The sequence below is a fragment of the Schistocerca nitens genome, chromosome 4 (genome assembly GCF_023898315.1).
Source record: "Schistocerca nitens isolate TAMUIC-IGC-003100 chromosome 4, iqSchNite1.1, whole genome shotgun sequence".
In the NCBI taxonomy this organism is placed as follows: Eukaryota; Metazoa; Arthropoda; class Insecta; order Orthoptera; family Acrididae; genus Schistocerca; species Schistocerca nitens.
Genome location: NC_064617.1, coordinates 249,638,468 through 249,926,825, shown reverse-complemented (window position 1 = coordinate 249,926,825; position 288,358 = coordinate 249,638,468). Strand labels below are relative to the sequence as shown.

Below are 288,358 nucleotides of genomic sequence, written 5' to 3'. Positions count from 1 at the left end.
AGCCTCAATACGGTTCAGGGACTTATTTTTCATCATGATGTGTTGTTGCAATCTGACCGACTTCACCCTGTGCGCATTTAATCGAAGTATGCTGCAGCAGCTTCGATGTCGCAATCCCTGGCGATGAGCCCCCAAGCTCAGCCGCTTTTTGTGGGCCCTCCAGCCCGGCCGTCTATTCCTACCCCCTGGTAGTTGGGGAACAACCTCTTCTATTGATCCCCTGTTTTCAACATCGAGAGTAACAACCCCTTCTTCTTTGGGGACTTCAGTCCCCACCTCTGAGCCAGAGAAGTGCCCACCTCCTCCGGCTCCCCTCGCGCAGAAGGGATCGCTTGGTGCCATCCCTTCCATGGTTACTGCCCCTCCAGATGTCAGCCAGTGGCTGAAAAAGCCACCACCTGAGGGCCGTTAGGCTTCCAGGTCTTGCTCGGTCCAGGAGACTGTGTCAGAAAATCCCACCCAGCCTGATAAACCGAAGGACAAACGAGACCCTACCAAAAATAAGAAAAAGCAAAAGGAGAAGGACATAGGGACAGAAAAGGAGTTCACCACTGCATCTAGAGTCCACTCAGGAGCTAGATGTTGCTCGACCCGCAGCTCCTATGGAAGTTGATCAGGCTACTTCGCAATCGGTGGCTGTGAGCGCTTCTAAGGCGTGACCTATCCCCCCCAGGTTCTTTCATGTCTTCACAGTCAGATACCATTATCCTTCAATGGAATTACTGTGGTTTTTTCCACCACCTTGCTGAGTTGAAACAGCTTTTGTGCCGCTTCCCTCCGTCTGGCCCTACAGGGAACCTGGTTTCCAGTTCAGCAGACCCCCTCCTTCTGTGGCTACCGCGTGGAATACGACAGCTTGTCTGGCGGTGTCTGTTCCTAGTGCCCCAGTACCACTTCACACAGCTCTCGAGGCTGTGGCTGTTAGAATCCGGGCAGGAATGGAGCTTACCATCTGTTCCCTCTACCTTCCCCTGGATGAGGTGGTCCCTCTTACTGACCTAGCTGTCTTGTTCGCCCAGCTCCCTCTGCCGTTCCTCCTTTTAGGGGACTTTAATGCCCACCACCCTTTATGGGGTGGGGATCAGATCTCGGGCCAGGGTAGGAACAGTGAGGCTCTCTTGGCGCAGCAGGACATTTGCCTCCTTAACACTGGTGCTCCCACATATTTTAGCTTGACTCATGGCACATACTCGGCCATTGACCTCTCTCTTAGTAGCCCAGGTCTTCTTCCATACCTCAGTTGGAGGGTCCACGATGACCTCTGTGGTAGCGACCACTTTCCTATCCTGGTTTCTCTTCTTCAATCCCAACCCCCTGACCAGTTGCCACGATGGTCTCTTCATGGAGCTGCACTATGGCCATTGCTCCACTTCCTGGTGACATTGATTTGGCAGTGGACGAGGTCACTATGGCCATTGTTTCTGCTGCTGAGGCAACTGTCCCCTGTTCTTCAAGTAGCCTAAGGCGTAAGTCAGTCCCTTGGTGGATACCAGAGATTGCAGAAGCTATCCGGGACCGCCGGCGAGCCCTGCAACGACACTGGCGTCATCCTTCCCTAGAGAATCTGGTTGCCTTTAAACGGCTGTGGGCCCGGGCTTGGCGGTTAATCCGGCGGAGCAAACAGGACTGCTAGGAACGATATGTTGCAACCTTAGGTTCTCGCACCTCCCCATCTCAGATGTAGTCGCGGGTTCGGCGCATTTTTGGCTATCGCCCTCATGTGTCTGTACTTGGCCTTTATCTTCGGGGTACACTTTGTACTGACCCAGTCGCCATCGCCGAACGTCTGGCAGAGTACTTCGCTCGTAGTTCCGCGACAGCAGGCTACAGCGCAGAATTCCGCGCCATTAAAGAGCAGGCTGAGCGTACCGTTGGGAACGATACAACGGCCCGTTTAGTGAATGGTAGTTCCAAAGTACCCTTACAGCTTGCCCCGATACCTCTCCAGGTCCAGACCGAATTCACAACCAGTTTCTTCGCCATCTCTCGGCGCACTGTCAGGGTGAATTACTCGCCCTGTTTAACCGCATCTGGACGGAGGGCGTTTTCCCAACTCGTTGGCAGGATAACGTTACCATCCCGATGCTGAAACCTGGTGCAGATCCGCTTTATAACTATCGCCCTATCAGCCTTACCAGCGTTATGTGCAAACTCCTGGATCGAATGGTGAGTCAGCGGCTCATGTGGATCCTCGAAGCTCGGGGCCTCCTGGCCCAGCAACAGGAGGGCTTCCGTCAGGGCCGCTCAGCGATCGACAATTTAGTCTCGCTGGAGTCGGCTACTCGTACAGCTTTTACTTGGCGATAAAATCTAGTTGCTGTTTTCTTTGATCTTCGGAAGGCGTACGATACCACCTGGAGCCATCATATCCTTGCTACGCTGCACGAATGGGGCTCACAGGGACCACTTCCGATTTTTCTGCGGAATTTTAATCGCTCCTTTCGGGTTAGAGTTAGCACTTATTTTAGCTCTGCTCACATTCAGTAGAATGGTGTCCTGCAGGGCTCGGTTTTCAGCGTTCCCCTCTTTTTGGAGGCGATAAATGGTCTTGAGGCTGCAGTGGGCTCATCGGTCTGTTCCTCTCTATATGCCGATGACTTTTGTCTTTATTACAGTTCCCCAAGCATCAGTGTCACTGAACGGCGGCTGCAGGGAGCTATCTGTAAATCCAACCATGGATTTCAGTTCTCAGCCTCCAAGACCCGAGTGATGCATTTCTTTCGTCGTCGAACGGTCCACCTCCATCCAGAGCTCTACCTTGCCAATGAACTCCTACGTATTGAGGAGACGCATCGCTTTCTTGGCATGCTGTTTTATGCTCAGCGCGCTTGGACACATCATCTTCGCGAGCTTAAACAATGGTGCTGGCGGCACCTCAACATCCTTCGCTGACTCAGCCACACCGTTTGGGGGGCTGCACAAACAACCCTCCTACAACTCAATAAGACCTTAGTCCAGTCCCGTCTCGACTACGGGAGGGTGGTGTAAGACTCAGCAGCATCTTCAACGTTGTAGATCCTCGACCTGATTCTCCATTGTGGCGTCAGACTGGCGACAGGTGCCTTCCTCACTAGTCTGGTGACTAGTCTTCCTGTAGAAGCTGGAATCCCTCCCCTACGATTCCGCCGACAACAGTTGCTTGTGTCATACATCGCCCGCGTTCGTGCCTCGCCCGAACACCCAAACTGCAGGCTCCTTTTTCCATCTTCTGCACTCCCCTTCCCGCGACGGCGGCCTAGATCGGGTCTCCCGATCGCGGTCCGCGTTCGTTCCCTTCTCTCGTCACTCGAGTCCTTTCCCCTTCCTCCATCGTTCCGGCCCTCTTCTTCTACCCCTCCTTGGTCCCTCCCTCGCTTGCGGCTTTGCCTGGATTTGTCCTGCGACTCCAAGTCCTCCGTTCCACCTGCCAGACTTCGTCAACAATTCATGGCTCTTCTTGCCTCTTTTCGCGATGCAGATGTAGTCTACACCGATGGTTCTGTGGTCGATGGACGCACTGGGTTTGGTTTCATCCATGGGGACTACGTTGAGCATCATTCCCTGCCTTGTGGGAGCAGTGTTTTCACTGCGGAGCTGGTTGCTCTTTATCGTGCTCACCTTTCCTCCTGCCCTGGGGACTCATTTGTCATATGCGGTGAGTGGATTGCAAGCACTCGACCAATGTTTTTCTCGGGACCCTTTGGTGCGCGGTATTCAAGATGCTGTTTTTGCTCTCGCCGAGTGTGGTCGTTCAGCGACGTTTGTGTGGACCCCAGGCCACATCGGCATTCCAGGAAATGAACGTGTCGATCGGTTGGCCAAGCAGGCCACCACCTTGCCACCCCTGGAGCTTGGTCTCGTGGAAAGAGACCTCCGGTCAGCCCTACATCGCAAGCTCCGCGATGTCTGGAGCTCTGAATGGTCTGTCTTCGCCAAATGAGCTCCGCATGGTAAAGTCATCCACAGCTGTATGAAACTCATGCTTGAGGAGCACGCGTAGGGACCCAGTTGTTCTCTGCCGTCTCCGAATTGGACAAATGTGGTTGACCCACAGCTATCTCCTTCGCCTTGAAAACCCACCCAAGTGTCGCTGTGATGCAGCGCTGACAGTGGTCCATCTTCCGATGGACTGCCCCCTTTTAGCCCCTTGCGGCAGTCCTTTAATTTACCAGCTGCACTTCCTTTAATTCTAGGTGACGATGCCTCTACAGCTGAATCAGTTTTACGTTTTATCCGTGCAGCTGTGTTTTATTACTCACTCTAGTATGGGTGCTCTCGCATGATTTCTCAGGCTACACCCACTCCAGTGACTTTTAATTGTGACGTGGATACCAAAGTAGTGTCTTTTATGGTAACAAGTTGTGTTGGTACCTCTATCAACGCTTTCGAGCTGGAGGTTCTTCGTTTGTAGTTGAGTGGTTGACCTTTTACCTGATCCATCAACCACTGCTCCTTTTAAGTGTCCTCTATTTTGTGTTATTGCGGTGTTCATTTTAGCTCTGTACCCCTTGGTGTTCCCTCCCTCTGGGTGCAGAGGTTACGCTTTTACTGTATAGGCCTTTTACACGTATATGTCTGTATGGAACAGGGGACTGATGACCTTGATGTTTAGCCCCCATCAAACCCCAAAACCAAGCAACTAAACACAGCCTTCCGAAATTCCTTCACCAAAGAGGACGAAGTAAATATTCTAGAATTTGAATCAAGAACTTAGAAGCAGATATCCTCTGAGTGATGCAGCGACTTAAATCACGTAATAAAAGCAAGTCTTCTGGTCCAGACTGTATACCAATTATGTTCCTTTTAGAGGATGCTGTGGCAATAGCCCCATACTTCATATACAACCGCTCGCAACTACAGATCCATACCCAAAGACCGGAAAACTGCACAGGTCACACCATTATTTAAGACTGTCAATTGGATTAATCCACTAAATTTCAGGCTTATATCATTGACGTCGACATACATCATGATTTTTGAGCGTATATTGTGTTCGAAAATTATGAATTATCTCGAAGAGAACGGTCTGTTGACACACAGTCAACACGGATTTGGAAGACATCTTGTGAAACACAATTAGCTAATTACTCACACAAAGTATTGAGTACTATCGACAAGGAATTTCAAATTGATTCCGTATTTCTAGAATTCCTGAAGGCTTTTGATACCGTATCTCACAAGCGACTTGTAATCAAATTGTGTGCCTATGGAATATCATCTCATGCGAATGAATTCGTTATTTCCTGTCAGGAGATCACAGTTGATAGTAACTAACGGAAAGTCATCGAGTTGCCCAGGTTCCCCAGGGTAGTGTTATAGGCCCTCTGCTGTTCCTTGTTTATATAAACGATTTGGGAGACAATATGAGCAGCCGTCTTGGTTTGTTTGCGGGTAATGCTGTCGTTTATCGATTAGTAAATCATCGGAAGATCAAACCAAATTGCAAAACGATTTAGAGAAGATATCTGTGTAGTATGAAAATTGGCAACTGAACCAGAAAAGTGCTAAAAGGTATCGGTTAAACTTCAGTTACACGATAAATCAATCAAATATAAAGGCAGTAAATTCAGCTAAATACCTAGGACTTACAGTTAAGAACAATTTAAATTGGAAAAAAACACTTAGAATATGTTGTGGGGAAGATAAACCAAAGGCTGCGTTTTATTATCAGAACACTTAGACGATGCAACAGATCTACTAAAGAGACTGCCTACACTACGCTTGTCCGTCCTCTTTTGGAGTACTGCTGCGTGGTGTGGGATCCTTACCAGATAGTATTAACGGAGTACATCGAGAAAGTTCAATTAAGTGCAGCACGTATTTTACTATCGAGAAATAGGGGAGAGAATGTCACGGATATGATGTAGGATTTGGGAAGGGCATAATTAAAACAGAGGCGTTTCTCGTTGCGGCGGAATCTTCTCACGAAATTTCAGTCATCAACTTTCTCCTCCGAATGTGAAAATGTTTTGTTCGCGCCGACCTACATAGAGAAAAACGACCATCATAATAAAGTAAGGAAAATCGGAGCTCGCACGGAAAGATATAGATGTTCGTTTTCTTCCGCGCGCTGTTCGAGAGTTGAATAATAGAGAATTATTGTGAAGGTGGTTCGATGAATCCTCTGGCAGGCACTTAAGTGCGATTTACAGAGTATCCATGTAGATGTACATGTAGAACGGCACCTTTCCTTATCGAAATGTGAGAACTATATATTTACGTGTATCTACTTGCATGTATGTATGTGTGTATTTATTAAACCGGGGACCTACAAACGACGGAGAGGTTTCGTCCTGTCGTAGCGCTTAGTGGTTGACAACCCCACAACAAGCCACAGCAGTCCACCCACCCCACCGCCACTCCACACCGAACCCAGGATTATTGTGCGGTTTGGCCCTCAGTGGACCCCGTCGGGAACGTCTCATACCAGACGAGTGTAACCCCAAATGTTTGCGTGGTAGAGTAATTATGGTGTACGCGTACGTGGAAAAGGTGTTTGAGCAGAGTCGCTGACACAGTGAAACTGATGTGGAATACGGGGAACCAGCACGCATTTGCGGCAGATGGGTAACCGCCTTAAAAACCATACACAGGCTGGCCAGCACACCGGATGAACGACACTAACCCGCCGGGCGGATTCTTGCCGGAGACCGGCACGCCTTCCCGCTCGGGAAGCAGCGCGTTAGACGGCGCGGATAGCCGGGCTGGTTGTATCTGCGTGTATCTGACTTTAATGGGTGTGAATAATGTGATGACATACTTGTAATGGGCAATAATAATGAGAGACGGAAGATGGCGAAGCCAAATACGGGCACAAAGCCTGCTCCTTTCGAAACACACTAAGTGCTCTGCTGAGCTTATAATACCCGTTCGACAGATGGATCGCCATCAACAGTGTCAGATGCCCTCACGTCATAAGATGCTGCAAAGAGGTTTTGATTTAATCCAGGATATTGACGCAAAGTCTGGTGATCAAGAGCTTTACGCCAACATCCCTGCTCTCCTTTACTGTAGAAGCAAAGTAAAAGCAGCCAACGCAGAGTTCGTGAAAGCTAACTATCCGTATATTGGCCATGCTCAACGCTGGATAACTTCAGCAAACTGATTTATTAAATGAGGGAAGCCCATTGGCGTGGCTGCAGTGACTTAGAGTATGCAGGTGAAGTGTGATACACTTACGGAATTAAATCGCGACATCAAAAAATAATTAATGTAGAGCGATGAAATTTCGGGAATACCTTTGTGTAGAGAACCTATTTAAGTGATTTATATTGCAAGATCACAGGTTAATTTAAGTGCGAGATACGCCATTGTAAATGTGAAATGCTGGTACACTGAGCGCAAGCATGCAACGCGCTTGTGTTGTACAGGTTGCGTATGTCGGTTTGTGGTATGGAATTGTGTTAAAATGGTTCAAATGGGTCTGAGCACTATGAGACTTAACTTCTGAGGTCATCAGTCGCCTAGAACTTAGAACTAATTAAACCTAACTAACCTAAGGACATCATACACATCCATGCCCGAGGCAGGATTCGAACCTGCGACCGTAGCGGTCGCGCGGTTCCAGACTGTAGCGCCTAGAACCGCATGGCCACTCCGGCCGGCTGGAATTGTGTACCTGTTACACTTGGGTCGGTCAGCACAGGGACTAAATGCTGGTTGTGGATGACGCTGAAGCTGTCGTCCGATGGTGCCCCATATGTGCTCAACTGGAGACAGATCTAGTGATCTAGCAGGCCAAGGTAACACGTCGACACTCTGCAGAGGATGTTGGGCTACAACAGCGGTATGTGGCGCGAGCGTTAGCCTGTTGGAAAGCACTTCCTGGAATGCTGTTCATGAATGGTAGCACAACGGGTTGAATCACCAAACTGACATAGAGGATCGCAGTGAGGGTGCGTGGAATAACCACAAGAGTGCTCCTGCTTTCATATGGAATCGCACCCTAGACCATAACTCCAGTGCGTCTAGCACGCTGACGGGTTGGGTGCAGACCTCATCTGGCCTCCGTGTAACCGAAACACGGCCATCACTCACACCGAGTTGGTAACAACTTTCATCAGAAAACACAAGAGATCTCCCCTCTGCTCTCCAATGAGCTCTTGGTAGACTCCACTGCATTCGCAAATAGCTGTGTTTTGAGGTACGTGGAATGGGCGCTACAGGGCGTCTTACTTGGAGCTGCCCTTGAAATAACCGATTTGTAACAGGTACTTGTGACACTGTGGTGCTAACCGCTATTCAGACTGCTACTGCAGATGCAGTATGATGCGCCAGAGAAATACGCCGAGCACGGTGGCCTTCCCTCTCGGTAGCGCCACTTCGCCGTCCAGAACTGTTAGGTCTTCTCGGGACAGTACATTCCGGTGGCCACTGATGCAGACAGTCATGTGCAGTGGCTGCATTCCTGCCAAGTCTTTCTGACTAACATCAAATCACCACGTCCAGTCTCAAAGATAACTAACACTCACGACCGTCACACCGTGTATTTAAAGCAATAGTGATTTACATCCTATTGTGTACATAGTTCCACGTAGTCAGCGCGTACACAACGTTCCCACTAGAGCGCGCCCCGCTAAGCACAACAGCGCAGGCGCAGCGCTCGTACGTCTCCGCACTACGAGATGGCGCTGCCATAGAGACGGACCAAATTCTGCTTCCGCCGATCCGCGTATTAATATGTAACGCAGCCAATGAGATTGCTGCTAACGTAGAACCTTCTCACCTTGCGGATCACACTCGCGCAGTGATACATGAACACGTGAGGTCTTATAACGAGTGCACAGACCTCCGATTAGTCAGTCTGCATTTCTCTGCATTTGTCTGTACGAGTTCTACACTTGTCTGTACCAGTCTATAGTCAAGTTTCAGTCTGCGCCTAATAAGATTACCATATTCCTGTACATAGCCATGAAGATAGATGTATAGACACTTTTGTCAAGTATCAGAGATATGTGTGAGAATAAGATTAATGTACCAATACCAAAGGAACTTCAGATTGTCAATGGTAAATAGCATCCAGAACCAAGTTAAGTAATTTTATGCTGTATGTGCGAATAAGATTAACATACCAATACCAAAGGAACTTCAGATTGTCAATTGTAAATAGCATCCAGAACCAAGTTAAGTAATTTTATGCTTGTTATTATTTTAATAAATGTGTGTGAAAATTAATCAAGTTCTGTTTAAAGTTGGTCACCGTCAATCTGTTACTCTAAGCGTGCAAGTGGCATTTCTATCGCCTGACCTAACGGCAGAAGATAAACACGCCACGGTAAGACCACGAGACATATTGCTGACACTCGCCTACTTCGTTTAGAGCGACAAGTCAAATAATCTGATGGTGAGTGTACTGAAGGTCTTACAGTACGCACACCACACATCCTCATAGTGGCGCTACTAGCTATTGGCTGAAAATGGACTGCACCTCAATGTCCAGAAGACAGAAACCTAGAATGCAGCTCCCAAACCAGAGGCACCATAAGTATCGGCGAAGAAGACCTGCAGAAGACCATGCATTTTAAGTACCTAGGGTCTGTTGTCACTTCAGACTGCGATACAACTCTTGATACTGGGATGGAAGTGAATTCAGCTTGGCTCAAGTGAAGACAGGTCACTGGAGTCCTCTGCGATAAAACGATGCATCAGTATCTAAAGGCAAAAATATGTAACACTATGGTACGCCCAGCAGCAATGTATGCGACTGAGTGTCGCTCTATGACGAAACAGCAGGAGCAAATGTTACATACCATGGAGATGAAGATGCTTCGATGGTCCATGGGGCTAACACGATGTGACCACGTAAAAAATACAGACTTCCGGCAAAGGTTTGGCGTGGTGCCGATCACCGACAAAGTGAGGGAAGCCCGTCAGGAGAGACATCCACGTTGTTGGCTTAAGATCAGAAGATATCAACCACAGGGAGAAATGGAGGAATTGTAAGAAAGCAGCATACTCCGCAATTCGGGATTGATGAATGGAAAGAGAGGGAGAGTGGCGCTACTAGCCCTAGTCTTATGCCACAGGCTTGAAATTACAATACACATTATCTTTCAGATGTAGAAACACGCCTACCGACTTTCCTTTACGTCGCAGAACTCCTTCTTGGTGCTGCTATTTCTTTTTGCTCGCACTGTATTTGGGGAAAAAACGTAAAATTCCTTGCGGGCATACTAAGAAAAAACTAAATACAGTCTATGAATTTTGGCGACGAGACGAGCTCATTGAATATCGATAAACACATTATTTTAAACGTTATTAATATTTATAATTACTACAGTTTATAAAAATTATAACAATTGTTCCTATCATGCAGATTACACTTACGGTACGTCACATGAAAGCTGATGAATCCAAAAATTACGATTACATGTTAATCTTGTTATAAAACAAAATTATAAATAATTATAAACAATTTAACTACTCATGCTATCGGTGGAGGATGTTATTCAATCTGTATATTGAGCAAGCAGTAAAGGAAACAAAAGAAAAATTCGGGGGAGTTATTAAAATCCATGGAGAAAAAATAAAAACTTTGAGGTTCGCCGATGACACTGTAATTCTGTCAGAGACAGCTGACTTGGAAGAGCAGTTGAACGGAATGGACAGTGTCTTGAAAGGAGGATATAAGATGAACATCGACAAAAGCAAAACGAGGGTAATGGAATGTAGTCGAATTAAGTCGGGTGATCCTAAGGGAATTAGATTAGGAAATGAGACACTTACAGTAGTAAAGTAGTTCTGCTATTTGTGGAGCAAAATAACTGATGATGGTCGAAGTAGAGAGGATATAAAATGTAGACTGGCAACGGCAAGGAAAGCGATTCTGACGAAGAGAAATTTGTTAACATCGAGTATAGATTTAAGTGTCAGGAAGTAGTTTCTGAAAGTATTTGTATGGAGTGTAGCCATGTATGGAAGTGAAACATGGACGATAAATAGTTTGGATAAGATGAGAATAGAAGCTTTCGAAATGTGGTGCTACAGAAGAATGCTGAAGATTGGATGGTTAGATCACATAACTAATGATGAAGTATTGAATAGAATTGGGGAGAAGAAGAGTTTGTGGCCCAACTTGACTAGAAGTAGGGATCGATTGGTAGGACATGTTCTGAGGCATCAAGGGGTCATCAATTTAGTATTGGCAGCGTGGAGGGTAAAAATCGTAGAGGAAGACCAAGAGCTGAATACATTACACAGATTCAGAAGGATGTAGGTTGCAGTAAGTACTGGGAAATGAAAGAGCTTGCACAGGATAGAGTAGCATGGAGAGCTGTATCAAACCAGTCTCAGGACTGAAGACCACAACAACAGCATCGATAGAGGTCCTAATCTATCACGTTAAAGGCAATTTGTTAGGGGCTCAGAGTCTAAATAAGTTGAGGGCCACCATTTATTTATTTTTTTGAAAGCCCACAATGAGTAAATCCAAAACTTCGTAGCATTCTGCCCTACTGGCTGACTCCTACCTGTGTGATGCGTCAATTGTTGGTATGACTATTTGTTGTAAAGAACTGAATGTAGCGTGTTTTTTCAAAATTTAGGGAGACACCATTTTCAGGAACCACTTAATACTTCTTTGGAAAATGCCATCAAATAACTCTTCTGTTGCTTCCTACATAATGAGATTTATTATAACACCAGTACCGTCTGCAAAAAGTACCAATTTTACTTGTTAAATGTTAAGTTGAAGGTCTTTAACATAAATAAGGAATAGGAGTTGACGCAAAATTGAACCCTGTAGGAATACCTTGCTTATTTACTCTACTCACCAATTTCCTGCCTTTTTGCCACTATCAATATTACACAGCACAACCTTTTGCATTCTGTTTGTCAAGAATTATTCAAACCATCTGCGTGTAAGGCCATGAGTTCCATAAAACTTGAGTTTTTCCAAGAGAGTATCATGACCCACAAAATCAGAGACCTTGCAGAGATCAAAAATATATCGACTGGTGATATGTTACTATTTAAGGCTTTACTATTTTGTAAGTGAATGTATAAATAACTTTCTCAGTCCATAAACATTCCTGGAATCCAAACTGAGATATTCAAAGTAAATTCTTTCCACTTAAGTGTATGACTGCACTTGAGTGCATTACTTTTTCGAATATTTTGGAAGAAGTTGTCAGTAAGTAAGGTGGACGATAATTTTGAAGTCAGTCTTGTCACCCTTGTCATGAAATAGTTTAAATATTGCGTATTTTAACGCGTTTGGAAACATTCCCTGTGCCAGAGATGCATTGCACTCATCACCAAGGGTATTACTGGTTGATTTGGGACACCTTAGCAAATAATGTTTGAAATTCCATCAACCCCACAAGACCTTTTGTTTCTTAGAATTTTGGTAATTGTATTAATTTCAGTGCCAGATGCTGGTGCTACGTCCGATTGCTTAAAGTTTTGTGGAATGACTTCTTTATATTTTCTCTTGCTTCTTGAACTGAACCATTTAATTTAGAAAGTAATTACTAAGAGTTCTTGCAACTTGCAAATTATTGGTCATAACATTGTAATCTAGTATAACTGTTATGGGATCTTTTACACTGACTGGCTGTCATTGCTCCTGTCTGACAAAGTCCCCCATAGTTTTAATCTTATTGTCTTCATTATTTATTTCTGTCAGGACAAGCATACTTTTGGATATTTTAATGACATTCCATAAAATACTGCAGTATCTTTTATAGTTCGCAAGTAATGTTGGATCTAGACTTACTCTGGTCTTTACATACATTTCTCGCTTCCTCTTACATGAGATTTTGATTCCCTTTGTTATCCACAGCATACTTTTTTTTTAAGGGATTTTATGATAATTTCTCAGGAAAGCAAATTTGCTATGGAATAAATTGAATTTGATATTACCATCTATATACAACACCACATCCCATACCATTCTTTACAGCTTAATTTTAAAACATTGTATCTGGGTCTCATTAATAAGTCTCACTGCTTTGTATGAAACTGCCTCTGGATTGTAAGATTTATTTCCATTAAATATCAAGATCAAATTGTCCATCAGCAACTGGGTGTAAATTAATTGTCTCAGACTGAGAAGTATCTGTAAAACTATTATTAATCAGTGTCTTAGTATTTTGCGGCAAATGAGTTGGAAAATTGTTTACTGAAATTAGACTGAAATACCAAAATAATAAGTCTAGCTCATTTTTGCTGTCTGTATCTTTTAAGAAATATACCTTGAAATCTTCACAAAATACTGTTTCCTCTTGTATGACATGCTGCAACAGTTTCTCACAAATAGCTGAAAATTTTCTAGAGGGAACCTGCAGACTGTTACAGTTATCATAGAAGTATTCTGCAGTAACAACTCACAAGCACATGCTTCTAGGTTCTGATCAAAACGACAACTAATTGGTTTCACTATTTTTGAATTTGTGTCCAACTTTTACACGTGCTGCAACTCTTCCATTTTCCATGTTAACTCTTCACGAAAATGATGCAACTCCCAGATATATAACGTCTCCATCGCTGTGGTTACTTGCTGCACAGAGAGGCACAGAACATCTATCCCTTCAGACTTTTTCACATGCTCGTGGCATATAACAAGCTCATCTATCTTGCTTTCACCCTCTAATGTTCTGAAGAAACAAATTAATTTTATTTTTCTGGAAACTGTGACACGTATTAGGGTCTTGTACTGCTCTAATTTCTTTCAGTACTCCCTGTCTGCAGCCTGACTCTAACCTAGAACATGTGTTCCTTTGATTCCAGTACTCACAGGAATCCCCCCCTTATACTTTGTGCAAGGAGCTCAGCTTCTCTTTCCTTCCCCAACCTATTTAGGTACAGGCCATGATTAGTGTATTCTTATCTCCCAATCACAGAAACAGCTGCGGCACAGATATAAGACTTTGTTTCAGTCAAAATCAACTCACTCAGCTCGTTGTTTACGTTGGCAAGAGCCCTGTTAACCAGGGCTGGTCATGTCATTGCAAAACTTAGAAAAACCCCACACAAATATGTACTGTTGCTGTTCCTATTTTCTCCAGGTCACTGTTAATGCTATGTTCTAAGTTGTTATCCAGGCTATTTCCTACTCCTCTTACAATAAGTTCCTTATCCTCACTGTCACCTGGCTAAGCTTGGCGCTAGGTTTCACGATGCTTGTGACTTGGTATTCTATGCCTTGCTTTTCTTGTGGCGGATGGCTTACACCTCTCCTATGACTGCTCTCTCGGCGAAAGGCTCTTTTTACTATCTGACTTTTCTACGAACATAGTCTTAAAGTTATGCCTACGAGTCTGCTGCACCGTTATAGCTCAAATATTGGTTGAAGCTCTTCCCCTATTTCATGTAACAAGTCAAACTAATTGCTAACCGAAATCTGAAATGTGACTTCTGAGGCTTTCTTCTTTTTCTCTATTACTTGGTATTTTATCGCTGGTCCCGCTATTTCTGCCCCCCTTCAACCGAACTGATTCATAATATGCCGGTTCTAAGTCTGCCTCGAAGACACAAATCTTTTTTCCCTGTTCCATGATTTTCTTGACTGTATAATCTACAACCTCATGAAAGAGCATCATCCAACACTTTTTCATCTTCCGCGCTGCATTCTCCCCAATGAAACACCAAACCACAATTCTGACATGTTTCTCCCATACCAATTAATTTATAGCAACCTCCACGCTTGTCGCACATGGCGATATTCTTACAGTAAATTTAAACTATAATAAAGTAATAATTACATGTCTTATCACTCTACCTAATTATGAACATCCTTCTGTAGCATCACATTTCAAACTCTTCGACTTTCTTCTTTTCCGGTTTTCCTACTGTCCACGATTCAGTAACGCAGAATGCGTTGCACCAAACGTAAGATCTCGGAAATTTCTTCCTTACATTAAGGTTGCTGTTTGATACTAGCAAACTTCTCTTTGCCTGTGTTAATCTGCTTTTTCTTTCCTCCTTTCTTCGTTCGTCATGTATTAATTTGCTTCCAAGGTAACAGAATTCCTTAAATGCATCTACTTTGTGGTCACCAAATTTGATGATAAGTTTATCACTAATCTCTTTTCTGTACACTTATTGCTTTATTTTCTTTCTTCTGTTCACTCCCAATCGACATACACTATCAGAAGAAATGCAACACCGTCAAGAGCGAGGTCATTTTGCTGAGAAGCGATTTGAGGGATAGTCCATCATTGCACGAATATTTGATAAATTCAGACCAAATGAAAGACGCGTATCACAATAAAGGGTGTCCAAACAGTACCCTCATTTGCGGGCAACGCCGAATGACGTCCTGATTTTGACTGTTCCAAGCATCTTGCACCTTTTGCTGTTATTCGGCAATGATTCATGCAGGCTCTAGAGAATGAGGAACTTCCGGTTTGCATGTCCCACACGCATTCCATTGGGTCAGAACTGGTGACCTTATTGACTAGGGTGGTACTTGTACACCACGAAGGGGACGTTGCGTCACTGCAGCCCTACGTAATAGTGCATTGTTCTGCTGAAAAAGTGCATCATCTTCCTGTCGAAGAAATAGCAGTAAAATGTGGATAATAGTCTGTGCAATGTTGCGTATGCTCGGTATTTCACCCTGCAGAAACACCAAATACGAGATGTAACAGGTAGGCCCTCACACCGTGGAGTTTGGGCTGAGACCTGTGTGTTGTGGACCCATGGACTCCGGAATAAGCCACTCACCAGGAGTACACCATACACATGTACCGTTTGTTATGTCCATCCTTTTAGCAGGAAGTCTCCGGGACGACGGACGTTTATTATCATGACAAAAAATAAAAACACCTACGGCCGTCCTTATGATATTATTTTATTTTGTCGCTACCAGTTGATGGTTGGAGTGCTGACACATTATCTGCGAATCCAGTAAAGCTGGAAACTGATGGGTTATGTATGGGGATCGTAACAACCTGCACCGCATCAAAACAGCCTGAAGATGACGCAATGAAGCGTCGAAACTGGTAGCGACAAAATAAAATAAAATCATAAGGACGGCTGTAGGTGTTTTTATTTTCTGTCACGATACACGTATACGTCCATCACTCGCATGCAGACTCAACCTACTCTCATCACTGGAGACAAGACAGCGCCGTTCCACTCTCGAGTCGGCAGTTTCAGGCACCAGAGGAGTCGTGCTTGAAGGTTGTTTTTGTGTCAGTAATAGTCTTGCCAGAGGCACGCGTGATCTAGGTCTTGCTGCAAGCAGACTTTTACCATTGGCCCTCGGTGGCACAGCAGTGAGCACATGAGCTCGGATTTCTTTCTACAGTCACTCACACAATGGTTCAATCTTGACATGCTCCTGCACTAGAACCTGGTCCATGGATGTGAGAATGTTCACAGACCACTGCTGAAAGCAGGGACGCCCCACCGATACATCGTGCCCAAAATATTCCGCAATCCGTCGATGCGTCCCTCCAGCTTACCGCAGACCCACAATGCGACCCCGTTAAAATGGCTGAAGTTCTTCAACAGCAGTACATACTTGTCGGCGGTGCATGGTTGTACCCCAGAATGAAGTTACTGTTCATCTGTAAACACAATACAGTTACTGCCTGCAAGAGCGCACAACAAGGTCTGCTGGGCTACTAACTGCTGCTTACTAACACTACTACCCCTCATGTGCACATGCTTTATCCTGGTGGCATGTGAAACAGTGCTTGAGGGTATTGCATAAAAGTCCAGTGCTTGTCTCAGTAAGAGTTATTTTAACGTTTACTTTAAATAGCCCTACCAGGGAAATGCGCTTCAGTAGTTAGCAACCCTAACTCGCAAGATGATGGTGGTCCACTGCGAATGCCTAACCACACGTTCCAACGAATTGCCCTCAATCAGTTCTGGATCTTTTTCATCGTGGATTGTTTCAAACACGAGGGATGTTGAATAGGTAATGTAATACAATTTTTTCTCGTACAGCTTCGATTGAAACATGCGAAGTATTATGTTATGGGACATCGTGGAATATTCCCGCTTCAGCTCCTATTGTTTCAAGACGTTCCGATACGTGGGGGCACTATAATTAGCCTTCAAAATGGCGCCTGTAACAGATGTGCGTTCCAAGCAGAGAGATGTCATTGAGTTCCGTTTTGTGGGAAACCAGAGCATCACAAATGTTCATAGATGATTGCAGAATGTCTACGGAGCCCGTCAGTGAACAAAAGCACGTTGAGTCGTTGGGTGAGGCGTACGTCATCGTGTCAACAAGGTTGCTCAAAAGTTCTATCACCGGCGTGCCGGCTGGCCGCACACAACTGTGACTCCTGCAATGTTGGAAAGTATGGACACTCTCATTCGAGCTCACTGATGGATCACAGTGAGACACCTCGCTGCTCGACTGGACGTCTCTGCTGGTAGCGCTGACATACTCGTCCACAAGTTTGGGAACTATAGGATGTGTCGCTCTTGGGTCCCTCGCTGCCTCATAGAAGACCATAAAGAGCGACGGAAGATCATCTGTGAGGAATTGCTTGCGCATTATGAGGCTGATGATGAAATTTTTTTGTCTGTGAGGAATATGGTGATTTTTTTCTCTATGAGGCTGATGGTGACATATTTTCGCCGAACTTTGTATATGGGTTCATGACTTCGAAACAGAGTCAATGGAGTGGCGTCACACCACCTCTCCTCCGAATAAAAAGTTCAGAGCCGCACTCTCAGCCGGTAGAGTCATGGTCTTCTGGGACTCTGAGGGGGTTTTTCTGTTTTATGTCCTCCCTCACTGTGCAACGATCAACTCTGACGTGCGCTGTAATACCGTCAGGAAATTGAAGGAACGACCTCAGCGTGTTCAGCACCACACAATGGGAACGAACTTCTCCTCCTCCAATTCAAGCGCGGATCTGCCACTTTACGATTTCCGTCTGTTTCACCCAGTGAGGGATGCACTCCATAGGAAGCAGTACTTGTATGATTGGGATGTTATTGATGCTGCAAGACGTTGGTTCCAATACCGACCAGTAGAAAGGTACAGAGTGACAATTATTGATCTAGATGAAATAAAATCGTCATACCTTCTGAAGGGTTTGGGTTAGGATGTTCCAACTGCGCGGTTAGGCGCGGTGCGTGATGGGAATTAGTATGGTCTGATTTAGCCACGAAGCCCACTTTCATTTGGATGGGTTCGTCAATAAAATTGGTGCATTTGGGGGAGGTAGATTCCGCATTTCGCGGCCGGGAAATCTCTTCACCCTCAACGGGTGACTGTGTGGTGTGCAATGTCCAGTCACGGATAAATCAGTGAGATATTGTTCAAAAATGTTTAAATGTGTGTGAACTCTTATAACTGCTAAGGTCATCAGTCCCTAAGCTTACACACTACTTAATCTAAACTATCCTAAGGACAAATACACACACACCCATGCCTGAGGGGGGACTCGAACCTCCGCCGGGACCAACCGCACAGAGTGAGATATTCCTTGATGCAACGGTGATTGGCAAATGGTACGTGAAGTTTTCCGGAAGATTTTGACAAGATGTGGTTCATGTCAGGCGGAACTTGAGCCCACTGAAGCAGGAGAACGTTTGATGTCCTGGTGGAGCACTCTGGATACCGCATTATGGTTCTGGGGCACCCAGAGGCCACTGGCATGGACATCGATTGACCGCCATATTCTCCGGATCTGAAGACATGCGACTACTTTTTGTGGGGCTACATTAAAGACAAGGTGTACAGAAATAACCCCAAAACCATTTCTGAGTTGAAAACAGGTCACCGTCAGTATCCATGTTCCGCCACTTCAGCGGGTCATGCAGAGTTTCGCTATTCGTCAGCGCCACGTCATCGCCAATGATGGCAGGCATATCAAACATATCATAACTTAAACCCGAGTATCTGTTGTGACGTTTACATGTTGGATAAAGTGTGTGCACGCCGTAGTTTGTAGCTAATTTAAGTTTTTTCCCCATATAGTTCAATAATTGTCATCCTGTACCATGTGGGCATACAGACAATCCCAGTAACGTGGCGTAAGGCTGTCACGTTGAACGAAAATGATGTTAAAAAACAGGGTTTTCTAGCCAAAAGAGTGGGGAATAAAATGGTGTATTGGAATCCGGAATAAAGCTAACCTGCTCTCAGAACAATAATGTGCTGCATTAATTATTGGACGCCCGACATACTATCCCCACTTGACACTAAAAGTTCTCCATTTGTTTTTAATTTTTATGGAGTAATCGAATGATGCGCAATACCTCGACGGGACTGAAAGTGCGCAGTCAGTTGCCACAGCAACACAAGTTCCTGTCCGGTGCCAGACGCGATGCAGTGTCGAGCGGTCCTTTCAGTGGTTTATTGTAGCGTCAGGAAAAATGTATCCGGCTGGCGAGAGAGGCGGTACGGAGCAGCCGGACTGCCCTGGGATAGCGCTGAGTAACGCTGCAGTGAATGGAGCATTCATCGCACGTGTCGCCCAAAATAAACGGCCGGCCAAAAAGCGCGGCGCGAATAAGACGCTGGCGGACAGAGGCGCCGTGTCAGCAGGACAGCCCCATGAAGGCTATTACCGGCCGGCGCGGCGCGGCGGCGGGCAAGAACCTCTGGCGCGTAAGGCCCACGTCTCGTCACGCCCACCGTTGGAGTACGGGACCAGTGCATGCGTACGGCGTCGGTACGTGCGTACCACGCACCGTCGTAAAAGTAAACGAACTCGCAGCCTTCGTTGTGCGCGTCGACGTCTCGCCACATTATCCGCCCTACTTTCAGCGAGGCTCGATGCACAAACCAGCAGAAGCTCTGTCACCATGTGGACACAGGAGATACAGCATGGAATACGCTCTGCATGGAAAAAAAAAAAGAATTGAAGCGCCCAGAAAAGATGGTTGGAAGTCAGTACAGTGTCGTACACTGCACGTCACGGGTGGGAATATAGCGGATTAGTGCATAAGTTAGCAGCGTTTTTACATAAGTTTAATAAACGCAACAGAAACAAATAACAGAAAACTTTTGTCATGAATAGTGTATTCTCCTTCACTATGTACAACAGTCTCCTAACGCTGGGGTAACTTTTCGATTCCTCGATCGTAGAAATCACGTGATTTTGAGGCGAAGATCTCGTCGAGTCATGTTCGGAGCTCATTTTCATCCGGAAAGGAAGTTCGATATAGAATGGAAAAGGTGAAAATCTGAGGGCGCAAAATCAGGTGAATCAGGTGCGTGCAGAATAACTTCCCAACGCAAATCACGTATTATGTTTTTTGTCAGTGTAGCAGTATGTGGATGGCTGTTATGTTCGAGCACCATCACTTCACGCAGTCATCCTGCTCGTTTTTCTTGGATTGCGTCTGCAAGACGTCTCAGTTGCTGACAATAAATGTTAGCGATGATGCTTACACTCTCGGAAAGCAATTCGCTTATTGATGCATATTATCTTTTCTGGATGCGTGTTGATCCATGCATGGGCAATTTTTACATTGTTTGGGTTCGACTATTTCTTTCTTTTCCTTGTGGTAGCACAAAGATACTATATCTCGTCAGCAGCAAAGACACAGCATAGGAACTGTCGGTGTTGTTCGCGAGTAAACTGATGACGAGGAAGCAGCCGGCCGGTGTGGCCGAGCGGTTCTAGGCGCTGCAGTCTGGAACCGCACGACCGCTACGTTCGCAGGTTCGAATCCTGCGTCGGGCATGGATGTGTGTGATGTCCTTAGGTTAGTTAGGTTTAAGTAGTTCTCAGTTCTAGGGGACTGATGACCTCAGATTTTAAGTCCCATAGTGCTCAGAGCCATTTGAACCATTTTTGAACGAGGAAGCAGAAACCCACTTGTTAGCACCTGCTGATTTTTGTGATTTTGGCTTAGAGCAAGAATCTGGTTTTTGAACGTTCCCCATTGCATGCAGTTGGTGCACGATGGTGGAATGACCACAGTTAATCACATTTGCCATTTCTCGAGCGAACTGATGCGGCTCATTGTGGATTAATACGTTTCAACGGTCTTCATAAAACCCGAAGGTCTTCCTGAACTTGGAGAGTCACTAATGTCAAAACAATTCTTCAAACGAGAAAACTCTTTTCTTGTGCGATGGCACTATCCCCATACACGGCGTAAATATTTCTGGCTGCCTCCACTGCTGTCGCCCTTCTTATAAAACTCAAACGCAAGAATACGTCGGAAATGTTCTGCACCTGGCACCCCATATGCTACCGTTCACAGCTCCATTCACTATCTCTAAACGACAAAATGACAAAAGTCAAATAGCAGCAGTGAACTACAAATAAAAAATGACAGTCGATAAATAAGCTCATGGCAACCGGAATACCAACATCCGAAACAAAACCACTACCTATTTATGCACCAACCTAACAAATGCTTAAAGTTTCAGTGACAGTACAGTGGCAAGTAGAACGTCCGCCTGAGTGCATTAGTTTTTTCCGTGTTTGGAGGGTATATAAGGGGCACGAACAGCGTCAGATGTTGAGGACACGAAAACTGTGTAGTCGTCTCAGGCAGCGTTGTCAGTATCTGACTGAATTTGAAAGGATCCTCATTATGAGTATGCATTCTGCCAGCTGGTGGAATCGTGCAGTGTCTAGCCACGTGGGGAATTTGGATGTGACAGCTTCTTGATGTTGGATTGTATGTGATCGTGAGTCTAGTGATACGGGATGATCAAAAAGTCTCTCCGCAGTGCCGTATGACTGTTAGCCGCGCGTGCCGAATGATTGTTCGCCTGCCTGGATTACTTCCCTTCAAGCTGACTCTCCCAACATTTCACTGTTTCGTTTATCTCAGCCAGCGTCAGTAATATGGTTGGTGTGTTGTTACTTGTTGACCTGAACGTTTAATATTAGTTCCTTTGTTCGTTTGTTTCGTTTTTATAATGTTATTTAAAATCCGTCTTGATTGAAATTTTTTTTTTTATTCATATGACCGGTTTCGGTTCATTCACATGTGACGTAGCATGTGGAAGTTGCTGGATTTGGACGGGTTACTCCTGTAACTGAAATATCAGATCTGAATATGGTTCTGAATGAACCGAAACCGGTCATATGAATAAAAAAAAAAAGTTTGCAATCAAGATGGATTTTAAGTAACCTTATAAAATCACTGATTGCTGTTATCCCATGTTTGTCTGTTTTTGCAAATGTTTCGTTTTTGTCAGTGTTAAAATGCTAACCATTCAAGAACTTGTGTTTTTAGTCGAACAAGTATTCAAAGCTGGCGGTAAATACACAGTTTCAGTTTGTCAGACATTTAATTCAGTTTCCCCGGAGACAACACTCTCAAATCACGATTCTGTGCGAGATTTGACTAACAAATTTCGAAGTACGGGTTCAGTGACAGATGCACCGAGAAGTGGTCGTCCTAGCGTAAAAAATTAGAACTTTTCCCATACAAAGTGGCAGTCGTGCAAGAGACTGCGTTATTGTCAATGGTTCAAAAATTTCGTTCAACAAAATGGAAGGGATATTCTTAATGAAACGTTTTTCACTGATGAGGCGTGGTTTCATTTATCCGGGTACATGAACTCGCAAAATTCTCGTATGTGGAGTACTGCAAATCCCTCGTGTATTCATGAGGAACCACTTCATTCTGTGAAAATAGGAGTTTGGATTGCAATTTCTAGACGTCGGATTGTGGGTCCCATATTTTTTAACGAAACAATAAACGCACAACGATACTGCAGTGGTGTTCTGTACCCATTCATAGGAGAACTTGTGTTAAGCGAAATACTGAAGTTGTTTTCAACAAGATGGTGCAACCGCGCATACAGCTCGCGTTTCAATGTCACTGCTTGCTGATATTTCTGGTGATCGCATAATTTTGCAGGTACTTTGGCCTCCACGATCGCCTGACCTAACACCACCTGACTTCTTCGTCTGGGGTGCAGCGAAAGCAACTGTCTATAAAAACACTCCAAAATCCATCGATGAATTGAAAACTGCAATATCCACTTTCACTGCTTCTGTTACAGAAGAAATGTTACAGCTTGTGTTTGGAAATATAATTAGACGCATTGAATTGTTTATTCGACAACAGGGGGGGCACTTTCAACATTTAATGTGAAAATTTGTAAGTAAAAATGAATATTCAATAAATTAATAACTTGTATTTAACTGAGTTTCATTTCAGTATATTCACTGCGGCATACGGCACGCACGGTTAACAATCATACGGCACTGCAGAGAGACTTTTTGATCACCCGGTACAAGTCGTCAAGGTTCCGGTCAACCACCACTGAAAACAAAAACGGGGAATCGCCGTATATTGAGCACCAGTCACATCGTAGCCCCTGTAGATCTGAGCCTGCCATCCTGGGACAAGTAATGGTCTCGTTGCAAGATTCTGTCATAGTGCACCATTGGTCGGAGACTAACAGCAACCGGACTAGGGAATTACCATCCCGTGCGTGTACTGACGCTAGCAACACAACGCAAACGACTGCGTTTGGAGTAATGCTGTGACTGGGAAGCTTGGACTGCAGGTGAATGGCATTGCATTGTATCCAGCAATGAACTGTGTTTCTCTACGACCTTGGATGACCGTTGTCAGAGAGTTGAGCGACGACCTGGGAAGAAGTCCCATTCTCCCAATGTTCTGGAGACGCACAGCAGTGAGTCTGTGATTCTGCTGGCGTCTTGGTGTGGGGAGCCATCGGGTATGACTTCAGTTGACGAATGGTAATGATTGAGTGAAACCTGATGGCACAATGGTGCGTCCCGGACATCCTGTATTCTCATGTGTTTCCTTTCATCCGACGGTACCGTGGTGCCATTTATCAACAGAACAGTACCCGACCACGCGTAGTACGCATCTCTATGAACTGCCTGCGTGATGTTGAGGGACTCTCGTGGTGAGGAAGATGGTCAGATCTACCGAGAACAGAACATGTTTGGGACCACCTCGGATGTCCCAGTATCAGTAGCTAGGATATGAAAGACCAGTTACAGCAGTTGTGGGCGTCTTTCCTCAGAAGAGGATACAATGGCTTTGTGACACGCTCCCCGACACGAGCAGTGCTTTCATCAAGACCAGAGGGACTACAATATCACACCGACAAGCGGGCTCGTGCTGTAAAGTCACATGACATATGGAACTAAATCTGTAAAACAAAGGCAAAAACATGTTACTATATCTTCGTTCTAAAAAGGAACATTCTGCTGTGGTACAAAATACAGGGTGGTTCCGTGATGGCGTTACATACATTCAGGAAACAACCGAGACCAAAGTTACAGGCGAAAATGGTACTGATACCTCCTACAGTGGAATACAAGTAACAATAACGTTGTTGTTAAGATTGTTGAGTAGGCAACATTCAAAGGTTCCAGAATGGGGTGTAACAAGAAAAAATATCTGGTAGACATCGGCTCTAAAATGCATACCTTAAGAGCTAGGAGCACTTGTTCATCATCGATACTCTGAAACACAACTCTTCTGCTGAAGAAGTGCTAATAATTCCTATGTTATGCATTTCAGTGCGCATGTTTAATGTACATTTTTTCTTATTGTGATCCATACTGGCACCTCTGAAAGTTTCTTATTCCACAATCTCAGCAACAACTGTATCGGCACATGTATTCCATAGTCGGGCCAACGACCTTACCGTAATAATAACATCGGTTCCCGAGAGATCACCGAAGTTAAGCGCTGCCGGGCTTGGCTAGCACCTGGATGGGTGAACGTCGGTGTCTGCCGAGCGCTGTTGGCTGTTGGCAAGCGAGGTGCACTCAGTCCTTGTGAGGCCAAGTGAGACGCTACTGAGATAACCCTCCATATCCGCATCCAGCGACGCATATTGGCTCGGGATGACACGACGGTCGGTCGGTACTGATGGACCTTCAGAGGCTTGTACGAACGGAGGACAATATATTCGACTATCAGAGGTATGAACGAGTTTCGTTTCTAGCTTTGGACTCGGTCATTTCCGGATCAGGATACCTTGACTGAAATTGATACATTGACATTTCTCCATTAACCGTAAAATCTTGCAACATCATCACGGCATCACCCTTTGTTATGGCTGTAATTTCATTGTTTCATTTTTCTGTCAGTCAGAAACCTAGAATCAGAAGACAAATTAACAGAAATATGACAAACAAATTAACAGAAATATGACAAAAATTGATCGTTACAGCAATTTTTTTTTTTCAATTATGTTAGACAATGAAGAAACAAAAAAAGGGTGGAATATGAAATTGTCTGTATGCGAGCGATAAAACTGTCTGATACGGGATGCGTTGTACTCAGTATTTGGAAACTTTTATTCTTTATTTATCTTCCTGCCGCCACTCTCGTCACTTGCATAACGGGGGGAAGTCGTGGGCGTCACCTGTCTGTGAAATGTACCCGTATACACTTTCTGTGTGATCGTTCTTTATTTGCTTGTATATCGTATATTCTGAGGTAGTAGTCGGTTACCACCCCAGTCCAACATTTGACTAAACAAGCGTGGAAAACCGCCTAAAAACGACTGTGTGACTGACGGGTGCACCAGCCACGCTAACTACTCCGTAGTGCAGAGTTCACCCTAGTCTCCGTCGGCCCTCTGTCCCGCAAATCCCAGGCTGCGCTTTACGCCATACGAGGAGGTATTTCGTTTCATAACTCTACTGTGGTAACACTGAGTAGCTTCAGCGTTTCGTTCCGTCTTATAGTGACTAGATGCACTCACTGGTAGGTCGTACGACGGGATTCGTAGCGAGGGAGCGCTTTCGCAGGTGTATCATATGAGAAGTCTCAGCGACGAATGTCTCAAGGAGAGTTATCTTCAGACGTGAAAGTAGCTTCAGGCGCACCACAATGAGCGTCCAGTGCCAAACTATCACTGTTCACAATGTACACAGAAGAAAATCTCGCAGGTCCAAAAAATAATTAATGTAAAATAATGAAATTTTGGGAATTAAATTGTCTAGGTAACGTATTTGATTAACATTGTAAAATGACGGAATGTCATGTCATGAAACGAAGACATGACGACTCGTCTTCATGTTTCGAGCGCCCAAGGTCAATTACCCACCGGGGCCCCCGGGGTCAGCATGGCGGCGGTCCCTTTAGGACAATTATCTGACCAAGCACCCACGCCAACAACAGGTTGGCACGTGTAAAAGTTTTCTTTTTCGAGCGTCATGCGGTGCCCCCTTTTTGTTCAATATGTATATAAATGCAGAATCTTCTACATTTTATTCAGTCAGCACAAGGTCGTGGTTAAATCAGTATTTAAGCACAGGATCACATAGTTCAATTCAGTACGACAGAGGAACTTTATATCCGGGACCAGTGGACGATACTGAAATGGTGGAACATGGAAACACCTTTAATGTTAGTAGAGATAATGTTTCGACAAGATGCCGCGGATGAAATTAGGCACGGAGAAAATCCAGCATATGATGATTTAGACGAAGTCGTCGAATTTGAGTTGGAGCCAATGCCATCAGAAGAAGTTAATACTGGACTGCGCCAGCGTCATCCACATCAGTAGAGTGAGGAAGGTCACACTGCAATAGGCGAAAATACACCACTTTTATCTGGAACGGCTGGAACAGCAGTGGACGGCGCAACCTTGAGCACAGTTTTATCTGGAACTGGTACCGCAACTGCCGCGACGTTATCAACAGCGCAAATTGCTGGAGCTGCTGGTGTTACTGCCTTGGCCGGTGCTGGAGTAGCGTATGGTGCAAAAAAATTAGTTGATCGAATAAATAACAAAGGATTGACGTTGCCAGGTAGCGACAATTGCCAAGGAACACGACGTCGGGTACGATCGCCTGAACCTAAAGAACGTGCATTTACTGAAAAAGATTTCCGAGAACGAGTTCAAAAGTTTGATGCTAAAGCTATTATAGACTTTGCCATAGATTGGAGCCATACACGCAATTGGCATTCGTTTGCAGGAAAATACGGACTGAAATTAAAATCGTTTGTTGAACAGAAAATTGGAAAAGTTTTATATCCAGTAAAACCAGATGGCAAACCAGAAGGTATGTATATTTACGTGCATATGAATATTCAATAATTGATTATAAATTATATGTCGATGTTAATAGTAACGTTTCTCGCCTTCAGCAGAAGTACGATTGGTCTCCTTGGGAACGCCCAAATTGGAATGAAATGCAGTGTGGCTAATGTCACGTGTACGTCGTGGTTTGCCCATAGATCACGAACGTCCATCAACATCTGGCGGTACATCATTAGCACCGAGCTCAGAAAGTGTTCCTGAAATCGACTCGGAAGAGGTCTTAGAAGATTCTGACGACAACGGAGAGGATCCAAACCCCGTTCGACCCTTATTCTGACTCTGACACAGAAAATAGTACTATGAACGAAGAAACAGCTAAACGTACAGCACCGGCCCAAGAAGGAAAGGGTGCAAAGAAGGCTAAAAAAACACTTCCTGGCACATCAGCTCCCTCAGCTAATGAAATTGGTGATTCCGCCAACACACGTGATGTGCCATTACCTGCACCGTCAATATTAGATACGGGTAACATTACCAGGTATAGAAAAGTACACAGATTTTTTACGTATGGTCTAGCATATAAAGTACTCACGCATGAAAGTGCTGTATTTATGATTACCCCTTTGGCACAAAAATTTCTGTTGATCCACCATTTTTGTACATGACCCCCTCTAAATTTGATTTATTACCACATGGTAGTAGAATTGTTCATTGCTCTGCACAAGTGATTGCACGTAATCCCAGGATTGCATTCCCAGCAAATTCAAGTGACTCTGAACTTGCAACTTTAAATCAAAATAAGAATATGATTACTTCTGTGGGTATTAATTTAAAAATATCTGGTGTTAATGTTACGCCTACTGCATTTGGCTCATCGGCTCCTATGGAAACAAGTAGTATAGATCATAAACGTAATGTTAATCGAATTTGGAGATCATGGTATGGGTATAAGAATAATGAAGAATCGTTTTTAACTACAGTACCTGCCCATCAATTCGGACAACCCATTAATTTGAAATATTATTATGCCTGTGTATCTAGTACAAAGGCAAAAGGGTTGCATAATTGGGGATGGAAATGTGTTCAATCGTGTGTTTCTGAGGTAGATGCAGATTCTCGTACTGGTAGTGTTATTGTTAACTATGACCATAAACCAACATTAGGTTTTTTAAAAATACCAAAAGTTGCAAATGTTGATATATTCCCCATTACAGCTACTGCACAAGGAGTACCTCAACGGTATACAATTACTGGTGATAAGCACTGTAATCCGTTTATGGCATGTGACAATTTTTCAAAAACACCTTTGGAACCAGCTGAAATTCAGGAACAGTTAGTACAAGCTATTACTCCAGTAACAATTGATGATTTCTCTGGATATGATGATTTAATAGAAAAGGCAGATATTGCTTCTGCTGGGTACAATATTAGACTCCATGATACAAATGTCCAACCTAGTCTTCATGTAGGCATAAACCCTACATATGCTTTAAGCACTGGCAGTTTAAATAATGATATTGTTAAATATACTGATACTCAAATGTTGTTTGAAGTTATTGCTGAATGTTCTGTTTATTCAGATGGTTTGGAAACTCATTATCCCAGAGCAAATGTACCAAATGTTCAGGTATCTGATATGATTTATATGTCAAATTTGAAAAGGAAGCAGGAATCATCAGTGTACAAGGGACATTATGAAATTAAACAAGCTTGAATATAATATCTTGTATTTATTGTAAAAAACGTTTGTATTGTACAAAATTGTAAATAAATGAATTGTTACATTGGAACAGTGTTTCATTTCAATAATCAATATTATACATTTGAAGTAACTGAAAGAAAGCCAAAGGATATGGCTTTTTACAAGCATTTTTTAATTCATCAAACTTTCTCCACCTAATTGTACGTACACGAATATCTTTAAAATCTGGGTGAGAACAAATAACTGGTTGTGAATTGGAAATTAACAATAATGGAGTACATCTTAATATAGCGTCTCCTTTGTACTTCACTCTGATGTTACATGCAATTCCTTCACACACTTTTTTAAAATCCTCAATTGCACCCTCCTCTAAAGAAATTTCATTTCCAACAATTACACATCTGTTAACAGCATCTTGCAATGCAAACTGATTAGTTCTATTATTACAACGGCCAATGTGCCCAACATTTAAACCAAGTGAAATTATACAATCAAAAAACCAATTTTTGCCACTGTTTGGTGGACCAATAATACATAGTGTGTTTAACTTTTTATTTGGTACATATATATTTTTACCTTCAAATTCTTACCATTGATAGGATCCTTTCTTATTAATCCAAGATACAAGATTTGTTAAAAATTTCGTAGCCTCATCAGTATCATCTTCACATTGAAATAATAAAATTTTATTTAGCAAGAAAGAGAATCTTGAAGAATATAATAATATTCCCAAACATTTGTCGAATGAGAATAAAAATATTATCTTCAGAGCCAGAGCACAATAAATTTTCTATACCATGTAAATCCAATTCATTTACAGTTTTTTTATACAATTCTAAGCCCATATCAAAAAATCGTTTGAATTTAGGGTCAATCAAATTAATTAAATATGGATGACCAGATGATATTACATTGACTATATTTTCTGGAGGGATACAATTATAACTTAATAAAAGGGATAGTACCTTTTTCGCTGTTTTTTTCAGCATTGCACCCTTTCCCTGTAACGATTGGCTGGCTCTTGCTATGAGGCCATTTACATGCTGCTGGCGAGTCCGCTTCCACATTGATTAACATTTCCAGCGTCTTGCCCCTCCAATACTGTGAGGGATTGCTCGACGAAACTGTTCCACTGCATAATTTCAAGCTCAACATGCAACCGCTTATCGGTTCCTCTAAGCCGAACTTGTCCCCTACTTGACCGTTTTTGCAAGTAGAGATATAAAAGAACATTCAGCCAGTCGACGTCTGACATGGCTGCGATTGCTCTAGTGCGTCTTGTTGTTTTCTTAATTCGACTGGCAATAAATCCGTCAGTTCAAAACCTACAGCGGCACCGTCTTGATGAGTAGATACAGTCGTGTATGAGGTGGATGTGGTCCCCATCATGTTTCCACATGATAATCTGGCCAGGGTAGGTTTGTGCAATGATATTAATTCGACTACAGAATTCATCAACTTCGTCCTCTTCTCTGAGGACAATAACATCAGTGTAATACCATCTTTCAGAGATCTCAGATATTCGGAGAAGCTCTGGAAACCAAAGGACGAGACTAATGAAGAACATTCGAATTGAGTCAAATAGTTCAAAATGGTAAAGGTGTATTCGCCTAAGAGTCCATCTCACTGTGCCAGCTTGCAATTAAATCTCGTCATTAAGTATATCATTGTCTTCAAGGACGGTGTTGGTATTTCTGCTTCCAGGAGAGTGAAGATCGTCTGGACGGCTTCCAACAGATTCTCCATTACAAATCTGCAAACAACAAATCAGCTATATCAGTGTCGTCTTCCTCTGAATCCGATACACTGCTTAACGAGCCACCACAACGTACACTTCTGAACAATGGAGTATTTGCACAAAACATGCACCAAAGACTATATTGTTTAACATGTGGTGGACAAGTTACCCCATATGAAAATGATGGTGTCTTAGTTACCATATTAATTTTCATTTCAATAAGAAGTGGTTGCTGTAGCACGTTTTGCCATGAATCGGATTATTTACATAAACAGTTTTCACAAACAGTATGTACAAAATGCTTGTAAGTTACTTCGTAAAAAAATACTTTGATTTTGAATCTACTTTGCCAGAATGTACAAATGTCAAAAGAAGACATTGTGATTAAACCAAGTGTTTCCCATGGAACTGGAATTCCTGCTCTTATTTTTCCACAAGCTTCTAATGCATTATTTACGATCTCACAAATCATTGGAACATTCTCACTTTTATTAAATATATAACATTCTGGTAACCTATAGGAATTTAACATGTAATTAAATTTCGAAACACGAAATTCCAACAGCATATCTTCCTGTATAGTTTGTATTAGATCTAATTGAAAAACATCCAACGCATTTTGCAGTCTTCCACAAACGGCAATTCGTGCAAGTTTGTACAAAGTTTCCATTGTAATAGAAGTGTACTTACTATTTCTGGCAGCTCGTTAGCGACAATAGAAGTTTTCGGAGTCGATTCAGAGGACATAATGTACAGACGACAATACCATGCCCCTTATATACTGGAGTGGTTGCTAACCAACTTCAGTTATCAATACTCATATGTCTGTCACTCCAAAAAGAAAACGTGTACACGTGCCAACCTTTTGCTGGCTTGGGTGCTTGCTCAGATAATTGTCCTAAAAGGACAAATTATCTCAGCGGGACAGGGATCACCGCCATGTTGACCCCGGGGGCCCCGGTGGGTAAATGACCTTGGGCGCTCATGAAACGAAGACATGACGACTCGTCTTCATGTTTCGAGCGCGAACAGGATTAACCATCCCTGTATTGACCGACGAAGGGCAACAGGCATGAACTCCATCCCATAAACTAATATCCGGCACGCTTGCAAGACAATGCACTTCAGTTCTTACGTTCAATATTCTATCGGCTACAACGGTTAATAACGTACCATAATTTCACATTTATGATGGCTTATCTTGAGCTTACATTATTCCATGGGTTACAACAGCGGTATGTGATCTTGCGTTATCCTGTTGGAAAACACACCATGGAATGCCATCCATGAATGGCAGCACAACAGGTCGAATCACCAGACTGACATACAAATTTGCAATTGGAGTGCGTGGGATTAACACGACAGCGCTCCTGGTGTCATATGACATCGTACTCCAGACATAACTTGAGATATAGGTCCAGTGTGTCTAGCACGCAGACAGGTTGGCTGTAGGTCCTCAACTGGCATCCTTCTAAACAACCCTCGGCCGTCATTAGCACGGAGACAGAACCAGCTTTCATCAGAAAACACAACAGACCTTAATTGTAAATTGGAGGGATCACTACTGTCAGTTGCAGCGGGACATTACGCGGAATCTGCGGCGACGAGTGACAATGTGTACTGGGCCGGGATTTTCACTCGTCGCCAATGTTCCGCTGCAGTGATCCCCTTCAATGCACATATAGTGGTTCATAGCTGCGGATTCTGCATGGTGCTATTCTTTTGGGACATGTCCAAAAGGACAGACACCATGCATTCATATAAATAATGAGACAGAGCTTTACTCAGCCCTCCAACGATCTCACGCTTGATATCTTGAAGTCGCAAGTGGCTGTGGAGTCAGGGGCATTCCATGCTAAAGGGAGTCTGGCTCGGAGCTGTCCTCGAAGTAACCGATTAATAACAGTTCGTTGTGTCCCTATTGTGCCAACAGCTGCTTGAATTGTTGCTGGAGATGCAGTACGATGCGCCAGAGTCATACGCCGAATACGATTGTCTTCGCTTTATATGGTGCCACATGGCGGTCCGGGGCCCGGTCTCCGTGCGACCGTACTCTCTCGTGACATCTGCCTTCACCACTGTACATAAAGGGCCTAGCAGATAACGTGGAAAGTTTCATGAGGTATTTCGCGGATGATAGTATCGTACATAGAGTATCCGCAACGGTAGAAAATTATAGAAAAATACAGAAAGGCCTGCGGAGGAGCAACGCGTGGTACAGAGCATGGCTATTGACCATCAGTTTAACTATAAGTAACGTATTGCGCAAAATAGGCGGAAAGACCCGTTACTGATAGATCAACAGGGGTATATGGCCGTAATCAGTAACAACTGTAAAATGTCCGGGAGTAGGCGTTCGAAGTGAGCTTCACTGGAACGGCCACGTAGAAGTCGTTTCAGCAAAACGAGATGCCAGGATGAGATTCAAAAAATGGCTCAAATGGCTCTGAGCACTGACTTAACTTCTGAGGTCATCAGCCCCCTAGAACTTAGAACTACTTAAACCTAACTAACCTAAGGACATCACACACACCCATGCCCTAGGCAGGATTCGAACCTGCGACCGTACCGGTCGCGCGGGTCCAGACTGTAGCGCCTAGAACCGCTCGGCTACCCCCGCCGGCCAGGATGAGATTCATTGGATTACTCAGGAGATGTAATTTTCACGAAAGAAGTGGCTCTTTCGACCGATACTTGATTACTGCTCCTAAGTCTGTGACTCGTACCAGATTGTATTCCCTGAGGAAATAGGGAAGGTCGAAAGAAGAGCAGCTGTTTTCTTTAGGGGTTCCTTCAGTAGGCGGGGTCACAGTGATGCTCTTACGAGGGCTATTCGTTTATCGGTTGCGAAATGGAAATCACACTGAACATAAAAAAAAAGTTTCATTTGCAACTCTTAGCTACACTTTCCAGCTACTTCTCTCCATAGTCGCCGCTCTGATTTAGACATTTGTCGTAGCGTTGTATCATCTTTCCAATACACTCATCACAGAACATAGTCGAATGTGCATTCTGCCTATTCCCTAGGCTGATCTCCAGTTTACTGACTGTGCCAAAATGTTGTCTTCAAAGCCAGCGGTTTATTTGAGTGGGAATGAAAGTCAGAGGGACTCGAGTCCGGCCTTCGCATCGAAAACACTGCAGGTGCGTCATCGTTGCCCCTGTAGTGTGCGGCCGAGAATTTTCATGCACGAGAAAATACTTGACAGTTACGTTATGTGGGTTGCTTCAAATCAGGAGTAATCTCGCTCGCTCGCTCTCTCTTCTGTCTCTATGTCTGTCTGTGCGCGTGTGCGCGCGTGTTTGTGTGCGTGCGTGCTTATGAGTGTGTGTTTGTGTTTGGAGTTTACGGGCGCTCAGTAGCTAAATCTCTCAGCAGGATCTCGTACTTGGTGGGAGACACTATCTTCTAGTGTTCGTTGTGTGCTCGGAAGTTAAAAGCGATTTGACGCAATCAACGGGAGTAGTCGATCGATGGTACCTTAACAAAGGGATAGGTATTGTACAACTCCACTGAAGTCACCACAAGAGTAGTATTATTCATCACAGTGTGGTTTACTGTTAAATTCAAAATTTCCGAATTCATCAGTGCTCAAAAGCCGAGTGTTATATGTGTATACAGGGAACAGCGTTTCACTGTCAGCCATGTAACATGGTGTCAGACCAGTGGCCGTAAAATGATCGTAACTGACTGGGATTGTAGTTCCACGACTTGTCTATGGCAATCGGTTTTAGACGAGTCAGGAATTGTTGTCAGAAAATTGAACTTCATCTCAGACAAACCTGAACGAACGACTCCAAACGAAAGTGCATGCTACGGACATTCGGACTCGGGCAGCAAGCAAAAGGCAATTGATGGCTGGCTTGGCTCTGAGCACTATGGGACTTAACATCTATGGTCATCAGTCCCCTAGAACTTAGAACTACTTAAACCTAACTAACCTAAGGACATCACACAACACCCAGCCATCACGAGGCAGAGAAAATCCCTGACCCCGCCGGGAATCGAACCCGGGAACGCGGGCGTGGGAAGCGAGAACGCTACCGAAAAGGCAATTGATCACAGCGGTACATGAAGCTGCACTTCTTTTATTGGCCAAAAAACTCAGAAAGTGGACAATAGCCGACTGGAGGCGTGTTGTGTGGTCCAACAAGTCATGATGCTGTCTCTTTCAAACGGAACGAGATGTCGAGTACATCGACGGCGGATTGAGGCGTTTAATCTGCAATGTGTGGGGCGTGTAGTGACTCTGTGATATTTTCGGGGTGTTTTTCTACCATGACATGGGCCTATTCAACCGATAATCCGTGATATGAACCAGGAAGTTTATTTCAACGTTCTCTTTGACCAAGAGTTGCCCTTCCTTATTCACCTTCAAGATGAGTCTGCTGGTTGCACTGCCGTCTTCCAAGACGAAAATACCCGTGTTTACAAGGTTGCACTCATGCGTTCCTAAATTCTCCCTGTACTTACTTGGTAAACTATCCTAATCATAGAACTGGTCCTTACGATTGTTTATTTGCTTGTTTGTTACCTTATCTCCGCTTCGCCACTCAGAAATAAAAGGAAAACCCACAGCTCCTACAAAAATTCACATAAAGAACTAAATATACACTGAAGGGCCAGTGAAACTGGTACACCTGCATAATATCGTGTAGGGCCCCCGTGTGCACGCAGTAGAGTCGCAACACGACGTGGTACGGACTCGACTAATGTCTGAAGCAGTGCTGGAGGGAAGTGACACGATGATTCCTGCAGGGCTGTCCATAAATCCGCAAGAGTACAAGGGGGTGGAACAGAGCACGTTGCAGGTCATTCCAGATATGTTCAATAATGTTAATGTTTGTGGAATTTGGTGGCCAGCGGAAGGGTTTAAAATCAGATGAGTGTTCCTGGAGCCACTCTGTAGAAATTATGGACATGTTGGGTCTCACATTGTCGGGCTGGAATCCCAAGTCCGTCGGAATGCTCAGTGGACATGAATGGATGCAGGTGATCTGACAGGACGCTTACGTACGTGTCACCTGTCGTAGTCGTATTTAAACGTGTCATGGGTTCCATGTAATTCCAACTGCACACGTCCCACAACATTACAGAGCCTCCACCAGCTTGAACAGCCCCCTACTGACATGCAGCGTCCATGGGTTCGTGAAGTTGTCTCCATACCCGTACACGTCTATCTGCTCGATACAATTTGAAACGAGACTCGTACGACCAGGCAACATGTTTCCAATCATCAACAGACCAATGTCGGTGTTGACGTGCCAAAGCAAGGAGTAAAGGTTTGTGTCGTACAGTCATAAAGGGTACACTAGTGGGCCTCCGGCTCCGAAAGCCCATATCGATGATGTTTCTTTGAATGGTTCGCACGTTGACACTTGTTGATGTCCCAGCATTGAAATCTGGAGCAGTTCGTGGAAGGGTTACACTTCTGTCACGTTGAACGATTCTCTTTAGTCGTAGTTGGTTCCGTTCTTGCAGGATCTTTTTCCGGCCGCAGCGATGTCGGAGATTTGATGTTTTACCGGATTCCTGATATTCAGGGTACACTCGTTAAATGGTCGTAAGGGAAAATCCCCACTTCATCGCTACCTCGGAGATGCTGTGTCCCATCGCTCGTGCGCCGATTATTACACGACGTTCAAACACACTTAAATCTTGATAACCTCGTATTGTAGATTGTAGCAGAATTTACCGATCTAACACCTGCACCAGACATTTGTCTTATATGGACGTTGCCGACCGCAGCGCCGTATTCTGGCTGTTTACATATCTCTGCATTTGAATACGCATGCCTATAACAGTTTTTTTTGGCACTTCAGTATATTAATTACATAACGATAAACTCTAGCCACAAAACTGATTATCTTGCACATCGCACACTGAGACGACAAAAGTCGTGGGATACCTCCTAATATCGTGTCGGGTCTTCTTTTACCGGGGTAGTACAGCAACTCGACGTGAGATGGACTCAACAAGTCGTCGGAAGTCCTCTGCGGAAATATAGAGCCGTGGTTTCTTCTATAGCCGCCCATAATTGTGAAAGTGTTGCCATTGCCGTATTTTGTGCATGAACTGACCTCTCGATCAAATCCCATAACTGTTCAGCGTAATTGTTGTTGGGCAATCTGGAGGACCAAATCACTAAACTGTCAAGAAAGTTCTTCCATCAAATCACGAACAATTGTCTCTCGATGACATGGCGCATTTTCATCCATAAGAATTCCATCGTTGTTTAGGAACATGAAGTCTAAGGATGAGGGCAAATGGTCTCCAAGTAGCCGATTATCGGTTCAGTTGGACCAGAGAACGCAGTCCATTGCATTTAAGCACTGCCTACAGCATAATTATGAAGCCACTACCAGCTTGCATAGTGTCTTGTTGACAACTTGGGTCCATGACTTCGTGAAGTCTGCTCCTCACTCGAAACATATCATCAGCTCATATCAAATCGCGACTCATCTGACCAGGCTACGATTTTACAATCGTCTAGGGTCTAACCGATATGGTCACAAGCTCAGGAGAGTCGCCTTAGGTTAGCAAAGCCACTCGACTCCGTCGTCTGCTGCCATAGCCCATTAACGCCAAATGTCGCCGCACTGTCCAAACGGATACGTCCGTCGGCACGTCCTACTTTGATTTTTTGCGCTTATCTCACGCAGTGCTGCTTGTCTGTTAGTACACAAACGCCGCTGCTCTTGGTAGTTGGCCGGCTGCGGTGGCCGAGCGATTCTAGGCGCTTCAGTCCGGAACCGCGCTGCTGCTACGGTTGCAGGTTCGAATCCTGCCTCGGGCATGGAAGTTTGTGATGCCCTTAGATTAGTTGGGTTTAAATAGTTCCAAGTCAAGGGGACTGATGACCTCAGATGTTAAGCCCCATAGTACTTAGATCCATTTGAACAGGCCACAATGTCGGCAGAAATCTTTTAACATTCATCAGTTGAGTACAAATGACAGCTCCGCATATCCACTGCTATCTTGCGTAAGGGATTCTACCGCCATCTTTACGTGTGATTTCGCTGTCTCAAGACTTTTGTCATCTCAGTTTAAGCTTCTTATCTAGTTTTGAAAAAGGATTGCGTTAAAAAGTGAATCCGAAATACGCCCTGATTTGAAATGCGCTTTCATATACTAAGTTTAAAGTCTAAAATTCATATGTAACGTAGGCGGTCAAATTAAAACGAGATAACAGGAAAACCGTAAACTGTATATTTCAAAATTAATTGCCATAACTGCTAATCCATTTGTCCTACTGTGAGAAAAGACAGTTAGCGGCTTCGTGTTTGCTGTTTCCTATGAAACCTCTTCGTCTGAAGTAAATCGATGACTACGAATGTCTTCCTTCGCGGCTCCAAAAAATGTCGTACTCTCGTAGAGAGAGATCGGGACAGTATGGCGGATGTGTAACAGTTTCAAAACGAAACTTCTGCAGCGTATTCCTAAGAATCTTGGCATCATGTGGGCCCACCGACATCCACCATACATTCCCGATCTCTTCCCATTCGATTTCCAGTTTCTGGACCCCTGATGAAAGATACTTATGTCCGTCGATAAAGTAGAGGAAACATTATTTGAAGTGTCGACAACTTTGAAATTCATTATTATCCTGTTAGATAAGTTTACTAACGACCTATAGAAACAAATCTTCGGATTATATTGCCATTTGAAACTTCCTGGCAGATTAAATCTGTGTGCCAGATGGAGACTCGAACTCGGGACTTTAGCCTCTCGCGTTCAAGTGCTCTACCATCTGAGCCACCCACGCACGACTCACGCCCCGTCTTCACAGCTTTTCTTGTGCCAGTATCTCGTCTCCTACCTTCCAAACTTTCATATCAGCGCACACTCCGCTGCAGAGTGAAAATGTCATTCTGGAAACATCCCCCAGGCTGTGGCTAAGCCATGTCTCCGCAATGTCCTTTCTTCCACGACTGCTAGTTCTGCAACGTTTGCAGAAGAGCTTCGGTGGAGTTTGGAAGGTAGGAGACGAGGTAATGGCAGAAGTAAAGCTGTTGAGGACGGGGCGTGAGTCGTGCTTGGGTGGCTTAGCTGGACACCGGGACGATAGCTCTTCTGTAGTCGGCTTTTGGCGGCCGTGGTGTGCGGACCTCCGGCGTGTGCTGTGCGCTGCGGTCTGCTGCGCTCCGCTCGTAAGTCCAGCGCCTGTTGCAGTAGTTAGGTGCGTTATTTGAGACTCTTGGTGGATTCATATTAGAAGGAGAGATGGATCAGCCTAATAGAAGAGACACGTTGAAATTTGTTTTTGACCAGAAAGGGCAGAGACCGAATTCGTTCGAAATGGTTAGAGGAAGTTGTGAAAATTTCGTTTGAGGATATTATAGGTATTCACCTTTCAATTCTGAGTAGCATTGCGTATGTCAAGCTTAAAAACACGGAATTGTGTGACAAAATTGTTGAATCTAGTGGCGGAACATTTAAGTTCAAACATCACGATGGCAATGTTCGTGAAGTTCGTGTTACGCATGCTGGCCTTGGATTAAGGACTGTCCGTATCTTTGAGCTACGATTTGAAATCACCGCTGAGCAGATCAATTCGGTGATAGCTCCTTATGGGGGAATAATTAGCAATTTTGCAGAAAAGTGGTCTCCTGCTCACAAGTTCCCCGTCTTGAATGGTATCGGGCAACTTCGAGTTGATTTACACAAGCACATACCCTCGTATATAAATGTTTGTGGTTATCGGGCTATAGTAATATATGATGGGCAGCCAAGAACCTGCGCGTCTTGCGGCGGTACAGGCCATGTCCGCTCGCAGTGTATACAACGCCTAGTGGCCCAGCTACCTGCGGGCGAAGCAGTGAGACCCCCAGCCATGTCAACATTGCCTTTAGCGGCAGCCGCTGGACAACTCTATACGCGTGACGCTCCTGACGCTACTCGGGACGCTACTCAGGATGATGCAGCTCGCGACAATGAAGTGATAATGGAAGATAGCGACTCGACGGTGACAACACAGCCAAAGAGTCAAGAAAAAGAACCAAATATCTCTGTTCAAATAGAGCAAACTCCTGAACCGGTTACAGTCCTTCAGAATGGGCAGTCTCCAGAAAACCACAAGGAAACCAAACCATCACTTGCCAGCGAACAGGACCGAGCCCAAGAAACCCAAGAGGTAATGGGAAACGATGAAACCTCCCCAAGAGTCAGTCCTCCAAGGAAACATAAAAAGAGGAGACTAGCTCATAAGGGCGCTAAACAACTGGCACCGCCTTTGCTAGAAAAAGCAAAGCAGATTAGCAACAAACTGCATGAAGAACAACGTAGTAATCCGGTTCTGATTATGCAGGCACCTGACCCCTTGCAAGCCAAATCAAATACACCATGCCCCATGACAACGGACCATTCGTCACACGAGAGGTTGAAGCTGCTAGCAAATTTCGATGCAGACAAGGTTTTCCCTGATACTAGAAACGCAGAAAAAGAGACATCGAAAGCTAATCAACACAAAACCTGGGCTGATGAATCGGATGAAATGAATCAAGATGAAGAATTGAATGAAACTGGAGGAACGGAACAGACTCCTGCCCCAAGAGATCAACTGAACACGATGGATACATCATTGCCGGAACATACATGTGAAAAAGGATTTTCCTCCGACAGCACTTCGTATGACGAATATTGACTTCGGTAATGAATAGGACAATATGAACGCAGCACAAGCCTACAAAATCGCTACGTTGAACATTAATAAGATACGCTCCTCCCTGCATTTACAACATCTGCAAGACTTTCTATACGCAGCTGACGTTGATATACTACTGTCACAGGAAGTAACAGATATTAATTTAGAAAAGATACGTGGATACAACGCCATAATAAACCCCGGTATCGGTGCAGAGCTGGGAACCGCAATTATCACGAAAGAAGGCATCCGTGTCACACAAACAGCAAAACTTGAAAACAGCAGAGGGGTTGCAGTGACTGTTAACAATGCCCACATCATCAACGTTTATGCACCGTCAGGCAACAATAACAGGCGTGCTAGAGCGGATTTTTTTAAAAGTGAAATCGTTCATCTCTTCGGTACACGTCAAGATTATACACTCCCGGAAATTGAAATAAGAACACCGTGAATTCATTGTCCCAGGAAGGGGAAACTTTATTGACACATTCCTGGGGTCAGATACATCACATGATCACACTGACAGAACCACAGGCACATAGACACAGGCAACAGAGCATGCACAATGTCGGCACTAGTACAGTGTATATCCACCTTTCGCAGCAATGCAGGCTGCTATTCTCCCATGGAGACGATCGTAGAGATGCTGGATGTAGTCCTGTGGAACGGCTTGCCATGCCATTTCCACCTGGCGCCTCAGTTGGACCAGCGTTCGTGCTGGACGTGCAGACCGCGTGAGACGACGCTTCATCCAGTCCCAAACATGCTCAATGGGGGACAGATCCGGAGATCTTGCTGGCCAGGGTAGTTGACTTACACCTTCTAGAGCACGTTGGGTGGCACGGGATACATGCGGACGTGCATTGTCCTGTTGGAACAGCAAGTTCCCTTGCCGGTCTAGCAATGGTAGAACGATGGGTTCGATGACGGTTTGGATGTACCGTGCACTATTCAGTGTCCCCTCGACGATCACCAGTGGTGTACGGCCAGTGTAGGAGATCGCTCCCCACACCATGATGCCGGGTGTTGGCCCTGTGTGCCTCGGTCGTATGCAGTCCTGATTGTGGCGCTCACCTGCACGGCGCCAAACACGCATACGACCATCATTGGCACCAAGGCAGAAGCGACTCTCATCGCTGAAGACGACACGTCTCCATTCGTCCCTCCATTCACGCCAGTCGCGACACCACTGGAGGCGGGCTGCACGATGTTGGGGCGTGAGCGAAAGACGGCCTAACGGTGTGCGGGACCGTAGCCCAGCTTCATGGAGACGGTTGCGAATGGTCCTCGCCGATACCCCAGGAGCAACAGTGTCCCTAATTTGCTGGGAAGTGGCGGTGCGGTCCCCTACGGCACTGCGTAGGATCCTACGGTCTTGGCGTGCATCCGTGCGTCGCTGCGGTCCGGTCCCGGGTCGACGGGCACGTGCACCTTCCGCCGACCACTGGCGACAACATCGATGTACTGTGGAGACCTCACGCCCCACGTGTTGAGCAATTCGGCGGTACGTCCACCCGGCCTCCCGCATGCCCACTATACGCCCTCGCTCAAAGTCCGTCAACTGCACATACGGTTCACGTCCACGCTGTCGCGGCATGCTACCAGTGTTAAAGACTGCGATGGAGCTCCGTATGCCACGGCAAACTGGCTGACACTGACGGCGGCGGTGCACAAAGGCTGCGCAGCTAGCGCCATTCGACGGCCAACACCGCGGTTCCTGGTGTGTCCGCTGTGCCGTGCGTGTGATCATTGCTTGTACAGCCCTCTCGCAGTGTCCGGAGCAAGTATGGTGGGTCTGACACACCGGTGTCAATGTGTTCTTTTTTCCATTTCCAGGAGTGTATAATCCTAGCCGGCGATTTTAATTCTGTACTTAGCCCGAAAGACCAGTCCTTAGAACTGGAAAGAATAGTCCACCAAATGCAGTTAACCGATACCTGGGAACATACCCATGGCGCACAGGCCGGTTTCACATATTTTACCAGTCACTCAGCAAGCAGGCTAGACAGAATTTACGTCTCGTCCAACCTTAAGAACCATGTACTCCAGTCTGAGGTCTGGCCCACTATGTTTTCTGACCATGCCGCGTACATCACCACAGTAAATTTGGAAAAACAAGAGACTTACCGAGCGTGGGGCATATGGAAACTCAACATTACACATCTACAAGATGAGGAATGTCGCGTAGCATTTACTAATGTGTGGCAAGAATGCGAGAAACGATTCCCGCTATACAGTTCTGCCATAGCTTGGTGGTTACAATGTGCGAAGCCTAAAATAAGAAGAATGCTGATCGATTACTCACGACAGAAAAGTTTCTGGATTAAAAAGACGACTGAATTCTATTTTAGCTGCCTTAGAGACCTATACACCTAGGACACACGATTAATGGAGAACTTTAGCCGGATTCAGAAAGTTAAAGCAAAACTTTTAGCACTGAAGCGGCGACAGTCAGAAGGTTTTAAAGTCAGAGCGAGAATACACAACATTGTAGAAGGGGAACAAACAGCTATGTACCATGTAATGCGTGAGAATAAGAGAGGAAACAGAAAATTACTGACGGAAGTCACCTGATGGGACCAGGCACACAAAACAGCATGAAATTCGAAACTCTGTTCATAAATATATCTCAGATATGATGTCCACCAAACCTACCGTCGACGAGGCGCGGCGTGATCTTGTTAGAAACGTATCAGGACGAATTAATACAGAGCAACTAGAAAATCTCACGGCTGAAATAGAAGAGGACGAATTGAAAGACGCAATAGCACAGAGTCCCAAAAATAAGTCTCCAGGACCTGATGGTATCCCCGTGGAATTCTACCAAGTGTTCTGGCCACAAATGAAAAGCAAGTTGCTATGTATGTACAACGAAATCATGAATGGCACTGTTGTCGCTCCCAAAGAATTTCCTGAAGGGATCATAGTTCTAATTCCTAAAAACTCACTTAGCAAAGCAATTGAAAACCTTCGCCCAGTAACATTACTCAACAGTGATTACAAAATTATGGCCCGCGTATTAGCAAGAAGAATAAAAATGGTTATTAACTCTGTAACTGACACGCACCAAACATGTGTAGGCAAAGACAGAAACATCTATCAGAATATATGCGAATATATGCAAATGTATGCCGAATAAAATGTGCTTTAGTGTCATTAGACTTCGAGAAGGCGTTGGACAGAGTAGATCATAAGTATCTCCTTGGTATCATGGAAGTAACGGGATTCCCTCCACGAATCGTGAGGATTATTGAACAAATTCTGAAAAACAGTGTAGCACGAATAATGATAAATGGACAACTAAGTAGAGGGATTGAATTGACTGAATCCGTACGTCAAGGTTGCCCAATGTCAATGGCCCTTTTCGCAATAGCAATAGAACGTCTCCTCGCGACACTCACGCATCACCTGCAAGGATTGTGTATAAACGGCAAGAAAATAGTGTGCAACGCCTACGCAGATGATGTGGGCGTCCTGGTTATAAATGAAGGTGAAGTGGCGAAAGCTCTTCAGATTGTACACACATATGAACTTGCTTCTCGCGCCAAACTAAATAAAAGGAAGTCAGGCATCATGAACCTAGGCAGAGGAATATGCATGCAAAATCGGGGACAATTGACGGAAGTATCCACATTGAAATGTTTGTGTGGTGTCACCGTCAGACACCATACTTGCTAGGTGGTAACTTAAATCGGCCGCGGTCCTCTAGTACATGTCGGACCCGCGTGTCGCCACTGTGTTATCGCAGACCGAGCGCCACCACATGGCAGGTCTCGAGAGACTGACTAGAACTCGGCCCAGTAGTACGGACGACCTAGCAAGGCGCAGTTATCCATATCTAGAGAGAGTCTCACTTGTGTTCACCATAGAGATGTACAAGAAGAAATTAAAGATAAGTATATGAGAAGCTCCGTTCTTTTCCTTATAGCTTTTACCACATATCCTGTTTCAGATTTAACGCAAGACGGCGTGATTTGACGCGTGCCCTATCGGCTACTTCATTGTGAACTGGCTGCTCTTGTCAGTCCACAACATTGGCGACTAGGATTGAAGGATTGTTCTTTTTTCCCTTGCTTTGCTCTGAATTGCTTGTGTCATGGCTTCGCCTCAATCTCCGGATGTACTGTCCGAATTTTTTCGCTTGCAGAATCAGCAGACGCAGGCGTTATTGGATGCCCTTGGACAGCTCGTCCAGGGTCAACGTGTGCTGCAACACGATGCGGCAGCCGCCGCTTCATCGCTACCGCAGCCACAACACGCCGTTGCACTGCCCTTCCGTAATTTTGATTCAACCCACGAGTCCTGGCCGGAATGGTCCCGCCAGTTCGGCTTTCATCCCGCCGCCTACAGAATTCAAGGTAATGAGCGGCAGCCATTTTTGCTTTCTTGTGTCGGTGTGTGCACCTACCGTGTGATAGTGAAATTGTTTCCCCGACGCGACGTAGCAACTCTGTCCTACGAAGAAATTTTGTCGGCGTTAGATGCCTATTTCAAGGAAACAGTAAATGTCGTTGCCAAACGGTATACGTTCTTTCGTACAAAACGTACGGCCGGTCAGACTAATAGGGAGTGGGTTGCGACATTGCAAGGACTTACTAGGGATTGTGAATTTCAGTGTGAATGTGGCCTCCCTTATTCAGATACTATGGTGCGTGATGCAATTGCACAGAACGTTTCTGATGTTCGCATACGGGAACAGATTTTGAAACTAGTTAATCCCTCCCTTCAACAAGTGATAGACATATTGGACAGGCAAGACACACTTGACTTTGCTCAGGACTCGTTTGAAAGTTCGCCAGCAGTGTGTCACATTAACCGGCCCGCCGGGCCCGCTGCACGGGACGCTAGGCGGCCCTCGCGCCCGTCAGCGCAGCGGCAGCCTAGCTCGCACACACGTGCGCCGCGTAAGCAAGCAAATGAAGTTCTGAAATCATGCCCGCGGTGTGCAACTCGACATTCGCGTGAAAATTGCCCGTCCCGCCAAGCTATTTGCTTTTACTGTCATAAGAAAGGACATGTACAAAGTGTTTGCCAGAAAAGGCTTAGATCGGACAATCACAACAATTCCCGGCCCTTTGCTTCGCGTCGGAATCGAACCGAGGACACTCAGGCTCGTGGACCTTCGCCCATGGACATTCATGTCGTTCATTCCACCCCATCCTGTGCCGCTTTATCTAACAGTGACTGTGTTCATCCCACAAAAAGTGTGCGTCGACGTCGCCGGACATCCCGTACAGTCGCAAGTGCTTCTGTACCTGTATCAGTTCAAATTGCACGTGAACGTCGTTCTTGTCGTCAGCAGGAAAATAAACTTTTTGTGGTCTTAGACTTTGAAGGCAAAGTGATCCCATTCCAGCTCGATACCGGAGCTGCAGTTTCATTGCTCAATCACGCCACATACAAACAACTGGGCGCCCCTCCGTTGCGTGCCGCGAATGTTCAGCTCAATAGTTACTCAGGGCAGCGGATACCTGTGTTAGGACAGTGCAGCCTTCTTGCAACTTACAAAGGACAAACAAAACTTGTGTCATTTTACGTTCTTCGTTCTTCTACGGCAGTGAACTTGTTTGGTTTAGATTTATTTCAGTTGTTTAATTTGTCTATCGTAAATCAGGTCCTATCAGTGAATCAGACTGTGCCTTCCACCAGTGTTTCTCGTCTATGTGAAGAATTTGCAGACATTTTTGCACCGGGCCTTGGTTGCGCTAAGAATTATGCAGCGCATTTGGAACTGAAAGCAAACGCGCAACCGAAGTTTTTCAGAGCGCGCAATGTTCCCCACGCATTGCGTGATGAGGTCGCAAGAACATTACACGATTTAGAATCTCAAGGTGTAATTGAACGTGTGCAGGCTTCTCTCTGGGCCTCACCCTTAGTAATTTTGCCAAAACCTTCCGGAAAATTGAGACTTTGTGTGGACTTCAAGGCAACTGTGTATCCACAACTAGTGACTGCAACTTTTCCTTTGCCCCGCCCGGAAGATCTTTTTGACAAACTGTGCCCGGGAACATATTTTTCAAAGTTGGACCTAGCAGATGCGTACTTGCAAATACCGGTGGACGAAGAATCCCAGCGCGTCTTGGTGGTAAACACGCATCTTGGTTTGTATCGCTTCAAAAGACTGCCATTCGGGTGTGCATCCGCACCTGCATTGTTTCAGCAATATTTACAAACTGTTTGTGCGTCGGTCCCTACTGCTGCGAGCTATCTGGACGATATTGTGATCTCCGGAAAGACAGAAGCCGAACATTTGCACAATCTCCGAACGTTATTTCAGGTCTTGCGACAAAATGGTCTTCGCTTACGGAAGGACAAATGTGTGTTTTTTGCTCGGGATTTACCCTACCTGGGCCATGTCCTCAATGCCCAAGGAATACATCCGAGTCCAGAGCACCTCCGTGCCATACAGGATTTGCCGTCACCGCAGAACTTGAAACAGCTGCAGAGTGTGTTGGGGAAACTTAATTACTACCATAAATATGTTCCCCATGCCTCTTCCATTTCTACATCTACATCTACATCTATACTCCGCGAGCCACCTTACGGTGTGTGGCGGAGGGTACTTATTGTACCACTATCTGATCCCCCCTTCCCTGTTCCATTCACGAATTGTGCGTGGGAAGAACGACTGCTTGTAAGTCTCCGTATTTGCTCTAATTTCTCGGATCTTTTCGTTGTGATCATTACGCGAGATATATGTGGGCGGTAGTAATATGTTGCCCATCTCTTCCCGGAATGTGCTCTCTCGTAATTTCGATAATAAACCTCTCCGTATTGCGTAACGCCTTTCTTGAAGTGTCCGCCACTGGAGCTTGTTCAGCATCTCCGTAACGCTCTCGCGCTGACTAAATGTCCCCATGACGAATCGCGCTGCTTTTCGCTGGATCATGTCTATCTCTTCTATTAATCCAACCTGGTAAGGGTCCCATACTGATGAGCAATACTCAAGAATCGGACGAACAAGCGTTTTGTAAGCTACTTCTTTCGTCGATGAGTCACATTTTCTTAGAATTCTTCCTATAAATCTCAACCTGGCGCCTGCTTTTCCCACTATTTGTTTTATGTGATCATTCCACTTCAGATCGCTCCGGATAGTAACTCCTAAGTATTTTACGGTCGTTACCGCTTCCAATGATTTACCACCTATGGCATAATCGTACTGGAATGGATTTCTGCCCCTATGTATGCGCATTATATTACATTTATCTACGTTTAGGGAAAGCTGCCAGCTGTCGCACCATTCATTAATCCTCTGCAGGTCTTCCTGGAGTACGTACGAGTCTTCTGATGTTGCTACTTTCTTGTAGACAACCGTGTCATCTGCAAATAGCCTCACGGAGCTACCGATGTTGTCAACTAAGTCATTTATGTATATTGTAAACAATAAAGGTCCTATCACGCTTCCTTGCGGTACTCCCGAAATTACCTCTACATCTGCAGATTTTGAACCGTTAAGAATGAGATGTTGTGTTCTTTCTTCTAGGAAATCCTGAATCCAATCACAAACCTGGTCCGATATTCCGTAAGCTCGTATTTTTTTCACTAAACGTAAGTGCGGAACCGTTTCAAATGCCTTCCTGAAGTCCAGGAATACGGCATCAATCTGCTCGCCAGTGTCTATGGCACTGTGAATTTCTTGGGCAAATAGGGCGAGCTGAGTTTCACATGATCTCTGTTTGCGGAATCCATGTTGGTTATGATGAAGGAGATTTGTATTATCTAAGAACGTCATAATACGAGAGCACAAAACATGTTCCATAATTCTACAACAGATTGACGTAAGCGAAATAGGCCTATAATTATTCGCATCTGATTTATGACCCTTCTTGAAAATGGGAACGGCCTGTGCATTCTTCCAGTCGCTAGGTACTTTACGTTCTTCCAGAGATCTACGATAAATTGCTGATAGAAAGGGGGCAAGTTCTTTAGCATAATCACTGTAGAATCTTAAGGGTATCTCGTCTGGTCCGGATGCTTTTCCGCTACTAAGTGATAGCAGTTGTTTTTCAATTCCGATATCGTTTATTTCAATATTTTCCATTTCCGCTTCATCGCTTACGCCGTAAAGGTGTTCCGTTCGTCTGGACGACGGAATGCGAACGCGCCTTTCGCCAGTTGCAATCGGCGTTGCTTTCACATACTTGCCTTACGCCATTCGATCCCCGAAAACCCCTTTTGTTGATGGTAGATGCATCGGATTTCGGGATCGGTGCTGTGCTTGCGCACAAAGATGGATCGCATGATCGCCCTATTGCCTTTTCGTCAAAATTGCTCTCATCTGCGCAAAGAAATTATTCCCAGATAGAGAAAGAAGCTTTGGCTCTCGTATTTGGTGTTACGAAGTTTCATGATTTCTTGTATGGTCGTCACTTTACCATCCTCACAGACCACAAACCTTTGACATCGCTTTTTCATCCGAACACGCCTGTACCTCCACGTACAGCGCAGAAATTCATTCGCTGGTCTCTTTTTCTCTCGCAGTACCGCTACGATATCTTGTATCGGTCCACTGCTAAGCACGGAAACGCTGATGCGTTGTCCCGTTTGCCTGTTGCCGAGGATAAAGCATTCGATTCTTCCGAACTTGCTTGCATGTTCATTGATGCGGAAACCGATGACGTGGTCGAATCGTTTCCGATTGATTTTCGTCGTGTAGCTACGGCCACAGCTGTTGACCCTGTCCTTGCTACTGTTTTGCGTTTTGTTGCTACGCAATGGCCCTTGTCAAAGTCACGGATCGAGGATCCGTTGGTTCGCCGATCTTTTGCTCACCAGGAGAGACTTTTTGTACGACGTGGTGTTTTGTTGTTGCGTTCGGATAATGATCAATCCAGAGTCGTGGTCCCGCGTTCGTTACAGTCCTCTGTCTTAAAGCTTCTCCACCAAGGACATTGGGGTATAGTGCGAACGAAACAACTTGCTCGTCAGCACTGTACTTGGTTCGGAATCGATGCTGCGATTACGCATATGTGCTCTTCTTGCGTGGCGTGTGCCGAACACCAGGCCGCCCCGCCGCGGAAATTCTTTGCATGGCCGACAACCACTTCCCCTTGGCAACGCTTGCACATCGATTTTGATGGTCCATTCTGGAATGCTCGATGGTTGGTTGTGGTCGATTCTTTCTGTCATTTTCCGTTTGTTGTCCGGATGTCTTCAACGACGTCATCTGCCACCATCCAAGCGTTGTCCGCTATTTTTTTGCATTGAAGGTCTACCACAGACTATTGTTTCCGACAATGGCCCACAATTCATGTCTGCAGAATTTCAGTCTTTCTGCAAGGCCAATGGTATTCACCATCTGACATCCGCGCCGTTTTCGCCTCAGTCAAACGGTGCCACTGAACGATTGGTCCGGACTTTCAAGTCACAGATGTTGAAGTTGAATGAGTCCCATTCTCGAGAGGACGCATTGTTGCTCTTTTTGTCCTCGTATCGCTCTCAGCCCCGCGATGGTCGCTCGCCGGCTGAGCTGCTCCATGGTCGTTCTCATCGAACCTTGATGTCTTTGCTGCATCCGCCGCATCAGGTTCCTGTGCTGCGCCAGACTCCTGCTTTTGCTCCTGGCGACGTTGTCTATTATCGCAACTATCGCGGTTCACGGCGTTGGCTCGCAGGGCGCATTCTTCGCTGCCTCGGCCGCGCGATGTATTTGGTTTTGGGGGCCTCTGGTGAGGTGCGTCGGCATCTCAATCAGCTGCGCCTCTGTCGTCGCCTGGGTTCTGCCGCTCCCCGTCTGCTTTCAGCGACGGGGCCGTCCGGTCAGCGCCCTGGGGACCCATCTACTGGCTCGCCTCATCCCCAGGTGTTCCCGACGCTGCCTTCCATTTTGCCTCATGGCGCCGCGCCGCCGCAGCCGCCGCAGCCGCCGCAGCCGCCTCCGGCGCCGCCCGCGGTGGACGCGTCGCTGCAACCGCCACGCGCCTCCCTGGGTCACGCGCCGCCGCTTGCTTCCCGTGACCAGCCGTCCTCCGCCATGGAACTATTGCCCGCTCCGGACCAGATGTCGTCATCACGCGTCGGATTCCCCGACGCCATGGAGGTCGACCCTTCGGCCCCTCCTGTCTCATTACGGGCGCATACACCGCATGTTGACGTGCACCCTGGACTAGGTTTTCAGGCGTTTCCTAGCTCCCCTCGGACCGAATGGCAGGGTGCGGGTGGCACAGCCTCGCCTGTTGTTAGGCTCCCCACCTCATCGCCTACGTCAACATGGGGTCCTCCCCACGGCGGACGGAAGCCTTATAACACGACCGTTCGCCGATTTGCGGGGGAGGAATGTGGTGTCACCGTCAGACACCACACTTGCTAGGTGGTAGCTTAAATCAGCCGCGGTCCTCTAGTACATGTCGGACCCGCGTGTCACCACTGTGTTATCGCAAACCGAGCGCCACCACATGGCATGTCTCGAGAGACTGACTAGAACTCGGCCCAGTAGTACGGACGACCTAGCAAGGCGCAGTTATTCATATCTAGAGAGAGTCTCACTTGTGTTCACCATAGAGATGTACAAGAAGAAATTAAAGATAAGTATATGAGAAGCTCCGTTCTTTTCCTTATAGCTTTTACCACATATCCTGTTTCAGATTTAACGCAAGACGGCGTGATTTGACGCGTGCCCTATCGGCTACTTCATTGTGGACTGGCTGCTCTTGTCAGTCCACAACAGTTTGGGTATTGAATTTAGGAGCAACTTCCAACACACTATTGCCGTCAATTATAAAAAACTACTTGCAAGCATACGAGCATCTGTACAAGGAAACAGTATGAGGCAACTGGACGAGATACAGAAAACCAAACTAGTACATGTGTATATAACATCCAAACTTAACTATGTTGTCCAAGCTTTTCCGATGCCATTAGAAACAGCCAGAAGAATTTTATCCGCGATAGGAAGCTTTGTATGCCAAGGCAACATTTTCAAAGTGAAGTTCAATACACTAACCTTCCCAACAAGGAAAGGAGTTTTAAACCTCGTTGATGTCAGTTACAGGTCACGAGCATTATATGTGTGTCGAATGTGCAAGCAATGGAAACAGATGCCCGACAGCTTAACGGCCCACTTGCTGAATGAAATTGCTCCAGGAAGCATGCAGCCGCCAATAGATGTGAAGCATATAACAGCTGGTCTTTGTCACCTAAAAACTTTTATCGTTGAGTACAGTTATATCTCCTCGAGGCTCTCAGCAGTTGAAGAGAGTAAAGGACATCTATACATATTTGATGGAAGCTAAGGAAGGCAATATTATTGAAAGGAAATACCCCAACAACGACTGGTCTGCAATTTGGAAAAATATCCACGATCGGAACTTACCCTCTAAGGTGAAAGCAACTTGCTATAATGCAGTCAACAGGAAAATATCAACTAATTCCAAACTGCATTGTATACATCTCACAAATTCGCCATTTTGCGCGTCATGCAACCTTCTTGACACTGAAGAACACCGATTCGTGTGTGAAAGAGTAAGAGACATATGGCATATAGTTAAGCAGAAATTAGCGACCGTGAACAGAACATCTCCAACCGTTTTCACCGCCGCAGATTTTCTGACTCCAGACGCAGTGCCATATCCTGATACGAAAAGAAATGCCGTTAACTGGCTAAAAGGGCGCACAGTGCACTATATCTTGAAGGCAGAAAGTAAAAGCAAAGAAGATTACGGGGTGTATCTAACGACTCAGCAACATCATCTCATGCGGACAAAAGACTACAAAAAAAATTACGCATGCTTCATAACTAGAATCATGGAATAAAATTATACAGAGAACAATAACAGATTAAGATTGGTACGGAATTCAGAGATGTCAGCCTTGCACGATTACAGATAACTGGAACCGGAATGTCTTCGATCCTTTCACGAGACACTACAGAAATGAAATCAAGTCCGTGGCAAGACGCACCGGACTACATCCCCATGAAGAAATTAGACATCAAATTTTGTGTATTTTATTTTTTTTAATCATCGTATGCCATAGGCAGAGAAGTTTTAAGTTCTAAAAAACGTTTTTCAAGGGGATGCAAGATTTTATGTTTTCCTTATGACGATGAGAGACTTCACGTTTCAGTTTATTTTAATATACTTGTCTTTCCATTAGAAAGAGGAAGATTCATTACCTTTAATTAATATTAAGAAGAAATATTTATTCTCATTTATGTTAGCTAAGGTAATTTAGGCATCCAGCTTACAGAAAAAAATAAAAAGCCGAAATAAAAAAATAAAAAAATAAAATAAAATAAAAAGATCCAAAAAAAGAAAAAGTGGCCGAGCACTCGCAAAAAGTAAGAAAAATGAGGATTTGGCATCAACAACATAAAAAATACATAAAATAAAAAAGTAAAAAAAGTTGGTAGAAGGATGGACTCTTAATAATAATAATAATAATAATGATAATAAAAACGATAAAAGCAAAGAAGTTAGCCGAAGAAGGCAAAACAAGGTGAGCGTTTGGAAGGGCTGTGAGGGGAGAAGGGAGGCCCTAAAAAAAAAAAAAAAAAGCGTGTTCGGTCAGAGAGCTGCGTAAAAGCGTGTTCGGTCAGAGGTCTACTCTCTCTCTGTAATAAAAAACTGAGTAAAGGAATCAACGATCAACTTGAACTGGTGTCTTGCGACGTCCGCCCAGACCAAAGGTAACGAACAATATCGAACAAAATGAAAAAAACAAGAAGATGGTATAGCACCTGCCCGCGAAAAGCAAAGGTCCCGAGTTCGAGTCTCGGTTCGGCACACAGTTTTAATCTGCCAGGAAGTTTCATATCAGCGCACACTCCGCTGCGGAGTAAAAATCGCATTCTGGGTATTCCCATTTGTCTCCCTAGACGATAGCATAGAACGGTTTTTGAAATTTCCTTTCTATTCGCCCCATTTCTTTTCTTTTCTTTTTTTTTCTTTGCATTCGCGCCGTTTTACGACTACTGCACTAGATGTAGTTCTACAAGGCATTAGTAATGTCTGGAGTGAGTGACTAAATTTTGCCGGCCGCGGTGCCCGTGCGGTTCTAGGCACTGCAGTCCGGAACCGTGGGACTGCTACGGTCGCAGGTTCGAATCCTGCCTCGGGCATGGATGTGTGTGATGTCCTTAGGTTAGTTAGGTTTAAGTAGTTCTAAGTTCTAGGGGACTGATGACCTAAGATGTTAAGTCCCATAGTGCTCAGAGCCATTTGAACCATTTTGTTTTGACTAAATTTTCATCCGCTGTGCTTAGCTGAGACGTCGCTTTAACATGCAGCTGTCGCTCAGCTGATAGGCTGAGAGTGTTTCGCCATTACTGTGCGCTTCTCGAAGAAAATTTCTTGAATTATCGCTTGCACTCTACCACAGAGATGTTCGTCTGTCGACGCGGGCTGTATGAGCGCGGGTACGGATGTCCTGGTTCAAAAATGGTTCAAATGACTCTGAGCCTATGAGACTTAACATCTGAGGTCATCAGTCCCCTAGAACTTAGAACTACTTAAACCTAACTAACCTAAGGACGTCACACACATCCATGCCTGAGGCAGGATTCGAACCTGCGACCGTAGCGGTCGCGCAGTTCCAGACTGAAGCGCCTAGAACCGCTCGGCCACACCGGACGTCACGGATGTTCTGATAAAAGTAACAATAGAATACTTCTATTTCAATACGGAGTAGTTTTAAGATCGAATAATTCTTTCGATACTTACTAGGTATCGAAAGTAAAGTACTTGTATCTTATAAGTTTGGCTACGTTATAATATCCAAAGTTTTATCAAAATGTTCAAATGTGTGTGAAGTTCTAAGGGACCAAACTCCTTAGGTCATCTGTCCCTAGACTTACACACTACTGAAACTAACTTATGCTGAGAACAACACACACACCGATGCCCGAGGGAAGACTCAAAGCCGGCCTGAGTGGCCGTGCGGTTCTAGGCGCTACAGTCTGGAACCGAGCGACCGCTACGATCGCAGGTTCGAATCCTGCCTCGGGCATGGATGTGTGTGATGTCCTTAGGTTGGTTAGGTTTAATTATTTCTAAGTTCTAGGCAACTGATGACCTCAGAAGTTCAGTCGAATAGTGCTCAGAGCCATTTTTGAGGACTCGAACTTCCGGCGGGAGGGGCCGCGCAAAGTTTTACCAACGATTAAATGTTTGTCAACCTTATTTTGACAATATGATACTACTCTCACCAAATCTCAAACAATGCAAGGATATTTTATAGAGAGAGCTGAGGTAAACGTATTGGTTAATTGAATAAAACGTTCATGCAGTCATTACCACCCTGCTGGGTCCAAGGTCTAAAAACCTTCAAGCTCCATACGCACGTGCGTGAGCCATACAGTAACTCAAAAGAATGGTGAATCGGAGAAAGATACTGCTTATGCTACTATAACACAGGAATACTACTTCTGGAAACGTCATAGATAGTTAATACAGCAAAAGAAAAAAAAGGAAGGACGAAACATCTCTTTATTTCTCTAACCCTGTACATCTACATCTACACTATATGGATACAGAATGAGATTTTCACTCTGCAGCGGAGAGTGCGCTGATATGAAACTTCCTGGCAGATTAAAACTGTGTGCCCGACCGAGACTCGAACTCGGGACAGCCCCCAGGCTGTGGCTAAGCCATGTCTCCGCAGTATCCTTTCTTTGAGGAGTGCTAGTTCTGCAAGGTTCGCAGGAGAGCTTCTGTAAAGTTTGGAAGGTAGGAGACGAGATACTGGCAGATGTAAAGCTGTGAGCACCGGGCGTGAGTCGTGCTTCAGTAGCTCAGATGGTAGAGCACTTGCCCGCGAAAGGCAAAGGTCCCGAGTTCGAGTCTCGGTCGGGCACACAGTTTTAATCTGCCAGGAAGTTTCACTATATGGATACTCTGCAAATCACAGTTAAATGCCTAGCAGAGGGTTCATCGAACCACTGTCACAATACTTCTCTATTATTCCACTCTCGAACAGAGCGCAGAAACAACTAACACATACGAATATATCTTTCCCTGGGAGCTCGGATTTCCCTCAGTTTATTATGATGACCGTTTCTCCCTATGTACGTCGGCATCAATAAAGTATCTGTTAGTTCCCGTCGTGCGCACATAATGAGGTCGGAATCCTTTTCACATGAATCACCTGAGTACAAATACGTTCCGCCAGTGCAGTGACCTTTCATACCTTGTGTATGACGATACTTTCGCCATCTGTAAGTGTTCATATCGCTATTCCGTGACTTTTGTCATCTCATTGTAAGAAAGACCGATATTGCGCTAATTACACCGCTTGCATTTGGCCACAATTATCCGATATTGTTGTATTGTGTCTGCAACGGACCAATTAATTCAGATGTACAATAATATGTTTGTTGTAATGAGGCTGACGTAATGTCAGCAGTAATTACTCTGATGGAGGCACCCTACCAAAATTGATAATGAGACGGAAGGAATACTGTCGTGATTCTCTAACATGGGAGGACTAATAATGTGGGTCTCCTGTCTACAAACAGACGCGGGTCGCTCCACTCGTATCAGCAGTGACACCATTTGGACGAGCGCAGCGGCGGCCGCTGCCAGAGAGAGAGACGGACCTGGATGCAGGCAGGCGCGAGGGCAGTAACCGGATCCGGCGGGATACACACGGCGCGGCGGGGCCCGGGGCGCTCTTAAAACACGGCGCCAGTCACCAGACACGCTAATGCCTCCTGACTCAGCACGCCGGACAGAGCTGTGGTGGGGGCGCCGCAGTGACTCAGGTCAGGCGAGGTTTGTCTGCGCCGGGCACTTCTTAGCTGCACCTCCCGGCGGTTGTCAGCGTGAAAACCTACGGCCAGGCGGCGGGCGGTGAAGCGTCTGGCAGGGTGGGCGCCCCACAACTCGGCGATGTTCCGATACCATCAAAGTATCGATACCTACTCAGTAGTACTCAAGTCATCCTGCGATACTACTCACACGAGTACTCCAAAAATATCGATACCTTCTCATATAGATACTTTTTAAATCTTTTATACCTAGGCGCTTCAGTCCGGAACCGCGTTGGTGCTGCGGTCGCAGGTTCCAATGCTGAATATAAATGTTTTGTATCCCTCCTGGAAGGCGGTGCGTGGGTTGGATCGGGAAAAGGTAAAACACGTCGTTACTGCTGTATGTACTTAGAACCCCTTTACTCAAGCAATAAGAATACGTAACTTGGAATGAGGTGCGAAGCTAAAGGGAAGTGTCCCGGTCGTCTGCTCCTGATGAAATGGGCTGAAGCAGCCGCGGAGCTCGTAGACCTCGACAGCACCGGCTAGAGGGCGCTGTCGTCGGTGTCTCTCGTAGTGCCAACCTAGCAGAGCGGAACTACGTTGTGGTATCGTAGCTATCGATACCACAAAATGATATTTTACGTTAATCCTTATTTTTTGTAGCCTAATAAAATACATTAAATACTTGTATTTCTTTATCATTGCCGGTCGCTGCGGCCGACCGGTTCTAGGCGCTTCAGTCCGGAACCGCGTTGGTGCTGCGGTCGCAGGTTCCAATCCTGTCTCGGGCATAGATGTGTGTGGTGTCTTTGGGTTTGTTAGTTTTAAGTAGTTCTAAGTCTAGGGGACTGATGACTTCAGATGTTACGTCCCATAGTGCTTGGAGCCATTTGAACCATTTTTCTTTATTCATCATAATTCTTAAACAAAAAAGTTACCTTCTGAAGTTTTCCCAAGAAGAGTTATTGCAGTAAATACTTAGGAGAAAACTTATTTCTATTCTAAGTCCCAACAGCATCAGCTTTTGAATATACACACTCACTAGCCATGATTGTTCCAATGACAACTGGGTATTGTTGACTGTTGAGCATATTTGTGCAAACGCAGAAAAACGACTCTGATATTTTCCCATTTTGCAAATGAGTTGTTTTCTAAACACAGTACAGGCTTTTGTCACTGTACCTCACAAGCTGCTAGTAATCAAATTGCGTGCTTACGGAATATTGTCTCAGTTATGTGATTGGATTCGTGATTGCCGGCCGCTGTGGCCGAGCGGTTCTAGGCGCTTCTGTCTGGAACCACGCGGCTGCTAGGGTCTCAGGTTCGAATCCTGGCTCGGACATGGATGTGTGTGATGTCCTTAGGTTAGTTAGGTTTACGTAGTTCTATGTCTAAGGGACTGATGACCTCAGATGTTAAGTCCCATAGTGCTTCGCGCCATTGGAACCATTTTTGATTCGTGATTTTCTGTCAGGTCTTAGTTCGTAGAAACTGACGGAAAGAGAGAGTAAGACAGAAGTGATTTCTGACGTTCCCGGAGGTAGTGTTATAGACCCTCTGCTGTTCGTTACCTACTAAGGGAATTAGGAGACAATCTGAGCAACAGTCTTAAATTGTTTGCAGATGACTCTTTCGTTGATCGTCTATTAAAGTCATCAGAAGCTCAAAACATAAGGCACAACGATTTAGAAAAGATATCTGTATGGTTAGAAAACTGGCAATTGACCCTAAATGCCGGCCGCCGTGGTCTAGCGGTTCTAGGCGCTCCGTCCGGAGCCGCGCGACTGCTACGGTCGCGGGTTCGAATCCTGCCTCGGGCATGGATGTATGTGATGTCCTTAGGTTAGTTAGGTTTAAGTAGTTCTAAATCTAAGGGACTGATGGCCTCAGATGTTAAGTCCCATAGTGCTTAGAGCCATTTGAACCATTTTTAGGAATTACAATTACAAACAACTTGGAAAGAACACACAGAAAATGTTGTGGGGAAGGCGAACCAAAGACTGCGATTTATTGGCAGAACAGAAGGTGCAACAAATCTGCTAAAAAGATGCCGTGTCTCCACACGCTTGTCCGTCCTCTTTCGGAGTACTGCTGCGAGTTGTGAGATCCTTACCACATAGGATAAAAGAAGTAAATCAACAAATTTCAAAGAAGAGCAACACTATTTGTATTATCGAGAAGTAGGGGAGAGAGTCACAGACATGATATAGGATTTAGGGTGGACGCCATTAAAATAGAGGCTTTTGTAGTTGCAGTGGGATCTTCTCAGAAAATTTCAGTCACCATCTTTCTCCTCCAGCCTGGTGACTGGTGCCTTGTTTTAAGAGCGCCCCGTGCCCCCACCGTGCTGTAAGCTATTCGTGTGCTGCTGTTATGAGTGTCTATGGGAAGCGGCTGAAGGACAGTTAAGGCACGAATGGACGAAAAAGTGTTGGGCGTCCACACCACATACACTGTGCTGGTCGGAGACCTGCTCTTACTGTAAAGCGGAATGGGCGGCCATTTGTGGCAGCTCAGACGACAGAGAACATTGCTGGTGCAGCCAAAAATGTTTCGAATCCCTCTGTTCAGCGCACACGGGGCTCCGTAATAGACGATCCCTACGTTTTCCCCATGTTCACACAATGACATTGTGATTTACGATTTCTGTAGACGCGGGATCATCGAGATTGGACCGTAAATGAATGAAAACTTGCCGCCTCGTTGGATGAATCGTGTTTCGATTTAGACCAGGAAGTGATCGTGTCCGCATACGTGCTCATCAGGAGAGCGGTTCCTCGAAATGCACCTCAGGCCGGTGGGGGCTGTGTTATCCTGTGGGGGACATCCACTTGGGCTTCCATGGGAGCTGTTGTAGTAATATGGTTCAAATGGCTCTGAGCACTATGGGACTCAACATCTGTGGTCATAAGTCCCGTAGAACTTAGAACTACTTAAACCTAACTAACCTAAGGACATCACACACATCCATGCCCGAGGCAGGATTCGAACCTGCGACCGTAGCAGTCGCGCGGTTCCTGACTGAGCGCCTAGAACCGCTAGACCACCGCGGCCGGCTGTTGTAGTAATAGGAGGCATCATGATAGCTGTGTACTACATATACATCTACAAAATACTCCTCCAGCCACGATATGGTACATGACGGAGAGTACGTTGTACTATTACTTGTCATCTCCTTTCCCGTTACGCTCGTAGATGAAACTAGGGAAAACCGACTGTCTGTATGCCTCTGTATGAGCCCTAATTTTTCTTACCTTGCTTCCTTACACGAAATTTACGTTGGTGGAAGTACACAATGTGATCAAAAGTATCCAGACATCCCCAAAAACCTACGTTTTTCATACAGGGTGCATTGTGCTGCCACAGATCGCCAGGTACTCCATATCAGCGACCTCAGTAGTCATTATACATCGTGAGAGAGTAGAATGAGGCGCTCTGCGGAACTCACGGACTTCGAACGTGGTCAGTTGATTGGGTGTCACTTGTGTCATACGTCTGTACGCGAGATTGCCACACTCCGAAACATGTGTAATGTGTGATAGGCAGACATCTTTCCACACCATCACACAGGATCCACTGCAAGTACTATGACAGTTTGGCTGTAGGAGAGAAAACTTGGATTTCATGGTCGAGCGGCTGTTCATAAGCCACGCATCACTCCGGTAAATGCCAAACAACGCCTCACTCGACGTCGGGAGCGTAAACATTGGACGATCGAACAGTGGAGTGTGTGGGGTGACGAATCACGGTACGCAGTATAATGATCCGATGGCAGGGTGTGGGTATGGCGAATGCCCGGTGAACGTCATCTGCCACCGTGCGTAGTGCTAATAGCAAAATTCGGAGGCGGTGATGTTATGGTGTGGACGGGTTTTTGATGGACGTGGCTTGCACGCCTTGTTCTTTTGCGTGGTACTATCACAGCACAGGCCTACACTGATGTTTTAAGCACCTTCTTGCTTCCCACTATTGAAGAGTATTTCGGGGATTGCGATTGCAGCTTTCAACACGTTCGAGCACTTGTTCGTAGTGCACGGCCCGTGGCGCATTGGTTACACGACAATAACATCCCTGTAATGGACTGGCCTGCACAGAGTCCTGACCTGAATCCTACAGAACACCTTTGGGATGTTTTGGAACGCCGACTTCGTGCCAGGCCTCACCGACCGACCACGTTACTTCTCCTCAGTGCAGCACTCCGTGAAGAATGGACTGCCATTCCCCAAGAAACCTTCCACCACCTGATTAAACGTATGCTTGCGAGAGTGGAAACTGTCACCAAGCCTAAGGGTGGGCCAACACTATACTGAATTCTAGCATTAACGATGGAGGGCGTAACATACTTGTAAGTCTTTTCAGCCAGATGTCTGGATACTTTTGATCACTTAGTGTAGAATCGTTGTGCAGGCAGCTTCAGATGCAGGTTCTCTAAATCTTCGTAGCAGTGTTCAGCGAGAATGATGTCATCTCTCCAGCGATTTCCATTTCAGTTTACGAAGCATCTCTGTAACAGTCGCGTGATGATATCGAAGCATTTCTGTGACAGTCGCGTGGAGACAAATCTAGCAGTTCACTTCTGAATTGCTTCGATGTTCTCCCCTAGGTCGGCCTGATGCGTGTCCCAAGCACACGAGTAGTTGTCAAGAGTGGGACGCGCCAATGTTCTATACGAGGTATCCCTTACAAATGAACCGAGCGAGGTGGCGCAGTGGCTAGCACACTGGACTCGCATTCGGGAGGACGACGGTTCAATCCCGCGTCCGGCCATCCTGGTTTAGGTTTTCCGTGATTTCCCTAAATCGCTCCAGGCAAATGTCGGGATGGTTCCTTTGAAAAGGCACGGCCGACTTCCCTCCCTGTCCTTCCCTAATCCGATGAGACTGATGACCTCACTGTCTGGTCTCCTCCCCGAAGCAGTCCCAACCCTTACAAATGAACCACACTTTCCTAAAATTCGCCAAGTAAACCGAAGTCGAACATTCACATTCTCAGCGCCAGTCCTTGCGTTCTCGTTCCATTCATCGTTTTGCAACGTTACATCTAGCTTGTCAATCGAAGTGTCTGTGTGAAACTGCACACTAGTATTGCTGTATTCGAACGCTGTGAGACTGTTTTCCTACTCACCTGCGTTAACTTACTTTATTCTACATATGGAGGATGTTACCATTCACCAATGTTACCATTCATCTATGTTACCATTCATCACACCAACTAGAAATTTTGTCTATCTTATATCGTCCTACGCTCAGTCAACTATGACACCTTCCCGTAAACCACTGCATCATTACCAAACACCCGCAGATTGCTGCTCACACTGTCCGTCACAACATTTACATATATAGAGAATAAGAGCGCCCGTATCGCAGTTCCCTGCGGCAGTCCTGATGATACCGCTGTACTTGATGAACACTCAGCTTCGGCGCCCACGCACTGGATTCAGGGAATCTACTCCGTATGCTTGTATCACTACTCCGTACGCCTGTATCTTTGTTAATAGTCTGCAGGGCTCACCGTGTCAAGCGTTTTTCGGAAATCTGGGAATATGGAATCTGCCTGTTGCCTATCATCCGTGGTTAGCAATATATCGCGTGAACCTGACTGCGGACCTCCAGCATACCTTCATACTTGATGCCTTGCCGAAGGGCGATGGCATCTTCCATGAGGATAACTTGTAACACCACAGCTCTTATGCTGTATGGATTTATTTTTTTTTTTGCTTTATTTAATGTTACATTGTTGATCGTCTGTAAATGTGTTTGAATCGATAACATAAAATTGTGTACTCTTTTCTTTGTCAAGCCTTTGATGTCGTGATTTGATTCTATGCAAAGTAGTGTATCTGTAATTTAAAATTCTTTGTCCCATTTGGAGGGAACAAATCTTACTGTATATAATTGTAATTTTGTATGAATAATTTTTTGTAGAGGTGTCAATATGTGAAAATGTTCTGTCTTATTTAATGTATTTGATTGCTGTTATATAAACTGCTGATCCTCACTTAGGGCTCTTAGTATTCTGTGTATAAGAGGTGTAGTGGTTCCCCTCGGGAACGGAACTGTGTAGCGCGCGCAAAATGTGGTTGGCCTAGGTGGAAAAGGTGGAACAAGAGTCAGTCGGAGGCGAGCTACGAGTCGGGGACGAGCCAGCAGTCAGAGATGAGCTACGAGTCCGTGCACTGCCGTGTAAAAGTTGCATAGTGCTGGTTTCTAGAGAGGCTTTTCTGTTATTTTCCAATGCCTCGGATGGATGGATAAATAGCTGGGCTATTCTGGAATTTGTATCTATCATCGCCACCAAGAAATGACAGAGTCCAGCAATTCTGCTTGCAATTCCACCTACCAACATGCAGCTGCCACCACATTGCGCAATCATTGCAACGTGACACTATAATGATGTACAGTGAAGGATCAGCTTAATGGATGTGTTATTGTGCTGAAATATAAGGTAATTTATATCTGAATTTATGTACCTACCTTGACTTTCTCCTCATCATAACACCTCTCAGGATCCTCTTCGTTTGAACTAAAGTGATTACCGAGTATCCTTACTGAAAGTACGTTAAAACTCAGTTTGCTAATTAATGCCTATTGGACAGAGTAAAGTTAAAGTTAATGTGGCAAGAGAGTGAGTTAGAGTTAATCATGCTTGCTGAAATAATTTTCCTAGTAAAACTGCTTATTAATGTGTTGTTGCCAACTTCTAATTAAAATTTCTTAAGACTGAGGCTTCTAAAGTTTTGCTTAGCTAATGATCACCTTGATATCTGTAGTAAATTCTAAAAGGTGAGCCAGTTTCTTGCAATTTTGTTAACATTGTGTTTCGATGTAGTAAAAGTGAGAAAGCTGCTGTTGTGAAACGTTATACACTCTTGTTTACTAATAGTTTGCCTCTCTTGTGTGCGTATTAACAGTATAAAGACCACTCAGTTTGTGTAAGCCCTGAAAGTGATAGTGTTTTTCTGTGCGTGTTATAATTTTGCAATTAGTTTTTGTGCTACTCCAGTTGTTAGCTTCAATCTTAAAACATATGTGTGTCAGAGTTCATTGCACTCGCGTGTGGTCAAGTCTAGGTTGTGTTTGTCCGTTATAGTTCCTTATACTTACTTTCTTAAACGAGAATGTTAATCATTCTCTTGCCTAGTTAGGCTGGCGGCCGTTTTCTTTATCCGTTGAACAGTGCAGATAGGCAAAATTTTGTTTAGTATTGTTCAAATATTTACGTAATTCTGACTTTCATTTCCGATAAGCCACTTCCGTTAGGTACAACACGGTCAACTCAACAAAATTCCTCCCAGAGGGTAACACTGCTCTGCTGCTTTGTACCATAATTGCTTTTACAAAATAGTTTTATGTTACGACCTGTTTCTGGCATTGAGGTTATGGTGCAGTAATAACAGCAGACAGGAGTGTTATAAACTGTCCGTGTCACAATGCCAGAATTGTGCTACAGTAGTTCATGACCAAAAGATTTGTTTGATCTAAACCCTATGGAACACATCTCGGAAGCTTATGGGCATCATCACCGCACCCAGAAGCCAAATACGGCTGTAAATCGACTGAGTACTTCTCCAATCCTTATCCCGAGGAATCACTGCGGTATTGCGTTCCATTAGTGGTGTCGGCCCACTCTGTTAAACAATGGTCGTAATGTTTTGGCTAAGACTGTACTTCCTTGCTGTTTTGCTCGTGAAGTAGTTCTTCTGTCTCTAGCATTAACAACATTTGTCAGCATGATGCACAAACCGTACACATATAGCCCCCCCCCCCACCCCGTTCTACCTCCCCCCCCTCTCCCCACTCAATATAAACAACTCACAATCCAAACACTCAATCAACAACTTTCTTCATATCATAACAGGAAGGTGATGACAACTAAATAAACTCTGTACTCTCAGCTTTTACCACATCTAAGAACAATTACCACTCATAATTTTACGCTGAGGTTTCTTCAAGTGCATGATTTATTTATTCCGCTATCACTTAGCCTTCATTACAAAAAGCACTGCACAACTCGCATAAGAGTAAATTTCAAAGTCTAGTACATTTCTACAAAAGATTTGTTACCAGCACCTCTGTTGACAAGTGTGATTCTTCTAATGGTTGAACCTTCAAAAGATCTGCATCGTGTGGTTGTTTGTAAATCAGTCGGTTGATGGAGGTAAAAATGTTTCAAAAAAGCAAAAATGCTTTTGTTGACGGGGAAGGAGATGAATACTTTTTTCTGGAACTAATAGGGTATTATGACGATTCACTATTTCGAATGGATAAAACAATGACTGTCTCTTCATATGTTTTGTTGGATGGCCTCGGCAGCTAACTGAATGAAAGCCAGATCACAGGTGCAGAGTACTAAAGATGTCGTTACAAATGAAAATCTCTTACATAATGAAATAACGTGTGTATTGCGTTTGTAGTGTGTACGGTGATTTTTGTGAATGAACAGTGCAGCAGTAGCTTTTTGCATTATTCAGTAACCTATTAGCAAACAAAACGGTATTGTGCACTAAGGCCAAAAAGGGTGACGAAGCATAGTTTTAAGCAAACAATCTTTGTATTTGGGAGGATGGAGACTCCATTTTTCTTCTGTCCAAACTGATTTAGTTTACCGATGGATTACCTACAATAGTCCAGGCAAATGCTGGTATGGTTACTGCTATAACGCTTCTGCCGGCCAGTCTCTTTGTAATCAAACTGGACCTGTAAGTACACGGTGGCGCAAAATAGGCGTTACAAAGCTTTTGTCTACTGTGTCATAATATGAGGTGATGGTTTGTTGTTATCACATTTATGGTATAGCAGACAACGTGAAATTTAATACAAAAGGTATTCTAAGTGCTTTCTATATGCAACAACGAATATGCAGAGACGTGAAATAAATTCCTCGATGTAATACTAAAGATCACCGTTTTCGACTGCACGAATCTTTGAGGAAATTGCAGTACGAAGGTCCTGGAGTGTTGTAGGTGCAGCTTCGAAGACTCTCTCCTTTGGATAATCTCAAAAGACGCAATAATACTGACTGATATCGGGACTATAAAGGAGTCATTCCAAATCACGTCCGACAGCTTTAAAGTGTGTATTCTCAGTACCCCAGTGGATCCAGTTCTGCCTGTTCAAGTCTTCATGGAGATGGAAAAGTGCCTCATCATTAAACCTTTTGTAAGGGAAAAGGTTAAGTTTATGTTTCATTATCCTCAGGAGAGAAACTCGTGACATCCTTAGTTGCTGTGCTGAATGTTTTTTTATGTAGTCGGCTCCACATTGAACAGCGTTCGCACTCGTTTCACATATTCCACGGTTTCAGCTGTGGCTGGTCGTCCTGAGTTGCCCTTCTTTGAGACATGTAGGGATCCAGGTTTTTTCAAAGTTTTTCATCAACCTGCAAAAAAACAGAAAACTTTGCACAAAATCTGCATCAAAGAATGCTTAGATTTTGTCATCACAAGAGGACGTCCTTTCAGTATTGTAATCGCATGTAGAAGTGGTCATTCCAGATGGTGCTGTTCTTTGATCTAATGTGCTGTTAAATGCACGTCTCCCGTACCAATGCGTCCAGAATTTGTGTAAATGGTCTTTACGATAAACAAATGCCATTCTAACGTTCGTGCTTTCATTATGAAAAGTGAATTGAGACAGTGTCGAGTGAGTTGTAGAATTTTCAGAGCCCAGAAGACTCATTTCTGGCATATGATTAAAGCACATAGAAAAACACTTTCTAAGACCTACTTTGCACCACTCTGTGCGTATACACCAGTGTACAAGGCCGGGATTCTCATTAGGCAAACGTGCCACCCACAGCGCCACCTTGGCATTGCAGCTAACACAGCTGCACATATTATCCAAGTACGTCTCCCTCCCTAACTCTAATTCATGCCTCAGCCCATCTTGAGGTTCCCCTTCTTTTGATTAAGTCCTCATATAAATGGGTGCAGATTTCTCCCATTATCTACCTTCACATGAATTATAGTTGTTTCAGTTCATTACATGTTACAATCTAATGTACACTCGTTTCACATGTCGGTACTGCATTTGGAGGCAATACTGCACTCGTCCCTGCAGTAAATTATGAGTTCTTTCAAACATCCCAGCATCATCCCATAAATCTTGATAAGAAGGTACATTCCTCAAATCCAGATCTTCAACCGTATCAACGGGAGTGCTGAACACTTCAAGATGAGCCCAGAGAGAGACATCCAGACGAAAAGAGTTCAAGTGAACTCGGAGGCCAAGGTATAGGTCCTGCTTAACCTGTCCGACTACGACCATACTGGCTCGTTGTCTCGTTGGAACTGTCTTAGTGAATTGAACAGGCTCTTGCCATGTATTATATCATAGGCCTCCCTGAAATTGACAAACAGAAAGCCCTGTTCTTTACCATATTCTCTCAGTTTTTCATTGAAGTGGCGGAGGACGAAGATGTGATCTACTGTCGTCCCCCGTGGCCTGCCAAGGGCTGAATTGTGTTTATGATTAAATGAGCAGACGTCCCGATTTGTCCTGGACAGTTCAAATATTTTGAGTTCATATCCCTTGTTCACACCGGTTTCTTCCAGGACGCCTAAATGTTCTGGTTTTAAGAAATGAAATCAAATACATTGTCCTATGACGTTTCAACATAACTTTTTATATTCCTAGTGTTGTACAAGGATATATACTTTATTTCAATATCGTATTCCGAATCTAACATACCACGACGCACCGTATTATGTAATGCGTTCAGACGACCCACTTGCTGATGCGCCGAAGTTCGAGATCGTCAGTAACACAGGTCTGCAACATAAAAATTGTTTCAAACTTGTTAACTGATTTTTATAGTGTTTTCAACGCTGATTTCGGGAAAAATAGTGAAAAAATTCCATCACGTACAGTTATTTCACAAACTGCTTTTCTAGTTTTAGCTTTTTTCGATATTTCAGCAATCTAATGAGTTTGAATTTTGGCAGTTTTTATACTAGATATACGTAAAATAAAGAGTAATTAGGAGAAAGCAGCAGTATTTTCATCTCAGTGCCTGTATGTCGCGCTGCCCCTTCCCCCACCATCACCAAGCAGTGAGCTTCTGCTATTGTCCTTCAGTTCACAGTACCTCTTCACTCTGTGCTGTTCACGTGTCGTCGTTACTAGTGCTTTAAAGTGGTGACTGTTATCTAGTGTTGTGAAGTTGTTTTATGGACAATGGACAATGGCTACCAGAGGATGTATAAACTCGCCAGGTTGCTTCTGCTACATTTGTGGTAACTGTACCGCTAAAAGCCCCTTCCCCATGAACCATGGACCTTGCCGTTGGTGGGGAGGCTTGCGTACCTCAGCGATACAGATGGCCATACCGTAGGTGCAACCACAACGGAGGTGTATCTGTTGAGAGGCCAGACAAACGTGTGGTTCCTGAAGAGGGGCAGCAGCCTTTTCAGTAGTTGCAGGGGCAACAGTCTGGTTGACTGACTGACCTGGCCTTGCAACATTAACCAAAACGGCCTTGCTGTGCTGGTACTGCGAACGGCTGAAAGCAAGGGGAAACTACGGCAGTAATTATTCCCGAGGGCATGCAGCTTTACTGTATGGTTAAATGGTGATGGCGTCTTCTTGGGTAAAATATTCCGGAGGTAAAGTAGTCCCCCATTCGGATCTCCGGGCGGGGACTACTCAAGAGGACGTCGTTATCAGGAAAAAGAAAACTGGCGTTCTACGGATCGGAGCGTGGAACGTCAGATCCCTTTACCATGCAGGTAGATTAGAAAATTTAAAAAGGGAAATGGATAGGTTAAAGTTAGATATAGTGGGAATTAGCGAAGTTCGGTGGCAGGAGGAACAAGACTTTTGGTCAGGTGAATACAGGGTTATAAATACAAAACCAAATAGGGGTAATGCAGGAGTGGGATTAATAATGAATAAAAAAATAGGTTTGCGGATAAGCTACTACAAACAGCATAGTGAACGCATTATTGTGGCCAAGATAGACACAAAGTCCACGCCTACTACAGTAGTAGAAGTTTATATGCCAACTAGCTGTGCAGATGAAGAAATTAAAGAAATGTATGATGATATAAAAGAAATTATTCAGGTAGTGAAAGGAGACGAAAATTTAATAGTCATGGGTAACTGGAATTCGAAAGTAGGAAAAGGGAGAGAAGGAAACATAGTAGGTGAATATCGATTGGGGCTAAGAAATAAAAGAGGAAGTCGCCTGGTAGAGTTTTGCACAGAGCATAACTTAATCATAGCTAACACTTGGTTCAAGAATCATGAAAGAAGGTTATATACATGGAAGAATCCTGGAGATACTAGAAGGTATCAGATCAATTATATAATGGTGAGACAGAGATTTAGGAACCAGGTTTTAAATTGTAAGATATTTCCAGGGGCAGATGTGGACTCTGACCACAATTTATTGGTTATGAACTGTAGACTAAAACTGAAGAAACTGCAAAAAGGTGGGAGTTTAAGGAGATGGGACCTGGATAAACTGAGAGAACCAGAGGCTGTACAGAGTTTCAGGGAGAGCATAAGGGAACAATTGACAGAATGCGGGAAAGAAGAACAGTAGAAGAAGAATGGGTACCTCTGAGGGATGAAGTAGTGAAGGCAGCAAAGGATCAAGTAGGTAAAAAGACGAGGGCTAGTAGAACTCCTTGGCTAACAGAAGAAATATTGAATTTAACTGATGAAAGGAGAAAATATAAAAATGCAGTAAACGAAGCAGGCAAAAAGGAATACAGACATCTCAAAAATTGAGATAGGCAGGAAGTGCAAAATGGCTAAGCAGGGATGGCTACAGGACAAATGTAAGGATGCAGAGGCTTATCTCACTGCCTACAGGAAAATTAAAGAGACATTTGGAGAAAAGAGATCCACTTGTATGAATATCGAGAGCTCAGATGAAGACCCAATTCTAAGCAAAGAAGGGAAAGCAGAAAGGTGGAAGGAGTATATAGAGGGTATACAAGGGCGATGTACTTGAGGACAATATTATGGTAATGGAAGAGGATGTAGATGATGATGAAATGGGAGATACGATACTGCGTGAAGAGTTTGATGAGCACTGAAAGACCTGAGTCGAAACAAGGCCCCGGGAGTAGACAACATTCCATTAGAACTACTGACGGCCTTGGGAGAGCCAGTTCTGACAAAACTCTACCATCTGGTGAGCAAGATGTATGGGACAGGCGAAATACCCACAGACTTCAATAAGAATATAATAATTCCAATCCCAAAGAAAGCAGGTGTTGACAGATGTGAAAATTACCGAACTATCAGTTTAATAAGTCACAGCTGCAAAATACTAACGCGAATTCTTTACAGACGAATGGAAAAAGGTGGAAGCGGACCTCGGGGAAGATCAGTTTGGATTCCGTAGAAATGTTGGAACACGTGAGGCAATACTGACCTTACGACTTATCTTAGAAGAAAGATTAAGGAAAGGCAAACCTACGTTTCTAGCATTCGTAGACTTAGAGAAAGCTTTTGACAATGTTGACTGGAATACTCTTTTTCAAATTCTAAAGGTGGCAGGGGTAAAATACAGGGAGCGAAAGGCTATTTACAATTTGTACAGAAACCAGATAGCAGTTATAAGAGTCGAGGGGCATGAAAGGGAGGCAGTGGTTGGGAAGGGAGTGAGACAGGGTTGTAGCCTCTCCACGATGTCATTCAATCTGTATATTGAGGAAGCAGTAAAGGAAACAAAAGAAAAATTCGGAGTAGATATTAAAATCCATGGAGAAGAAATAAAAACTATGAGGTTCTCCGATGACATTGTAATTCTATCAGAGACAGCAAATGACTTGGAAGAGCAGTTGAACGGAATGGACAGTGTCTTGAAAGGAGGATATAAGATGAACATCAACAAAAGCCAAACGAGGATAATGGAATGTGGTCGAATTAAGTCGGGTGATGCTGAGGGAATCAGATTAGGAAATGAGACACTTAAAAGTAGTAAAGGAGTTTTGCTATTTGGGGAGCAAAATAACTGATGATGGTCGAAGTAGAGAAGATGTAAAATGTAGACTGGCAATGGCAAGTATAGATTTAAGTGTCAGGAAGTCGTTTCTGAAAGTATTTGTATGGAGAGTAGCCATGTATGGAAGTGAAACATGGACGATAAATAGTTTGGATAAGAAGAGAATAGAAGCTTTCGAAATGTGGTGCTACAGAAGAACGCTGAAGATTAGATGGGTAGATCACATAACTAATGATGAAGTATTGAATAGAATTGAGGAGAAGAGGAGTATGTGGCACAAATTGACAAGAAGTAGGGACCGGTTAGTAGGACATGTTCTGAGGCATCAAGGGATCACAAATTTAGCATTGGAGGGCAGCGTAGAGGGTAAAAATCGTAGAGGGAGACCAAGAGATCAATACACTAAGCAGATTCAGAAGGATGTGGGTTGCAGTAAGTACTGGGAGATGAAGAAGCTTGCAGAGGATAGGGTAGCATGGAGAGCTGCATCAAACCAGTCTCAGGACTGAAGACCACAAAACAAAAAAACAAAAAAACCGTTAAAAAGCAACAAAAACATTTCCGATTTTTGTTGAAAAAGTGTATTACGCTATTTTGATATAAAGTTAGGCGATCAAGATAAGCCTTGGGCCCCACACAAAGTTTGTTCAGTGTGTGTTGAAGAACTGAGGCAATGGTTTCAACGTAAAAAGCAGTCCTTAGGTTTTCGAATACCAATGGTTTGGATGGAGCCCAAAAATCATAGTGATTACTGCTATTTTTGTTCCTACAACGTACGAGGTTTCAATTCGAAAAGCAAAAAGGATATTTCTTACCCTAACATTCAATCAGCCATTCGCCCTGTTCCTCATGGACCTGAACTACCAATACCCTCTCCTCCAGATTTTTTGGATGATATAGATAATCACGAGCCATTGGCTCAGCAAAGTGGTAGTGAAGAAGACAGAGATTGCTACAATCCTGGCACAACCGATCCCATTCCATTCCCACAATCGGAACTGAACGATTTAGTTAGAGACCTAGGCCTTTGTAAGGAATCGGCATACGTCTTAGGATCTAGACTGAAAGATAAACATATGTTGGCTCCGGGTACATCCTTTTCTTGGAATCGATCGAGGGAAAAGGAGTTTGTATCTTTCTTCTCTCAAGAAGGTGACCTGGTGGTTTGCAGTGATATTCCTGGGATTATGACACGTTTCATAATAGAATATGCTCCTGATGAGTAGATACTTTTTATTGATTTTTCAGAAACAAGCCTTAGTACTTCTACACAGTGGCAATAAGTATGCTTCTATACCACTTGGACGTTCGGTTCACTTAAAAGTATGTTACGAAAACCTTGAACTGGTTTTAAGTAACCTTGATATTAAGACCAAAAATGGATACTATGTGGTGATTTAAAAGTTATTTCAATGCTGCTTGGTCAATAAAGTGGCTATATAAAATTCCCTTCCTTTCTCTGTACAGTAGGGACAGAAAGCAACACTACATATAAAAAGCTTGGCGCTTGAGAAAAACCTTCCAGGTTGGGGTGAAATATGTTGGGAGGAAAAGCCTTGTGGATCCCAAAAAAGTGTTACTTCCACCACTTCACATTAAGTTGGAGCCGACGAAACAATTTGTTAAGGGATTGCCAAAAGAAGAGGAGATTTCAGATATCTTTGTGGACAGTTTCCTGGTTTACCCGAGACAAAGCTAAAGGAAAGAATCTTTGTCGGACCACACATTAGAAAACTAATGACAGATCACAACTTTGTGGACAAAATGGAAACAAAAGAAAAGGCAGCATGGACATCTTTTAAATTAGTTGTTACCGGTTTCCTAGGAAACAAAAGAGATCCAAACTACAAGACAATTGTCTCTCAACAATTTTAAGAAGCTGGGCTGTAACATGAGCATTAACTCTCATTTTGTCCACTCACATCTTGTATACTTCCCTGCAAACCTTGGTGATGTAAGTGAAGAGCAGGGCGAAAGATTCCATCCTGATAATTAAGAAATGGAAAGAAGATATCAAGGAAGACGGAACGTCAACATGATAGCGGACTACTGCTGGGTGATAAAAAGAGATGATCCTCAACGAGTCCACAGCCGAAAAAGCAATAAAAGAAGCTTTGACAGAAAGTGAAGGCGTTATTATAAGGACTTATGAGCTTAAAGAGAAATGGAAGTATACTGGAAATGTAGTTTAGAACACGATTTATAAATAAAATAAAATTTTATAACGTTGGAAAAAATGTGATAAATTGCTTAAATTTTGTGATTATACTCAAAAATGCTCACTTTTTGTTAGAAAACCTGACGTGATAGAACAAATTGGATTGCATTTTTGAAATAAGCGCTGAAAAGTACATAAAAGTCAGTTATCAAATTTCAAACAACATTCAAAAAATATTTTCTTGCAGACCTGTGTAACACTTACGCTGCGCGACCGCTACGGTCGCAGGTTCGAATCCTGCCTCGGGCATGGATGTGTGTGATGTCCTTAGGTTAGTTAGGTTTCAGTAGTTCTAAGTTCTAGGGGACTGATGACCTCAGATGTTAAGTCCCATAGTACTCAGAGCCAATACTTGCGCTGTATTTGCTTAGCGATACACTTAATGTTTTCAAGTGTATTCGTTGGCATGAGTGTCGTAACTATTTATTTGTAAGCTTTAATAATACAAAACAATTACGGTGTGTTATTACAACCCGAGAAGCGAGCAGTTATAACACTGGTCCCAGCTTCGACTCCCAGAGATATGGCAGCGACTCGTAGACGGTCAGAACTGGCGATCCACGAGACAGGGCGCGCCGCCACGGGGGGAGGGGAGCTCAACTGGCCGGCTTGCCACCGCCCCACTCGGCCAGCCCTCGAGCGACGCGAGGCGGTGTAGCGCGGAGTTTGGGGTGCAGGCTTGACTTTCATGAAGGGAGAAAGTGCGGCGTTGGGGAGGCCAGAAAGCCCGGCAGTGGCGGCGACGGAGGGCGACGAGCAGGGACCCCGTTCTGGCTGGCGCCGCTAGAGGCCGAACTGAGACGAGTCTTCGACATTAGAAAGGTCTGCACACCGGAATGGATCCTCCTCAGAGAGAGTATCTGTCATATGTACCGAGATTTTTTTCTTTATTGTTATGTCAACACCTTGGACAAAAGGTGGGCCGGCAGCGGCAATAGTACGCCGCTCTTCGGCCACAGTCAGTACAAATGGAAACAAAGGAGACACAAAAAACAGATCATAACGGTGGACAAAAGACAGTAGACACATGAGTAAAAACCACGGAGCCGTTCACAGGTGTAGTAAAAAGACAAAAAAACGATCAGCACTGTACACGAACACTGAAGAGTTAGATAACACACGTGAACGATGGAGCGTAGTGCGGCGAAAACACTGAAGCACTAACACGACGGCACACACATAGAACCGATAGCGATGATCTCTGGCGCGCGAATGTTCACTTGACGTGTCCGAGTCCGGGGACCTGCCAGAAGGGGAAAAAGGTGGGGGAGGAGGGAGACGGGAGAGTGTAGATGCCAGTGGCAGTGGAGATGGGAGGGAGAGGAAAGAAGGTACGGGGTAGGTGGAAGCCCTGGGGAGGAGGGAGGGAGGTTGTGAGAAGGGAGAGAGGGTGCCCTAAGGAACCGCAGGGAGGGGATAGGGAGGTTCAAAGTTGATAGGAGGGGTTGATGGAGGGGATGAGGGCATCATCAGGGAGGGGGAGTTGATGGAAGCCATCTTGGGCGAGGGTATGGAGAGTGGGAGAGGTGGAGAGCAGGTGGGACGTGGGAATACAGGCGCGGCTGTGGACGGGGGTGGGAGAGGATGGGAGAGACAAGCGGGTGAGGGGGATCAAGTTTATGGGAGGTGTAGAGGATCCGTATCCGTTCGAGGAAAAGGAGGTGTGGGAATGGAATAAGGTCATACAGTATCCACGTGGGGGAGGAGAGACATATGCGATAGGCGAGGTGGAGAGCATGGCGTTCGAGGATTTGAAGGGATTTGTAAAACGTAGGAGGGGCGGAGATCCAGGCAGGGTGGGCGTAGCAGAGGATAGGGCGGATGAGGGATTTATAGGTATGGAGGATGGTGGAGGGGTCGAGACCCCATGTGCGGCCAGAAAGGAGCTTGAGGAGTCGGGAGTGTGCCTTGGCTTGGATTGTCCAGAGATGGGGGTCCAGGAGAGGCGACGGTCAAGCATGACGCCAAGGTACTACGAGGTGCATTCAAGTTCTGAGGCCTCCGATTTTTTTTCTAATTAACTACACACCCGAAATCGATGAAACTGCCGTTACTTCTCGACGTAATCGCCCTGCAGACATACACATTTTTCACAACGCTGACGCCATGATTCCATGGCAGCAGCGAAGGCTTCTTTAGGAGTCTTTTTTGACCACTGAAAAATCGCTGAGGCAATAGCAGCACGGCTGGTGAATGTGCGGCCATGGAGAGTGTCTTTAATTGTTGCAAAAAGCCAAAAGTCACTAGGAGCCAGGTCAGGTGAGTAGGGAGCATGAGGAATCACTTCAGAGTTGTTATCACGAAGAAACTGTTGCATAACGTTAGCTCGATGTGCGGGTGCGTTGTCTTGGTGAAACATCACGCACGCAGCCCTTCCCGGACGTTTTTGTTGCAGTGCAGGAAGGAATTTGTTCTTCAAAACATTTTCGTAGGATGCACCTGTTACCGTAGTACCCTTTGGAACGCAATGGGTAAGGATTACGCCCTCGCTGTCCCAGAACATGGACACCATCATTTTTTCAGCACTGGTGGTTACCCGAAATTTTTTTGGTGGCGGTGAATCTGTGTGCTTCCATTGAGCTGACTGGCGCTTTGTTTCTTGATTGAAAAATGGCATCCACGTCTCATCCATTGTCACAACCGACGAAAAGAAAGTCCCATTCATGCTGTCGTTGCACGTCAACATTGCTTGGCAACATGCCACACGGGCAGCCGTGTGGTCGTCCGTCAGCATTCGTGGCACCCACCTGGATGACACTTTTCGCATTTTCAGGTCGTCTGCAGGATTGTGTGCACAGAACCCACAGAAATGCCAACTCTGGAGGCGATCTGTTCAACAGTCATTCGGCGATCCCCCAAAACAATTCTCTCCACTTTCTCGATCATGTCGTCAGACCGGCTTGTGCGAGCCCGAGGTTGTTTCAGTTTGTTGTCACACGATGTTCTGCCTTCATTAAACTGTGGCACTCACGAACACACTTTCGACACATCCATAACTCCATCACCACATGTCTCCTTCAACTGTCGATGAATTTCAATTGGTTTCACACCACGCACATTAAGAAAACGAATGATTGCACGCTGTTCAAGTAAGGAAAACGTCGCCATTTTAAGTATTTAAAACAGTTGTCATTCTCGCCGCTGGCGGTAAAATTCCATCTGCCGTACGGTGCTGCCATCTCTGGGACGTATTGACAATGAACGCGGCCTCATTTTAAAACAATGCGCATGTTTCTATCTCTTTCCAGTCTGGAGAAAAAAAATTGGAGGCCTTAGAACTTGAATGCACCTCGTATGTACCGAGATATAGCCTTCTCCGTGTAGTTCCCTGTAGTACATACACATAAAACGAGACGTACTAGGAATGAATTCTTCGAATGTGACTAAAATCGGTGGATTTGATGTAATGGTACAAACAAATGATTTTAATTTCAGGAAAAAATCGATGCTTTATTGAAGAGAAAAAGATTCAGAAATTGAGCAAGTCAATAACGCACTGGTCCACCTCTGCCCTTAGACGAGGGAAGTTTGGAAAGTCCGTGCAAAGTCCGAGAGATGGCACCACTGGCGTGTATCAAGGTCATGTTTAGTTAGTAGTATCTTTGGAAAGAACGCACACAAGTTTCATCCATATTGGTCTATTTCTTTGTGTTTGGCATTGGTGTGAATCAAGGAAGTCGAGTGATTGTCAAAAAATGACGACAAAGAATTTCGTGTGGTGATTAAAAATTACTTTATAACAGGTAAAACGCCTCAGGAGACTAAAGAGAAGCTTGATTAACATTACGGTGACTCTGCACCTTCAATTAGGCGGGTTTATAAGTGGTTTCAAAATTTTCAGAGTGGCCATATGGGCAGAAGCGATGCTGAACGTTCTGGATACCCTGTGGAGGTTACGACTCTAGAAATCATTGATCAAATCCGTGATATGGTGATGGATGGCAGAAGAGTTACAGTGCGTGAGATTGCTAGTGCTGTGGGCATCTCGAATGAACGAGTATATAATATTTTGCATAAACATTTGGACATGTAAAAGCTATCCGCATGATCGGTTCCGCGATTGCTCAAGCTTGACCAAAAACGGAATCGTGTGAAGTGTTGCAAGGATGGTTTGCAGCTGTTCAGGAAGAATCCGCATTACTTTAAACGTCGTTTCGTCACTGTGGATGAAACATGGATACATTAATATACACATGAGACCAAATAACAATCTAAACAATGGGTTACCAATAGAGAATCTGCACCAAAAAAGGCAAAGACCATTCCTTCGGCCGGAAAGGTTATGGCGACTGTGTTTTGGGATTCGCAAGGGATAATCCTCATCGACTATCTGGAAAAGGGTAAAACTATTACAGGTGCATATTATTCATCGTTATTGGATCGTTTGAAAACCGAGCTGTAAGAAAAACGCCAGCGATTGGACCGTAAAAATGTCTTCCATCACGACAATGTACCAGCACACACCTCAGCAGTTGTGGTCGCAAAATTGATGGAAATAGGATTCCAACTCGTTTCACATCCCCTCTATTTTCCAGACTTGGCTCCCTCGGACTACTATTTGTTCCCCAGTTTCAAGATATGAATGACAGGACAAATATTTTATTCAAACGAGGAGCTGATTGCAGCAACTAATAGCTATTTTGCAGACTTGGGCAATTCCTATTACTGGGAAGGGATCAATAAATTAGAAGAGCATTGGACGAAGTGTATAAGTATAAAAAGAGACTATGTCGAAAAATAAAAAAGGTTTACTCCAAACACATAAGAAATTTTTATTTTTGCATGGACTTTTCAAACGCCCCTCGTAGAAACAGTTATTCGGTTTGGAACAGATTGATAGAGTTATGGGATATCTTCCTAGAGATATCGCACCAAATTATGTCCAATTACCTCTTAAGATGGTCAAATCACGAACTGCTTGCAGGGTCCTGCCCAAAACGCTCCAAACGTTCTCAGCTGGGGACAAAGTACGACTTGGCAAGGACGAAGACAAGTCGTAGAAAGTCAAGCCGTGTGCGAACGGGGATTGTCCTGCTGAAATGAGGGCCAGGTTGACTTGCCATGAACGGCAACAAAAAGGGGCGTACAATATTTTCGATGTCCCGCTTTGCTGAAAGGGCGCCACCAATAAAGGTCGTGATATGAAAAGAAGTGACACCCCAGACCATCACGCCGGGTTTTCGTGTTGGGGACACTTAGGTTGGTATCGCATCGGTCTGGGGCGTCTGCAGACAAGTCTTCAGCCGGCCGGGAATCTCAGTGATTGCAGTAGCATTGCCTTGAGAGATGAGACTCTCTTCGAACTGAACCCCCATCGCTGGTGATGGGGGTTCAGTTCGAAGAGAGTCTCATCTCTCAAGGCAATGCTACTGCAATCTTTTTATACTTGAGAGATGAGACTCTCTTCGAACTGAACCCCCATCACCAGCGATGGATGTCTGGAGACGTCCCAGAGAGTAGTTGGATACCGATCTCACTATCGCCTGCCATACGGCCCGACAGCCAGGACTGACGGTCTAGTGTTGCAATTTCATTACATAGCACGACCACTTTGGTTGTCATCCGCGACACCCTTACACCAAAGCGGTACGTCTACGATATTCTATGCCTCGTTTTGTTGCTCTTTGTATCAAACTATCCCGGCCATTTCAGCAAGATAATGCTCGCCCGCACACGGCAGACGTTTCTACTGCTTGTCTTCGTGCCTGCCAAACTCTACCTTGGCCGACAAGGTCGTCGGATCTATTCCCAAATAACAACGTTTGGAGCATTAAGGCCAGACCCGTAACCAGCTCGGGATTTTGACAATCGAACGCGCCAATGGGCAGAATTTGGCATTATATCCCTCAGGAAGACATCCGTTAACTCTGTCAATCACTGCTAAACCAAATAGCTGATGCATAAGCATCAGAGGTGGACCAACGCGTTATTGACTTGCTCTCGAGTAAATCAACAACTTTTTCTCAAATTGTAATGATTTTTTCATGTATACATGTGCATCACACCTAACGATTTTCGTCCCATTCGGATAATTTCTTCGTGGTGCGTCGGTTTTTTCTTGCGTTTGAGTGTAATTCAGGCAGTTTGTGCCATTTGTGCCACACTGCTCCCCACGTTTTATCATGTTTTAGCATACAATATCTAAAGGCCCACAATGCTGTGAGTTACGTAGACCTACGTGAGCCGGTATGGCTCGCTATTTAAATGGACCCATGGTCTAGAGGTAGCGTCTTTAGTAATCAAAACGTCCTGAGTTAGAAACCATGAATAAAAATAATTAGCAATGGCTGCCTAGGAATACTCTTATATGGAGTCAACATTATTCTGCCTGCTTTGTCAAAGATAGTGGATGAGCAGGTACAGTTTCAGGGCAATCTCTTTCAAATGTTCTGTGAAACTGCACCTAAAACAAAGATCAATGGAACGAGGATGCAGAAACAAATAGAAACCAATGCATTAAAAGTCACGTAACGTGTATCCAAGGACATGTGGCCTGTAATTGAAGAAGTGTCATCATTATCTGCAAGATGGGGAAAGATTCCGGATTAATCTCCCAGTTCGGATCATCAGGAAGGAACTGTCAAAGGGAAGGTGACACTGAGAAGAGATTGTACAACCAACGAAACGCTAATATTGTGCGAGTCGGAGTGTGGAATATTAGAAGATTTAGCGTGCTAGGAAAGCTAGAAAACCTGAAAAGGGAAATGTAATGGCTCGTTCTTGGCACGAGTGGGGTCAGTGAAGTTAAATGGAAGGCAGACAAGGATTTTGGGCTAGACGATAATGGGGTAACATCAACAGCAGAAAAAAAATGGCATAAGGTTAGATTCTTTATACATGGGGAAGCAGAACAGAGTTTGTGTGAACAGTTCAGTGAGAGGGGTGCTCTCATGAGAATGGAAAGGTAAGAAAGCCAAAAAAATTAGCTCAGTTAGACATGCCAACGACACAAGCAGAAGATGAAGAAGCAAAGAAGGTGTATGCAGATATTGAATGGGTAATTCAGTATGTAAAATAAGATGGCAATCTAACAGTTATTTGAGATTGGTACACATTAGTAGGGGATAGAACAGAAGAAAGAGTTACAGGAGGATATGGAGTTGGTAGTAGCGGTGAGAGATGAGTAAGACGTCTTGAGTTCTGCAATAAATTTCAACTAATAATCGCAAATACACTACTCAGACATCACAGGAGGAGGAAATAACCTGAAAAGAATCCGGGAGATACTAGAATATTACATCTGGATTACCTCATGGTCGGACAAACATTCCGAGATCAGATATTGGACTTTAATACATATGCAGGAGCAGATACAGGATAGTATCATAACTTAGTAATGTTGAAGAGTAGGCTGATGCCTGAGAGGGTCACGTGTAATAATCATTGTGGAATCAAGTGTGATAGTAAAGCACTGAAAAATAGTGAGAGGTCTCTGAAATTCTCTATTGCTGTAGACAGTGCGATAATGAATACCATAGTAGGCATTTCATTTGAAGAGGAATGGACAGCTCTAAAAACGGCAGCCACTGAAGTCGGCCAGATGAAAGTAGGCACAAGGAGGGTAACTATGATCAAGCCTTAGGGAACAGAAGAAATGCTTCAATTGATCTCTAAAAAATTAAGGACAAAAAAATTTCAGGGAAGCACAGGAATACAGAAGTATATCATTTAGGAATGAATAAAGGAAGCCAAGGCAAAGTGAGTAAGAGACAAATGTCAAGAAATCGAAAAGAAATTCTATTTTTAAGAACTTGTACATGGGGTTTTCCCCAAACCTGTCACGCAACATATCTCGTGATATTATTTTGTCATCCTTTTTGTCAGTACAGTCGATCTCTTGCACTGCATCATAACTGCAGATGATATTCAGTACTACCAGTGACTGCCCAACTAAATGCTTTTTCTCTTTCCCTCTTTTTTTATGCTGAAGGGCATGTTAGTTTTCTGCAGACTGGCTGGGGCAGCATAGAAGCTTACTTAAAGGGGCCAGATGAGGCCATAAGCGTGTTCAGTGCTGAGAGGTGACTTTCAGTACACATAGTCGAAACTCTTTGCCCACCCCTGCACTCTGGGGTCCAGAGGTCACACCTGAAAAAAAAATTGTTCCAGACACTGGGAAGAATCCTTTTAAGAAAGATAAAAACTAAGCCAGGTGCAGCCGTTCAGAGATGGTGCAGCATGAAAATAGCCATTTGCCTTGGTAGCCACGCTATGGAAGAACATTCGTTTTAAATCGTTGTAACAGGCTTTCCAGTTGTTTGATAGCGCTTATTTCTGTAGAGGGCATGCTTTCTCGTATGTGTCTACGTGTAAGCTTTTCAATTCATCAGCTTCAAATGGTTCAAATGGCTCTGAGCACTATGGGACTCAACTGCTGAGGTCATTAGTCCCCTAGAACTTAGAACTAGTTAAACCTAACTAACCTAAGGACATCACAAACATCCATGCCCGAGGCAGGATTCGAACCTGCGACCGTAGCGGTCTTGGGGTTCCAGACTGCAGCGCCTTTAACCGCACGGCCACTTCGGCCGGCCATCAGCTTCAGAATCGGGTCATGGAGTGGAATCTTTCTGGCCTCCTCCTGATGCTACAGCACCGTTGGCTAGTAATAGCAAAATCCACAGAGGCAGGAGTTTGTATAACTTATTTACTAAAATGTGCTCGTGATTTTAGGTAACTGCCATCAGGGGCTAATAGCACGGTTTTAACGTTCTGCAGCCAGCTAGTCGCTTCCGTCATGCGCTTTGGCGATCTTATTGGTGTTTGTACGTTTTCTCCAGGTCATTATTTTATCCATGACTCAGTTTTCCTCTCATTGGCTGTATACTGAATGGGCTGAATCAACTCGGGTCCCAAAGTCTTCTTCAACACAGTCAAATTTATGGCTGGTAGCATTTCCATAGGTTACACGGCCAGTATTACCAAAGCTGCGAAATGCTCAGTTGGGCTATTCCCGAAATTATGGTTGTTGTTGTTGTTGTGGTCTTCAGTCCTGAGACTGGTTTTATGCAGCTCTCCATGCTACTCTATCCTGTGCAAGCTTTTTCATCCCCCAGTACCTACTGCAACCTACATCCTTCTGAATCTGCTTAGTGTATTCATCTATGGTCTCCCCCTACGATTTTTACCCTCCACGCTGCCCTCCAATACTAAATTGGTGATCCCTTGATGCCTCAGAACATGTCCTACCAACCGATCCCTTCTTCTGGTCAAGTTGTGCCACAAACTCCTCTTCTCCCCCATCTTATTCAGTACCTCCTCATTAGTTATGTGATCTACCCATCTAATCTTCAGCATTCTTCTGTAGCACCACATTTCGAAAGCTTCTATTCTCTTCTTGTCCAAACTATTTACCGTCCATGTTTCACTTGCATACATGGCTACACTCCATACAAATACTTTCAGAAATGACTTCCTGACACTTAAATCTATACTCGATGTTAACAAATTTCTCTTCTTCAGAAACGCTTTCCTTCCCATTGCCAGTCTACATTTTATATCCTCTCTACTTCGACCATCATCAGTTATTTTGCTCCCCAAATAGCAAAACTCCTTTACTACTTTAAGTGTCTCGTTTCCTAATCTAATACCCTCAACATCACCCGACTTAATTCGACTACATTCCATTATCCACGTTTTGCTTTTGTTGATGTTCATCTTATATCCTCCCGTCAAGACACCATCCATTCCGTTCAACTGCTCTTCCAAGTCCTTTGCTGTCTCTGACAGCATTACAATGTCATCGGCAAACCTCAAAGTTTTTATTTCTTCTCCATGGATTTTAATACCTACTTCGAATTTTTCTTTTGTTTCCTTTACTGCTTGCTCAATATACAGATTGAATAACATCGGGGAGAGGCTGCAACCCTGTCTAACTCCCTTCCCAACCACTGCTTCCCTTTCATGTCCCTCGACTCTTATAACTGCCATCTGGTTTCTGTACAAATTGTAAATAGCCTTTCGCTCCCTGTATTTTACCCCTGCCACCTTTAGAATTTGAAAGAGAGTATTCCAGTTAACATTGTCAAAAGCTTTCTCTAAGTCTACAAATGCTAGAAACGTAGGTTTGCCTTTCCTTAATCTTTCTTCTAAGATAAGTCGTAAGGTCAGTATTGCCTCACGTGTTCCAGTATTTCTACGGAATCCAAACTGATCTTCCCCGAGGTCGGCTTCTACTAGTTTTTCCATTCGTCTGTAAAGAATTCGTGTTAGTATTTTGCAGCCGTGACTTATTAAACTGATAGTTCGGTAATTTTCACATCTGTCAACACCTGCTTTCTTTGGGATTGGAATTATTATATTCTTGTTGAAGTCCGAGGGTATTTCGCCTGTTTCATATATCTTGCTCACCAGATGGTAGAGTTTTGTCCGGACTGGCTCTCCTAAGGCCGCCAGTATTTCTAATGGAATGTTGTCTACTCCGGGGGCCTTGTTTCGATTTAGGTCTTTCAGTGCTCTGTCAACTCTTCACGCAGTATCGTATCTCCCATATCATCTTCATCTACATCCTCTTCCATTTCCATAATATTGTCCTCAAGTACATCGCCCTTGTATAGACCCTCTATATACTCCTTCCACCTTTCTGCTTTCGCTTCTTTGCTTAGAACTGGGTTTCCATCTGAGCTTTTGATGTTCATACAAGTGGTTCTCTTATCTCCAAAGGTCTCTTTAATTTTCCTGTAGGCAGTATCTATCTTACCCCTAGTAAGATAAGCCTCTACATCCTTACATTTGTCCTCTAGCCATCCCTGCTTAGCCATTTTGCACTTCCTGTCGATCTCATTTTTGAGACGTTTGTATTCCTTTTTGCCTGCTTCATTTACTGCATTTTTATATTTTCTCCTTCCATCAATTAAATTCAATATGTCTTCTGTTACCCAAGGATTTCTACTAGCCCTCGTCTTTTTACCTATTTGAGCCTCTGCTGCCTTCACTATTTCATCCCTCAAAGCTACCCATTCTTCTTCTACTGTATTTCTTTCCCCCATTCCTGTCAATTGTTCCCTTATGCTCTCCCTGAAACTCTCTACAACCTCTGGTTCTTTCAGTTTATCCAGGTCCCATCTCCTTAAATTCCCACCTTTTTGCAGTTTCTTCAGTTTTAATCTACAGGTCATAACCAATAGATTGTGGTCAGAATCCACATCTGCCCCTGGAAATGTCTTACAATTTAAAACCTGGTTCCTAAATCTCTGTCTTACCATTATATAATCTGTCTGATACCTTTTAGTATCTCCAGGGTTCTTCCATGTATAAAACCTTCTTTCATGATTCTTAAACCAAGTGTTAGCTATGATTAAGTTGTGCTCTGTGCAAAATTCTACCAGGCGGCTTCCTCTTTCATTTCTTTGTCCCAATCCATATTCACCTACTACGTTTCCTTCTCTCCCTTTTCCTACACTCGAATTCCAGTCACCCATGACTATTAAATTTTCGTCTCCCTTCACTATCTGAATAATTTCTTTTATTTCATCATACATTTCTTCAATTTCTTCGTCATCTGCAGAGCTAGTTGGCATATAAACTTGTACTACTGTAGTAGGTGTGGGCTTCGTATCTATCTTGGCCACAATAATGCGTTCACTGTGCTGTTTGTAGTAGCTTACCCTCATTCCTATTTTCCTATTCATTATTAAACCTACTCCTGCATTACCCCTATTTGACTTTGTGTTTATAACCCTGTAGTCACCTGACCAGAAGTCTTGTTCCTCCTGCCACCGAACTTCACTAATTCCCACTATATCTAACTTTAACCTATCCATTTCCCTTTTCAAATTTTGTAACCTACCTGCCCGATTAAGGGACCTGACATTCCACGCTCCGATCCGTAGAACGCCAGTTTTCTTTCTCCTGATAACGACATCCTCTTGAGTAGTCCCCGCCCGGAGATCCGAATGGGGGACTATTTTACCTCCGGAATATTTTACCCAAGAGGACACCATCATCATTTAATCATACAGTAAAGCTGCATGCCCTCGGGAAAAATTACGGCCGTAGTTTCCCCTTGCTTTCAGCCGTTCGCAGTACCAGCACAGCAAGGCCGTTTTGGTTATTGTTACAAGGCCAGATCAGTCAATCATCCAGACTGTTGCCCTTGCAACTACTGAAAAGGCTGCTGCCCCTCTTCAGGAACCACACGTTTGTTTGGCCTCTCAACAGATAGCCCTCCGTTGTGGTTGTACCTACGGTACGGCTATCTGTATCGCTTAGGCACGCAAGCCTCCCCACCAACGGCAAGGTCCATGGTTCATGGGGCGGGAAATTATGGTAGGTAGACGGAAAGTTTGGTGACGAGGACTAGAGGCGGAGGGATACAGGGCGACACCGTGCAGTGACAGACAAACAACTGGAAATTCGAAATATTTTTGTTATGGCTCCTTGTCGTGGTTCAACACAGGCAACAGCAGCATGGCTGAGGTGCTCAGTGGCTTCCTGTGTGTGCCATCCAGCAATACTGACAGACCGCGACGTAGGTCAGTGATGAGTCCAATCCTGGCAGTCAGCCACAAGCGTGTTGGTGTGACTAGCGCCCTCAGCTCTGCCAAGAAGGCAGTGGGCAGGTGACGTAACGGCCACCACATACTGCTCTGCAATAATGGCCAGCAAACTGCATCTCACCGCCAATGATGGCTCGATGTGACGGCGGCTCCAGCTCCGTTGGTGTCAAGGCGAACTGCCCTACTGCAGAGTCGAACTCTCGTCCACGAACAGCATTCTGGATAGTGCTTGGACATGATAACCCCTGCCTTGTAGACAGCAATCCTAACATGGGTGACTTTAGTCCAAAATGGCTAGGTATTTACAAGCTTTCGGGTTGCACTTGCTTACAGTTAACGTTGTTTCTCTCTGTTACTGGTTCTCTGTGCACTGATCCACGTGCTTCATCCATGTCTCCACAGAGTTTTGTCTTCTTGCTCATTATCGAGTTTGTCTATGGACTAAATTAACTCGTGTCTCAAAGCCTTCTTCAACATTGTCATATTAATGGCTGGTAACATCTCTATAGATTTCACGGCCAGTATAATGAATGCTGCGACATGCTCTGATGGGATCTTCCCTAAACTGTGGCAGGTAAACGGAAAGTTTGCTCCACGATTTCACACAAATTCCCATTTATTAATAATAAACTTCTGTCTAGCCCTAAACTTTTCGCCGTCGTGAGCTCCAGCTGATCGAAACAACTGGCCGATACTATCACTTTATAGACAACAGAGGACTAACCATGTGCCTCAACCAGTTGGAAGTATAGCTCAGGCTAAGTTACATTTTTGCAATCTCTCTCTGTTTTCAGACCCAGCAGTAACTTCACACCGCAGGAGCTCTCATCTTCTGTCACTACCCCGTTAGCCATGGCAGGTTTGCTGGCGTCACCATGGGAGTTCCTGGCGCCGCTGTCTCGATCTGTCGTGTGATGTCCCTCTGGTTCGAGGCCACTAAGATCTTTGCTCGAGGTTATTGATGGGGACGGGGGCGTGTTGTGACGTGGCGAGGTGGGGAGTGGTAACGGAGCTAGGAGGACTGTGTGAGAGATGCGCCGGCGAGTAAGGCGAGCACTTGTGCCAGCGTCTTGGGCACGGAATCCGGCGAGTGGTTGCTGGGCATATTTGCGGAACGATTTGAATCCATGGCTGACTTCGAGTGCCGTCTTCGTGCGTAGCCTGGCCATCCATCTCTGGGATATGACACACTGATGAGAGAGTTGAAGCCAGTTTCACTGTGCTGAATTCTGGGCCGCCTTTGGAACCGGCAAGCTTCAGCTTAGATCCGTGAACTTCAGTTAAGTTTAGGATTTTGAGGTCTTAGCTGTTATTTTCTTATTGATACCTATAGGTCTATTGAGACCATTGTGATTTCTTAGTTGATCTGTTTGGTAATTTTACTTAACTGAATTTGTTATCACTGAAGTCCTGCCTGTTTTCTATCTGGTAATTTTACTTAGCTGAACTTGTTATTACTGAAGGCCTGCCTTATTTGTATATTATAATTTCGCTTAACTGAAGCTGTTATCATTGAAGACCTCTCTGTTTTCTATTTGGTAATCGTAGTTAACTGACGCTGTTGTCACTGAAGGTCTGCCTCTTTTCTATTTGGTAATTTTTCTTCACTGAAGCTGTTGTTGTTGAAGGCCTGCCTGTTCCCTTTTAATTAAATTAAGAATTATTTCATAATATGGGTTGGCTGAGGCTTTTATTAGTCAACGCCTACTTGCTTTTTGCCCTATTATTGAGATCTGTTATCTTACTAAATCTGTTTTGTAGTTAACTGAAATTGGGATTGCCAAAGGCCTACATGTTTCCAATAACAGGAAATGAAACATCATGATACATAGGACCTAACATTTTACCGTACATCCCTTTATGCAGAATTGTAGGTTACAGCTGGTAGCAGAGCTTGATTGTGTTCTGTTGAAAAGGGGGTTTTAGAATTGTCTACCGTTTCTCTCGTCATTTGTCATTTCCTGTGGTCATTTTCTTAGTGTGTTAGGATCCCTTGCTATCAGTCGAGCATTGTATTAATTTATTCCGTTGCTCGCAGGCAGCTACCCAAGGGGCTGCCCCGGAATCATGAACCTAAAGAAAGAGCACTTGCAGTATAATTTTAGAATTCAGGAACTTAGCACCGAGGGTAGTTTCCAGAGCTGGCGGCCAGGTTGTGCGTGGCCCTGGGCACCCCGCTTTGCGTTTCGGCGAGCACCATTGGGAAGGTAGGCGTTGGATGAGGTGCAGCGGAATGTGTCCTTTCTGCAGCACAGTCGACCTACTGTTCGGAAAATAGGTAGCATTCAGGACCACCTAGCACATTAGCAATTTCGTTTGAGGGACATTACCTCCTTGCCACTCAGCCAGCCTGAAGTTACCATGGTGTGGCAGTTGAGTGATCGAGTTAGGAATTTGCAGGTCCAAGCAACGTCCTTAGGCCTGGGAAGTCAGGAAACGGGAGCAAGCCCAGCAGCTACCCCACTAATCAGTTCGTTGATCAGGTGTCTGTGGCCCAAGGCTTAGGTCGCCCTCTAGCAAATCATTTCCCTAGGATTTCTTTTTTTTTTTTTCCCCATCAGTCTACTGACTGGTTTGATGCGGCCTGCCACGAATTCCTTTCCTGTGCTAACCTCTTCATCTCAGAGTAGCACTTGCAACCTACGTCCTCAATTATTTTGTTGACGTATTCCAATCTCTGTCTTTCTTCCTCTACAGTTTTTGCCCTCTACAGCTCCCTCTAGTACCATGGAAGTCACTCCCTCATGTCTTAGCAGATGTCCTATCATCCTGTCCCTCCTCCTTATCAGTGTTTTCCACATATTCCTTTCCTCTCCGATTCTGCGTAGAACCTCCTCATTCCTTACCTTATCAGTCCACCTAATTTTCAACATTCGTCTATAGCACCACATCTCAAATGCTTCGATTCTCTTCTGTTCCGGTTTTCCCATAGTCCATGTTTCGCTACCATACAATGCTGTACTCCAGACGTACATCCTCAGAAATTTCTTCCTCAAATTAAGGCCGGTATTCTTGGCCAGAAATGCCTTTTTGCCATAGCGAGTCTGCTTTTGATGTCCTCCTTGCTCCGTCCGTCATTGGTTATTTTACTGCCTAGGTAGCAGAATTCCTTAACTTCACTGACTTCGTGACCATCAATCCTGATGTTAAGTTTCTCGCTGTTCTCAATTCTACTACTTCTCATTACCTTCGTCTTTCTCCGATTTACTCTCAAACCATACTGTGTACTCATTAGACTGTTTATTTCGTTCAGAAGATCATTTAATTCTTCTTCACTTTCACTCAGGATAGCAATGTCATCAGCGAATCGTATCGTTGATATCCTATCACCTTGTATTTTAATTCCACTCCTGAACCTTTCTTTTATTTCCATCATTGCTTCTTCGATGTACAGATTGAAGAATAGGGGCGAAAGGCTACAGCCTTGTCTTACACCCTTCTTAATACGAGCACTTCGTTCTTGATCGTCCACTCTTATTATTCCCTCTTGGTTGTTGTACATATTGTATATGACCCGTCTCTCCATATAGCTTACCCCTACTTTTTCAGAATCTCGAACAGCTTGCACCATTTTATATTGTCGAACGCTTTTTCCATGTCGACAAATCCTAAGAAAGTGTCTTGATTTTTCTTTAGCCTTGCTTCCATTATTAGCCGTAACGTCAGAATTGCCTCTCTCGTCCCTTTACTTTTCCTAAAGCCAAACTGATCGTCACCTAGCGCATTCTCAATTTTCTTTTTCATTCTTCTGTATATTATTCTTGTAAGCAGCTTCGATGAATGAGCTGTTAAGCTGATTGTGCGATAATTCCCGCACTTGTCAGCTCTTGCCGTCTTCGGAATTGTGTGGATGATGCTTTTCCGAAAGTCAGCTGGTATGTCGCCAGACTCATATATTCTACACACCAACGTGAATAGTCGTTTTATTGCCACTTCCCCCAATGATTTTAGAAATTCTGATGGAATGTTATCTATCCCTTCTGCCTTATTTCACCGTAAGTCCTCCAAAGCACTTTTAAATTCCGATTCTAATACTGGATCCCCTATCTCTTCTAGACTACCAAACACGATTATGTGCTTACTCAAGGCCATTTCATAGCTTTCACTCAATACCTTTGGCCACGTCCAGCGTTTTTGTGGTTTTTGGTGCTATCTGAATTTCATGCGGATGCCTTGGGGACGCCTCACCATTTGATGTTAGCATTACTTTACCCCTTGGCGAAAGGTATTCTATTTTATATCTGAAGCTCAATAGGTCAACTAAGGGTACTGATTGTCGATAGGAAGCTCTCGCCGCGCATGCGGAACGAGCTTGAAAGTAAATATTACCGGCGGGTGAAAGCATCATTTGAGCCGATGAACCAGTATGTCGAGCGAGTGCGCCTAGCCACCTTGACTCTGGGTGTGTTAGTTTCGGAATTCAATACTGGCCTTTTCTTCCCACCCCACCTTCGGGAATTGCAGACATTGGTTGATTCCATTGAATGCCTGGCATTTTTGGATGAGCAGCGCAGGCGTGGGGAGCACTTGGAAGCTCCTCTGCTCACCTCGAGAATTAATAGGGCTCCTTAAGCATCCCTTTCTGGGAAAGGTTGTTTTCGGAGTGGCGCATACGATCGCTTGGTGCGCGAGAGTCCCACGAGCTCCTAGACCCGGCTTATGATACCCGGTGAATAAGGGGCGGGGGGAGGGGGGGGGAGGGGCTGTTACCGTCGGAGGCATGTCCCATGGTGCGCGCGTATTCAAGCTCCCTCCGGATGTGCCCTCACTTTTATCTGTGCCCGACTAGGAAAAGAACCCTTGTGCCCGGTGTTGAATTCCGGTACCTCCACGTCTTTCTTGAATTATAAAAGTATTTGGAGTCTGGGCATTTTTCTAAATTATCTTCCTTGTGCCGCTGCCCTCAGAGATTTCGTATGGCCAGTGCGTAAGAGTTGCCTGTGGTCGGCGAGTTGCGAGGTAGTTTGTCTATTTGTAATTTCTCGTGGACCACTACGCTCTTTCTTGTTAAAAATCTAGCGCTCAATTTGTCACTCGGGTGTGATTTTATTCAGAAAACTGGATTGGGTCTCGACTTTGTGAGCCGCACCTTCTCTTTTAGGTTTCACCTGGTGACAAGATAGCCTTTTGCTCTTGCCGTTGCGGTCCGCAGCTCGTGGTCGTGCGGTAGCGTTCTCGCTTCCCGCGCCCGGGTTCCCGGGTTCGATTCCCGGCGGGGTCAGGGATTTTCTCTGCCTCGTGATGACTGGGTGTTGTGTGATGTCCTTAGGTTAGTTAGGTTTAAGTAGTTCTAAGTTCTAGGGGACTGATGACCACAGATGTTAAGTCCCATAGTGCTCAGAGCCATTTGAACCATTTTGAACCTCTTGCCGTTGCGAAAGTGTGAGGGATTTAGTAAATTGTAACTCCAGTGAATTTGATGTGGCCCATCTTGAGCTGGGTCAAGTAGGTCAGTAGCTGAATTTATTCAGGAGTTTCCCCGTGTTTTCGCTAATAATCTGGGAGTCACTGACGTCGTGCAGTACCATATACGCTTGGCTGACGATACTACGGTGCGACAGTCTCCCAAAATGAAAATCTTGAGACCGAAACTGGCGAGTATGCTAAAGGAGGGGGTCATTAGGCCGTCTGCACCTCAATACGCATCACAGATTTTTCTCGTTCCTAAAGCTCAGGGCCAGGACTACAGGACGGTCTTTGGCGGATCTTCACAACTGCTTTACATGCTTTTGGGGGACTACGTGTTCCATGGTGTTTGATCTCAACCAAGCTTATTATCAGATTCCTCTTACCGAGGAGTCTAAACATGTCATCGTGTTTTGCACTGATTGGAACCATTATGAATTCAACCGGGTGCCATTCGGTTTGTCCACTGGGGAAGTTGTTTGTTAGATCATATCCTGGCGACCTGAAGTTTTCTTGTTCTGTAATTACCTTGGTGATGTTGTCATTTATAGTCAATCATTTGAGGATCATATTTCCCATCTTCGTGAGGTCCTCTCCAAGTCTCGGAATGAAGGGTTGACCGTTAAGCATTAGGATTGACCAGAAACGAACTGAGGTGCTGAAGAAATTTCAGCAGCCGCGAAATAGGTAGGACATTGTCAGATTTATTGAGATGGCGAATTACTTTCGCCATTTTTTCCCTGATTTTGCCCAGATGGCCGCTCCCAAGAATGAACTGCGTGGGAAGGGCGAGAAACTTGTCTGGGGTGAGAGCCAACAGGCGGCTTTTGAAGCTATGAAGGCTGCTATCACCAAACCGCTGGTCTTACCCATCCCGGATTTCGGAAAAAGATTTATCGTTCAAACTGATGCCTCCAGTGTCGGTATTGCTGCTGTGTTGTTGCAGGAAGATCAAGGTGTAAGACGCCCATTAGCTTTCGAGTCTAGAAGGTTGTCTGGGCCCAGGATGAAGTACTCCATTGATGAGTGCGAGGCACTAGTTGTGCTTTTCGCCTTAGAGAAGTTTAAGTTCTATCTTGATCATAGGGAATTTGATCTCGAGACAGACAATGAAGCCCTAAGTTGGGTGTTGGCTCGACCCAGGAAAACTGGGAGGATTGGTACGTTGGCGATTTCATTTCAAGCTGCGACAACTAAAGGATCTGACAACCAAGTCTCCAATCCCCTCAGTCGTATGTTTCAGGAGGAGGGGGCTGTCGAGAGTAAGGTCGTTAGTGAGTCTCACACGGTGTGTGCCGTTTTAGATAAAGTTACCGAGCTGCTTGTGGACTTTAATACCAAACAGGACCAAGGTCCGTTGTGGAGTCAAAACGAAGTGAACGCAGAATGTCCTGATATCACCTCCTCGACATAGTAGCACGGAATAGAGGAGTGCCATATTCAGAGTCCCAAAATTCGTCAATAGGTTTCCCCCGGCTCTTCTGTACGCCATACAGAATCAGCAAGCCTAAAAATGAAAGAAGCTCGCATCTGTCTGTATCACGCCAGTCAACTAATTTTCCAGACACTTTGATTTCCTCGTTGATTTGTGAACTGAACTATTATATCCAGCAATTCATTAGTAATAAACTGCCTGAAACAGTCAACAGCTGAGCTAACACTAACTGTACTAGGAATACCTGCTGAAAATCGTTGTATGTTGCGGATTGGAAATCTACGAATTGATGGTTCTTTTGTACTCCATGCAATATCCCGACCCATGCTTACCAGTACTGCACTTTCATCTTCTCCACTGTCATCATTTTCAGCAAGAATACCATTTTCTTCTAATTCATGTAAACAAATTTCATCACTTTGGTCTACCTGTGTCTCTGTTCCATCATCTTCGCCGTCACTACCTTCTGAATCACTACTGCTACGAAATAAGTCTTCCATAGCTTGTTCTACACTATAGCCAGGAGCAAAACGTATTCCATCCATGCTGAAATTACACTGCAACAACAAACGTACAACAAACGTACAAACGAACTTCCAGTTTGAGGTTAGTTTTGAGTAACACCTGAATAACACCTGAATTCAGTGTTACGAACTCAAAATACCTAAGAAAGAGATTGATAGTTGATAATCTATACATTCTATGAATGTTACATATAATCTATCTGGGGTCATAATTGACTCCAAAAGTAGTTTTTGTTAATTATTGATTTAAATGTTGCGTCAAGCGCTCTAAAAATTTTTGTGAGAGAACTACAATACTGTGTGGTAAAGTCATAAAATTCTGTATTTTTACAAGAAATAGAAATATTATTTTATCCATAGTAAAGATGATTGGGGTCACCTATGACCCCAGAGTGAGTCCTAGGGTTAAACAGTTTGTCTTACTCAGTAGACCTCGCGACATTGCTATAATGGCAGCAGTTTCATCCGACTGAAACATTTTTCCATCAACTCCACCACATCTTGCCAAAGATCGATTTTAGCACAATGCTGACGCAAGAAAGCCAGTCCCAGAATCATGTCATAGCTTTCACGGTGCACAGGCTCTAGACATTGTCTTCACTGAATCCTACCCAGGCAAAAATCTATGTCCACCAATCTCAATTGTGTTACATCTCCAGCACCCACTCTTCACCATTCCATGGTGGGTTGCATTCCTTATGTTCCACCGGATCGCTACTGGCAGTCGGCACATGTGCCCCTGTGCCCGACAATATCCTGCAGTTATTTCTCCCTACTATTCTTCTGAGCACACAAGCCATCTCTGCATACAAATTCGTAGGGTCTAGCTTTTCTGGGAATGCCTGTAGGTGCACCTTAACTGGCGTTTTACATCTGCCGGTTTCCTGCTTCCCTACTTCTAAAACTAGCGTTACCATTATGCTGAGCTCTGTGTCTACTTTCACTACCCCGTGCCTGACGCCATTGCTTCCGCTCCATCCGTTCACAAGTATAACACCTAATACTGGCTGAAAACGCTGTTCGTCCTTCGTCTAGCTTGCAATCCGCCTGGCACGTCATTTTCTTGCATTCTACTGTCAATCTCACAGCTGAATGTTAACTGATCGGAAACGCTGTCCATAGTGCCATTGACATTTCCGAAGGCGACGCTCTTAAAAATGCAACAAGTAGCTTCTGCTCAGCCTCACGTAAAAATATTTAATTTACCATAGTGTTCTGCCCCAACTCGTATGTACTACCATTAATCTTTTTTGGTCTACCAGCGAATTCTTCTGCCGATTCCATATGCTTCTTCGTTACCATGTACAACTGCTCTGTAATATGTCTGTCAATGTTTAACTTTGTACATCATTGAACTAACCCCTTTCTAAATTCCTCAAATGTTCCCCATAACCGACAAAAGTTTCCGCTTTCCCACTAAATCTTAATCTTACTATCGTCAAGAGTTCTGTATTATACCACACTCTCATCTCTGTCAATTTCCTAAGATCCTCCACAAACGCTTGCATATCCTCAGCTCATGTACCAGAGAAAGAAGCAACTAAAATGGCTTCCACCAGATCTGTTTTTCACTTTGGTGACTGCACTTTTGCCAGACTACTTAAATCCACACAAACTACTATCAATGAAGCTGACCTCTCCAATGATACACTAACTGCTTCTGGTTCTGATACTCCTTGTGTCTCTGACTCCGTCAAAATTTTGCCCTTCTTGTCACTCATTTTAAAACGCCATTAATTACAAGATACAAAATAAAATAATTTAAATCAATTCTTACATATAATCATTAAAAATTTTGATTGACGGCAATATCTAGCGATATGTCTGTAATAAATTATATTTAACATCGCAATCCAATGCTCATTCGTCCCCGAACTAATTTTTGCTACACTAATGGCCATTAAAATTGCTACACCACGAAGATGAGGTGCTACAGACGCGAAATTTAACCGACAGGAAGAAGATGCTGTGATATGCAAATGATTAGCTTTTCAGAGCATTTACACAAGGTTGGCGCCGGTGGCGACACCTACAACGTGCTGATGTGAGGAAAGTTTCCAACCGATTTCTCATACACAGACACCAGTTAACTGGCGTTGTCTGGTGAAACGTTGTTGTGATGCCTCGTGTAAGGGGGAGAAATGCGTACCATCACGTTTCCGACTTTGATAAAGATCGGATTGTAGCCTATAGAGATTGCAGTTTATCGTATCGCGACATTGCTGCTCGCGTTGGTCGAGATCCAGAATATGGAATCGGTGGGTTCAGGAGAGTAATAGGGAACGCCGTGCTGGATCCCAACGGCCTCGTATCACTAGCAGTCGAGACGACAGGCATATTATCCGCATGGCTGTAACGGATCGTGCAGCCACGTCTCGATCCCTGAGTCAACAGATGGGGACGTTTGCAAGACAACAACCATCTGCACGAACAGTTCGACGACGTTTGCAGCAGCATGGATATGAGCTCTGAGGCCATGGCTGCGGTTACCCTTGACGCTGCATCACAGACAGGAGCGCCTACGATGGTGTACTCAACGACGAACCTGGGTGCACGAATGGCAAAACGTCATTTTTTCGGATGAATCCAGGTTCTGTTTACAGCATCATGATGGTCGCATCCGTGTTTGGCGACATCTCGGTAAACGCACATTGGAAGCGTGTATTCGTCATCGCCTTTCTGGCCTTTCACCCGGCGTGATGGTATGGGGTGGCATTTGTTACACGTCTCGGCCACCTCTTGTTCGCATTGACGATACATTGAACAGTGGACGTTACATTTCAGATGTGTAACGACCTGCAGCTCTGCCCTTCATTCAATCCCTGCGAAACCCTACATTTCAGCAGGATAATGCACGACCGCATGTTGCAGGTCCTGTATGGACCTTTCTGGATACAGAAAACGTTGGACTGCTGCCCTGGACAGCACATTCTCCAAGTCTCTCACCAATTGAAAACGTCTGGTCAATGGTGGCCGAGCAACTGGCTCGTCACAATACGCCAGTGACTACTCTTGATGAACTGTGGTATCGTGTTGAAGCTGCATGCACAGCTGCTCCTGTACACGCCATCCAAGCTCTGTTTGACTCAATGCCCAGGCGTATCAAGGCCGTTATTACGGCCAGAGGTGGTTGTTTGGGGTACTGATTTCTCAGGCCCTATGCACCGAAACTGCGTGCAAATGTAATCACATGTCAGTTCTAGTATAATATATTTGTCCAATGAATACCCGTTTATCATCTGCATTTCTCCTTGGTGTAGCAATTTTAATGGCCAGTAGTGTATAAAGCTGACACCATGAACTAGCAGTCACCATCTTGAGGGTTGGATCCCTTCACTTCCAAATCAGAGGATTACGCTGCCTGAGCTGCACTCGACACTTTTGGAAGAGCCTCCTGCTGTCTGTTCATCTGTCCGCCACCAGCCAGCCAGCCAGCCGGTGCTACCGCCCGGTGCTCGCCACAGCCGCCGTCATGTGTTCGCCGTCGCCACCGAAGCCCGGTGCTCGCCGCCGCCTCCGCCGCCGCCGCCCTGGTGGGGCTCTGCCCCTCCCCCGTTGTTGCCGTCGCCGCTGTGCCAAGCTGGGGATACTGAGCCGCCCTGTTGCCGTCATCTTCCAGCCATTGCCCAGAGGGATTCGCCAGACCACCTTCACTTCCTGCCGCCCCTTACTGGTCGAGTCGCCGCTGCCTCCCTCCCCCTTTGCTGACAGCTCCTTCGTCGTCGCCGCCGTTTCTCGTCCATGCCACCGTCACCGCCACTGTCGTCAGCACCACTGTCACCGTCTTTACGCCCCACTTGCTCACCACCTTCAACATTTGCACCTCCCCTTCCGCTGCTCCAACTAGCATCACACGGAGCTCATCAGCAGACTTTATCCCCATTCTCCCTTCCCTTCCTGTCCACCCTACTCCTGCGCCATTTTCAACCATCACTTCCCTCGACACTCACTCACCCTTAGCTATCACCCCACCGTCATTTTTGGGTTTCCCACCACTCTCTGCGCCACCTATGTCAGGCTCCCAGCCAGCATGAATCTCTGTCCACCACAGTGCTACACCCACACCCCCACCCCCTGCATAACCTGCCCTCAGGGAGGACCTGCCCCCTTGACACCTACCCCTCCAACCCATCCCTCAGACTCTTTCTCGCCCTGTCCTATCCAAGAAATCGACCAAATGCCCAAAGTTTTAGATGGGATCAAATTTTACCTTGCACCTTATCTTGACAAGAAATATAATGCTGCTTTAGAACACTTACTATTTAGTGTAGTGGTTAATATCACTTAGCTCCCACATGATGGGGTGGGGGTAAGAAAGAGTTGGTGATGCTTGAAATTTACACTGCTCTGCATGACTAGCATGCTTTGCCACTAGTACTGGAATGGATTCCAGGTGGTATACCTGTGGATAGGCATGGTTGAACTGAGAGAGGGGTGTGGAGGAGATGGATAGTAAGAAGGCGAGGAGGAGATGGTTAGCAAGATGGGGTGGAGGAGATTGACAGAGAGAAGGGAAGAAGAAGATGGACATTGACATAGACAGGGGGAGGAGGAGACAGGGAGATAACAGAAGGAGAGGGCCAAGGATATGGGGGAGAAAGAAGATGGAAAGAGAAGGACAGAGACACAGAGAGGAGAAGACATGTGCGTGCAACATGTGTGCAGTAGGTGTAATGAATGGTGAAGTGGATAAAAGGCTAGTAATAATAAAATTTTTGTGTTTTTGTTATCATTACTTGCTACAATTCAATAAAACAGAGAATTCTTTGCTTCCATGTCGCAGAATTTGAAGCTTCTGAGTGGTGGCAGAAGTGTAGTTTGCAACAAAAACTTGGCATTTGGGAAGTGATAAGATCTTGACTAAAAGAGGCATGAACATGAAATCTGCATGAAAGCAGCAGTTTTGGTGTATCTGAAGAACAGTAAGCTATATCTACCATAAAAATTCTCAGATATTAGTGATGGGAAGCATGACTTTCAATAGTGGCACGAGATGCACAGTTTATTGCGGTAGTGTGAATAACGTGGACACAGTTGATTTCGAAAATAGTTGTATGAAACAACGTAATTTCCTTCTTTTCCATGTGTGCATATTAATATCAGTGTGTATAAAACGTCAATTCCTGTTCATAAAGTATCACATAGTGGAAATATAAGAGAAAGCTGTTGTGGTTTTTTATTCAAATGGCAATGGAGTTTAGTTTCCACATACAAGATAATTGGTTCTGGCTATCATCTAAACGCCTTTTGAAGTCAATGAAAATAATACAGTCGGTAAAGAAACGGTGCCTTAGGGAATCAGAGCGCTTTGTTGCATTTGAAGAACATGAAGATCATGAAATATTCATGACACTCAGCTGTTTCTTATCAGTACAACAAACTGGTTGACAATTACAGTAGTTAAACATAATTCACATTATATCCTATAAGCCTTCAAAAAGAAGTTCAGTGTCAATATGAATCATTTGGGTGGATACAGCTCTTAAAACGTGGCTAGTTGCTTCAGACATTTCACATAACTACACAACTTTAAGAGCCAGCCACTTGCAACATATATTATATATTATGACTTCTGAAGATGAATAAATGTGCTTAATTTTGTGATGAACAAAGAAAGAAATGTAATGTTTTTGTAGCAAATTTGTGTCTAGAATATTTTGTTTCTGCCTGTGTGGGTGTGGTACTGAGATCGCACGTGTACTCAGAATGATGTACAGACGGAATAGTAGCAGTATGACTATGAATCATTTACAGGCAGACTTAGTTAAGCAACATTTCAAGAAACTAATGCAAAATCACTACTCATTAATGTAGTGGGAAAGAGGAAAAGATGAAATCTGCCAAGAAAGCAGTGCAATATTTCACATAAGTATTTTTTTAATGAGATATAAAACAAAGACAGCTGATATTTACTGATGAAACAGTACAGCATTTGACTTAATATTTTGTTAGTGTTATGTGAAACGGAAAGAGATGAAATCTAATGATGAAATAGTACAGTATTCACCAAAAAACTTTTTCAGTGAACAATGAAAATAGGGAGAAATATTACATATGGGTGGAACATCATGCTATTTTTCTTTCTCTCTTTCTCCCCGCATATGTGTGTGTGTGTGTGTGTGTGTGTGTGTGTGTATGTGTGTGTGTGTGTGAGAGAGAGAGAGAGAGAGAGAGAGAGAGAGAGAGAGAGAGAGATAGATAGAGAGAGAGTCTGTGTATGTGCCGATTTATGTAATTCAAGTGAAGCTTATGTAATTTTTTTTTTTTTTTGGAAGTAATGCAGACATTTGAACATGGTGCACAAAAACATCAGATACTTTTGAACATGATGGGCTAGATAATGATTGTCCGTGTAGTTTTACTGCATCCCTCAGTAAAATATTGTGTTGTGATTGACTATTTCATTAAAAAAATGTTAAGACATTCAGTTTCTGAACAGTACCATATTGGAATTTCTTTTAATTTCCCATCTTGGGTTTTGAAGTTTTTTTGCCATCGAGATTTCGGATTTTTAAATTTACTGCTAACGCCTTCTGAATTTTAAATTTTCTACTATCGTCATTTTTATCTCATCACTTGGCACTATTCAAGGTCATTCAACAGCAGAGTGGGTCAGAACATACATTGTCTTACTACTGTAATGTCATTAGTGAGTATTATCATTGATGAATTTCACCCTTACTTTTAATCCCATTCTTGAACATTTTCTTTATTCCTATCATTGCCCCTTCCATGCATAGACTGAACGGCAGGGACAAAAGACATTCCATTCCCTATCTTGGACAATTTTATATTCTTGAATGTTTTTTCCATGTCAACTAATCCATGATCACTTCTTAATTTTTCTAAAAGTTTCGTTTCCATTATCCAGTGCGAGATCAGATCTGCAGCCCTAGGACCCTTACCTTTCTGAAAGCTAAACAGATAGTTATGTAAGAGATGCTCAACATTCTTTTCCATTCATCTATATATTATTCTTCTTGGAAATTTGGATAATTTATAAGCTGATTGATGGTTCTCTTACTTATCTTTCCTTGTTCTCTTCTAAGTTGAGTGGATGATATTTTTCCTAAAATCTCATAGATTCCACACACTGTCTTGAATATATACTTATTTGTCATTTCCCACAGTGACATCAGAAATTTTGAAGGAGTTTAACTATCCCTTCTGCTTTATTTGAGCGAAAGTCTTCCAAAATTTGCTCACTCTCTTGTAGAGTCTTTCAATGTACACTTTCCACCTACCCATTTAGTATGAAGGCACCTGTGTGGTGTTGATCGAGTGTGTGCAGGAAGAGGTGTTTGTGGGTGGGCAGGCAGAAGACATTATGTTAAAGGGTACTGTAATGTTGTCACACCATGGTAGGTGAGATTTAGACGAGGGTGGTGAGCAAGCTGAAGGTGAAGTGGGCCTGGTTGTGGGAGTAGGTGGCATAGATGGTGAGGTGCAAGATGGCAGTGAGGGTGATTTGGGAAAGGGTGTGGGGGCGTTGGGAAGAGTGGATGTTATGTAAGACAATGATGATGAAGTAGATAATGTCCTATGCGGTAAGAGGAGGGCAGAGGTAGTTGTTTGGGTGGATGGAATCATCTACTGGATGGATGGGGATGGTAACCTCTGGAGTGATGGGAGGAGGCTTTGCTTTACACTTATATGAGTAGGTAGGTTGGGATTCATTGCAGGTATTCCAGGAGGGGGAGAGGTGAGGTTGGGGCAGTTCTTCAGGAAGTGTGAATTTTTGCAATGTGGTCAGGTGGGGAGACTCTTACAATCAGTAGTGACATCCACATTATATTTAAGGCAGCATTGGCAACAGTAGGATTGGAGGGGGGAAGGGAAAGGGTCAGCTTTATTGCGTCTGTTAAAGGTGAGGGCTCCTTCTGTAAGGAGGCAGTCAATGGAGGAGGAGGATTCAGTGAATAGTATCATAAGGTAATTCAGTGCGGCATCATTAAAGATGCAACAGTCCGAGCAGATTTCAGTGTCAGGGTGGGAATTGAGATCCGTCAACACCTCAGCCTCTGCGATCAATGGGCTAAGCTTCGTGATGACAGTGGTGAAAGTCGGCAGATATCAGGGAGGTTGAGGCTCACGTGGAGAGGAGGGGTAAGGGTCGCTTGTGGGCCAAAGTGGATAATGGGATTTTTTAGAGGAGATCCGTGTGGAAGGATGCATTGGGGGATTTGATGAGGAATGAGTCCTTCAGAGAAGGGAGGACATTGGGGATGTATTTACCAATGGCCTGGGTGAGGGTGTGGGCATTGAGGAATTGAGTATCAGGATTGAAGAGGATGGAAGTGTGGGTCAAAGAAGATGTAAGGGTGGGGGATGGGGTCGCATCTATGGGGTGGGTGGGTCGTGGGGCTCAGGGATTTTCTTTGTGGAGAGGGTTAAATTATCACAGCAGTACAGTTTGTGTAGAAAGTGTGTAACATCCAATTGTCATACTTTATTTTTTTTTTAGATGTTGAAGTAATCTTCAGTACTGTGGACCTGCAACAAATGATGACAAATATGGATACAGTATTAAATTTACAAAAATAATAAATAGCTTCTTTACCTAATCCTTAATTGCACATCCTTGCAAATGAGCTATCTAAGTAACCCACAAAACTCAGAAATTAGTCAAAAAAGGACATTCGATGCCAATGGCCTTCTTTGCAACTACCCTAGATGTGTCACTTCATAATTTCATTACAACATACCGAGCACTCTGATGTGTTGAAACAGCGTACGGTTTTCACAGTTAATGTACATTATCAGGACATTCTTGTAATCAGTGCAAGTGGTACTACCACAACTCAACCAGTTCTCTAATTGTGCTGTTATGTCAGTGTGAATACGACCATCTGAAATGCATTATGAAATTTTTGTGACGTTCCATTCCATTTTCATCGCTTTTAGGAAAGCCACCATTTGAAATGCATTTTGGAATTTTTTCGATGTTCCAATTTGCTCCATTTTGTTTTAAAAATCTGAAATGCATTAAGGAAGCTTTTTGGCGTTCCAATCTGTTCCATTCAGTTTTAACGTTCTGTGCGTATGCCGCTATGTGGAATTCAACATGGAATTTTTTTGCTGTTCTGATCCGTTCCATTTGGTTTTTGCGGTCTGTGTGTATGCTGCTATTTCAACTACAGTTTGGAATTTTGTTGTTGTTTCTACTCATTATTTTCTGTTCTGCAATAAACACAATTTTACAGTTAAAAGCAAAAATGTTGATTTCAATAATGTGCGTTATTGCAAGAATTTCGATAGTATTTTAATCTGATATCTGCTACACCGTGAGCAGTTCCATATTGTGGCATAAATTCAGAAATTTGCTTATAATCAGCTCAAATGCTGATTGAGCTGTGGTTGTCAAAATGTCTCTCAGTTCCATTGGATAAGGAATTAGTCTTTAAAGACATGTGCTGACATCTACAGGAAACTGCTATTGCTGAAAAGGAAGAGAAATTGATCCCCTTTGTGTACATTATCATGTATTTAAACCCATTTCTCAACTGCTACAGGACTTGATTCAAGAAGAGAATCTATTCCAAAAGAAGACTGAGACGAAGAACGTCAAGCCAAAGAAATCAAGGTATTTATGGAAGCAGAAGGCCGAGGTACTGGAGGAGGCGGAGGAGATCAATCTGACGAGAGAGACAGTGATCTGAAGGAAATGAAGAAGAGCCATTAAACAAAATTATAGCAGAGACATGAAGTACAATGGCAGCATTATTTTTTTGGTGGACGAATAGAACGAAACGCGTGATACTCTATATGGCATCATAGTTGAAGTGACAGCCAGAGTTTGGATGATTGGTGATTTACAGATAGATGTCTATGGAGAGGATTTCATAATTCACAGAATAAATGAGACGATTGTATAGCTTATTGTCTAAAGTTAAACCTCCTGCGATAAGTTACACAAAATGAAGTCTTCAAAGTATGGTAAAATTTTCATGTTTACCAATGCTCATAATCAAAGCTATCTCTGCTAAAGACAAGTAATTGGCAACAGAGGCTACAAATCTACCCCTATTATTAAGCTTACATTAGATAACACTAGAAGATCACTATTGAAAGTTGATAACATGGTACAAGCATGATAGGTAACGCAAATGAACTTGATGTTAGAGACTGGAGGACGAACTCCAACGAACCATTAGCAGATATCGACTATGTCCACTGGATTAACATAGATGGATTGATAGAGTGATTAGTCTTCTTCCTAGTATTGAAAGTAAAAGCAATAATTCATATGATAAAAATATAATACCTATCAAAGAGCAACTCTGAGGCGCAGTGATCTTTGCTTACAGTTTATGATGACTGTGGAAAATAAAGTGAAACACCTATAACCGAACCATCACGACTATGTCTTTGTTATCAATTTGTTCTTTTATCAGGCAACAAATTGTGTGCAAAAGTATCTGGTTACTGGGTAATAATTCCTAAAACACAGTTACTTTATTACCATGAGCTATAATGCATTCTTTACTTTGTGTATTAATATCGTTTACGTATGCCAAACGTGTCCAAAACTTTTATGGTGAGATACGTTGGATGCAGTTCCGCATATTAAGTCGCTATGCACGAAAAAGGCATGACCTTGACTGCGAAAGATATCGTTCTATCACCCAATAGAGTTTCGGCAACAGTCATGATACTTGTAGCAAATTTTATCAATTTGTAAATCGTGTGTGCCCTAAACTGATCTATTGTTAAAAAAGGATCGAGTACTAAATCCCAAAGTTATGATTATATCCGCCACTCAAACAGTCATTCTCTGCAGTAACAGAAAGAGACCTACTTTTAACTCGCCTTATGTGCAGCCCTCTGTAATAAGTACAGCAACTACTAATTTATGTAGCCAAGCTCTGAAGCAGGTAACTTACTTTATTGCTTCTGAAAGTTGTTGTGAATCAGTATTTAATTTTTATCTGTGTAATTTGTACTTACAGTTGAAAATAGAAGCAATCTGCATTTCTCCTGATGCTATAATTGGACAGCCATAATTAAAGTTTCACTTGAGCAACGACTGAAAACTATTGATCATAGCCAGCACTTTCATTCAAGCAAAATTAATGTCAGCAAATGAAGAAAATGAGATCAATGCTTTGACTTTGCTTTCCCTTCTGTTTAAATGAGTAGAAATAGGACGTCATGCTAATTTTGAATCTGAAATGTTATCGGATTATGCAAATACGATTTCGACATTGTAATTTTAACACAAACTATTAATTACAGTATATGACATAAGAAGTAGGCTTGTGACTGGATGTGGGTTAAATGAACTTTCGAAATACAGTGAATATAGAAATTGTATTATTCCCATGAAGTTGTTAAAACTTGCACTAAGTTGACTGTCACTTGGTTCGCAAACCCAAGAATAAATCTAACAAATGACATAAGCATCCTGCCGTGTAGTAGGTGTCGTGTAACAGATTGTGGCAAACAATTTTATACAGCTTCTTCACGTTTCTGACAAAGCAAATTAACGTGATCCACCATGACTTCTTCCAGAGCCATGACTCCAGAAACTTTGGAACATCACAAGTCCGGAAATACCAGCTGACATAAGCATACCAGAGACAATGTACTGTATAAATGAGCAGGTAAGAGCCATACCAGTTTATAAGTGATTCGATGCACAATAAATTTCGAAATTGAATTTATTAGCTTGGTTCATAACTTCGTAGCTTTTTCCCACAAGTTTAAACACAACAGATACACTTAAAGGACACTTTAGTCATCAATAATATATTCTCTTTCGCTATTTACAAGTCTGCCAACGCTGGGACGACTTTTCGATTCCGCATCTGTAGAAATCACGTGGTTTTGAAGCAAAGAACTCGTCGAGTCATGTTCGGAGCGCATTTCATCCGGAACGGAGGTTCCTTGAAGGTTGTACGATAGAGAGCGGAAAAGGTGAAAATCTTGGGGCACAAGGCAGGCGAACAAGGTGGGTGCGAAATGACCTCCCGAACCAACCCTTGCATAGTGTTTTCTGTCAGTACAATACGGGCGGGCGTTATCATGGAGTAGCATCCCTTTACGCAATCTTCTTGGTCGTTGTTTTAGGACTTCGTCTGGAACACGTCTCAGTTACTGACAATACATGCCAGCAATGACGATTACGCCTTGGGGAAGCAATTCGTAGCACATCACACCGTCGCTGTTCCTTCACATGTCTAACACTATTTTTTGTGGACGCGCACAGTTCCTTGTACGGGGAGTTTCTGCTGTGTTTGGGCTCAAAGATCCCTTTCTTTCTCTTGTGTTGGCATAAAGGCACCATTTCGCCTCACCACTAACGATACAGGTTAGGAATCGTCAGTGTTGCTCACGAGCCAATTGATGACGAGCAAGGAGAGATACACATACGGCCAGCCGGCCGGAGTGGCCGAGCGGTTCTAGGCGCTACAGTCTGGAACCGTGTGACCGCTTCGGTCGCAGGTTCGAATCCTGCCTCGGGCATGGATGTGTGTGATCTCCTTAGGTTAGTTAGGTTTAAGTAATTCTAAGTTCTAGGGGACTGATGACCTCGGAAGTTAAGTCGCATAGTGCTCAGAGCCATTTGAACAATTTTGAACATACGGCCAACCGCTGATATTTTTGATTTTGGCTTAAAGCATGCGGTATCCATACACGCAATTTTAGAAAATTCCGCATTGCATGCAGATGGATGGTGTAAGTATCACAGTTCAACATATTTGCCAGCTATCGGGTACGCTGACTTTCATTATTGTGGATCAATGCATTTAAACTATCTTCATCAAACTCCTAAAGTCTTCCTGAACGAAGAGACAATAATGTCAAAACTATCCTCCTCAAAAAGAGAAAATCATTTTCTTGTTGTGCTCTATCCAGTGGCACTATCCACACACACGGCGTAAATGGTTCGGGCTGCCTCCGGTGCTGCCACCCCTCTACTGAACACAGACAGAAGAAAATCTTGCAAATGTTCCAATTTCGCCACTAGCAATTTTTTTCTAGTGTCCACAGCTCCACTCACTGTCTTCAGATGAGAAAATGGCATTCTTTAAGCTGAAATAGCAACAGTGAATTACAAATAAATGTGCCAGTCGATAAATAAACCCATAGCAACAGGACTACCAACATGCAAAACAAAAAGTCTACGAACCTATGCAACAACCTAATATATCAACATCCATCAACAACTCTACCGCACTGGTCAATGTGTCGCTACCATTTGTTCCTTATTATTTGTGCATGGGCAATCATCATGCTCACCGAAGTCATCAAAAAAAGTCCCAAAGAAGCTCCTCGACTAAGATACCTGAATACCTTAAATTTATCTTTCTCAAATTACACACATCAATAAAATTATTCCGAAATTCGTGCCAGTGAAACAAAAATTGGGACTGAGGCATACATACCTGAACACATTCCAAATGGATATATATCAATTCGCAATGAGTCAAGATGACTAAATAAAAACAAAGAAAAATGTGAGTAACAACAAAATCGTCTGTTTCCCAAGGGATATTTTTCGCAGCACTCTTCAACAACTGTAACACTGTGGGAATTTCTCCTCGCTCGGGATGCATGCTTGAATTCGTTGTGCCATACCAGCGATAAGATCATGAAGCAACCCTTGGTCCAAATTACCTACTCTTCAGTGGCGTTTCAGCGTAAATCGCGCAGAGTACGGGATCGTTGTCGATGTCCAGAAACTACTCCTTCAATCGATCCCATATACACTATGTGATCAAAAGTTTCCGGACACCCCCAAAAACATACGTTTTCATATCAGGTCCATTCTGCTGCCACCTACTGCCAGATACTCCATATTAGCGGCCTCAGTAGTCATTAGACATCGTGAGAGAGCAGAGTGGGGTGCTCCGCGGAACTCACGGACTCTGAACGTGGTCAGGTGTTTGGGTGTCACTTGGGTTATACGTCTTTAAGCGAGATATCCGCACTCCTAAACATCCCTAGGTCCACTGTTTCCGATCGGATGGCGAAGTGAAACGTGAAGAGACACGTAGAGCACGAAAGCGCCCAGGCCGACCTCGTCTATTGACTGACTGCCGACAATTGAAGAGGGTCGTAATGAGTAATTGGCAGACATCTGTCCAGACCATCAACAGGAATTCCAAATTGCATCAGGATCCACTGCAAGTAGGCGGCAGGTGAGAAAATTTGGATTTCATGGTCGAACGGTTGTTCATAAGCCACATGTCACGCCGGTAAATGCCAAACACGCCTCACCAGGTGTAAGGAGCGTAAACATTAGACGACTGAGCAGTGGAAAACCGTTGTGTAGAGTGACAAATCACAGTACACAATGTGGCGATCCGATGGGAAGGTGTGGGTATGGCGAATACCCGGTGAACGTCATCTACCAGCGTGTGTAGTGCCAAAAGAAAAATTCGGAGGTGGTGGTGTTATGGTATAGTCGTGTTTTTCATGGAGGGGGCTTTCACCCCTTGTTGCTTTGCGTGACACTATGTAACCTCCCCGCAGAAATATTGTTAAATAAAAATGGAAATGGAGCCAAGCGTAAGCTCCCCGCATAAAAATTGATAAAAAATGAAAATTGACCAAAAACCCACACAATAATATTAATTAAATAATAAACCATGAACCAAATGTAACCAACAGAAATAATAATCTCTGGTAAATTTTATAAGGACAGCAGCGCTGACCTTCGGCCCTGTATTCTGAATAAAAAAACAAAAATTCTTACCTCAATAAAAACTGCAACTATATCTGCTCTTAATTATACATTCTTCGACACAGCTTCGTGCAATGCTGGCGTATATTTTGTTTTTAATTCTTGGAAGGAATGCATAGGAAATATTCTTTAAATTGAAATGAATGTTTTTCATTAAAAAAAAGTTACTTTATATTGTAAAAATTATTGTTGGGGCATTTTTTTAAACAAATTAAATTACAATTAACCTACATTATTAATTATGCGCAAGGCTGCTTCTTTACCTTCTACAACAATACTCATCCTCCAGAGTCCTGACCAGAGTCGCGACCAGAGCACACAGCCGACGCATGCCGACTCCCGCAGACTACTGTCCACTCGCTACTAAAGCCGACCGACTACTACTATATCCGACTGACTACTACTGTCGGCTGACTACTACTGTCGACTCGCGCAGACTAGCGCAGACTCGCGACAAGCAACAACTAACAATAAACTACTCTCTGGTCACAGATTCTGTCATGCCTCGCCCATCGCCGGCGAAGCATACGCGTTACATAACCCTCCACTGGGGGGGCAAAAATTTGGCAGCGATGGTGAGTCAGCCGGACTTGCCATGAGCAACAAATTTTTTATAATTAATTAACTTTACAATCACAGAATATATACATATATATATAGGTGCATAATATGAAATAAAATATAGTGCACATGCACTGAGTACAGACATATCAAGCAATGACAAAATGTATACACAATGAGTACAAAACATATTAACAAATGGCAAAAGTGCACACGCACTGTAGTAGTGAACATATCAGGAAATCACAAATGTATAGGCAACGAGTACAAATCATATTGAGAAATGACAAAAGTGCACACGCACTGTAGTTCAGAACATATCAGCAAATCACAAAATGTATATGCAATGAATACAAATCATGTTAACAAAAATGACGAAAGTGCACACGTACTGTAATACAGAACATATCTGGGAATCACAAAATGTATACGTAAAGAGTACAAATGGCATAAAGTGCACACGCATTGTAAAACTCTCTAATATTTTTACAACAAATAAACATATCAAGGAGTGAAATAAAGTGCACACGCACTATAGTACAGAACATATCAGGAAATCACAAATGTATAGGCAACGAGTACAAATCATATTGAGAAATGACATAGAGTGCACACGCACTGTAAAACTCTCTAGCGGCGAGAGAGGCGGTTGTTGAGTGGAAGGGGAGGCAACCCGGAAGCATGGCGGGCAAGGCGTTGCTGGTCTGGTGGGCTGAGGAAATGAGCCTGGAACAGTTGGTGCGCTAGGTGCCCTGATCAAACAGTGTTATTGCAGAAGTGTTAAAGCTTGATGGGAAAACGTGATAGCTGCATTTTGTGCCGATGTAAGCACTTATGAAGCCGACGTTTGAATTAAAGCACGATTGTTTTGCCTCTACTGACAGTCTACTGAAGACGTCTCTTGGAATTGTTCACCCTGTTGTGACGGTCTGTCTCTTGTGAAGTACCGAGTACTGTTAGTGGTTCAGAGACAAGGTGACAAATTTAATAGTGGTCAGTCCTTTGCAATGAGGCACTAATATTATAAAAGGAACATTGTAGGCATCCCCACAAGGCACCAAACTAATAGACTGGTGTTTCTCTTAATTGTATTGGTTGCAGTCTAACGTTGCATACCTCATTTACCTGATTACGGATGCTTACATGTTATTTGTTAAGCTGGTGAAATGTTGTTGTTTCCAGTGTGTAACGTATATTTATTGCAGGTTAATGAAACCAGTGTCTGAGTCCTAAGTATAGGAGGCCAAGATCTGTGCCAATGAACGCCATGCAATGTCGCTTTTGTAAAACGAAAACACGCCGTATTCACGTTCTATGCTTCTGAATTACTGGGCAGAACAATGGCAGCGCTTCTGGCGCGTTGTAACAGAAGCAAAGTACCATTTTGTATTTATTATAGATTTCCGTATTTCTGTAAGGGGTATTCATCTACGGGGCTCTCACCTGGAACGAAAGACCACTGAGTCCCATGATTATGGTTTCTTAAAAGTATTATGATTCTATAAAGGTAATAAATTTAGATTTCGCATCTGTTTTCTTAAATATTCTCTTCTTAACATGCTGTTGTCTTTGATTATCAGAAACTATATTATGGAAGATAAAGGTTGTTTGAAACCGGTCTTTGACAAGACTTTGCTGCAACAGTTCAATTTTTAGTAACTTTATCCTTTTATCCTTGTACCAGTAAAGGAAACAAAAGAAAAATTCGGAGTAGGTATTAAAATCCATGGAGAAGAAATAAAAACTTTGAGGTTCGCCGATGACATTTTAATTCTGTCAGAGACAGCAAAGGACTTGGAAGAGCAGTTGAACGGAATGGACAGTGTCTTGAAAGGAGGATATAAGATGAACATGAACAAAAGCAACATGAGAATCATGGAATGTAGTCGAATTAAGTCGGGTGATGCTGACGGAATTAGATTAGGAAATGAAACGCTTAAAGTAGTAAATGAGTTTTGCTATTTGGGGAGCAAAATAACTGATGATGGTCGAAGTAGAGAGGATATAAAATGTAGACTGGCAATGGCAAGGAAAGCGTTTCTGAAGAAGAGGAATTTGTTAACATCGAGTATAGATTTAAGTGTCAGGAAGTCGTTTCTGAAAGTTTTTAATGGAGTGTAGCCATGTATGGAAGTGAAACATGGACGATAAATAGTTTGGACAGGAAGAGAACAGAAGCTTTCGAAATGTGGTGCTACGGAAGAATGCTGAAGATTAGATGGGTAGATCACGTAACTAATGAGGAGGTATTGAACGGAATAGGGGAGAAGAGGAGTTTGTGGCACAACTTGACAAGAAGAAGGGACCGATTGGTAGGGCATGTTCTGAGGCATCAAGGGATCACAAACTTAGCATTGGAGGACAGCATGGAGGGTAAAAATCGTATAGCGAGACCAAGAGATGAATACATTAAGCAGATTCAGAAAGATGTAGGTTGCAGTAAGTACTGCGAGATGAAGAAGCTTGCACAGGATAGAGTAGCATGGAGAGCTGCATCAAACCAGTCTCAGGACTGAAGACCACAACAACAACAACATTTTAACTTACAATCGTTATGTTGTTTCAAGTATGCTAATTGTACTTGAGATGGCTGTTGTGCAATTTCATAAATAAATTTGACCTTCATTTTGTACTCATTTAATCGATTCCACGAATAATTATTTTGGGTCCCAACTCGCTGCTACGATAATAACAGCAAGATGGATGTCACCTAGTCATCAAGTCACTTGAACGAAGCACAGGGCTTCCTGTTCCAAACATACGGGTTTATTGTTGTATGGCTGCTCCCTTGCCAACATAGGACGGGAGATAGGCACTTGAAAAATACGCTGGGGAGATTGTAGCCAGTGGTGAGAACTGCCAAAACATAGAACACGTAAGGAAAAGATTGGAGTTCCTGAATTACTAGGCGGCAGCTGCAAGATCGGAAATTTTTCAGTGTGAATGAAGACAGCGAGATGTGGTCACGAAATATCATTCAGTCACTGAGCGGAATTGCAGTTTCGGCCCACAATGACAAAACCGTTATCACTGAAGTCTCCAGCAATTGGTGAGCTAGTGAGAAATCAAGAGGACGTGCAGTCATTCGGCTGGACCGTGAAGAGACAGTGATGAGACAGTAAGTTTGCCTTATGTGACATGCAAGACCATTGTTGACTCAGTCTTTAAACTCTGACTCAGATCCCTCCTTACGTTCCAATATTTATCTTCTCTTTTTTCTATTCTGAAGTTGCTCCATGTTAAATGGATCAATCCTTGCGGTCAGTTGCTCGAGTCGTTAAGCAGCCGACTAGATTGCACACTGCCTTGTCTGCTGTCAGCCTCCAAATAACACAGTAACACGGCTTCTGCCAGACAATTAGCACAGACAATAGCCCCGGCGGCGCAGACACAGGAAGGCAGCGTCGGTCACCGCTCGCAGCCTGAATGGTTATGGCCAGATATTAGCCAGCACAGAAAACGAAGCGAGTTGACGAGATGCTAGTGTGTTACCCCGAAGCTGCTGAACATGGAAGATGAGTGCTACCAGCTGTCAGTCAACAACCACACAACAACAAGATGTTCAACGTGTCGCACCGATCGTGCATCTGCCAACAAAAACTGACGCCGTTGAGTGATGAGATAGTCCATTTCAGCTTTTACTTGCCCAGCTACTGAGCTGAGCTGTGCCCAGGCAAATCATTCCCGAGGCGTATACTAACGATATCAGAGTAAACGAACATGTTTTCATGTTTCAGTCCTTTAATAAATTTTGTTGACTCTCAGATCAACTCCTTGAATTCACTACACGACGTATCTATTGCCGCATTACTGACATGTGTTGAGCCAACATAGTGAGTGTACTACAGAATACTGGAATAATTTCGCACAGGCAACAGCACGACTTTGACAAGTTCACGATGTTTCATGAAGCAATTCGAACACAATAGTGAATGAGACAATGACCATTGCTCTAAAATTAAGGTTTTATAGATGCATGGAAGCAATAATTAGTCGTCTTGATTCGAGCCTTCATTGCTTCATTGAGTGCAGGTTGTAATTTTTGATCTCGCGAACATTTCGGTTCCGCAGGTCAACGTACGTCGTACAGTGAAAGATGAATTGTGTACCAGAATCATCCACTGACGTTACGTGGGAACAAAGACTGTCTGTATAATTCTGTATAAACCAGAATTTCTCTAACGTAAGGGTGGTGATCCCATTACTGGAGATACATGACAGACGAAGTCCTAAGCATTCTGACTCGTATACGAATTTTGTCTCCGATCTCCACCATGCAAAGTATGCTTTCTGTACCGGCTCCCACAGGAGTTATTTCAGCGTTTCAGTGACACTGTCATCCTTACTAATCAGTCCGAAGAGGAATATCGCAAGTTAATACTTTTTAAATTATTTCTGTTTATTCTGTTAGCCCAACTTTATGCTCTTCAAACCAATCGCTAACAACTGTGGCCCAGTGACATGGCGCATTGTCATCCATAACAATTTCATCGTTGTTTGGGAACATGAAATCCATGAATGGCTGAAAACAAACATTTTCAGTCACTGATCGGTTCAGTTGGGCGAGAGGACCCAGTCCACTCCATGTGAACACAGCCCACACCATTACCGAGTCACCACCAGCTTGCTCAGTGCCTTTTTGACAACCTGAGTCCATGGTCTAAGCCACAGTCGAACCCTGCCATCAGCCGATATCCGGACTCATTTAACCAGACCTCGGTTCTCCAGAAGTCAAGGGTCCAACTAACACGGTCACAGGCCCAGGAGAGGCACTGTAGGCGATGTCGTGCTGTTAGGAAAAGGTATTCGCGTCGATCGTCGGTTTCCATATAGCCTATTGGCACCAAATTTCACTGCAATGTCTTAACGGATACGTTATTCGTACGTCCCACATTGGTTTCTGCTGTTATTTCATGCAGTATCGTTTGTCTCTTAGCACTGACAACTCTACGCAAACACCGCTGCTGTTGTTAAACCTCCTGGCAGATTAAAACTGTGTGCCCGACCGAGACTCGAACTCGGGACCTTTGCCTTTCGTGGGCAAATGCTCTACCATCTGAACTACCGAAGCACGACTCACGCCCGGTACTCACAGCTTTACTTCTGCCACTATCTCGTCTCCTACCTTCCAAACTTTACAGAAGCTCTCCTGCGAACCTTGCAGAACTAGCACTCCTGAAAGAAAGGATACTGCGGAGACATGGCTTAGCCACAGCCTGGGGGATGTTTCCAGAATGAGATTTTCACTCTGCAGCGGAGTGTGCGCTGATATAAAACTTCCTGGCAGATTAAAACTGTGTGCCCGACCGAGACTCGAACTCGGGACCTTTGCCTTTCGCGGGAAAGTGCTCTACCATCTGAGCTACCGAAGCACGACTCACGCCCGGTACTCACAGCTTTACTTCTGCAGAGTGAAAATCTCATTCTGGAAACATCCCCCAGGCTGTGGCTCAGCCATGTCTCCGCAGTATCCTTTCTTTCAGGAGTGCTAGTTCTGCAAGGTTCGCAGGAGAGCTTCTGTAAAGTTTGGAAGGTAGGAGACGAGATACTGGCAGAAGTAAAGCTGTGAGTACCGGGCGTGAGTCGTGCTTCGGTAGCTCAGATGGTAGAGCATTTGCCCGCGAAAGGCAAAGGTCCCGAGTTCGAGTCTCGGTCGGGCACACAGTTTTAATCTGCCAGGAAGTTTCATATCAGCGCACACTCCGCTGCAGAGTGAAAATCTCATTCTGTGACCGCTGCTGTTGGTCGTTAGGTTAAGGCCGTCAGCCTCTGCATTGTCTCCGTCGTGAGAGGTAACGCCTGAAAGTTGGTATTCCCGAAAAACCCTCTTGGAACTTTGGATCTCAGAATATTGAACTACCTAACGATATCCTTGATGAAATGTCCCCTGTGTCTAGCTCCAATTGCCATTCCGCTGTTCAGAGTCTGGTGGTGGTGGTGGTGGTGGTTAGTGTTTAACGTCCCGTCGACAACGAGGTCATTAGAGACGGAGCGCAAGCTCGGGTTAGGGAAGGATTGGGAAGGAAATCGGCCGTGCCCTTTCAAAGGAACCATCCCGGCATTTGCCTGAAACGATTTAGGGAAATCACGGAAAACCTAAATCAGGATGGCTGGAGACGGGATTGAACCGTCGTCCTCCCGAATGCGAGTCCAGTGTGCTAACCACTGCGCCACCTCGCTCGGTGTGTTCAGAGTCTGTTAATCCCCGTCGTGGGGCCACAATCAAGCCGGGAAACCTTTCCACATTAATCACCCCAGTACAAAAGACAGCTCAACCAATTCATTGCCCTCTTCTACCTTGTGTACGCGATAGTACAGCCATTTGTGTATGTGCATATCACTATTCCCTAATTTTTGTCAGCTCAGTGTACATCAAAACTGCCACTATCGGTTTCAACGCTTAGCTATCTTCGTCAGATAGACTTTCCCGCCCCGCCATAAATTCACAGTCAGTCCAAAGATGTCGCCTCATATGTAAAGCGTGATCAACTAAATGGATGGTATGTGGAGGAAAGGCCGTCTGAAGATAAGAGCAGTTATCGAAACCTGTAGTGGCTGTGTTAAAATACTGCAATTGCGACGGGCGAATAAAAGTAAACATTACAATGAAATTCGTCTGGATGTGTGACAGTATCATATGTAATAAAACTACCGATTTATCAGCTTCTATTGGTGGCAGACTTCCTCAGGGTGACTAGAGATGCCTCCAATAGCAGCCGAAACAATGATAGTTTTATCTCATTTTCACGCGATCACTCACCCAGAAGAACGTTACAGAATTGACTCAAGTCCCGAAAGCATATGCTTGTGAAAGGATACACATTACTGGCCATTAAAATTGCTACACCACGAAGATGACGTGCCACAGACGCGAAATTTAACCGACAGGGAGAAGATGCTGTGATATGCAAACGATTAGCTTTTCAGAGCATTCACACAAGGTTGGCGCCGGTGGTGACAAGTACAACGTGCTGACATGAGGAAAGTTTCCAAACGATTTCTCATACACAAACAGCAGTTGACCGGCGTTGCCTGGTGAAACATTGTTGTGATGCCTCGTGTAAGGAGGAGAAATGCGTACCATCACGTTTACGACTTTGATAAAGGTCGGATGGTAGCCTATCGCGATTGCGATTTATCGTATCGCGACATTGCTGCTCGCGTTGGTCGAGATCCAATGACTGTTAGCAGAATATGAAATCGGTGGGTTCAGGAGGGTAATACGGAACGCCGTGCTCGATCCCAACGGCCTCGTATCACTTGCAGTCGAGATGAGAGGCATCTTATCCGCATGGCTGTAACGGATCGTGCAGCTACGTCTCGATCCCTTAGTCAACAGATAGGGACGTTTGCAAGACAACAACCATCTGCACGAACAGTTCGACGACGTTTGCAACAGCATGGACTATCAGCTCGGAGACCATGGCTGCGGTTACCGTTGACGCTGCATCACAGACAGGAGCGCCTGCGATGGTGTACTCAACGACGAACCTCGGTAAACGAATGGCAAAACGTCATTTTTTCGGATGAACCCAGGTTCTGTTTACAGCATCATGATGGTCGCATCCGTGTTTGGCGACATCGCGGTGAACGCACATTGGAAGCGTGTATTCGTCATCGCCATACTGGCGTATCACCCGGCGTGATGGTATGGGGTGCCATTGGTTACGTGTCTCGGTCACCTCTTGTTCGCATTAATGGCACTTTGAAAAGTGGACATTACATTTCAGATGTGGTTCTACCCTTCATTCGATCCCTGCGAAACCCTACATTTCAGCAGGATAATGCACGATCGCATGTTGCAGGTCCTGTATGGGCCTTTCTGGATACAGAAAATTTTCGACTGCCGCCCCGCCCAGCACATTCTCCAGATCTCTCACCAACTGAAAACGTCTGGTCAATGGTGGCCGAGCAACTGGCTCATCACAATACGCCAGTCACTACTCTTGATGTGCTGCGGTATCGTGGTGAAGCTGCATGGGCAGCTGTACCTGTAGACGCCATCCAAGCTCTGTTTGACTCTATGCCGAGGCGTATCAAGGCCGTTATTACGGCCAGAGTTGGTTGTTCTGGGTACTGATTTCTTAGGATTTATGCACCCAAATTGCGTGAAAATGTAATCACATGTCAGTTCTAGTATAATATATTTGTCCAATGAATACCCGTTTATCATGTGCATTTCTTCTTGGTGTAGCAATTTTAATGGCCAGTAGTGTAGGTAAAGACCCAGTAGTTTCACAACTAACACAAAGCACAATGATGGAAGTTAAAAACAAGGGATTACAACGTTTGAGCAGTCGCTCCTCAGCCATACATTTTAGTAGTTATTGTTAAACTACACCCTAGGGGGAGGAGGGAGGGATGATGTATATAGAGCTATGCCACCGGACTATGAATGATGAATGACGAATCACACTATACCATTGCCAGTCAGATATTGGGGTTTAGATTTGGCGAATTGCTGCAGAACATAATCTACCATCACGTGTAGTGATGACAGTGAAACACAGAAGAGGTGGTATTATGATATGGTGATGTTTTCGTGATTAGGGCGTGGACCCTTTGTTTTGTATTAGAGAATACTAATTGCGGAAGGATATGAACACATTTTACAGCATTGTTTTCTGCGTACAGTAGAGGAACAGTTTGAAGATGATGATTGTTTGAGTCAGCATGACAGTATACACTGTCTTAAGGCAGCGCGTTTGTGGTAGTGGTTTGTCGATAATAATCTCCCTGAAATGTCCTGACCTGCCCAGTCCTGACCAGAACCCCTATGGAACACCTTTGGGAAGAGTTAGAAAGTCGACTTTGCTTCATATCCCAGCCTCCGATATCACTACCTTTTGTGGTTTTGGCCGTTAAGAAAGGATGGGCTCATTCCTCCACAGACATCCAAACATCTCACTGAAAGTGTCCACAGCAGAGTTCAATCACTCATAAAGGCTAAGGGTGGAGTTACTTCCATGTGTTATGGTATCAGACTCCAAATGTGGCCTATTGACACCAAATGTAGTGGGTGGGTCCAGTAGGTGCCGTATTAAAACTCAGCGAGAATTTTCCAAATGATTTATTTGTTTCTACTACAGAGCCCCGTTCACCTCGGTCCGCATCACAGGGTCCCAAAATGCTGAGGTCACCGCCCCAGCGACCCAGTGCTACGTGCTGTGTGTCGCCCTTGTACAACTGCGTCGTCAGGGCTGTGCCGAAAGCCGGCTCAGTCGTCTTCTTCCCTGTTGACTCAGCACTTCTTCGCTGGGAGCTGCCATGCGGCCCACTACGTCCTTCCTCGCTGGTGTAGCTGGCAGTAGCGAGCCATGGGGTGGCCCGCCACTGACTGGCTGGCTATGGACCTCGCGTTGGCCTCAGGGGGTCGAACCAAAGACCCGCCGTGGACTGGGACGCTGGCACCCCACCTGTTGCTGCATTAAGCCGGTGGTGTGACACGCCTCGACATCCAGGAGAGCTGACACACTTGAATGCCCTGTGTAGACCTCAGAGGGTCGAACCAGTGACCGACCGTGGACTGGAATGCCGGTGCCCCATCTGCTCTCCGTGTAGCCAGTGGTGCGACACGCCTCACAGTCCAGGAGAGCAGTCACACTTCAGTGAATCTCGTTAGAAAACAACACCTATTTATACGCAGCTGCATGCCTCTGTTTCGCTAATGCACTGCTTCGCGTCATGTTTGCGTAACAGTGGCCCCCTTCTGCCTGTGACTTGCGCCATGAAAACTGCTGTGTGCGCCCTCTCCGGCGGTTCTACGCCCCTGTGGCCTCCATTTGCCTTCACAACTGCTAGTATGCGTAACTTACTGCAATCCGGCCCACACCTAGCTATAACTACTGCTCTGAATATCGCACAAAACTAACTTTCTCTATCCCAGATGGTGGTGCCGCTACACATGGAAAATTTGCACGATTAATCGTAATGACGTGAAATAAGTCATTTCACACATGCATCGCAAATTTATTTGTATATATGGTTACATTCGGAACATATATAAAGTTAATTTCTAAACAAAGCAAAAAAGTTATACCTGCATATATCAATTTGTAATATTTGCACACGCGTCATATTAATGTCCACTGTCATGTGTTTTGATACTTATGATTAAGAGATGTATTCTTGCAGTTAATCGATCTTTGGCACATGCTAGGCTTTGTGTACTGCAGCACTTACTTCGAAAATGCAACTCTGTGTATAACAGGTAGACGACTCGCCAGGATGACATGTGTTGCATCGTCCAGAGATTGCAGTGTCACACCAAAGTCGCCAACACAGATCGATACGACAAACGTTATCGAGGTTCCACAGTAAACCGCAATGACGAATCGCAGGCGCTCCTGAAGACCATGCATTCCCTCTCAGTATAGCAGTATTTGGCTGTACCCATGGTCTAGGGGTAGCGTCTTTGATTCATAACCAAAAACGTGTCCCGGGTTCGATCCCCGCCACTGCCTAAATTTTGATAAATAATCATCATTGGCGGCCGAAGACTTCCGGCATAAGAAGTCAGCCTCATTCTGCCAACGGCCTTGTCAAAGAGGGCGGAGGAACGGATAGAGGTTCAGGGCACTCTCTTGTCTTAGGGGTGGGAAGTTGCCCCTAAAGGAGGAAGAATCAGCAATGATCAACGACATGAGGATGCAGAAGGCAATGGAAACCACTGCATTAAAGACACGTAACGTGTATCCACAGGACATGTGGCCTGTAATTGAAGAATTGGCCTGTAATTAAAGAAGAGTCATGATGATCTCTCCATTGCCAAAAGATTCCGGAATAGACCCCCATTCGGATCTCCGGGAGGGGACTGCCAAGGAAGAGGTTACCATGAGATTGAATAATCAACGAAAGGATAACGTTCTACGAGTCGGGGCGTGGAATGTCAGAAGCTTGAACGTGGTAGGGAAACTAGAAAATCTGAAAAGGGAAATGCAAAGGCTCAATCTAGATATAGTAGGGGTCAGTGAAGTGAAGTGGAAGGAAGACAAGGATTTCTGGTCAGATGAGTATCGGGTAATATCAACAGCAGCATAAAATCGTATAACAGGTGTAGGATTCGTTATGAATAGGAAGGTAGGGCAGAGGGTGTGTTACTGTGAACAGTTCAGTGACCGGGTTGTTCTAATCAGAATCGACAGCAGACCAACACCGACAACGATAGTTCAGGTATACATGCCCTCGTCGCAAGCTGAAGATGAACAGATAGAGAAAGTGTAAGAGGATATTGAAAGGGTAACGCAGTATGTAAAGGGGGACGAAAATCTAATAGTCATGGGCGACTGGAATGCAGTTGTAGGGGAAGGAGTAGAAGAAAAGGTTACAGGAGAATGTGGGCTTGGGACAAGGAATGAAAGAGGAGAAAGACTAATTGAGTTCCGTAACAAGTTTCAGCTAGTAATAGCGAATACCCTGTTCAAGAATCACAAGAGGAGGAGGTATACTTGGAAAAGGCCGGGAGATACGGGAAGATTTCAATTAGATTACATCATGGTCAGACAGAGATTCCGAAACCAGATACTGAATTGTAAGACGTACCCAGGAGCAGATATAGACTCAGATCACAATATAGTAGTGATGAAGAGTAGGCTGAAGTTCAAGACATTAGTCAGGAAGAATCAATACGCAAAGAAGTGGGATACGGAAGTACTAAGGAATGACGAGATGCGTTTGAAGTTCTCTAACGCTATAGATACAGCAATAAGGAATAGCGCAGTAGGCAGTACAGTTGAAAAGGAATGGACATCTCTAAAAAGGGCCATCACAGAAGTTGGGAAGGAAAACATAGGTACAAAGAAGGTAGCTGCGAAGAAACCATGGGTAACAGAAGAAATACTTCAGTTGATTGATGAAAGGAGGAAGCACAAACATGTTCCTGGAAAATCAGGAATACAGAAATACAAGTCGCTGAGGAATGAAATAAATAGGAAGTGCAGGGAAGCTAAGACGAAATGGCTGCACGAAAAATGTGAGGACATCGAAAAAGATATGATTGTCGGAAGGACAGACTCAGCATACAGGAAAGTCAAATCAACCTTTGGTGACATTAAAAGCAACGGTGGTAACATTAAGAGTGCAACGGGAATTCCACTGCTAAATGCAGAGGAGAGAGCAGATAGGTGTAAAGAATACATTGAAAGCCTCTATGAGGGTGAAGATTTGTCTGATGTGATAGAATAAGAAACAGGAGTCGATTTAGAAGAGATAGGGGATCCAGTATTAGAATCGGAATTTAAAAGAGCTTTGGAGGACTTACGGTCAAATAAGGCAGAAGGGATAGATAACATTCCATCAGAATTTCTAAAATCATTGCGGGAAGTGGCAACAAAACGACTATTCACGTTGGTGTGTAGAATATATGAGTCTGGCGACATACCATCTGACTTTCGGAAAAGCATCATCCACACATTTCCGAAGACGGCAAGAGCTGACAAGTGCGAGAATTATCGCATAATCAGCTTAACAGCTCATGCATCGAAGCTGCTTACATGAATAATATACAGAAGAATGAAAAAGAAAATTGAGAATGCGCTGGGTGACTATCAGTTTGGCTTTAGGAAAAGTAAAGGGACGAGAGAGGCAATTCTGACGTTACGGCTAATAATGGAAGCAAGGCTAAAGAAAAATCCTTTCATAGGATTTGTCGTTGGAAAAAGCGTTCGACAATATAAAATGGTGCAAGCTGTTCGAGATTCTGAAAAAAGGGATAAGCTATAGGGAGAGACGGGTCATATACAATATGTACAACAACCAAGAGGGAATAATAAGAGTGGACGATCAGGAACGAAGTGGTCGTATTAAGAAGGGTGTAAGACAAGGCTGTAGCCTTTCGCCCCTACTCTTCAATCTGTACATCGAGGAAGCAATGATGGAAATAAAAGAAAGGTTCAGGAGTGGAATTAAAATACAAGGTGAAAGGATATCAATGATACGATTCGCTGATGACATTGCTATCCTGAGTGAAAGTGAAGAAGAATTAAATGATCTGCTGAACGGAATGAACAGTCTAATGAGTACACAGTATGGTTTGAGAGTAAATCGGAGAAAGACGAAGGTAATGAGAAGTAGTAGAATTGAGAACAGCGAGAAACTTAACATCAGGATTGATGGTCACGAAGTCAATGAAGTTAAGGAATTCTGCTACCTAGGCAGTAAAATAACCAATGACGGACGGAGCAAGGAGGACATCAAAAGCAGACTCGCTATGGCAAAAAAGGCATTGCCGGCCAAGAGAAGTCTACTAATATCAAATACCGGCCTCAATATGAGGAAGAAATTTCTGAGGATGTACGTCTGGAGTACAGCATTGTATGGTAGTGAAACATGGACTGTGGGAAAATCGGAACAGAAGAGAATCGAAGCATTTGAGATGTGGTGCTATAGACGAATGTTGAAAATTAGATGGACTGATAAGGTAAGGAATGAGGAGGTTCTACGCAGAATCTGAGAGGAAAGGAATATGTGGAAAACACTGATAAGGAGAAGGGACTTCCATGGTACTAGAGGGAGCTGTAGAGGGCAAAAACTGTAGAGGAAGACAGAGATTGGAATACGTCAAGCAAATAATTGAGAACGTAGGTTGCAAGTGCTACTCTGAGATGAAGAGGTTAGCACAGGAAAGGAATTCGTGGCGGGCCGCATCAAACACGTCAGTAGACTGATGACCAAAAAAAAAAAAAAAAAAAAAAAAGCAGTATTCTCACACAGAGGTCAATATAGAGCCGAACTATGGAAAGCTCTACCCCAGTTCGAGACCCTCAAGAGAAAAGTTTGTTACTTAGTGCATCAAGTGAGGCTTTCGTAGTCAATGACAGTTGTAAATTATGAAGTGCTCCTGTGACATAGAAGTATGTCGAAGTTAAGGAAATCTTTTATTCATTTGTGACAGCCCCAAAGTTCAACTGTTTCGTGGCCTTACCAAATTGAAAGTGCACGCCGTTTCTTCTACATAGAGAAAACTGTCACTGCTAGGGTGTATCTACATATGATTGAAAAGTTTATTATTTTACAGATTTATGAAGATGGCCGAGTTGGGACGGCTTACTACCAGCAAGACGGTGCAACATTCATTTCCTCACGGAAGTTCGAGGTTTCATCGACAATCACTTCCCATGTCCGAGGAATGGCCGTGAAGGACCAATCGCATGGCCACCTCGCTCCCCAGACTTGACACCATTGGATTTCGTTCTCTGGTGTTTCATTTAATACCGTGTGTATCTTCCTCCCCTTCTAAACAATTCAGCCAACCTGAAAAATCGAATATACACTACCAAGTTACAGACGATTTGCTGCAAGGAGTGTGGGAGAAAATTGATTACCGGTGGGACGTTACAGAACGGTTACAATAAGTAAGAGTGATCTCAGGTGTGCCGCAGGGGAGTGTCGTAGGACTGTTGCTATTCACACTATACATAAATGACCTTGTGCATAACATCGGAAGTTCACTGAGGCTTTTTTCGGATGATGCTGTGGTATATCGAGAGGTTGTAACAAAGGAAAATTGTACTGAAATGCAGGAGGATCTGCAGCGAATTGACGCATGGTGCAGGGAATGCCAATTGAATCTCAATGTAGACAAGTGTAATGTGCTGAGAATACATAGAAAGAAAGATCCCTTATCATTTAGCTACAATATAGCAGGTCAGCAACTGGAAGCAGTTAATTCCATAAATTATCTGGGAGTAGGCATTAGGAGTGATTTAAAATGGAATGATCATATAAAGTTGATCGTCGGTAAAGCAGATTCCAGACTGAGATTCATTGGAAGAATCCTAAGGAAATGCAATCCCAAAACAAAGGAAGTAGGTTACAGTGCACTTGTTCGCCCACTGCTTGAATACTGCTCACCAGTGTGGGATCCGTACGAGATAGGGTTGATAGAAGAGATTGAGAAGATCCAACGGAGAGCAGCGCGCTTCGTTACAGGATCATTTAGTAATCGCGAAAGCGTTACGGAGATGATAGATAAACTGTGGTGTCACCGCCAGACACCACACTTGCTAGGTGGTAGCCTTTAAATCGGCCGCGGTCCGTTAATATACGTCGGACCCGCGTGTCGACACTATCAGTGATTGCAGACCGAGCGCCGCCAAACGGCAGGTCTAGTGTAGACTCCCTAGCACTTGCCCCAGTTGTACAGCCGACTTTGCTAGCGATGGTTCACTGTATAAAGACGCTCTCAATTGCAGAGACGACAGTTTAGCATAGCCTTCAGCTACGTCATTTGCTACGACCTAGCAAGGCACCATATTCAGTTACTATTGATATTGATATTGTGAATCATGTAACGTCAAGAGCGACGTTCATCATTAATGGATGAAAGTTAAGTATCAAACTAAGTACGTCCACTTTCTGAATTCTAATTCGTTGTCATGTTCCACACCTCACGTCAGTATAGTTCTTCCCTCCTCACGCCAGCCTGCGTGAGCTAAAACGCGTGCATTTCGGCCTCCTCTCGTAACACGGTGTTGGCTCTTCTGCCAACACTACATAAACTCCAGTGGAAGACTCTGCAGGAGAGAATCTCAGTAGCTCGGTACGGGCTTTTGTTGAAGTTTCGAGAACATACCTTCACCGAGGATTCAAGCAGTATATTTCTCCCTCCTACGTATACCTCGCGAAGAGACATGAGGATAAAATCAGAGAGATTAGAGCCCACACAGAGGCATACCGACAATCCTTCTTTCCACGGACAATACGAGACTGGAATAGGAAGGAGAACCGATAGAGGTAGTAAAGGTACTCTCCGCCACACAACGTTAGGTGGCTTGCGGAGTATGGATGTAGATGTAGATGTTTGCCGCATCACAAATGAAAGTCACATGGAACCAAAATGACACTTGGCACATTTATGTGAAACTTGAGATTGCTTGCCTCAAAGTGACACAACTACCGACCCTGTATATTATCGCAATAATTTTCAGCGTCATTCCAAAGTGGTGAAGTCCTTTTGGACTCACCCTGTAGCTTGTGCTCGCCGCTCCATTACTTCTATAACAGCGAGGTAACGCCGTCGGTTTACCTGGAACAGAGCAGCTGCTGAGGGCCGAGGACTTCCCGAATCGCAAGTATTCCGGAAATTCCGGCAGCCGGTGCGTCGGATGAAATTCCGCCTTCGTTACCGGCGGGGGCGGCGGCGGCGGCGGCGGCGGCGGCGGCGGCAGTCGGACGGGCGTCCACGCAGGTCGCCGCGGCGCGCCGCCTCACGCCCCCGGCACCGCGTGGGCGGCCACCTCCACCTCCACCACAGCCGCCGCCGTCCCCGCCGCCGCCGCCGCCCCCACCGCCAGCGCGACGATCGATAGGCCGCACCGCGCCGTCCAGCCAGCGGGGTTGACGCCGGCGGCAGCCGCGCCGCACACACTGCGTGGCAGCAGACTGCGCGGCAGCACAACAGGAAACTCTCCTACCTTATAATTTCACTGGGCGAAAAGACTGAAACGTTTACATCTCTTGTCGTTCTGGTTGTACAATGTGCAAGTCGACGGGCTCAGCAATCGTTTGGGCAAGCTGCCTTCCACACTCGGGAACTCAAAACACAAATGACCTAACAAGCGATTCTGTGCTCACGGGGAGAACACGGCAAGGGGCATAACCCGATTCTCCAGAAATTAGGCTTTTGAGAAAGCCCCTATGAACTTAGCCCTCACTGATTTGATTCAGGCTGACGGGGTGTGTCGGGAACGACTGAGAATTCGTCAGATGTAAACAAGAAGAGCCGGCTGGTGCGGTTCTAGGTGCTTCAGTCTGGAACCGCACCGCAGGTTTGAATCCTGCCTCGGGCATGGATGTGTGTGATGTCCTTAAGTTCGTTAGGTTTAAGTAGTTTAAGTTCTATGGGACTGATGACCTCAGAGGTTAAGTCCCATAGTGCTCAGAGTCATTTGAACCATTTTTTTTTTTTAGTTCTCTCAGAAACGGTCCACCATATACGGATAAGCCGAGACACCTGTACACTAATTTTGACTTTTCTTCCACTGAGCGAAGTTTCTGGGAAATCGGGCTATGGTACATGCTGTGTTCTCCTCATCAGATAGAAACCTACACAATTGTACAAATGTTAAATTGATAATTGCTCACGCTGCTAAGCTGAGATTTCATTATCCACAAAATACAAATGAATTCAATTCATATATAATTAAAAGAGCCCAGTTAACTTTCCAGATTAAAAGAAAATAATATGTTCCTTCTAACGGCACCTTTATTACTTTGGAAAATCTGTCTCAGTGAGACTGCACTTCAGTGAGCTAGAATCCTTCGACTCAGATAACAGTTCTGGAACAATGGAAGGAAAACTTGAGTGTCATTTCAAATAGGTACCCCACTCATTCAATCACAGTTGTTGGTGTTCTTAGCCTATCCTCCATATGTTGGCGAAAATACATGTTTCAAGTCGGTGGTGTGAATAAAACGTCTTCCGAAATGGTACTAAATGCCTTCTCAGAAAATTATTTTGAACAACTAGTTCAGGAGCCCACTAGAAGTGTAAATAGTTGTGAAAACATACTTGACCTCTTTGCAACAAATGAACCTGACCAAATAAGGCACAACAAATACAGGCATAAGTGACCGCCAGGTTGTTGTCGATAGACTGAATACTGCATCATCCAAACGCACAAAAAATAAACGGAAAGTACATTTATTTAAAAGAGCTTCTTTTCTTCCAGTCTGACTATGTAAGCGTACACCAGATATGGATTAAAACAGAGGTGGCCAAGATTTCGGCACATGGACCACGCACAGGCCTGAGAGCTAAAGCACTCAGCATCACTTCACATTCCCCCTACCGCCGCGCCACGCTATATGAGCGAGAGGAGGGGGGTAAAGGGAAAAACAGCGAACGCACTGCATTTAAATGGCAGTTCACGCGCACTGCACATTTCTCAAAAATCAAATCATATGGCTCTAAGCACTATGGGACTTAACATCTAAGGTCACCAATCCCCTACACGTAGAACTACTTAAACCTAACTAACCTAAGGACATCACAAACATCCATGCCCGAGGCAGGACTCGAACCTGCGACCGTAGCAGCAGCGCAGTTCCGGACTGAAGCTCCTAGAAACCGCTCGGTCACAGCGGCCGGCTCACATTTCTCAACAGCATAGATTACAAACAAATCAAGTTTTCAGTTTAATTAATTATTTTTGATGCGCTGAAGACATAATATAATTTTTATCTGATATAAACTGTCGGCCTACGGACAGACGAAGACAATTTTAGAGGGTCACAGTCAAGCTGCCACGTAATCGTGACTTATTTAGTTTCGTAATCAAAGAAAGATCTTTCACACAGATATATCGATCGAAATATTGTAGTACTTTTACAACCTCATTATGGAGACTTGCAAAATCTACCTGAGGAAAAGCAAAGTAGACGTCCTGGACAATTTTAACGTAAAAAGATTTGTCGCTGAAACTAGAAATACATCGAAACTTCCTGGCACATTAAGACCATGTGCCGGACTGAGACACGAACTCAGGTCTTTTGTCTTTTGCGGACAAGTGCTCGATCAACTAAGCTACCCAAGCACGATTCAGGATCGTTCTCACGGCTGTACTTCTCGCAGTACCTCGTCTCCTACCTTCCAAACTTCACAGGAGCTCTCCTGCCAAGCTTGAAGAACTAGCAGTCGTGGAAAAAAGGATACTGGGGAGACATGGCTTTGTGGCAGCCTGGGGGATGTAACCAGAATAAAATTTTTACTCTGGAGCGGCGTGTAGTTGGTAGAGCACTTGCCCGCGAAAGGCAAAGGTCCCGAGTTTGGGTCTCGGTCCGGCACACAGTTTTAATCTGCCAGGAAGTTTCACATCAGCTTACATTTCGCTACAGAGTGAAAATTTCTGTCTCCGCAATATCCTTTCTTCCTGTAGTGCTAGTTCCGCAAGTTTGGCAGAAGAGCTTTTGTGAAGTTTCGAAGGTAAGAGACGACGTACTGGCGGAATTAAAGTTGTGAGGAGGGCTCCTGAACTGTGCTTGGCTTGCTCAGTTGGCACGGTAGCTCAGCGTGTTCGGTCAGGAAGCTGGCTGGTCCCTGTAATAAAGAAATCGAGTGAAGGGACTAACAACGAACTTCATCGGTTGTCATGTGATGTCCGCTATGACCTAATAGAACTAACAGTAATGAGAAGAAAAAAGGCGGTAGAGTGATTGACTCTCCTGCCAAAGAACTCATGATCTAATCCGAGCGAAGGCAAAATAGCCGGCACGGTCGTTCAGCGTGTTCGGTCAGAGGGTTAGTCGCCCTTAGAAACAAAAAACTGAGTTAATGGATCAACGACGAACTTGAATGGGTGTCATGGGACCTCGGCGCGAACAAATTGAACGAACAAGAACGAAAAAAAAGAGATTTTTTAAAGAAAAAAACAATGTTGGTAGAGCACTTGTGAGCGAAAGGCAAACATCCTGAGTTTGAGTCTTGGCCAAACGCAAAGTTTCAATCTGCCAGAAAGTTTCATACCAGTGCACACCCCTCTGCAGAATGAAAGTTTCAGTTTGAAATTACATTGCAAGTCAATCAGCTACAACTGTACAGGCAAAGCGCGCTTTCAACTGAAATGGCAAACAGTTGTAACCTCTCCACAGAAAAATTAAAATAAATTAAATATGAATAATGAATGTGATTCTAATTTAGTATAACCTCTCTACAGAAATTCATTCACATTTAACCTCCACACAAAATTTGTTTCCCATTTAATGTACCCACAAAATTCTTTTCTCATTTAATGTAAGCTCGAAACAGGAAAAATTCCTAAACCTCGTGATAAAAAAAAAATTCAGTAACCTGGTAAATTTTGGACGACAGCAGTGCTGCGTCATGGCCCTGTAAGATCATTCTGAATAAAAAGCCAAAATTCTTACCTCAATAAAGTCGCCAACTATCTGCTCTTACAATAGCTTTTTGCGGCACAGCTCTGTGCAATGCTGGCCTGTACATTTGTCATTTATGAAAGGAAGCAACTGATTTTTCTTTTGCAACAATCGGAATGATCATGGATTGGAGAAATTAGTAAATTCTTTAAATTGAAATGAATGCTTGTTAGAAATTACTTTATATGACAAACATTATTATTAGGACATTTTTAAAAGATTTACATGGGAGTTCACATAACATTACTAGATATGCGCGAGGCTGCTTTTACCTTATATTATATCGCTCAGGCTCCGCCATCGCTGCACCACGACCGGCCCAGCCAACACGATACACCAGACTGCTCGCTAGCAACAACTTACTGCTACTGCTACACAGTTCCTACTGCATACAACACTGCTCTTTGGTCTCAGATTCTCTTATAGCTTACATATCGCAGGCAGCGCATACCTCTTACACGGTCTCGAAAACAGCTCTAAATGAGATTTAAGACTGACAGTGTCCTTAAAACCTTTATAAAACTATCCTTGTAATTCTTGCAAGGCCACAATGAATTTTTCATTCCTCGCTCTAGCCTATGGAACTGGACTGTCTTTGCCATAATCTGTTCCTTCTAAAACACGATTTTCTTTTTAAAACAATCCCCATCATATCAGAAATAAGTTTTTCTCACCTTGCAGTGTCTTACTGTGGGCAGTATGCAGTCTGCAATCCATTCCGGATGTTCAAACTTTCGTCCCTGAACTTCCTTTTCCTTTATAAAATCAACAATAGCACGGTTTAAATTGATATATCTTTCCAGGCATGCCCCTTGACTTGAACAACGTACTTTTCAGTAATGTATGAAGTCTCCATGAACTTCGTTCATTTCCATTCAAAACTATTGCTACTGTCAATGGAGTAATAGGTGCAATTACAGGAATTTTACTATTTGCTCCAGCAGTTTCTTAAAGTTCTCCATGCCTGCAAATTTAGCACAGAGTACTTCTTAATGTACAGAACAATAAATCCTGTGTTTCAGTCGCTATAATTTTTTGCTCTTTAATTGGCATATAAACGTTTAAGTTCTCTCTGCGTGGTGCCGTAATGACGTTTCATAGAAAATAACCAGTATCTATCCCGTATGTGAACTGAGAATTCTCTTCTGTCGTTCCCATTCATTTTAAAGGACTGTGACGATAGATGGCTACACTGTCTCTTTTTGCTCGAACAGCCACTGGACCATTGAACGTCCTTCATACGACCAACAAACAGAGAAGGGTAAATAACACTGACACCGTGATTCTGACGAACACTGAGAGTTGTGCAGACAGAAAAATACCGCTCCGTAATACTAAATCAAATGTCGCGCTGTTCCGGGTACTTCAGAGGAGGACCGAACAAACCCGAGTGACTGGTTGAGCTTGACTCAACTGCGACCCGCACACGCTGCTCGCGCTAAGTTCGGCACGCCGTGGCCGGCCCTGTTTTAAATTCAAAGAAAAGGAGAGAGCAGATCAGGTTGTGGAAAGGGGCCAAGGTCAGTTGCTGTTAGTTATACAAGAACACACAACTTTATTGCTCGAACGAATGCACAGCTTTCTCCTTAAAACAACAAAGATCAATTCATGGCTGAGGGCCCAAGTAACTTCTCCAGAATAAGTTTAAATGATTCCTTTTAAAACACCAGGAGTTAGAGCAACGGCTGAGGACCTTACTTAAGTAAAATTGCAATATCTTCTCTGCTAAAGGTCGAAATATATTTCAGATCACCTAAGGAAAATGTTTAGAAGCCAAGCATTTACAATTTTCGGCTAAAGGCCATATTAAAGAAAATTAAAATAAATTCTTCAGCTGAAAGCCCAATAAAAAAAATTTTACACTATAAAAGACAGGCTTTAAAGATAAGCTTTTACACAGTGCAACAAAAACATCTTAAGGAAACTTGAAAGACCTAGTCGGCTGAAGGCCCAAACAATTACTCAAGAATAATTAAAGACCACCTTAAGATAAACATTTACAGAAAACGGCTGAAGGCCGTTTCAATGTTGTTGTTGTTGTGGTCTTCAGTCCTGAGACTGGTTTGATGCAGCTCTCCACGCCACTCTATCCCGTGCAAGCTGCTTCATCTCCCAGTACCTACTGCAACCTGCATCCTTCTGAATCTGCTTAGTGTATTCATCTCTTGGTCTCCCTCTACGATTTTTACCCTCCACGCTGCCCTCCAATGCTAAATTTGTGATCCCTTGATGCCTCAAAACATGTCCTACCAACCGATCCCTTCTTCTAGTCAAGTTGTGCCACAAACTTCTCTTCTCCCCAATCCTATTCAATACCTCCTCATTAGTTACGTGATCTACCCACCTTATCTTCAGCATTCTTCTGTAGCACCACATTTCAAAAGCTTCTATTCTCTTCTTGTCCAAACTGGTTATCGTCCATGTTTCACTTCCATACATGGCTACACTCCATACAAATACTTTCAGAAACGACTTCCTGATACTTAAATCTATACTCGATGTTAACAAATTTCTCTTCTTCAGAAACGCTTTCCTTGTCATTGCTAGTCTACATTTTATATCCTCTCTACTTCGACCATCATCAGTTATTTTGCTCCCTAAATAGCAAAACTCCTTTACTACTTTAATTGTCTCATTTCCTAATCTAATCCCCTCAGCATCACCCGATTTCATTTGACTACATTCCATTATCCTCGTTTTGATTTTGTTGATATTCATCTTATATCCTCCTTTCAAGACACTGTCGATTCCGTTCAGCTGCTCTTCCAAGTCTTTTGCTGTCTCTGACAGAATTACAATGTCATCGGCGAACCTCAAAGTTTTTACTTCTTCTCCATGAATTTTAATACCTACTCCGAATTTTTCTTTTGTTTCCTTTACAGCTTGCTCAATATACAGATTGAATAACATCGGGGAGAGGCTACAACCCTGTCTCACTCCTTTCCCAACCACTGCTTCCCTTTCATGCCCCTCGACTCTTATAACTGCCATCTGGTTTCTGTACAAATTGTAAGTAGCCTTTCGCTCCCGTTTCAAGAATTCAATATAATTAAAGTGAAACCTTACAGATAAGGATTTACATATTAAAGCCACAGACTCTGAAACGTATACGGCTGAAGGCCTAAATACAGAGCAACAAGAATTTTAAATAAAACACGGCTGAAGGCCTAATCTTAAAATAGTTGTCATGTCATATACTAAACATTAAACAGACAATATTAATATACGGCTGAAGGCCTGGCACAGTACCTGCGACCAAATAAAATTACAATCACGAACAACAAACAGTGGTGCTCAAAAGTGTTCCAAGGGTCGGCCTGGGGAAGTGAGACAGGCAGCCAAGCATAACACTAAATAATCAGGTCGCAACACGACCTAGGCACGGCTGAAGAACCAACCAACAACTTAATCAATTCCCTCTATCGCAACCGACCAACTGCTTACTCGAGTCCGCAGACAGCATTCATCTGCTCAGTGGAAATCACAGAAGCTACGCGCAGTTCCACGTAAACACACTTGCACAAGAACTCGAACAATCGTAAAAGCAATCACTGTGGAACAACAAGTACGAATCAATTCGACACACAGAGAGTTTCCACAAGCGCTCGGCGACCAAATACACGTCGTCCGATGAGGCGAGCGACCGAACGACCAACCGCGGTCGTTCCCCGTACAGTCTCCTTCCGTCGGACAGTACATGCGTGTCGCCAGAGGTCGGCGAGTACTGGCTGTCCGCACCTCACTGGCGCTCCGGCCCCAACTGAACTCCCGTACCCGGCTGACTATCGGTCGCTCCAGAGATGGTACGACAGCGCACTTATCGATAAGCGGTGGTGCTGCCACTCATGGGCAGGTTGTAAGTAGGCTGTTTGTTTTCTTATTGGCAACGTTACGTAGCGCTCTGTATGAAAATCACTGGCTGTGCTGTGTGCAGTCTGTGGCTAGTTTGCATTGTTGTCTGCCATTGTAGTGTTGGGCAGCGGCAGCTGGATGTTAACAGCGCGTAGCGTTGCGCAGTTGGAGGTGAGCCGCCAGCAATGGTGGATGTGGGGAGAGAGATGGCGGAGTTTTGAAATTTGTAAGACTGGATGTCATGAACTGCTATATATACTATGACTATTAAGGTAAATACATTGTTTGTTCTCTATTAAAATCTTTCATTTGCTAACTATGCCTATCAGTAGTTAGTGCCTTCCATAGTTTGAATCTTTTATTTAGCTGGCAGTAGTGGCGCTCGCTGTATTGCAGTAGTTCGAGTAACGAAGATTCTTGTGAGGTAAGTGATTTGTGAAAGGTATAGGTTAATGTTAGTCAGGGCCATTCTTTTGTAGGGATTATTGAAAGTCAGATTGCGTTGCGCTAAAAAATATTGTGTGTCAGTAATTTTTCAAAGGGGACGTTTCAAGGTAAGGCAGGAAGTTAGTGACTCCAGTAAATGGAATGAGAAAACGAGGTGGCAGTACCGTAAGAGAAGATGACAAACATCAAACGGCATGAACACGAGCCGCACACGGATCAAAACCATTGCAGTGGCAACGAATAAAGCATGCCAAATTGAAAAGAACGCAAAATCCCAAAGATTGCTGAAGTTTTACAGAAGCTTGAAATTTAGTGCCAACTTCTATGCGAGTTGCCTTTAACAGCTGGCGCACAAAACTCTGTCTCAAAATGTGGCAGAAAATCCAAGAGATTCTTGTCGTATATGAAGTACACCAGTGGAAAGAAGCAATAAATACCTTCTTTGCACATCAAGAATAATAATGTTATTGATGACAACGGCACTAAATCAGAGACACTAGACACGGTTTTCCGAAATTCCTTTACAAAAGAAGACGACGTAAATATTCCAGTACTCAAATCAAGAACAACTGCTAACATGAGTAACAGGGAACTAGATATACTTGGTATAGCGAAGCAGCTTAAAATACTTAAGGAACACGAGATTTCCGGTCCAGACTGTGTATCAGTCACGTTCCTTTCAGAGTACGCTGCTACAATAACCCCATATTTAGCAACTATGTACAACTGTTCGCTGATAGAAAGATCCATATCCAGAGACTGGAAAGTTGCACAAGTTACTCCAATACCCAAGAAACGATATAGAAGTAATTTGCTGAATTACAGACCCATATCGCCAACGTCAATTTGCGGTAGGATTTTGGACCATATACCATGCTCGAACACTATGGATCACCTCGAATAAAACGATTTATCGACCAGATAAAGCGGATTCAGAAAATATTGTTCTTGTGAAATACAGCTAGCTGTTTATACTCGCGAAGTAATGAGAACTATCGACAGGGGACGTCAAACATTTTTAGATTCCAGAAGTCTTTTGACGCCGTTCATCATAAGCGATTTTTAAATAAATTGCTTGCCTATGGAGTATTGTCTCAGTTGCGTCACTGTATTCGTGATTTCCCGTCAGAAAGGTTACAATTCGTAATAAGTGATAGAAAGCCATAGAGCAAAACAGAAGTAATATCCGGCGTTCCCCAAGGAAGTGGTATAGGCCGCGTGTTGTTCTTGATCAGCATGAGCGGTTTAGGAGACAAAAAATGGCTCTCAGCACTATGGGACTTAACATCTGAGGTCATCAGTCCCATAGACTTAGAACTACTTAAACCTAACTAACCTAAGCACAGCACACACAGCCGTCCGCGGTGGTCTAGGGGCTCTAGGCGTTCAGTCTGGAACCGCGCGACTGCTACGGTGGCAGGTTCGAATCCTGCCTCGGGCATGGATGTGTGTGATGTCCTTAGGTTAGTTAGGTTTAAGTAGTTCTAAGTTCTAGGGGACTGATGACCACAGATGTTAAGTCCCATAGTGCTCAGAGCCATTTGAACCATTTTTTTTTTTTTTTTTGAACAGCACACACATCCATGCCCGAGGCAGGATTCGAACCTGCGACCGTAGCAGCAGCGCGGTTCCGGACTAAAGCGCCTAGAACCGCTCGGCCACAACGGCCGGGGATTTAGGAGACAATCTAAGCAGTCCTCTTAGATTGTTTGCAGATGATGCTGTCATTTAGCGTTACGTAATGTCGTCGGATGATCAAAACGACTCACAAATGGTTTAGACAAGACATCTGTAGGAAGGAAAAAATTGCAGTTGCCTCTAAATCATGAAAAGTGTGTAGTCATCCACATGACCACTGAAAAGAATCCGCTAAATTTGTTACACCATAAATCACACAAGTATGAAGGCTGTAGACTCAGCTAAATACTTATGGACTACAGTTATGAATAACTTAAACTGGAACGATTACATAGACAATGCTGTAGGGACAGTAAACGCAAGACTGCAATTTACTAGCAGAACACTTGGAAATGTAACAGGGTAACTAAAGAGACTGTTTACACAACGCACGTCCGTCCGCTACTGGAGTATAGCTGTGTGGTGTGCGATCCGCATCAGAAAGGGTTGACGGAGGACATCGACAAAGTTAAAAAAAATGGCATCTAGTTTCATATTATCACGAAATAGGAGAGAGAGTGAGACGGATATGACACGCGAAATGGGGCAGCTCTAATGAAAATAAGGCACTTTTCTCTGCGGCAGGACCTCCTCACGGCATTTCAGTCATCAACTCTCTCCTTAAAGTGTGATAATATTTTATTAGCGGCCATCTACATAGGGAGAAATGATCACCATACCACAATAAGAGAAATCAGAGCCCGCACAGAAAAACTTAGGTGTTCGTTTTTCTCACGTCCTGTTCAGGAATGGAGCGATAGAGTAGCAGCTTGAAGGTGGTTCGATGACTCGTCTGCCTAGCACTTAACAGTGAATTGGGGACTAATCATATGGATGTTGATGTAGATGAATTTATTTCTCGTGGAAAGTGTCGCCTCATCAGAACGTTGTCGCAGGAATTGATGGAGTGCGAAAAAGTTGTCTTAGAAATACTAACGTACTTGCTCTTAGTCAGTATTATTCAGATTGAAGTTGGATTGTTTTACAGTCACTTTCATCAAAAAATGTAAAAATTAATATGAGTGATTTTTCTGAATCGCCAGCGTGATAATATCCAGACTTATAAACACTTTATCTATGCGTAAGCCACCCGAATACTCTCCGGAAGACTGTAAACTGAAATGCAAATGATTTTCCAAAGACTGGGCAACTAATAAAAGGGACATATAGTGAAGATTATCGATTTTTTATCCCAATAAGAAACTAACGATAAAAAACAATGACAAGTCGGGAAACAGACTCGCAAATTGTGAACTATGCAGGGCAAAGACAATGCAAACGTTAAAGCGACACTTACTGCAAAACATCTAAGTGAGCCCAAGCTAAAGCAAGTCACCGAACACCGACGCTCCAACGATGAGACACAAACTGCTGCAGTGTGCTCATTCCGAAATTGGCTACCCACTCCCTGCTCTGACACACCTCTCAAAGTTAGCATATTGCAAGGCTTGTCACAGTAACAACTGAAAATCTCCCTCTCTCTTACTGCATACAGGGAAAGCTCACATAATTTTCCCCGCAAGCACTTGTTGTATTCCCTGTCAATAAACTAAAAGTTAGTAGTGCAGTGATCCTCGCCTTATGATTGGCAGGCTGATGTTTGGGCTTGTAAATGCCGCTCACGTCTCACATTGTTTACATAGCGGTGACTCTGTTCTCTGCTTCTGCTTTTACGACAACCTGTGGGATTTTGTTGAAATCTCTCAGGAGTGCACGTGGCTCGCACTGCTTCCAAAGGCGATTCAGAAGTACACTGGCTTGAAAGATACGCAAAGCGGCTTACTCGCGCGAACACTGCCTGTGGTAATTCCTGGTAGGGAAATTCCCAGATTTCCGCCACTGTCTGCGTACTGCCTAAAACTTGCAGGTCGCACGTTCCGCCAAAATCCAACAACTGAGAGAAAAATGAGCTAAAATGCCAGAATTCAAAGGTCTTGCTCTTCCATTCAGAAAATTACGATAATCTCTATCTATAAAAGGCAATGGCAACGACTGACTTACTGAGTGACTCATCATCGCCCAGCCCAAGCCCCGAAGCATAGAAACTTGAAGTTTGGTGAGGGTATGGATCTCATACTGTAGGCATCGTTTAAGAGGCGACTGTCCGAAATTCCACTCCTGAGTGTGTGAAATGGGGGATGAAAGGCTTTTTGAAAGTATGTCGCTATTAAGGGAATTTTGGAACTAGAACTACGAAAACGACACTACTGGCCATTGAAATTGCTACACCACGAAGATGTGCTACAGACGCGAAATTTAACCAACAGGAATAAGATGCTTCGATACACAAATGATTAGCTTTTTAAAGAGCATTCACACAAGGTTGGCGCCGGTGGCGACACCTACAACGTGCTGACATGAGGAAAGTTTCCAAACGATTTCTCATACACAAACAGCAGTTGACCGGCGTTGCCTGGTGGAACGTTGTTGTGATGCCTCGTGTAAGGAGCAGAAATGCGTACCATCACGTTTCCGACTTTGATAAAGATCGGATTGTAGTCTATCGCGATTGCGGTTTATCGTATCGCGACATTGCTGCTCGCGTTGGTCGAGATCCAATGACTGTTAGCAGAATATGGAATCCGTGGGTTCAGGAGGGTAATACGGAACGCCGTGCTCGATCCCAACAGCCTCGTATCATTAGCAGTCGAGATGACAGGCATCTTAGCCGCATGGCTGTAACGGATCGTGCAGCCATGTCTCGATCCCTGAGTCAACAGATGGGGACGTTTGCAAGACAACAACCATCTGCACGAACAGTTCGACGACGTTTGCAGCAGCATTGACTATCAGCTCGGAGAGCATGGCTGCGGTTACCCTTGACGCTGCATCAAAGACAGGAGAGCCTGCGATGGTGTACTCAACAAAGAACCTGGGCGCACGAATGGCAAAACGTCATTTTTTCGGATGAATCCAGGTTCTGTTTACAGCATCGAGATGTCGCATCCGTGTTTGGCGACATCGCGGTGAACGCACATTGGAAGCATGTATTCGTCATCGTCATACCGGCGTATCACCCGGCGTGATGGTATGGGGTGCCATTGGTTACACGTCTCGGTCACCTCTTGTTCGCATTGATGGCACTTTGAACAGTGGACGTTACATTTCAGATGTTTTACGACCCGTGTTTCTACCCTTCATTCGATCCCTGCCAAACCCTACATTTCAGCAGGATAATGCACTACCGCATGTTGCAGGTCCTGTACGGGCCTTTCTGGATACAGAAAATGTTCAACTGCTGCCGTGGCCTGCACATTCTCCAGATCTCTCACCAATTGAAAACGTCTGGTCAATGGTGGCCGGGCAACTGGCTCGTCACAATACGCCAGTCGTGGTGAAGTGTGGTATCGTGTTGAAGCTGCACGGGCAGCTGTATCTGTACACACCATCCAAGCTTTGTTTGTCTGAATGCCCAGGCGTATCAAGGTCATTATTACGGCCAGAGGTGGCTGTTCTGGATACTGATTTCTCAGGATCTATGCACCCAAATTGCGTGAAAATGTAACCACATGTCAGTCCTAGTATAATATATTTGTCCAATGAATACCCGTTTATCATCTGCATTTCTTCTTGGTGTAGCAATTTTAATGGCCGGTAGTGTAGCTGAACGACAGAAACGTGATGTGTTAACACGAACTCTCGAACGTGTCTTCAAGGAATGGTGCACCACCCACAGCCACGTAACATGGCTTAAGCACAGTGGTATTAAAAGGTCATTATTGTCATGGATGGGGGACGACAGTCACGCTTTGTCAACCACTGTCAGCTCAAAACCGATGGAAATTGCCGCAGTCAGTGACTGCAGGTTCATCTTAACACTGTAGCGGAACCTCATGCAGTGGACATCTGGAGGACGCGCAGTGTGGTTCGACAGGTTGTCCTCTCAAATGAAATGCGTCGACGACCCATACAGGCATTTATAGCGTAACGTGTGGAGTATGAGATACCTATAAAGATCTACAAAGATTATGCGAAAGAACTTTCTCCCCTTCTAGCAGCAGTTTATCGCACATCGCTGGAGCAACGAAGGGTATCTATTGACTGGAAAAAAGCGTAGGTCACTCCCGTTTTCAAGATGGGCCCTAGGACAGATGTACACAGTTACAGAACCGAATCGTTGAAGTCAATCTGTTGTAACATTATGAAACATAGTTTGCCATGCGTGGCTCGTGTTCCCGCTATCATGTATTTTACATCCTGTTTTTAACGTACTTCCACCTCACTACGTTCATTTAAATTACTACTGTTACTACCGAGGGAGGTGGCGCAGTGGCTAGCATACTGGACTCGCATCCGGGAGGACGAGTGTTCAATCCCGCGTCCGGCCATCCTGATTTAGGTTTTCCGTGATTTCCCTAAATCGCTCCAGGCAAATGCCGGGATGGTTCCTCTGAAAGGGCACGGCCGAATTCCTTCCCCATCCTTCCCTAATCCGTTGAGACCGATGACCTCGCTGTCTGGTCTCCTTCCCCGAAACCAACCAACCAACTACTGTCACTGAGTTGCTCCTTTGTTTAACCATGTGCGGCGCTAGGAGCGCGTATCGATATATCCCCTCTCGTAGTATCCTTGCTCGAGTGCTATGACTTCCCGGTAGTTGTCTGTCGTAAGCCAGTTCGGGTTGCGATTTCGGGTCTGCCAGTCAGTTGGAACGCGGCTAGAGAGCAGTCCGGACCTGCCATTTGGGGAGTTGCAATGCGGTACTTGTGCAGTCGGGTTGGAGCAGCAGTGAGGTCTGCGTCGATACGGCTCGCCCGACCATTGCCGCCACGCATCATTTGAGCCGGGCCGCAGTCTTGGTCGGTCAGTCGGTCAGTCGTCCTACTGGACGACGCGTTTTGGCTCGCCGATCGTTCATGAGTCGGCTGTTGACGTGTGCATCGATTCCCGATTTGTCTTCATGTGTGCTTAGTTACTATTGTGAATTGCTCAGGTCTGCAAGTGTTTGTCAGGTTGTGTGTGTACTGGGCGTTATTTCCACTGATGACGAGTTTAGAGGTTGTCGGCGTTCTGAGGCGAGTCGGTCGGTTGTTGCGGACGAGGGAAGTTCTCCGCGCAGTGCAGTCGGCTGGGGCCGCTGGCAGCGCTGCGCAGTGTCGGAGCGTGTGTGGAGCTGTCCGATCGCTACGAGCTTCGTGGTTCACCGACCCAGGACGTCAAAGTTGAGTAGTGGTTTCAGCTACCCAAGCCACGTCTATTCGCGTTGTGGTGGTTCGCTTCGATGGTTTGCTGTTGGGGAGGTTTGCCGGTGAGCAACACCGAGTGGTTCTACTGCTGAGATTTAGCCGCCATGCGGTGCAATTAACTATTTTGGTCGGCTACGATTTGAGAGCGCAAGTGGAATTTTCTGCATAGTGGCTGTTAGTGTTCCGGTTACCTGCCCTGGCCACTAACGTAATTTCAGGCAGCGTCTTTTCCTCACCTGTTGTCTCTGTCCAACGTGGTCTGTAATTTTGACAGCTAATCCGTACTTCATTGTGGATTATCACGTTTCTAACATTACCGGTTGGGGTTCTCATGTACTGATTGATGGGAAGCATATTGTGTCGGTCGGTCGTGGCTGCCCCCTGGTTGGGTTCCGACGGATCAGGTATAGTTGGCCTCACCACCTGGCTCACGAGGGCACACCGACCTCCCTGGAGGCCTTTTGAGTGCCACCGGTGTTTAATTGTTGTCAGCTATTTTAAATTTTAGGCTTATAATTATTGTTTGTTTCTTAAAATTTTGCACAATTTATTTTTAAATTTACCTTTCAAGCTTAAAGACTGCATCCTTCTGCCTTTAAAGATTATGGTAATATATGTTGAAATTTTGAAGTTTGATGTGACCCTCAGCCATTGCTATTGCACCTTGCATATATCGTTTCTTTAGATTACTTTATTGTTATCTTAACTGGATTTTTATCCTGTTGATTTTTAAGATTTATTGTTGTTAAATATGCTGGCCTTCTGCCTTTAAAGGTCTATGAAGTTTTGAAATTTAAATTTGGCCCGCAGCCATTTGTGTGCATCTTGCATATGTTGCCATTTGAGTTTTAAGTTATTTTATTGCTATCTTAATTGAATTTTGATTTTTCTTATGATTTCTTGTGGGCCTCCTGCCTTAAAGGTCTATGGTGATATATTCTAAAATTTTGGAAACTGATTGAGGCCCTCAGCCATTTGTATTGCACCTTGCTTATGTTTTGAATTATTTTATTACTATCTTAATTGGATTTTTATCTTGTTAAGATTTCTTATTGGAGACCTACAGCCATGAAAGAGTTGCTAAATTCCAGTAAATGATAATTAGAAGCAGAAACTGACCTCAGCCATTGGCCCTTTCCACAATCCTATTACCTGATCTGCCCAACGGGTTTAGCGGGTGTTTCACATGTTTTATGCTAAACGATTACCACGTCTTTGCAAAACGAAAGTCTCCTCTATAAACATTAATATGGATTCGACAAACAAGGATATTGTGATACTCAGCTCGTCCTGCTTCTCCGTTAGATCGACAGCGCCGTAGACAACGGTGCTCAAGTTGATGCCGTGTTCCTTGAGTTCAGGAAGGCATTTGACACCAGCACGCTCTGCCGTTTAGTGAAAAAAATATCAACTTATCGAGTAACTATCCTTGCAGACAGAACTCAACACGTCGCTTTTAACGCAACAAAATCGACGGATGTAAAGGCAGTTTCGAAAGTTCCCAAAGGATCTGTGAAAGGACCGTCATTGTTTACAATGTATACAGAGTGGTCCATTGATAGTGACCGGGCCAAATATCTCACGAAATAAGCATCAAACGAGAAAACTACAAAGAACGAAACTCGTCTAGCTTGAAGGGGAAAACCAGATGGAGCTATGGTTGGCCCGCTAGATGGCACTGCCATAGGTGAAACGAATATCAACTGCGTTTTCTTTAAAATAGGAACCCCCATTTTTTGTTACATAGTCGTGTAGTACGTAAAGAAATGTGAATGTTCTAGTTGGACCACTTTTTTCGCTTTGTGATAGATGGCGCTGTAACAGTCACAAACGTATAAGCACGTGATATCGCGTAACATTCCCCCAGTGCAGACGGTATTTGCTTCGTGATACATTACCCGTTTGAAAATGGACCGTTTACCAACTGCGTAAAAGGTCGATATCGTGTTGATGTATGGCTGTTGTCATCAAAATGCCCAACGGGTGTGTGCTATGTATGCTTCTCGGTATCCTGGACGACATCACCAAGTGTCCAGACCGTTCGCCGGATAGTTACGTTACTTAAGGAAACAGGAAGTGTTCAGCCACATGTGAAACGTCAACCACGACCTGCAACAAATGATGATGCCCAAGTAGGTGTTTTAGCTGCTGTCGCGGCTGATCCGCACATCAGTAACAGACAAATTGCGCGAGAATCGGGAATCTCAAAAACGTCGGTGTTGAGAATGCTACATCAACATCGATTGCACCCGTACCATATTTCTATGCACCAGGAATTGCGTGGCTACGACTTTGAACGTCGTGTACAGTTCTGCCACTGGGCGCAAGAGAAATTACGGGACGATGACAGATTTTTTGCACGCGTTCTATTTAGCGAGAATCGTCATGCACCAACAGCGGTAACGTCAACCGGCATAATATGCACTATTGGGCAACGGAAAATCCGCGATGGCTGCGACAAGTGGAACATTATTAACGATCGAGAGGAACGGTGTTCGTGTAGAAAAAAATGGTTCAAATGGCTCTGAGCACTATGGGACTCAACATCTTAGGTCATAAGTCCCCTAGAACTTAGAACTACTTAAACCTAACTAACCTACAGACAACACACACACCCATGCCCGAGGCAGGATTCGAACCTGCGACCGTAGCAGTCCCGCGGTTCCGGACTGCAGCGCCAGAACCGCTAGACCACCGCGGCCAGCGTTCGTGTAGAGGTGTCAGTGCTAACATGCAAGCAACACTGCTCGAAATAACAGCAGAAATTAATGTTGGACGTACGAAGAACATATCCGTTAGCACAGTGCTGTGATCTTCGTGATATGTGATAGGTCAACACTGTTTACAATTTATATAACTGGTTTTATGGACAACAGGAGTTCCATGAGGCTGTTTGCAAATGATGTAGTTGTTTATATGAAGGTAGCAAGGATTGGTAACTGTTCCACAGACAGCCAATTGAACCTGATCATCAACAAATGTTAGTTTTTGTGCATAAATAGCGGAAGAAATCTACTACTGTCCTATTTCACAACCTGCAAGAAATCGAAGGAAACATAATGGCCTATAGTGAATACTCTGAGAGGTGGGTGCCACCCTCTCACTTTAGCAGTATGGTCAGTCAGATTAATATGGCCCTGAGCACTATGGGACTTAATATCTGAGGTCATCAGTCTCCTAGACGTAGAACTATTTACACCTAACTAACATATGGACATCAAACACAGCCATGCCCGAGGCAGGATTCGAACCTGCGACCGTAGCAGCAGCGCAGTTCCGGACTGAAGCGCCTAGAACCGTTCGGCCACAACGGCCAGCATTCCGAGATCGACAGAGTCAAGAATGTGCCGAGAATACTATATTTCAGGCGCTACCACTGACCACGGAGAACGCAATGGTCGACGGCCTTCATCGACAATCGAGAGCAGCGGCGTTCATGTAGAGGTGTCAGTGCTAACATATAAGCAGTACTGCTCGAAATAACAACAGAAATCAATGTGGGACGTACGAAGAACGTATCCGTATGCACAGTGCGGTGTAATTTGGCGTTAATAGGCTATGGCAGCAGACGAACGAAGGGAGTGCCTTTGCTGACAGCACAACATCGCCTGCATCCCCTCCCCTGGTCTCGTTACCATATCGATTGGACTCTGGAGGACTGGAAAACCGTGACCTGGTCAAATGAGTCACGAGTTCACCTGGTAAGAGCTGATGGTAGGGTTCTAGAGTGACGCGGACCCACGAATCCTTGGACCCAAGCTGCTAACAAGGCACTGTATAAGCTGGTAGTGTGTTCATAATGGTGTGGACTGGACCCTCTGGGCCAACTGAAGCGATCATTGAGTGGAAATGGCTATTTGGAGATCATTTGCAGCCATTGCAGGACGTCATGTTCCCGAACAACGATCTAACTTTTATGGATGACAATGTGTGCTGTCACCCGACTACAAGTGTTGGCGATTGCTTTAAAGAACATTCTGGACGTTTCGAGCGAATGATTTGGCCATCCAGATCGTCCGACAGGAATTGTATCGAACATTTATAGGACATACTCGATAGGTAAGTTCGCGCACAACATCCCGCACCGACAACACTTTCGCAATAATGAACGGCTATAGAAGCAGCAAGCTTCCAACGGATGATGCTGTAGTATATCGAGAGGCTGTAACAATCGAAAATTGAACTGAAATGCAGGAGGATCTGCAGCGAACTGGCGCATGGTGCAGGGAATGGCAATTGATTCTCAATGTAGACGAGTGTAATGTGCTCCGAATACATAGAAAGAAAGATCCCTTATCATTTAGCTACAATATAGCAGGTCAGCAACTGGAAGCAGTTAATTCCATAAATTATCTGGGAGTACTCATTAGGAGTAATTTAAAATGGAATGCTCATATAAAGTTGATCGTCAGTAAAGCAGATGCCAGACTTCATTGGAAGAATCCTAAGGAAGAGCAATCCGAAAACAAAGGAAGTGAGTACGCTTGTTCGCCCACTGCTTGAATACTGCTCAGCAGTGTGGGTTGTAGAAGAGATAGAGAAGATCCAACGGAGAGCAGGGCGCTTCGTTACAGGATCATTTAGTAATCGCGAAAACATTACGGAGATGATAGATAAACTCCAGTGGAAGACTCTGCAGGAGAGACGCTAAGTAGCTCGGTACGAGCTGTTGTTGAAGTTTCGAGAACATACCTTCACCGAGGAGTCAAGCAGTGTGTTCCTCCCACCTACGTATATCTCGCGAAGACAACATGAGGATAAAATCAGAGAGATTAGAGCCCACACAGAGGCATACCGACAATCCTTCTTTCCACAAACAATATGAGGCGGGAATAGAAAGGAGAACCGATAGAGGTACTCAAGGTACCCTCCGCCACACACCGTCAGGTAGCTTGCGGAGTATGGATGTAGATGTAGATTTAGACTCGCTGAGCCCATGCGACGTCGAGTTGCTGCACTACGCCGGACAATAACAAAATGGTTCAAATGGCTCTGAGCACTATGGGACTTAACTTCTGAGGTCATCAGTCCCCTAGAACTTAGAACTACTTAAACCTAACTAACCTAAGGACATCACACACATCCATGCCCGAGGCAGGATTCGAACCTGCGACCGTAGCGGTCGCGCGGTTCCAAACTGTAGCGCCTAGAACCGCTCGGCTACCCCGGCCGGTGGACAATAACAGGTCCGACTCCATATTAGGAGGTCTCCCATGACTTGTCACGTCAGTGTGTGCGGTCATGACGACGGCCCTGGTGCTCTGTCGTCGATCGCCTGCGTGCAGAGCGCGTCCGGCGCCCCGTATCTCTGGCGGTCACGCCGTCTTCCAGTCAGCAAATACGCGCGGCGGGGCTTATCGGGTGTCTGCCGGCCGCAGCGTCGCCTGGCAACGCGTGGCGCTCCAGTGCGCCGGCGCTGGCTGGGCGTGATGAATTAATGCGCGCCGCGGCTCTAATGACGCCATCAAATCGCTAAATGCGCGCCCGGACCAGCGCCGGCCGCGCTTAATTACGGTGTCTGAATGACTGGACACTGTTTAGCCGGCCGCGCGCCGGCTGCGGTGCTTAGCGGGCCAACTTTATGGCTGCGCGCGTTCTCTGCAGCTACGCCGGTCGCCGGCGAGTGGTCGATGCGACTGGCGTGGCGGAGGCCCGCCTGCTACTCCGCCGTTACATCTCGTTTTGCACGCTGTTGATGATCGCAGCCTTCCAGATGGCATAAAGAACATCGACATATTAAAAATCAGGGAATAGTGTCAGGAAATTGCTACTAAAGCAAAGAGAGCGTCTTAACAGTTTCAAATGATGATGTTAGCGGCATACTGTCTTCGTGATTGGACGACTAATCCGGCGAATAATAATAAGCCCTGATTTAGTAAGGCTATGTCCAATAACCAGTATTGTAGTGCTGTATGACTTTGAAGATAAAAAAAGGGTATTAAACGAGAAGCTTGCACCTACAATAAATAGCACATATATTTAATGGGAGGCATGGAGTGTATAGCTGAACACCAAACGATGTGAGAATCACTACTGATAGCCGATCGTCAAATTACAAGAGTGCGGTACTCAATCGACCACCACGCAATGGGAATCGTTCACCTTTTTTGTAATCCCAATGCTCAAGTTGTCTAGTCATTGACAATACTTCTCCGAGTCATTTGAATGATGATGCAGTTAGAAAGGACTTAATATACAGGGTGATTCAAAAAGAATACCACAACTTTAGGAATTTAAAACTCTGCAACGACAAAAGGCAGAGCTAAGCACTATCTGTCGGCGAATTAAGGGAGCTATAAAGTATCATTTAGTTGTACATTTGTTCGCTTGAGCCGCTGTTGACTAGGCGTCAGCGTCAGTTGATGCTAAGATGGCGACCGCTCAACAGAAAGCTTTTTGTGTTATTGAGTACGGCAGAAGTGAATCGACGACAGTTGTTCAGCGTGCATTTCGAACGAAGTATGGTGTTAAACCTCCTGAAAGGTGGTGTATTAAACGTTGGTATAAACAGTTTACAGAGAATGGGTGTTTGTGCAAAGGGAAAAGTTCTGGACGGCCGAGAACGAGTGATGAAAATGTAGCCTCCAAGAAGCCCTGATCTTACCCCCTGTGATTTTTTCTTATGGGGGTATGTTAAGGATACGGTGTTTCGGCCACCTCTCCCAGCCACCATTGATGATTTGAAACGAGAAATAACAGCAGCTATCCAAACTGTTACGCCTGATATGCTACAGAGAGTGTGGAACGAGTTGGAGTATCGGGTTGATATTGCTCGTGTGTCTGGAGGGGGCCATATTGAACATCTCTGAACTTGTTTTTGAGTAAAAAAAAACCTTTTTAAATACTCTTTGTAATGATGTATAACAGAAGGTTATATTATGTTTCTTTCATTAAATACACATTTTTAAAGTTGTGGTATTCTTTTTGAATCACCCTGTACTTTAACTATTACGTAATACTGAATAAATCAATACAGTGCTCATAGGAATGTTGGTGGAACACGAATAGATACCGCAGCAGATCTATCACAGTGATCCCTCACTCAGCAGCCGACGAGACTCTTACCTCCACAGCTCAGAATTTGCGTGCAAAGAAAGGTGTATTTCCAGAATGAGATTTTCACTCTGCAGCGGAGTGTGCGCTGATATGAAACTTCCTGGCAGATTAAAACTGTGTGCCGGACCGAGACTCGAACTCGGGACTTTTGCCTTTCGCTAGCAAGTGCTCTACCAACTGAGCTACCCAAGCACGACTCACGCCCCGTCCTCACAGCTTTACTTCTGCCAGTACCTCGTCTCCTACCTTCGTATCAGCGCACACTCCGCTGCAGAGTGAAAATCTCATTCTGGAAACATCCCCTACGCTGTGGCTCAGCCTTGTCTCCGCAATATCCTTTCTTTCAGGAGCGCTAGTTCTGCAAGGTTCGAAGGAGTGCTTCTGTAAAGTTTGGAAGGTAGGAGACGAGGTACTGGCAGAAATAAAGCTGTGAGGACGGGGCGTGAGTCGTGCTTGGGTAGCTCAGTTGGTAGAGCACTTGCCCGGGAAAGGCAAAGGTCCTTAGTTCGAGTCTCGGTCCGGCACACAGTTTTAATCTGCCAGGAAGTTTAAAGGTGTATTTATTACTAGAAATAAGGGAAACCATAGACAGCTATAGGCAACAGGGGAATGCCTTGGTGTGCGTCAGATAAAGTACACCCTAGAATTACTCATAATACGAAATAAAGGACGTAGGAAGATTGACATCATAATAAGCAAACAGAGGGGACAAGCACCTTGGTATGCAAGGTAGATGCGCAACTCAAATCGAGAGATCCACCAATCACAGGAATTTAAATATGTGTGCAGGACTCTAAGGAAACCATAGCCGGACTTATACTGAGCAGAAGGCTGAGGAAATTAACCCTGCTGTTCTGTTCACTTTTACTTGACATATATACTGTTCGGGTCAATATGACCCGACATATCAAAATGCTTTAGAAACATAAATTTTGGTACAGTTTTAGCTATCGACATTGTTGTTCTATTCCAGTACCTTGTTAGTAATAATAATAATAATAATAATAATAATAATAATGGTAATAATAATAATAATAACAATGCATACAACTTTATTGAGGGATATTTTTCATTTAAATATGCACATAAATTTGAAACAACAGACAGTTTCCATTACAGGCATTCAACTTAGAAAGCACTACAGTTTTTCCATACTTCTATTCTTATTGTTGACAGTTTAGACGTAAGTATTGACATTTTCTAACAACAGACAGTTGTCATTACAGATATTCATCTTAGAGCACACTACAGTACAGAACACACTACAGTTTTTTTATTACATTCCAACATAGAAAGCACTACAACTTTAGAATCCTCTCTTCTTACTGATTGTAGTTTAGGCACAAGTATTCACATAAATTTGAAACAACAGAATTTTCAATACAATCATCTTATAAAATACTACAGTTCTTTTCTTACTGCTTGCACTGTGGACACAAGTAGGTTACATGTTTCTTGCAAATATGTTTACTACATTTTCCACACACCATGTTTGTTTTATTGTCATTACTTGATGGACAGAACTTACAGCGTGCACGTTTTGTAGATTTTCTTGTTGTTACCGATTCTGACACACCACCCACATCATTCGGGTTTTGGATGCTTGTGACCATTCTCAAAGAATCTTCTGTTCTTGGGAAATGCGTTCTTGATGCAATATGTTCTTTTATCAGTGACTTTCCAAGTTCCTCCAAGAATATTCTCCTTCTAGTCAATTTGCTTGCATTCCAATTAGGGTCAACCGAAATCCACAAAACGTATGCATTATAAGCAGAAACATCAAGAATATTGTAGAAAACTATCATTGGCCACCTATTACTTTTTCGTTTGCATGTATATGTACCTAATAACTGATCAAGCGTGTCTACAGCACCTTTGGTTGAATTATAGTCCAAAATCATTTTTGGCTTCTTATCAGCCCTGTCACTGATTTCCGCATCATGGTGGAGAGTGCTCATAAGTACAACATTCTTGTGTCTCTTAGGAATATAATTAACCACAGTAGTGTCATTTGTGAAGTAAAATGAAGAGCTGTGTACCTCCTTGTTGGTCATTTTGTGTGGAAGCTCCGGCTTATTTTTCCGTATAGTTCCCAACATAGTCAATTTCCTTTTCAGAAGCAGCTGCCCCAAATTGTACGACGTAAAAAAGTTGTCACACGTGATATTCTGACCACGTAACTCAGAAGTGAGATCAGATACCACCCTCATTCCCTGATTTCTTTCTGGTGCCGCTCCACTCACCTTTCCTGTATAAATTTGGGCTTTCAGTACGTATGAAGTTTTGCTGTCACACATGGTCCATATTTTGATCCCATATTTTGCCGGTTTACTTGGGATATACTGCTTGAATGGACAGCGACCTCTAAATGCTACTAACTGCTCGTCAACAGTAACATTTTCTCCTGGATTATACAGTTTAGGAAGGACCTCTACCCACTTCTCCCAAATACTACGAATTGCGGCAAGTTTGTCAGTACGTCGTCTTTCCTCTCTAGTAGATTTCTTGTCAAATCGCAGGACACGTGATATCTTACAGAATGTTTCATGAGACATGGTTGCTCGAAATATGTTTCGCCCAGTATCTTTATCCCACAAACTTTTTGTAGACTCCCCATGAGATCGATATACACCCGCTAGGAGTAAGAGTCCTAAGTATGCATGGAAAACAGAACCATCAATATCTGTCCACTGTTCACCATAAACTCGCTGCCCTTCAATATTTGTCATCTCTATTATTTCATTTTGAAGCGCTGTGTGAAATACTGCTTCAAATGAACATTTTACATCAGATATTCTGCTGACTGCATACCTGGTAACTCCTGGGGTACTCTTGATGATGTTCGAAGCTGGTAGGCGACCATGTTGTGCTGGTGGATGCAACTGCCATTCTATATTCCCATTTTTAGAAAGAAAAGTCTCTACACTATTTTGTATGGGCTGTGGACTGTCGTAACTGTCATCGGAACACTCGCTTTCAGATGCATTGCTGATGTGATCTTCAAACTCAGAAAGTGATCCTTCATCTGGTGAGGCATTTACTATTTCTTCCAACTCACGATCATTCAATGGTCTCATCGCCATGGTGTCACAAGTCAAACTGGGCAGAAACAAAGCATTCCAATTATTGAGAACTGCCAATTATTATTTCCTGGGGAAAGCAACAAACAAGCCCATTGTTGTGAACGCATGGAGCTTTAGGTGATTGTTGAGAGTAAGTTGGAATGATGCAGTCACTATTCCCACACAACACAACAAAAATAATTTTCGCCATTTCCAGATTTTAGAAATAAATACGAGTTACACTAAACATATTTGTGTCGGGTCATTATGACCCGAACATTACATATGCAACTATTACAGTTGAAGCCCAAACTTCTTAAACTTTTTTAAAACCTTTTAAAACACATGCTGCTCATCCATTTTCAGACAAAGTCACAAAGTTTCATAAATATATATTGGTATTTACATAATGTAAAATAACGTTCATATTCGTTTCGGGTCATATAGACCCGAACAGAACAGCAGGGTTAATTGCATAATGTTTCGGATTGAATTGGTAGAGTGTGCTTCTGGAGTTAGCTTCAACCTCAGCACGAAAGCACAAAGACTCCTAGGTTTCTAATACCACACCTGAATCTTAGCCACATTCGCAGTTAATCGCTAATTTAACACCTAAAATTAATCAATATAAGCCATGCGATATAAACACTTCGCCAATGAATTTACAGCAAAAACTGAACAACCAATTCGAATTTATGAAACGCTTCCACCATAGCTACAAATACGCCGCGCCCGATCTGATTCCCGTCTGTAAATGGCAGACTTCCGTAACCAGTATGCTTTCAGATTTATCGGCAACCATGTCCTCTTAATCGCCATCAGTGTAATTGGCTGAAAACTCACGGAAGTGAAGAGAGGTGACCATTCCTCCGCCACAACACCTCGCAGAAGAGAGAGAGAGAGAGAGAGAGAACCAAAGAATGCACCCTAAATACAGGATGCTTGGAAATTCCCATTACAAATTTCTAGGACCTGTTGAGAGGAATGAGTAGACAATATTTTGAATTGGTACCCATGTCCGAAAACGTACCTTTTCCGTGCCACAACCATTTGAAAACATGTTGGTAACGGAACGACTTTTACAAGTAAGTGATTGGGCGTGACCCAGTACATCACTTGTTTTACAGTTTCGCTCATTGATAGGCAAAGAAATTGCTCGTGTACTCGACGGGTTCTCTTCAACCTGATGCAGTACGACCTCTTCCAATTCGGTGTTGAGCACCACAGTCACGCCTGCTGACGCTGAAGCTACGTTTTCTCGAAACCGTTGTGTAACTGTGGCGAAAAGGATATGCGCTGGAGATGGATGTTGTGAAGAACGATCTTGATGAAGGCAACGAGCAACTCTGCCATTACCGTGAGCTTCGACATTCAGAAGGGTCACGTCGGTGTATTCTGCAAACGTATACTCAACCATGTTACTCTAACACTCACAGACACGTGAATGAGGCCCGAACCAGTTCAAAGAGACAGGATAGACCTAAGTCTCATCGGCAGATCCGATCTAACCATTCCCCACCCTGTTGCCTACCTACCCAACAAACCAATTTTTAAACGACTGTAGTAACGGAACGGTACGTTTCCGGGGAAGGGTTCCTATTCAGAATATTATGTACTCACATGCACACTACATGTTCTATAAGTTTGTAACGGGGACTTTCTAACACACTGTACATCGATACGTATCTTCCAAAGCATTCGGAGACACCCGTGCAGGAACTATTGAAAAAAATACTGGAAAACTGGAAAACAAATTTATAAGTCAAAGTGAGATTGGTTAAATTAATTTGAAAGTAAAATTTTGCAAATCCTTAGAAAGTTCTTCGGGGTGCACTCAGCCTCGTGATGCCAATTGAGGAGCTACTCGACCGATTAGTAGCGGCTTCGGTCAAAGAATACCGTCCTAACGGTCGGGAGTGCGGTGTGCTGACCACACGCCCCTCCTTATCCGCATCCTCCTCGGAAGATGACACGGCGGCCGGACGGTCCCGGAAGGGCCACTTGTGGCCTAAAGACGGAGCTTTAGAAAGTTCAGTCATGTAGAGCCAGTAAGCGGATCGAAATTATCTCTTCCCTCATCACTGATAATACTGACACCGAAACGGAAGATGACAGAGAGAAGGGCGAAATACTGAATCCGGTCCTCCGAATCTGTTTCTTTGTGGAACAGAATAATAAGGTTCCTAATTTTAGCTATCACACGAACACTGAAAAGGTAGATACTGATTATGGGAACAGAAAATCACCAAAAACCACTCAACAGTGGAAACGCTTATGAACTGGATGAGATACCTTAGAGCTTTGACTAAGATGATACGAAGTAGCATGCTCACCTGCAGCACTCTGTCGTAGATGGATGGATCAATGAAGGGTGCCTAAACTGGAAATAATCGCAGGTCATCCCCATTTTCTAGAGGGTTCTTAGGACATGTGCATGTAATTATATGCATATATGATGTCAGTCTCTTCTAGAATTATGTAACATATTTTATTTTCACGTATTATAATGTTTTTGGAGAACAAAAATCTGCTCTGCTCTGCAAAAATCAACATGGAATCCACAGACCGAGATCTTGCGAGACTCACATAGCTCAGTTTGTTCATAAGGTCGAGAGCGCCTTAGACAGAGGCGTCCAGTATGATGCAGTGTTCATTGACCTCAGGGAGACATGTGAAACAGTTCCGCTATATCCTCCAGTTAACAAAATGTATGAACTTACCTATCTTCGAACCGAATTTGTGGCCTTATTCACAACTTCGTTGTAGACAGAACACGTCAGTAGTAGGACAAGGGTGGCATCAGCAAGGTTTTTAAGTGGGTTGCCTACATCAGGGGCAAATATGCACTCAGGGACAAACCTACTGATTGACAGGTCATTAACCTATTGTTCTCCTTTGACTGACAGGTCTTTAACCTATTGTTCTGCTAAAAGGTTCCTTCCTTTTGATTGACAAGTCCTTGACTTATTGATTCCCACTTCATCTACCTCCCCCTCCCCCTCCTACCCCTCAGGCAATCCCAAACCCACCCCCTCCCTCCCTCTCGCCACTACACGTACACCTTCAGAACTGACTTATTGGAATAGCCCCTCTCACTCTTATCATTTTGAATGACTATTTAATTAAATTGATCAATTAATTAACCCCTCCCCTGTGGTGAACCACCCACCTCCTGGAAATTGGTGATAAAAAGACTCAATGACCGATCATTTGGAGGGAATTCGATTGCAGTTTATGGAATATTGTTTAAAAAATTTGGCCAATGTATAGAATATTGCTTAATTATTTATGGCAGTGTATGGAATATAGTTTATTTATTTAGTTACAGAATTTGTCAGAAAATCAATTGCACTGTATGGAATATTTATTAAACAATTTAGAAAATTTGTAGAACATTGTTTATTTAAACAGTTTGTGGGATTCAAGGCAGTGTATGGAAAATATGGAAATTGGTGGCTCTGTGATGGAGAGGAAGTATCTCATAACAGAAAATTCAAGGGCATATTGTTTATTTAAAAAATTCAGTTTGCGGGGTTTGTATTTCTCTTGCTCATCATTCTCTGCTGTTTGGAAAGATGTACCTCTTGTAAGAAGTAATTACATCAATCGCTTTTTTTTTTTTTTTTGTATTCCGAACATTTAAGGAATACTGTCTTGACACACCTATCACATGTAATCACACTGGTAAATCTTTCTATAGTGTAGCACGCAGCACCTGCCGTCCCCTATCCACAGGACTGCACAGAATGCCACTGCACACACTGCCAGGACTCGGGATGCACCAGCAGCCCCTGCGTAGTGCATACACAGCCATCAGCTACCAAACCATGTGCAGGTGTCAGTTCGGGTCCCATGAGCAAGAGATGGCGGCATTCCTTTCATACTTGGCAACTGAAAAATACCTGTCGAAACAATGGGCCCCTTAGACACCTTTGATGGTATGATGACACATATCCTGCAGTCCAGGGAGATGTTCACATAGTGAATCACCCTCAGTGAGATGTTTCCATAGCAGCTGACCCTCGCAGGTGCAGCAAAAAGCTTGTATGCATTATAGTGACATCACATGTCTATGTAAATAATCTTTTGCAATGCTCCGCAGAATAACACAGGATGTATTCTTCCTAGCAACACTAACGGGACAGCCCTTGCATTACATATCAGTCCCTTCCCAGATATCTTAGTGTCGCAGAAATAGTTAACGGTCCCTTTTGTTGTTGTTGTAGGAGCTTTTGTCATGTCTCAGCTTGTCTGCATGTAAATTCATGTCCTAACAGGACCTGTTTACGAAAATAGCCCAGAAGAACACCACTTGCATTCTTCCTGATGGTCCTAATGAGGTATCATGTGTTCCCTTCCTGGAACTCGTGTCATCCCGCTTTCAACATACATTTCAGGAACGATTAAGGCTCTCACCACTAAAAGCCTTCATCATGTCTGTGCACACTTGTGAAAGCACCATTAATCATAAAAGCATTCTTGCTGTTTGGAAAGAGAGCACAGATGGGGAAAATCAGAACATGCTGTGGCATGTTGTGCGCTCCTGTGGACAGGGGATGGCAGGCACTGCGTGCTTCGCGATCGAAAGTTATCCAGTATAATTACGTGTGATAGGTGTGTCATGACGGTATTCCTTGTGTGACCAGAATAAAAAAAGGAAAGCAACGATGTAATTACTTCTTACAAGAGGTACATCTTTCCAAACAGCAGAGAATGATGAGTAACACAAATACAAACCCCACAAACTGAATTTCTATAAATAAACAATATACCCTTGAATTTTCTGTTATGAGATACTTCCTCTCCACTACAGAGCCACCAATTTCCATATTTTCCGTATACTGCCTTGAGTCCCATAATTTTTTTAAATAAACAACATTCCACAAATTGTCTAAATTGTTTAAACAATATTCCATACACTGCAATCGATTTCCTGACAAATTCTTTAACTAGATAAATAAACTATATTCCATACTGACAGAAATAATTAAGGAATATTCTGTACATTGTCTAAGTAGTTTAAACAATGTTCCATAAACTGCAATCGAATTCCCTCCAAATGACCGATCAACTGGGTCTTTTTACCGTCAATTTCCGAGAGGTGGGTGGCTTACCAGAGGGGAGGGGTTAATTAATTGATCAATTTAATTAAGTAATCAGTCAAAGTGATAAAAGTGAGAGGGACTATTCCAGTAACTCAGATCTGAAGGTGTACCTGTAGCATTGAGGGGAGGGGGGGGGAGTTGGAGGTCCTGAGGGATGGGGGGCAGGGGGAGGGGGCGGGAACAATAGGTTAAGGATCTGTCAATCAAACGGAAGGAACCTTTTAGCAGAACAACAGGTTCAGGACCCGTCAGTCAAATGATAACAATAGGTTAATGACCTGTCAGTGAAAGGAGGACAATAATTTTTCACCTGAGTGCATACCCACCCCTGATGTAGGCAACCTGCGGCTCATGTGACCGTTATCCTACTACTCACATCGCTCTCAGCAGGACAAAATCGACAGATGTGAAGGTATTTCTGCAAGTATCTCAGTGATGTATGATAGATCATTACTGATTAAAATGTATGTAACTAGTGTTGTGGACAACATTAGGAGTTCCACAAGGCTGTTTGCAAATGATGCAGTTGTTTATATGAAGGTAGCAAAGATTGATGCCTGTTCCACAGACAGGCAATTGAACCAGAACGTTTTGTGCATAAATAGCGGAAGATATCTACTACTGTCCGATTTCAGAACCTGCAAGAAATCACAGGAAATGTAATGGCCTATAGTGAATACCCTGAGAGGTGGGTGCCTCCCCATCACTTTAACAATATTGTCAGTCAGATTAATATTCAAATTTGGTACGTGTGGCTTATGGCTTTTTTACATGCGGAAATTGCAGGCACACTGTTCCTATAAATGCATGTGTAACCTGTAGAGAACTTGAACCTGAGGCGATGTTGTGGAGACGACGGAGAGCAGGAAGAGAGACGGATTGGAGACCATAAATTCTGAGTTCAGCGACCGGGTTGTGTGAGTGATTCTGTGAAGCAGCACACCAGCGGATCGTGCCTACAGAGGGACTTCTGGCCATAGTACTCTCCTCCTTCCACTTAGGGTCGGAGGGCAACGGTTTGCAAAACTTTTACCTGGACCAGGCAGCATTCCATCGCAGAGGCTACCAGTTGGCGGAAAGTAGGTGGAGGATGCCATTTAAGAGCCTTCGTGCAAATGGTGGGAAGGTCATAAAACTCTGTGAATTTTCACGTTAGAAGCTGGGACGATGTGGACAGAATGACTGGTGCATGTTATTAGTGAAGGCAAGGCTGTAGCTCCCCCGACGCCACAGAGTTGCCAGGTTGTCTTAGGGAGCGGCAAGAAACATCTATACGTTTCACAGGCGCAACTGTCTGGGAAGCTCAACAGCCTTCTTTTAGAAATTGGAAGTGGTCGATGTGGAAAGATTAGATCTCTCCATAAAGGAGGGACTGTGGTCCTGTCTAGGTAGATATTTTTTGTCCATATATGGCTATGCTTACTGCAAGGACCAAACCTCCCTAGCTAAAATCTCCTTCTCTTAGACAAGACAGATTTGGGGCCGCTGATCGGCCCCTCTCAGGATATGCGAAGTGGAGGCTTACTCCCCCAGTGTGGAAATCCCGGTGTTGTGTCTGGATTGGCCACAAAGCCAACAAAACGAACAAGACGGGAGATTCAGTGAGTAGAGGACAGTTAGACTGGTTTGTGCAATGTGGGGGCCATTTCGTTTATGTTTATTCGGCTCCTGTGCCGAGGCTTTGTGGAAAGTGGTTGAGATTCTTTGTCTTCTATGTGTTCTGGTCCTCCGCATGTGGAGAACCTCAGGTCTTTTCCTAGTGGGTAAGACGTGTGGTCTGTATCTTGTGGTGAATTGAGAGTCATCGTCTGTTTCCAACTGTAGCGACAGTGGAACTGCCGGTCATATCGGACATATCGTGTGTCACGAGGGTGAACTTATTCGTCCTGAGTCGTCCGTCTGACGTTTGACAATTCCAGCATGTACAGTCGTTCCTGTGAGTCAAATTGGTTTGGCCATACTAGCGAACGGGTGCACGTCACACTGAAACCTACCAAGATTCCAGAGCTCTCAAGGGGAGGTTTCCCGTGTTCTGATAATAACAACGCCAGGCCGTGTAGTTTGCAAATTTTCGTGGGCGCGTCAGGGCATTACAGCTACCGCAACGCGCCGCTCCTCATCCACAGAGCGCCGTTTTCTGCTGCTGCCTGAATCGACGTGAAAGGGTAAAATACTGCTGTTGTGGCGTAGGGTTGTTAAATGATATTCACAGCTCCCTGTTCTCAAGTCAACCTTAGTTTGAGCTATACATGGTGGCAGTTCATTGCATTTGAAAAGCATTGGGCTTCGGAGACGATTCATGTAAACAAAGTCAGTTTGCGTTGTAAAAGGGATTAATTTAGAGGAGAATCTGTACAGCTTCCACCCAAATGTATGCTTTGCCATTCAAACACCACCCCTTTCCTCACTTGTGTTTCTCCTCAGCTGGTTGTAGTTACAAAATAATTAATAAAACTTGTCATTATTTTGTAAACTTAAATACGCCACTGTTCTCATTCATATTCCCTCACCTATTAATTGCTTTAATTTTATTTTGGTGGTACGCGGGTGCACCAGCAATTTAAGGTTCAATATTATTAAATTAATTAATTTGATAATTTATTTTCGTTCCGAAAGTGACCGCAGGCATATGCAACAAAAGTGCCCTGAGTAAATTCACTAATTTCATATATAAAAGTTAAGATTGTAACTCACGATTTGAAGGTTATTGAGAAGATAATATTACTTTTGAATACATTATGGGAGAGGCAGTGATCAATGTCTTACAAATATTTACTATTAAAAACAGTCTTGATCACGATTTATTTATCAAGGTGACCGGTTTCGACCACTACTGTGGTCATCTTCAGACCATTGAGTAGGAACCTCTTTCCGTTGGACAATCACTACGGAAAGAGGTTCCTACTCAATGGCCTGAAGATGACCACAGTAGTGGTCGAAACCGGTCAGCTTGATAAATAAATCGTGATCAAGACTGTTTTTAATGGTAAATATGAGAAGATAATACTTTTCTTTACGTAAAGATAATAACATTTAGCATCACTGAGACAAATATTTATGATTGAAGCAAGCGACGACTTGCAACCTCATGAAGCTAACTGTGGGTAAGAATCATTTTCACCTCTGAAGGTTAAATAAGAGCTTGAGCGTAAAAGCACTGTGACAACTCGCTGGCTGGTTTAATGTCTGCAGTTATGCAATGACGACACGAATACTTCACGTCAAGCCTGTTTCCCCAAACATGATTTTGGATAAAAAGTTTCTTGAGTGCTTCAGGGCTCCATAGCAAACACAGCATCCTCACATGCAAAAATTCGTCTTGGAAATTATGTAGCTATTATATAGCTTCGCGCTCGGAAACATTTCTGGAAGATGTGGGCGCACATTTATGCCAAGTATCGCTTGTTTATAATTAAACTGTCAGCATTCGAAATGCTGCAGTGTTGGCTGTACACACCACAGGACGCTGAAACATCGTAAGTATGTTCATTATGGATGCGCTCGCGTAGTATGCTGAACAAAATAATGGTCCCACTTTCTGACACCATGTGAAAATATAATGCTGTAAGCAGTCATAATGTGTTGCGGGTGCAGGAAAATGGAAAGAACGGACAAACACAAGGTGACGGTGGTTCTGGCACTTTTATTAGGATTTGGTCAGACGTTACATGTACTCAAGTGGTCTTCTGACTAGGCAACATGCTGCATCCGTAAAACAACATGGTCGACAATTGGTCGCAGCAAATCCAGTATTATGAGAGCGATACGTCATCGTATGCTATCCCTCGTATCAAGAAGCGTACGGAATCATCCATGATAAACACGATCATTCAGCTATCCCCACAACCAGAAGTCACGTGGATTTAGGTCAGGGTATTTACCGAAGATTCAACGAATCAAATCTTTCACTGGGAAGCGACATGTGGTGTCGCCCCAGCTTGCATAAAAATAGTGGCGTGAACAAAGTTGCGTTCTTACAAAGCTGTAACCACGTGTTGAACAAGGATGTTGTTATAATGTGAAGCTGTCATTACGTACCTCACAGGCCCGCGAGGTGTCATCTCCTCGCAGGAAAAAGGACCTAGAATAAGAGAGCCTGTGAAACAACGCCACACAGTCTCCTAAGTTGAGTGCAGTGGTCGTTCCGCCACAAAATGTGGTGGAGTGGAACTCAATATGCGTCAGTTCTGTGCATTCATTGCACTGTCAGAGAAAAATGTGCCTCATCCAACACAAGAATATTCCCCTGCCACATGCCATCCACTTCCATGAGTACCAAAAACCGAAGGGCATAGTCATGGCATTGTGGTCTATCTTGCGGCTTCATTTGGTGCACATTCTGAATGTTGCAGGAATATCAGTGTAAAATGCGCCATAAAAGTTTTTGGACTGTTGATCAGGGTAGAGGCAATTCCCGCGACACAATACTGCCTGTAGAATTTGAGGCATGTGCTGTACGGTCGGCTATAGCTACAGCAACTGCATCAAAAACTGCCATGGGAATGGGCCGCCACTCTCTCCCTGCAGGACCCCCTAATTGGTCTATTTCCTCAGGTTCCTTGATCATACTATTTAGCCCATATATTGACTTGGGGTCTCGTCGGATCTGTTTCTATCGACGATATTCCAACGATGCTATTTCTGCCCTTCTGATAAAACAACTTTACCTGCAGTGCACGGTCTTTCTTCTCAATAGTTATTGTCTTCCATAAGGAAAACTTCAACCTTCTTAAACGTATACACCAACAGTCACGTCACAAGAGGAATCAATATAGTCGCCAAGATACAAACAGCATATTGATTTCGATACATTTCACTCCCTGGCTGATTACAGCGCCATACTTTCACCTGGCGATAGAAAGTGGAACTATTATTATCTTTTTTGGCACACTCCACTGTCACACCGATTAAGTAACATATCAGCGATGTTTCAGTACCCTGTCATGTAATAGCCTTCAGTGCAGTACTTGGAACACCGTCAGCTTAATTATAACCATCCAGTACCTGTGGAATGTGTAACCTCCCCCTCACTTATCGACCTTAATGACAGTGAAAAATTAAACCGCGTGTACTTAATGGAAATTTGGGAAAAGCAATCGTCACCGAAGTTAATCTGTCGGTAAAGAGGGAGGAAAGGGTTACATCTAAATGAAAGGAAAAATGCAAATGAAAGTGGTGGAAATTAATGTTGAAAAGGGGTAAAGTTAATAAAGAAAGTAAATGTGCGACCGTTACGTTAACAATTAACTAGCGGTAATTAGATATTTGAGATTTGGGGAAAATTACGGTCGCCAGTCCTATGGACAATTACTATAGTAACTGAAAAAGAAAGGTTATTGTACATATAATTAGCACTAGAAGCGTGGCAACTGAAGGTTGACACGTGTGGTGTGAAAACTGAAAGTCTGTCAGAAGTAATAAATTTCGCTACACTCTGACTTAATTTAGCAAAAGAATTAATAAAACCGGAAAATTGAAAGTTAATTTAGTGACTGAAATTAATAGTGAGCTTTGTTTCTGAAGCACTACGAAATTCAATAAAATAAGGTTAGTCTTGGGCTACCTCATTTCAAAAGCTACTTGAATCTACGCAATTTAGAAATAAGAGATTTAACTTTGAACTTGAATTTAATGATTCTGAACAATTAACAATAGTAAAATTTAGTACGTACCAAGCTGAGCTGTAGTCACAGGTAAGCTAAAATATGGTAACAAAACTCGCACTCATAATTTGTGCTTGTGTAATCTAAATATTGTAGCCAGCTATGAATACTTTAACAGAACTTTGAAATTAAAGCAGTGAAATGGAATAATATTACTTTAATGCTGGCGTTTGAATTTCAACGACACTCGGGTTCATTCCAGAAAAGGAAGGGACCCTGCTTGGTAATGCAATTGGGACAATGAGCAACAAAGGTTCATGCTAAGTTGCTGTATTTTTGTGATGCAACAGTTTAAAAGCTGTGGTCTGCCATACAGTTCTAAAACCTTACGTGCTTCCAGTCTTCCTTGTTGGTTGATTGAAGGTTTGCAGTCGCTGTTGCAGAAGCTGGATGTTGGCGCGCCTTCTTCTCGACACGGTCACCAGGCGAAACGGGCTCTTGATGTGCGCCAGCTAATGCTTCCCGTCCGCGACACCGTGTCAGAAACTATCACAGCAATTCGAGCGCAATTACATGCTGCCAAACCCCGAAAGCGCGGCAACTCGCGGGAGCGTCACACAACACACCTGCTCCACTGCCCTCCTCCAGCCAGACCCCCCTCTGCCAGCGCTCCACGCGACAGAGTTAACACTACCAAAGATCCTAAACACTTTGGTTCTCCACACGACCTATTGATGTATTCGTTCGATAGCATAGTTTTCCCTAGACCAGACCCAGCGTATAAATACAAATAATTTTCACAAAACAAACCAATTATACATCGACATAAATGCATATATATACAAATAGTAAAACAATTACAATATACAAAGACACAGAAATGTTATACCTTCAGGTAACAAAATAAGGAAAAAAATTTGCAGTGCAATAGATAGAAATAGGAGGATATGCATTTCCGGCGTTACAAATGCTTTAGTCTCTACTACAATAAAGAAATGCAAATTGCTACTCTGCCGCTGCGAAAACCTTACTGCTACATTCTGTAAGTTCTCTTGCTTTTAAACAGACACTGGTGACTTAAAGGAATTAAATGAACTATCACATCCTATCAGTTACACCGCTCAGAAAGCACAAAACATAGACTGATTTTGCCATTTTTTGTCAAAGTGAACCTTGGGAACAAGCATACAATTTTCGAAGTTTGCACTGAGAAAAGATTTAATGAGAAATAAAGGTTTAAATAGTGCTATATTTTCATTTTGTATGCATCACAAGTTTAAAACCTATTAACTTGTAAGTGGACATCGTTATTGTCAGAAGGTATGAGAGTGTCTCAATTTCAGAATGCATTTGTATTATCTAACCTACCTGCCACATAAATGTTTATGCATTTTGTGATGCCACAACCCTTTGGTTTACTATCAACGTAGGAGAAGGATAATGATCCATTTCTAGAATTTTTTTAACATAAAACAGACTCCCGTATGGACAACATATCCACACCTACAAGGATACTCTGCAAGTCACAGTAGAGGGTTCATCGAATCACCTTCACAACAAAACGGAAGTGATTTCAAGGGTTATCCAAGGTAGTGTTATAGGGCCTCTTCTGCTATAAAAACGATTTAGGAGACAATTTGAGCAGCTGTCTCAGATTGTTTGCAGATGATGCTGTCGTCTATCGTCTAGTAAACTCATCAGAAGATCAAAACAGATTGAAAAACGATTTAGAAAAGGTATCTGAATGGCGAGGAAATTGGCAGTTGATCCTAAATGATTAAAAGTGTGAGGTCATCCACAGGAGTGCTAAAAGGAATCCGTTAAACTTCGGTTACACGAGAAATCAGTCTAATCTAAAGGCCGTAAATTCAACTAAATACCTGGGAATTAAAATTACGAACAATGTAAGGTGGAAAGAGCACAGAAAATATTGTGGGGAAGGCGAACCAAAGAGTGCGTTTTATCGGCAGAACACTTAGAAGATGCAACAGATCTACTAAAGAGACTGCCTACACTACGCTTGTCCGTCCTCTTTTGGAGTACTGCTGCGCGGACTGGGATCCTTACCAGATAGGGTTAACGGAGAACATCGAGAAAGTTCAGGAAGAGCAGAACGTTTTGCATTATCGCGAAATAGGGAAGAGAGTTTCACGGACATGATACAGGATTTGGGATGGACACCATTAAAACAAAGGCATTTTTCGTTAAGGTGGAATCTTCTCAGGAAATTTCAGTTATCAACTTTCTCCTATGAATGTGAAAATATCGTGTTGACGCCCACCTACATGGGGAGAAACGATCATCATAATAAAATATGGGAAATCAGAGCTCGCACGAAACTTTGCAGTTGTTTGTTTTTTCCGCGCGCTGTACGAGATCGCCAGAAATCACTTCTGTTTCATTCGATGACTTTCGGTCAATTGTACGAACAGTAATTTCTCTGACAGGAGACCACGAATCCAGTGACATAACTCAGACTATATTTCATAAGCATGAAATTTTACTACAAGCAGCTTGTGAGGTACAGTGGCAAAAGCTTTCCGGAAATCTAGAAATACGGAATCAATTTGAAATCCCTTGTCAATAGAACTCAACAGTTCGTGTGTGTGAAGAACTAGTTATGTGTCACAAGAACGATGTTTTCTAAATTCGTGTTGACTGAGTGTCGATAAACCGTTCCTTTCGAGGTAATTCATAATGTTCGGAAACAATATATGTTCCAAAATCGACGTTAATGATATGGACCTGTAATTTAATGGATTACTACTACTACTTTTCTTGAATATTTATATGACCTGTGCAACTTTCCAATCTTTTGGCACGGATCTTTCGTCGAGCGAGCGGTTGTATATTCCTGTTAAGTATGGAGCTGTTTCATCAGCATACTCTGAAAGGAACATAACGGGTATACCGCCTGGACCAGAAGACTTGCTTTTATTAAGTTGTTTCAATACTCCGAAGATATCTACTTCTAAGTTACTCATGTTGGCAGCTGTTCTTGATTCGAATTCTGAAATATTTACTTCGTCTTCTTTGGTGAAGTAATTTCTAAAGCCTGTGTTTAATAACTCAGCTTTCGCGGCACTGTCGTCTGTAGTAACTCCATTGCTGTCGCTCAGAGAAGACATTGAATGTGTCTTGTTGCTAGCATACTTTAGGTACGCCCAAGATCTCTTTGGATTTTCTGACAGTTTTAGAGATAAGGTTTCGTTGTGGAAACTATTATAAACACCTCGGATTGAGGTCCGCGCTAAATTTCGAGGTTCTGTTAAAGATCGCCCATCTTGGAGATTCTGCGTTCGTTTACATTGGGCATGCGTTTTTAGTTGTTTCTGCGACTGTGTTCTAACCTTTTTTGTGTGCCAAGTGGGATCATCTACGTCGTTTGATAATTCATTATTAATGGTAATAAGCATCGCTGGTGTAGAGAAACAACTGAAAAAGTCGAAAACAAATAAGTCGCCAGGTCCCGATCGGATACCAATTCGGTTTTACAAAGAGAACTCCACAGCATTGGCCTCCTACTGGCTTGCGAATTTTTCGCCCACCTCAAAGTTCCAAGCAACTGTGTAAAAGTGAAGATGACTCCTGTATGTAAGAAGGGTAAAAGAACGGACCCGCAGTATTACAGACCAATATCTTTAACGAAATGATAATTAAATCAAGACCCTAAGCTGTAGACAGGCGATACACATCAATGGGTAGAGTTGAAAACGTGTGACCCAACCGGGACTCGAACCCGGGATCTCCTGCTTACATGGCAGACGCTCTATCCATCTTCTTCTTTTTTTCTTTGCATTTTGTTCGTTGTTGATCGTTGTGTTTGGTCGTTGCGGACGTCACATGACATCCGTTCAAGTTCGTTGTTGATCCTTTCACTCAGTTTTTTATTACAGAGGCCAATCAGCTCTCTGACCAACCACGCTGAGCTACCGTGCCGGCATCCATCTGAGCCACCGAGGGCACAGAGCGTAGTGCGACTGCAGGGATTTATTCGTTGCACGCTCCCCGTGAGACCCACATTCCCAACTTAATGTCCACACACTACATTCGTGGTGCCCCTGCCCGTTACACTCATTACTCGCGACAGACAATCTTACCGAATCCCGTAAGAGTTCGAGCAATGCGTGTGCATCCAGTAGAGAAGAAGAACGTCAATGGCGGGTCAGCCTTAGCTATATGAAGATGGTACCTGTCCGGAAGAGCAGATACCATCTTCATATAATATGTTCACAAATAAGCATGGTTTTAGAAATCATCGCTCGTTCGAAACTCAGCCTGCCCTTATCTTGCATGACATCCTGAGAGTCACGGATGAAGCGCAATAGGCGGATTTCGTAATCCTAGATTTCCGTAATGCATTTGACACGGTGCCTGACTGACGAGTGTTAACGATGGTACAAGCATAAGTGATAGGTTCCTATGTATGTGAGTGGCTCGAAGACTTCTTAAGTAACAAAACCCAGTATGTTGTCCTCGACGGTACTGTTCGTCAAAGGCAAGGATATCGTCAGGAGTGCCCCAGGGAAGATACGACTGCACTTATTTTCTGTATACATAAATAAACTGGCTGACAGGATAAGCAACAGTCTGCGGCTGTTTGCTGATGATACTGTGGTGTATCAGAAGGTATCGTCGTTGAGTGACTGTTGGAGGATACGAGATAACCTAACCTAACCTAATCTCTTAGGCAAAATTTTTGGTTGTTGTGATGAATGGCCATCTCACAAACAGTATATTGGCTTTTGTGGCGGCATGCACTGTTCAAAGTTGATGCACAGACTTGTACACTGCCAAAGGTCGATGGTGGCCTTGGACTCATTGACTCTCCCCGCAAATGTGCGGCCCTCCTGATTCATCGTATCGCCACTTTGCGTGAAACTGATCCAGGTGGGACAACAGCGGTTCTTTTCGACCGTTATCGCCCACAATCGGCGCGTGCACCAGTATGTTTGACACATATTCCGTTCCGGATGACGACAGTCAAGGACTATTACCTCAATCAAAGTTACGTCCTAACAGTGACCACTGACAAGGCACGCACGTCGAAGCGCCTTTACCAGGCACTTCGAGGCCAGCCCACACCACATAAATTAGAGGACAGACGACCGTCGGTCATCTGGCACCAAGCTTGGGCTAATATCAACAACCCAGCCCTTCCCACGGAAGTTTCAGCGCTATGGTATCGTGTCGTAAACAATTTAATACCCACTAATCATCGCCTGGCGGCCATCCGCCTACGGCCCTCGGCTGCTTGCGGCCGATGTGGTGACGTAGACACCAGAGAGCACCGTCTCTTATGCCTTCACGTCATAGAAGTGTGGGACCTTGCACGTGTGCTATTAGCGCCGATCGGTGGGACGACACCAGACAATGTGTCAATCGACTGGTTCCTTACCGCTGATATTCAGACCAACCCCCGAACGCGACGTAACGCAATGGTGTGGCCTTTCCCTCACCGATGCTGTCTCTTTCGTGGACTACCTGTGGAGCCAGCATCGCCTGGCGGAATCTGACCGGAAATATGCCACTACCTTTGCAAGATTTCTGAAAGTTGCAATGGTTCATGGTTATCAAAAGGTGTTCCGGGTTGACTGAGGCACCTCGTCCAGGAATTGCCTGAGTTTACCCCTGGAGCTATGTCACTCGGACTTTCAAACTACCCTTGACTTGCCTTCTGGGCATCACTAGAGTATTCTATGATACTAATGATATGACAATTGGTAACATGGGAATTGTGTGAACTTTGTATGGAAAATTATTGGGAAATTAGAAAACACGTAATCTATCTTAGAGGATTATTACTTCGTTAATTCTATGGGCGATGGGATTATCTCGCCAGTTTCGTTTTCATTTGTATGTGCTGCCGTCCCTGTTTTTTATTTTGCCTTCATTTCTGTCTTTATTTCTTTCTTCCTTTTTAGTTTCTAAACTCATCACTTGCTTCACACCTGCAGAGAGAGGTATATTTCTGAGTAGTGTGTCGTCGCTCCCTGAGGCATAGCAGAAAAAAAATAAAAAAAATAAAAAAATTAGAAAAAACAAAAAAGGGAAAAACAAAAAATGAAAAAAAAGAAAAAAATAAAAAACATAAAAAATGGCAGTTAGCTCTCAATGTAGAAACATCTAAGTTGACGCGGACGTATTGGGAAAACAAGTCCTTACTGTTCGAACAGTATTAGTAGTATGCTGTTCCACACAGTCATGTAGTTTAAATATCTGTGCGTAACGCTGCAAATCTATAAGTAGTAGGAAAGTCAAATGATTGACACCGGATTATTTGGGAACTTTTTGCGAAAGTGTAGCACTATGGGACTTAGCTTCTGAGGTCATCAGTCCCCTAGAACTTAGGACTACTTAAACCTAACTAACCTAAGGACATCGCACACATCCATGCCCGAGGTAGGATTCGAACCTGCGACTGTAGCGGTTGCGCGGTTCCAGACTGTAACGCCTAGAACCGCTCGGCCATCCCGGCCGGCGAAAGTGTAGTTGATCTGTAAAGGGGACCGCATATAGGACACTAGTGTGACCTATCGTTGAGTGCTGTTTGAGAGTTTTGGATCGCTCCAAGACAGGCCAAAGGAAGATACCGAAGCAGTTCAGATGTGTCTGCTAGAATTTGTTATCGGTAGGTTCGAACAACACACAGGTATTATGGAGAGGCTTCAGGAACTCAAATCATAATCACTGGAGGGAAATCGACGTTCTTTTCGAGGAGCACTATTGGAAAAATTTAGAGAACCGGCATTTGAGGCTAACTGCAGAGCGATTCTACTGATGCCACCGTACAGTTTGCATAAGGATCACGAACAGAGGATACGATAAGTTAGGGCTCGCTCTATTTGCGAGTGGAACAGAAAAGAAATGACTAATAATCGTACAGAGTAACCTACGCCGCGCACCAAACGGTGGCTTGCGCAGTACGTGCGTAGATGTGGATGTGGATGTAGATGAACTTACCAGTGCTACAAGTGTGACTGACGGGAAACATAACTTAGTTCACTTCCTGCACCTTCCGCTCAGCAACGCCCTGGGTTAAGAGGTGGGAAACAAGCCAGATGTTTGGAATGATCAGTCTTGCAATGTCCACGGGTAGCTGAACTTCCAACATTATCAAACACTGCTGTCAGATCGCTTCACTACTGTCACTAATCTGAGTTGTTAAACTTAAGTTCCTTCCTTCCTTCTATTCTTCTTTACCTGCTGCAGGCAAATTGCACCATGGATACGTTTCAGTCTCAAGCATTCGTTTTTGTGGTAAATTTAGCAATTCCAAAAGTAAGTCTCTGACATAGTTCCTTTGAAAAGACGTTTACATCATTCACAGTATCTTTCAACAGCATTTCGACCGACAAATCTTGAAAGCCTTCTACTTACGTTTCAATCTAGAATTTAATAATAAAATGGGAAGGTACTGTTAATCAAAACTCAGGGAGAAGTTGTGATCTAAATGACAATAGATTTATTTATCCTTAACATCACAAGACAACAAAAATGACTAAAGAAACGTCACACAAACATTTTTATTTGACCAACGCTTTCACTAACATGGGGTCTATAGCGGAAAAAGTGATCAGCTGGGGATCGACACACGACACTAACCGGAACACTAATCGCTTTATCTGACTTCATACACGTGGGTCCGGGTTATGGCACAAAAAACTACGCCACCATCAAGCATCTGCATTCTACCATTCCAAAAAGAAAAATATGTTTTGAAAGAACGGGGTGCTGAGAAACATATATTGGAGCCATACGCCGTAGCAGCGAATACTTTACCCTCCTGCTGGTCAGGACGGCACACCACGATGCGTTCGGCGGCAGCAGTCTGTTATTAATGGCACGCCCCCAAAAAATGCAAGTACGCTGTCTCGCGTTCGGTTAATTCGGAATGCAGGTACTTTCCTATGAGCCTCTGAAACCCTGATGGATTCCAGTGTGCAGGTGGACCCGTTTGCTGGTCTGCCAAACCAATTTGACTCCGTGCCACGACTATGAGTGACGGAATATGTCAAATGTTTAGACGGCCAACTCAAGACAATTAAGTACACCCACGCATCACTCGTTGTGTGTGTGATGCTAGAAGCAGTACCTCTGACGGTTCAGAAGGCGACTGGCACAGGCTCTAAGTGGTACACTAGCAAAGGACACAAGTCTCATCGTTTAGGTAGAGACCTGCAATTCTTTACTAGCGAAGCGCCAGTACAAGAGCGGTCTTATATTTCTGTCCGCTTTCTTCCTCAGCTCGGTACCAAAAGCCCGTCTATATCTTAGATTTGCCCCACTTTAACACAAGCCAATCACGAGCTGGAGCGCGGCATTCGAAGCTCGGAGAGCGCCCCTTGCTCTGCATACGCCGATTTGACCTATCAGAGACTTTAAAGTTAAATGGGAGAAAAGGAAAAAGAGATTGAGCTTCACGGCCTCTTTCCCGCGCGTTTACGCCGTGTCTTTTGCTAACAACATGACCAGGATGGTACCACACCCCTCCATAACAAGCTTGTTATCTCCCCTGTTGTGTCCATTTCAGAGTTTCCAAAGAACGACCATAAACTCAATAAAAGCCTCGTGCCTTCACAAATAAGTTTTGTAACAGAGTCTGTACGTCTGGGCGCCAGTGACCTCCCCACAGAAATTCGCAGAACGCACACAGATGCCCCGTCAGCTTCCTGCCTAACAAGCCCCCATCTGCTGCTTTATTGCCGGTCTACAATTCGCTGGCCATTGCAGCGGCGTCTTCTCGGCGCTAGTCATTCTAACAGGATGCGGATGCTTTCCGACTGGCGCCAACCAACGTGTCTGCACAATGAGACCACAGAATTCGGCCGTCCGGAAATGTTTCCACCCAGGTTTCGCAGAAAAAAACGCGCTTCCCTCGGCCCACCGTCGCCGTGCGCTTTTACAGCAGTCATTTAAATCGGCACCCTATTCCTTTGAACACAGGTAAAGCTTACCATTGTTCCATCCCTAGAGCATGCAAGCAAGAGCATTAACTACTGGCCACCATTTAATCATGATGTATGAAGTCAAATCGAACATGAAGCGGCATAACACCGACTCAGGGGTGAGAGTGCCCTGCCATCTCTCAATCTTTTCCCAACTTGCATCGTGATGGAAAGCATGTAGCACTACTTCACTCCATTTTGTGTTACGATTGTAAACATTGAATCCAACAGAACAACCGGAAACTGCTTACACAATCGAAAAATGCTTTTGCTTACAAGTAGATCAGTGAACGAAAGTAACCAAACAAAAACTACATCTTCGTCTACGTGATTACTCTGCTATTCACAATAAAGTGCCCGGCAGAGAGTTCAATGAACCACCTTCAAGCTGTCGCTCTACCGCTCCAATCTCAAACGGCACGCGGGAAAAACGAGCACTTCAATTTTTCTGTGCGAGTCCTGATGTCTCCTATTTTATCGTGATGATCATTTCTCCCTTTGTAGGTGGGTGCCAACAGAATGTTTTCCCAATTGGAGGAGAAAACTGGTGATTGAAATTTCATGAGAAGATCCCGTCGCAACGAAAAACTACAGCACTCACGAAATCACGTAGCCTCCAAAACACAAATACAGGCGCCAATTCTTCAGTGACGTGATGAACACAACAGTAGAAATGCGTTTGCGTCTGTGCACAGCTCTTCCATTATCTCTACCACGTCAACAATCTCTCGAATCTTAACTTGTTGGTCTTTCGTTACCTTATAGCGAATTTTGTCAATCATTTCATCAGAACAGATCGCAGATAAATAATTACTTGAAACCCTCAGCTGCCGACAGGTGTTGTTGATATACCTCGATGTAGAAATCTAAAAATGTGTGCCCCGACCGGGACTCGAACCCCATATCTGCTGCTTACAGGACAGATGCTCTATCCATCTTTTTTTTTTTTAATCTCATTTTGTTCGCTTTTGTTCGTTGTGTCTGCTCGGGGCGGACGTCGTAAGACATCCGTTTAGGTTCGTTGATGATCGATCAACTCAGTTTTTTTGTTACAGAGGGCACGTAACCCTCCGACCGAGCACGCTGAGCTACCATGCCGGCGTCCATCTGAGCCACCGAGGACACATATGAGGGGCGCGACTTATCCCTTGCACGCTTCCCGTGAGACCTACATTCCAAACTGTCCACAATCTACGCACGCAACGTATCTATATTTGCCCATCCACTCATTGCTCGCGCACGCTGAGGATTCCCGTAAGGGTTCGGGCAACCTGTGTGCATAAGCACAGACGAAGGTCAATGGCTGGGTAGCCTTTAACTACGGTTTTGCAGGTCTCTGATGGCTCTCAGTTGGGTATTTAGTATGTACTGTTTGGTGATAAGATTCCATAAATACGCTACATACCGATTTCCTTATGTAACCGTTGCCGAACCTGTTACAATTTATGTTTGTATACGAAAAAGTGTGTTAAAATGTGGTTGTGCGAAATCCACCGATATCTTTCAACCGCAAGCGATAAGAGTCTTCAACTTTATCATGTAGGTTACTCGATTAATTCTGAAAACGGACAACCGATTAGTGTTTTGTTAACAGTTACATATCGACAGGCGAAGTCATGTGCATGATTTCTCCGTTTCGACGTTACTTTGACCACAGGACATTGTTACCCCAGTATAAGAGATACACAATTTATTAAATAGTGTTGATGCCAATGACAATGTGTAACTAAAGTATACATTCACTAACCAAAAGTGCACAGACAAAGACTCATTTGTAATTTTTAAGCCGGCCGCGGTGGCCAAGCCGTTCTAGGCGCTTCAGTCCGGAACCGCGCGACTGCTACGGTCGCAGTTCGAATCCTGCCTCGGGCATGGATGTGAGTGATGTCCTTAGGTTAGTTAAGTTTAAGTGGTTCTAAGTTCTAGGGGACTGATGACCTCAGATGTTAAGTCCCATAGTGCTCAGAGCGATTTGAACCTTTTCTTGTAATTTTTAATGTGTCGAAAACTAAGGAAAACCAGTGTCAGTCATATACTGCTCAAACTGCAAGCTGTTGTGGTTCAGGCAGTCATGTCAAATGTCTTCGGAAACGAATAATGAAGTTTATTTGGCCACAAGTTCCAGATAATGCCTCGATAAATGGAGAGCAGACAATTTATAACTGCAATGGATGTTTAGAAACGAGGTTTCAGGTCTACGGTGAATGACATTTTCTCAGCTATATTTGGAGTTATGTGCGTGGTACTCCGTACTAGTACCTTCTGTTATATTTGTAATTTTGGTGATGGAACACACGGTTTGATTTATATACCTTACCAGATTTTCTCTTATGTGAGGCTTAATAAATCACTTAAAAAATAGATTTTAGATAAATGCATTTATTTGAGATAATTTCATTTATTTCTGGGTGGTCAAAATTTCAAGTTTTTTGACATATTGACCAGAAATAGAGTAGTAGGTGATAGTTGTGGTGAAAGTATGTGCCGGTCAATGAATTCCCAAATCCATCCTAATTAGGACCACGTACATTTTTTCCATTACTTCCTCTGCGTTTTAGAAATTATATTGTACTAATTAGTACGTAATACTTTCATATAAGCCCTACTTCACTAACTTAAATGTCACAGAAGTCAAAAAACAGGTATGATAATCATTGGAGACCGAATTTTGTACATTTGCATGTTTCATATGCATGTGCATATTTGGCTCCTTTTCACCGGTCATTGCATACACTACTGGCCATTAAAATTGCTACACCAAGAAGAAATGCAGAGGATAAATGGGTATTCATTGGACAAATATATTATACTAGAACTGACATGTGATTACATTTTCACACAATTTGGGTGCATAGATCCTGAGAAATCAGTACCCAGAACAACTACCTCTGGCCGTAATAACGGCCTTGATACGCCTGGGCATTGAGTCAAACAGAGCTTGGATGACGTGTAGAGGTACAGCTGCCCATGCAGATTCAACACCATACCACCATCAAGGGTAGTGACTAGCGTACTGTGACGAGCCAGTTGCTCGACCACCATTGACCAGACGTTTCAAATTGGTGAGAGGTCTGGAGAATGTCCCGGTCAGGGCAGCAGTCGAACATTTTCTGTATCCAGAAAGCCCCGTACAGGAACCGCGGTCGTGCATTATCCTGCTGAAATATAGGGTTTCGCAGGGTTCGAATGAAGGGTAGAGCCACGGGTTGTAACACATCTGTAATGTAACGTCCACTCTTCAAAGTGCCGTCAATGCGAACAAGAGGTGACCGACACGTGTAACCAATGGCACCCCATACCCTCACGCCGGGTGATAACGCCAGTATGGCGATGACGAATACACGCTTCCAATGTGCGCTCCCCGCGATGTCGCCAAAAACGGATGCGAGCATCATGATGCTGTAAACATAACCTGGATTCATCCGAAAAAATGACGTTTTGCCATTCGTGCACCCAGGTTCGTTGTTGAGTACACCATCGCAGGCGCTCCTGTCTGTGATGCAGCGTCGAGGGTAAGCGCAGCCATGGTGTCCGAGCTGATGGTCCATGCTGCTGCAAACGTCGTCGAACTGTTCGTGCAGATGGTCGTTGTCTTGCAAACGTCCCCATCTGTTGACTCAGGGATCGAGACGTGACTGCACGGTTCGTTACAGCTATGCGGGTAAGATGCCTGTCATCTCGGCTGCTAGTGATACGAGGCAGTTGGGATCGAGCACGGCGTTCCGTATTACCCTCCTGAACCCACCGATTCTATATTCTGCTAACAGTCATTGGATCTCAACCAACGCGAGCAGCAATGTCGCGATACGATAAAACGCAATAGGGATAAGCTACAATCTGACCTTCATCAAAGTCGCAAACGTGATGGTACGCATTTCTCCTCCTTACACGAGGCATCACAACAACGTTTCACCAGGCAACGCCGGTCAACTGCTGTTTGTGTATGAGAAATCGGTTGGAAACTTCCCTCATGTTAGCACGTTGTAGGTGTCGCCACCGGCGCCAACCTTGTGTAAATGCTCTGAAAAGCTAATCATTTGCATATCACAGCATCTTCTTCCTGTCGGTTACATTTCGCGTCTGTAGCACGTTATCTTCGTGGTGCAGCAATTTTATTGGCCAATAGTGTATTTTAACTAAAAACTAGTGAAGACGCATATTTTCGTACAATGTTTACAATATTTTAAAAATTTAGTCGTGTGGTCTCTAGCTCGATCTAGTTTTGATGTGTCACAGATTGACTGCGACCTAGAACTGCGTGCAGTCGCTAACACGGTGGCCAATGCCTAGCGAAGGAGAGGAACAGGAACAGGCAGAGTCAATGCACCTGGGCCCGCGTCCCCGGTTAATCCCCTGTCATACCGTGCGAGTCGCCAACAATTAAACTACGCAAGCTTTTAGTCGCACGTCCATTGTTTCAGTTTAGATTTCGATTTATTTGTACAAAGCTGAACCAATTTACGACGTGTAGTGTGCAATGTGTTGTGCGCCTTGCCGGAAAAAATAAACGCCGTTTCGTGGCTAGCTGACCATCCCGGAACATTTACATATGACGGAAATTCTTTTATATTGTCGAGTTTGCGAGAAAACGTTTCGTGCAAAAAAAAAAAAAAACGTTTCAAATAGACCAGCATGTCAAGACAAGTCTTCATATCTCAGGAATGCAGAAGAAAGGACCACGACAGCAACTTCTGACAACAGCAAATTGCAGTAGCACGGATTTCTCCAAAGTTAACCAAAAAAGTCCGTTTAACATAGATCTATGTGAAGCATTCATTGCAAACCATATTCCTTTTCAGAAACTTATAAACACTATCCTCAAACGTTTCCTGCGCAAATGTTGCTTAAATCAAAATATACCGGATGAATCAACATTGCGTAAAAATTACATATCGACAGTTTACGTAAATGTTCTGGAAGAAATACGCAATGAACTCAAGGAAAGCAGTATCTGGATTTCAGTTGACGAAACTGCGGACACTTGTGGCCGTTACACTGCAAATTTAACTGTTGGTGCTTTAAAAGAAGAGCCTTCTTCTTCCTATTTAGCGGCCTGCAAAGAACTTGAGAAAGTAAATCATTCTACGATAGCCAGTATTGTAAACGAGGGTATCAGAAAAATATTTTTAGAATCTTCTGCAGATTAAACGGTGTTTGTGTTTATTTCAGATGCCGCACCCTATACGACCAAAGCAGGAAAAGCCCTCCGAGTATTTTATCCCAGTTTGATTCATATGACGTGCTTTCCTCGTGGAGTACGTCGCCTTGCTGATGAAGTACGTTCCATGTTTCTGTATGTAAATAAATTGATTTCATCCAAAGAGAAAGTGTTTTAGAAAGGGCCCTGCTCGCATCACAACCTACAAAGAAAAACTACCAAATGTGCCTTTACCTCCCGAACCAGTGGTAACACGTTGGTACACATGGGTCAAAGCTGTGTTGTTTTACAATGAACATTTCTAGGCCGTTAGAAGGGTAGTAAATGACGTCCGGCCGCGGTGGTCTAGCGGTTCTAGGCGCGCAGTCCGGAACCGCGCGACTGCTACGGTCGCAGGTTCGAATCCTGCCTCGGGCATGGATGTGTGTGATGTCCTTAGGTTAGTTAGGTTTAAGTAGTTCTAAGTTCTAGGGGACTGATGACCACAGCAGTTGAGTCCCATAGTGCTCAGAGCCATTTGAGCCAAATGACGTCGATAGTGCAGAGGCAATGGCAGTTTGCCAGTACAAGGAAGGTTTTAGTGCTCCCGATATTAAAAAAAGACATTCCTGTGATTAGCACTCATTTTCCCCATATACCTGCAAGTATTAAAAGGCTTGCAACTCATGGTTTGGCGCTTAATGAATCTTCTCAGGTAATGTGTAAAATTATTGTAGTGAACTTATTGCCAGAGGTATTCCCAAGAAAACTCAAAGAAAAGTTTGAAAACATTTTAAACAATAACACAGTAAACTAGGTTTTTAACCCTTGTGCCAAATTGATAGTTTTATTAATGGGATGGGTGAACTTTTACCAGAAACAATAAATGTCAACGTAGCGCCCCAATTTCAGATATTGCCCAGTTACCTCAGTTGATGTAGGACGATTCTTTCCTGCTTATAAAAATGTTTTGAGTGATCGAAGACACAATTTTATTACCGAACATTTGGAACAGTACTTGGTCGTTTATGTTTACAATATTAGAAAAATATAACATAAATTGGAAATGATGCTTTGGTCGAATAGTATTAATTAAAAGTTAATGTTGTTCAAAAGAAATTCGTGACTGTACGTTGTTTTTTAAATGAAAATTTACAGAGTTTTTGAGCCTGCCCCCCTGCGTGCAATATATCTTGAAATTGCTCCTGTACATATCGATTATTTCGCTGCGGCTCGCATCACATACGCTTGTTACCGACAACAATAGCAAAGAAGGAACAATTCTTGAAACACGGTATGCGTCCCCTTTTTGCAAATTTTTAGAAAATAATCCCAGAAAGGCTCCTCCCTAACCTCTACCAGAAAGTATTCAGAAAATGATTTTTCGCGTTGCGGCGCTCTTCGTCGTAATTGGTATGCACAAGTTCGACATTGAGATATAATGCACGCAGTTACTACCATGACTTTTATTATTTGATCTTGCATGTTTCGGCACTTTTCATGCATTTTTAAGCTTTTTTTATGCATATGTTAAGGTTTTTACGATGCATACAAGCCGGTCAATCATATTTGACTCTGAAAATCGGTCATAGTATACCCCGTTTACGGTATAATGGAAAATCGTAGATTGCAAAGAGACAGAAAAGTTATTTGGATTTCATTGTATTAGGTTTAGGGCATGGAGTTCCACTGTTCCAGAGTTAAGTATCATTTTCTAAAACACTCTATGTTAACCTGTTGTTGTTATTTTTTTCTTACTGTGCTGCCACATTTCTGTTTTGGTATGACCCAGCAAACAGTTGTTAAGTTACAAGCGTACAGTGGCTACCATTAATGAACTAATGCTGCTGCTACTGTGAATACTTGAGCTGAATTAACAGTATGAATCAGTTACTACAATCAAAAAACGATGTTTCACCAAATCTTTCAAATGATCATTTTCCGCGAGATTAAGACTGGAGCCAGTAAATGCCGACAGTGCAGCTGAGTGCTCGTAGAAATAGTAACGTAAACGCGCAGCTCTGTAAACACTGCTGGTGTCTTCTTGCAAGACTGGAGTGTTCACAGAACACTGATCATGAAGATGCAGAACAAAAGGCACATCTGGCCATTGAAAATGTCGAAAGAAACATCTCGGTTCGTATTCATGGTCCTTGTCAGTTTCACGACCACTGTTTTCACGCCATGTTACCATGGTTGCTAGTGGTGCAGACTCATTTGACAGTCCGCGCTGATGCACCAGCAGATGGTCTGATTTCATCCTCGGTGTTGCCATGTGCATGGCCAAAGACGGCAGTTGCCTAGAGCCATTCTGTCACATTTCGTCGTCGACTACTTACCTCATCGATCCTGTTCAAACGAGTGGCACACACACATCGCTTCACTGCCGCGACCTACGTCGTCGGTGGAGAGTTCCGTGACGGTCTTCTACCATTTGTACACCATCTACAGTGCTCCAAACTAAGCACTGTGCTCTTCTTACGGAATGACTAACATTTTGCCGGGTGAACCTGATTGTAAAATAAATTCAGTCGCATTTGAGGCTTAAGGAATTTTGTAAAAAGTTATTACTTCTACTTACACTTGGGATGTGGTTTGTCTTATGGAGCTAAATGAAAGGCTGTTTTTATTGTGCCTGCCGGCGCTTTGGTCGAGCGGTTCTAGGCGCTTCAATCCGGAAGCGCGCGACTGCTACGGTAGCAGGTTCGAATCCTGCCTCGGACATGGAAGTGTGTGATGTCCTTAGATTAGTTAGGTTTAAGTAGCTCTAAGTCTAGGGGACTGATGAAAAAATCGTTAAAAGGTTCTAAGCGCTATGGGACTTAACATCTGAGTTCATCTGCCCCCTAGAACTTAGAACTACTTAAAACTAACTAACCTAAGGACATCATACACATCCATACCCGAGGCAGGATTCGAACCTGCGACCGTAGCGGTCGCGCGGTTCCAGACTGCAGCGCCTAGAACGAAATGCTGAACTGAGGTGACCGAAATGCTAGTCATTTCTGTAGAACTTTTTAACGGATATGTCCTGTGAATATGAACGTCCTATCTCTAGTCGTTCAAGGTGTTCTGTTTTTTCTGAACGTAAGTGTATAAATTTGTGAAGCATCTTCAGTGGCCTGTAATACAGTTTGTTTGTGCACATAATATTTGTTTTATATAATAATTGCACATTTGTTACAAGATTACAGTTTTTGTTATGCTTTTGTTGTTAGAGAAAGAACGAGATTTAATAGCACAAGTTTCGATATATTTAATTAATTTTTTCTATTTACGATTTGTGGTCTCATTAATGCCTATGTGACGTCATGGGGTTGTACTTACATGGCTTGCAACTGGGGACTCCGTTTTCGGCCTTTTACTAACATATTTTGTCTGAACACATCACTTCCGCTTCTCACTGTATTGTGGGTCGGTTTGTTTACTTTATGTAATGTTGCCAACTGGCAGTCGGTCTTTTTGGTTCGTCTTTTGTTCGTCTATTTCTGTCTGTATGCGATTTAACATTCTTCTGTTTATTATATATATATATATATATATATATATATATATATATATATATATATATATATATATGTGTGTGTGTGTGTGTGTGTGTGTGTATGTGTGTGTGTGCGTGTGTATGTGTGTGTGTGTGTGTGTGTGTGTGTGTGTGTGTGGGTGGGTGTGTGCCCATGCCATGGTTCTTTTTTTCTTTTCTTGGCTGGGTATGTTATACATCTCTGTTTGTAATTGTTTCAGTGGATAACATGATCAATAGGTTAATCACTTATTACAGAAAGAATAACCATTTAGTTCGATGGTAGATCACTTAGGTGAATGCTGACTAACAGTGCACTTTAAATGCGGGAAAATGAAAGATGATTACATAAACAACAAAAGAACCTTATGGTATCTAATTAAAACACTAGTGGTTAAAGTTTGGAGGTGCAAACACACCAAACCGCGACGCCCATTCCAGAATCTTCTGCGCCTTAATTCAGAGAGTACCACTCCACTGTTTGAGATCTTTATCAAGAAGGCGTCACGGAAGGCGCTGACTGACATACAGCCGCGAAAGGAACTTGGTCGTTTTATCCAAGACGCTCATGAAGCTTAAATGGAAGATGTGCCGACTGCCTCCACCGTAGGTATCGCATATATCTCACAGGGATCATAAGATAAGAGAGATCGGGAGCACAGGTGTATCGAATTTAGCTCTGTAGTTTGGACATTGGCCGTATGCGTTGAACAACTGAAACTCAGCTTCCCGCCCAGCTATGCAGATTTAGGTTTTCTATGTTTTCCCCTAAGTCTTAATGCCCAGGTTCCTGAGAAAAACGCACAACTAATTTTCTTCTTACCATCCACTCTCTGCTCTTCGTCTTTACTCCAAACGGCTCATTACCCTAAACTTCCTTCTTTCCTGACTCCTAAGCGAATAATAGGTGATAAGAAGTGGCTGTTACTGATAGAAAGTGCTCTTTACTGTACGCCATACAGTATCTTTATAAATATATGTTTGGACGTAGACACAGAAGGAAAAATAACGATTGGGGTTTTACTTACTATTAAAAAATGCCAGAAACCATAAAAGTTGTCAAAAAACCACTGAGAAATCTCGACTTCTAGATGGAAGTTTTGCACCGGCGTACCCGAATACAGCAGTTATATGAACACCTTAACCATTCTTTAGTGACCAGTCTTATCCACTTTAAGATGGTTTCTTGTATTATTTTCCTGAATTGTAGACTACAGTCACCTGCATTTTAGAAAACAAATAAAAATAAATGTAATTTTAGTAATATGCATTCCATAAATAAAAAATACTTCACTTTTCATGTAAATACTAGTCAGCCCAGTTAACGCAATTTTCAGAATATCTGAGCCAGTAAAGTACGACCTCTTTAAATTATCTCAGAAGTGTAGATGGGTTTTCAGCCAGCTACTTATTCTCACGATATTTATTATGAATTTTTTAGAAGAAACATAACATTTAGTAACGTTAGTAAGTCCATAACAGCAGTTGGGACTTCATACTTGTTTTAACCAACAAGAAGTTGTGAAGGGCCATAACACAGATACTGAAACGAAATGACACAACTCTAACACTTTTTTACCAAACTGTTTTACATAAAAGGTGTTCAACAAGTGATTACAAACAGTGTGTGGTTACAAAAATTACCTCAGCCACTCACAATGTTGGTAGTGCTTATTCAGATATACAGATGTGCACCGCTATTTATATGTAATTACATGTTAAAAATCTCAGACATTTTAGAAAACGTTGTTACATAGAGACAGATAGTTTTTATAGTAGTAACAGCGTGAAAAATTAGAGTTTCATAACTAATTATATTGCAAGTTAAACAAGAAACTTCAATTTATTCAAGAGCAATATATGAGTCTAGTTGTAGCTAAATTTGTTCTATAGTGTGAAACAGTTTATAGATACATTAACAAGAACGGACCAGTAAGAGTAATATAAGGTTATCTGTGCAAAAGATAAAAAAAAAACTGATTAAGAAGAGTTACTAATAATACATTATATGCACTTCCATAAACGTATAATATGTCTACCAGAGGGTATTGGTTAAACTCTAGAACTCTTCAAGATAATGATATACAATAAAATTTCTTTCACTTGAACAATTTTTAAATTAAATTTATAATTATCAAGTGTTCATTATTAAATAATGGAAGAGATCTGGAAGGAGTGAGCAACACAGTCTACATCAAATGATTGAAGCTTTCCTAGCAAAACAGTGCAGGTATCTCTGAATCACTAAAGTGAGATCTGGGGTTTCAGATCAGTGAAGTCGCAGAGCTCATTTTGCAGTGATGTATCGAAAACGGATTTGTAAGAGAAAAAAGAAACAAAAAGCCATTTGACAATACTGACTTCATACACGTAAACTAAATATGAAAGTGAGGAACGGCTAGACATAACGGTTAACTTTAACAATGCTATGGGCCAAAATGCACATTTTTGATGTGCTTTGTGATACAAGCTTGCCAAGAAGACACAGAAAATTTGAAAACGAAATAGAAAGAGTTAGGAATTTAGAAGTGGGTAAAAGCAACTAAAATGCTGTGCTAAAATTTTGAAGTAAATATCAGCAGTAAAAATTTTAAGTGCAAAAAAATTGTTATAGTGTACATGACAAAGTTGATGATCTAATGTGAAGTTTTATTAGAATAATCTCTATCCCTTCAGTATGCTAAGGATCTCATTTTAAAAAAAAATATATAAATGTGCACAGTCTGTATTAAATGACAGATGGCAGTAACTGTTTCATCCAGTTACCAGGGAGACAAAAAAATAGAACAGCTTTTGCCCTTCTACAACACAAAAACAATAAAGAAAAAACTATTCTCACATGTAACATGTATGACTGATCATGTAGATGCTTCTGATGTGAAACACTTTTAGTTAAATTATTCTGGATAATAAGTAATTTGAAGAATATTTTGGTATGAATATGAAAGCAAATGTCATTATTAACCTTAAAAATAGTGTAAGTTTAAAATTCCTGATAACAAATGAAATGTTCCAAATGATGACTCCATATCAGATGATTAGAACAATGTTGATACAATGCCAATGATGAAACACTCCAATTAAATATGCACCTTGACCTAGAAAAGTTAAAAATTTTTTTAAATTAAGAGAACAGTCTGAGAGGTGATGTTTTAAAAAGAAAGCAATGAATATAATCTAAACAGTATACAGAATACACATGCTGAATAGCTTGCATAATCAATTGTAATATTCTTATAAATTAAATAATGATGGGGCACAGTATAGAAAGGTTATCATTCGTTAGAAATGAATGGCAAGTGGAAATGTAACACAATAATGAATATATTTAATGATAAATTGTATACCTCATCAAAGTTTTCAGTAAGTGTTCATCAACATGGTTATAATATTAAATTAAACTAATAACATCTCACATAACACAAGAGAAGAAAACTTAATATATTATGAAATGAAAAGGATCTTTTGCCATTTACGTCATAATGATTCAGAGTACAGGGCAAGTGCAACAGGCTACCAAGGTAAATAATAAAGTCACAAAGTACGAATTCTTCTTCTGAACTGCAATTTCACCTGTACAGTTTTCGTGGGAGTAGGAGGAAAGTAATATATGGACAGTGGTGGAACTCTAAGTGGTCTGAAGATTTCATCAGTTAACTACATCACACAAACTGCTTGACCTGTCTCCAACTTCACAAGCTTGCTGAGATCTCCTGCATACATTGCTGAAATGACAAGGGGATTATATGGACTACCTCTGTTCGATTTTCTTCATACTAACAGTGAGAACATAGTATGCAGTTGCCATTCGAATATGAAGAAGTGAGAATAAGTAAGAAATTTGTGACCAGCTGCATCAAAACTGTCAGAAGACTGATGATAAAAAAAGAAAACAAAGAGCCAGAGAGAGAGAAACTTGAAGATCAATGACTGAACATCAATTTCCTAAAGCAGTATGACACAACTGTCAAAAAAAGAACTCGAAGTCGCCTTTGAAGGTTAGATGATTATAACCATCGTTAGTGGCATCTGATATAGAGGTACAAACAGTTGTATGTACATCATTTTCTACATCGTGACAACTGCATACATTGCAGCAGACCTAAGTCTACTTACATTATATGTCTCTATATCACTGACATGTGTGTCAGTTATAAATTCGTTACATTGTTCACTCCATGTGCATCTAGATAGCAGACAGCTGTGTGTGTATCTTGACTTCAATTAAAGCCATGTCTACATTAATACGACAGGAAATGAGATCTGTCCTACCTCACAATATACGGACACATCTGACACAACAGTCATATAGATTAAACATGGAACTGATAGGTCAAAGAGTCTCTGTTAGATGTTTTTTGTTATTTCTATGATCATATTTTTATTACATGCAGGATATGGAGAAATTCCAAACCGAGCTAACTGAGTTGAAACATTGTTGAAATTTCATATACATTTTATTCCATAATTCTGTTTGTTCATTAACAAACACCAACTAGTGTCTGGGTGTTTCGTCACATAGTTGTATATTTCAGTTTTTTCTACCATGATTAATAACCTACCTTTCTCTTCCTAATAAAGTCGTGTTTTTATTCATGATGTAACACCCAGACAACTTACCTACTGAACAAAGATAGTTACAGAGAAAGGTGTATATAAAAATTTCAATAGACAATTAAAATCTTAAACTTTTGTTATCTATGACTTTGTAGCAAAAACCCTTCTCCTTCTTGTTAGATCTGTTGTACTGATAGGATGTGACTAATGATTTGTAACACAGAAGGCTCTATAAAACTGTACTAAAATATTGTTATGTTACTAACTGATATTTGAAAATAGAGTTTATGTGTTATTGAAATGAATCTTCTTTCCTTGGAGTTTTATTTCATCGTAATTCTCTTCGTATATAAATGTTAAATTTTCTGCTGAGCTACCAAAGAGCGCAGCCATTAGTACTACTGATCTACAGCTAGATCAGTATCAAGAGCATTTGTAAGAGATTTTCTATCAATAGTAGGACATGTACAGTAGGTTATTACAGATAACGGACCGCAGTTTAGGTCAGACATATGGAAACAAATGTTAGAGAGTAAGAACATAACACCAATTTACATATCAAGATATCACAGTTCTTCTAACTCGTCAGAAAGAATAATGAAAGAGATCGGGAAACTTTGTAGAATTTATTGCCACAGAAAGTATACAACATGGGACGAATACATTTCACAGTTTCAGGAAGTAATAAATGCAATACCTAATGAGTCAACGATGCTCTCACCAATTGTAATACTGACGAACAAAGACCCACTGAATAAACTTAATGATTACTTTTCCAAAGAAGCGTAGACTTCGTCATTGTGAGATAATAGACATGGCACTAGCGAACATTAAACGAGCCGCAGATCGTTGGAAGACACAGCAGAAGCAGGTAAGTAGATTACGCAAGTAAGAGATTGGCGATAAGGTACTAGTTCATACCCATTATCAGTCACATAAAGGGAAGAAACGATGCAAACTTCTATACGCAGGACTGTACAGAATTCGAAATATTCCGCACGCTAATGTAGTACACATTGAGACACTCAGAACAAAAAAATCGAGAGGAAACCATCATATGTCAAACATAAAGAAATTCTTAAAATAGAAAAACCTTCTTACAGGGATACATATAGACAGAGTATAACAATGAGCTTTTTGACACGTTCCAGCAAGCCCGAATACAGTGAGCTACTAATGGGTTATTTACGTGCACAACAGGTCACCTCGATTCGACCACAGATAAATACACTGAACATTAATAGCAGTCTTAGAGGCGTTCTCGCAGGACATTTATTTCACAGTATGTTGGGTAAGTGAAGCCATTAACAGGACTAATTGAAACGTAAATGTATAACACATACAAATAATTTTCATACAGTAGTAGCAATTAGATGTATTCTTTAACCCGTGCATGCAGCATTGTTGTCATAGTTCACCAAAATAAACGTAGTTTTAATTATAAGTATTGAATATGGAGAAATGTGGATAAATGCTTTACAGGTCATGCCGAGAGCTGACGCGATTTTCCAGATGCAGAGAGATGTTGAAGTCATGCCGTGCACTGACGATTATTAACTATGAATATTTTATTATAGGCTATGCAGAGAGATGACACGAGGTACAAAGGAGAGAGGAGAATGAAGATGTTAGTATGTAAGGAATATAATTTAGTAATGGTTTATTTTGATAACAGGTGACACAGCGCAGCGCCGCACTATGGATGGAGAAACCACATTAAATTGCTTACTATATGTACTTTGCTATTCGAAAAAATTTTTTTGCATTGAACATGATATCTTTTACATCAGATACATACATAGGAAAAACAGATCAGACCAAATGTCAGCATACCGATTCGCACTCTACTTAAAATACAGATGTTTTCTCTTAAATAACAATGACGATGTGTGCTACACAACTCAAACATAATATATAGTTGACTGACAATATGACTCATAACTGATGAACACATTACCGAACATACTGAAGTCACAGAAAGTGACATATTTTGTCAAAATGTACTTTCATACTTCAAAAACTGTGAATTCACAACCTGTGAAGTAATATAAGTGTTTTTATTTAATTATTTATATGAGCACCAGATTATTATTTATTTAGAGTCACAGAAAGTGACATAGTTTGTCTATTTTATTTAAAATGTTGATGCCTAAATGTACTACTAAATTCCACTTACAGAAATATTTGTCTATGTTACTGATTGTCACGTAATGTAATATGTATTGTAGGCTGAATTCACTACGAATGGAAAATGTGTTTTTTTACATAATTGTTTAAAACTATAAACTTTACCTACAATCGCACAAGGTGACATATTTGGTCCTTTTAAACGTAAAATAAATAATTTTATGAGCACAGAGGAAAGAGATGATGTAAAATTTTGACAAAATAATTATACCTGTACCTTAATTCCTGTGCATCCCCATGGTTATGGAGCACAAACAAAGTGAATAGTGACCCACGTTACTTCAATCTACGATGTTTTCTATGAGATGTCGGCATACCAAGATGCACACCACAGTCATAATGTGCGTCAATAGGTGCTTGCATACCAAGATGCACACCATCACTACTAATGGACAATTGGAGTTGGAACTTGTACCTGATGTAGCTGTGGCAACACAGGCAATTCTACGGTTAACTTAGTGATTGGTTGCACTAAAACTATGGATCAAAGAGATGACGGAATCACATGGCGGAACCTGGTGTTGTGCTATGTGAGGGAAAGAAACGGAATTTTGAGTGCATTCACAGACAGTTGCCAGTGCTTCGACCATGCTATCCAATTCCTTTTTTTGCCTTCCTTGAATATGGTACTAATAGATGCCAATTTTACCAAAAAAATTACAATGAAACATAAACTATGTTCTAATTTTTTGCCATCAATTACTATTAGAGATATAAATAACTTTCACTACCGGATGTACACTTCCAACTTACTGACTCATATTATTTGTATATTTTGATGTATACTCTTTTGAATATTCTCTTTTTTACTTAGGAAAACAAATTCTTATGACAGTATATGTATGTGCTTTGTTGAAAGAAATATTCTATCATTAACTTACTTATTACTACACATATTTGTATAATCAAATTTTCTCCTTACATTAAGTCCAAATGACTTAATGCCGTAGGAAAATTTTAAGGAGACCCAGTGGAGAGTTATGTAAGACGTGTATATTTCTATTGTCTATTGTCAAACCACAATTTATGAAAGATGTTTATATTTTATTAATAGGATTAAGTAGGAATAATTAATATTTGTCATGCTGGAAATAATTGTGGTAGCAGAGAATATCTGCAACAAAGTATTGTTGATATAATTTTAAAATGGGTGGGAGAAACAGCATACGGATACATCTTTGGAAAAGAGCGGGAAAGACCGCGCATTGATACATTTTGTATGTGCAGCAGGGATTGTCTGCACCAGAAAGCATTGTTGGCAGGAGAGACCGCACTTTAGCGTTCGTAGGAAGTCAGTAGTAAGCGAGATGTGAAGCGAGTTGGTAGCACATCTGAAGCGAAAGGTTGAGAGGAGCGGTGTGCCTGCCAGCCACTAGCTATGATTTACAAGAGATTATAAACGGATGTGTAGAGACATCAGCTAACTATTATAATAAGAGGAACTAATATTATTGAATTATTTTTTTTGGAAACTCAAGACTACTGAAGGTATGTTTGCGCATTGCTAGTTGTAAGATTATTGTAAAAAGTAAGTCCCATTTGAACGTTTATAAAATCATTTCATTCAGAATATAATTAACTTTTGCCAGCAATATTGCATTCCTAATTATAATCCATCCCAAAAACCATCAAAATAAAACTTTGCAAATTTTATTGTTGCCAGGAAAAAGTTTAACTATGAATTACGTAACTTCGGACAAATTAATTAAAGAATAATGTCAGCTTTGCTATTAAAGAATAACGTCAGCTTTGGTAGTAAATACAGCCACTTATTGTGACAGCCCACCAGCAGTTAATAGAGTGTAATAAACCAAAGTAAGTATATTCATGTCGCAGTTCGATGTAGCAGTCAGATGGCGATCCAGTAACAGTAAAAAAAAGGTAAGGAATAGTTATGGGCTATTGCAGATAACGAATGAGGGCCACGACGACGACACATTCTATGTTTCGTCGAAATAATCAGAAAATCACTTTTAATAAGCAGCAATTAAATTTGTATGCGAAGATTGAGAAATAGAATAAATTTCAAAGGGAAGATTTCATTTGTTATTATTAAGTAAGAGGTAGAAATCCTAAGGGAAGGTTTCATAGTTTATTGTAAAAGGGAAGGTTATCATTAACAAAAGAAGTACAGAGAAGACGGGAAGGTTTCAACTTTATTGGTACATGGTGAATATTAATATCTCTTGTATCATTGAGGAATATTTTCAAACGTTACTGTATATAGTAAAGGAGAGAAAAGACTTAATTTATATTATTTATTACCAGTAAAACACAGCCCGAAGGAGAATCGATAACTGATAGTCTTATATTAGCCGCCATCTTAGTGAAATATTCAGTGCCAGCTTTAAATTGATTTTCAATACTGACTTAAATGTTGTTGGTTATAATTGCAATAATAATAGTGTACTAGTGACCGAGGTCCCGCTCTGAGGTAATAAATTCCAGTTAGACCGTGGATACATCGAACTGCTATGAATGCAAACAGCCTCTTACATGATATAAATTCTTATCTGCTAATTTATGAAGCCTGGTAATTTTGCAACAACTTTTATGAAATATTTTGACAGGAAAATACATTACTGATGTTTACGTGTGGTATTGTGTGACAAAGCTGTTCAATTTGCTTAAAGAAAAGGGTTGCCTCCTGGAGATAACAGTAGCGTTAATTTTGATAAACGATGTGCAACTAGCAAAGAGTCTTTTAAATAACAGCACTGTAATTACTAAAAATCATTGCTCTTATTTAGTTCAGATTACTTATCATACATTTGGCTTGTTTGTTGGCTATAATTGATTACTTTTGTGAATGAACTCAGTGACATTTACATTGCTTGACAGACAACATTGGTACACACTCCCAGGTTGAGCTGGGAATATCAGTGATTAAATAAAACCTCATATTACATTAATAATAAGTACCTAATTTTATTGTAGTCTTGCTGAACTTGTACAACACAACACACGAACAATTCCACCACACGTCACATAAATAACAAATGACATGTAGTACAGAGTTTTTGACCAGTCAGCTCCACGTTTAAACTATACGGCAGCTATGTCCGATGTGATCAAGAATTGTCATTGCCTATGATTTGACACCAGTAGCATACATGACAACCTTTGTACTGTGAGGTAGGATGGATCTCATATCCTATTGTACTAATGTAGACATGTCTGTAACTGGGTTCTAGGTATCCACACGGTTGTTTGCTTTGTAGATGCACATAAAACTGAACATCATAAGGAATTTATTACTGACACATATGCCATTCTCACATAGATACAGAATACGAATAAACTTGTTTTATCGACTATAAGATGCACTTTCTTCTTAGAAAAATTGACTACATAATTCAGGTGTGTCTTATACTCGAAATTAATAGAAATAGTAGTAGTAGCTTTATGCATTTGTAGATCTCTTTTTACAAGGGTTTAGGACAAGTGAAAGTATTTACAAGTTTAGACCAATTTAAAATAAGCTAATTCGTATACACATATGTTTACAGACTTCTACTCAGAGACAATCATTAGATTTACTCCTGGTATACAATACTTCTTTCACAAATAACTGTTCACTCATATCTCACTATCAGTCATTGCACACACTATACACACATTGTTTCATAACACTTCACTCACTACAGACACACACACACACACACACACACACACACACACACACACACTGGTGATCTCTGGACCATTTTCTGTACCGCAATTTCCCGTTTGGTATCCTCAAAAACTGAGTCAGCATGCCTCCATAATGAATGAGACGTTGAGCTCAGAAAGATGAAGAGGTGTTAGTGTTCTGCTATGTGTAGCATGGGGGTGAGTATTTATAGATAGGAAAAAAGAAGGAAAAAACGTAAAGTATAGATGTTATGTGGAATGTTGGATGTTATATAATCATTATTATTATTGTTATTATTTATTGGTATAACATTTTTTTTCAAACCCCTACTCTGTTTTATCTAAGTAATCCTTCAATGTTCAGTGTCTGATTTAAAATTCCCACCAGGCTTAAAAATGGCCATATATTTGAAGCCGCAGGAGACCTATTTCTATGTGGCAACATTCATTTCAGCAATATTGTTGCTACGTACCATTGATTCACAGATACTGCTTTATGACAGGGTGCACTGTCTTTCTGATACAATCTCCTAAATTTTCCTCTGCTGTACGTTGTACAAAGTGGTATAAAATGTGTTCATATGCTTCCGCAAATACTGTTTTCTTAAGCATACTATGGGGTCCACACCTTAACAATGATATTGTTAAATCTTTCAAGAAGTGCAGCCTAACAAACGCTCTTGATGAGAGTGAAGACCATTTTATATATGAAGAGGACCACGATAACGACAAAGAGGAGGAGCAGGAGGAGGAGGAGGGGGAAGAAGAAAAAGAAGATGATGATGGTGATGATAATGATGACGAAGATGATGATGAAGGTGACAAAGAAGAAAGTTCAGATAACGATTTTCAGGGATTTTAAAGGTCAGTTCGGTTTTATGAACTAGGAATTCTTTTAGTCTGGTTTTACACTCTAATAATAAAAGTTGGAAAATGTTATTCCTTAAAAAATTGCTTAAAAATTAAGGTGCGGTTATAGTTCATAGCGTCTTATAGTCCATGAAATACGATATGTTTCTGCTGTTATGTACACAATTGACAAGTAGTAGAAATTGCTGTACATTCAGTTGTTTCTTCCTATGTATACTGGATTGGATAATTGAAATTTAAGTGCAGCTCATGATGTTTAGATAGTGTCCTTTAACAAATAACTAACAGCTGCAGAGCACCAGGCATTCAAGATTTTTGCATGAAGTTGCTAATTCGAATCTTGGTGGTAGCATGTGTTCTGTTTCTTTTTTGGAATTCCGTATTTATTGAGAAATGGAAATTTTGTTAATAATTTCAGCTATCGGTGGTGTTAGACTAGATTAAATTTGATACAGACTTGCAAAATATGTTCTTGTTAAATCAAATCATATAGTAGAAATAAAAAGGGGTTTGGTTTTCTATTTGAAATGTATTTTTGTAGCAATTTCAATTTCCTGTGAATCCTAACATTTTGATGTGAGTTGTAATTAAAAATAAGATTATGTTATGTTTGTTCAAGTAACACAACTCCACATTTATTAATTAACATTTCTATTTCTTAATAAAAATTGAATTCAAAGAAGTAAAAGAAGTTATTTTAATAAACATTTTTGGAATAGTGATCAAAATACTTTAAAAAATTTTTTTTCTTTTTAAAATTCAGTCTTGATCGCACTACGTATACTACAAGAACATAGGTGACCGGTTTCGGTCATATCACATGACCATCATCAGACCCATGACATCCTTCTCAGCTGCTGTGATGTCAACTGACCAACATCCTGATCAAGTCACGGTTAGACTATACGCTAAAGTACCCACGAGTTCGTTATTATTGTACAGCTGTGAGGTCGGAAATCATCTAATCCTCAAAAGCGATTTTTCCGAGTAGTTTCGAAAACTGCGTCGTACTTGTTTAGGAAACTGTTATCTGGGCACTGGCCTCTATATTCTGTAATCAGAGATGGCCTCTCTGTAAGGTCCCTTTGTGAGACAGACGCTGTGGGAAAGTGAAGAAAGTATATTTCTGAGTTGGCTAGTTCTGTTGGTAAGAACACTGCCCGCGGACGATAACGGATCGTGGTTCTGTACTCATATGTTAATCTCAGGAAATGTTGAATTATGATTTTTATTCCCCCATTCGACGGAAAACCACTTGCTGAAGCAGTTTGTGATGGACATGAACTATTTTGTTTCAGACCTTTCTATGTCTTTTAGGCTGCGTACCATTCTTTAGCACGACAGTCATAGGTATTCGACTGACTAACGAAGTTCAGTTGGCACCATGTGTACATAGGCTATTTACTTCCATCAGAATCATCAGTATTCTGTCACTGTTTATGGGACGCGACCTCTCGCTGTCCTTTTCACCGTTATAAGCTTCCGTCGTTGAATTGCTCACGTGGCATTCGGCGAGAGCCGCACGGCCAGCAGACTTCCGCTTATTGTACTGCAGTGCCACCTTGAGCTCACGGTCGCGTACCGTCTGCTAACGCAAACACTGCGCTCTCGGCTGACACGTGTTTGTGCCGCTTCTGAAGTCACTTGTTGCTTCCTTCCAGGCAGAAAGAGTATAGTGGTTCTCAAGAAGTTGTGTTTCCAATTGGCGTGCGGTTTTCTAACTGTAATGATACGCGAGATACATTCGGTGTATGTGAATATTTAAAAAGAAATGTTTCGAACTAGCAACTGTCAGTGACATTTTTTTTCTGTACAATATATATCTATATATAGAGTGGTCCATTGATCGTGACCGGGCCAAATATCTCACGAAATAAGCGTCAAACGAAAAAGCTACAAAGGACGAAACTTGTCTAGCTTGAAGGGGGAAACCAGATGGCGCTATGGTTGGCCCGCTAGATGGCGCTGCCATAGGTCAAACGGATATCAACAGCGTTTTTTTTTTAAAAGGAACCCCTATTTTTTATTACATATTCGTGTAGTACGTAAAGAAATATGAATGACAATGCGCTGACGCATGTTGTCAGACGTTGTCGGTGGATCACGATACCAAATATGCTTCAACTTTCCCCACAGAAAGAAATACTGGGACATCAGATCCGGTGAACGTCCGGGCCATGGTTTGGTGCTTCGACGACCAATCCACCTGTCATGAAATATGCTATTCAATACCGCTTCAACCGCACGCGAGCTATGTGCCAGACTTCCATCATGTTGGAAGTACCTCGGCATTCTGTCATGCAGTGAAATATCTTGTAGTGACATCGGTAGAACATTGCGTAGGAAATCAGCAGACATTGCACCATTTAGATTGCCATCGATAAAATGGGGGCCAATTTTCTTTCCTCCCATAATGCCGCACCATACATTAACCAGCCAAGGTGGCTGATGTTCCACTTGTCGCAGCCATCGTGGATTTTCCGTTACCCAGTAGCACATATTATGCCGGTGTACGTTACCGCTGTTGGTGAATGACGCTTCAGCGCTAAATAGAACGCTTGCAAAAAATCTGTCATCGTCCCGTAATTTCTCTTGTAGCCAGTGGCAGAACTGTACACGACGTTCAAAGTCGCCGCCATTCAATTCCTGGTGCACAGAAATATGGTTCGGGTGCCATCGATGTTGATGTAGCATTCTCAACACCAACGTTTTTGAGGTTCCCGATTCTCGCGCAATTTGTCTGCTACTGATGTACGGATCAGCCGCGACAGCAGCTAAAACACCTACTTGGCGATCATCATTTGTTGCAGGTCGTGGTTGACGTTTCACATGTGGCTGAACACTTCCTGTTTCCGTAAGTAACGTAACTATCCGGCGAACGGTGCGGACACTTGGATGATGTCGTCCAGGATACCGAGCAGCATACATAGCACAATGATTGTGACAATTACAGCGCCATATATCACAAAGCAAAAAATGTGGTCCAACTAAAACATTCATATTTCTTTATGTACTACACGAATATGTAATAAAAATGGGGGTTCCTGTTTTTTTTAAGAAAAAAGCAAAAAAAAACGCAGTTGATATCCGTTTGACCCACGACAGCGCCATCTAGCGGGCCAAACATAGTGCCATCTGGTTTGCCCCTTCAAGTTAGACGAGTTTCGTTCTTTGTAGTTTTTTTCGTTTGCTGCTTATTTCGTGAGATATTTGGCCCGGTCACTATCAATGGACCAATATGATGGGGTTAATGGAAGTTTTCTAGCGTGTGAGTTCTAACGCATAGATAACAGAGAAATTTTTTATTGGTACATGAAAAAACGAGAAGCAAATTGTAGTGATACAGATTTTGTCCTATACATTAACGCCTACAGGTTAAAATACGATCTGTTGTATATTATATGTGAACGACAATTGGTTTTTCATGGTAATAATTATTTATTGTAAAACTGCTTTGCGTTTTTTAATTTTCTCTTGTGTTCCACGAATGTGGCGGAAATACGGCGAGTGCTGACGGCTGTCCTTCGATCGATATGGGAAATCGCGTCGCCCAGACCTGCACCAGTTCTCCTGTTGCGATTGCGATTGTACAATGAAATAAATCAAGTACACTGAGGTGAGAATAGTCACGGGATACCACCTAATATAGTGTCGGACCTCTTTTTGTCCGGTATAGTGTAGCAGCTCGGCGTGGATTGGGCTCAACAAGTCGTTGGAAGTCCCCAGGAGAAATATGGAGCCATGCTGACTCCTACAGCAATCCATAATTGCGGAAGTGTACCAGTGTAGGATTTTGTGCACCAACTGCCATTTCGATTATCTCCCGTAAATGTTCGATAGGATTCAAGTCGGGTGATATGGGTGGCCAGATCATTCTCTCGAACTGTCCAGAATGTTCTTCAAACGAATCGCGAGCAACTGTAGCGCGGTGACGTGGCGCATTGTTGTTAGGGAACATTAAGTCCATGAATGGTTGTACATTGTCTCCAAGTAGCCGAATGTAGCCTTTTGCAGACAATGAACGATTCGGTTGGACCAGACGATCCGATCCATCCCACGTAAACGCAGCCCACACCATTAACGAGTCACCACCAGCTGCTCAGTGCCTTGTTCACAACTTGGGTTCATGGCTTCGTAGGGTCTGTGCCACACTCGAACCCTACCATCAGCTCCATCTGCTCTCAGCAACTGAAATCAGCACTCATCTGACCTGGCCACGGTCTCCCAGTCGTCTAGGGTCCAACCGATGTGGTCACGAGCGCACGAGAGGCACCGCAGGCGATGTCGTGCTGTTAGCAAAGACACTTGCGTCGGTCGTCTGCTATCATTACCTACTAATGCCAAATTACGCCGCACTGTCCTAACGGATACGTTCGTCGTACGTCCCACGTTGATTTTTGCGGTTATTTCACGGAGTGTAGCTTGTCTGTTAGCACTGACAGCTCGGTGCACACGCCGCTACTCTCACTCGTTAAGTAAAAACCGTCGGCTACTGCATTGTCTCTGGTGAGAGGTAATTCCTGAAATATGATATTCTCGGCACACTCCAGACTCTTTGGATATGAGAATACAGAATTCCCTAAAGATTACGAAAATCCAATGTTCCATGCGTCTAGCTCCAACTACCATTCCGCGTTCAAAGTCTGTTAGCTCCCGTCGCATGGCCATAACGAAGTAGAAAACCTTTTCGTGGAAATCACCTCAGTACAAACGACAGATCCACCAATGCCCTTCCCTCTTATACCTTGTATATGCGATACTACCGACATCTGGATATGTGCAATCGCTATCGCACAACTTTTGTCGCCTCAGTGTACGTACGAATGACTGAATGTCGATGGTCTTGTAATCAGTACTCATTCTGGCCCCAATAGAGTCCACCACAATTTATTACCTTACTTACAGCTTTTTTTACGTGTCATTGCATTGCAGTTCTGTATTCTTCGATGTCGAATAAACAAAGTTATTGCAAAGGTGACAAATCACTACTGTCCAATATTGGAACATGTTGATTTGCAAGTAAGTCTTCCTTCTTCTTCATCTTCAGCCTATCTCAGTCCACAGCCAGATGTAGGCGTCTTCCGTATGTTTCAATTGTGTCTTTGAGCCAACAACTTCAAGTCTATAGAACATCTCTTTTGGAGTCTTCCAGTGGCTCTGTTGCTGTCGTATGATCTCCGGTAAACAATTCCCGGGGTCAATTTGCTGTAACGTCGTCGAGCTACGTATCCGATCAACTGCCATTTCAGTCTTACAATTCTCTGCACGACGTCTGTTGCCTTTGTTCTCCTTATAACGCTCTTTGATCGGACCCTACCCCTGAGGCTGACTCCTATTATCTTTCGCCTCATGGCTCGTTGTGTGCGCTGTAGTTTACGAGTACTTCCCTTATGCAGAGTCATAGTTTCCAGAACGTAAGATGTAACTGGTAGTGTGCACTTTAGTCTTCAGATTATTTGGGACATACTTGCCGCTCACGATGAATCTTAGTTTCCTGAAAGCAACGCAGTTTCTATTCTGGGTGGAATTTCTGCATTTCTTTTCCCCTAGTTTAACCATATGGCTGAGGTAGTTGTATCCTTCAACAGCTTCCATACACCCGTTTCGGGGATGCAAGTGATTGTCTGCGGTTAGGATTTTATTTTACTGATTTTCATCTCCAAGCCAATCTTTGGATATGCAAATTACAGTTTTTGGATCATAGTCTTCAGTTTTTGTAAATTTCCGCTTAAGGCCAAAATGCAATTGGTCCATATTGAGGCATTGATTTTCATTCCTCTCTTATTTCGATGTAGTGATTTAAATACATGTTTCAATGCAAGGCTGAACGCTTCTAGAGAGATAGTTCACTTTGCAGAACCCCTTTATGGAAGTTTAAGCAACTGACACGATATATTGAAAAAAAAATTTTAATGGTGAACAGTACGAAAAGTAAGACATGATATTGCTGATTTTGTAACATGAGAGCGAGCTACATCTTTTTTTAAAAAAACAAAGTGAGCTATTATCTGAATATGAATGAAAAATACTTTATACTGGTTAACCGAAATCACAAAGTTTCGTGTTTGCATGATAATAGTAAAATCAGTTACTCACTGAACTTAGCTGAGGGCCATATTAAATGTTATTATAGGTTGTCTAAGCAACAAAGAAAATCAACAACAATTGCGATGACATCTGGGGCAGATTAGAACAAGAAGTATTTTTCCTTCTCGTCCCATTTGCCCTGAAAATAGACAATCTTGGAAACTACTACTGGATTAATGATATTCGAATTAATAGGAATTAAACACCTGAAGATTTGGTGGTGTGCATATAGAAATACACGGTTGACCTATAATTCAAACAGATTAGCATATGTAACGACGTCATATTCGTTGCGTGTATAACATTAGAAGATGAGGGGTAAGTAGAACACCGTCTGAAAAAGGATGAGCGAGTAAATCGTTCGCAGTGTATTTTCCATGTCTCATCTCGGCATTGGCCTACGAGCTTTAAAGAAACTGCAAAAACCAAAGCCTGTGTGTTAAACCCTACTCTTTCCAAAGGCGAATCTAGAACGCCACCACTGCCGATAAAGAAATAAAATAATAATTCGATGAAAACCAGGAGACTGAGAGGAGCGTGTCTCTCCCACAGCAGTAAACGCAACTTTTGAGAGAGCATTTATCGACGCCAGGGGAACGACGTGACGTCTACGCTACTCCTGGATATGGACTTATACTGCAGAGGTTTGGCCTTGATATTTAAGTATCTGATGTGCCAGTCAGTGTCTACTACAAGACAACTAACATGTCGTTCGAAAGTAATGCTGCAGTACTGCTGTCTTATACAGGGTGTTACAAAAAGGTACGGCCAAACTTTCGGGAAACATTTCTCACACACAAAGAAAGAAAATATGTTATGTGGACATATGTCCGGAAACGCTTACTTTCCATGTTAGAAGTCATTTTATTACTACAAATCACATTAATCATGAAATGGAAATACACAGCAACAGAACGTACCAGCGTGACTTCAAACAGTTTGTTACAGGAAATGTTCAAAACGTTCTCCGTTAGCGACGATACATGCATCCACCCTCCGTCGCATGGAATCCCTGATGCGCTGATGCAGCCCTGGAGAATGGCGTATTGTATCACAGCCGTCCACAATACGAGCACGAAGTACCGGGGTTGCGTAGACAAGAGCTTTCAAATGCCCCCATAAATGAAAGTCAAGAGGGTTGAGGTCAGGAGAGTGTAGAGGTCATGGAATTGGTCAGCCTCTACCAATCCACCGGTCACCGAATCTGTTGTTGAGAAGCGTACGAACACTTCGACTGAAATGTGCAGGAGCTCCATCGTGCACGAACCACATGTTGTGTAGTACTTGTAAAGGCACATGTTCTAGCAGCACAGGTAGAGTATCCCGTATGAAATCATGATAACGTGCTCCATGGAGCGTAGGTGGTAGAACGTAGGGCCCAATCAAGGCATCACCAACAATGCCTACCCAAACGTTCACAGAAAATCTGTGTTGATGACGTGATTGCACAGTTGCGTGCGGATTCTCGTCAGCCCACACATGTTGATTGTGAAAATTTACAATTTGATCACGTTGGAGTACATACTGACGAAACTAAAATGGGCTCTAACATGGAAATTAAGCGTTTCCGGACACATGTCCACATAACATCCTTTCTTTATTTGTGTGTGAGGAATGTTTCCTGGAAGTTTGGCTGCACCTTTTTGTAACTCCCTGTATAATGACTGTACGGACACGAACTAACATGAAAAAATGAAGAACGGAAGGACACAAGTGTCCAGTCATTTTTAATAAGCAACAAACATAGTAACAAAATACCATAGTACTGTACTTGTTTCGTATGTCCATTTGTATTGTCTTCCACGAAGTGCATTTACATTACCACACTTAATAAAATACACTAATACTGTGACGAAATCCCCACTTTCAGATATTACGAACAGCATGGAAGTAATTGTTTTCCACAATATAAATTCGAATAAACAGTCTACGGTGTTAGGAGAAAAATTTATATGCAATTAATAGGGAGGATATCACACTTCGTTAACATTGATGTAGAAGAAGTAATTTATAGAATAGATAGACTGCATATTACGGAACTGAGTTTGCAGATTAAAAAATACAAAAGAATGGTGGTTGCCAGAACGAGAACAATAGCGCATCAAACCTCGAGAATCGCACTGGTGCGATTACTCCCTACTGATAGATAACACAATATTGTGCAACATTTTAATACACCGATCCCGCTGTACCGCAGAAGGAGGCTTGGGCATCTGCCAGATACTAAAGGCTTATTCACTAAGAGGACTCTCAAAAATATTCAAAACTAACATGCAAGATTTACACCTCCTATACAAACTAACAAAAACGAACCGTCTAGATCAAACTGTAAACATAGCTTCTACTAATTTCAATTTAAAACGAGTGATAATGCATTTAAAAGGAATAAGAATGAACTCGAAAACTGCGTCCAGGACTCGAATGCAGATTTCCCGCTTGTCGCAAGCGATCTCCTGAACCATTCGGCTATCCGAGCATACTTACAGGAGGGGCCCCAATTTCCAGCTCAGGCAGCCGAAGTGGGTGAGGCGACGGCTCGTGACAAATGAGAAATCTTGGTCTGAGTCCCAGTCTGACATACATTTTCTTTGGTTCTGAAAATTCTACAGCTAACCCATAACAGCGGCTTACGAGTTCATGCTTAACTGAATGCGGCTGTTGATCGTCAACACAATCTCTCAGACGTTACACCCCAGTATTCACCTAGTGTGATGTGGAAAACCGTCTAAAAACCACATCCAGCCTGGCTGGCACACCGGACCTCGTCGGTCTCCAGGCGGATTCGATCTGGGCCCGACGCGCCAACTTGAGTCCAGGAAGCAGAGCATTAGCGAAGGTACTGTCATGCAGTAATTGGAATAAGCTATGTGGAAAGAAAACATGAAAATACATCATAGAGAGTGAGTAGAAAAGGGCTTTACAACTTTGGAATCATATAGAAATTTATTAGGGCAACTTACAAAATCGGTAGATGCCTTTTGTGGCAAAGAACCCCAGGTCTGATTCACGTAGTGGAACGGTGACCCATTCCACCACCAGGAGCGCCAGAGTAGTGCACAGTTGAAATGGTTGCTTTCACTGGTGCGGAGTAGGCTCTCTTTGTGTTTTGGTTTCATGAAAGGAACTGTGGAACAACCGCTTGTCGTAAATACCGCATCGAATACGCTGAAAAACCTCCAATCAGACATACAATTTACTCTTGGCCCAAGAACTTTGTTGAGACGGGTTGTTCACTTCGAAATGACAAATCACCAGGTCGCTCGCATGTTGATGATTGTGTTGAACAAGTTAGAGAGAGATTTGTCCACAATGCACAAAAATCAACGCGACGTGCGTATGGCAAGACTGGCATCCTACAAAAAACTGGGGAGTACTGCGTGTACATTCACACGTGAAACAGTACAAATTCACAATGGCACAAAATATTAGTGATGCAGACAAAGTGGGGAATTCTGTGGTGAAATATTGCATCGGATACAGGACAACATTTCATATCAGTGACATGGTGGGCATTTACAACTGCAGAATATGGGACATGCAATCCTGGAACACATTTGAGACAGCCCTGAAATTAACGTGTTTTGTGCACTTAGCAAACTGAAAGTGTACGCCCTTTCTCCTTCATGGAGAAAACTGTCACAGGTAGTGTGTATCTGGATATGCTTCAAAGCTTTTTAATTCCATAGATCGATGAACATGACCGAGATGGGATGATTAACTACAAGCCAGACAGTGCACCACCTCATTTCCTCACGGAAGTTAGAGGTTTCTTCGATAATCGCTTCATAGGTCGGTGGATTGGCCGAGAAGGCCCGATTACACGGCCACCTTACTCCCCAGACTTGACACCACTGGATTTCTTTCTCTGGGGTTTCATTACAGACTGTATGTTCCTCCCTCACTAAACAGATTAGCCTACCTGAAAAATAGAATCTACGCTGCCGTTGTCAAAGTTACTCACGATTTGCTGCAACAGGTGTGGGAAGAAATTGATTACCGATGAGATATCTTACGCATTACAAATGGTAGTCGCATCAAACCAAAATGACACTTAACACTTTTATGTGGAACTGGAGCTTGTTTGCTTCAAAATTATTCATCTATGGATCTTTAAGTTATCTCAATAAATTTCTAATAATTCCAAAGCTGTAAAGTCGTTTTTGACTCACCCTGTATAACAGTCTTCTGACAGAGTTTCTACAAAAGTTTTAAAAAAATGACGGAAAGGAGGGTAACAATTCTTTCAGACACTGGGAAAATATATTGAAGAACACTAAGAACAAAGTCTTAAACAATGCAAGGTCCAACCAGTAACAAAAGGTAGGGTGCATTAACCCTTTGTTTCCTGACGTAAGAAAAAATTTACTTTTTAACATTTTCTTTGCAGAATTTATGCTGTTGTGGCCTCAAATGACGGTAGAATTTTTTGTAAAATTTTATTTTATTTTTCACAACTTTTTTCTCTCCTGGTACTCAGAAGTACCGTCAGACTCCATGGACAGAATCACAACATGCGCAGAAAAATGCTACAATTTTTGTAACTTGTACTTTATTCCACATAAATATTAAATATTTTTACATTAGAAAATTAATTAACAGAAATATGATATTTCTGATTTTTTTTTTTAAATTTCGCATAAATTTATTGTAGAGCAACTTCACAATACATAGTAACTTAGCTATACATTTTTGACAGTATATACATATCACATATTTAGTGATACCTCATGAAATTGTAGGAAACAGTTCTTTTTCTCATTTCAGCACAAATACACTTTACATGTACTACATTGTGAATGTGGTCTCGACTGAATTTTATTTTTCGCACACATTTCGCATTGTCCTCTTTTACAACTGAACACTACAAAATGGTTTTCTCGGTTGCCAAGACGTACATCCTTCAGAACGGAAAAGTTATCCTTCCTTCTCTTTGGGAGAGTTATTTCATCTTTACCAGAGTTTCTCTTTTTGAGATTTGGCACTTGCTGTTCATACATTTGCCCTAGTGCCACAGCACGCCTGAATTCCAGCAGTGGCAGTGCCACATGTAGATCACTGAAAATAACGTAAGCATTGACAAAAGCAATTTCTATTGCTCCCCAGAAGAGACGGTGCCACCATTTCTTTGATCGCTTGTCAAGACCATAAGTTAAACGTAATCTGTCTGCATGATCCACACCAACCATGTTTTTATTGTAATCACATACAATAACTGGACATGGTATAGTCATACTAGTTCCATCTTTCTGTTTTCTTGTCACTACTCTCTGTTCAGTGCCATGAAAGTTTGACGCAAAATACACTACTTTATTTTCCTTCCATTGAAATACTGTTAGGTCTAAAGATGACTCTCTGTGATTTGATTTAGACATTTTTCTTTAGGTAAATTCCCTGGCAAACCTTTCCTGTTTGTTCTAATTGTTCCACAGGCAAATGTACTTACGGATTTCTGTGTGAGAAAAAGTGGACAGAACAACTAGTGACAGGTAACGCATTCTTGCTACAATAAAGTGTTCGCACAACCTGACGGTACTAATAAGTCCGCCTTATATTTTCCACTTTATCTCATTCACTTGTAACGTAAGGCTTCAAACTATTATAAAAAAACAAAGAAGGTAAGTACGTACAATGGAAAACTCAACGGAAGTTTCAATAAACTGCGCCCAAATTCAGGCAATACCGCGGAAACAAGGACATACAATCTTCTGTTTTCACAGCAGCGCGCGAAAAACAATTTCAAGCTCTGACCGCCAGAGAGATTTATGTATTGCACAATAACATCTATGAGACAGTAGAGCAGAGTTACTGTTACGTACCGACCGGCTCTCAGATTACGAAACTGCACCACGAGAAAATAATGAGAGTCAAAACTTACTGGTACTTTTAAGTACCGTCAGGCAACAAAGGGTTAAATGGCAATGAACGATAAAAGTTTGTGTCACAAATATTAAATAGTAGACACTATAATGTCCCTTACACTGCAAAGCGCCCAACGATTTATGGATACGAATAATAAGTCTGATGTACCTTCCGCATCTTACTGTGGATGTCAATAACTTCCAAAAATAGAAAAAAGGTATGCTAAAATGATGGTATATGTTAATTTTGTAAACTACGTTATTCACATAAGAGAACTCCACGCCATCGTGGAATATAAATTCTAAGTGGTAGCAGAGAGCTCGAAAGAAATGACAAGAAACGAAACGAACATGACCTTTGCTAATATCTAATATGTTAAAAATCCTACTCTGTATGACAGGAATAGATACTGGAAATAGAATTGGAACGCAGCCAAAGTTATGAAAACTAACTGGCAGCGTGTATATTTAATGCGGGATGTGTCGTCTGTTCGAGTACTTCAGACAGTGTAACTTCCCATCACAGTCGATAAACTGTGTAAATATAAGTTGACTCTTATACAGAAGATTACAGTAAACAGGCACTTTTTACAATGCTATTTATTTGTTTAAACAGCGCCGTTACTGGTTTCGAACCGATAGGTTCAGTTTCAGACGGCTACTTCACGTTTTACATTAGATTTCGTGTTTTGTTCCCCCACTTGACGAAACTTCCTTGTGGTGTGACGCCCTACGATCAAAACAAGATGTGAGACAACGTCTTTTTAATTGTAATTGTGCCTCACGACGATTTTAAGTGACGTAAACAAATTACTATTATTAAACGGAAGATGTTTCGGTTACTTACAATGAAGAATCCGCGCCATTAAGTTCCAGTGCAGGTTGCTTATCATCTTGCAGCATCGAAAACTGTATAATGTATTTTTTTGTGTGTATGTATATGTACATAATGTAACACACCACTCACACACTGAGAAGTTTCATCACATGGAGACGTCCACTGTCCGAGATATTTCATTATGTACATATATGTGACAACAGAAATTTACAAATTGCCAATGTTATTTTACTTACTATTTCCACTGAAAGAGAACTGATTAAAATTAAGGTAAACAAATAAAGCAATCAGTTGTAGGGTGTTACTGCAGTGGTATTCCGTAAATATTATGGTATACATTGGAAAAACAGTAACTGATAAGGGGCAGATGCACATAAATAAATGTTACAACTATGGACGTATTATGGCATACGTTGAAAGTACAGTAAATGGGTTGGGGTGGATGGGCAATTTTGTAATATCTGTAAGATTTATATATGCCCATCCATCCCAAACCGTATTCTGTGTGCTAGGTGCAGCAGAGAGAGTGCCATCACTGAACATGTTGCGGGAACATCAGACGCTAGCTGTCAGAACTGCCGAACTGTCATGAAGTCATGAAGAACAAAAAGGGCCTACCAACAAGCTTTTAACAAAAAAGCAGAATAATTTTTTTTTTCCTTTTTGCGGGTCCTATTCTAGCGCTCAAATCAGAGAATAAACGTGATGTATGTTGCCTTTTCACACAATATCAGGCAACCATCAAAGTTGTTTCTATACGTTCAAAAAGAGTAATTTCAAAAACAGTAAACCCAAACATTGTTCTACATTATAACATGGACGGGAATGCTGTAAACCCTGTGAGTCAGCTTTATAGCTGCTACTAATTCGCAAGAAAAACAATAAAGTTGTGGAAAAATTTTTCTTTCGTGTTTTCCTAACTTCTACTGAGAATGATTTTATTTTGTACAAGGATATTAGCCTCCCAGCCAACGACGCCAAACGCTCATTTCCATACCAACCAATATATATAAAGGTCTTTTGCGACGCTCTCTAACGTATTAGGAAACTATTTCGTAATGCCGCCACAACATAATTAACTAGAACAGAGACTCAACAACGTGGAAAGAGGAGTATAAAACCTTAAAAATATCCTTGGCTATCGTTTCTTTTCCTCTATTAAAAATAGTGCCATCTGAGCATTCACAAATGTGGCAAAACAAGTGAAACGTAGTTATACGTTCAGAACTTTAAATCAGGTTCATTCCGGATACAGAATTCAAACATTTGACATGCTTATCAACTGGGTGTACGAAATATCTTGTGTTTTTGAACAGGCTGTTTCCGCTCTACCAATGTAACAGCATTCAAAATCTGCACTGCACTTATGGGCAAGATTTACGTTGAACCATAATAAAGTGATTTTGGAAGCATGCATATTGTCAACATAAATCCAGCAGTATATATATAAAACTTAGCTTGGACATGGTAGCTGCAGTCGATCATTGGAACCAACACCACCCACCAGCCTAAACAGAAATTTTGGTCGCCATCAACGCTGTGTGTACTGTAAAGTTTGCTCTGAAAAAGGAAAGAAAGAAACCAGCAAGAGTATGAGAAAAGAAAGGAGATGGTGCTACAAAGACAAAGACTGTAATGTTAGTCTCTATGTACTACAGTGTTTTCAAGGCCATCATTTGCAACTAAATTATGTATAAATGACATGTATCCTAATAATTTTTTGTCATAAAATATAGAATAAATATGCACCTTCGAAATTTTATTTGTACTTGAAATTGTTTGAGCAAATGTAAAACCTTTTTATGGGGAGTTCATGCTTTTAGATAGATGCTAGATGAGTGACTGTAAGTTACTTGACTGTTTTGTAATGATTCTTTACATTTAATAGAAAATCACTACTTCACCTACGCCATGAAGAGGAGGGATAGCAGTGTTGAGTATGTTAAAGAATCCTTGGAGAAACATGTACCGTCGGAACCAGATCTTGGTGACGTGTCAGTGACAAAGTACAAAACAATGAAAACAAAGGAGTTCCAACAACCGTACTTGTAACAGAATCGACGACCATTGAGTATGGATCTCTTTCACTGAGCGTAGTTTGGTGTGCCTGTCACCAGTATCGAACAGTCATTGTTACATGGCTTTTGTATAACGTTGTAACTTTATATCACACGTATTTACCATCTTTCTACATATGTATTTATCACTAGAATAGTGCTGAATAAATGTTGCTGCTATAGATGCAATGCGAAATATATGAAAGGACTGAAAGTTGATTTTTCAAAGGTACGTACCTTAAAGGTCTAATTGTGGATATCACACTAGTAAGTGGCGCTTATTGTGATTAAAAATATATGGAGACACGGTGTAATAGAGCGATAATACTGTAGGGGTAATTGATGTTACTGCTTAGCCACATATTTACGACCGTAGTGTTAAACACATGCGTTAAAATGCGAGTGTGTTGCCAGTCAAACTGCTGGACGTATACGTTCTTCGAGGGAGTTCTTCTACAGAGAAGAATTATACAAGAGAGTGTGAGTAAGTTCCTCTGGGTTATACAGAAATGCTTATATTAAAGTTATCCCACTAGTAAATGGTACTACTATTGAAACACGTATGTATTCATTACCAGAGAGTTATTTATCGTTGCTAGTCTGCGCTTGACCGCGCGAGAGTTCAGTTGTGTGTGGCGAGTGGGCAGAGAGAGTAGACAGTTGGAGAGTAGTAGCAGTCTGGTGTAGTAGTCGGTGCTAGTCTGCGGGAGTCGGCATGCGTCGACGGCGTGCTGTTCTTCGAAATCTGGTCAGGATTGTGGTGGATGATGTGTATTATTGTAGAAGGTAATGAAGCAGCATTGCGCTCAGCTAATCATGTATGGTAATTGTAATTAATTTGTTCAAGAAATGTCCCAATAATAGTTTTTATAAAGTAAATTTTTTAAAGAAAAGTAATCATTTCAATTTAAAGAATTTTTCCACTCCTTTGAAGAAAAAGATTCATTTCAATTTAAAGAATATTTCCTATGCATTCCCTCCAAGAATTAAAATTAAATGTAGGCCAGCATTGCACGGAGCTGTGCCGAAAAATAAGAGCAGATATAGATGCAGTCTTACTGAGGTAAGAATTTACTAGGTTTAGTTATTTGTGTTGAGATGTTACATTCAGTTCATGGTTCATTATTTAATTAATATTATTGTGGGTTTATGATCAATTACTATTCTTTACTTTTGCAAGGAAGTTACGCTTTGCTCTCATTTTTATTATTCAGTTTTGAGCGAAGACAACATTTGACACATTTTTTATAATCTTTGACTTCTTATTTCCTGCGGGGAGGTTACACTTGGCGACATCCGGACCAGGATCGTATTTCTTTGTGAATCTTCTGATAAGTAGTCAGATATCTGCTCTTATTTACTTAATATACGAGGCCCGTTCAGAAAGTAACCTCCGGTTGATTTAAAAAAATACACCAAGTTAAATAAAAATATTTTAATATATACATCTTACAACTACATCTTTGCACTATTTTTCTACATAGTCTCCATAGCGATTGAGGCACTTATCGTATCTCTTCACAAGCTTTGAAATTCCTTCTGCATAAAAATCACCCGCTTGTGCCTGGAGCCAGCCTGTGACCGCATCTTTGAGCTCTTCGTCGTACAAGAGAGTCTTAGAAATCTGTGGAAAACCAGTAGACAACTCCGACATTGAGAAACGTCGATTTTCACGAACTTTTGCATCAACTGTCTGAACGAGTTCGTCAGTCACCAATGATGGTCTACCACTCCTCTCTTCATCATGAACGTTTTCTCGTCCACTTTTAAATAAACGTACCCATTCACGGACAACTCCTTCACTCATAACTCTTGGTCCGTACACGGCACAAAGCTCACGATGAATAGCTGCTGCAGAATATCCTTTGGCTGTAAAAAACCTTATGACAGCACGCAATTCACATTTGGCGGGGTTTTCTATTGCAGCACACATTTCAAACTGCCACAAAAACTAAACTAGCGCAGGTACGACGTTCACTCGACCACGGCTTGATGCCGACTGACCTGTTTGAGTGCGTGAACGCACAGATGGCGTCGCTACTCCCCCCACAACCCGCACTGTCACCAATCAGAGGTTACTTTCTGAACCGCCCTCGTAATTAGCATTTGGCGCAACGCTTTTACTAACTTTGTCACTTACTTCCACAGATCATCAGCAATTTGTAGCTCTTTGTTGTAATAGTGTTTGTTGGATTTTGCATTGTCTTTGTTTCATTTGTGAATAATTGTGATTAGTGTTCAAATGCCGCGAAAAACTGTTAATAGTACATCGCGAGGTATAGTGAGTGAAATTACCGACTTAAACAACTTGACGGATAGTAATTGTGACACACAATGTAATGATGACAATCCTCCATTTAGTGACAGTCAGTGTGTACCGATCACCAATGTTGATTTTGATCTTATTGATGAACAGATAAATTCAATTGCGTCGTCTGTTAATTTTACGACAATTGATGACGCGGGGCGTTCTGTTGCAATGAGCGCTGCCCAGCTTAACACAACCGGTTTGCAGGATTTACGTGACGAACGGACAGATTTTTTTTAATGAAAACGAACAGTGTAATCAGAATGCGTCGGATTTATTTAATTCCGAGATAGTGACTAACAGTGCACATCCGATTGGCAAACCTTTTCAAGAATCACAGAATATCCAAATGGATACACAAAACGTGACAAATGCACATACACCATCACACAGCACAGCTACTTTTGGTATGGATCAAATTATGGCAATATTGCTACAGTTTAAGAACGAAGTTAATGAAAATTTGAAACAATGAAATTAATGAAAAACAAGACAACCTTAAAGAAGATTTCAAACAACAGAATGAAAGACAAGACGACAATCACAAACAACTTAGTGAAAATCTCAAACAACAACTTAATGAAAATAACGAAAATCTCAAACAACAGCTTAATGAAAAATTAGACAACAATTCTAGACAGCTTAGTGAACAGATTACAGCCGTTGCCGCGCAGTGTCATGATACTAAAGAACAATTACGTGAGGAAATAGAGGCTTGTGCTAGGAAAAGTAGCGAAGAAATTAGATCTGTTGCTCAAGAATTAAGGGATATGCAAACAGCTACAACAGAAACACTTAGAGAAGAAAATAGTGCAGTCGGTAAACAATGCGCTGAAAAAGCAACACAGTTATGCGACGAGTTTAAATTAATGACAGCAGAACTTTCGCGCACACTGGATGCAAAGATAGACGCGAAATTCGACCAACAGAACACTCAAATTGACGAGCGTTTTAATCATCACCTACAAAACAGTGATACGCGTTTCCGTAAATTTATACAGGAACAGAATAAAGTAAAACGACAAGTCATGGAAACAATCACCGCACAGAGACAGGAAGAAAACGTAAATTGTTTGTGAAAGCAAAAACATAGACAGCAATGTTGCTACAGTGTCCGACGAAATTAATACCATCAAACAGTTGAACATAGAATTACGTGATGAAATTTCCGATCTTAAGTCGAAAACAGATACACACACAGTAGATTTTCAAACAGTGACCGACAGACTCGAACAATTAGAACTAACACAGGATTCCGATGTCATCAAAGCCGACGTTAAAAAACTGAACGAAAACACACGTAAATTACAAAAACAGATTAATGCTTCTGACACTAAAAACGATGATCATGTAAAAATACTGACTGAAAAATATGATGAATTGGCCAGTCGTATTGACGTTATTGAAAATAATAATGACAGCAAATCAGACGATACTTCACCGGTTTCATTTAACCAAACACCTGAATTCCAAAATCTACAGCAGACAATCAGTGAGATAGATTCGTCTAATAATACATTACGTAGAAAATTGTCAAGTTTACAGCAAGAGGTAACAGAGATAAAAAATATTTCAGTTAATAACACGTCACAGCATACGGCGAATTCTGAACATTTCTCACACTCACACAGCCAGTATAATTTAAGTAATCTACAAAGAGTACGTGAGTTAGATTCCGAACAGTTCCAGTCAAATAGATTTTCATTCAATCCTGAACTGGTTCCGACATACAGAGACGATAATTTTGATTACAAACATTATCTATCAGTGAGAAAATTTAAAGTATTTAAAATGACAGAACACAGATTCACCCACTGGATTGGATACAACAATTTAGCTTTGCTTTTCCACCAACTTGGTCTGTAACGCAGAAACTAGCTTTGAACTGGATACGACAATTTGCTCTTGAATTTTTACCAACATTTCGTGTAATACAGAAACTAGAATTAGCATGGATACAGCAATTTGCTTCTGAATTTTTAACGGCATTGCCTGTAACGCAGAAGCTAAAATTTATTTTCAGCGCGTAATTGACCTCAGGGGATTCATTACACTTTAATGAATATGTGCCGTAGCACAAATGTAATAACAAAATTAGTAACCTGGTAAATTTCAAGAGGACAGCAGCGCTGGTCTTCGGCCCTGTATTCTGAATAAAAAAAGAAGCAAAAATTCTTACCTCAATAAAAACTGCAAATATATCTGATCTTATGTAGAAATTTTCGACACAGCTTCGTGCAATGCTGGCGTATATTTTTTTTTTGTTTCTTGGAAGGAATGATCATGCATTGGAAATATTCTTTAAATTGAAATGAATGCTTTTCTTTAAAAAAGTTACTTTATATTATAAAAATTATTATTGGGACATTTTTTTAAAGAAATTAAAAGACAGTTAATATACATTACTAGATATGCGCAAGGCTGCTTCTTTACCTTCTACAACAATACTCATCTTCCAGAGTTCTGACCAGTGTCCTGAGCAGACTGCCGACACGCGCCGACTACCGCCGACTCACGCAGACTACTGTCGACTACTCAAGACTACTGCTTACTAGCAAGGACAGAAGACTAAAGCCGACTGACGCCGACTCGCGACAAGCAACAACTCTGGTCAGAGACTCTGCCATGCCTCGCCCATCGCCGGCGACGCATACGTCTTTCATAGCCCTCCACTGGGGGGGGGGGGGCAAAAATTTGCCAGCGATGGTGAGTCAATTGGACTTGCCATGAGCAACAAATTTTTCTTAATTAACTAATTTTACAATCACAAAATATATACATATATATACGTGTGCAGAACATGAAATAAAATATAGTGCACATGCACTGAGTACAGAACACATCAAGCAAAGACACAATGTATACACAATGAGTACAAAACATATTAGCAAATGACAAAAAGTGCACATGCACTGTAGTACAGAACATATCAGCAAATCACAAAATGTATATGCAATGAATACAAATCATGTTAATAAATGACATAAAGTGCACACGCACTGTAAATCTCTTTAGCATTTTACAACAAATAAACGTATCATAGAGTGAAATAAAGTGCACTCGCACTGTATAAGTCTTTAGCATATTTAGGACAACTGATCTTGTTAACAATGAAATGAAGTGCACACGCACTGTATATGTCTTTATCATTTTACAAGAACTAGGAAAGGAATGGAAAGGATTGTGTCATGGTTGTAGCACTGAAAGTCCATATCTTTCTACAGAAGTACAACACCAAGTGAGACAATCTGAAGTTCTTTTCCTTGAAGTATTAATCAGTGTAGCCAAGACACTGAAATGTCGTAATAATATTCCATGTTATCATTTTGGTAGTACATTAGGTACACCAAACAGTGGGACCATAATAACATCTCCATCGCTCAAGGTGGTGGACAGCATGTCGTGTCAACACCACGTTCTTGTAAGGTACACCAACGTAGAATTAGTGCAAAGACCAAATATAGTGCTCCATGATCATGAGGATAGACAGGACAAACGGATATTGCAGTAATTTCTGGTAATTAGGTCAGATGGTGAAGGACATTAAGTCACATACTAGTCTTCATTGAGAATTACACTAGTCTAACAACTGATTTGAGTAATTGGTGGCACTCATCGCCCAGTTACTGAACATTTATGTACCATGTATGAAGTATTACAGAATAAAGTTCATAAGTAATCTGTGTACAGAGAACATTGGCACTCATTGGCCAGTTACAAACCATCAGAAGTCATCATTCAAAACAGAAGCTAATGAATGGCATAGCATTAATATAATTCACTTAGTTATAGTAATCATTGGCACTCATTGGCCAGTTACAAAACATATAGTAAGTATTGAATAGTACAAAACATTTTTCATCATTCAAGTGACATGAGACATATAATTATTGGCACTCATTGCCCAGTTACAAAGTATTCTTATATTTTTATAAAACCTTATTCAGTATTATTCAGAAGTTATCATTCAAAATGAGAGTCAATTATTGGCATAGCATTTATAGAGTGTAACAAAACATTATTTACAGAAATTATGGGCATAGTATTTATGCATTATTACAAAGCATCATTCAGTACCACTCAGAACTAATCATGCCAGTGACATAGGACATATTGAAAATGTAACATACTGTAACTATTATTCAAGGTCTGTGACTAGAAAACATTACTCAGAATTACTCAGAACTCTCTCTCTTTTTTTCTTTTTTTTGTGCTAGCAATGCATTGCGTTGCGATCGATAATTAATTACTGGGGCATAAAAATATTTGCTTTTGAGTTATTGCTGCAAATGAAGATGTGTAACGTAATTCGTCATGAGTCAGCTGTAGCAAGGTTATGAAACAAGTAGAGTATATGTGATCACATTCATAAACGACATAGGTTTAATGAACAACTGCTTATAGCACATTAATTTCATGAATAACTTCTCCTGCAAAAAATACAGATGGATTATTAAACTGAAAGAAGAAACGCATATTATGCTGAAAAGTAGTGAACTTCGAATTAACAGGTAGTGAAATGTGTATAAAATATATATGTTCTCCAGCTGTCCTTTCCAAAACCTTCAGTCATCATACCATGCGACATAAGACATCCTGTCAAAGCGAACTGCAACAAATACTTAAACAACTACATAGCATTTCTTAACTAACAGTAAATATATAAACTTCATCATTAATTTCATCTGCAAAGAAAAACTTCACAATTCATATCACTATAACTCCATTATTATCATCACCTGTAAAGAAAAAATTCATTATCCATAGTAGCATATTCTTCATCATTATTCATCACCATTCATTATCATCTGCAAAAAGTCACTTCATTATTCATTTTACAACTATTCCTTATTTCTAGCATATTTCATCACTAAAACTAAGATGTGTAGTTCTGTCTGACAGCCTGCATCAATCGCCTAGTATTCTGAAAGAAATAATTAGTTAAGACTGCTATTCTACGATGTGTATAGTATATTCTTGTTAATGCTTGTTAATTCTGATCCATTTACTCTTCATGACGAGGTATTGCATCTTCTTTCGTTCTTTCCGTAGGTGAAAATCCCATTTCTGTTTATTTCTTTTACACGTTATTTCTTTCTGAAAATGATGAACAATGATTAATGTCTGGCATTTAAATCAAATACCCATTAAATAAAAAATGGTTTATAGTAACATAATTGAGCATACAGCATAGCACGACAGAAAACGTAATATGTCAAAAACATAGACAGTGTGCAGGCGCAAAAATGTACACAGAGTATCACAATGTAGCAGCAAAAAAAAAAAAGTGTAAAATAGTCACGATGTTGAGATATCATAAGGCAAAAATGTCAAAGTCAACTGGTGTTTGTTATATCTTAAATATTTCATAGCGCATACAAACAAAACAGGAAAACAATCATAGATACATGAAAAATGGAAAATATGCACGGTCTGATATATAACGACAAGAAATGTGACCTTTGTGTTCAGCTTGTAAGTTGTGTAGTTAATAGAGGCGAGAATTGAAGACTTTAATAGAGAGACAATTTAATAAAATTAATATGTCACTAGATAAAATTGCATAATTATTCATAATACACGTAAGTTTATCTGGAAAATGTGCACGGTCTGATGTGTAACGACAAGAAAAGCGACCTGCTAACCTTACCTTGCCGGGCACTTGCCAAGAAAAAATACGATAATCATCAGTAAGTAGTCACATCAATATAATTGCATAAGTGGTCATAAAAAAAATTAGGAAATGGCATTACAGTGTGATAAATCATAAAGTATGTTCATTCAATAAAAGGTTTGACGTTCGACACGTGGTGGTTCCCTTTGGTTTTTCTGGTTCTCAGAGTTTCGACGTGTTACATTGGGGTGAGGAATTCTGCGAATTCGATATGGACCTGCGTATAGAAGCTCAAATTTACTGCATCTACTCTTTCCTCTGTTGGATAAATAGTGTGTACGTACTAATATCTTCTGTCCAATATGAAAGTCATGGCGTGTACAAACCTGTTTTTGCTGTCTTCTCCGGCGCTCTGCGGCAAGTTTGATGTTGTTCAGCGCAGTGTCAATTATTTCATGGTGTCGTAGTCGACGAGATGTAGGAAAGTTTACTAATTCTTTAATTTTGTTAGGTGGTTCAACATTTTTCAGTATAACAGACGGAGATAGCATAGTAGATCAATTTGGTATGGAATTAATTACATCCTCGAATGAGAGTATGTGTGTGTCCCAATCAATATGTCTTTTATAGCAGTATATTCTACACAGTTTACCAATTTCTTTCATTAATCGTTCACAAGGGTTGGAAGAAGCATGGTACCTGGATATTTACGTAGATCGGAGAAATGTTTCTAGCTCGTAACATACGTGTCCATATAGCAGATCGAAACTGTGATCCATTGTCGGAAATTACTTTCAACACATGCCCTACATGAAATAGAAAATGCTTTACAAATGCTTTCGAAACAGTTTTAGCAGTAGCTTTGCGTAACGGAGTGAAGGTAACAAATTTTGAAGTGAGTTCAACAGCGACAAAGATGTAGCAAAAACCTCTATTAGTTCTGGGAATCGGACCAAAAATGTCTACAGCGGCCATATGTCTCAATTTAACAGGTACAATGGGATATAATGGAGGAATATGTGAAGTCGTGTCTGATTTACCTTTCTGGCAGATTTTACATGACGCTAAGACTCGTCGAATACGTTTCTCCATGTTGGCAAAATAACAGTTCTGTCTCAGTATAAGAAAACACTTTCTGGCTCCGTAATTGCGTAACTTAAATGAGTATACCAGATTAATTTGTTAACAAGTTCGTCAGGAATGCATAATAACCAATTCTTGTTGTCAGGGTGAGAGCGGCGAAACAGAATGTTATTGCGTACTGTGTAATGGTTTCTAATGGTAACATTATTCCTATCTTGCCAAAGGTGTTTAATTTCTTTCCATACGTTGTCTTTACTCTGCCCTTGTGCTATGTCTTGTAATGACGACGAAATGAAATTTTCAAATGCAACTTGTTGAATGTACATGACACAGAAATTTGCTTTGCAGAAGTTGGTTGCGATGTCTTGCTGATTGTTGCCGAGAGAACGAGATAGTGCGTCTGCTACAACATTTTGTGTGCCGGGAATGTGAACAATTGAAAAATTAGATTCCTGTAAATAAAGTTTCCATCTGCTTAACCTGTCGTGTGTAAATTTAGCGGAAAGTAGAAATTGTATTGCTCTGTGGTCTGTGTAAACGGTAGTATGTCTTCCATAAAGAAAATGCCGAAATCTGGTAAAAGCCCATACAACACATAATGTTTCAAGTTCAGTAACAGAATAATTTCGCTCAGCAGGTGATAGAATGCGACTTTCAAATGCTATGTTTTTAATTACAGTACAGCCATCTTCTTTAATTTCCTGAAAAATATGTACGCCTAAAGCGGTGTTAGAACTGTCAGTGGCAATGGAAAAATTTCTGGTAAGATCTGGGTGCGCTAAAAGTGCTGCATTCAACAAAGCATGTTTCAAATAACATTCTCATGAACAAGATTCTGCGTGTCAAAGGAATTGCTTGCGTTACTGGAAGATGCGACCTGTACAGTATCTAGTCAAATTCTATCTGACGTATTATTATTATGATCAGGAGAATTCTGTGGCATTTCGACTATTTGAACTGTTCTGTTATTTCTTCCAGACGTATTACGCTCGGGATGATATCTATTGTCTGGTTCATTCATGATAATATGTTGTTGCGGATGATTTTGCAGTTGGTAAGACCTACTGTTATTAAACGTACGCTGAAAATTGTGTTCATTACTTTTACGTCCGTCATGATAGTCATTTCTATACGGCGCATTGCGATAGGAATTGAAATAGTGTGTTTTCTGTACGTACTGATTCCCTTGTTGCTGTGCGTTACTGTTTGTTGGAGCTAATGCTATACGTGCACGCTGCGAAACATTAAAGCTCGGTTGACCTTGTACATTACATTGTTGGTTAGGTATGCTAACCGAATTGCTTTCATGCTGTTGCGGTGAAAGACGTCTATTGTAACCAAAATGCGTTCGATGTTGCTGATAATTTTGACGATTGCTGAAAATGCTATGCATACTGATGATTACAATTTTATCTGTTATTAAAATTACGGCGGCAGTTGTTATTTCGGGAGTGTCTAAAGAGAACTGTCAATTTCGGTAAAACTTGTCTTATCGGGTTTTCTTTACTCATTCTTTATCCTAGATAGGGCGATAGTTGAAGAGCTGTTTTGATAGATATAAAGGATAGTAGAAGAGAAGGCAGCAGTGCAGAAAACTAAAGATGAAACAATTATTTTTGAAACATAACTGAAGGTGAGAAAAACTAGTAGGACTCGAGAATTTGCTTGCATTGGTAACAGGTTCACGACGTTATCTAATTTGGAAACCACGAGTCGCGACAGTCCTACGAATGACCAGCGTTTATGTAAGTCACAATGACCGATTCCCCGCCAGAATAGCGGATGAATGCACTCGCGTAGCGACGCCTAGGCCGGTCGATGGTATCGATTAGTTGCAGCGAAAGTGTTACGACCTTGCGCAGGGGAGGGAGAGAGTGCGCCGAAATGCATTAGCGGCACGGACGGTGGAAACGGGGCACGCGTCGGTCGCGTGACGCAGCTGCGGCTGTTGTCCCTGCGCTGTCTGTCCCGGTGCAGCGGCGGCGGCGGCGGCGGCGGCGGCAGAGGCCGGAAGCGGGCGAGCGCAGCAGGTGCGGCCTGCGGCTGCGGCGCTGCTTGCGTCATCGGCCGCTGCGCGGCGCGCCGTGCATACCCGCCAATGAGAGCGAGAGCGAGAGCGGGCGCGCGGGCGGCCTAGCGCGGCGCGGCGCAGCGCAGGCCTTTATCGGCGGCCGTCTGGCCGCGCCAGCCGGCCGGCCCGGCCGTCTAGACGCTACGTCACACGGCCCCGCCACAGATATTGATTGAACCGCGCCGGCCGACACCGCCGCCTGCCCTAGGTCCGCCCGCACGCCCGCCTAGCTTTCTCCTGCGATGCTAGCGCCGCGCGCGCCTCCCGCCGCAACCACTAGCGCTGCCGCGAGCTGTATATGCCGCGGCAGCAGCGGTTACCGGTGACTGTTTGCAAAAAGGGAACCCAATCTGATAATCCACAGACTCTAAATTCTAGATCTGTTCAGTTTCATACTCCCCATTTTGGTATTCTGCGACTATTAGTTTACGACAGCATGAACTAAAATAAATAAACAAATTGTAAGGATTTCGATCTGATACCACTTCGCCGACTTGCGTATCAATTTCGCTGCTTATTATTTTCGCACTGCTTGCTGTGTGGCGGTAATAGCTGCTTTGATAGGAGTCGATTGACTTCGGTCGCTACCCCACAGCCTCGGTGCAGCCGACCTATACCACCTTGCCCAAGATGACAATATTTCCGGGAGTCGAAGCTGGAATCTATTTTATAACTGCTCACTGCTCGGAGTGCAACAATGCTCTTTAAGTGTTATACATTATTAACGGGTGCTACGAAATGCATAGTAGGCACCAAATGATATTATAAAAAAACATAATCTAACATAAAGGCACATTCTTAGTTTCTGTATAATTATAATACACTCAAATATTAAAAGTTAGTAAACAGGGCATAACACTTGCTTAAGTAACTATACACAGCTTCTAACACTCAGCTGCTCATGGCACCACACTTATGTGACGAATGAATTTGATTCTGCAGATGTTTGCTTACCTTTAAATTTAAGAAGCCATAGAAACCGGAACTCTCTTTATTGTGAATGGATGCCTGTTTCAAAAGTAAGTTAATTATGTAACGTATGAGATTTTCTTTGCCTAAATTTGATTTAATTAAAAACAGATTTACATCAAATTGTTTACGACACTGGATTATGAAATTCCGAACTGCGTTGGGGCAATGTGAGAATGTTTACTATTAAAAACAGTCTTGACCACAATTTATTTATTACCGTGACCGGTTTCGACCACTACTGTGGTCATCTTCAGACCAATGAGTAACAACCTCCTTCTGCTAGAGAGTAGCAGAAGGAGATCTCTAGCAGAAGGAGGTAGTTACTCATTGGTCTGAAGATGACCACAGTAGTGGTCGAAACCGGTCACCGTAATAAATAAATTGTGGTCAAGACTGTTTTTAATAGTAAATATTTGTAACACATTGATCACTGTCACTCCCGTAATGTATTCAAAAGTAATTGTGAGAATGGTTATAGTCTAAACAAAGTAAATAAAGAAACTGTTAGCTGTGCTACACGTCCTGCAGTACTCATACCATCGAAATAGACATGAAAGGATTACGGTTACCGCTAAGCAACTGCAGCTCAGGAATACCAACTGCAGAGCAAGTGGTATTGAAGATCTGGAACTGGACGCATTATCACGTAGGCCGTGTGAACGTATTTCCTAATACGGGCAATCATGGTATGTTAAAGACAAAAATGGCTCTGAGCACTATGGGATTTAACATCTATGGTCATCAGTCCCCTAGAACTTAGAACTACTTAAACCTAACTAACCTAAGGACAGCACACAACACCCAGCCATCACGAGGCAGAGAAAATCCCTGACCCCGCCGGGAATCGAACCCGGGAACCCGGGAGTGGAAAGCGAGAACGCTACCGCACGACCACGAGATGCGGGCTGTTAAAGACACGATATTGAAATAAAGTATAGATACTTTTACAATGAAAGAAATATAAACACTTTTATGGTGAAATCTTACATCACAGAGAATCTGATTTGATTTCTAATAACGAACGTTTCGGTGTGCCGACAGCACCCGATGGGGAGAAGGGAACTGGCCACCAAAAATCGGAGCTGTGGTGTGGGCACTTAAGCTTAACTAACAGACGACGTTGTGTTCAGTGCGTCTGCGTAGGGAGAAGCGAGACAGTTACCACACCCCCGAAGAGCGCAGTCATAGAGGGGTGCAGAAACGGACAGAAAAAGAACAAAGAAAGACGAGATTCGTGTCCTTTCCTACCCCCATGTTTCTGGCTTCTCCCTACGAGAACCCTTTCACTCGGTCCGCTACTGTGAACACACGGTATTCTGCGTGTCATTTCTTCCAAGCAGCATCATAAAGAGACAACTAGTCGAACTTTCGTCTGTCACTAACATGGTTTCACTCGGTTTGCACTGCTACCGCCTACAGGGTTCTTTCATGTTCAACAGAAGAGTTGTTGCTGCTACTTCGCTATGCTGTTCTGCCACATCTCTAAGGTCGGCGAGCTCGTGCTGAAGAAAATGCTCTTTTTGACCGAAAACCTGAATTTTTCCGATTTCTGTCGGCAGAGGTCTCGAACGAAAAGCGACAGACGAAGGAGAAAGCTAAAAAGGGGGTAGAGGTATCACTCCAAAATATCGGTGATACGATTTGGTGGATAAATGTAAATGAACTGAAGAATAAGTTTTCTGTGTGGTTGATTAATTACGCCAAGGCACTCGTTAGTCGTTGTACCTATAATCAGCTATACTCTATACATCGAAAATGCTTTGTCATTAGTCGTCAGCTGCATTGCTCAATTACCTGGTATCGTAAGAGAACTAGAATTATGCCTTAGTTATGTATTAAATCTTTACTTGTTATTATGTCACGAACGCAACTTATAAAATTGGTATGTATACACAATTATTATCTATTTACAAAATTTACATTAAAGTCAGTAACAGCAAATGGTGCTTTATTTTCATCTAAAAAATACACCACACTTTATGTGACCGATTTGTCTTCTGGCGTATTAACTAGCTCGGGTCCGCCATCGAGGCAATAGTGCTATTCATCTCTGCTGATTCTGCTCTGCCCCTCGGAATGGCCGCCCTTGTATATGGTGCCGTGTTGCCGGTATTCTCTCTCATTCTGGCCACCCTATATGCTGGTGATAGGAGGGAGTGACTATGACTTACGTTTTGTTGACTGGAAATCCATGTGTCACAGGCGGAGAGAACAAACAGCTTTAACATCCATTTATCGGTGTTAGTGATGGCTCAGCTCCGTCGGTGTGGATTGAAGCCTTGCTTAAGAAGTAATTTAATTTCATACAACAAAGACGAAGTTTTCAGACAACGTGCAACTGTATCAGAAATGACTTAAATAGTAAAATACTGCATCAGTAACACGTAAATAGTGCATTATCCTATTACTTCAGTCATTGAGAAGTAACGTTGAACGCCCTGTCAGTATACTGCCTCAAACAACTACAGGGTATATAAAAAAAAGAATCATCCGATGAAAAAAAAACGTAACTATTATGTTACTAGAGATATATGAGTGAACAACGTAGTGTTGTAAAGAGCCAACGCTACAGTTTTAAATGGTTCCCGTTAGGTAGCAGCAGTGTGCGGCCATTTCAGTTCTATTAAAAATGGTCTAGGGAGTCCCTAGTAGGGACAACAGAAAGCGTTTTGTGTTCTACGTTATGTGCTGTGAGGGTCAGTAATAACTGTTCAACGTGACTTTCGTAGATATGGTGTGGATCTTCCTACAGCATAGAACATTGGGCGATGGCACGAACATTTCCGAGAAACAGATTGTTTGTGTAAAGGCAAATCCTCGGGTCCTCCCCGAGTGTCTGACACAGACGTCGAAATCCGTTCGCCCTGCAGCTGGACAGCTCTACATGCCTCCAATGTCCGTCTGGCGTGTGTTACGTCGACGTTTACGTATGAAACCATACAAAATTCAGCTGCTACAAGCTCTTCGTGAAGGTGACACACAACAACGCGTGTTCTGTAATTTTGTTTGTGGTTAGACGAAGGATGAAAGTTTTTTTCCAAGCTTAGTGTTTTGTGAGGAGGCAACATTCCAACTAAATGGAAAGGTGAACCGTCATAATGTGAGAATATGGGGTATGGAACAACCACATGAAGTTCTACAACATGAGAGGGACTCTCCCAAATTTGATGTGTTTTGTGCAGGTTCACTGGAAAAGGTGTATGTTCCAATTTTCTTTGCCGAGAAGACTGTTACAGGAAGCACATATCTCGATATGCTTCAGAACTTTCTTTTCTCACAGTTGGAGACTAACTCGAACGACTTCATTTACCAACAGGATGGGGCGCCGCCACACAGGCATCTGAAAGTGCGGGAATTTTTAAATCAAATGTTTACTGAACGATGGACCGGTCGCACTGGACCAAATGATTCGGCCTTACATTACTGGCCTCCAAGGTCACGGACCTGACTCTATGTGATTATTTCTTGTTGGGGTTTATAAAAGATTCTGTTTATGTGCCTTCCTCACCAACAACAATGAATGAACTGAAGCATCGCGTAACAGCAGCTGTGGAAGCTGTAAATCAGGAAATGCTCGCTGCAGTGTGGGAACAATTTGAATGCCGCAGTGACAGACACCGTTCATCTCAAAGGGGGCATCTTGAACACCTATGAACAGGTATGAAAAAAACAAAAACTTTTTTAGTTTCCCGTTCATCAAAAAATAAAATTCATTGTATACGTTTATACGTTTCAGAAGTATAGACGTGCTAAATTGGATGATTCTTTTTTATACATCCTGTATCATTACAGCCTACTCACGGAAGGAAAGTCTTATACCTTCTGACTTCAAGGATACTATCTATTCTTCAGTACCTGCGAAGTGAGAGGAACAGCGACCTTCATGCCACTGCGACAACGATGGTTACCAAAGACAAAGCGTTTATCAAAAAAAGCTATGACACTATCTTCTCCTGTTTGGGAAAAGCGTCATCGTCACTTTCGACTATTAAAATCATTTATTTACATTGTCCACAATACTAGTTCGCCGTTTAATCATTCTCAAGAGGAACACCGCTAAAATGGCTGAAGTTTAGACTCCACAAATAAATAATTTCAACAGTCGAACACGACAGTAATATCTTTTACAACTAGCTAGCCGAGTATTTGTGTTTGGTAGCGGTGACAATCACACCTCAATTCCGCTTCGAAGAAATGAGAACACTTGGTTAAAATTTGACGAGCGAGAAGAGTTATGGACAGATATCAAACACGACGTAAATCACGCTGAATAGAAAAACTCGCTGGCTGGGAGGGGGGGGGGGGGGGCGTGCGGTTCTAGGCGCTTCAGTCTGCAACCGCGCGACCGCTACGGTCGCAGGTTCGAATCCTGCCTCGGGCATGGGTGTGTGTGATGTCCTTAGGTTAGTTAGGTTTAAGTAGTTCTAAGTTCTAGGGGACTGATGACCTCCGATTTTAAGTCCCGTGGTGCTCAGAGCCATCTGAACCATTTTTTTTTAGAAATACTCGTACATGAAGAGTAAAGTAATAAAAGGAAGCAAAATCCCGTCCTGATATAATGGAGCCATTCATAGAATACTGAGGAAACAAAGATTTTGTCAGAATGTAACGGAACTGACAGAGAAAATATCAACCCGTGCCTATGGACACATGCGGTACGTGAAGTCTACTACATATTTCACTGTCAGTTCTTGGTTACAGATTTTTCTGAATATGACAGGAATTTTTGGCCGTGTTTAAAGTCAGTGAAGGGATCGAAAACTTACATTGAACCACACATGGATCAGTAAAAACAAAGGATCGCAAACAAGAAGCAAAAATTAGGAATTTAAAACCGTGTTCACGCATCAAGATCCAAACGCTGTACCACCGTTTGTTAGCGGCACAGTCTTACTAATGGGTGATGTTGAAATAAAACACCTCCGTCGTTGAAAATCAATTGAAACGCGGAAAAAAGCGCCATGCTCTAACAGAATTCCTTTTACATAGACTTCACATTCAGAACGCTGTCTGGTTCATATTTTTTCGGAAACCTTCGCACTGGAAACAGTCCAGGGGGACTGAAAAAGATTGCAGAAGGATTTACGAATTAAAGACCGAGATCAACAAATCCAAGATTATAGAGCATATCCTATGCTTAAACATTATGACATTCTGGAGCGAAAAAAAAAAAGAATTATTCATGGAAAAAATCGTGTAAAACACAGATCACTTATTTATACACTCGGTGTATTGTGAACAGTAGATGCAGATGAACAAGTGGACTCTGTGTTAATGAATTTCTGAAAGGCATTCCACATTGTCTAACATTGTCAACTGATTACCGCGAAATGACTGCGCAGTCTCTTCAGATATTTGTGACTGTCCTGCAAAGTTCATGAGTGATGGAAAACAGAACGGTGGCCTGGACGACTAATGGTCAACAAAAGCGAAGGTACATCGGACATTCCCCAAGCAAGTGTGATAGGATCGATAATCCTATCACTATACGTAAGAAGTTTATGACATGGAGTCAGAAGCACTGTCAGAATGTTAGTATACAAAGCTATTGGCTGCAGGTAAACATGGGATTGCGATGTAACAAAATGAAAAGTGACAGCAAGATGGCTACGAAGGAACACTAAAGGTATAGACAAAACGCCTGGACAAACACTCATCTTCTCTTTAATTTTCTGTGGAGTCATCATCATCCTTCAGACGTATTTGGTACTGGAAAAAATGTTCTGTGGACCTACTGCATAGAACTACCCCGCGTGGAATACCATGAATGAAGAGAATTCCATTGCATAGTCTGTTCCTGAAGCTACGTCTCAACTTTTAAAGTGTTGAAATTACACTTGAACTATTCTCAAAGTTCCCAGCCCCAGGATACAAACGCGAACATATCCGTAGAACAGTGTTGCCCTGATATTCCGCATACAGTTTGTCCGTTTGAACATTCTCATATCAAGTGACTTTGAGTGTCACCAGTGCATCATTAACTGCTTGAACTCCACATTGACGTAAAGAGGCATATGTTTCACCTCTATTCACAGTGCAAATACACAAAACAATTCCATCTCTCTCCCACACTATTTCAGAAACGCAAATGAAGGTACATTAAATGTATTCGCAGTTGCGAACACGAACAACAATCATCTGAACAAGGGAATGACAACAACGAAAATCTGTGTCGGACCAGGAATTCAACCCGGATTTACCGCTTTACGTAAGCAGTCGCCTTGAGCGCTTTTGGCTATCCATGCATATTCCACGACCAGACCCAAACTTCCATACGTCGTTGTTTCTGCTTCTCAACTTGTACACACATTATGTAACTCTCGTACAGGGGAACATGTTTTAATTGAAAATAGCTGCATGGTGTCGGTGGATATCTACGATATTGCAATGCAAGGAACATTGCATCGTTCTTCTTAACAACACAGGCACTGCAATACCGTAAATGAGGTGTTTTGTCAACGTATTTCAACGCTTTGGTTAACAGTTTACCCAATATTTGTTTGTTCGTCGGTAACATTCGTTCCAGTGTTGTCAGAAAACATATATGTAACTTCATCGCCTCGCTGCTAATCAACTTCTTATGGATAACAACCTGTTTAATAGCGAGACGGCGAAGTTACATTTTGAGTACCCTACACATTTTTGTTTGTTTCTTGTTTTCAGGGTCATTAGCCTGCTGACCAGTTGGATGCAGTCCACCACGCCTGTGCCAATGTCTTCATCTTACAGTGACAACTACATTCAGTCTCCTCAACTGTTTGTTGTCTGGCTCTGTCTTCCTTCATAATTTTTCCTCTCTCTGGCTCCATCTGCTACCAGAGAAGCTGTTCACTGATGTGATAACACATGTCCTTTCATCCTGCCCTTTTTTCTAGTTCCGTTTCAAAAACGTTTCTTTCCTCTATGGAAAATCCCCTGATTTCGCACATTATTTTTCTTCTTTTTTTTTTTCTTTTTTTACTTTCTCAGGTGGAGGAGGGCAGGCTGTTCGGGAGCTTCCTAAGTCTCTTTTCAGCCATGGGCTATACATTTATTTCGTTTTATTGCAATCCTTAAATATAAAATTCTCGTGTCACAGTGTTAAGTTGCCATACAAGAAACGGCTCGATCGATTCTGATGAAATTTTACTTGTGCATTCGGTACGTCTGTGAATCTGTAGTAATCTATTTTTCATACCCCTAAGTGATAAGGGTAGTCCACCCCAAAAATTGTTTACTTATTTTTTGCACAGAACTTTTTATTTTTATTTATTTATATTTTTTTGTGATGCGGCATTAAAAATACGCACAACCCTAAATTTTCACCCTTCTACCACCAACCCCTACTTTTTAATAGCGATTTTAGGAATTTAATTATTTTCAATCCCTGTCGATAACTGATCAATTACCACTTGATCAGTTATCCCCGCCAGGTGTCTACCGGTGATAGTCTTTCACTATTCGAGAGATAGGCAACGACTCGAATATCCTTCTTAGAATAGATATAATTAGTCGGAGAAGTTTAACTAGGTAGCACGCGTCAATCGCCAAACCGATATTTAGGCCTAGCGCAAACGCATCGATTTTTACCGTCGGAAATATATCGTACTATCAAATTCTTTTAGTGGAACAAAGACGTTCCTATGCTCTTCTTTGTTCCTCTAAAAGAATTTAATCGTGCAATAGTTTTACGTACGATAAAAATCGATGCGCGTGAGCATGGCCTTATTCATAATGCTGGCGAAATTTTGCAACACGAAATTGCCGCTATGTTTGTGTCCTCTTGGACGAGCCGCGTATCGGCTGCAATTGTTAAATTCGCGCGATCTACTAGAAACGCTAGAACTAATGGAGGCCGATACTGCCGGACTTCCCCTAAGCCTTTTCTCACTCCCTACACAGTTTTCGGCTATTATTATTGTTTCTGTCACGAGCTCCCCCCAACAACGGCTATTGTGTTAAACGTATAAATTGTGTTACACGTATACATTATTATTATAGACAAGAGATAATTTATATGGCAAAACAACGTTTGCCGGGTCAGCTATAACGTATAAAGATTTTCAGAGGCGGAACGAAATTCGCTGGGTATAATTCTTTTATTTTGATTCAGTCAATTAGCTTAAATAATAATTTCTTATCTTACATACCAATTGAAAGATATGACACTGCACTGCTGTAATTGTTTGGTTAATACTATTTTAGTTACTAATATTTATTTCATATCTATGATATAAAGTATAAGCTGGTAACACGATTTTTACGATTGTTAAGGTATTTTTATTTGCAGTTATTATAGTTTAAATTCTAGTTATGTTGTACCTGTGAAGTTTCTGTTACATTCTTGCATCAAGGTGCCGGAGTAGAAGCACGGACAGGGCCAGATCTGGAAAGATTTTTGTGGCATTTCTGGTGATTGTTAAGGCTATTTTGGGCGTCGTTGCTAGTATGGGCCAAGTCGTGATCATGTCCTCCGTATTTGGACTATTTCGGCGGTAGTGGTCCCTACAACTGCGACAAGGCCATTGCAGGCCGAAGTGGCCGTGCGGTTCTAGGCGCTACAGTCTGGAACCGAGCGACCGCTACGGTCGCAGGTTCGAATCCTGCCTCGGGCATAGATGTGTGTGATGTCCTTAGGTTAGTTAGGTTTTATTAGTTCTAAGTTCTAGGCGACTGATGACCTCAGCAGTTAAGTAGCATAGTGCTCAGAGCCTTTTGAACCATTTGACAAGGCCATTGGCTCTTGTCTTATTCAATAATTCTTCAGGAGCTGTATTTACATCTTCGCTGGTCGCTTGGTCAATTTTTGTTTGGCACGTAATAATTTTCTACTATGTCCTCTTACTTTCGATGCTTTCGCTGGATTAGTTAAACTTAAGACTGTTAGTTGATGCCTGAACTGGTTTACTTGGTTTCATCGTAGCTCAGTGGTACTGGTAGTGATTACTCATATAAACTGACTATATATCACGGATTTTCTGCCATTACCAGTGTGCAATGTAGGATGAAATTAGTACAATACTGCTTCGTATACAGGGACTACAGGGTCCTCTCTAGCCTTGTAGGTCATAAGGTCCTCTACTACCTGACTGACCTCCACGCTCCATGTCGCTGTGGCTTCTGAGTCTTATATCACATTGAAAGCCAGCCTACAGCAGGTGGCACCTCTCTGGACTTTCCACGGCACATGGTGTCACAACATGAACAGTACCAAGAGTTTTGATCTCATCATCAAATATTATGCGCATGAGTATTCACGCCACTATGTAGAATATACACTCATGCTCATAAACTAAGGATAATGCTGATTCATGGTGAAACAACGCTCTGGTGGGCGGTCTGCGGGTTTAAATCACCTCGGGATATGACGATGCGGTGCATTTCACCTGCGGTCGTCGCACGGTGATGCTGGCAGCAGTCCACATACGCAAAGGTGCCTTGGTGCATGTCAGAGTATTGTGCAGCGCGTAAGTGTGCAGACGTTTTAAGACGTGCTAATGGTGATTGTGTGTTGAAAATGACTCAAAGAACACATATTGATGACGTTATGAGGAGTAGAATACTAGGGCGATTGGAGGCTGTTCAAACACAGCAGGTCGTAGCACGGGCCCTCCGTGTGCCACAAAGTGCGATCTCAAGATTATGGCAATGATTCCAGCAGACAGGTAACGTGTTCAGGCGCTACAGTACGGGACGTCCACAGTGAACAACACCACAAGAAGACCGATATCTCACCATCAGTGCCTGCAGACGGCCATGGAGTACAGCAGGTAGCCTTGCTCGGGACCTTATCGCAGCCACTTGAACGGTTGTCTCCAGACACACAGTCTACAGACGACTGAACAGACATGGTTTATTCGCCCGGAGAGCAGCAAGATGCATTCCACTGACCCCTCGTCACAGGAGAGCCCATAAAGCCTGGTGTCAAGAACACAGTACATGGTCATTGGAACAGTGGTCCCAGGTTATGTTCACGGACGAGTGCAGGCATAATCTGAACAGTGATTCTCTCCGGGGTTTCGTCTGGCGTGAACCAGGAACCAGATACCAACCCCTTAATGTCCTTGAAAGGGACCTGATGGAAGTCGTGGTTTGATGGTGTGGGATGGGATTATGATTGGTGCACGTACACCCCTGCATATCTTTGACAGAGGAACTGTAACAGGTCAGGTGAATCGGGACGTCATTTTGCACCGGTATGTCCGCCTTGTGCAATGGAGCCCACCTTCCTCCTGATGGATGATAATGCACGCCTCCACCGAGCTGCCATCGTGGACGAGTACCCTGAAACAGAAGATATCAGACGAATGGAGTGGCCTGCATGTTCTCCAGACCTAAACCCCATCGAGCACGTCTGGGATGCTCTCGGTCGACGTATCGCTGCACGTCTTCAAACCCTTAGGACACTTCAGGCGCTCTGACAGGCACTGGTGCAAGAATGGGAGACTACACCCCAGCAGCTGCTCGACCACCTGATCCAGAGTATGCCAACTCCTTGTGCGGCGTGTGTACCTGTAAATGGTGATCATATCCTATACTGATGGCGGGGTATATGCGCAGGAAACAGTGGCGTTTTGTAGCACATGTGTTCCGGGACGGTTTTTTCAACTTATCACCAATACCGTGGACTTACAGACCTGTGTCGTGTGTGTTCCCTATGTGCCTATGCTATTAGCGCCAGTTTTGTGTAGTGCCACGTTGTGTGGCACTAAATTCTGCAATTATCCTTATTTTATGAGCATGAGTGTATGACACTGCAGAAAAACGGACATCACCCACGCAGTCCCGAAGATTGCACATTCAGGAAACTCTGAGGCCTTGCACACAATCAGCTGAACAGTTCAGAATACAAGTTTCTTACAATAGTAGTAAATAGAGGAATAGAAAATGAAACTATGTATCTGTTAGATGACGACTAGTCTGGCTATAGGAAAGGTAAAGGCACCAGAAGCAGTTCTGACGTTGCACTTGATAATGTCGCAAGACGTTAGAGAAATCAGGACGGTTTCTTATAATGTGACGACGCGGAATAGGCGTTCGATAATGCAAAATGGTACGAAACTTCTGAAATTTTCAAACAGATAGCTATAAGCTGTAGGAAAAATGTCTATATACACTTTATGATCAAAAGAATCCGAAGACCGCTTAACCCCAGCATTACCAAGTCATTTTTCATGAAGCGTGTTACCATGTGGATGGGGGTACCTTGTGTCCACCCTGAAAAAAATAAAAAGATTCGTTAATTGTTGTTGAATTATACTAACAATATACATTTTAATACGCGATGTGTAATCAGAATCCAGAACCGGAAAATACCTTTTAAAACACTCTTTGTACTAACAACACGCTTTCAACACCGTCTGTTACCAAATTTATAGCCACAACAAAAAAATGCAAAAAACTGTCTTTTATCCTCAACATACTCCTTAAATAAATATTGATGTGTAACTCGTACCTCTTTGACAAGGCCGTTGGCGGAATGAGGCTGACTTCTTATACCGGAAGTCTTCGGCTACCAATGCTGATTATTTATCAAAATTTAGGCAGTGGCGGGGATCGAACCCGGGTCCGAAGACGTTCTGATTATGAATCAAAGACGCTACCTTTTTTTTTTTTTTTCCTTGCGTCTTGTTCGTTATTGATCGTTGTGTTTGGTCGCTGCGGACGTCGCAAGACATCCTGTTCAAGTTCGGTGGTTGATCCTTTCGCTCAGTTTTTTTTATTACAGAGGCTAACTGGCTCTCTGACCGAACACGCTACCGTGCCGGCATCCTAGACCACGGGTACTTCCCCCTAGATAGAGGTTCAGGGCACTCTCTTGTCCTAGGGGTGGGAAATTGCCCCTAAAGGCGGAAGAATCAGCAATGATCAACGACATGAGGATGCAGAAGGCAATGGAAACCACTGCATTAAAGACACGTAACGTGTATCCACTGGACATGTGGCCTGTAATTGAAGAAGTGTCATGATGATCTCTCCATTGGCAAAAGATTCTGGAATAGTCCCCCATTCGGATCTGCGGGAGGGGACTGCCAAGGGGGAGGTTACCATGAGAAAAAGATTGAATAATCAACGAAAGGATAACGTTCTACGAGTCGGGGCGTGGAATGTCAGAAGCTTGACCGTGGTAGGGAAACTAGAAAATCTGAAAAGGGAAATGCAAAGGATCAATCTAGATATAGTAGGGGTCAGTGAAATGAAGTGGAAGGAAGACAAGGATTTCTGGTCAGATGAGTATCGGGTAATATCAAAAGCAGCAGAAAATGGTATAACAGGTGTAGGATTCGTTATGAATAGGAAGGTAGGGCAGAGGGTGTGTTTTTGTGAACAGTTCAGTGACCGTGTTGTTCTAATCAGAATCGACAGCAGACCAACATGCCGACGTCGCAAGCTGAACAGATAGAGAAAGTGTATGAGGATATTGAAAGGGTAATGCAGTATGTAAAGGGGGACGAAAATCTAATAGTCATGGGCGACTGGAATGCAGTTGTAGGGGAAGGAGTAGAAGAAAAGGTTACAGGAGAATATGGGCTTGGGACAAGGAATGAAAGAGGAGAGAGACTAATTGAGTTCTGTAACAAGTTTCAGCTAGTAATAGCGAATACCCTGTTCAAGAATCACAAGAGGAGGAGGTATACTTGGAAAAGGCCGGGAGATACGGGAAGATTTCAATTAGATTACATCATGGTCAGACAGAGATTCCGAAATCAGATACTGGATTGTAAGGCGTACCCAGGAGCAGATATAGACTCGGATCACAATATACTAGTGATGAAGAGTAGGCTGAAGTTCAAGACATTAGTCAGGAAGAATCAATACGCAAAGAAGTGGGATACGGAAGTACTCAGGAATGACGAGATACGTTTGAAGTTCTCTAACGCTGTAGATACAGCAATAAGGAATAGCGCAGTAGGCAGTACAGTTGAAGAGGAATGGACATCTCTAAAAAGGGCCATCACAGAAGTTGGGAAGGAAAACATAGGTACAAAGAAGGTAGCTGCGAAGAAACCATGGGTAACAGAAGAAATACTTCAGTTGATTGATGAAAGGAGGAAGTACAAACATGTTCCGGGAAAATCAGGAATACAGAAACACAAGTCGCTGAGGAATGAAATAAATAGGATGTGCAGGGAAGCTAAGACGAAATGGCTGCAGGGAAAATGTGAAGACATCGAAAAAGATATGACTGTCGGAAGGACAGATTCAGCATACAGGAAAGTCAAAACAACCTTTGGTGACATTAAAAGCAACGGTGGTAACATTAAGAGTGCAACGGGAAATCCACTGTTAAATGCAGAGGAGAGAGCACATAGGTAGAAAGAATACATTGAAAGCCTCTATGAGGGTGAAGATTTGTCTGATGTGATAGAATAAGAAACAGGAGTCGATTTAGATGAGATAGGGGATCCAGTATTAGAATCGGAATTTAAAAGAACTTTGGAGGACTTACGGTCAAATAAGGCAGAGGGGATAGATAACATTACATCAGAATTTCTAAAATCATTGGGGGAAGTGGCAACAAAACGACTATTCACGTTGGTGTGTAGAATATATGAGTCTGGCGATATACCATCTGACTTTCGGAAAAGCATCATCCACACAATTCCGAAGACGGCAAGAGCTGACAAGTGCGAGAATTATCGCACAATCAGCTTAACATCTCATGCATCGAAGCTGCTTACAAGAATAATATACAGAAGAATGGAAAAGAAAATTGAGAATGCGCTAGGTGACGATAAATTTGGCTTTAGGAAAAGTAAAGGGACGAGAGAGGCAATTCTGACGTTACTGCTAATAATGAAAGCAAGGCTAAAGAAAAATCAAGACACTTTCATAGGATTTGTCGACGTGGAAAAAGCGTTCGACAACATAAAATGGTGCAAGCTGTTCGAGATTCTGAAAAAAGTAGGGGTAAGCTATAGGGAGAGACGGGTCATATACAACATGTACGACAACCAAGAGGGAATAATAAGAGTGGACGATCAAGAACGAAGTGCTCGTATTAAGAAGGGTGTAAGACAAGGCTGTAGCCTTTCGCCCCTACTCTTCAATCTGCACATCGAGGAAGCAATGATGTAAATAAAAGAAAGGTTCAGGAGTGGAATTAAAATACAAGGTGAAAGGATATCAATGATACGATTCCCTGATGACATTGCTATCCTGAGTGAAAGTGAAGAAGAATTAAATGATCTGCTGAACGGAATGAACAGTCTAATGAGTACACAGTGTGGTTTGAGAGTAAATCGGAGAGAGACGAAGGTAATGAGAAGTAGTAGAAATGAGAACAGCGAGAAACTTAACATCAGGATTGATGGTCACGAAGTCAATGAAGTTAAGGAATTCTGCTACCTAGGCAGTAAAATAACCAATGAAGGACGGAGCAAGGAGGACATCAAAAGCAGACTCGATATGGCAAAAAAGGCATTCCTGGCCAAGAGAAGTCTACTAATATCAAATACCGGCCTTAATTTGAGGAAGAAATTTCTGAGGATGTAAGTCTGGAGTACAGCATTTTATGGTAGTGAAACATGGACTGTGGGAAAACCGGAACAGAAGAGAATCGAAGCATTTGAGATGTGGTGCTATAGACGAATGTTGAAAATTAGGTGGACTGATAAGGTAAGGAATGAGGAGGTTCTACGCAGAATCGGAGAGGAAAGGAATATGTGGAAAACACTGATAAGGAGAAGGGACAGGATGATAGGACATCTGCTAAGACATGAGGGAATGACTTCCATGGTACTAGAGGGAGCTGTAGAGGGCAAAAACTGTAGAGGAAGACAGAGATTGGAATACGCCAAGCAAATAATTGAGGACGTAGGTTGCAAGTGCTACTCTGTGATAAAGAGGTTAGCACAGGAAAAGAATTCGTGGCGGGCCGCATCAAACCAGTCAGTAGACTGATGAAAAAAAAAAAATCTCGTACCTTGAGCCTGGAAGTAGTAAATACGACATTCACTGGGGAAAGTGACATCTACCACAGTGATTTAAATTTTTCGGGCAAGATGAACTGAAAAATGTGAAACATATATGCAAACCGGGTGGAAAATTCATCAAAAACAATAAATATTATTTTCAAAATTTTAAAATAATAAGAAATGCCTAGATTACAATATTTTCAAAAGGAAGTTATAACGTAACTTCCCCTTGGTATTGCGAGGGTTAATAGACATTAACAACATTAACATGAGGTGTGTCCACCCTCTGCCTTTATGACAAATTCTGCTGAGGACACCTCCAGTGAAACTGTCTAAGTCTCTATGGAGGAATGGCAGTCCATTCTTGCCCGAAGAGCCGAAACCAGAGAAGATAGTGATGTTGGACGCTGGGGTCTGGAGCGAACCCGACGTTCTAAATCATGCGACAGGCATTTCGCTGGTTTCGAGTCGGGACTGGCATTCAAGGTTCCCAAATCTGTTTCAAAATGAGAATGTTTGGAGCGGTATGGGTATGTCCCTACAACCAGATCGGTATTTTGACCATCTAACGCGCCAGCTGGACAGAATTTGGTTCTTTATCCCTGAGAAGAACATTCAACACCTCTCTCAATCATTGCCAATAACCGCTCGCATAAGGGTCAGAAGTGGACTTGGTCAATTCGGAAGCTCTTTCTCTTGAATAAATCATCCAGTTTTTCTGAAATTGTAATCATTTGTTTGCCTCCACGTGTGCACCACATCTACCTATTTCCGTCCTGTTCGGGTAATTCCTTTGTGGTGCATCTTTTTAAATTTTTTGTTTTAGGGTATATTTGCCAACTTCCATATATTCAATTTATTACGTGTCGACTACTCGAGAATAATTTTCGCTGTTCTCTGAAGCGACTGGTCGATTTGTTATATCTGCTGTGGCGTCTGCTACATAGTTTTCTCTGCCGAAAATCAGTGGTGCGAGTGCGGCCTCAGCCAATGAGCAGCCTGGGCGTTCAAGAGCGACGCTTGTCTTGCAAATTTTGGACGATGTCAAAGCATTCTTGTTCGTTCTGTGCATTACCTTAATAGTGTTCAAAAGTTCATGAATGACATCCAGTCTAACAAATTTCCTTTCTCTGACGGTCACACGTCCAGATCGTCCGCTCTCAAAACTCTGCCATCTCTCTCCCCACATCCACCACTGCTGCCGGCTCACCTCCAACTGCGCAACGCTACGCGCTGTTCACATCCAACTGCCAAATACTACAATAGTGAATATTACAACAATGCCAACCAGCCACAGATTGCACACAGCACAGTCAGTGATTTTCATACAGAGGGCTACGTGGCGTTACCAACATGAAAACGTAAACAACCTACTTACAAAGTACTACGTAAGATAACAAAGCTCCTCTCAAGCAGCTAGTATGAATCTACAAACTAAATATTTTCTGAACCGTACTGGATTGGTTCCTTAGGCACTAATACTGAATACGAATTGAATGGGACCAGCGGTTACAATCAAAGGGACAGGTTCCAAATTATGTGCTCTATTCAATTTGCGACTGGATTTAGTAAGAAGATATTTCAGTTACTAAAGAGATTTTGCATCTTACATGCTTTTTAAAATGTACGTTATGGAGCTTGTCTTTGTGGACTGGTCCGGGGCACCACATGTCTCATGAAACGTACATCAATATGTCCTGTTTAAGATCTTCGTATTCTTGATATCAAAGTTAAATGAAAAATAATGTCTTGGTTTCAGATTCATTCTTAACAACAATTTAATTTAATGAAGAGCAATTTTTGAAAGATGGTAGTAGCTAATATCCACGAGGCTTTGCACTGATTTTTCATGCGGAAATAACTAAGTAAATATATTCTCACGCCTTTGATTCAGTCGATGATTCAATCACAACCACTTATGTTCACAGTAATTATTCACATTATTTTGGATTAGTACATTGTTTTTAGAAAACAGTAGGTAAGTCTGACCCGAGATCTTCCGCAGAGCAACTACATCGCATGTTCAAATGGTTCAAATGGCGCTGAGCACTACGGGACTTAACTTCTGAGGTCATCAGTCCCCTAGAACTTAGAACTACTTAAACCTAACTAACCTAAGGACATCACGCACATCCATGCCGAGGCAGGATTCGAACCAGCGAACGTAGCGGTCGTGCGGTTCGAGACTGTAGCGCCTAGAACCGCTCGGCCACTACATCGCATGTCTGATACTATTTTTGTAATAGCGTGGCATTATCAGAGCACTACAGGGAAGTATGATACATCTCTGAATGAATCAATACACGGTCGGGGGTAAATATCTCGATAAGGAAGTGAAAACTAAATGTTTTTGTGGGAATCAAAATTGATTTCAGTAAAGGGAGAGCTAACCAGTGACCAATAATACAAAGTTTCAGATGCTAAAAAATATTCTGTTGCGTTTAATTACGCAAGTCTGTGACGAACCATACCTGAGAATAGTGAGATTGCATACCATTATTTTCTTTGCGGCTTACTCATCTATTATGTGGAATTCAGTATTCTCGGAAAGCAGCAGCATAAATTCACATGAAACAACTTACATACATCACACAGAGTACAGATTGTATACAAAATATATCAATCTTTTCTTTCTTTACATAGTTAATCGGAGTAATTTATGAATAGTCCTCATACATAGAGCTTAGTTTCAAGGAAAAAATCTCTGTGAACGTATGTCTGGATCACTGTATCGAAGTGAATAATTTGTTGCAAAACCGAAAAAAAAGATAATCGAAACGTTTGAAATGTCGTGTTGCGGAAGGATGCTGACAAATAATAAGTCTGATAAGGAACAAGGAGGTTCTCACCAGAAGGAGAAAAGGAAGATACGTAAAGCACTGATTAGAAAGGGACAGGATGATGGCACATATATTAGTATATCGGGAAATAACTCTCATGGCATTATCGCGAGCCGCAGAGGAGAATATCTACAGGGTGTTACAAAAAGTGAAACGTCCCCTTTTGAAAAATTATATACGACTGTGCTTAAACTGACACACAATATTTTTAGCGCAACGCAATCTGACTTTCAAAAATCCCTACAAAAGAATGGCCCTGACTAACATTAACCTATACCTTTCACAAATCACTTACCTCACAAAAATCTTCATTACTCGAACTACTGCAATACAGCGAGCGCCACTACTGCCAGCTAAATAAAAGATTCAAACTACGGAAGGCACTAACTACTGATAGGCATAGTTAGCAAATGAAAGATTTTAATAGAGAACAAACAATGTATTTACCTTAATAGTCATAATATATATAGCAGTTCATGACATCCAGTCTTACAAATTTCGAAACTCCGCCATTTCTCTCCCCACATCCACCACTGCTGACGGCTCACCTCCAACTGCGCAACGCTACGCGCTGTTCGCATCCAGCTGCCCAACACTACAATGGCAGACAACAATGCAGACTAGCCACAGACTGCACACAGCACAGCCAGTGATTTTCATACAGAGCGCTACGTAACGTTGCCAATAAGAAAACATAAACAGCCTACTTTCAAAAGGTACGGCCAAACTTTCAGGAAACATTCCTCACACACAAATAAAGAAAAGATGTTATGTGGACATGTGTCCGGAAATGCTTGATTTCCATGTTAGAGCTCATTTTAGTTTCGTCAGTATGTACTGTACTTCCTCGATTCACTGCCAGTTGGCCCAATTGAAGGAAGGTAATGTTGACTTCGGTGCTTGTGTTGACATGCGACTCATTGCTCTACAGTACTAGCATCAAGCACATTAGTACGTAGCCTCAACAGGTTAGTGTTCATCACGAACGTGGTTTTGCAGTAACTGCAATGTTTACAAATGCGGAGTTGGCAGATGCCCATTTGATGTATGGATTAGCACGGGGCAATAGCCGTGGCGCGGTACGTTTGTATCGAGACAGATTTCCAGAACGAAGGTGTCCCGACAGGAAGACGTTCGAAGAAATTGATCGGCGTCTTAGGGAGCACGCAACATTCCAGCCTATGACTCGTGACTGGGGAAGACCTAGAACGACGAGGACACCTGCAATGGACGAGGCAATTCTTCGTGCAGTTGACGATAACCCTAATGTCAGCGTCAGATAAGTTGCTGCTGTACAAGGTAACGTTGACCACGTCACTGTATGGAGAGTGCTACGGGAGAACCAGTTGTTTCCGTACCATGTACAGCGTGTGCAGGCACTATCAGCAGCTGATTGGCCTCCACGGGTACACTTCTGCGAATGGTTCATCCAACAATGTTTCAATCCTCATTTCAGTGCAAATGTTCTCTTTACGGATGAGGCTTCATTCCAACGTGATCAAATTATAAATTTTCACAATCAACATATGTGAGCTGACGAGAATCCGCACGCATTTGTGCAATCACGTCACCAACACAGATTTTCTGTGAACGTTTGGGCAGGCATTGTTGGTGATGTCTTGATTGGGGCCCATGTTCTTCCACCTACGCTCAATGGAGCACGTTATCATGATTTCATACGGGATATTCTACCTGTGCTGCTAGAACATGTGCCTTTACAAGTACGACACAACATGTGGTTCATGCACGATGGAGATCCTGCACATTTCAGTCGAAGTGTTCGTACGCTTCTCAACAACAGATTCGGTGGCCGATAGATTGGTAGAGGCGGACCAATTCCGTGGCCTCCACGCTCTCCTGACCTCAGCCCTCTTGACTTTCATTTATGGGGGAATTTGAAAGGTCTTGTCTACGCAACCCCGGTACCAAATGTAGAGACTCTTCGTGCTCGTATTGTGGACGGCTGTGATACAATACGCCATTCTCCAAGGCTGCATCAGCACATCAGGGATTCCATGCGACGGAGGGTGGATGCATGTATCCTCGCTAACGGAGGACATTTTGAACATTTCCTGTAACAAAGTGTTTGAAGTCACGCTGGTACGTTCTGTTGCTGTGTGTTTCCATTCCATGATTAATGTGACTTGAAGAGAGTAATAAAATGAGCTCTAACATGGAAAGTAAGAGTTTCCGGACGCATGTCTCCATAACATATATTCTTTCTTTGTGTGTGAGGGATGTTTCCTGTAAGTTTGGCCGTACCTTTTTGTAACACCCTGTATAGTGAAACAGACAGATTGGAATATATCAAACAAATAACTGAAGATATTTAACCTGAGTGCTGCCATAGGATGAAATGTTTGTAGAGGTGTGGTGTGTTCCATCAAACCAGCAAACTAGTCAGAATACGAAAACATCTAGACTTAAAAAAATCAGTTGATCAAACAAGATGTTTGTTAAGACCACTAACAAAATTCCATATATTAAAACGAACTGTACTTCTAGCCTTTCATGAAGCGTGTGTGTGAATACATTGAGTCACCTACTTTGGCAAAATAGTACATTCGATGGTGTTATGCACATCTAAGGAGATGTAGTGTGTATAGAGACAGCACTATAAATTCAGCGAAACAATCGATTCGTCCATTGTGGAACATTAAGTCTATCCACGCCACGAAGTGTCAAAACACTTGAAGGTAGACAGCGAGTCATCCTTTTGGGACAGTGCTCTTCAAAAAGAGGTAGAAATATGCCTTGTTGGAACAAGGTAAACGGGAATAGATTCGGTTTTAACAAGACTTGGCATACTGCACCTGGCATTCTGTGTGGGTAGCATGAACCATTGGCAAACATTTACTCTCCCCCACTGTCAGGACTACTGCCTAGGTGTGGCAGTAGTTATAATGATGCTGAAAGACATTCCACTGAACCAGCTCATTATTAATACATAATTCCATCTCTTTACTGGCGTCGTCTACTACATTTTTTGTATTAGAAAGCCTTAACCTTCCATCCTCTAGCATATTACCCTGTATTGTCGTTATGTTTCTGTTTATCAGTCCACCTGAATTCCATATTAAACCCGATTCTTGAGAGAGAATCCGGGGATATTTGTTCACTTTTTCAATTCACAGAGCGATCTAGTATGTGGTCATTAAACTGGGCGATAATTACCTTGACAATTGTCTTGCCTGATTTTCCCTGTTGCAGTTGGCAACATTGTCTTGAACGAGTAGCTTTATGCTTACTGGTATCATTATTCATACTGCTGTAGAAATGCTAACATTAAAGGTATGGGCTACAGGAGAATTTTTAAGATTAAGCCGTCTTAGAAAGGAAAAGTATATTTCACAGAAATGAATAAGAAAATAACTATCTAAAAGGTTAAGGAGCGTAAAGAACTAATTTCCTGGAACATATCCTTAAGCATTGTTTGCTTTTAATGTAACACGAGGCAGCAGCAGAGGAAGGAAGGAAGACAGCTAATGTGAAATGAAGTACAGTTCCATTCGAGTAATAATTCTGAAAGAGACTGGCCATCTTGAAGTAACAATTGCTCATTGTTCTTTAGAATCTAGCTAGCTGTTTTTTTTCGATTTGTCACTGTAATGTAGACGACTCGGTATAATCGATATATACCACAACGCCAAGGATTTTTCATCTTTGATGTAACTGGCACTGTAATAGTATTAAGGTTGTCCATAGAGGGCACAGCTATCACACATCGTAATTCACTGTTTTTATCCTAAATATAAATAAGTTGTAGACATAACTACTGTCTGTTAATCAGATATTTAAATGAATCAATTTTGTGTTATTAGTGTACTTCCTACTTTTATACTTTGACGAGGGCGTCATATTATGAACGCTGATTGGCAGTTATGAAGTAGTGTGACAGGAAGTAGGCGGAGCCTCTGCATATTTAAGCTCGTGCTCAGCACTCATAACCATCAGTTGACTGCACAGCAGCAAGGAGAGCTCCACCTACCAACCCAAGGGAGCCAATGGGTATAATTAATTTTATTTTATTTTGTTAAAATTTTGACATCATTAGACTTTTTCATTCATTTAAAGATTGGTATCTAGTATTTCTTAAAATTTATTCACAGGTCTGATGATGGTTTTATAGAAAAAACCGAAACCGGTTACTCATTAAAACAGACATAACGTGATCAAGACTGAATTTTAATCAAAATATAACAATTAATTGATCACTGTATTCCAAAAATGTTTACCAAAATTGTGCCTTTAAAAGGGTTAAAACAAGATTCGTTAGTGAGAATTTCCTCTCGCATTCACTGGTGGATATTGGTATGGAGATTACCAGAGGCTGTAGAGAAGTTGGACATTTATTTTCTTTGAATAACTCTCGAAAGCCTCTGATTCCTCTTCATTGAGGAAATCTTTCTTTCGCATCATTTTTTTAAAATTTTTTCTCAAATTTTTTTCTTCACACCAAGTTACTGCTGGATTGTCAGGCCAGTAAGATGAATCCTCTCGCCCGGCTAGCCGCGCCGTCTAACGCGCTGCTTCCCGAGTGGGAAGGAGTGCCGGTCCTCGCCGCGAATCTGCCCGCCGGATTATTGTCAAGGTCCGGTGCGCTGGCCAGCCTATGGATGGTTTTTAAGGCGGTTTTCCATCTACCTAGGCGAATACGGGTTGGCTCCCCTTATTCTGCCTCAGTTACACTATGTCGGCGAGACGTTCCTGGGGCTGGGGAGGGGGGGGTGCACAATAACCCTGTGTTCGGTGTGAGGCGGCGGTGGGTTAGGTGGACTACTGTGACCTGCTGTGGGGTTGTGAACTACTGAGGGCTACGTTAAGGCTAGGTCCCCAGTTCAGTACACAATACACATACGGAAGATGAATCCTGTACTTTTTGTAAGGTCTCATATATTTCTGGTACTCCAAATTATTCACCCTTACTGTACTGGGACAAAGGTGAGTAAGCGCACTGCATGAGTAGTGACTAAGATCCTTGACTTTTTGTTTACTTTTATGTTTGGCTGACTTGCTTGTCGGTCAGTTATGCAATGCTGGGGCATTTCTTACATGAGGCATAGTAGTGATCTGTTGAATTTTTCGGAGAGTGAGATCTGTGGTCGGTGAATCTGGGAGATTCTATCTGTAATACTTTATTATGGAGTTGAAACTCATTTATAATATTTCCTCGTTCTTTATATTGATGGAGAAGATCTTGGAGGAATTTTAAAGGTAACGAAGGCATGTGCAATAATGAAATATTTGTCAGAAATATTAACTGAAGAAAATTTTTGCCTGTCAGACAATTAATAATTTTTATATATGACCTGGTTTAAATGTTTGTAGTTTATTTGTAATAAGAGAATTTTGTAATTGTTAGAGACTTCTGAGGTCGTGCAATCTTTTTGTCAATAATGAAAGTTTGATTGCTCAAGAACGATTTTATTGAGACCCACCTCCATGATTCATATTAAAATTGTAAAGATTTTGTCGTGTGTGCATTGCATCTTACCCTAATTCCCCCAGAACTATTTTATTAAGGGTACAGCTCTCGTCCATGATTCATAGTAAAGTTGTGAAGATTTTGTCGTGTGTGCATTGCACCTTACCCGACACGAAGTCACAGATCGTTTGTGAAAAAAAAAGGAGTAGATTATTTATCTTTAGCTTCTGCATCTGCTGATTTGTATTTTCTTTTGAGAACTTGAGTACTCCAGACTTAGAAAACCGCTTGCTCAGCAATATGCAAGTCACTTTTATTTCAGGACATCTCACCTTGCATTCTCGAGCAAACAGTGTCTAGTTCGGAATTGTCAGGTGCAATCAGATTAATTTTCAGTGAACAGTATTAGTAATTTCAATAAGTTTTTTCTGCCGGGTTGGGTAGAAATTTATTTTTGTAGGTATTATAGGTGAAACATTGCACTCCACATTTCGCATCATTGATAATGTACGTCGGTACCGAGTGTTGGTTACGTAGTGTTTAGTGAACACACAATTATTTTCATTTGGCATTTCATTAGATTTATTTTCTTTGTTTCAAATTTTGCTTTTCATGAAGTTTAAAGTTTTATTTCACGACACTGTTCACACGCGCAGCAGAGGACCAACCAACAGTCAGTTGTGCTCAGAAACTGAACAAGTTGCCTTCACGTTACATGAGTACAAAGATCTTCAAACCAATAATTTCAGTTTTCTCACATACAGACAATTTTTCTTATAGAAAGCTTACACATGTCGACCCTTTTCGCCTAGGATAGACCCCTGGTTTTTCTGTGACAGCGTAGTTAGTCTGCAACACAGGTTCTCGACGGCAAATCAGAGCAACGCGTATATGTACTAACATTCATATTTTCGCTTTCAGCTACTGTAATTTCGTTGCTTTTTGTATGAAATCTTGAGAGACTTTGCTTTTATCTATCTTTCTTTCTTTTTTTTTTTTTTTTTGCAAAAAAATATTGAATGTGAAGACCGTTGTTGCGTAGGCAGGCAATACTGCGAACTGTGTAAAATATTTCTATGTTATAGTTTCGCTGTTATTTCTGTTGCATAAATGAATTTATTTCTTTTGGTTATTTAACTACAAATATAAATTTTGTTTGGTAATTTTGTTTTTATATTTCAACATTATTACTAACAAAATAGCATTTCGTTGTGCTTCTAGATCGCTACCCACGTCACAGAGAAATGATTCAATTATTAATGAAAGAGAACAAGTACAACAGTCAATGCACCGAAAAGATTTTGTGGAGATTTCAGAGCATGCAAATAACTTTCCAACACAGTTGAGTGTTTTATTAGGAAATGCAATAGAACAGATATCCAACAGTGAACAAGAAATTTCAGAAGACAAATCGGTAGCCGAACAGTCGCCTCAGCTATGTGTAATTTTGCAACAATCCCCTATCGACAGAGTCGATTCGGCTTTTGCTTTTGTTTCTTTTAATAAAACGGAAAGCGAGCCAACTTCAGTTACTGACAATTCGCACTCAGTCGTTGCAAATGCAGTTAATATGAATCCGGAAACCAATAAACTACCTTTGTTAGAGTTACTAGTGAACATGAACAAAACACTAGGACAAAACGCAAGACAATTTCATAAAACAGACGAAACACTAGAACAATACACAAAGTCACTTACGAGGCTTAAGGCCAGGACATGCAGCCATGAAACTGCACAAAATTATTTAAAAGCTATTCAACAGAAACGCGGAGGAAATACTGGCACAAATTAGCGCATACAAGTTTAAACAGCGAAACAAATTCGTGCCATGACAAAGCAGAAGGGCTGTCTAAAGAAAACAATGTAATACCCTGCACCATTGCAATTCATGGAGATCAACGAAACGAATATCTTGTTATCCCTAACCGCAAAGTACAAAGAAACAGCTATCGTTTCGAGTAACATTAACGGAAACTCAGATAACATTTTGCTAGTTTTTTCTTCAAATACAACGAAACGTAAAGGTTTTAAACACCATACAGAGGATCATGTATGAATAAAGGAACAACAGCTTACTCGGAGAGAAAGAAAATTAAGTGCGATGATTTTGGTCATTCTTATTTACATTTTGGCACTCGGTATTGTGTATATTCATTTAGGTGACATTTCACGAGGATACAGTTTCTCTCGCAGTCGAAACAGTAAACAGCCTTCGTGGCATTCCAAAGAAGTTTTTTGGGTAAAGGAAGCGTACAGTTCATACTACAAGCATTTCCATACATTCAAATTCGGCGATTATTTTCTTGTACAAAATGGTACTTACACACAAGACAATGAACAGTCCGTGAGCTATTGTACTGAGCATTTGAGCAAAAGAACTACGAAAAGAAGTGACAATCTGAAATCTGAATTCCAGGCATTTTACTAAGTTCAAATGTAGGTAGGGGATCCATTGTACGTTTTTGTATACATCGATTGTCGGACAATGCATCCCCGAGTTGGGTGTTAACTATTTTTCGGTTCCTTGGTGCATTCGTATTCTCCTGCTATCCTTCGATAAGTACAAGGAATTTTCTTCAACCATCCTAATATAAGTATGTTGAAACTAATTTTAGTGACTTGTGAGCTATGATTAAGAATGTGTCATATTGGCTACAAAGTACATTCCGATACTGATATATTGAAAATTTCGATTACACGCATTTCGTGACAGCAACAAAGTATGAACCGATTAAAAAAACTCTTAAAATGAAGAATTACGTTCTTGAACATTTGATAACGTTAGGGAAAGAGATAAAAAAAAAAAAGGTATTTGACAGAAGTTCGACCTCGGCACGTACAGGAATGAACTACAGAACAGTGACTTACAATTCCAGCAGTAAACGATGACATATCACAGACAATATACCGCTGCTACAATACTAAACTTTGTTCACTTAATGAAATATGTGGGACATCTTACTCATCGTCCTAAGTACGATGCTGAACTGTCCCCTTCCCACAAAAGTAGGAATTATAGTTTCAATAAACTTTTTTTTCTCAGTACGAAATTTTAGAAGTGAAACATATGTTGACACAACATATAACTTTGAACACCATCATTTTTATGCATGGCAGTAGCAGTCGTTAGTTATAAAATGAAAGATTTAGTATCAGTTCTGATGAGATATACACATTATTGAGACTACAGTGTGTTGTCCAAATGGAAAATCATTTTTGCAAAATAATAGCAGCGGTATTGACGAATTAGAAGTATGTTAAGGTTTCCTATCAGTTCAGGGAATAATTTCAGGCTGTTATCTGTTCTTTTGGACATGTCCAAAAGAACAGAGGCCATATATATAGCTGAAAGTGTTCGGAGAGAAAGAGGTAAATAGAAACGCATATTACATTGCAGATCTCAATGCAAAGGACGAATTACAGTTCAAGTGGAATTTATCTTCAGAAAGAAAATGAAAAGAGGTGTGCAGCTAGGCCTAGTTTCTGTGATCCGACATCAACTGAATGGAAGATTGATTTTAACTGATGAAGGTGATATTTCTTCATTCAATAAAGTGTAAGCTTATTTAGAACACCTTCATAAATTTTCCTGTCTGTGTTGTCTCTGGTCATATCACTCTTAGCACTAGTAATATGTGAAGCTAGTGCATAATAATTTCTCCAATCTGCTGAAACACGTCTAAAGCTAGAGGCAACCCACCGAGTACTCAAGATTCTGCCAATTTTAAGAATTTTGGGATTCATGTTCCTCCACATGTCTTTTCAGTTCTCTAAATGTTTTTGGTGAATGTTGGTAGAGGGTGTACAGCATATTTAAAGAAGATTTAAAATGACTGTTTTTCTCGAATTATCGGATTTTGGTTGCAATAATTACACATCTCTATTTTGAAACTGATAAACAATATTTTATTGAAAGTAATCTCCATTGCTATGTATGCATTTCTCTCAGCTTCCCGGCAAGCTATGAATGCCAAACAAAAAAAAAAAAAAAAAAAAACAGTTCTTCTTTTGAAGCGAACCGGTTAGCGAGCCATTTTCATACATTTTCATGTGAATTGAAGCGCTATTCAGTGAGAGCGTGTCCCAGTGATGCAAATACACTATGTGACACTATGTGACATCTGGTTGAAAATGACTTACAAGTTCGTGGAGCCCTCCATCGGTAATGCTGGAATTCAATAAGCTGTTGGGCCACCCTTAGCCTTGATGAAAGCTTCCACTCTCGCGGGCATGCGTTCAGTCAGGTGCTGGAAGATATCTTGGTGAATGGCAGCCCATTCTTCACGGAGTGCTGCAGTGAGGAGAGGTATCGATGTCAGTCAGTGAGGCCTGGCACGAAGTCGGCGTTCCAAAACATCCCAAAGGTGTTCTATAGGATTAAGGTCATGGCCCTGTGCAAGCCAGTCCATTGCAGAGATGTTATTGTCGCGTAACCACTCCGCCACAGGCCGTGCATTATGAACAGGTGCTCGATCGTGTTCAAATATGCAGTCGTCATCCCCGAATTGCTCTTCAACGGTGGGAACCAAGAAGGTGCTTAAAACATCAGTGTAGGCCTGTGCTGTGATAGTGCCACGCGAAACAAGAGGTGCAAGCCCCCTCCATGACAAACACGACCACATCATAACGCCACAGCCTCCGAATTTTGCTGTTGGTACTACACATGCTGGCAGATGACGTTCACAGGGCATTCACCATACCCACACCCCGCCATCCGATAGCCACATTGTGTACCGTGATTCGTCCCCCTACACAATGTTTCTCCACTGTGCAATCGTCCAATTTTTACGCTCCTTGCACTATGCGAGGCGTCGGTCGGCATTTACGGGCGTGATGTGTGGCTTATGAACAGCCGCTCGACCATGAAAGCCAAGTTTTCTGACCTCCCGCCTAACTGTCGTACTTGCAGTGGATCCTGAAGCTGTTTGGAATTCCCATGTGATAGTCTGGATACTGAACTCATTTCCCATACCCGTTTTGCTGTGTGTGATGGGGCGTTATCATGGATCAATATGACTGTGTTGCCTTTTTCCGTATTCCGGTCGCTTTCCACGAGACGCTCGATTTAAATCGATCATTTGCTGTTGGTAGCGATCAGTGTTAACGGTTTCACCAGGTTATAGCACTCCATACTAGATGACACCCTTCACACCCTACTAAATACACAGAATTTTTTTCTTTCCAAAGCGATTTGCTCTTGCAGTGGATATCGATGGTGTGCCTGGATTCACCCGTGATTTATGTTTCGCATTCTCAGAATATATTAATTTTTAATATATAATGATTCGATGGAGAAGTTTATGTCGTATCTGTCGAGCAGCATTTCACAAGTGGTCTTTTTGCTTGTTGTCTTTCATTCAGTTCACGCGGAGCCCGTTTTCCCACTTTCTGCAACTCTCCCTTAGTTTTGAACCGAAGAAAAACGGCTTTCTGCGTCACATTCAATTGTTCCGCGAGTTTCTGTTGAGTTTCAGTATCATCTTCATCCAACAAAGGCCTGCAATTCGTTGTCTTCGAACCTTTTCGGTGGTTTCCCGCGCTCGTCGTTTCTCAGGTCAAAGTCACCACTTTTGAATTTTTTGAACCACTCGTAACATTGTGTTTTCCCAAGAGCATGTCCGCCGAAAACTTCGACAATCATTCGATGCGATTCCTCGCATTTTTCCTCAAATGATAAAGAAAACAAATACTGACCGCAAATCGTAGTTCGTAGGCACAAAAGTCGACTTGTTTCGGGTTTGAAACAGATACCGATGTATGGAACTAGGGGTTACTGTGTGTTGACATTAGTCGGCAGCTGATACAGGAAGCAGATGGCGCTGCAAACGCGGCCTCACGGACGCTACACTGACGGCTGGCACCATCTGCAGGGAAATTCCAGTTTCATACTTCTACACCTGGTAAAACATTTTCTTATAGCATCACTAACAGATAACTCGAGCATATGACTGATACAGTGTAAACTAAAATTTGTTTCAGCGATGCAACTGTACAGTTGTTTTTCCCCAACATTGTATTGTATCGTATATTAACCGGGGGCCTAGAAACGATGGAGAGGCTCCGTCCCCGTCGCAGTTTTTGCGTGATAGAGAAATGGTGGTGTACGCGTATGTGGAGAACTTGTTTGCGCAGCAATCGCCGACATAGTGTAGCTGAGGCGTAATAAGGGGAACAAGTCCGCATTCGCCGAGGCAGATGGAAAACAGCCTAAAAACCATCCACAGACTGGCCGGTTCACCGGACCTCGACACAAGTCCGCCAGGCGCATTCGTGCCGGGGACCAGGCGCTCCTTCCCCGACCGGAAAAGACGTGCGTTAGACCGCACGGCTAACCGGGCGGGTACTCCCCCAACATTACTCCCGTTTCATCAGTGGCAACATAAATTTTCATTCAAAAACTCTTGGTGGAAACCTGAATGTTTTAAATTATTTATTGCAGAATTAAATATACCTTCAGATATCACCTATGTCTATCAAATCTGAGACATTATTAACTGGCTTCATCATATCAGGTGACATTGTTCGCAAATAAACAATCAATGAGGACAATTGAGTTACTGTTGAACTTTCATAAACTATCAAGAAAATTTTGTTATTTGATTCAATTAAATTTTGATGACTCTGGCATTCATTTCTACGGCAATACGACTTAATACTCGTATTTTGATAGATGCATACCTGGAATGAAGAATACAACCCATGTACACTCCATTAAATTCTGAACATCAGTTTCTGACCTGAAATCATTTAACGGTTGATTCCTTTTGGAAGCTTTGTAGGAAGTTGCTGTTGCTAACTAGCTGTTAGTTTTTTTGTCATCAGTCTACTGACTGGTTTGATGCGGCCCGCCACGAATTCCTTTCCTGTGCTAACCTCTTCATCTCAGAGTAGCACTTGCAACCTACGTCCTCAGTTATTTGCTTGACGTATTCCAATCTCTGGCTTCCTCTACAGTTTTTGCCCTCTACAGCTCCATCTAGTACCATGGAAGTCATTCCCTCATGTCTTAGCAGATGTCCTATCATCCTGTCCCTTCTCCTTATCAGTGTTTTCCACATATTCCTTCTCTCTCCGATACTGCATAGAACCTCCTCAATCCTCACCTTATCAGTCCACCTAATTTTCAACATTCGTCTATAGCACCACATCTCAAATGCTTCGATTCTCGTCTGTTCCGGTTTCCCACAGTCCATGTTTCACTACCATACAATGCTGTACTCAAGGAGTAATTCCTCAGATATTTCTTCCTCAAATTAAGGCCGGTATTTGATATTAGTAGACTTCTCTTGGCCAGAAATGCCTTTTTTGCCATAGCGAGTCTGCTTTTGATGTCCTCCTTGCTCCGTCCGTCATTGGTTATTTTACTTCCTAGGTAGCAGAATTCCTTAACTTCATTGACTTCGTGACCATCAATCCTGATGTTAAGTTTCTCGCTGTTCTCATTTCTACTACTTCTCATTACCTTCGTCTTTCTCCGATTTACTCTCAAACCATACTGTGTAATCATTAGACTGTTCATTCCGTTCAGCAGATCATTTAATTCTTCTTCACTTTCACTCAGGATAGCAATGTCATCAGCGAATCCTATCATTGATACCCTTTCACCTTGTATTTTAATTCCACTCCTGAACCTTTCTTTTATTTCCATCATTGCTTCCTTGATGTACAGATTGAAGAGTAGGGGCGAAAGGCTACAGCCTTGTGTTACACCCCTCTTAATACAAGCACTTCGTTCTTGATTGTCCACTCTTATTATTCCCTCTTGGTTGTTGTACATATTGTATGTGACTCGTCTCTCCCTATAGCTTACCCCTACTTTTTTCAGAATCTCGAACAGCTTGCACCATTTTATATTGTCGAACGCTTTTTCCAGGTCGACAAATCCTATGAAAGGATTTTTCTTTAGCCTTGCTTCCATTATTAGCCGTAACGTCAGAATTGCCTCTCTCGGCCGGCCGCGGTGGCCGTGCGGTTCTGGCGCTGCAGTCCGGAACCGCGGGACTGCTATGGTCGCAGGTTCGAATCCTGCCTCGGGCATGGGTGTGTGTGATGTCCTTAGGTTAGTTAGGTTTAAGTAGTTCTAAGTTCTACGGGACTTATGACCTAAGGTGTTGAGTCCCATAGTGCTCAGAGCCATTTGAACCATTTTGCCTCTCTCGTCCCTTTACTTTTCCTAAAGCCAAACTGATCGTCACCTAGCGTATTCTCAATTTTCTTTTCCATTCTTCTGTATATTATTCTTGTAAGCATCATCGATGCATGAGCTGTTAAGCTGATTGTGTGATAATTCTCGCACTTGTCAGCTCTTGCCGTCTTCGGAATTGTGTGGATGATGCTTTTCCGAAAGTCAAATGGTATGTCGCCAGACTCATATATTCTACACGCCAACGTGAATAGTCGTTTTGTTGCCACTTCCCCCAATGTTTTTAGAAATTCTGATGGAATGTTATCTATCCCTTCTGCCTTATTTGACCGTAAGTCCTCCAAAGCTTTTTTAAATTCCGATTCTAATACTGGATCCCCTATCTCTTCTAAATCGACTCCTGTTTCTTCTTCTATCACATCAGACAAATCTTCACCCCCCATAGAGGCCTTCAATGTATTCTTTCAACCTATCTGCTCTCTCCTCTGCATTTAGCAGTGGAATTCCCGTTGCTCTCTTAGTGTTACCACCGTTGCTTTTAATGTCACCAAAGGTTGTTTTGACTTTCCTGTATGCTGAGTCTGTCCTTCCGACAATCGTATCTTTTTCGTAGTCTTCACATTTTTCCTGCAGCCATTTCGTCTTAGCGTCCCTGCACTTCCTATTTATTTCATTCCTCAGCGACGTGTATTTCTGTATTCCTGATTGTCCCGGAACATGTCTGTACTTCCTCCTTTCATCAATCAACTGAAGTATTTCTTCTGTTACCCATGGTTTCTTCGCAGCTACCTTCTTTGTACCTATGTTTTCCTTCCCAACTTCTGTGATGGCCCTTTTTAGAGATGTCCATTCCTCTTCAACTGCACTGCCTACTGCGCTATTCCTTATTGCTGTATCTATAGCGTTAAATAACTTCAAACGTATCTCGTCATTCCTTAGTACTTCCGTATCCCACTTCTTTGCGTATTGATTCTTCCTGATTAATGTCTTGAACTTCAGCCTAGTCTTCATCACTACTATATTGTGATCTGAGTCTATATCTGCTCCTGGGTACGCCTTACAATCCAGTATCTGATTTCGGAATCTCTGTCTGACCATGATTAATTGAAATCTTCCCGTATCTCCCGGCCTTTTCCAAGTATACCTCCTCCTCTTGTGATTATTGAACAGGGTATTCGCTATTACTAGCTGAAACTTGTTACAGAACTCAATTAGTCTTTCTCCTCTTTCATTCCTTGTCCCAAGCCCATATTCTCCTGTAACCTTTTCTTCTACTCCTTCCCCTACAACTGCATTCCAGTCGCCCATGACTATTAGATTTTCGTCCCCCTTTACATACTGCATTACCCTTTCAATATCCTCATACACTTTCTCTATCTGTTCATCTTCAGCTTGCGACGTCGGCATGTATACCTGAACTATCGTTGTCGGTGTTGGTCTGCTGTCGATTCTGATTAGAACAACCCGGTCACTGAACTGTTCACAGTAACACACCCTCTGCCCTACCTTCCTATTCATAACGAATCCTACACCTGTTATACCATTTTCTGCTGCTGTTGATATTACCCGATACTCATCTGACCAGAAATCCTTGTCTTCCTTCCACTTCACTTCACTGACCCCTACGATATCTATATTGAGCCTTTACATTTCCCTTTTCAGATTTTCTAGTTTCCCTATCACGTTCAAGCGTCTGACATTCCACGCCCCGACTCGTAGAACGTTATCCTTTCGTTGATTATTCAGTCTTTTCCGAATGGGGGACTATTCCGGAATCTTTTGCCAATGGAGAGATCATCATGATACTTCTTCAATTACAGACTACATGTCCTGTGGATATACGTTACGTGTCTTTAATGCAGTGGTTTCCATTGCCTTCTGCTGTTAGTACAGCTCTTTAACACCTATAGATTCCAAAGATTTATCACTTGCTCCAGATAATATTTTCATAGCAGCTTTATGGGCTGAACTTTCCGTACGTTTAAAGATTTTATTTCGGAGGGGTATCATAAGGTCTTTTCTGCCTTCTCCAAAACATAACATCGAAAGTTTGAACCACTGTTGCGAAATATTCATTCCCTGTTTACTTTTTTCTGGTCCAGTGTACCTGATTGCTTACAACTTTAGCACGCCAGTTTCACGTTTTTCACTATCAACCATTCAGTTTTCTTAAAGAAATCTTTCTGTTCCAGTAAGCAACATTCAGGAGATCACAATCTAAACAACTTACAGAAGTAGCGAAAGTCGCACTTGCTGCAGACGTAATTTCCTCACTTTCATTAACTGTGCCATTATAACCCTGGAACAACTTCATCTTTTTATTCGCTAGGGATGAGAAATACTGCCTAATCTTACTATCTATTTAGACTCTGAATCTCCAACAGAATTCCACACTTGGTCTTAACCTCTTAAACACTGAATACCGAAGTGAAAAAACGATATGACGTCATGGCATAATAATGAAAGGAGTACCTCCTCGAAATGTATTTTAAAATGTGACGGCATAAGACCATTATTTATTTCCGTGGCTTTTAACATCCACATATGGAACGATCAGTAAGATTTGTACAGATCAGCCGGCCGTTGATGCCGAGTGGTTGTAGGCGCTTCAGTCCGGAGCCGCGCTGCTGTTACGGTCGCAGGTTCGAATCCTGCCTCGGGCATGGATGTGTGTGATGTCCTTAGGTTAGTTAGGTTTAAGTAGTTCTAAGGCTATGGAACTAATGACCTCTGATATTAAGTCCCATAGTGCTCAGAGCCATTTGAACCATTTGTACAGATCAATATTTTAGTCACGTTTTGAAAAGACTGTTAGAATGGCTGCCTTAAAGGAATACCAATATGCTGTTTATAAATGCGCCAGACATAGACGAAATCTAATATCGTCATCTGCTTTTGCTAATAATGTCGCTGATGTACGATTTTTGTGCCGTTTAATATGTATAAAATGTAGTTGTGTTTCGCCTTTAAGAATTCACAAAGCTAAAGGAGACGCATCCCACAGCGTATTCCCAGAGACTGTGCCCATCAGACGACACGAACTACTGAGAGTGTTGGAAAGGGATGTTGTCTTCATGGACTCTGCCACTAGCAGGTAGGGAACTAGGAGTGCACCCAGACATAAACCTGTTTGCGTGAATATGCCTTACAGACTGAGATATTGGTGGCGCTCACCAGTCCCCAGCTCAGGAAAGCCGGTTACGCAAAACCTGTACCCAGCTAGCGAGGGCTAAGCCCCCTGTGGTGTTCGCCATTTAGATTCCCCAGAGGTGCGTGCACCACGTAAAACACATCAGAAGTCAGGGTAAGAGAAGAATAAAGAGAGGCAGGAAAGAATTGTTGCAGGAGTTCTTACGCACAGGTGCCAGAAAACAGAAGGGCGTTAGACTTATTCAGTAGAAGAATAAATGTCAGCAAGAAATGAACAAGTTCCAAGTAGGTGAAGAGAAACATCAATAACGACATTAGAGAGATGGAATGAAGAATGACAAATAGCTTATGATAATCGAAGGCTGGGAAACAAGGATCAGAAGTAAGAAGCACTATAAATTGTTACCTGAGGAAGATGCTAGGGCGTAGACAGCTATCTGAAGAGCTTTATGCGGTACTCGATCGAAGAAGTTTTATTTTGCCCATCATCTGCTCTCACCAACCTCTCGAACAACCATCTAACTGTGCACGGAACTTACATGTGATATCAATGTGCGACGTGCTAGTCGGTTTTGGAATGAATAAACGTCTTCCGCAGCTCTTTAAGTGCTTCGTTTGAGGTGTGTAATGCTCAGCATGGTTGCCTTTCAAGCAGCTGGCTCCAGATTTCGGCACGATGTTGGGGTGTAGTGAGAGAAAGGAGGAGCTTGAGCTATTGATGGGTCTTCTATTTACACACGTATCAAAGACGCTTTACAAAGATATCAAGCAAGTATTTGTCAGAGATATACTAATATACAGCGTGGTCAGAAACAGTCTGAAAAGGTTGTACAAGTATTTCAGGGGGTGGGGAGTGGGGATATGGTGGTTGTGCTGAGAAATAATTGTTAAGAAAAAATTTCGATACGTTTCGCCGTTTAAGAGTTATTTAGCATTAAAGGTAGCCAATCAGGCCGTCGTGCGCCCAAATTCGAGCACTTGCACGCACTAAAATGCGGTAATACACGGAAATCTATAGGTCTGTAAGTTACTACTTGTTCGCATGCTTATCACCAGTTAAATGTGCCTTTTTCGGTAGTGATAAATTTAATCTAGCAGAGAAAAAGCTATGTTTGTTCGGTCTGAGGAAAGCAAACGAAGGACACCTTTGGCGACACTGTCTCTGGCAGGTTACTTCAATTTGCGTGCGCAACGACCATGTCGGCTAACTTCAACGCTAAATAAGTCTGAAATGGCACAACTTATCGAATTTTTTCTTAACAATTACCTCTCAGCACAATATTTCCAGCAACACCCTTACAAGCTTTCCAAACTGCTTCTAACCGCGCAGTATACAAGCCACAGACGGTTGGTCATTCCTTCACGTCCGTAATGCTCCTGCGCTTAATAAACGACCCATTAGCGGAACGAGCCCGCCCTTCGTCTGACCTTCTCTATCCCTTCCAACCTGCTAAGGTTCCAGACTGATGAACAGTACTCAACAATCGGATGAGTATGGGTTTTGTATGCCACTTCCGTCGAGAATGAATTACCCGTGATCTAGGGGTAGCGTTTTTGATTCATAATCAAAACGTATTCCATCCCGGGTTCGATCCCCGCCACTGACTAAATTTTGATAAATACTCAGCATTGGCGGCCGAAGACTTCCGGCATAAGAAGTTAGCCTCATTTTGCCAACGGCCTTGTCAAAGAGGGCGGAGGAGCGGATAGAGGTTCAGGGCACTCTCTTGTCCTAGGGGTGGGAAATTGCCCCTAAAAGCGGAAGAATCAGCAATGATCAACGACATGAGGATGCAGAAGGCAATGGAAACCACTGCATTAAAGACACGTAACGTGTATGCACAAGACATGTCGCCTGTAATTGAAGAAGTGTCATGATGATCTCTCCATTGGCAAAAGATTCCGGAATAGTCCCCCATTCGGATCTCCGGGAGGGGACTGCCAAGGGGGAGCTTACCATGAGAAAAAGATTGAATAATCAACGAAAGGATAACGTTCTACGAGTCGGGGCGTGGAATGTCAGACGCTTGAACGTGATAGGCAAACTAGAAAATCTGAAAAGGGAAATGCAAAGGCTCAATATAGATATAGTAGGGGTCAGTGAAGTGAAGTGGAAGGAAGACAAGGATTTCTGGACAGATGAGTATCGGGTAATATCAACAGCAGCAGAAAATGGTATAACAGGTGTAGGATTCGTTATGAATAGGAAGGTAGGGTAGAGGATGTGTTACTGTGAACAATTCAGTGACCGGGTTGTTCTAATCAGAATCGACAGCAGACCAACACCGACAACGATAGTTCAGGTATACATGCCGACGTCGCAAGCTGAAGATGAACAGCGAGAGAAAGTGTATGAGGATATTGAAAGGGTAATGCAGTATGTAAAGGAGGACGAAAATCTAATAGTCATGGGCGACTGGAATGCAGTTGTAGGGGAAGGAGTAGAAGAAACGGTTACAGGAGAATATGGGCTTAGGACAAGGAATGAAAGAGAAAAAAGACTGAGTTCTGTAACAAGCTTCAGCTAGTAATAGCGAATACCCTGTTCAAGAATCACAAGAGGAGGAGTTATACTTGGAAAAGGCCGGGAGATACGGGAAGATTTCAATTAGATTACATCATGGTCAGACAGAGATTCCGAAATCTGAGCCGGCCGCGGTGGTCTCGCGGTTCTAGGCGCTCAGTCCGGAACCGCGCGACTGCTGGCGGTTGCAGGTTCGAATCCTGCATTGAGCATGGATGTGTGTGATGTCCTTAGGTTAGTTAGGTTTAAGTAGTTCTAAGTTCTAGGGGACTGATGACCACAGATGTTAAGTCCCATAGTGCTCAGAGCCTTTTGAACCATTTGAACCGAAATCAGATACTGGATTGTAAGGCGTACCCAGGAGCAGATATAGACTCAGATCACAATATAGTAGTGATGAAGACTAGGCTGAAGTTCAAGACATTAGTCAGGAAGAATCAATACGCAAAGAAGTGGGATACGGAAGTACTAAGGAATGACGAGATACGTTTGAAGTTATCTAACGCTATAGATACAGCAATAAGGAATAGCGCGGTAGGCAGTACAGTTGAAGAGGAATGGATATCTCTAAAAAGGGCCATCACAGAAGTTGGGAAGGGAAACATAGGTACAAAGAAGGTAGCTGCAAAGAAGCCATGGGTAACAGAAGAAATACTTCAGTTGATTGATGAAAGGAGGAAGTACAAAATGGCTGCAGGAAAAATGTGAAGACTACGAAAAAGATACGATTGCCGGAAGAACAGACTCAGCATACAGGAAAGTCAAAGAAACCTTTCGTAACATTAAAAGCAACGGTGGTAACATTGAGAGTGCAACGGGAATTCCACTGTTAAATGCAGAGGTGAGAGCAGATAGGTGTAAAGAATACATTGAAAGCCTCTATGGGGGTGAAGATTTGTCTGATGTGATAGAAGAAGAAACAGGAGTCGATTTAGAAGAGATAGGGGATCCAGTATTAGAATCGGAATTTAAAAAAGCTTTGGAGGACTTACGGTCAAATAAGGCAGAGGGGATATATAACATTCCATCAGAATTTCTAAAAACATTGGGGGAAGTGGCAACAAAACGACTATTCACGTTGGTGTGTAGAATATATGAGTCTGGCGACATACCATCTGACTTTCGGAAAAGCATCATCCACACAATTCCGAAGACGGCAAGAGCTGACAAGTGCGAGAATTATCGCACAATCAGCTTAACAGCTCATGCATCGAAGATGCTTACAGGAATAATATACAGGAGAACGGAAGAGAAAATTGAGAATGCGCTAGGTGACGATCAGTTTGGCTTTAGGAAAAGTAAAGGGACGAGAGAGGCAATTCTGACGTTACGGCTAGTAATGGAAGCAAAGCTAAAGAAAAATCAAGACGCTTTCATAGGATTTGTCGACCTGGAAAAAGCGTTCGACAATATAAAATGGTGCAAGCTGTTCGAGATTCTGAAAAAAGTAGGGGTAAGCTACAGGGAGAGACGGGTCATATACAATATGTACAACAACCAAGAGGGAATAATAAGAGTGGACGATCAAGAACGAAGTGCTCGTATTAAGAAGGGTGTAAGACGAGGCTGTAGCCTTTCGCCCCTACTCTTCGATCTGTACATCGAGGAAGCAATGATGGAAATAAAAGAAAGGTTCAGGAGTGGAATTAAAATACAATGATACTATTCGGTGATGACATTGCTATCCTGAGTGAAAGTGAAGAAGGATTAAATGATCTGCTGAACGGAATGAACAGACTAATGAGGACACAGTATGGTTTGAGAGTAAATCGGAGAAAGACGAAGGTAATGAGAAGTAGTAGAAATGAGAAACGCGAGAAACTTAACATCAGAATTGATGATCACGAAGTCAATGAAGTTAAGGAATTCTGCTACCTAGGCAGTAAAATAACCAATGACGGACGGAGCAAGGAGGACATCAAAAGCAGACTCGATATGGCAAAAAAGGCATTTCTGGCCAAGAGAAGTCTACTAATATCAAATACCGGCCTTAATTTGAGGAAGAAATTTCTGAGGATGTACGTCTGGAGTACAGCATTGTATGGTAGTGAAACATGGACTGTGGGAAAACCGGAACAGAAGAGAATCGAAGCATTTGAGATGTGGTGCTATAGACGAATGTTGAAAATTAGGTGGACTGATAAGGTAAGGAATGAGGAGGTTCTACGCAGAATCGGAGAGGAAAGGAATATGTGGAAAACACTGATAAGGAGAAGGGACAGGATGATAGGACATCTGCTAAGACATGAGGGAATGACTTCCATGGTACTAGATGGAGCTGTAGAGGGCAAAAACTGTAGAGGAAGACAGACATTGGAATACGTGAAGCAAATAATTGAGGACGTAGGTTGCAAGTGCTTCTCTGAGATGAAGAGGTTAGCACAGGAAAGGAATTCGTGACGGGCCGCATCAAACCAATCAGTAGACTGATGACCAAAAAAAAAAAAAAAGATACGTATAGGATTCCGCGAGCAGCGATCATAGTGACTTCAGCTTGGTTTGTTCGTTCTGAGGGTCAGATGACTGTAGTTAGTGGGGCCAATGTTAATTGCGTGTGCCGTTATTTCTGTAAGGCATTCGATGCACAAAACACGTTACAGTTTTAATACTTTTTTAACATTTGACATAAATATTACGAGGGCTGTCCAGAAAGTAAGTTACGATTGATCGCGAAATGAAAATCACAGTGAAAATCCGAAATGTTTCATTTGTAACAGTTAGCTACACCTTTCAGTTACTTCTCTACGTAGTTGCTGTTCTGACTCAGACATTCGTCGTAGCGTTGTACTAACTTTCCAATTCCCTCATCATAGAAGGCAGCCGCCAATGCTTTCCGCCAATTCTCTACGCTGGCCTAAAGCTCGTTGTCTGTGCCAAAATGTTGTCTTCATACGCAGCGGTTCGTTTGAGCAGAGATGAAACTTAGTGGGAGACAATTACGGGCTGTATTGTGGGTAACCAAACATTTCCAATTGAAACGATGCAGGAACATCTTCATTGCCCCTGCAGAATGAGGCTGAGAATTGTCTTGAAGAAGAAACCGCACGACAGTTATGTAATGTTGGTTGCATAGTTTCAGTGGAAAATTCTCACCAGGCCCTCGTACTTGGCGGGAGACACTATTTTCTATAACATCTTTACGCGCTCATTAAGAGCTAAAGAATGAAAAGAGCGACGTAATTCTACCTAGAGTCATACTAGAGACACTGCCCAACACATCTTTGCAAAGCTTTATCGGATTTTCATAGTCGTTTCCATTTCGCGACTGATCGTAACTTACTTTCTGGACAGCCCTCGTATGTTATACAAAGAAATATACAGTAAGATGAAGAAAACAAAAATTCTTATCTGAGTGCGATAACTTAAAAAGAGCGACATCGTCGTCTTCAGCGTCATTATCCATTTTTGCCTGGATCACTGGAAGAGATGCTCATATCATATCAGAAAAATTAGAAAATCCTACGGTATATATTCAATAGATTTCTCCAATTTCTCCATTTTTTCCTTTTTTTTAACAGTCTCAGAAAGGACATAGAGAAATTGCAGTACTAATGTTTTGAAGCTGCTGTGGATTTTCGAGCCCGTATGGATAATAAATACACTCCACATTAGAAGACACGTTTATAGGTAGAAGCCGCTCGTGGTTCACACTTAAATTCCAGATATCAACAGTGTGGGAATGTCATAGTTTTTTGGCTAACATCGGTCTTACCCACTGATTCTGCAGCTAAGAGACAATTCTTGTAATAACAGTCTCGTGCACTAGTCATTCCACAAAATATCAATATTCAACTTATACGTGCAATCGTCATTTCAAATGCCACAAATGATTGTGACTTCATACACTTCTGGAACATTTATGCCGTCATATTTCTTTACTCTTTTTTATCGTGTCAAACTCTAGATAATTGGATTCTAATAGGAAAATAATATCTGGTTAAAGAGTTTCAAGTCAATGCGACTGTAATTCAGAAAACATCGTTAAAGTGTCAATTAACTTCGTGAGACGAAACTTGACGTTTGAGTGGTGTAGAAATTTAACGTTATATGTTATTTGAGTTTTCTAACTACCTAACTTGTTGGTTGAAGCAGAGTAAATAGCCTTGTCCGTCAAAACTGATTTAGGTTTCCCATGATTTCCGTAAATCATTGGAAATGTGAGTCTCAAGTGACGCCTGAATCAATACCCAGGTCAGTTTACTTGTCCATCATACTGCAGTCTCGGAGTTCATTGTTTCCAATAATCTCCGAACGTAAAATTCAAATCCTCCTTCCATTATGAGATGAAGCTACTGAACAGGCTGCCTTTTCGTGACAATGTTTCGAAGTTTAATATTCATGACCATGTGTAAACGTCAAGAACCATTTGCAAACATTTCAAATAAAGTGGGCACTATATCAGATAAGAATGAGCGGTATTTTTCGCTGTGCATGACTTCGTGTCACTTCCAGTAAATCCAGTTTTCCGACGACAAACAGGAGACAAACTTAATTTTTTCGTGTGCACTGAAAGTTCGTTGTGCGTGAATTTTTGCCGCCACAAATCACATGGCTGCATTCGATACAGCACACACGCGAAGCAAGATGTAGTATTTGCAGAAAGGCTTCGAATGCTATGTACTCGGAGCTGGAGACGGGGGCTCAGTGCAAACAGTATCCTCAATGTAGTCAGAGAACGGGACAAACCATATTTACCCGCACGTGAAGCCTGTGTCGGCGTCTGGCAAACTCAATTTGCAGCGCGTTGTTTCATTGAAAAGCCTTCGGTTTTAGCGCAGAGACTACAGCAAAATCGGATGTTTACCTTGAAATCTGACAGCTTCGAAAGAATCTCCATTTCGATTTGATGTACGAAACGGCAGTTTTTCAGTTGTTACAGATACAGTTGTCGACTGACATCAAGGTAATAGGATTTGTGAATCTTGCAAATGTTCCTCTGTTCCTCAGGAGTTTCATTCCTTTCAGAATTTATGGTTCATAGCTTTACTGCTACAACTATCTACATCACGTACTAAATGAGCTGGGAACTTTTGTTTACGTCCCTTTATAATACAACATTTTCTGGGGTACAGCGAATGCAGTCAAATCTCGATCGAACAATATTCATGGGACCATGAAAATGATATTCTTATAGCATCTTACTCTTGAGTGCAGAAGAATTCACTTATTTTCCTTCGTTTACTTATTCTTAACGAGTCTCTTGCAGATATTGTCTTTATCTCCTCTAACGCAGTCAATCATTCCGCTGAAACTTTGGAGACTGAAGATGACACTTGCTGAATAGTTTCCAACTGACCTGTTAGCTCCATGAAAGGAGGAGGATTCGTACTTGTTACATCACTTTCATCACCAGAATCTTCAACAGGTGCCTTACTCTTTAACTCTTCCAACATCATAATCCACAGACATGTATTATCTACTGATACATCAGTGGTTTAACCAGTTACTAATGAATACATCTTAATATCACTTTGAACATCACCCTACATTTTGTCGTCCACTACAACATTTTCATCAGCGTATTCACTTTCGGAAATCCTCACTTTTGCCAGCAGTTTGCAAACATATTCGGTTCTACACTTTTCCAGAAAGTAGCAATCATGTCACAAGTCTACTTCATATTGAAATTGTAAGGACTGTCCACCTTTCTTTCAAAGTGTGCGATCACGTGTTGAACTAGACGTGAACGGTGTTTGTCTGGACGTTAGTAACCATCACCATGTCTGATGGCTGAAGGATCAAAGTACAGTTCTGGCCGGGCGTGGGGGGGGGGGGGGGGGGGGAGGTGGAGGTGACGGACGGAAGTATCATGATTCTACAGCCTTCAACGCTATCATGACATGTTACTATGCGCACTACAATTAACCACCAGCAATGCAATGTCCTTATTTTTCCTTGCCATCTCCTTATCAAGCAAAGGCAGACACTCACTAAAGAGAGCACACATCATCATTGATTTTCATTTTGCCTTGTAACTGACTGCAACGAAAGAAATCACATTAAGAATAATGAAAAAAATAAAAAATTAATCTGATACTGTATGTACTCTTCACACATACTTATAACATTTCAGCTGAAGGTAATGAATCAACTTACAAATTAAAAGAAAGTAAAATAAAGTTTATATACGGTTACCTGGTAAGCTTCTTACATTTTTTAAGCATCGTGGGTTTGTTAATCGTCCGACCACGTATGGTGTCAACATATCTGTCCCTGACTCGTTGCTGGAGACAAGAACCGTTAGGCGTACTTTTTAGATTACTTCCATCCTTTGTCTTTTTTCCTCTAAAGGCCATCGTCTTTTATGACATCAGCTGGTAAAACAGACCTGTCCAATCTGCATCACATATGTTTTCACGACTGTATTTTTCCGCCAGTGGTGTTTTTCCGCCAACATTCTGCACACCTAAAGACGCCGCTTTTTCTTCGCCTGAAATCACTTTTGTAAATGATTCATGTCTCGCCTCAAATCTCTGCAGCTAACCGTTACTTGCCTTGAAATTAGAATCGCCAAGAAACATCGAAATCAAAGGTTTTTTTGACATATCAAAGAGCCATTAATTGGTATGTTCCGTCCACGCATCTCATTAAATCACCGTATCATCAGCAGCAGCGGTCTTCATTCTTTATCTTGAAGTGTTGAACTTGCCACCTTTCTTTCGTTCTTTAACCGTTCCAGACACGAATTTTTTTCTAGAGGAAGGAAAATTGTTTGTTTAAGTCTGAATGTTCTTCGATGTTTTTTAATGATTTTAGGTGAAAGATTCATACAAAATTATGTACATGTTTTCAATACATACTTTGTACAGTTGGCTTGATTTTATGGGCTAAAATAAGTAATTATGGAATATGCTTTACTGTAGTAAGTAATAAAGTGATCATTCAACAATTTCCATGCATAATAACAATAACAATTTTCAGTTATACAGTGGGATATAGCGAACCAACCAATTCCGTTTTTTTTGGTGGTCGCTAGCTACTGCGTACTATTACTCTGACTTGCTGGTAGTTTCATAGTGATGCCCAAATCTGGCAGCACTTGCGCATGCTGAAAATACTGGACATTCACAAATGAGTACTTCAGGTTTCCAGTGGGAAAAAGTATTTCTGTTGCAGCTAAGACACAGGAAAAGTTAATGTACACAATTGTAGCTTGAGGGTCTGAAGGGGCTAAGGAATGTAGCTAGCGTTGTTGTGCAAGTCCATATTTCCTCGCCATGTCTACCTATTTCATTTCGTACTTGGATCTTCACTAATCTTATCTGTTTCCCAGTTCCATCCATTGTCCATAGCTTATTAGCCAAGTCCAAAGCTTATTTACATCAACTTAAAAACATGCACAGATTGCAAAAATCACTGAAATAAACTATGTATGAGCCTAGCATAACACTTCTGACTGGAATTCAAGCTTAGCAACGTACAGATTAGAACAGTTCAAATGGTTCAAATGGCTCTGAGCACTATGGGACTCAACTGCTGTGGTCATAAGTCCCCTAGAACTTAGAACCACTTAAACCTAACTAACCTAAGGACATCACACACATCCATGCCCGAGGCAGGATTCGAACCTGCGACCGTAGCGGTCGTGCGGTTCCAGACTGTAGCGCCTTTAACCGCTCGGCCACTCCGGCCGGCTTAGAAGAGTTATAACTGGTTCAAACACAGGAGCCCTATGACTCCATTTCCAGCTCATTAGGCCTACAGTTCGCCGTGGCTATACGTCACTGCTACCTGCTAGCCGTCAGCACATCATATAGCGAAGCTATTGAAAATACAGCAATGGAGGTCGAGAGGTTTAACAAACAATACGTGCCACTGTGGTCAGATTCATAGAAGCAGAAAATAGTAAGATGACCGCAACTTCGTCTTCGTTATAACAGAGTGTTGCTAAAATTACTTCATCGTTTAATGAGGGGTAATTAACATAGTACATATAGGAAATCAGCAGGGACCATAAAAAACTATGGCTGCACCCGGGTTTATCGGAGTATCGCTAATTCTTCTACGGAGGTTATAGCACAGTAAATGGTGATGCATCATCTCCGCTCGATATTACTGCAGATAATGTCGACTGGTTGCAATAGCCAGACATTCCCCGTGGGCATTGCGATTGGTTATGCACACTTCACACGCACGTCGCGAATGTTTTATCCCTTATGTTTCTGGAGCAGTTGTTAGATCGGTTACTACTGCTACAATGGCAGGTTATCAAGATTTAAATGAATTAGACCGTTGTGTTATCGACGGCGTACGAGCGATGGGACACAGCATCTCCGAGGTAGAGATGAAGTGGGGATTTTCTCGTACCACCATTTCACGACTGTACCGTGAATATCAGAAATCTGATAAAACATTAAATCTTCGACATCGCTGCGGCCGGAAAAAGATCCTACAAGACCGGGACCAACGACGACTGAAGAGAATCGTTCATCGTGACAGAAGTGCAACCCTTGCGCAAATTGCTGCAGATTTCAATGCTGGGGCATCAACAAGTGTCAACGTGCGAACTATTCAAAGAAAATCATCGATATGGGCTTTCGGAGAGGAAGGCCCACTCGTGTGCCCTTAATGACTGCGCGACAGAAAGCTTTATCCCTCGCCTGGGCCGGTCAACACCGACATTGGACTGTTGATGACTGGAAACATGTTACCTGGTCCAACCACTCTCATTTCAAATTGTATCGAGAGGATGGACGTGTACGGGTACGGAGACAGCCTCATGAATCCATGAACCCTCCATGTCAGCACGAAACTGTTCAGGCTGGTGGAGGCTCTGTAATGGTGTGGGGTGTGTGTAGTTGGGGTGATATGAGACCCCTGATACGTCTAGATACGACTCTGACAGGTGACACGTACATAAGCATCCTGTCTGCTGCATCCATTCATATATACTGTGCATTCCGACGGACTTGGGCAATTCCAGCAGGACAATGAGACAATGTCCAGAATTGCTAAGGAGTGGCTCCAGGAATACTCTCACTTCCGCTGGCGACCAAACTCCCCAGACATGAACATTATTGAGTGTATCTGGGATGTCTTGCAACGCATTGTTCAGAAGAGATTTCCACCTCCCTCCCCCCCCCCCCCCCCACGTACTCTTACAGATATATGGTCAGTGCTGCAGGATTGATGGTGTCAATTCCCTCCAGCACAACTTCAGGCATTAGTCGATTCCATGCCACGTCGTGTTTCGACATTTGTGCATGCTCGCGCTACAAGATATTAGGGAGGCATACCAGTTTCTTTGGCTCTTCAGTGTAAATAAGCAATGAGAGAAATAAAAATGACACATTCAAAGACAATAATTACAGTAAAGTCACTGCGAATCATAATGGTTTCCTGGATATTACACGAGGCGGGACATCGTTCTTAATAGGAGCTGTGATCGCCACTGACGCCAGTGGATCTCTGCAACATGCATCCATGCTGGCCACAAGGATGGTAAGAAGTTACTGTGGTAGAGGGTTCCACTGCTGGGCGCTTGTAACCTCGCCGTTGAGCACTTGTACACCAGAGAAAGAAGAATACAGTCCTAATGCTCCGCCAGGGCGTTTGACGATTACTGTGTGGTCGTCGGTGGATGTGGAAATGCTGCAATATGTCTCCCCAACGCATCCCTCACGTGCTCCATGGGATTTAATCCGAGGCAACGGGCAGGCAGGTCCATTCGCCGAATATCCTCTAGTTCCATGAGCTCCTCCACCTTGGCTGTTCGATTCGATAGTGCACTGCCTTCCATAAAAATGAAGTCAGAGCCGGCCGCACCACTGAAAAGAAAGCGAAGGAGTACAGCGGCAGAATAACGTTGAGCGGTGACTGCAAAATGTTCAAAGGTTTGGAGGTCTCACTCGTTCCATACTTCTCTCAGTTACCTTCTGTACTGTACTGTGGCAGTTCTTTCTACGTATGGTCCAAGTTTCATCGAACTACGTTATTTGGCTGTGAAACGTCATGCGGGAGCTACTTTCACCCTTAAGTTTTTCACACTTTTCAAGACAGAACGAGAGGGTGTGGCAAGATAGGGACGGCTCTCAGCCTACAACAGCACCGCTGCTTTAACAGTACGGCGACATTCGCCATAAGCGAAAATCATTTCCACGTTTTCGACTGTCGTACCCATTGCGAAAGCGGGAGTAGCTGCACGAAAAATTACCTATCACTACAATAGCAGAGCTCATACTGATGAGCTCCAAGCGCGCAGGTAAATACGTCTAAGTTACGTGTTTGTTAACATTTGCCATAACATGACAAATGTTTGTGATACCTCTTCTCGCGGTGGCAGCATAGTGGTTTGAGCCGCTGCTACCTTGTGACCATTTGATCCCGTACCAAACTGTTATATCGTTGGAGGCCTCTGAGAAAGCTCTTTACAATGTCACAGGAAAAATGTACACTCCCATTGAAAAGAGAAAACAAAATAGCTGTTATAATTCGTGAGCTGTTAACGAGAAAATTATTTGCGTTGTTAGGAAATTCACCTCACTGACCTCTATAACTTAGCGCAAACTACACCCCGATATTTGTACGCTTTCTGGATATACAAACTAAGACAAAAAACAGGAAAAAATCTATGAGCCACGAAGGAATTATCCGAATCGGACGGATATCGGTATATGTGATTTACATGTACAGGCAAACAAATGATTGAAATTTCAGAAAAAAAGGACGGTTTATTCAAGAGAAAGAGCTTCACAAATTTAACAAGTCAATAACACATTGGTCCACCTGTGGCCATTATGCAAGCAGTTATTTGGTTTCGTGTTGATTGAAGCAGTTGTTGGATGTCCTCCTGAAGGTCAACGTGCCAAATTCTGTCCAAACGGCGTGTTAGACCGTCCATACCCGTAGTGGTTGGAGGACCCTGACCGTAATACTCAAGATGTTCTCAATTGGGGTGAGGTCCGGCAACCATGCTGGCCAAAGTAGGGTTTGACAAGCACTAAGATACTAGTTTAAACTCTCGTCGTATGAGGATGGCTTGCCATGAACGACAAGAAAACGGGGCACAGAATACAGTCAACGTACCGCTGTGCTGTAAGGGTATCGCGGATGACAAAAGGGCCGGCCGCTGTCGCTGAGCGGGTTCTAGGCGCTTCAGTCTGGAACCGCGCGACCGCTACAGTCGCAGGTCCGAATCCTGCCTTGGGGATGGATGTGTGTGATGACCTTAGGTTAGTTAGGTTTAAGTAGTTCCAAGTTCTAGGGGACTGATGACCTCCGAAGTTAAGTCCCATAGTGCTCATAGCCATTTGAACCCTTGTGAACCATTTGACAATCAAAGGGGTCCTGCTATGAAAAGAAGTGGCTCTCCAGACCGTAACTCCTGGTTGTCGGGCCGTATGGCAGGCGACAGTCAGATTGGTGTCCTACCGCTGTCCGGGTCGTCTCCAGACACGTATCAGGCCTGTAATCTCATTGACTGGAGCAGAACTGTCTTCAGTGATCAGTCCCACTTCGAAATAAACTCCGATGACCAGCGACGCTCTATCTGGGGACGCCCTGTACAACGGTGGGATACCAGTCTGCCTGTCGCCCGGCATCCAACCCGAAAACAACGAGTGATGGTCTCTGGTGCCATTTCATTTCATAGCAGGACCTCTTTAGTTGTCATCCGCGCCTCCTTTTCAGTACAGTGTTACGTCGACGACATTCTACGCCCTGGTTAGCTGCCCTTCATGGCAAGCCAGCATCGGCTAACATTTCAGCAGGATTCTGCCCGCCTCCAAACGGCGAGAGTTCCTACTGCTTCTCTTTGTGCTTGACAAACCCTACTTTGGCGAGCACGGTTGCTTAACCTCTCGCCAGTTGAAGACATTTGGAGCATTATGGACAGGTCCCTCCTACCAGCTCGGATTTTGACGATCTAATGGGCTAGTTGGACAGAATTACAGAGTTAGGCTGGTCCCGGCGGAGGTTCGAGTCCTCCCTCCGGTTTGGGTGTGTGTGTTCGTCCTTAGGATACTTTAGGTTAAGTAGTGTGTAAGCTTAGGGACTGATGACCTTAGCAGTTAAGTCCCATAAGATTTCACACACATTTGAACAGAGTACGAGATCCAATAACTGTAACAACCCGTTCCTGACTTGCTCAATTTCCGAAGCCGTGGTAGCAGTGCGGTCTGAGACACCTTGTTACAGCCCGCGCGGTTCTCCCCGTCGGAGGTTCCAGTCCTCCCTTGGGCATGGGTGTGCGTGTTGCCCTTAGCGTAAGTTAGTTTAACTTATGTTAAGTAGTGCGTAAGCTTAGGAACCGATGACCTCAGCAGTTTGGTCCCATAAGACCTTACCACAAATTTCCATTTTTGTGAAGCTCTTTCGCTTGAATACATCATCCATTTGTTCTGAAATAATCATTCTTTTATCGAGCATGTAAATAACATCTGCCGATTTCGGTGCGCCTTCTTTAATTTGTAGTCTTTCTTAGCTGCGTCACAGTGTAGATTTAAATGGTTCAAATGGCTCTGAGCACTATGGGACTTAACATCTATGGTCATCAGTCCCCTAGAACTTAGAACTCCTTAAACCTAACTAACCTAAGGACAGCACACAACACCCAGTCATCACGAGGCAGAGAAAATCCCTGACCCCGCCGGGAATCGAACCCGGGAACCTGGACGTGGGAAGCGAGAACGCTACCGCACGACCACGAGCTGCGGACCAGATTTAAATAAAAGAATGATTAAGATCTGATCTCTATTAAGCGTTTTATCATATTTGTCAACATATAGAGATTGTACAAGTGCCTCACATCAAGCCGGCCGCCGTGGCCGAGCGGTTCTAGGAGCTTCAGTCCGGAACCGCACGACTCCTACGGTCGCAGGTTCGAATCCTGTCTCGGGCACGGGTGTGTATGATGTCCTAAGGTTAGTTAGGTTTAAATCTAAGTTCTAGGGGACTGATGACCTCAGATGTTAAGTCCCATAGTGCTCAGGGCCATTTCAACCATTTTGAACCTCACATCAATGTTTCTCAACATAAGGGAACAATAGAGATGTATTCTGTAGCCTTGAACAGTTATACAAGAAATACGTAATGTGAAGAGGAACTACACAAGATTTTATAGTTCTACAATAGGTAAAGTTGCTACCAGTGCTAACTGCGAAGAGGCGAGGCGCGAAAAAGGCAAATTTCTACTCGGTGATCGAACGTCACTGGTTTGGCGTCTGTGTGGCTGAAACTGAGAGACCCCTCTGTTGTAGAAAACTTGGGGTTTCATAGGCTAGGATCTCTGATCTCCACCTCCCCTTCTGGTGGAGGCAGTCGGCCAATCCCGCGTCAAAGAATTCCGAAAATATCGAACAACTAGCTGAATTGTGTTCGTCTCTATTCATCTGTCGTCACGAGCATGGGGTTCCATGTCTTGTTTAGTATTAGTAGTAATATTTATCGCCTGTGTGGCGTTCGTTCGGGTGTGTTACTACTTTATATTTCTGGAGTGAGGTACCCCTTTGCAAATCACAAATAGAAACCGTGTGGCAAGAAACCATTATCTAGGACAAAGATTTAGTAACGAGCGTCAGTGAAATGATACTCGTAGAAGCAGTCGGGGCACGCATGGTGGTAATTTTCAAGAAAACAGGAGGGAAATTCAAAATTCTAACCAGTTCACGCAGCCGTTCTGGAACAGGGCAAACAAGAAATAATGGACGGACTGCTAGGCGAAGTGCGCAGCATGATCACCAGAATGACGTAGGGGAAATCAGATCACCTACTCCCTCAAACAGGAAACGCAGGAGAAGTCCGAGTACGAACAGCCAGTCGGCCACTGCGGCCACATCTTTCTAGAATAAGACCTGTACGTTATATTAAAAGTTAGTGTTAAGAAACATTTGTGTCCTGTTCGTTTATGTAGTCATTTAGCGTATTGTTCTTTATTTGTTATCATTTACACATTTTGGATGATTTATTATTATAGTTAGAGAATTAGATCTTCTCCTGCGGCATCTAATCAATGAGTATGGCGTTTGTAGTTCTCTGCAGAGTCCGAATAATTTACCTCAAACTTGAGACGTACTGGTATACTCAAGTTTCACAGACTGGAAGTTAATTCGTGGATAGGAATGCGCCAATTTCTCGGAGGAAACCTCTTGGGTTCATAATAGAACTGGTTCTTTCAACACCTGAATATTGCAGTATTAGTAGCGTGTCACGCCACAGCAAGGTATGTGTTGGAACTGCGCGAAAATTGCATTTTTTGTTTAGAAATAACGGCACGAGTCTTGGAGACACGATTCTTCTTGTAATGTAATAATGGTTTGGTTTCTTCCGTTGATATTGTGTGCACTGCCGGTGCGGTATATGCACGGTCTGTTCCACCATTCGGAGTGAGGAGGCGATAGTGGTGCCACAGAAGTTGATTGATGATCCGATAGCGGATCCTGGCGTGCTTTTGACCAAGCCAGGGATACCGATGGGTTATCTAGCGAGATGGCCTTTTTGATGCGGTTGCATTAGGGTTATCGCCAGCGGAGTGATGTGTTCTCGAAGAATGCTTCCGAACGTGGTTAGACTTATCGTAATCGCCTATGATGCGATATTTTTAATTGGCAGTACTTTTTTGTCTGTGGTTATCACTTATGCATTATCGCTGGTATTACGATTATGTTTGCCTTGTTGTATTGTGATGATGGCGTCTTCTTGGGTAAAATATTCCGGAGGTAAAATAGTCCCCCATTCGGATCTTCGAGCTGGGACTACTCAGGAGGACGTTGTTATCAGGAGAAAGAAAACTGGCGATCTACAGATCGGAGCGTGAAATGTCAGATCCCTTAATCGGGCAGGTAGCTTAGAAAATTTAAAAAGGGAAATGGCGAGGTTAAAGTTGTGTGGGAATTAGTGAAGGTCGGTGGCAGGAGGAACAAGAATTTTGGTCAGGTGAATACAGGGTTATAAATACAAAATAAAATAGGGGTAATGCAGGACTAAGTTTAATAATGAATAGAAAAATAGGAATGCGGGTAAGCTACTACCAACAACACAGTGAACGCATTATTGTGGCCAACATAGATACGAAGACCACGCCTACCACAATAGTACAAGTTTATATGCCAATTAACTCTGCAGATGACGAAGAGATTGGTGAAATGTATGATGAGATAAAAGAAGTTATTCAGATAGTGAAGGGAGACGAAAATTTAATAGTCATGGGTGACTGGAATTCGATAGTAGGAAAAGGGAGAGAAGGAAACGTAGTAGGTGAATATAGATTGGGGGGGAAGAAATGAAAGAGGAAGCCGCCTGGTAGAATTTTGCACAGAGCATAACTTAATCATAGCTAACAGTTGGTTCAACAATAATGAAAGAAGGTTGTATACATGTAAGAAGCTTGGAGATACTAGAAGGTATCAGATAGATTATATAATGGTAAGACAGAGATTCAGGAACCAGGTTTTAAATTGTAAGCCATTTCCAGGGGCAGATGTGGACTCTGACCACAATCTATTGGTTATGAACTGTAGATTAAAACTGAAGAAACTGCAAAAAGGTGGGAATTTAAGGAGATGGTAGCTGGATAAACTGAAAGAACCAGAGGTTTTAGAGAGCTTTAGGGAGAGCATTAGGGAACTATTGACAAGAATGGGGGAAATAAATACAGCAGAAGAAGAATGGGTAGCTTTGAGAGACGAAATAGTGAAGGTGGCAGAGGATCAAGTAGGTAAAAAGACGAGGGCTAATAGAAATCCTTGGGTAACAGAAGAGATATTGAATTTAATAGATGAAAGGAGAAAATACAGAAATGTAGTAAATGAAGCAGGCAAAAAGGAATACAAACGTCTCAAAAGTGAGATCGACAGGAAGTGCAAGACGGCTAAGCAGGGATGGCTAGAGGATAAATGTAAGGATGTAGAGGCACATACCACTAGGGGTAAGATAGATACTGCCTACAGGAAAATTAAAGAGACCTTTGGAGAAAAGAGAACCACATGCATGAATATCAAGAGCTCAGATGGGAACACAGTTCTAAGCAAAGAAGGGAAAGCAAAAAGGTGGAAGGAGTATATAGAGGGTCTATACAAGGGCGATGTCCTTGAGGACAATATTATAGAAATGGAAGAGAATGTAGATAAAGATGAAATAGGAGATATGATACTGAGTGAAGAGTTTGTCAGAGCACTGAAAGATCTAAGTCGAAACAAGGCCCCGGGAGTAGACAACATCCCATTAGAACTACTGACAGCCTTGGGAGAGCCAGGCATAACAACACTCTACCACCTGGTGAGCAAGATGTATGAGACAGGCGAAATACCCTCAGACTTCAAGAAGAATATAATGATTCCTATCCCAAAGGAAGCAGGTGTTGACAAATATGAAAGTTATCGAACAATCAGTTTAATAAGCCACGGCTGCAAAATACTAACACGAATTCTTTACAGACGAATGGAAAAACTGGTAGAAGCCGACCTCGGGGAAGATCAGTTTGGATTCCTTAGAAATGTTGGAACACGTGAGGCAATACTGACCCTACGACTTATCTTAGAAAATAGATTAAGGAAAGGCAAACCTACGTTTCTAGCATTTGTAGACTTAGAGAAAGTTTTTGATAATTTTGACTGGAATACTCTCTTTCAGAATCTGAAGGTGGCAGGGGTAAAATACAGGGAGCGAAAGGCTATTTAAAAATTTTACAGACACCAGATGGCAATTATAAGATTCCAGAGGCATGTAAAGGAAGCATTGGTTAGGAAGGGAGTGAGACAGGGTTGTAGCCTATCCCCGATGCTATTCAATCTGTATATTGAGCAAGCAGTAAAGGAAAGAAAAGAAAAATTCGAGTTGGAATTAAAATCCATGGAGAAGAAATAAAAACTTTGAGGTTCGCCGATGACATTGTAATTCTGTCAGAGACAGCAAAGGACCTGGAACAGCAACTGAACGGAATGGACAGTGCCTTGAAAGGAAGGTATAAGATGAACATCACCAAAAGCAAAACGAGGATAATGGAAAGTAGTGGAATTAAATCGGGTAATGCTGCGGGAATCAGATTAGGAAATGAGACGCTTAAAGTAGTAAAGGAGTTTTGCTATTTGGGGAGCAAAATAACTGATGATGGTCGAAGTAGAGAGGATATAAAATGTAGACCGGCAAAGGCAATGAATGCGTTTCTGAAGAAGAGAAATTTGTTACCATCGAATATCGATTTAAGTGTCAGGAAGTCGTTTCTGAAAGTATTTGTATGGAGTGTATCCATGTATGGAAGTGAAACGTGGACGATAAATAGTTTAGGCAAGAAGAGAATAGAAGCTTTCGAGATATGGTGCTACAGAAGAATTCTGAAGATTAGATGTGTAGATCACATAACTAATGAGGTGGTATTGAACAGAACTGGAGAGAAAAGAAATTTGTGGCACAACTTGACTAGAAGAAGGGATCGGTTGGTAGGGCATATTCTGAGGCATCAAGGGATCACCAATTTAGTATTGGAGGGCAGCGTGGAGTGTAAAAATCGTAGAGGGAGGCCAAGAGATGAGTACACTAAGCATTTTCAGAAGGATGTGGGTTGCAGTAGGTACTGGGAGATGAAGAACCTTGCATAGGATAGAGTAGCATGGAGAGCTGCATCAAACCAGTCTCAGGACTGAAGACCACAACAACGACGTTGTATTTCGATTGTGGATCGGCAGTGCCCGAGGAGCGTCATCAGCAAGTTTGTGGAGTGCGACTCACGGTAGTGGGTTTTTAGATTAACAGGGACAAAATGGCGATCGGGAGCAGACAAAAAGAGAGAAGATAATCACAAATACTTGTGCACTACAAATTATAAAAAACTGGTGTTTTCCGTCTTTGCAGCACCTGTTAAATGATGATCTCTATACGTCGGTTTTTGAGAGTTATTGGTCATTTTCAGATGGAAAAGTAAACTTGTGCAGATGTCTGATCCATCCTAGGAGCACAGGAGTGTACAGATGGCGGTGAGTAGTGTGCAATCAAGTTTCTGCTCCAAATATCCACATCAGCATCACTAACCAATAAGGTGACATCAGGAGAAGTATCCGGGTTAGCGTAAAGGAGAAATGGTTAGAGGTAGCTAGATTTTATAATAGGTAGAATATAATTAGAAGTAAGTGTTGCATGGTGTGAGAGTGCTTGAAGTATGAACGAGCAGGCTTTGCCAGCTTAACACATTTTAGTGCATGAGTTGTGTTGGGAAAGTAACAAAACAAAGCAGTGACATACACAACAGCAACTCGGCTTCACAACTAGAAAATGATTAGTTTATGTCTTTTAGATAAGCGAATAATTTGCGATTATTTTATAAAGCATCCTAACTAGTGACATTGAAAGAAAGCAGTAAGGCATTTTTTGCAGTAATCGTATAGTAAAGTTTCAACTACAAACGGTTCATATTTTTCTTATAATTTTCTATGTAAGTGTTTTTGCAAACATTCAGTGTAAAACCACGCGACTAAAATATACTCTAAGGATTGTGTAGAACAGTACGGCGTTCCAAACGGCAAGCGAGATGCAGGTCGTGGTTGGAGGTGGCTGGCACCACATATCGCAATGCGGCTGGTGGGGCTGGCTTGTGAAGTGGCGCGATCTTGAGAGCCACTGGCGGTGTGATGTCATAAGAGGGCGACCACCCCGGCAAAGTGATCAGCTGACATGACATCACCACATGGCCACAGCGGCAGCTGTCAGCTACAGGTGACCGATCAGCCCCCTCCCCAAGGCGACAGGGCAGGCAGTTGGCTGACGTGATGACTCTGGGGCCGGTCAAGGGCGACAGAGGCGTGAACAGAGTCCCATTCAGCCCTTTCGCTCATGTCAGCGGAGTGTGAAAGCAACAGCAGGGGTGCCTCGCCTGTAGCCAGCAGGTAAAGGAAGCTCGCCACCGGCGTCATGCGACCACCTGGAGCCACATCTGTTTGATACAAGAGTTTCGAGGGCCAGACCTGAGTGCAAACCACTACTGACGAGAAAGGAGGGATTAGAGAGCGCCAGACGAAGCGATTGACGTCTCCGGACATTTGCTACAACCACTGACAACTGCTACTGGAGGACTGTCTTCAACAAGAGCGACAGTTTATCATCTGCTGCCCCATCTCTGGTCTGTAAATAGTCCAGAAGCCTACTTGTTGCTGCCATAGACTGGAGACAGGTCGTGCCACATACACAGCTGCCACCTCTGATGCTGTTTAGTAAAGGCGTAACCCTTCTCTCAGCACCAACAAACCCCCTACACCTGCCACATCCAACCTGTTGCACACCTCATGAGTATAGTGCTGCGTTCAGTCGTGTGACTAATGTAAAGTTACTTTTTTGGACTTCCTAAAGACCCTTCGAAGGGCGCAGTAGGATGTTTAAAATATGTTTGTATTTTTTTAATTTCTTTTTTTTTGTGTGCCTTGCTGTATTTATTTTATTAGGTTAAATGTAATTTTTTACTTTTCTTTCCTACTATGTTTGTCATAAGGGTCAATTTTACATGTGTACTGGGGTACAACGTCACTCTCATCTAAAATCTAAGAATGACAAAAGATCACACACATCAGATACAGTAATATTCAAACCAGTTTTTGAAAATGCTCTCGTTTCTACTCTTTCTTTGTCATTTGCACTATTTCTCACATGGCATTTACATGTTGTTCATTTTGCTTAAGCACAATTCATTCTGTTCCACTAAAAGAAATAGATTTGCTGAATGCTTCGATAGAATTCTTCATCTTATTATCTCTATGGAAGACTGAATCACTCTGAATGCTTGAGCAGGGGTCACAAGATCTATGAGGCAGAGAATGCTCAAATGCTCAATGCTCAACTATGCTGTATTGTGGTCTGGGAAACAAATCATCTATGATCTCAACTTCATTGTGAATGGATTAGTTAAATGTCTGCATGACCTTTTAATTGATCACTCGTTATATTTTTGATCAGGGGTGTCTGTCGAAGACCTGAGGGTCCACGGGAACAATTCTGCCACCCAGCAAATCACAAAACTTTTGAGGCATGCAGCAGTGAGTATGACACCTGGTTGAATGAGGTCAAGGCAGAGTGTATTTTTTTGGGGTTTTTGGTTGGCAAAGCTACCGTGGTCTGAACATGTCATTCTCAAAGACCCATGTAAAGTCTCATACTTTCTTCTGCTCCGTGTCACACTGATCTCTTTATTGAAGTGGGACACTCACCATGCAGAAATTATTGGATAATGGTTAGGTAGTAAGAAGTGGCACGCCACTCTCTCACTTTAACAATATTGTTACATTCATAGCCGGCCGCGTTGGCCGTGCGGTTCTGGGCGCTGCAGTCCGGAGCCGCGGGACTGCTACGGTCGCAGGTTCGAATCCTGCCTCGGGCATGGATGTGTGTGATGTCTTTAGGTTAGTTAGGTTTAAGTAATTCTAAGTTCTAGGGGACTGATGACCTAAGATGTTAAGTCCCATAGTGCTCAGAGCCATTTGAACCATTTTTACATTCATATTTTAGGCCGTGATCTCCACTTTCGCAAGTACTACATTTGGTATGTATGATTTATTACTTGTTCACATGAGGGAATTTCTGGCAGAATGTTCTTATAACTGCATGTCTAATTTGTAGAGAACTTGTACCTAAGTGCCCATAGCGGTCGTGACGGAGAACAGGAAGAGAGATGGATTTGGGGCTATAAATACTGATTACAGCGACCAGGCTGTGTGAGTGTTTCTGGGAAGCAGCACTTAGCGGATCATACCTGCAGAGGGACGTCTGGTTGTAGCACGCCACTCCTTTCGCTTAAGGTCGGACAGGAGGGCGCTGACTCGCAAAACATTTTACTTGGGACAGGCGACAGTCCACAGCAAAGGCGGCCAGTTGACGGAAAGTGGGTGGAGGAAGCTACTTAAGAGAAACTGCTGGAAACTGAGCATTAGAACAAACAGTGGGAGGTCATACAACTCCATGCATTCTCATGTTAGAAGCTGGGACGATACGGACACAGCAGATAGTGCATATGCTTAGTGGAGGCAAGATTGTAACTACCCTAACGCCAGCCAGGAATTCGCCAGGTTCTTTCAGTGAGAAAAAAAAAGAGAAAAAAATATTTCACGGGCATGACTGTCTGGGAAGCTTAACAGCCTTCTTTCAGAAATTGGAAATGGTCGGCCTGGAAAGATTATATCTGTCTGTAAATGAGGATCTTTGGTCCCGTCTAGATCGATTTTTGTGACCTAAAATGGCCATACTTAAGGTGAGAACGACGCCTCCATAGCTAAAAATCTCCTTTTCTCAGACAATAGAGATTTGGAGTCGCTGATTGCCTCCTCTCACGATACGCAAAGTGAAAGCTTGCTCCCCCAACGTGGGAACCACGGCACTGTGTCTGGATTGGCTACCAGGCCAATACAACATTCAAGAGGGGAGATTTAGTGAGTAGAGGGTAGTTCGATTGATTTGTACAATGTGGAGGTGGTTTCGTTTCTTCTAGTTCGGCTCTCGTACCGAGGCTTGGTGGAAAGTGGTGGTGATTCTTTGCGTTCTTCGTCTTCTGGTCCTCCCTTGGTGGGAAACCTTAGATCTTTCCCTTGTGCGTGAGACTTGTGGTGTATATCATGTGGTGCACTAAGGGCCAGTGGCAGTTTCCAAATGTACCGAGAGTAGATCTGCATATCTTCTCGGACTTATCGTGTCACAGGAGTGAACTTAACTCGTCCTGAGTCGGCCGTCCGACGTTTGACAATTCCAGCACGCACAGTCGTGCCTGTGAGTCAGATTGGTTTGGCCAGACCAGCGAACGGGTGCACCTCACACTAAACTATGCTTGGATTTCAGGGCTCCGATAGGGAAGTTCCCGCGTTCTGATAAACGCATCGTCAGACCGTGTAGTTTGCAAATTTCCGTTGGTGCCGCTCCGCGCTCACAGTGCGCCGTTTTCTGCTGCAGTCTGAATCAAGGTGAGAGGGTAAGATATTGGTGCACTGGCGTAGGGTTGTTAAGTGATATTCACAGCTCCCTGTTCTCATGTGAACCTCATTTTGTAGCATACTTAATCGTGGTTGATTCCATTTGAATAGAGTTGGACCTCGCAGTGGATTCATTATTGGTTAAAAACAGTCTTGGTTGCAATTCTAGTTTTTTTCAACTACGCGTTTCGCCTTATTTAAGCATCTTCAGGTTATCTTAATTTGGTATTTATTAGAAGGATCCTTTAGACAGTGTAGCCAAAGGGCATCGTCGAATATATCAGGCCAACATCGCCTTCGTTAAACTCAGTAAAACTTATCTAGATTCCCTTTGGCTACACTGTCTAAAGGATCCTTCTAAGAAATACCAAATTAAGATAACCTGAAGATGCCTAAATAAGGCGAAACGCGTAGCTGAAAAATAAAAAGCTAAAATTGCAACCAAGACTGTTTTTAACCAATACTGTTAAGCACTGGTTGCTGTATGCCACATATGGATATCGATTGGGAGAATTTCTCCTGTGGATAAATATAAACGAAGTCAGATTGCGTCGTAAAAGGGATTAATTCAGGGAAGAATTTGTATAGCTTCCACTCCCGATGTATGCTTTGCCAGTCAAACGCCATCCCTTTTCTGAATCGTGTTTGTCATTTTTTGTGTAAGATTTATCAGCTCGTTGTATTTAAAAAGGATTAATAAAAATTTTATTTTGTAATTTTAAATACGTCACTATTTTCATTCATATTCCCTCAATATTCCTTATTTGTATTTTATTGTGGTGGTACATGGGTATATCAGCAATTTAATCTTCAATCTTATTAAATCAATTAATTTGATTATTGAGTTCTGATAGAGACCACAGTCGTAGGCAACAAAAGCGCCATGAGTACATTCACTAATTCATATATAAAAATTGATGGTGTACCTCAAGGTTTGGTCGTTATTTCGAAGATAATACTTTTTCATGTAAAGGTAATAAGATTTAACATCACTCAGAGCTACATTTACGATCAAAGCAAGCGACAGCTTGCAAAGTGTCTGTACAGATACAGTTTTAAACTGGTTAACAGTCAACAAAGGTGAGCGGGTGGCATCGAGGGTTGGCGAACTGGGGGGGGGGGGGGGGGAGGGGCGGGGTCACTGAGGAACCATTTGTCGTTTTATTCACACGCATGCCAATATTGCCACCTCCCCCTGCCATTACAGCCCGGCCTCACTCCCCCATGGTCAGGCCACCGGAGAACGTCCAATGGTTTTCAACGATCCCCAGTGGTTCCACCCTGTATACTAGAGGAAAGTTTGCAGTCACTCTACACTCCAAAGGGGTCACATCACGTTAATGGGGTTGCAGCCCCATGATGTCCTTACAGAAGGACTGAATGTCTCATCATTTTCGAACATTGTCGAGAAAGTCGTCTTGCTTATCACGCTGCGACCATTCGTTTTAGCTCTCTCAGTGTGTGGGAATGGACACCAGAAGGGAAGGGTGGCTTAATCAACAGCCATTATGCCACCTTCTGAGGTCTTTTCATATCGGCTCCGAGCGGCAGTGAGTTTGAAATGTTTTTCTAGGCCACACACAAGAAAACCGGGTGATTTCAACGATGGGCATCGCGGTCCTGACCTCCATCGCAGAGACGTCACAGTAAGGAGTGAAATGTGAGCAAGAAGGGGCGTGGCACGTCCACTATGGCGTTGGGAAGAATTATGATGAAATTTGGTGCCGCAGTGATATCATTAGCCAGCCTTATACCCCACATGACCTTCTGAGGTCTTGTTATTTTTCGTATTTATCGACATCTTGCTGTTTGAGGTGTCACCAAGCCTGAGGGTGAAGTCGCAGCGCGCCACGCTTTTATACCATTACAGAGGACAGTAGGCACCCATGAGCCAAATTCAAACTGCGGCGTCGCAGTGGGAGACAGTTATAGGAATTAAAAAAAAGTGACCCTCTTTGTGATGTGCAGCGTATGTATCAACTCCACATCAACTTTTCATTGCAATATCTCTGTGGTAGGTAAAGCATCCATTGAATTAAATGTCACTTTAACGCCACAACCGTTATAGACGCCGGTCTACTGGAAATAGTGTGTCGTTATTTTCATCATGCATGACAGTCCCTTCGTCCTGAAACTGATGGTGGAACCCATAATTTAACATGACAGACTTCCGAAAGCCTCTGGTTCACACATTTTTGTAACGACGAAGCAACAATATCGTGTGCCGGTATCAGTTAAACGTGACATCGTTATATCGTGTCAAGCGTTGAACGTGCGGCAGTTATAAAAATATATGGTATTTATTTTCATTGTTAGCGTTCCTTCTAACGTTACCGCCCGCTAAACTGTACCCAACGGCGTCAGTGAAGGCCAAACTAAGTTTATTTCTTCTGTAAATAACCCGTTTAACGCTGAGACTGGTGACACAATTTTGATGCTTCCTGGTTTCCGTCTGTCCACGTCCAACTATACATTAAAAGTGCCGAGGGACCTGCAGCATCAGTTTATTTGGCCGAGATGGTGAAAAATATTCCTCACGGGCAACGTAGGTTGTATCAACATTACGTTTCATTACAGCTCTCATAAACGGACTTGTCTCGGAGAATGGAGTATTATTTTTACTAGAGAGAATTCCACTCTGAAACGAGTATGATCTTCTGTTACTATAGTTCCTTACGGTTGGTAATTATTTTCGTGTCAGTCTTTTGTTTGGCTTGACGGGGACCATAGTATCTTTCTACGTTGTGCCCATACTTTCCCGCCTACTTATCTACTACACTACACATCCTCTATAGATTGTTCCACGTAATTCCACTCTCTGGCTGCTCCTACAATTCCGCCCCCCCCCTCCTTTTACTTATTTTCCAACCAAGTTAACAATTCCTAAATACCATGGCATATGAATCAATTATGGACCTTTCTTTCACATCATTCTATCAGATATGAAGACAGTGACGTATCTGTCAGTGAACGGTACAAAACTGCCCAAAAGATGATCGTCCAGAACTGAAGAGTGAAATGTAAAACAAATTTGTTTTCCCTGTAAACAGCATGTCGTCAATGAATAGATAGCCTATATAGTAACCTCTATTCGTAGATGATTATTTGTTAATATCTCCTCTCGAGCGTCGCATTTGTAGACGGCCATAAAGCCATTTGATAAGTAACTTAAGCCAGTTTAAAAACCATCTACAATACTCACGAAGGCCACAGTTCTGACAGTTCAAGCTATCAGCCTCGTCTTTCATAGTAACGTCACTTAGGTACTATATGTGAGGGATGTCAGAGAACTTAATATCTAAACGTCATAATTCTTGGGTGGCTGATACGATACCTCTTTTCAAATTACGTGAACGCTTCAGGCGATGTCAGCGTGGTTATTGAAGATAGGTGTATGGATGAGCGTCTAATATAATCAAGGCTACCTACAATGAGGGGATCCCATCAGCCAGTGGAACCTACATAACCAATCTAATTGGCAGTCTCTGTATTGATGCGGTGCGTGATGATGCAACGACGATTCCTCTTGGTGAGTATTGTTTACAATGCAAAGTCATGTACATTCATTCCGGTCAACCACCGATTTATGGTTACATTTACCACCATACTCGCAGGAGCATAAAAGGTATTGGGAAAGAAAGGCGCTGTCGCACTTGGTGTCTACTTATTTCCGTCAGTCACACATCTCCGCAGTCGTTTACCACCTTGGATACCAAAGAAGCCGTGTCTGATTCTAGAATTATTACAGTACAAAAGGGGTTATACTTCAGAATACACATCATAATTTGCGAATCAAAGACATAACGCAAGCAGCGTAAGTCTGTACTGTTTTTGTTTGATTTGCTGGGTCTAGAGTGGGATCCGAGCAAATGAAATGGCTGCTTTTGTTAGCAGCGTGTCTGTACTGTTGTGGTTTGTTTCGCTGGCTCTACATTGGACCTCTAGTTGATGTAGTGGTTATGTTTGTTAGCAGCGCGAGTGTATAATGTTTTGGTTTTCTTTGCTGCCCCTACATGGAGCCACAGTTGATGTAGTGACTACTTTTTTTGCAGCGTTAGTAGATACTGTAGTGGTTTGCTTTGCCGGCTCTACATAGGTCCCCTAGCGATGTTGTAGCTACATTTGTTAGTCCCACACTGTGCGCCAAGTATGGAGTGACTCTTCTTGTCCTATTAGTCATTTTAATAACTGCTCGGAGCCAGAGTGCTGAAGGTAAAGCAATGACAAGCAGATTGTTGGCGAACAAGTTGCGTGAAGCAAAGTCGGCTAATAGGGAACTTCGTACATAAAATTAACAAATGTATTAATTGGCGAAGATGAATCCAAACATAAAACAAGGTGATAAAGGATTACGGAGATCACTGATCATCTAAATGTGAGATATCTTTGCTTGATGTGTATGTAGCCTTTTTTAATTGTTTATTCTTCCCTCTCTGTTCTGTCTGTGAAAACAGTCTCCACTACGTTGTGCCGTTAATCCGAAGTAATATGGTATCCCTTCCCCCTCCAATAGTGGGAAGTGCTGCTACTCGTTCAAACTTCTTACCTCCTGTCAGTTTATGGGCGATTCTCTCCCCCTCTGCCCTCCCCCTCTCCTCAGTTCCTTATATATAAAAGAAAAACAGTTGCCAGGTTCCATCGACTTCCGGACATCACAAATCTTCTCTTATAGTGATTGTAGACATGTTCCGTGTCGTTTTAGGCAATATTATACAGCATCAGGCATGTAACAGACGAAAAAGTGAGCTTCGCTTTAACTGCACCCAGCGGCATCTGGGTTCCTGACATCAGCTCACACGTAATGCAGCAGCGAGAGGTGAGGAATACAGCGGATGTTCGCTATTATCATAGGCTCGAGGAAGACATGGGAGTGAGCACATGTCTAGGGATGAACGTTGGTGCCTGGTCACTTTATGGCTGCCTTGCCGAAGGATTTATGGGGAAGGGTGTGTGGGTAATGACTAAAAAGAGGACTCATACAACAAGGCAGACATCATAGTACAAACTACGCTGAAAGAGCTAAGCACAGCTAAATACACTACTGGCCATTAAAATTGCTACACCAAGAAGAAATGAAGATGATAAACGGGTATTCATTGGACAAATATATTATACTAGAACTTACATATGATTACATTTTCGCGCAATTTGAGTGCATAGATCCTGAGAAATCTGTACCCATAACAACCACCTCTGGCCGTAATAACAGCCTTTATACACCTGGACATTGAGTCAAACAGAGCTTGGATGGCGTGTACAGGTACAGCTGTCCATGCAGCTTCAACACGATACCACAGTTCATCAAGCGTAGTGACTGGCGTATTGAGACTAGCCAGTTGCTCGGCCACAAATTGACCAGACGTTTTCATTTGGTGAGAGATCTGGAGAATGTGCTGCCAGGGCAGTAGTCGAACATTTTCTGTATCCAGAAAGGCCCGTACATGATCAGCAACATGCGGTCGTGCATTATCCTGCTGAAATGTAGGGTTTCGCAAGGATCGAATGAAGGGTAGAGCCACGGGTCGTAACACATCTGAAATTTAACGTCCACTGTTCAAAGTGCCATCAATGCGAACAAGAGGTGACCGAGACGTGCTACCAATGGCACCCCATACCATCACGCCGTGTAATACGCCAGTGTGGCGATGACGAATACACGCGTCCAATATGCGTTCACCGCGATGTCGCCAAACACGGATGCGACCATCATGATGCTGTAAACATAACCTGGATTTACCCGAAAAAAATTACGTTTTTCCATTCGTGCACCCAGGTTCGCCGTTGAGTACACCATCGCAGGAGCTCCTGACTGTGATGCAGCGTCAAGGGTAACCGCAGCCATGGTCTCCGAGCTGATAGTCCATGCTGCTGCAAACATCGTCGAACTGTTCGCGCAGATGGTTGTTGTCCATGCGGATAAGATGTATGTCATCTCGACTGCTAGTGATACGAGGCCGTTGGGATCCAGCACGGCGTTCCTTATTACCTTCATAACCCATCGATTCCATATTCTGCTAACAGTCATTGGATCTCGACCAACACGAGCAGCAATGTCGCGATACGATAAACCGCAATCGCGATAGGCTGCAATCCGTCCTTTATCAACACGAGGCATCACAACAACGTTTCACCATGCAACGCCGGTCAACTGCTGTTTGGGTATGAGAAATCGGTTGGAAACGTTCCTCATATCAGCGCGTTTTAGGTGTCGCCACCCGCGCCAATCTTGTGTGAATGCTCTGAAAAGCTAATCATTTGCATATCACAGCATCTTCTTCCTGTCGGTTAAATTTCACGTCTGTATCACGTCATCTTCGTGGTGTAGCAATTTTAATGGCCAGTAGTGTACATGGGTGCTCTGTGGTTTGTCCAAGTCATGTCCTCATGATCCGCCTACTCAAAGAATTCGGCATGATTGCCACATAGTTACATTTGCTGTGAGGCAATTATGGAAATTAGACATAGTCGAACTACGAACTTACTAATTAGCTCCCATTTCCTGAGTGTCCCAAAAGTCATCCAGTGCATGCCTCCAGCATGAATGCTGTCCAGCCCACTCACGACTTCCTCACTAGCCTATAATATGTATTTGGGGATTCACTAGCTACTGGGTGCCAGACATATGGGTACCAAGAAGAAAAAATTGGTTTCTTCAGCAGATGAGGAGGCCTATAAAGCAGGAACAATCTTGGCACTATTGTCTCTTTCCATACTAAAGATTTGGCGTTTTTCAGAATCCCTGTTTTTCAGAATGTCAGTAAGTTTGTAGTGTGACTGAAGTTAGTTATATCGTTATTTCAATGTATAACATAATTGTAGCTTCGGGTATTAGTTAAAAATTGCTCTCAGTGTGGTATCACGAATCGACACCACCCCACGGGCGTCATAGCGATGGAATTTCAAGTTTCCGTGAGACGCAGACAGCAATAGTGTGGGATCCGGCAGACCAAATGGAGCACATCCGTGCTACGGTCGCAGGTTCGAATCCTGCCTCGGGGATGGACGTGTGTGATGTCCTCAGGTTAGTTAGGTTTTTTAGCAGTTCCAAGTCAGATGTTAAGTCTCATAGTGCTTAGAGCCATTTGAATGATTTGGAGCACATCCGCTGAGCCACGCCTCTAGCGGCTCACTTGTCAGTACCTCGAGCGCCCTCTGCAGCGGCAACATAGGAGGACCGGCGACAGCAACTCACAATGGGAGGCCACAACGTTGGGATCACAGATTTACTTCAGACTTTGTACACCTTTAGTATGCCATGAAAACAACATAATGTGCAAGCAGAAAGGTGCATTACATGCTTGACCGTTGTCTTGCAAAATGATAGTCAGGTCCTGCAGAAAGTGTCATCACTTCTGTCTCAAAGCTGTTCGTAGGCAGTGTTCCAAAAATGAACAGCATGAAGACAGAAGTGATGATACTTTCTGTAGGACATGACCGTCATTTTGCAGGACAATGCTCAAGCACGTACAGTGCAAGCTGTTACTGATTTGTTTCAGTGACAGGGCTACTAAGTGCTATACCACCTACTCTACTCGCCTGACTTAAGCCCTCGTAAGTTCAACTAGATTTTTAAACTGAAGGAAACACTTCACGGCATTCGCTTCAGAACTGCTACAAATTCGTCGGGCAATAGACCGTGCCGCTCGAACTGTCAACACAACTGGCACTGCTAAGAGTATCCTACGACTTCCACAGGTTAGTTAAACTTTGAAACGCTTATCTATTTTGTATAAGCTGTAAATAAATAGTTCCCACTATTTAAGGTGCATTACATGCTTGACCGTTGTCTTGCAAAATGATAGTCAGGTCCTGCAGAAAGTGTCATCACTTCTGTCTCAAAGCTGGTCGTAGGCAGTGTTCCAAAAATGAACAGCATGAAAACAGAAGTGATGATACTTTCTGCAGGACATGACCGTCATTTTGCAGGACAATGCTCAAGCACGTACAGTGCAAGCTGTTACTGATTTGTTTCAGTGACAGGGCTACTAAGTGCTATACCACCTACTCTACTCGCCTGACTTAAGCCCTCGTAAGTTCAACTAGATTTTTAAACTGAAGGAAACACTTCACGGCATTCGCTTCAGAACTGCTATAAATTCGTCGGGCAATAGACCGTGCCGCTCGAAATGTCAACACAACTGGCACTGCTAAGAGTATCCGACGACTTCCACAGGTTAGTTACACTTTGAAACGCTTATCTATTTTGTATGAGCTGTAAATAAATAGTTCCCACTATTTAAGTCGTTGTTGCTGTTGTTGTGGTCTTCAGTCCTGAGACTGGTTTGATGCAGCTCTCCATGCTACTCTATCCTGTGCAAGCTTCTTCATCTCCCAGTACCTACTGCAACCTACATCTTTCTGAATCTGCTTAGTGTATTCATCTCTTGGTCTCCCTCTAAGATTTTTACCCTCCACGCTGCCCTCCAATACTAAATTGGTGATCCCTTGATGCCTCAGAACATGTCTTACCAACCGATCCCGTCTTCTGGTCAAGTTGTGCCACAAACTTCTCTTCTCCCCAATCCTATTCAATACTTCCTCATTAGTTATGTGATCTACCCATCTAATCTTCAGTATTCTTCTGTAGCACCACATTTCGAAAGCTTCTATTCTCTTCTTGTCCAAACTATTTATCGTCCATGTTTCACTTTCATACATGGCTATACTCCATACAAATACTTTCAGAAAAGATTCCTGACACTTAAATCCATACTCGATGTTAACAAATTTCTCTTCTTCAAAAACGCTTTCCTTGCCATTGCCAGTCTACATTTTATACCCTCTCTACTTCGACCATCAACAGTTATTTTGCTCCCCAAATAGCAAAACTCCTTTACTACTTTAAGTGTCTCATTTCCTAACCTAATTTCTCAGCATCAACTGACTTAATTCGACTACATTCCATTATCCTCGTTTTGCTTTTGTTGATGTTCATCTTATATCCTCCTTTCAAGACACTGTCCATTCCATTCAACTGCTCTTCCAAGTCCTTTGCTGTCTCTGACAGAATTACAATGTCATCAGCGAACCTCAAAGTTTTTATTTCTTCTCCATGGATTTTAATACCTACTCCGAATTTTTCTTTTGTTTCCTTTACCGCTTGCTCAATATACAGATTGAACAACATCGGGGAGAGGCTACAACCCTGTCTAACTCCCTTCCCAACCACTTCTTCCCTTTCATGTCTCTCGACTCATATAACTACCATCTGGTTTCTGTACAAATTGTAAATAGCCTTTCGCTCCCTGTATTTTACCCCTGCCACCTTTAGAATTTGAAAGAGTGTACTCCAGTGAACATTGTCAAAAGCTTTCTCTAAGTCTACAAATCCTAGAAACGTAGGTTTGCCTTTCCTTAATCTTTCTTCTAAGATAAGTCGAAAGGTCAGTATTGCCTCACGTGTTCCAGTGTTTCTACGGAATCCAAACTGATCTTCCCCGAGGTTGGCTTCAACTAGTTTTTCTATTCGTCTGTAAAGAATTCGTGTTAGTATTTTGCAGCTGTGACTTATTAAACTGATAGTTCGGTAATTTTCACATCAGTCAACACCTGCTTTCTTTGGGATTGGAATTATTATATTCTTCTTGAAGTCTGAGGGTATTTCGCCTGTCTGATACATCTTGCTCACCAGATGGTAGAGTTTTGTCATGACTGGCTCTCCCTAGGCCGTCAGTAGTTCCACTGGAATGTTGTCTACTCCGGAAGCCTTGTTTCGACTCAGGTCTTTCAGTGTCAAACTCTTCACGCTGTATCGTATCTCCCATTCCATCTTCATCTACTTCCTCTTCCATTTCCATAATATTGTCCTCAAGTACATCGCCCTTGTATAGACCCTCTATATACTCCTTCCACCTTTCTGCTTTCCCTTCTTTGCTTAGAATTGGGGTTCCATCTGAGCTCTTGATATTCATACAAGTCGTTCTCTTATCTCCAAAGGCAGTATCTATCTTACCCCTAGTGAGATAAACCTCTACATCCTTACATTTGTCCTCTAGCCATCCCTGCTTAGCCATTTTGCACTTCCTGTCGATCTCATTTTTGAGACGTTTGTATTCCTTTTTGCCTGCTTCATATACTGCATTTTTATATTTTCTCCTTTCATCAATTAAATTCAATATTTCTTCTGTTACCCAAGGATTTCTACTAGCCCTCGTCTTTTTACCTACTTGATCCTCTGCTGCCTTCACTACTTTATCCCTCAAAGCTACCCATTCTTCTTCTACTGTATTTCTTTCCCCCATTCCTGTCTATTGTTCCCTTATGCTCTCCCTGAAACTCTGTACAACCTCTGGTTCTTTCAGTTTATCCAGGTCCCATCTCCTTAAATTCCCACGTTTTTGCAGTTTCTTCAGTTTTAATCTACAGGTCATAACCAATAGATTGTGGTCAGAGTCCACATCTGCCCCTGGAAATGTTTTACAATTTAAAACCTGGTTCCTAAATCTCTGTCTTACCATTATGTAATCTGATACGTTTTAGTATCTCCAGGCTTCTTCCATGTATACAACCTTCTTTCATGATTCTTAAACCAAGTGTTAGCTATGATTATGTTGTGCTCTGTGCAAAATTCTACCAGGCGGCTTCCTCTTTTATTTCTTAGCCCCAATCCATATTCACCAACTATGTTTCCTTCTCTCCCTTTTCCTACACTCGAATTCCAGTCACCCATGACTATTAAATTTTCGTCTCCCTTCACTATCTGAATAATTTCTTTTATTTCGTCATACATTTCTTCAATTTCTTCGTCATCTGCAGAGCTAGTTGGCATATAAACTTGTACTACTGGAGTAGGTGTGGGCTTCGTATCTATCTTGGCCACAATAATGCGTTCACTATGCTGTTTGTAGTAGCTTACCCGCATTCCTATTTTCCTATTCATTATTAAACCTACTCCTGCATTACCCCTAATTGATTTTGTGTTTATAACCCTGTAGTCACCTGACCAGAAGTCTTGTTCCTCCTGCCACCGAACTTCACTAATTCCCACTATATCTAACTTCAACCTATCCATTTCCCTTTTTAAATTTTCTAACCTACCTGCCCGATTAAGGGATCTGACATTCCACGCTCCGATCCGTAGAACGCCAGTTTTCTTTCTCCTGATAACGACATCCTCTTGAGTATTCCCCGCCCGGAGGTCCGAATGGAGGACTATTTTACCTCTGGAATATTTTACCCAAGAGGACGCCATCATCATTTAATCATACAGTAAAGCTGCATGCCCTCGGGAAAAATTACGGCTGTAGTTTCGCCTTGCTTTCAGCCGTTCGCAGTACCAGCACCGCAAGGCCGTTTTGGTTATTGTTACAAGGCCAGATCAGTCAATCATCCAGACTGTGGCCCTTGCAACTACTGAAAAGGCTGCTGCCCCTCTTTAGGAACCACACGTTTGTCTGGCCTCTCAACAGATACCCCTCCGTTGTGGTTGCACCTACGGTACGGCTATCTGTATCGCTGAGGCACGCAAGCCTCCCCACCAACGGCAAGGGCCATGGTTCATGGGGGGGATTTAAGTCGTAACCATCGTAAATTAAATATGACCAGTGATGAAAAAAATATACAGATTAAAAATTAAGTATTATCTGGAGTCGAAACGTTGCCTGACACGTTCGCCTGTCAAAGGCAGAAAGCCAATTTTTTTTTCTTACCTCATTTCGTTCATTACTGGTCGTTGTATTTGTTCGAGGCAGACGTCCCATGACGCTTCTTCAGCTTCATTGTTGATTCCATTCACGCAACTTTTTTTTTTTTTTTTTTTTTTTTTTTTTACAGAAGACAGCTATCCCTCTGACCGAACACGAACACGCTGAGCTACCGAGTCGGCGACCTTGACTACCATGAACTCTTACATTCAGCCCCTGCACATAGATACGAGGGTTGTTCGGAATGTAAGGTCCGATCGGTCGCGAAATGGAAATCACAGTGAAAATCAAGAATGTTTTATTTGCTAGAATTAGCTGCACCTTCCAACTACTTTTCTATACAGCCACTGTTATGACTGAGACATTTGTCGTAGCATTGTACCAACTTCCCAACAACCTCGTCACAGAAGGCAGCTACCTGTGCTTGATACCAATTCTGTACGTTGATCTGCATCTTGTTGTCTGTGTCTTCATATCCACCGGTTCGCGTGAACAGAGAGGGAACTCTGAGGCAGCCAAATCCGGGCTGTATGGTGGCTGACGAAACACTTCCCATCGGATAAACTGCAGGAGCCACCTCATTGCCCCTTCAGTGTGCGGCCGAGGATCGCCATCAAGAGGGAAATGCTTGCCAGCTACGTTGTGTGGGCTCCGTAAAATCAGACGAAATCTCTCACCGGTAGTCACACTTGGCGGGACACACCGTTCTCCAGGCTTCTTAACGCGCTCACCGTGCGATCAGAACTGGAAAGAGCGACATGGCGCGATCGATGGTCATGCGAGAGACAAGTGTCAAACATATCTATGAGAAGCTTCTTCGGATTTTCATTGTGGTTTCAATTTCGCAATCGATCGGAGCTTACTTTGTGAATAGCCCTCATACATCTGTTACGTAAGAGACGCGTAAAACTTCTCTTGTGTTTTTCTCGGAATTGTTAGAGTAGTGCACCTTACTACTGGCACATTATGATGTTTTAATGGCCTGGTAAAGTTGCACAAAGTTTGAAGTAAATCTCTGGTGCCAAAGTCATGGCCTCCCTTTGTCGGTCCACTCGCGCTCGGAGCCACATCACTACAGGAAGCTACGCAGATGCCGTCTGGCCGCGGATCCGATACGAGTTCGGAGAAATAAAAGCTAAGTAAACATTCCGTTTGATGTGTTACCTTGATCGGCAATCATTTCTGCTCCTGTACAGCTTTCCTACGACGACAGTTGCCGCACCACTCTGGAGCCCACCTGCCCTTACTGTTGTGCACAAAGTCGTACAAAACACTCTGAGCTTTATTCAGTCCAGTCTTTATTGACAACCCATCACAAACTTTGATAATTAACTGATCAACACATCTTTAGAGGTAGATTCCTTTGACTCCTAAAATGCAGACATATACAGGGTGGTCCATTGATCGTGACCGGGAAAAATATGTCACGAAATAAGCGTCAAACGAAAGAACTACAAAGAACGAAACTTGTATAGCTTGAAGGGGGAAACCAGATGGCGCATGGTTGGCCCGCTAGATGGCGCTGCCATAGGTCAAACGGATATCAACTGCGTTTATAAAAACAGGAATCCCAATTTTTTATCATATATTCGTGTAGTACGTAAAGAAATATGAGGGTTTTAGTTGTACCACGTTTTTCGCTTTGTGATAGATGGCGCTGTAATAGTCACAATTTTAGACGAACAGTTGGTAACAGGCTGGTTTTTCAAATTAAAATACAGAACGTAGGTACGTTTGAACATTTTATTTCGGTTGTTCCAATGTGATACATGTACCTTTGTGAACTTATCATTTCTGAGAAAGCATGCTGTTACAGAGTTATTACCTGTAAATACGACATTAGTGCAATAAATGCTCAAAATGATGTCCGTCAACCTCAATGGTTCAAATGGCTCTGAGCACTATGCGACTTAACTTCTGAGGTCAACAGTCGCCTAGAACTTAGAACTAATTAAACCTAACTAACCTAAGGACATCACACACATCCATGCCCGACGCAGGATTTGAACCTGCGACCGCAGCAGTCGCGCGGTTCCGGACTGAGCGCCTAGAACCGCTAGACCACCGCGGCCGGCCAACCTCAATGCATTTGGTAATACGTGTAACGGCATTCCTCTCAACAGCGAGTAGTTCGCCTTCCGTAATGTTCGCACATGCATTGACAATGCGCTGACGCATGTTCTCAGGCGTTGTCGGTGGATCACGATAGCAAATATCCTTCAACTTTCCCCCCATAATGAAATCCGGGGACGTCAGATCCGGTGAACGTGAGGGCCATGGTATGGTGCTTCGACGACCAATCCACCTGTCATGAAATATGCTATTCAATACCGCTTCAACCGCACGCGAGCTATGTGCCTGACATCCATCATGTTGGAAGTCCATCACCACCCTGTCTTGCAGTGAAACATCTTGTAGTAACATCGGTAGAACATTGCGTAGGAAATTAGCATACTTGCACCATTTAGATTGTCATCGGTAAAATGGGGGCCAATTATCCTTCCTCCCATAATGCCGCACCATACATTATGCCGCCAAGGTCGCTGATGTTCCACTTCTCGTAGCCATCGTGGATTTTCGGTTGCCCAATAGTGCATATTATCCCGGTTTACGTTACCGCTGTTGATGAATGACGCTTCGTCGCTGAATAGAACGCTTGCAAAACATCTGTCATCATCCCGTAATTTCTCTTGTGCCCAGTAGCAGAACTGTACACGACGTTCAAAGTCGTCGCCATGCAATTCCTGGTGCATAGCAATATGGTACAGGTGCAATCAATGTTGATGTAGCATTCTCAGCACCGACGTTTTTGAGATTCCCGATTCTCGCGCGATTTGTCTGCTACTGATGTGCGAAATAGGCGTGACAGCAGCTAAAACACTTGAGCATCATCATTTGTTTCTGGTCGTGGTTGTCGTTTCACATGTGGCTGTACACTTCCTCTTTGCTTAAATATCGTAACTATCCGGCGAACGGTCCGGAGTCTTGGATGAAGTCGTCCAGGATACCGAGCAGCATACATAGCACACGCCCGTTGGGCATTTTGATCACAATAACCATACATCAACACGATATCGACCTTTTCTGCAATCGGTAAACGGTCCATTTTAACACGGGCATGTATCACGAAGCAAATACAGTCCGCACTGGCGGAATGTTACGTGATACCACGTACTTGTACGTTTGTGACTATTACAGCGCCATTTATCACAAAGCGAAAAAAGTGGTCCAACTAAAACATTCATATTTCTTTACGTACCACACGAATATGTAATAAAAATGGAGGTTCCTATTTAAAAAACGCAATTGATATCCGTTTGACCTATGGAAGCGCCATCTAGCGGGCCAGG

The 288,358-nt window shown here is 42.8% G+C and overlaps 1 protein-coding gene across 1 annotated transcript; it reads right to left on the bottom strand.

The window, feature by feature from the left end:
• Window positions 1–64,986: 64,986 nt before the first annotated feature.
• Window positions 64,987–213,536, bottom strand: LOC126252232 (WAS/WASL-interacting protein family member 3-like). Its single transcript, XM_049953104.1, has 4 exons — window positions 213,323–213,536; window positions 122,875–123,116; window positions 91,471–91,695; window positions 64,987–65,004 (listed from the first exon to the last, which is right to left on the bottom strand). The coding sequence occupies exons 1-4, from the start codon at window positions 213,534–213,536 to the stop codon at window positions 64,987–64,989; spliced, it is 699 nt and encodes a 232-aa protein (XP_049809061.1).
• Between the last annotated feature and the right edge of the window lie 74,822 nt (window positions 213,537–288,358).

Bases quoted from the DNA above. Each gene is read 5' to 3' on its own strand.
- LOC126252232 (XM_049953104.1), bottom strand. From the start codon at position 213,536: ATGACGCAAGCAGCGCCGCAGCCGCAGGCCGCACCTGCTGCGCTCGCC. The intron at 123,117-213,322 runs GTAACACTTTCG...CGGGGGCGTGAG, and splicing joins TCCCTCCCCTGCGCAAGGTC to GCGGCGCGCCGCGGCGACCT. The intron at 91,696-122,874 runs GTGAGTCCAAAA...TTGTTGTTGCAG, and splicing joins CGGCGAGCACAAGCTACAGG to TGTAATTTCAGCATGGATGG.